The 285,711-nt window shown below is 44.2% G+C and overlaps 1 protein-coding gene across 1 annotated transcript; it reads left to right on the top strand.

The window, feature by feature from the left end:
• Positions 1–101,702: 101,702 nt before the first annotated feature.
• Positions 101,703–283,937, top strand: cntn4 (contactin 4). The gene is made up of 23 exons (XM_018733987.2): positions 101,703–102,023; positions 133,290–133,425; positions 159,388–159,520; positions 171,603–171,778; positions 191,336–191,431; positions 220,554–220,757; positions 222,872–222,974; positions 224,056–224,240; positions 228,873–229,012; positions 236,897–237,026; positions 237,916–238,066; positions 252,151–252,278; positions 269,520–269,695; positions 271,333–271,450; positions 272,710–272,868; positions 273,157–273,306; positions 274,564–274,634; positions 276,299–276,533; positions 277,169–277,284; positions 277,871–278,057; positions 278,354–278,466; positions 278,563–278,731; positions 282,953–283,937. The coding sequence occupies exons 2-23, from the start codon at positions 133,371–133,373 to the stop codon at positions 283,042–283,044; spliced, it is 3,087 nt and encodes a 1,028-aa protein (XP_018589503.1). The 5' UTR covers positions 101,703–102,023; positions 133,290–133,370; the 3' UTR covers positions 283,045–283,937.
• Positions 283,938–285,711: the final 1,774 nt, after the last annotated feature.

Here is a 285,711-nt window from a genome sequence, read left to right as displayed (position 1 = left end):
AGAAAACTAGAGCTAGCTTGACATTTTCAGTAATTAAAATATGCTAAACCAAGTGTGTTACAACAGTTAAGTTGGGGAAAACGGCTACGGTTAATTTGTGCTTCTATTATAAACCCTGGCATGTAATTTCTACAGGTGTCATCTCATAACAGTTTGGATTATCCACATCCCTGCCGATAGTGGGAAGTGAAAATGAAGAAGCATTACTTTGTTCATCCAGCTCAAACGTAGACACAGACACAATGAAAGCGCTATAATTTTTCTCTATGTTCTATATTACCAAGATTGTGTGCATGTTGGAAAATTGTTTTCTGATGTATATGTGCTCTTATGGCTGTGATTTACATATATACTTGATTCATCCTTCACTTAATGTAATTCCATCTCAATGCATAGCAGTTATTCATTGTTATGCAATAAAGAATTGTTAACAATTATAATATTCACATACTAATTATTGTATTTCTACTCTACAATGAACAGCTAAATTAAACATGTTTACGCCATACTATAATATACAGTATAAGGGTCTTATACAATTGCATGTAATGTAGCATATGCTATTTATAGTCTGCTCTGGAGATATTTGGAAAGTACTGATGTCAAAACCACCTCCACATAATCTAGTGACTCACTCAAAATTCCTTTGCAGTTTTGAGTGGATTTGGAGGTGATTTTCTTTCATGAGTGACTCATGGCTAATAATGCAAGCTGGGCTTATAATTCCAAGTATATTCATCGTGCAGAAGTTTACAGCAATTTTACTCCGAGGCTGACACTTTTAACTGGGGATCCTGTTCGTGGAAACTTCCAATCCCTTTTGATTTTAAGCTGGCTCTACCGGGAGACGACGACTCAAACTTAAACCCGCACATATAGCAACTTCTTATACCACAGTTTGACACATGGATTTTAGATAATCCCCTTTTTACACTGAGCAAAATATATTTAAAATTGACAAAGCATTTTTGCATTTTCCTCAGTGTTTTGTTTTGGACGGTTCTGTCCTTTAAGCTTCATCGTAAAATATCCAAATTGTGATTTCAATTCTTATTTACGCTGTCCATTCTATTAAACAACTGTCGCTTATTATATCAGTCTATAACAGACTAAAACACATCTGAGTACCAAAGCACCTCAGATGAAATATGAGCCTTGTGTGAAGGGCAGTATGAGACGCTTCTAGAAAAATCCAGTTAAACCAGTGCTTGTGGGTAGACAGTTATAATACAAAGTAAATCGGAGATGGTCATTTTTTAATAAGGACAACTGCTTCATTAAAAGCCATGTATTTTTTTTTTTTAATATTTGTTTCCATCTCCCTAAATGAGTCAAGCACAGTGGACAACGCCAGAGGGTAACGTTGGACTTCATATGTCTTAAAGTATGTAAACTGTGCGTATTATATGTGTTTAAAGTCCAAAAACATGCTGATCAGGTTCACTCATAGTGTGTGAGTGACACAGAGTGTGTGTGTGTTCCACTGATGTTTGGATGAGCAATCCAGTGTAAGTAGTGTATCTAGCAGTGTAAGTTACCATGGTGAATAAGGTGTAGGCTGGTAACACTACATAGAGTTCGTTGGAAGTCGCTTTGGAGAAAAGTGTTTGCTAAATAAATAAATGTAAATGTAAAATACGTGTAATAAAATCAATGGAATCATAAAAACATTCCAAACGCAAATAATTGATTTGTGAACTAGAAAACAAGCCAAGTGATTTTCAGTATCTGCGTGAAGCTCAAGGATTGTTTTTTTTTTCATTAACGCACGTTCAGATGATTATTCAGTTACTGTGATTTACTTGCTTCTAATTATGTGTAAGGGTTCAGTATCATCCCCAACTTGAACTGATTATTTATTCACAGATGAAGTCACAAGACAATTGTGTAATTAGTTAATTATGTACGTATTTAGATACAAGGGTGATATAAAGGTTACTCGTCAGTGATGTATAATCCAGCCCTCAAGGGTTTGCTTATTTTATAGATGCCTTTTGACTTGCTGTGGATTAACAGATAGAACTAAGGGGCTGCAGTTTGGAAAATGAAAATAATTTCCTCGATTATACACAATTGCCAGGAAAACGCCAAACTCTGCCGAGTTTGTATCTGAATTCAAAATTACAAAAAAGTGGATATGTAATAGATGAATAAATAATCAGGTGTCAGGTATCGAGGCGCCATCATGTGTCAGCGGAAAGTGGTAATGATGCGGGGAGCTCTCAGATCAAGCTATTATTTAATCACTAGTGATGGTTAGTTGAGGGAGTTCAGTGGATCAGTTTTATTGAGGCATGTTGGTGGTAGGGCTGTTTCAGTTCTCAGCAACATTATACATATATATGTATAATAATAATAATAATAATAATAATAATAATAATAATAATATATTACAGTATAATTAGATATATACAGATGTATAGAATACCTTGCAAAAAAAATTCAAGCCTCTTGAAAGATAGCAAAACTTTCTCGACTTCAAAAGATACATAAACACATTCTTCCAATAACTATTTTTATTGCAATCCTAAAGCAAATTAGAGAATTTTTTTTATTTTTAAAGAAAAAAATTGAAGAAAAAAATACACTGCTTGCATAAGTATTCAGCCCCCACACATTAGTAGCTTGTAGAGTGTCCTTTTGCTGCCATAACAGCCTTAAGTATTTTGGGGTAAGTCTGAACCAGTTTTGCACAATGTTCTGGAGTGATTTTGTCACATTCTTCCTAGCAGACTTTCTGCAGATCATTCAGGCTGGTTGGATGGTGTTTCCGGACTGTAATTTAAAAAAAAAGTGCCACAGATTCTCCATGGAGTTGAGATCAGGACTTTGACTAAGCCATTGTTGGACATTCATTTTTTATTTTTTATTTATTTATTTATTTATTTAATTATTTATTTTATTGTTGAGCCGCTCCGGTGTTGTTGTGGCTTTCTGCTTGGGATTATTACCTTGCTGGAAGATTAACTTTCTCTTAAGCCTCAGTTTCTGAGCTGACTGGAACAGGTCTACCACTATTTCCCAGTTGTTAGTTCCGGCTATTCTTGCATCAGTCTGAACAAGATTCCAAGGACCTGCAGATGGAAAACATCCCCACAACATTATGCTGCCACCACCATACTTCACTGTTGGGATGATTTTTTGAGACATGGGCACTGTAAGGTTTGTGCCATATATTGCACTTTGAATTTTGGCCAAAAAGCTCTATTTTGGCTCCATCTGACCACGACACCGTTTCCCACATCCAAGCTGGGTCCCTATCTGCATTGTGGTGAACTCCAGATGTACCTTTTTAAGGATATTCTTGAGTAATGGCTTCTTTCTTGCTACCCTCCCAAATAGGCCTGTGTCATGGAGAGCTCTTGATATTATGGAGTCATGCACATGTACCCCCGGAGCAGCAACTGACTTCCATAGTTCCTTGAAAGACAACTTTGTTGCTTCCCTTACTAGTTTACATCTTGCTTGGGTGCTAAGTTTTGACAAATAGCATTTTTTACACAGCAACCTTCACAGTGATACACCTTTCTCTTCCTGATGAGGGATCCAACAATTCTCACTGGGACATCCAAGGGCTTTCATATAGTTTTTAACCCTTTTCCTGACTAATGCATTTGAACCACTTTATCTCTTTTTTCTGTTCTCTTTAGTCTTCATTTTCACAGTAGGTTCACAACCTGCTTTATGATCCCTACACAGAGTGATTGTTATATCCAGAAAATGTGACCTTTACTTTAGGTCACATACTTTAGCTCACTGGTAGAACTTATTATTCAGTTATGTCCAAATAAGAGGCAAATCTGCTTTGGTTGATAATAAGTTAAGCTTGATAACAATGTGCAACGTCAGATTTTTTGAGCACAGAGGCTCGAATACTTATGCGAGCATCACAATTCAGTTTGACATTATTTTGTTAATATCTGAGGATGAGTAACTTTTGGCTTTTGAAATATACTGTCAGCATTAAATAGTTTTGAGTGAAAATAGTGACTGAGAGAACATTTGTATGTATCTCTTGAAATCTAGAATACGGTACTAACTGTGAAGGGCTTTGAATACTGTGTGTGTGTGTGTGTGTGTGTGTGTGTTGTGTGTGTGTGTGTTTTCTTTTTCAATGATGGCCTTGGAAATTTGTGCAAAATGTATCATTTAGGCTATCTTGTGCTAATGGAATAGCCTAATTTTCACTATAATTCCTTATCATTATCCTATTTATAAGTAACATCATTTTTGGTGTGTGTATCTGTGTAAAAAGGGGAAAATACACACACATTTTCTGAACCGCTTGTCCCATACGGGGTCGCGGGGAACCGGAGTCCACCCGGGAACACAGGGCGTAAGGCCAGAGGGGGAGGGGACACACCCAGGACGGGACACCAGCCCGTCGCAAGGCACCCCAAGCGGTACTCGAACCCCAGACCCACCAGAGAGCAGGACCCGGTCCAACCCACTGCGCCACTGCACCAAGGGGAAAATAAAAAAAAAAAGAAATCATAAGAGAACTTACAGCACCTGAAGAGGACACGTTGAAGGCCAGAAAGTGAGCCTCCTACACTTCTAAAGACTTTCTTTAAAATATAAATGAAAGTCTGGAGAAGCTCTGGAGTTAGTGCCATTTACAGACCTTAAGTTTTTTTTTTTTTTGTTAGGAGTCTATCTATCTATCTATCTATCTATTTATCTATCTATCGAGCAAATCAGCTAACAGTTCTTAAGAAGTATAATTAAAATTTTATTGCTCAGTGTAATATTTCCATGTTTTAGCTTTTAGACTGGTTTGGTTTTGGTTTAGAGAGATAATAAAGTCAAGGAGGTTGAGGACATGTTTGCCACTCAGTGTGACCTCAGTGAAACCGTGTCTGAGTAAAGGGGGCAGATAATCTTTTCTTCTCTGTCACGGCTGTAGATATAGCTGTAGGTTGCAGGCTTAAAGGGGAAACTTTTTTTTTTTTTTTTTTTGTTATTTTCATGACAAGAATTTCAGGAACGTTTACTGGATGTTTTATCCATGTTAAAAGGTCTTCAGTAATTCTGAGCTTCAGAGCCCACCGTGATTAGCTGCAAAGTACAAACTATATTTAAAGCACAAACAGAAAGACTACGACTACCTAACTGATATAAACTTTAATTTGTACACATGAGGATTTTTTTAACCATGAAAATATACATATTTATTTAAATTTCCTGAAAATATGTATTGCATTAATTTAAGCTTGTACAATGTTATTTTAAAGTCTACAGGTTGTATAACTACTGATTTATATTCACATGAAACTTTCCTGGGAATAATGTGCAGAACATTATGATTTATCCATGATTATACAGTGTATATGATTATAAATGCAAAGGCTTATTCTTAACATATTCCAAACTACTTCTTGTGAACATTATGAATATTCTCACGCCATGTTATATTTTAATGGTGAAGAAATAATGCAATGCTGTGTACAAGATACAATAACCGTTACTTTATAAGATAGAAACGGCAATGTTCAGTTATCGATACAAAAACACTTCCTCCTTCAGATGTGGACAGTTGAAAAGAAGAATAATAGCAAGGTTGTCTTTTAGGGGACTGTCATTGATTCACACTCTGGAAAAAAAAGTCAGTTATTTCATTTATTTCAACTCTGGTGCAACTGATAATTAAGAAGGAAGAAAAAAGTTTCATTGAATGAGGACAGCAGTGATTTGTAAAGCTGAATTCAAAATATATGCAGAAATATTTAATGTTGTTTGGGTGACTTTTTCCCATTACTGTAGGTCAGGTTTCTTTATATATATCAGCTCTAAGCACCAGATCCACGGAGCCTACGGTTTACCATACCAGACAAGACTCAAGGTGCAGGCTATGCAAAGACACCCTTGAAACAGTCCGACAGGGTGTAAGATGCATGCTGGGACAGCATACACTGAAAGGCATAACCAAGTGGCTGGGAAAATGTACAGGAACATCTGTGGAGAATACAGAGTCCAAATGGGAGACACCACCAAAGGTGGTTGAAAACAGCAGAGCGAAGGTCCTGTTGGACTTCAAGTTTCAGACTGACAAGCAGTTGCTGGCTGAACAACCAGACATAGTGGTGGTCCACAAAGAGGAGAACAGAGCAATTATGACGGATGGAGCAATCCCAAGTGAGAGCAATATCAGAAAGAAGGAGCATGAGAAGATGCAGAAGTAGCAAGAGTGAAAGAAGACTTGGAACGGATGTGGAAGCTGAAGTCCAGAGCGGTCCCAGCGGTAATAGGAGCACTCGGGGATGTGACTCCCAAACCGAGAGAGGGGCTCCAGCAGATTCCGGAAACGACATCTGAAGTCTTTGTCCAGAAGAGTGTAGTCCTAAGAACAGCTAAGATACTTTGCAGAACCTTCAAACTCCAAGGCCTCTGATAGAGGACCTGAGCCTGAGGAAGACACACACAGACACACACCACCCCGTGTGGGGATGAGCAGGAGATTTATATACACACACAAACACACACCGGCTGAAACCGCTTGTCCTAAGCGGGGTCGCGGCGAACTGGACCCTAATCCGGCAACACAGGGCGTAAAGATGGAGGGGAAGGGGACACCACCCGAACGGAGATTTATATATATAAATATATATAAAGGGAGGAGACAGCCGGAGATAAAAACAAAAGGGTTGGGATATGTGTGGGGTGGGGTGTGAGTTGTTATGTGTCTCTGCAGGGGTTGTTCTTAGTGTTTATATTATATTCTCTAACTTTTTTGTCAGTATGCGAATGAGAGGCCCCGCAGAGCACCGGTGCGTGAACCGAGACTGAGCTCCGATGCGGGACGAGGTGACGGGAGGTTGGTCGTGAGGTTTCCGCACGATGGGCGAGTCGGAGTGAACGAACGCCACAGTCTCCCCAGTCCCCCTCTCGCCACTCTAAACAACCTTAAAGACACACAGTCACAGCAGTGGAACGGAAAAGCGTTTTTTTTTTTTAATGGAAATAGTTTTATTTACAATTCAGCCGACCGCCAGAGAGTCAGCCGCCGCTGGTAGCGCCGGAACGGTTTTTGCAACACAGAAAACGTGGTGAAAACATCAGAAATTTCATGGGCAGCTCGTGTTCGTTCCTCCAACCGAAGAGATGTTGGAACATAAAGGGTGTCGATCACAATGAGGATAAATACGAGGATAAATCAATTTCCGGAAACATCGGTAGTTAATAGCTTATTTACATTTACATTTAGATGTTTGAAGGGGAACGGTGTTGTGGTACAGGCAGTCCCCGAGTTACAAACGTCTGACTTACATACAACCTGTAGTTACAAACCATTCCCGTAAAGCAAATGATTTGCAATAACAAACGAGCGCATCAAAACATTGCGCGTCTACAACGGTTCGTTGGCTCACGGGCACGTGAACCCGACAGAAGTGCAGTCCTTTGAGATGTACGTCAGCTTGAAGAAAAGTGTCTGCTGAAGTGGAAATAATAAAAAGATTGGAAAAAGGTGAAACGCCAACGAACGCTAGAAAAGTGTTCGGCTACAGTCGGTCAAGGATCGGGACAATTTTAAAGGTCAAAGCGAAAATAATGGAGCATGTAAAAGGCTCTGTCCCGATGTCTCTCTCCCATTACTATAAATAGATTATTATTATTATTATTATTATTATTATTATGTTAAATATGTTTTAGTGTATCCGGAAGTGTCTCTTTAATGTTTATTATGGACAGAAAGGTACACTATATACTATATACTATTGTATATTGGATACTTTATATTTTTCTATATATTTTATCCCTTATTCACATACTCTGTCTTCTCATCTGTCTTGTCACCGTCATTCACACACTGTGCTGTGGAAGTTCCTGTCACCAAGACAAATTCCTTGTATGTGTGAACATACTCGGCAATAAAGCTCGTTATTATTCTGATTCTGATTCTGATATACTACCTACTAAGACAAACATTTGACGAACTGACGTCGGATATGAACCGTACCCAACTGTTCCGACTTACGTAAAAATCCGACTTAAAGAGAGACTTAGTAACGGAACTCGTTCGTAATCCGGGGACTGCCTGTATTGCCATCACAGGTCTGTGTGTTTCTGGATGCTCGATTGAAGAGGTGAAACAACGAGGGCCACCCAGACCCTCCGACGCCGGAATGTACCGGATGCGTCATTACATCGGATACCCCACACAAACTAAGTGTCGGCCCGAAACTCGTCGTGTTCGCCTGCTGCTGAACCCGAAAACGTGAACCCAGATTGAACTGGAGACTCAGCACTTTGCATCTTACTGCCGCCGGCGTCAGGCCGAATAATCCTCTTTATTGATGATCGATACAGACGCAAGCTGACAGCCCTGTATGTCTCATTTGTGACTTTCAAAAATGCACTCAGATGATGAAAGACACATTTTTATTTGTTTGTCTGCACTATGTGGAAAAGTTTTATTTCTTTCAGTACGTTGTTTTTTTATGATGTTTTCCACCGAAATCGTTAGTCTCCCTCGATAGCCCGTCCGAACAGAGTCTGCTTGATGAAACCTACAGACTCGGGGCAGAATGAAAGGCCCTTTGATAATAAGAAGCTCTTGCAAGGTGAACGTTTTCAATATTAGATTAAGGATGGATTATTAAAGTTTTGTTTTGTTTGGGAAAAGGATGCCAGTTCCTCCCTCTGGTTACGATGCCGTGCCAACTGGCGTGAGCCCTGAACAAAACTCTCGGGCCGGAATGATAAACGCGAAGCGCTCTGTCCAAAGCCTATAATCCCTGCATGATTTAAAGCGAGCTAAGGGTTTCGGCACATTCGACAGAGCAAACGGAGGCTAATAAACTCCCCAAAAGCCAGAAAAATAACGACAGACCGATGCGGCGCGATTGTGTCTCGGTTGCGTGGAGACAATATTTCTGCTGGACAGCACAGCACGTGACGCTTTATCTCCACAGATGGCAACATTTTTTGCAAAAGGAATACCCTCCGTGCGCTACGTGAACTGAAAGAGCTCCGAATTTGTGAATAAATGAAGAGGCTTGAAGCCCATAAATGTTGGCAGAAGCGCTGTAATTATTGCAATGAGGTTCAGTCCGTATTCTGTAAGTTACTTTTCATTTCTGGACTCCGCACAGGGCTGTAAATTGTATAACTTTGCTGTTTTGCTGCCGCTCTTCCATCACGCTCCGGGATATTTATAGGCATCAGTCCATCACTACAAAGGAATCCACCAGACCAATTAAGTCTCCTTATCTTTTCTCTCCCATCATGCATCTGTCTCTGCCTTTTAGTCCATTAGTGTGTTTTTACCATTAACCCGAGCACCTCGGTTTTAAAGCGCTATTACTGCACATCCCTCTGTACTGATTCCCATGCTGCCGGCAGACACTCTGCTTTGCCCCACTGTCACAGCCTAGGACACGTTTACATTTATCGATTTAGCAGACGCTTTTCTCCAAAGCGACTTCCAATCAACTCTATGTAGTGTTATGAGCCCACACACCTTCTTCGCCAAGGTGACTTACACTGCTAGATACACTCCTTACACTGGGTCACTCATCCATACCTCAGTAGAACACACTCTCTCTGTCACGCACACACAAGGGGTGAACCTGAACAGCAGGTCTTTGGAGTGTGGGAGGAAACCAGAGCACCCAGAGGAAACTCCACACAGACCGAGCGGAGATCGAACCCACGTCCTCTCGCACCACTCAGGCACTGTGAGACAGCAGTGCTACTCGCTGTACCGCTGCGCTCCCAACGAAGACCCCACGCCAAACACACCAAGCACACCAAAGCATCGTGTCCAGTCGACCGTCGCTCTTGTTTGTTTTGCCACGAACGCGGTCATGCTTCCGGTCATCACCGTTAAGGGTGGTCCTCCGTCCCTGTTCTGTGTCCCATACCGGTTTGCGCTTAGCTTTTAAGAGTCCCCAGGTAAAAGAAAACCACAGCTGGGACTGCAGGAAGGCAACACGCACAGCAAAGTGCCGGCCCTCCTCCGGGTGACTCTGACAAATGAACACACGCGAAGCAACAGGAAGTTTGCCCTCCCGAGACGGGATTTGAACACACACCTCGCTGGATGGGTGCGTCAGCCTGTGAAGGTGTATATTACATGATCAAAGCAGGCCTTTCTCCTGATAAAAGGCATGTTTTCAGTCAGAACTGACCCCCCTCTCCATGCCCTGGGGCAACACTTTAAATGTGGTTTCTCATAAGTGTTTCTCATAATAGCCAAATAAAAGTATTTCATGACACGCAGCAATACGATCCCCCGCTCGCCAGCTGGAAGAATAGCAGCATTTGTGTTTTATTTAACTGGCAAAAAAGTATCAATAATTTAGGAGCCGTACTTTCGTTCTGGTAGGAGTTCGAAAGGCTTGCTGCTCATCGAAATGAATCCCTTCGCATAAAGTTGAAAATATGTCTCAGAAAATACTGCTTTGGCAAATCAGCCTTTAATTTGGCAAAATGTTAATATTAATAAAATGTTAATATTTCACTTGTGAACAATACCTGAAAAGAGATGCGCAAGAATAGTGAAGGAAAACACTTAGGAAAGGTTTTCTTGGCCTTCGTTTGTTATTAGTTATGATTTACCATACTCTATAGTCTCTATAGTGATTTGCAATGTTTGATTTTTACACCAAGCTCCTTACAAGGATTTAAATGTTTATACAGCTGGGTAATTTTTACCGTATTGAAAAAACAAAACATGTGCTCATACTTAGCGTAAGACTCAAGGGTTGGGTGCTCAGAATCGCCTTGTATGTATGGAACTGAAGCAAAGACACGCACGAGCTTAACAAAATACTTTTGCAATATTTTTATAAAGGTACAAATGCTGATGAACCCATTCTTCCAAAGTGCATCTGTCCTGTTACGAAAAAACAGAATTATTTTGTTATGTTAGTGCATGCTGTCTCATCGTTGCTTTGATTTTTACTGCATAAATTCACGGTGAATACGGCGATCAAGCGTGCTCCTGTGGGAGGCGGGATTTGAACCCATGCCCTTCTGTTGCAGCTCTACCTGCTGTGCTACGTGCTGCCTGTACAGTCAAGGTTCTAAAGTACTGATGCAGAAGATAATGGCGCGGAATCTGTAGGGCAGTTCTTACAAATACTGGGTAAAGGTGTCACGGAAGCACCGTGCAGACACGTGAACAATAAATGGAAAATATGGCATCGAAACTCTGAAACTACACATTAATAATGAATGAAATAAGAGTCTAGAACCTGTGAGCAGTAGAGTTTTACTAAGGATCGCACTTCACACTAATAACCACACACACAGAGTCAGAAACCACTTGTCCCAAGCGGCGCCGCAGTGAATCGGAACCTAACCAGGCAACAAAGGGTGTAGGGCTGGAGGGGGAGGGGACACACCCAGGAGGGAACACCACTCCACAGCAAGGCACCCCAAGTGGGACGCGAACCCCAGACCCATCAGAGAGCAGGCACAGGCGAAACCCACCGCACCACTCCACCCCCATACCCTACTAATCCCTATAGGCAAATGAAAACCAGTTGCATATTTAAACTTCCCATGATGCTTTGTCCTCCTTTGTGTAAGTGAAATCAGCCTAACTTGGCCAGTGTGTGTGAGTCACGGTGTCTCCTCGTGTTATGATATGACACAGTGGCAGCAAGCGGAGTATTCATTCATCCCTGGGGGAGCAGGGGGGGACTATATTGAACTGCGGAGTTTTGAAAAAATTCTTCCTAATAGTGGAACGTGGTGACAGTGATGGTAAGAGAGTGTACAAGTGGAGTCTGACATTGTCTAGGTGGAAAAAGACCATCAACGGAAAAAGTCATTTGCTAAGCCTCAGTAAGCAGGAAGCCTTTTTGACAATGAAATCTCAGATGTCGTAGCCATGATGATGATGATGATGATGATGATGATGACAGCGACTCATAATCTTGATGATGATGAGGAGCAAAGTCAAAATCATTTTTTGCACAAGAGGTGGCCCGTTTCCGTGCGGCGTGTGCGTGGAATAGCAAGTCTGGCGCCTCTTCGACCCGGGACCTCCAGCGGTCGGTGTTTTCGGCGGGACGGAAGGAGACGCCGTGGCTTCCTGGGAGGGGAACGTTACAGTTAAGGGTGGGCACCGTGGTCGTGGGCCTCCTCCCGATCGCAATGCGGAGTGGATCGTGAGACACGTATGAGGGAAGTCAACAGCGTGTGCTGGAGACGTGTGCTGGGACTGAACGGGGGACGTGTTTTCGTATATCTGACGGTCACCGCCGGAGTTCGGCCACCCGGGACCTTCGGCTGCCGATGCTGATGTTATAGTATAGAACAGCCTCTACAGGGAACATCCGAAAAGGCTTTTCTGCTTCTTCAGGGCACCAGTGTCCAGTAATTTGGATGGCCCTTCCTTGGGTTTGGTCTGTTTTGCATCTCTGCCATATACTTATCAAAATATAAACTGACATGTATAAGCTTTTATACTTATTAAAGTACATGTATAACATAGTATGCAACTGTCAATGAATGAACAAATGACTAAGTGAATAAAAACTTCATAAATCCCAAAGGGAACCATCACTTGGGTGCAGTACCCTACAACGCACAGCATCCTGGCATATGCACATATGCACATACACACATACAAACATACACACATACGCACATACCATACACGTATATAGTTACAATAATAAGAAAATACATAAGAGAGGGCTGTGTGTGTTTACAGTTACACACTTAGCTGATACCAAGAGTTAGTTTGTTACTCTAAAAGTTTCTGAGTCAAATGTGACACGAAGTGGGAAAGTTTGGTAAACTGGTTTACGCTACATATGTAGTGCGTATTGGGTACAAATGCAAGATTTTGCATAGCTTCACATTCATCGTTTGCTCAGCTGAAATTTTTGTCGGCCTCAGCTTGGAGTTTAACTCATTTATATCGATGGATATTATACTGCTTCTGTATTTTAGTAATTCAACAAAGACGATGACGACAACAAAAGCATCACTAACAACAACAACAATAATAATAATAAAATAAGATACTTTAATTTGAGCTCAACTAGGCCAGGTAACCCTCACCCTAATTACACCTCATACCTGAAATTTACCCCATCGCCATCTCCTTTGGCTCTGCCCTTCTGAACATTAATCGTGTAAACAGCATAGAAGTCTGCAAGGTCATATCAGTCTCTTGAGCATATGTAGTTTCAAGTACTGCTTAAAAGTTGTGAAATCCAAAGAGCTGTAATAATAATAATAATAAGAAGAAGAAGAAGAACTATTATTTTTACAAATCTCTGTAAAGAGAGACAGAGAAAGACTGAAAATAGCACTTATATAATATTAACTTTAGAACCAAAACACACAGCAAAATCCAATTATATTGCTCTGTGTATTATTATTATTATTATTATTATTATTATTATTGTTTTAAAAAATGATAGTTATTACTAACAACAATAATTTTTTATTATTATTATTACGTGTATTTGTTTAGCAGATGCTTTTCTCCAAAGCAACTTCCAATGAACTCTATGTAGTGTTACGAGCCCACACATCTTTTTCACTGCGGTGACTTACACTGCTAGATACACGACTTACACTGGGTCACTCATCCATACATTACTGGAACACACACACTCTCTCTGTCACTCGCACACTATGGGGTAACGTGTACAGCATGTCTGTGGACTGTGGGAGGAAACCAGAGCACCTGGAGGAAACCCATGCAGACATGGGAAGAACATACAAACTCCACACACACTGAGCGGGGATCGAACCCGTGTCCTCTCGCACCACCCAGGTGCTGTGAGACAGCAGTACTACTCCCTGCGCCGCCATGCCGTCCAATTATTACTATTATTATGATTATTTCGTTGTCACTGTTGTTGTTCTAGCTGTCAGCAACATTCCACTGTAAGCTTTCAGACTCTAGCTGCGTGTTCACGGTACAATACCACTTCCCAGCATCTGAGACACCCGTAGTTTACACCCCCCACACGCCACTGTATTAATGTCACCGAGAGCTAACAGTTACACGTAATGCAGCAAAGGGGCCCGACCGCTGCCCCGCGTTGTCGTCGCCCACCTTGACGGGGCGGATCAGAAGGACTGCAGCGTCCGCACATGCGGTCGGGTTCACGTTCCTCTGAACCTTAATAAAACCATCGTGAGACAGCGGTGTCCCGGGTCCCCGAAGGAGCGCGTGGCAGGTGAGGCATCCGTAGCGAAATATTTTGACAGCGCTGGCTTAGAATTACTTCCTTCAGTTTCTTCTTGCCATGTCGGCCTTTGTGGAAGAGTCTTGTTGGAAACGTGATCCTGCGCACCAACGTGACTAAAAGCTATTATTGTCGCTCCTGGATGCAATATATTCCGGAGATTAAATAACATTTAATCTCAGTCATTTCTGAGCGGCTTGGTTGGGAAACCGGCGGGGCCGAAAAAGGAAAATATTTCTGCAGCTGCTGTCCAACCACGGAAGGCTGATTAAAGTAATCATGTTAATGTAAAAAAGAAAAAAACACCGAACGTCACCTTCCCGAACATCTGGTGACACAGCGGATCACGCCGGTCGGAATGGTCACGCGAAATGTTAGGGAGGAGCATCTCATTATTATTTAACACTGGCCGATGTGTATGTGTGTGTGTGTGTGTGTGTGTGTGTGCAGTAAAATGAGATTCCCTCCTTTACTCGTTGGCTCCCTTGCGATGCTCTTCGCGCTCTCTCCTCGCTCCTTTTTCAGCTTCTGCATGGAGCATCCGCAGCCCTCGTGTTTACGTGCGCTCGGGATGGCTGCAAAGAATTAATTTTTTAAATACGTATCAGAAAATTGAGCAAAAGATAGAGTGTGATTTAGAGACACGGTGGAAGAAATGACTTGGCTTATCTGAACAAACCGCTTTGTTTACTTGCCGGTGTGACAGGAGGAGCCGCTATGTGTAGTTAGGGGGAAAATCGTGTCCTCTAGACTGCGCCAAGGCACTTCCATGTAGTGCTATATATTTCGTAACATGTGCTCCTATTCAGGTGCGGCTGCCTTTGGCTCCAAAGGGTGCCGGTTCGATCCCCGCATCCGGCCCTAGTGCCCTTGAATAAGGTGCTTTCCCTGCAATTGTTCCAGTACTTTCGCCCGGCTCTGTGCCTGGGAGCCTAGTTGTGGCCCTGCGATGGACCGGCGTCCCGTCCGAGGTGTGCCCCCCCCCCCAGCCCTTCAGCCTTGTGCCCAGTGTCTCCGGGATAGGCCGCGACCCCACTCGGGACAAGCAGTTCTTGAAATTGGTTCTTTGGTTGCTCCTATTCAGGACCTCTTCGTACAGCAGGATGTAAACACATCTCAGTCACCGGAATCAAGCAATGATCTGAATGCTACAATAGCAGCCACTCCTCACTGTGACATAAAGGGGTGTGTGTGTGTGTGTGTGTGTGTGTGTGTGTGTGTGTAAGTAACTCAAAGGCTCTGAGCTGGTACTGAACCCACAGTATTCACCAACATACACACCACAAGGTGGGACAAGACATAGAGCGAGTCCCAGTAAATCAGTGCTTCCCAGTGCTTTTCCCAAGGAAACCCTATTATATATCTGATAGATTTCAGGAACCCCCCCCCCAACCCATCCCCCCACCTCAAGGTTGAAACTGAAACAAACACATGCCGTTATATTTTTCAGACATCCCCACTTAGCGAAATTGAGTTCCGGGAGGGTCGAAGGTCAAGTCAAAACAAATCACTATTACATACATAAATATTCACTGGTGACTTTCCCATTATTTTCCGGATGGATTTCGGGGAGGGACTTTTGGGGAAACATTGATTTCAGCGAGGGGGTGCGGTGGGTTGGACCGGGTCCTGCTCTCCAGTGGGTCTGGGGTTCGAGTCCTGCTTGGGGTGCCTTGCGATGGACTGGCGTCCTGTCCTGGGTGTGTCCCCTCCCCCTCCGGCCTTACGCCCTGTGTTGCCGGGTAGGCTCCGGTTCCCCGCAACCCCATTTGGGACAAGCGGTTCTGAAGATGTGTGTGTGATTTCAGAGAGAGACCCAGAACTTCCAGGAGACTTGGGATTCACATTCAAAATGCTTACAAATTAATCAATTAATGAAATCAAACTGGCTGGGTGGTCACTTTCTGTTCAGGTTCTGACCTCCAGACTGAGAGCCCTATGAATCAAAACTTTATTCATCCTAAAGAAAACTGCTCAAATTCAGTGTAATGTGTTAAAGAAAGGTGTTACCGGGTAGGCTCCGGTTCCCCGCGACCCTGTCTGGGACAAGCGGTTCTGAAAATGTGTGTGTGTGTGTGTGTGTGTGTTAAAGAAAGCAAGCATTAATCAACAAAAGAGGCAACAAATTATTATTTTTCTTATAGCTGTAAGGGTGGCACATTGAGTAGCGCTGCTGTCTCACAGCGCCTGGGTGGTGCGAGAGGACATGGGTTTGATCCCCACTCTGTGTGGAGTTTGTATGTTTTCCCTGTGTCTGTGTGGGTTTCCTCTGGGGGCTCTGGTTTCCTCCCACACTCCAAAGACATGCTGTTCAGGTTCCCCCACAGTATGTGAGTGACAGAGAGAGAGTGTGTGTGTTCCACTGATGTATGGATGAGTGACCCGGTGCAAGTAGTGTATCTAGCAGTGTAAGTGGGCTGATAACACTACATAGAGTTCATTGGCAGTTGCTGTTCTTCTTTCGCCAAAATGTCTACACGCTCAGTGAAAAACTACTGATCCTCTTTCAGGGTCACAGAGGTTTGAACGTATCCCAGAAGCACAAGGAGCTACGCCGGGTGCGCAAACCTTCGATGGGATGCCAGTCTACCGGGGACAGCCACGCACACACACATACACACACTGTCAGCTACACACTGGCAATATGCTCATCACTCGCGAAATCCTGGTTGAGAACCTGATGAGGTTACATGCGACACGAGGAATACGCGCAGCAATATAATTGGATTTAGTCGTGTGTTTTGTTTGATTCCCGTGTTAAGATCCTCCGAGTGCCATCTTCCGTTCTCTCTCTCGCTCCCTCTCTTTACAGAGATTAGTTCTGTCGAGCAGCAGGCGAAGAACACTGCTTAGAGCTCAGCGTGGAGCACTGACTGAGTGTAGCTACCGTGGACCGTGGTGATCGTCGACTAAATCGATACAAGAAGGATTAGGGAGGGGGAATATCATTTAAAAGTGATTCTTCCTAAATATTAATTAATTACTTAATGACCGCAGTTTGATGTTAAATCTCATTTACTCTTGCTTTTCATGGGTAAATTATGCGAAACAATAACCGTATTTTCAGACGTCTCGCTAACGTCCCTCTTAATAATATCGTAAAAACGTGAACGAAGACTTTTTCTGGACTCCGGCCCACGCAAATTGTGATCGTTTTGAGGGTGCGTTCTCCCGGCTTGTTATATGAATGTAACATTAATTTGATATGAAATGTATTGAGTGTGTATTCAAATCAATTTATACACAAAAGGAAAACGTGTCACTTTCAGTTACACATAAAGCATTATGCTTACAACAACATGTCAAATCATCTTTGGAGGGCGACGCCGGCTGCGTTCGGAGCCACAAAATTGCAGCGGCATCAAATAAACAATTATATGGAATAAATTGCGCTACCGGCAGCAATCTCACGGGCCGGCCGTCTCTCAAAGCGCGTGGCATTTACAAGACGTCGCGCCACACGCTTAGCGAGGCCGCTCGATCCTGTCGAGCGGAATCCGTGGGATCTCACGCAACGAGCTCTCCCGTCTAAAATAATACGTGACTCCTGATTGATTTTCCGAGTCTTCCTGAGTCTCGTGAGCATCGAATCAATCGCCAAGTGATCCCAACGAAAGGAACCAACAGGAAGGCGGAGGAGCTGCAACGATGGAATAACGGAGCGAACTTCTGGGCCTCGGGGCTTTCGGTCAAATTCGTTGCTGTTTTCGAGTCCTCTTCGCCCGCGGAGCGATGACCTCGTGCACCGGTTCGATAGAGCCCTCACCTGCTGGCCAGCCCCACCCCCCCAGCGAACACCTGGAGAATGACGGGAAGTGGCAGGTGTCGCAGCCCAATTTCCTCGGACCTGCTGTTCAGTTGTTTTACCGCGGTACAGCCTTGGACAGGGCAGCAGAGGTGTGTCTATCAGACGGTATAATTGTCTGTTTTTTATTAGTGTTTAAACACAAACATATAGTGAGTGCACAGCAAAGCAAAACGCATCCCGAACCAACACGTTACCCACAACCACACTGACACAAAACCGCGAAGAAGGAAAACAAATAACAATAATAAAAAGTGAGAGGCAAGAAAAAATCCTGAGAAGTTTATTTGGAAAAAAAAAAAAAAAAACTGTTAGAGACACTGGAATAACTGCAGAAAAAAAGAGAAAGAGAGAAGAAAAATTTGCTATATGAGGGAAAAAAAAAAGAAATACAAAAAAAGTCACACAGAGGACAAAGCAGCTAATATGAAAAAGAGACAAAAGAAAAGAAATGGTGTCGGCATTCCGGTCATCGGCCGTCCTGGGATCAAGGGAGGAGCCCTGCTTGGACCGGCTGTCTCCCGAACCAGCAGGTCCAAAACATGTCCATCTGCACCTCCCCTACCTGCCACGTGTGTTTTTGTTTACACACACACACACACACACACACACACACAAGTTGGAGTGGAATAAGGAATTGCAGGTATTGTACTCCAAAAGAGAACTCTTTTGTTCTCCGGACAGCAGGTGGCGTTGTGGTTAAGGCACTTGATTCTGAATAAATGATTCACATGACAAAATTAGAGGGGGAAAAAAAACATTCTGACCTCCCTTTCCTGTTACTTGACCACAAGAGCAAAGGCTGTTGAGAGAGTAAATAAGCTCTGTAAAGTTTAATATGTTACTTTTTTCCCTGATTTTGCCCATGAATGTACCATAGTGTCATAAATGTCCCTTGTGCTATTTCTGCCCAAATATATTTTAATACTTAACCTTTAGGGGGGTGCGGTGGCGCAGTGGGTTGGACCGCAGTCCTGCTCTCCGGTGGGTCTGGGGTTCAAGTCCCGCTTGGGGTGCCTTGAGGCGGACTGGCGTCCCGTCCTGGGTGTGTCCCCTCCCCCTCCGGCCTTACGCCCTGTGTTACCGGGTAGGCTCCGGTTCCCCGTGACCCCGTAAGGGACAAGCGGTTCTGAAAATGTGTGTGTGTGTGTGTACTTAACCTTTATTAGGCATGCAGGCTCTGACCCGTACCTCGGCATCACGTCATGTGCATCGCATCAGGTAAAACACTGGGAACGATGCTCTGCATGTTCTGCGAGGTGCTTCACCTTGATTGGCATCTTCATGCTCCTTCGTGGTTCTCCGGTGTCGGCAGCATCAATTACAGCGAACTTAGTCATAGCGCCTCGGCAAAATGTCAGGCCGCAAATTCGCATTTAACTGTGTTAACAGCGTTTTAGTTAATGCAAATCTCCTTCGGTCTGCATCCCTGTAGTTCTCTTCTTTTGTTTTGCTTTTCCAAGAGATAAAACGTGTACCCGAATTCGAAATATATTCGACCTGTAATGTGATGTTCCACCGAGCACAGCCTTTGAATCGGACAAATTTTTTTTCTGCGCTATTGCACTGGCCGTATATTGTTATTAGTCAACAGCACACTTTGAGTAACAAATCAGCACAAATGTGAATACAACATACAATGTACTAAAAATATATAGTTTAACGTAAAAGGAAACAGCGGGGGCTCAGTGGCACAGCGGGTTTAGCTGGGTCCTGCTTTCTGGTGGGTATGGGGTTCGAGTCCTGCTTGGGGTGCCTTGCGGTGGACTGGCATCCCATCCTAGGTGTGTCCCCTCCCGCTCCAACCTTGTGTCCTGTGTTGCCAGGTTGGGTTTTGTTTTGCCACGACCCCCGCTTGGCACAAGCGGTTTCAGACAGTGCGTAAATACATAAACATCATAAAAATACACACACACACACACTGACTGAAACTGCTTGTCGTGGGGAGCCTGTTTGTAAAGTCGCTGATTTTCTCAAATTTTCTTAGCTACAGTATTGTGGCAATTAGTATTTGCGAACCAATATCAATAACCCTAAAATAAATATAATTTCGATGTAGTTTTCAAACGTTTTTACTTCCAATTCTATTGTTTTCTTACCGAATTTTCACTTTTACCACATGAAACTATGTAAATGCATTTAGGCTGTGTGTATGAAATTTAATTTAAACGTGTAATTTTAATTTTGCTAGTTGTTTATGTCACTACTATTCCCGTTCCGTTCAGCGATACACGCGAATTATGATTTACGAGAACAAAAAATATACTAAGGATTCTCTATGGTCTGGTATGGAAGGATGTCTGGGGGGGGGGTGACACCATGAGCCATGAGCTACCACACTGAGTGACACCAACCCTGGTGACGCCACTGATCTTCCACAAACAGAGTTTATTACGCTCGCAGCCTCTTGGACATTGGAGTCCATCCAGGAAGCAGGACAGGGTGCATTTTGGACGGGGACCTCGTCATGAAGTGACTCAGGATGTTTATAATATGAATATGTAAAGCTCTACTGTGTCTTGCGCTGTGCAAAGCCTGCGGACTCCGTGTCATCGAGGCTCCGCGTAGTTTCCATGATTAAAGACCTTTATAACTCTCCCTCCATGCCTGCAGTTGCTTAGAGTTTTTAATATCACTGTTTAGAGTCCTACTTTTAATATTTTTCATTCCCATATGGGTGATCATACCTCACACAATTCACATGGAGTGTTTATTTTAATTTGATTACACAGCTCATTTTTTATAGGGCATAAATATGACCATTTTTATTAAGGGCTCCTTAAAGAGGCAGCGGAAGTGGCTCTGTTCGCAAGGAGCCGAGGTCTCTCTCGCACAAGCGATAAAGCCCTGATCAATTATTTATCTTGACCCTCCGTTGCTGTTGTAATTAGGGCCCTTAATTCGCAGAGCAAACCTGTTTTAATGAGCCGTTTGTCAATAAACACTAATGCCCCTTTTCATAATCCGATGCATATTCCAACTGATTGTGTGTGTGTGTGCTTTTTTTTTCTTTTTTTTTTTTTTTTTAATAGATTAAATATTACTGGCAAATCCTGAGCCAAATGACTCAGATCAGATTAATGTGGTGTTTACTCAGCTGGACACCCATGGACTTCTCCCAAGTCGCAAACCTCCCGGTCACCTTACGCCTTGCGGAAGTGTCTTTTTCTCCACTCTGCAACGAATTTGCTGGAATGGCGGGGAACCACAAATAAAAAAAAAAAAAAAATAGATTTTCTGTAAACTCACATAAAAAAAAATTGCAAAAGAAAGGGAGTGTTTCAGCTGCGGCGCTTGCAGTGTTTAGTTTGCCCTCTGTCACATGGTTGACAATGACAAAGTGGCCGCTGTCTGCAAGAAATTGTTCTGAGCTGTAAACTTTTCCATTTCTACAGTTCTTGGTGTCACTGTTTATTCTAATCTGCAGGGATGTTCATAAACCGCGCCGCCCAACGTAAACCCAGCCCTTACGTAACAGGGTCTCGCACAACGAAAAACTGCTCCGGTGGCAGACTTGATATTCAGTACCGCAGCATTTGTGCCCATCGTGCAGCCGCTTACATTTATTCATTTTGCCACTTACAATGTCAGTCAACCTACAATTACGCACCTATTTATACAGCTGGGCAACGTTACTGGAGCAACTTGGGGTAAGTACCTCACTCGAGGGTACGACAGCCAGAGGTGGAGATCCAAGCAGCGGCCTTTCAGCACAAGGGCAATAGCTCTGACCATTGCACTACCCACCTTTTTTCGTTTTTTTTTTCTTTATTGCCATAAATGAGCTTTCTGTGATCCTGAAAAGCTCACAGCAGACAGTACAGCAACACACCTACATAAAGGTGGTGCCCTATGTCCTCTAGTACATATAGGTGATTTCCTACAACACAACTCTTGTCCTTGGTTACCAGTTCAGAGCAGGTAATCAGAGAAAATTACAGAACACAATAAATTCATTTAACTAATTTATCAATTTATAGGACTGTGCAACATGGGCAGCATGGTGGTACAATGAGTAGCGCTGCTGCCTCACAGTGCCTGGTGGGTGTGAGAGGAGAGGGGTTCAGTCCCTGCTCAGTCTGTGTGGAGTTTGGGGTTACCCAGGGTGCTCTGGTTTCCATCAGTCCAAAAACATGTTCTTGAGGTTCACCCATAGTGTGTGAGTGACAGAGAGAATGTGTGTGTTCCACTGATGTATGGATGAGTGACCCAGTGTAAGTAGTGTATCTAGCAGTGTAATTCACCACGGTGAATAAGGTGTGTGGGCTCATAACACTGCATAGAGTTCACTGGGAGTCACTTTGGAGAAAAGTGTCAGCTAAATAAATAAAGGTAAACATAATAGATTTATACTGTACTTTTTTGATTTTGATTCTTTTCCCTGCCTGTAACACATGGCACAAGCTTCATATCTCAATTATTTCCCCCTTTATTTAATTGATGACTTGACTTTGTCCGGTATGACCAACAATGTAATACTGCAAGGACATGGCAACCTATGTGCGTTTTCACGATACACATGCTTTGTATGTAAAAGCATTGTTTTGAGTCAACATCATGGATGAGTAAAGAACACGGTGTGAAGCACAGAATGTAATGTACGCACTAAAGGGAACGTTTAAGAAAGTAGCTTAAAAAAGGGAAGGTGTTGTGAGTGATCAGGTCCTGTAGGTATTGGGGAGCAGATTCATTGATGGTCTTGTAGGTGGTGATCAGAATGTATGAACTTATTTCGGGCATCTGCAGCTGTGGTTTGATGGTGGAGGTGGGAAGACCAGAGAGGAGGGAGATGCACTAGTCCAGAGAGAATATCACCACGGTCTCTATCTATCACCATGGCCTCTATTTAGGACATAACAGCACTATGAAAAAAATCATTCCCATGTGAGGAAAGAGATCAGTCACTGTGCACCAACCTAGGGTCCTCTTGTGTCCAGGTGGGGTTTATGTTTACATCCAAACCCATATAATCTGACACAAGTACCTGGGATTTAGGTCCCACAAGTCCTGTGGGACATGCTATTATTATAAATATATGGCAGCAAAGAAAGTGCTTAATGCACACGCTGGTATGTGCAACACCACATGGAAAACACAGTACAGTGCCCAGACACATTTCCCTCCATTTACTCAGCTGGCTGATGCTTTCTCCAAAGCAACTTACAGTGTTGAGATATTTATTTACCCATTTATACAGCTGGGCAATTTTACTGGAGTAATTTAGGGCAAGTACATTGCTCAAGGGGACTACAGCCAGAAGTGGGGACAAAACTTGTAACCTTTAGATCCAAAGGCAGCAGCTCTGACCACGATGCTACCAGCTGTCTTGCAGAGAGCAACCATGTGAGCTCTGTTAGGGGCAGCTGGACCCTGGATTGTCCACTGTGAGGCCAGCAGGTGGAGCAGTGATTAGAGCTCCTGCATTCTGTGTGGTGCCATTGATCCTTACCCACGTGGCTAGATGAGGTTGGCCTCAGACAAGGTGTATCTCAAGGTCACACCTACCAGACTAGATCTTTCTTTGCACAATTGTTTGTTCTTCTGATACTCAATGACAAGGCACAATAAAAAGTTTAATTATTATTTCTTCCGATGCAATCATGTATGTCTGGTGATCCATCCTTATCTGCTGTTTGAATAGTTACGGTGTTTTCCTCTCGTGTGTCCACTTGGGGAATAACAGATGCTTTGTCTATAGAATTTTCTACATTGTGCATAGTCACATAGTATTTCCAAGCAGCAGTATAATAAAGCGATATGAAATGCATGCATGAGGATAAAATAACAGAAGGTGATAATTGGGTAAGTTGGGTAAAAAGAGAGTAAATGACAAAAAGTGAATACATCTCATCACTTCCCACTTGAACCTCTCCATAGTAAGACCACAGGTGCACAAATTCCCAGTTTTCACATTTTGTGTTCCCTTCATTATTCTTTTATGAAGTGGGAACATACTTCCATATCACTGGATAACTTCAACATCAGAGACTATGTCTTAAACATCAGTTTGAAATTTTAGTGTCTTGGCCTAAGTGTGCGGTACAACACAATAGGTGGGATAATCCTCATATCTGAAAGTTGGCTTCCTCTTCTGGGATCCAGGTTTATATGGGCAACATAATTATTTATCACATAGTTGTCTGAATGTAGTTAATGTGTTAAGTAGGCAATTATATGTTTTGCACTTCAATTATGTTTTTCATTTTAACTTTATCACCTGTATTAGATCTTTTATGTTCTCAGGAACTGAATTTGTTGAACACGCCAGTTATTTTATTGCTTTTGCTGCAAAACGTGGAATGTCAAAATATACTATGTTCATGAGAACAACATTCAGATCAAAAATTGAAACAAATGAGATATCTGATCTGAAAAAAAGAAAAAAACAAATTAGGCTTTCAGAAATAGTTGCACTTGCCTTTTCAAAATTCTGAACTGGTTTATGTTCCATTTCCAATAACATTACATTGAATAAACAAAACTAGTTCTTTGACGGAAATCCTTCACTGAGGAATCATAAATGATTCTTCGAGGAAGCAAAGGGTCCCACTTGCGTCATTCTAATAAAACAATTTTTTTTGTTCATATTTGTTTATTTTGGAATTAATGGGTGGCTATGAAGCTGGCGCAGTTGTCTCTTGATGTTTTCTGGATAATGTTGATAAATGGTGTTGACTGATTGCTCTTTTGTACGAGCGCCACTGTCTCCGCCCTAACAACTCTACGAACAAAATGTGAAGATCACAGTGAGTCACCTCCGGGAAGAGTCACAACTGCTTTTTGGGCCGCCGGTCCTCATGGCAGAGATAAACAAATATTTATTCATAACGATGGGTTTGTTTGTGCCAAATCTGATGGGAGTTCAGACACAGGATTAGGATGTTCCTCCTCTGAATAGCTGCTAGAGAGCTGAGGAAACAGACAAACTGTGTAATTAGTGAGCTATTTCCAGCAGTTTCATTACTTCATCATTTTTGATAATTGCTGAATGACCGAATTTCAGTGAAGATGTATAAGTACAAATAAATTATATACAGGCTACAGTAAGAATATAGCAAATATTTTGAACGTCTGATTAAATCCCGGACAAAAATGACGAGTGTATTTGCATTTGACGGTACCCAGTTAACATGTGTTGGTGCAGCATGGTTGTGGATGTGTTCTTCCTGCATTTGAAGACATTTTTTACATGACATCGAAATTTAGTTAGTTAGTTGCCTTCGAGTCATTTGCAACTCATCGCGACCCTATATGTAACCCAAAATGTTGCCCGATCTTGCACTGCATACCTGATCATTCCAACATTTGCATTCATCGCTGCAGCCATTGTACCATTTATAGGGTTTTCATCGGCCTCCCTTGTCCGTTCTTCGTCTGGAAGCTCCGCCGAAACCTGTCCACCATGGGTGACCCTTCTGGTAGTGGAACTATTGGTGGCATAGCTTCCATCATCATAGCAACTCAGAAGCCACCACAGTAGGACAAACTGACAGACGGGTGGTGGACATGGGAACGAACCATGTGAAATGTTGATGAAATATTAAAAATGCTGAGAAAACAAGGATCAAGGTAGGAGAGGGAAACCGTCGAGCCGTTAAAAGAAAGCAGGACTGGCGGAAGGGTCCGGGTCTTCCGTTCTCCACTGACAGGACCATGAGATGCTTTCCTCTAATGAACACTAACTGGATGTGTTTGGACTTTGAGTTGGCACTGAGCCATCAAATTTCACATGATAACATCATAGATGCTACATAAAGCTCAGTGGATTCCAACACAGATTGTGCTGGTAACAATCTACTTGAGGACTAAACCACAAATAAAAAAAATATCTACCTTAATCACAAAATGATCATATTAGGTTCAAGTACCCCTTACTGGTGGTGGCATGGCAGGTTTGGCCGGTGCCTGCTGTGTGGCTGGTCCAGGATTCAAGTCATGCTAGGGGTGTATTTCGTGTCTTAATTTCCTCAAACTCTCCCGTTTCTAAAGTATGGATGAAAACCACCACCTGTAGCTGTCAGAAAGTGGAGCTGCAATTTGTGAAAGACATTTGAGCGTAAGAAAAACAAAGAAAAAGGGGTATTCACTTTGCACCTGAGTTTACTGGAGCAGCGAGTGGTGTAGTTGTTGGAGTCATTAGGACAATCAGTGGACCCGGGTTTGAATCCCACCTCCTGTTTGAATGAATATTTACCCTGAATGGTACATGTTATGTAGCTTTCTTGACGAATATGTTACAATAATGATAAATATAAGATGTAAAATTAAATTTAAATTATATTAAATAATTCTAGATTAAAATTACACACATACACTGGCTGAAGCCGCTTGTCCCGAGCGGGGGTCACGGTGAGCCGGAACCTAACTTGGCAACACAGGGCGTACGGTTGGAGGGGGTGGGGACACACCCAGGACGGGACGCCAGTCCATCACGAAGCACCACATGCAGGACTCGAACCCCAGACTCACCAGAGATCGAGACCCATCCAAACCCGCTGTGCCACTGCACCCCCTCATAGACTAAAATTAATTATTATATTAATTAATTATACAAGTGGTCCCTGACTTACGATGGGGTTACATTCCGCGAAACCCCTCGTAAATCAGAACTATCGCAAGTTAAAATACATTTAATACACCTAATACACACCTCTGTGTGACAGACTGGGAGATGCGGATCACTGCTGGTGCCCAGCATTGCGAAAGAGTATTGTATCTCACATCGCTTGCCCGGGAAAAAATCAAAATTCAAAGTATGGTTTCTACTGAATGTCTATCGCCAGCTCAAAATCATAAAGTCAAAAAATCGTAAATCGAACCATCATAAGTCGGGGACCACCTGTATTATATTAATAATATATCAATATTAAATAATAAACAAAATTAAAGAAAATTAAATTTAAAAATGCAAGTTTTAAAAGGCAGCCTTTCGTTTAAAATCTTGCTTTTTAGTGTAAAATTTCAGAATGAGAAGCCATGCGCAGTAATGACTATGCTGAATATGGCAAATGCAGCAGCAGATAAATACAGGAAGTACAGGAACCTCTGAGTTATTGTGAGAAATTATCTTTGGTCCAAATGGGACCTGAAAGGTCAAGCGTACAGTGTATGGAAAGCTGGTTCTTATCTGGCCGCCACAGCGGATTCACGCTGTCATCTTAATTGCGGAGGGCGGGGCGGTTAATGACCCGTCTCTCATGCTGCATAGACGCTCCTCAAATGGAAAGGATAGAGTGGCAGCCCTGCTCATCCTCACCCATCTAGCTTACTTTCCATTCCAAGAACAGAAACGCGAGAGCTTCGCTCGCCCTTGAATACTGAAACATTTAATGGACCACATTTCATGCAACTTTAATGATTTTATTAATGATGATGAATAATAAACAAATCTGAATTATGTATGTCACGGGGAAAGATGCTGTTCGTGCTGTGGTGTGAAGGAAGTCATTTTTGAAATATTGACAAAACATGTATACTGCCACTTTTACGTCGAAGGGTCAGTTATACCAAATCATCAGCCCAATTGCCGACAAAACACTTTAAAAGGAAAACGTAATAACAATAAAAAAGAGATATGTGAATCTGCCATGTAAACAATGTTAAAGTAGCAGATCAGCACATTAAACACTGTTCATAACATGAAATGTAAAGGTAGTAAATCTGAATATATAGGTATAAATGTGTAAAACCGAGAAGCTATGTTGAGTATTTTATTCAAGAAAACGAAGCAAGACTAATAATAATAATAATATGTATTTTATTATTGTTTCTGTTAATAATATTATTATCTGTGTTGCTTCATTTCCTTTATTTGCTACTTTTCATTATTCATTTTCATTCCATTTTCATATTTTGTAGACAAGTTAAGCCATGTTTTTCTTTGACCTTTTGACACATAAATATGATAGATGCCGCAAGTTGCAAAAAAGACAGCGAAAAAAACACCATTACAAAAACAAATTGTTTTATAAATATATGTATATATTTTTTAATTTTTATTTTTTTTTTAACCAGTGCCTTGATATTGCTGTAACTCAGTCATATTAGAGTAGAAAAGGCAGGGGTTACATTTCTGGTCGTGCTCGGGCCAGTGAGCGACACTGTGACACCGTATATATAATAACAAGGCATAATAACCCAGATAACAATGCAACGCAGAAATTAAACCTGCCACTCACATGTGTGCATTTGCAAAGCAGAAATTGAATTCTGCTCTCCACACACAGCGAAATGACTCCACAACATATTTCCTTGCGAAAATTAACACTTTTTGACATTTTAGGTTTTATTCAGCTTGCTGACATTTGAAGCATCTTTAATTATTTATCGTCTTTGTCGATGTTTCCTCCAAAGCGACTCGCACGAGTTACATCCAGAAGCCGTTAACCATCCGTGTCGTACAGCTGGATGTTTGCTGAAGCGATTCGGGTTAAGCACGTTCTCAGGCGTCCTCTCCTAAGCCCCGAACCTTTTGTGGACCCTGAAGATCCTTAGAATTATTCATTTTGATTTTGCCAAGCCCATTTGTGGAGGAAACCATGCAAGAAACCGAGTGATGACCACACACCTGTACTTCCTTTGATGGGAAGAGGAATCCTCACTAAAAATCTACATAGACATAATTTAAAATTAATATTAATGAAAAGAGCAATATGAAGGAAGATGGGTGGAGCACCGGTCATATCTTTATATCTGAAGATTCTCTTCTACGACTCTGTCACTTGAGCCACTGGTGCATTTTCATCTATACGGCCATCATTTAAGTCCTCTGTTCCACATCATGTTAATAACAGTAATCTGTGATAAGAGGCTCAGATTTTGTTAAATGTATCTCATAACCATACAGCTTCTGCAAGAAAAGTCTTTAATTATTTAGCTCCTTAGTCCTGGAATCATTTTCAATATCGTCAAAAGCTGGACTCTATAATCTCTTGAGATGAATTTTAAAAGAGAATTAATAATTTTTTAGTCAATGTGTGTCCAGTTTCATTGATTTGAATATGGATACTCGGCGAAGGTGTGCATGTAATGTCTCTTTATATTTCATTATTCCATGTTCTTTGCTTAAATTCAAAAATTTTATATGCTAGTGCACTGGAAAGCTTATAAAACGAATTCTGAAATTCAAAACCATGACTGCCCGTAAAATAATTTTTAAATGTAAACACCGAAAAAGACCTGCTCATTACGAGCCTTACGATGGAAAAAAGGCCCGAGCTTAAGTGTTTTTCCGGATCTTTACCGGGGTGTAGTCTTGGCCTTAATTGATCGACTGGGTTTTATCAATTAAGAGAAAAACTCTGACGAATGGCGGAAAACTAATTGCAGGTGCTGAAAATGGCAGCGAGGTGAATGCCAATCCTACCCTACCCTCCCGAGAAAATTAACTAATTGAGCGGAACCCATCGGGAGATTAATAGCGTGGTGTTTGCAGTTTGGCAGCCCTTCTTCATTACCGTCGGCCGGCTCGGAAAGCGCACGTGTGGTCCGCGGGCTCGGCTCTCATCCGGCGCGGCAGTCCCGCCTTTCCCAAAACGCAGCACATCCCTCCAGAGCAAAATAAGCTCATTTGTTCCAATATTTCCCGGGTCTCCTCGGGGCTCCCCTCCTTCCAGACCGTTCCCACGAGGGAAATTGCGCATATTGGAACACGCGCCCTTGTACCGCGACCCCAATTAACGCCTCTGTCTGCCGCTGTCGGGTTCCCCTCCATCCGCTACAGCCGCAAAGGCTGTAAAAGGGTGTAAAAGCCCACTGCGTCGCCGCGTCCCTTTCGGTCAATGATGAATTAATAGGATCACCAGCGACGTGCGTTCGGCTCATTCGGCTGTTGGACTCGTGAAAAGTCCAAGGCCGGGATTTCTGCTGCGAACGTGGAAGAGTTCCTTCCTTCCGAAGCTGCGCGTCGTGGGAAGGCCATTTCTCCGGCCTTCTGAAACATTAATGCGCCGCTCTCCATGGCCGCTTCTCCCCCGGTGGCCTTTGTGCCGAGCGTCCGCGGAGAGATTCATCGGTCTTCATCCGACATGTCCTGTCATGACGGCTGGATGTCCGATGGATATAAAGTGCATCCGGAGAGCGGAACTCGCAGCCGCCTGCCTTCACCTTCTGCTTCTGGGACCCGCTGGTTGTCTGTGCTCCAAAAGCACTTCTTACTCTACTTCCAGATATGGACTTTTAATGTAGGTCCCCCTGGACATGAAGCAGCCGCTACATAAATAAATTCGGTGGTAAAACACTTTTATTTCGCTTTTTATTGGCAAATGTGTGTTTTCAGTGCTACTGATAGACAGAAGCTATAGAAACATCTTAGTGGCGATGATTTGAAAGATTACGGTTACAACTGCTACCTTCCACTCACGGGGTTTGGGTTCAAATCCTCCTGCTATTGTACCCTTGACTAAGGGAATTACCCTACGTGACACTGTAAACAAGAGGACACTTGTGTGTTGAGTAAACACCTTTGTTACGGGTTCTGCAGCAGGATCTGGGGTTCGAACCCGGATCCTTGTCGTACGAAGTGGCAGCGTTAACCACTACGATGATGTCTCCCCGCTTACTTAGAACGACAGAGAGAGAGTGTGTGTGTTCCACTGATGTATGGATGAGAGACCCAGTGTAAGTAGTGTATCTAGCAGTGTAAGTCACCGTGGTGAATAAGGTGTGTGGGCTCATAACACTAAATGGAGATCACTGGAAATCGCTTTGGAGAAAAGCATCTGCTAAGTTAATAAATGTAGAGACTTGAATTTTGGTTTCTGGTCAGTCTCTTCCTCTCTCCATGTCAGTCAGGACCTTCTCACTGTAAAGGGTGTAAAATAGGAAAACGGGGAGCTATGCCAACTAGGTGTTGGTTTCCTATAACAATTTGTCTGCGTTAGAGAGGCATGACATTCGGCATGATATCCAGGTTGAGGTACCGCTGTGTGTTGGTATGTGTTGCTTTCCGCCCTGACATGTGGCGCGTGATACACACAGTGAGAAGGGAGCCCAATACTTTATGCTCAAAGTCCACGTTTGCCAAGGCAAACAGGCCAGAGGCAGCGAGATGGCAATGCCCTGCCTTAGTACCCTTGATGAAGGTCCTTGATTTATGTTCCTCTGCTCTAGTAAATTTTACACCTTTACCTGGGAACACATGCAGGTCAGTAAAGTTACAAATATCAATTACAACAATGATTTATTTCAGCTACATTTATTCATCCGCCACCTTTTTCCAAAGCAACTAACTCTCTTAAGGTTTCAGTCATTTATCCAGCTGGACAATTTTACTGGAGCGATTTAGGAGAAGTACCTTGTGCAAGGGTTCTACAGCCAGAAGTGAAGATCAAACCTATGACCTTGGGATCCAAAGGCAGTAGCACGAACCGCTCCGCTACCAGCTGTCCGAGTTATTTCTGGCCAAATTATTTTCACTTGCAATGTCACAGTTGTCTTTCTAAAAAGCCTTGACTCGGATGCTGTTGTCAGCTAACTTTGTCGTCCCTGTGCATTTTATGAATAACATTTACGGTCGTACTGGGGGCACGGCGTTTTCCGGTTGTGTTTCGAGGGCTGTTTACATATAAAAATGCTGTGAGCGATGCAGCGAAGAACTTTATCCCGTCCAAGAAAGCCCAATTTGAGGCTTGGCTCCAAGCCCTAGTTCAACAGTTAAGACGCAGTAGCTGGTGCAGGGAGAACTGGCTGCCATAAAATCCTCCGAATGGGGGAGCAGATTGACAAGGACGGAGACCTCTACAAATCCTCCCTAAAAAAGAGGCTTTTGCCAGTCCGACAGAGCAGAGATTGGTCTGCAGCTGGGCTGTCAGGCGCATCAGCCCACCATGTGTGCAGAGATTGGCGTTGTTGCGTCCGTCTGATTGAGAGTCTGCAGATATGCCGAGTAAGAAGATTTTCACACCGCTGTTGTATTTTTTTTTTTTTTCTTTTTTTTTGCTGTGCCCGTACATGCATTTCGGGTCGTGGATGGGTTACAGACGCGGACTTCTGAAGGTTAAACATTCAAACCCCTTGCGGCAGCGCCCTGTCGTCCTTTAAGAGAAGCACTTAACCTGAACCGCTCGGAATATGCACAGCTGTAAGCAAAAATATTTATGTCACTGTGGATGAAGCCATCTGCTACATAATAAAAATTATTAAGAGTCAGCATGTGCGTTTCTCAGCGTCCCTGCTTATTGCCTCGAGTCTCAATCTTGAAATATTCAAGGTATCGCTGGGCTTTAAATGCACTGCCTTTTCACATGGTGCGGAAAATTGGAGGGAAGGACAAAAATGTGCCGATTGCCTGACGTGTTCCCGAAAAGTAAGAGGAGCATGAGTAGATAAACAAAAATGCCTCTCAAAATTGATGGTAAATGATAATGTCACTCATTTGCTGGAAGAATTCAATTTAAAAAAAAAAAAAAATCACACAGAAAATGTACGGCAAGACATGTCATACCACTTAATATTTTGGATTATTTTCATCATTGCACGCATGAAGAAGTCCATTATAGTTCTCGCATTACAGTGATTCCAGTTGACACGAAGAGTGGAATTATGCACACGAAGCCAATTGGGAGAAAATTCTGCATTCTCTATGTTCTGAGGATTTAAAAGGGTCCTTTTAAAAATTAAACAAAATAGAGTGTTCCGAATATACCATACAATGATGCAGCTCATACACCAAAAATATCTTTGGATTGTGGGTAAAGACAAGTGTATTATTATTATTAATTCATTTAGTTGACACATTTATCCAAAGCGAATTGCAGTGTTTGGCCCATTTGCAAAACTTGGTGTTTTTACTACGGTAATTCAGGGTTAGACCTTGCTCAAGGTGCTATAGCAATAGCAGTGAGTGGGAACTAAAGCAACAAAATTCACATTGTACAATAACTTTAAAAGTACACACTCCCCTGGACATGTTCATGTTTTACTCTCCTACGACATGAAATCAGAACTTACTTGTAGAAACATTTTCAAAGTAGACAACTCATTCATTTTGCCTACCTCCTCGGCTAAGAGTCTGGGAGTGATGATGGACTCAAGTCTATCCTTCTCTCAGCACATCGAAACCGCAACTCGGACCTGCAGATACATCCCGCATAACATCCTCACAACTGACTCTGCCTAAATACTGGTCCAGGCCATGGTGACATCCCGTCTGGATACTGCAGTTCTCTCCTGTCTGGCCTTCCTGCTACTGCCATCAAACCTCTACAGCTGATACAGAACGCTGTTGCCCGAATTGTGCTTGACTTGCCGAAGCATTCCCATGTATCTCCTGTACTCGTTACTCTGCACTGGCTTCCTATAGCGGCCCGGATCAAATGTAAGACCCTGGTTATGACCTACAAAAGCATCGGTAGAACTTCTCCCATGTATCTACAGGACTTGATCATCCGCTACACCCCAACCAGACTTCTGCGCTCTTCCAAATCTGCCTGCTTGGTGGTCCCACGTACGATAGGTAAAGCAGGAAGGTTCTCGGTTCTGGCTCCATTGTGGTGGATCGACCTCCCCCTCTCACTCAGAACCGCTGAATCCCTGTCCACATTTAAAAAGGGTCTTAAAATTCACCTCTTCCAGATTCACTTTGCCCAATATCTCTTAAGTTTATCAAACACAGACACATACACATACACAGAGTCTGAAACTGCTTGTCCCAAGCGGGGTTGCGGCGAACCGGAGCCTAACCCGGCAACACAGGGCATGAGGCTGGAGGGGGAGGGGACACAACCTTAAGCTCATGTAATGTATAAATGGTCCTGCACTATAACTTCAAGATCATGCCTGAATAAACTCTTACACAGCTACTTGTGCAATGTAACATAAATGTTTCTAGGTATCTCAAAAAGAGATATACTAGGAAGGTGATCAGGAATCGTCGGTGTTATGATAATGCTTTATGCAGCTACTCATGTGATGAACATTGGTTGTACTTCTAATGTAATGAACACATTGTATTTTCTATGAAATGTACGTCACTTTGGGGAAAAGCGTCTGCTAAATGAATAAATGTTAATGCATGTAAATGTTTTCACTCTGATGTTAAAGAAATGCTTCCCTGTTGATCAGTGTCCATAAAGTTTAAATCCATCGTGATTCAACGGTGAAAATGATTTTTGAAAAAAGACGACGTCTAAGGGGGTGAATACTTTTATAGGGGCTGTAAGTCCTTATTCTCGACTCTCGTGCTGCATTCAGACGACCACGCAAAGTCACGCAGACCAAGCAGGAGTTGGAATTGAGTCCGAATCGTGAAGCTACAGCACCCATCCGCCAGGCCTCGGCACAACGACTACATGTTGGGGCAGATCCTCAGTGCGCTTCTTATTTCGTTTCATCAGACATCCTGGAAAATGAACTTATTTCCAACACACTTCTGTCATCAATACTACAAGTCCTAACATGTTGGGCCACAATGCAGAGCAGCTCTGTGTGGCTCGGTCCTTCTCCGGGCCACGGCGCACCATTCGTCTGCTGTGGCAGTAAATGCCATCGAAGCATCACTGAGCAAATATATCCAACCAAGTCACAGCTATTTTGTTCAAGGAAATACAATCTGCAGCCTGCTGAAAAATCATACAAAGGTAGAGATAAAATTGGATTTATGATGCTCGCAATGTCTCTCTATATCAATGGAGTCCAATTTCTTTCTGAAATGGTATAGAGGGACACCAGGCAGACCACGGAAATTGCCCCGTGTCTCTTTTCCACGTGGATCCACCACGCATTGCGAGAAGTCTGGATGGTGCAGCTCCACCGACTCCACCATATGAGCTGTGCAAACAGCTTTCGTTCGTGTCCGACCAGTTCTGCTACATGCGGTTTTCTCGTAAATGTAAGCATGCATCTATGTCGAGGAATACTGTACCTCCTATGCAGGAAAGAGTCATAACTGCTTCATTACATCCTTTATGAGGGAAGTTTTTTTTTTGATTTAGTACAGTCTTAAGGGGCTTAGTAATCTATACGCTCATGAGTCCTCACAAGTCCGGTTATTTTGATTGCCATGTGATTTAGAGGGTCATAACTCTAATAAATCTCTAGATTTAGGGCAGGGATTACGGGGCAGCAGGTGGTATAACGTTTGAGCCACTGCCTTTGGCCTCGAAGGACACCAGATTGAAACCAACACCCTGGTGTAGCACCCTTAAACAAAGAATTTACTCTGAGTGGATACACTAAAAATTACCATGCTGCACAAATAGGCAAATCATTATAAGTAGCTCGACAGTGCAGGTCACCTTGGGGAAAGATGCCGGTAAAATAAACAAATCTGGAAAATTCACCCTTTCTGTAGGACTGCTGCTAGGAACCCTTGTTTTCAGCCTTTCTAATAAATAATACATTTATTTATTTATTTATTTGTCCCCTTGTCTTGCGGCAAGGTGCCTCCCTGGGTGAGGTCTCACAGCTCCTAGGCTGCATGTTTGATGTGAGTCTGAATTTGGCTCAGTCTGCGTGGAGTTTGCATCTTCTCCCCATGTTCACGTGGACGTCCTCCCCAGCCCAAAGACGTATCGAAGAAGAGAATAGAAAACCTCTCCTGTACCTTTCCTGGCCTTGAAAATCACATGAATGGGTTCCAGGAGCTAACTTTGACTCGGCTACCCAAGACTTTCTGCATGGGCATCAAAAGAAGTGTTCTCTGGTTCAACATCTCTTTGGGGTCACTCCTGGCTGGAACATGCTGACTCTTGCTTGGGAAATTTCATCCAAGAAGTTTACGCATGGCCTACAGTTTGCCCTGTTTACCATTTACTGGCCCCACTGGGTGCAGGCGTTCAACTTAAGAACATATCTCTGGGGCACAGCTGATATTTTTTCTCCTGCAACTGAGTCTGGAGTCTTCTAACCACATGTTCCTCCATCACTCCATTACTACATCCAAACGCCCCATAGCCTCTACATCTGTACATCCCTATTATTAATTAGTGTGTAGCTGACTGTTTACGCAGGGTTACTTCCTAGATACACTACACTAAACTCTTTCCGGTCTTTCCCCCATTGATACAGCAGAGCAATTTAACACAGAGTCACACATTACATTTCTTAAACACTTTCTCCAAAAACACTTCCAACGAACTCTATGTAGTGCTACCAGCCCACACACCTTATTCACCCTGGTGACTTACACTGCTAGATACACTCCTTACACTGGGTCACTCATCCATACATCAGTGGAACACACAGACTATGGGTGAGCTGGAACAGCATGTCTTTGGACTGTGGCAGGAAACCAGAGCACCCAGAAGAACCCCACATAGACATGGGGAGAACATGCAAACTCCACACAGACTGAGCAGGGATCGAACCCACAGCTTCTCGCACCACCCAGGCGCTGTGAGACAGCAGCACTACTCGCTGGGCTCCACTGTGCTCGCACGCACCGAAGACATTTATTTATTAAACTGGTTGTCTAGTCCAGGGCTATGATGATCCACAGTCTATCCCAGAAACATAGCTCATGATACTAACCACGGTGTACCTTTAACAAGGCAACATTCTGTCAGAGGGCAATCTCTCACACACACACATATACAAGTGTGTTTTCGGCCTGCTGGAGGACACACACACACACACACACACACACACACACACACACACACACACACACACACACACCGACTGAGCCGGATTCAAATCGACACCCACAGCCCAGGAGCTGAGAGGTTCCACACGGACCTGCTGCACCACCATGCATTTACTTTTACACGTATGCATGTATGTTTTCTCCAAACAGTCGTACTGCGCAGAGTATACAGTGCATCCTCAGTGTTTCGAACAGAAACCGTGAGGACGCTCGCAACATTAAAAAAACGATGGCCTGAAGTGGCAAACATTTCTGGAGTAAATCAACGACTCTCCTGCTGGCGAACGCCAAGCTGCGGTGCTTTTCAAGTTTGCTTATGTACATCTGAAGTTTGCTTATATTTCGGTGGTTATGCTCACGTAAGTAATTAAGCATGATGAACTGCACTATGTGCTATTTCGGAGCTTAATTTATGTAAGGAAACACCACCCTGGGGAGCCGACTGTCTGCTCAAACTCTGAACGCATCTTCACCGGACACGCCGCTCGGGGGGTTTTGTTTACCGCCATCCCATTCGTCCCGGATCCATATTTTTTCTACGCTCGCGCGTCTCTTTGCCTCGTCCGTTCTTGTCTAAATAGTTATCCCACTTTGCGGGGCCCTGCATAATGAGGTATTAGTATTTATACGGAAGACTGGGTCCAATCAGGACGCATCTCGTTTCACATGGTAGCAGTTACGTTTCACGTAGGTCACTTTGCTGTAGAGGCCTTGCCTGGTAAAGCTGCAAAATCGATATTTAACGGGATCCATTTGGAAGGGACACATTAGGATTCGGACACCGGTGCTTTCTGTTATCGTAGCATCTGACACTGTGTGTTGGCGTTTAATTACTTTTTAAAATGAGTTTCCCGTTTCCTGTCATTCACGGGTTTGTGGAGATGCTGAATTTTTCATTTTCGCTTGTTTTAAATTAGTTTAATTTTCATTTACTTTGAAGCTAATTATTTTAAAATAAAATGGGCAGATACTGGCAAACATTGCACGTGTTTATAGGATGAATTAGTCAACAATCGGAATTTTAAAAAAGGTTGTAGAGATAACGCATTTGTGGATTTCGGTTATTTTAAAGCAGACTATTAATTTTCTTTCAAGTTAACAAAAAAATAACAAATTAAATTGCTGGTGTGTATCTTGCCTTTCATACTGTTTCCAGAATAGACTCTAGAATTCTTCAACCCTGCACTGGACCAGGTCTTCATGGAAAATGAATGAATGAATGAATGAATGAATGAATGAATGAATGAAATCTTGGGTCTTTTTCAACTAGAGTTTGTCTATGGTATAATGTGGTATTATAACTATCTTTGGATTTTCAAACAAGTTGAGTTTACAGACCTCTGTTCACTAATGTGAACTTGATGACTGTGTATTTATTTATTTGCATGTTTGTTTGTTTGTTTTCCACTTTCAAACAAGAATAGAACTGACTGATTAAGAATCCAAAGCCACTTGGTGCCTTGAAAGAAGTTAATTAGAGCAAACCTATTTGAAATATTCATACTGATTATTCTTTTCTTTATATGGTGCAGGATAATCGTTCACATGCAGATGTTTAATAATTTTGTCCTTTGGCATTTATAGTGTATGAGGCAATTTAAAACTGTGATAGAAGTAATAGAAATTTTACATAAATAATAGTGATGGCTGCTGAAACTGGTATTTGAAATAACTGAATGATGTCCTCTCCCATAGCAGAGCAAGAAATTAAGACTGCAATGTGGCCTTTTTTAATTATAACAGCATTAATATGCACATCACACAACATATTGGACATTTAAAACAAGCAGTTACAGCAGATTTTTGTTTTTCTCCATATTTCAGTGAACATATAAAATGCAGTATTTCTTTCAAAGGGGGCCCCTTGGTGTAGAAACACATGAGGGGATTCAGGGAAGTCGCAAGACAGTGATAGTGATGACTGAATTCTGAGTTCTGTGTCAGAAATCCTAGTCAAGGATGTCATGTTCTTTAAAAATAAAAGCTGTTGTTACCAACTTGTCAAAGCAATGTCCTCTATAGTTCAATTTTCAGAGATCTGCCCGACTACATTTCTGTAAATCTTCTGCGGTCTTTCAGGGGCAAAGCAGAGCTGATTTTTTGGCGAATGTATCATTTATATAGACAGTATGTTATAAAGACAGAACTCACTTAAAAATAAGGTGCGAAGATTTTTCTTTTTTTCTAAATGATCATAACAGCAACTAGAGGTGATGAAGATTAAACTGATTGCTTTTGGCTTTTAGAAATCTATAAATCATGATGACAAGGATGATACAGCATCATACTTCTACAGCTGATACAGAACGCTGCTGCCCGAGTTGTGTTTGACTTGCCGAAGTATTGCCATGTATCTCCTCTACTCATTTCTCTGCACTGGCTTCCTATAGCAGCCTGGATCAAATTTAAGACCCTGGTTATAACCTACAAAAGCATCAGTAGAACTTCTCCCAGATATGTACAGGACTTGATCATTTGCTGCACCCCAACCAGACTGCTACACTCTTCTACATCTGCCCTCTTGGTGGTTCCACACACGAAAGGTAAAGCATGGAGGTTCTCGGTTCTGGCTCCTTTGTGGTGGAACGACCTCCCCCCCCTCACTCAGAACTGCTGAATCCCTGTCCACATTTAAAAAGGGTCTTAAAACTCACCTCTTCCAGACTCACTTTGCCCATCACCTTTTAACTTCATGTAAAGTGTAAATGTTCCTGCACCATAACTTTAAGATCATGTCCAAATAATCCTTTACGCAGCTACATCTGTAACGTAACATAAATGTTTATATATGTCTCAAAAAATATATATTACTTGGAAAGTGAGGAGGAATAGTTGATATTCTGAGTTTTATACAGCTACTCATGTGATGAACATTGGTTCATATTGTGGAAAGAAACAAAGTAACTGTATTTAAGAATCACACGTCTGCATCTAAGTGTCTCTTCCTGCTAAGGTAACGAAGACATTGTATTTTCTATGAGATGTACGTCGCTTTGGAGAAAGACGTCTGCTAAATGAAGAAATGTTAATGTGAATGTCCGTAACTGTTTATGTTAAGACTGCAATATACGAAGCTGTATGCAGTTTTCCTTCATTTGAAAGAACAGGCACAAATGCTATCGTCCAGTGTTTGGAGCACTCGGAAGAACAGGTGAGGGAAGGTGTAAGCTGTCAGATTCGCATGTAAAATGAACGATGCCACTCCTTCCAGTGTGCTTAGGTACTGCAAGTGTTGCTGCAGTATCCCTGCAGGGTGCACTAATAATGAACACATAAAACTCGAAGGGACATAAAACGCCTCATAGCCCTGTTCCCTAAAAGGGTTTTCCAATGATAGCGAGTGCCTGCCTGTATATCACATTTGTTGTAACATTAAAAAACTGAAGCAAAAGAGGGGGGAGCTGGAAACTTTTTTTACGAGGAAAAGGGAAGTTATCTGTGACGTGGAGCTAACAGATCTGGGAACAGTGCTCAGACATGGAGCACCCATTGAACGCCAACGGCGTCCCTCTTCTACATGTCCACTGGACGCGTTGCTGAACGACAGTGTGTACAGCTCTGGTTCATCCTTAGGAGAAAATATTTTACTGCATTTTACATTAATTCACACTCCCCTTAATATTCCCTATTTTTTCAACTTTTTTGACATTACATTTGAAACAAAGCTGGGTTGTGAGGAAAGTCAATGATCTGAAGCATACATACAAGTCAGTAGCAGATGGAAGAAAATGCTGGTAGAGTAGTGGTTAGAACTGCTTCCTTTGGCTCTAGAGGTTATAGGTTTGATTCCCCACCTCTGGCTGTAGTATCCTTGACCAAGGTACTTTCCCTAAATTGCTCCAGTAAAAAAAATTATCCAGCTTTAGAAATGAGTAAATTATTGTAAGCTTGTGATAACTGGAACCTTAACATTGTAAGTCGCTTTGGAGAAAAGCATCAGCTAAATGAATAAATGTAAATTAAGTATGGAATGACTTTGTGAAACTCCATGTCCGATGGTGCCACAAGAGCTGCTACTGCTTGAAAGGTTGTAGAACTGTAGGAACCTGAATTCCTCTACAGCGATGTGAGACCCCGCTCAATAACTACAAGAAGTGCTTTGATTCAGTCATTGCAGCTAAATATGACTGGGAAGGTGCAATTACTTTCTCACACATATGACTGAGCACATTTCATTATCACCCACACCAAGGAAAGAAAAACGATAAAAACGATACTGGCTTCACTTTTTCTCTCTCAGGTTTCATTCTAATACAGGTGGTCCCCGATTTACGATGGTTCAGCTTACGATTTTTTCGACTGTACGATCGTGAGCCGGTGATAGACATTCAGTAGAAACCGTACTTCGAATTTTGAATTTTGATTTTTTCCCAGGCAAGCGATATGCAGTGCGATACACTCTCGCAATGCTGGGCAGCAGCAGAGATCCCCATCTCCCTGTCTGTCACGCAGAGGTGTGTATTAGATGTATTAAATGCATTTTCGACTTATAATATTTTCAACTTACAATGGGTTTCACGGAACGTAACCTCATCGTAAATCTAGGACCATCTGTACTTCAAGAATGAATTAAAAGATCTGGTGAAAAAGCTGCGAAACTGAGGAAATTTGAAAGAGGGCAAATACTTTTTCATGCCATGATTTAATGTACATCGTAGGATCTTGACAATGCTTACTGACCAAAAGTGTTGTCCCAGGCTCTCATGCTATATCTAGGAGTAATACGATTGAGCTGAAGAGCGTTGGTTAACATTCCTTGGTTTAAAATAGAAAATGATTGGCCTTGGACAAACGTTTTTGTTAGTAGTTTCGGAATAAAGAAATAATATCACAGAGGCACAAAAATATGAACAGGTTCCCTTATGTCACAGCGCTGAGTGTTGTGCGTGGTTTGGCGGTATCTGCATGCCATTGTCCTCATTATGTCTCAGTGATATGCGAGTGTTCCGCTGACATTTTCTGTTGTTGTTTTATCCAATTTTTTTCAGGCCCATGGGTAGAGAATTGAAATTTATTAATTTTAATAAGATTTAATAAATAAGGCTTAATAAGCTCCTGGATTCATGCCCGTAGAGACGGAATCTGTGCCACAATGGTTCAGATATAGGGTAGCTTGGCTGATTAGCTGAGCTTCAGGCAATCCCCCAGACGTGCTTCTGGAAACCTGACCTTATGTAATAAACATTGTGTTTGAAGATTTCCGTCGATGCACCAAGGCTGTGTCATCATTCGAGGGCTTCCCTTACAGCTCTGGAGCATCGCCGTCATGTGTCATGCATCGCTTTTTTCTGTGTTTTCTTCCGCAGCAATTGTGTTTGGTCTTCATCTTAGGGCCTTGATTTTGCTTTACTTTGGAGGTCTTTGACGGATTGCGCCTCCACCTCTTGAAGGTACCCAGAATGGATCAAGAGGCTTCGCACCTCTTGATCCATTCCGGGTACCATGCTTGAAAAATTGAAGCTGAGGGGGATTTATAAATAAAACTGACAGTGTGTATCTCACCAAACTATGAGCGGAATGCTTAAAGGGGTGCCAGAGTAGTCAAGCTAGCATGGAGGGAGGCTGGGGAAATCTGCCAAGCTCAAAAACGGCCCAGCTCACCATAGGTCCTTCTATTCATTGGGAAAAATATGAAAGGGATGGGCACAGTGGGAACGTGGCGGTTGTGGGTTTCTACACGCATTTGGCCAGCATGCGGAGAAACCATGAGGAGCTCATCACAACCCACCCAGGGAGAGCACGAGCGGGGACGTAGCTTGGCCTCCAAGACCATTACTTGTTTCGACCGTGTGGAAACGCAGCGGGAAAAAACCCAACATTTCTTCATCGGGACGTACAATTACAAGACGCAGATGACCGATAGCGAGCTGCAAACCGATCCCTAAACATTAGCGGCACATACATAATGCTGTGCAATATAATAATAAGAATTCCCAAGATCAGTATGTGGGAGTGAAAAGGTGTTATCTTGTGTTTTTGCTGTCTTTCTGTGCAGGAGACAGAAATGAAGATGCATTGAATGACAAGTTGACACATTAAAGATGTACACTAAAGTTAAAAAAAAAAAAAAAACCCTGTTAAACTAGCAAGGTTTATAATTCCACTGACATTTAAAGGATAAGATTAGAAATGTTCTAATTGGTAGAAATAAATATAATTCCCACATTTTCTTCTTGACCACTGGGCGTTCCTGGTGTCGACTCTCACTACATATATATAACTCTCTGACTAGCAGAATAACTGCAAAACAAATGCCTTTGAAAAAATGACACAAGATGGAAAATTACTTTTGGCCAATCAATACTCATCGGATCCTGTTATCAACTCTGCAGCCTTTATGAAAGGCACTAAGTCAGCTGTAAGGGAGTTAGACATGTTGCTGTGACTATGAGAGGGTCTAAATGTTCTTTAGAGCAGTTCCTTTCCAGATGTAGCTCTGAGGTGCAGAGTGGAGGGCCATATGGGATCAATCTAAAAGGGTTCAAACCTGGAAGCATTTGGCGCTTAACCTACCTCTATTAACATTATTGTTTTGGACATATGAGGGTCGTGGGGTCAGAGGTCAAATCAGGCCTGCCACCCCATGATATTTTTTTACAGCATTTATTATTATATTCTAATATACAGTTTTTTTATTGTATATATTACTGTATAATATATGGTAATATATGGTTGTAATGTAATATATCATAATATATTGTTTTTTATGTAGCGCCATGGTCCTGGAGGAACGTTGTTTGGTTTCACTCTATACTGTACCAGCTGTATATTGTTGAAAGGACAAAAAAGCCACTTTGACTTTAACATGGTTTAAGCTGCTGGCATCTTATTGGAAGGACCGAGGTTCAAATCCTTGCCCCGTTCTAGTACCCTTGATTGTTATTACTACATTATTCTTACTAGTCCCATTTGGACTGGAATTTTGCAATTCTTCATTTATTTGTCTGTTTATGTGTGAGCTTGTTTGGCATCTTGCGGGGATAACTGGTCAAAGTACTTACTCTGAAATGCTTCAGTAATAAAATACCTAGCTATATGAAAGAGTCAATAACTGAGTAGTTTAGTATGGAAACCCAGCATAATAAGTTTTCTTGGATGAAGGCATTGATAAAATAATTGTTAATGATAATAAAATATTAATTTACATTTTTCAAGCAATTTTTTTTCCTATGAATGATGGTTTAGGTAGAGGCCAGGCTGAGGATGAAGTCTGAGTCCATTATAGACATTATAGGACCATCCACGAGGCGATTGCCATGTGCTCCTTTCGTTACCAAATCAAATCGTTCAGCTCCAGTGCACAAAGATGGGCTTTTGGGGTCCTTCTTAGCAACTGTCATTGGCTTCCATACTGTCACTGGCTCCTCGAAAAAGTGGGAAAGTGCATTGTATACCTTGAGTTGCTGGTTTAATCCACTTAAATCACTGCAACTTGTAAATTTTGATTTTGTTACTTGTTTAGTTTGTCCTTTGCTACTATTTGTTATTTATTATTTTGTCAGTATAACTGCACCATTGTCATGCTGAACTGTTATATGTGAGCTTCCCTACAGGGATAAAGTGTTGTCATATTGAACGAAATTCTATTGTCATGGATGAGGGCGGGAGACCAAGGAGTTGCTGTTGACCCAATTGCTAGTTCGATTATTGTGGAAACCAAAACAAGGAGTCAGCAAGTGTCATAGTCGGGGACAGGCGTGGGTCGTTCGAGGCACAGGCGTTGTTCTCGGGACGAGACAGTAATCCAAGTTGATCAGGCAGAGCAGGAGATCTGAAACTGGGAAGGCAGCAAACAGGGAACAAAGGGCAAAGGATGAAGAGAGACTGGAAGGACGAGGAGGTAAGCAGGGTTCTATCACTATCACAGAAAAAGTGGGTTTACTCAACGAGGTCCCGCAACCTGCTGTAATTCGGGGCAGGTGCAGTCGATTGCCACAAGGGCGTAGGCGTGACATCTGTACTGGGATCACAGAATTTTCGAGCATGGGAAAGGAAGCATTAGTAGACTAAAGTCTACACTCCAGTCCATTGTAGGCCATATACACACATAAGCACTTACTCGCTGAGGGAGATCTATAGTCACACACTGACCCAAACAACGCACAAGTGGACTGTTGGAGGGAAGCAGAGTGCTCAGGGAGGGAGGATCTGTGCAAACACAGGAGGAATGTGGACACACAACACAGGGCTGGGACAAAGCTGTGACCCTGAAGTGCTGGGACAGCATGGCTCTCAGCTGAGTCATCGACAGCTTCCCCAAACCAAACAAAGGAGACCTAACTTCATCAGTGAGTTGCTGGCACATACCCTTGTTTTCATTTAAACTGATTTACTTAGTGGCCACTTTTCTCCAAAGCAATCTGGGGAACTGAAGCAATTTTTCTCATTTTAATCCAGGGTAAGTACCTTGTTTAAGGGTACTACAGCAGCAGATGTAATTCAGATCTGGGTCCTTAAAGTAGAAGGTGGCAGTGCCAACCACTGCACCACCCATTGCTCCTTTCATAGCATCCAGGCAAATTTCACTCTTCACCACAGAATCTAGGGAAAGGGGTCCCTCAGGGGTCAGTGATGGGTCCCTCACTCTTCTCTTTCTGTGTTACATCTCAGTTCTTTCTTCTTTTCCCATGACTTTACAATGTAAACGTTATTACAGCAACACTCAGTTATACATCTGCTTCCTGCCTCTAGCACACAGCTCTCACCTGTGACAGTGTAAGTAGTTTGGCTAGGACATCCAGATTCTGCTGCTAGCTGAACCAGTTCAAGAACAAGATGGTTCTCATCCCTGCCAGTATTCCTACAAGAGTAGACTTAAGTCTTTCTTCAAAGAGAAATTCTGAATCATTGCAATCCAACAATGAAAGTTCTATGTAGGTGATCATTTACCATATGTTTGCTAAAAACATGTCTCTTGGACCTGACACAGATTCATTATGCATATACTCATAACTCATATTCAATACATCCATTGTTTGATGCGGATGACTATTTTTATTCACACAACCATGAGCATAATCTTACTTAATTTACAGACAATAACTGTTAGTTGTGTAATTATTTGGATAGAGTGAACTTCCTGAGAACTTGTTCAAAGATCTAAAATAGTTATTTCTATCACAGCTTTGTTAGTTTTTAAGAACGATTGAGTTATGACATGTAGGTTGATTTCTAGAGAGCAGTCACTAATGTAGCAGTTAGAGATGTTACCTCTACACTCAAAGGTTGCAGGTTCAAATCTCCCTTCCCGATGTAGTACTCTTGATCAAAGTACTAACCTTGTGTTGTTACTGAGCTATGTAAATGGGTAAATCAGTGTAAGAAACTTAATACTGCAACTTTGTGAAATGTATCCGGTTAATGTATCTCATAATGAGGGTTATGTCATAATTCTATTGAAAAATGAAACAGTTAATCCACTGTCTTGATTGCAAATCTTCTGCTTTTTAATTTTTGTGAAGAGGACTGTCCAACCAACTGTACGTGGCCCAACTAGTGAGGGATATTCCAGAATTTTCCCATGCTGACCCTGAAAATCCTCTCTAATGGCTAAAAACTGAAACTCACCATTAATGAAAAATAAACCAAGGAATTTAAAAAAAAAACGGTTTGTGTTACAGCAATTGAAGATAATGTTCTGGTCCTTAGCTGATGTTAAGTGTAAGTTCCAGATTTTGTAGAGAACGACAAGACTTTTAGTTTGGACGGGAGGGTCCTTTCAGTTGGGGCTCCAGTGAAAAACCGATTTCCTGAATTTCTCCAAATTCACAAAAATTTGCATTTCTGTTTTACATTTACATTTGAAATCTGGGCTAAGAGGACAAAAGTCAGAAAGTGAGTCCTCTATTCCGTAACAAGTAGGTAAGGAGTGCAAAATAAGTTTTTTAATTAATTTTAGCTCCCCCACCCTCAGAAATCAAGGTTTTTGCATCCATGTCTATGATTTAAAAAAAAAAAAACTGCAGTTACTGCTGAATGTCATCTGTGATGTGTTTCTTTCTTTTGACTGACAGGATGGAGTTTACTGCCAGCAGATGTGTGGAGCTGCTCGTACCGATCACTTCCAGAAACATCTGCACAGTTTCTTGAACTAAAACCGGCAAAAGAACGGCAACGTTCATTTGCTTAAACAAACATTACAATTCTTCATCAATCCCCTTTATGAATTTTTTTCATCTCCATACATGAAAAAAAAAACAAATGCTCTGTTATCACTTTAAATCCATTGTAGTTGTAAAATAATGTAGATCTTTACATGGCTCGATTATTTGCCTCTTTTACTACAATTTTTTGCTAAGACCATGATCTGAAAAAAAAACATTGTTACCATCGAGCTAATATTGGATATTTGTTTCTTGACTTTTATGGTAATGATGTTCATTCGAATGTGATGAGACCCCTGTTCAGATGTGCTTCTCTTAACTCTGTATTATAGGAGAGTTACACTTTATTTTCGATGCGCAAAGCAACACTCCAGGAGATCAGGAAGATGACGGAGGTTAATGGGGAAGACGGCACGAGCGTTTCGCCTCTTGTCTCCAAAGGTATAATCAGGTGGCCTTTGAAAGAAAAGGCAAATAATCTAAACCACGAGTCACCTAATAAAATCACTGTCGTTAAAGCTGAGTGACAATTTATATGAAACTGCTCATAATATTAAATTGGTTCTGGAAATAGCACCGCAAAATAAGACGTTTAGACGTAGAATCCGATGCACATTTTTCAGACCCTTTGCATATTCACCTTGGCGATCCTAGACGCTGACGTGAGACTGTAAGTGTTTTTATCATAAACGACATAAAATTATGTAATTTTACAGCTTCCATGAGTCCTCAGTTTTCTGACTGCGGAACAACCATCTTCCCCATGCAGGCGTCAGCAGATGTTGGAACCCAAACAGCGCCGACATGACAAGGTGCTTGTTGGCAGCGGGAGTGTTTCGGACCCCTCCACCGAGCGCCAGCTGTGCACCCAGACGGCCTGATGCCTCAACCGTGCTCGTCCCGTTCATCCCACGTTCCTTTTCCCTGGAGCGCCTTCTCACAGGGCCCCGTTGGCTGATGAATCCTTCGTCCTTTTTCACAAACTACTTATTATTACATGCACCAGTTCACCAATAATCTATCTGCTGGGGAGGTTTGATGTGTGTGTTTGTGTGTGTGTGCGAAAGGCAGATAGGGAGCCAGAGATTAAAAGCAAAGGAAATTTGATATTTTTATATTAATCAGAAATGTCAACAACAATAATAATAATAATAATAATAATAATAATGATACAATATGTCATCATAATCAGAAGTCTTTCATTGCCAAAAATTATTAAATTCAGCTGAGATCACAGCAGCATGAAGCCGGTCCTTAGACACACCTCCATGTCCAAGGTGAGACACACCTGTCTACCGCAGGGCATTCACTCAGAAACATCTGGACAGCTCTCCCATGTGGTTCTGGGTTCCAAAGGACTGCAGTGTGTGCATTAAACGAACTGCTGGTGTAATTTTTCTAATGATATCGGCAGCCCGTCTGTGTGTTGCACGCACCCATTATTTCTGAAATTGCTATGTGTTGAAAAGCGGGGCGTCCTGACAGCTCTTGTCTCGCCAGCTGACATTCATTTGATGGACAAACGTTAAAACAAATAGGGGAAAACAGATTTAGCCACATAAACGGGCGAATCATAGAGGCGCAGACGTGCCAGTGGGGACCGGAGGCCAAAGCAAACAGGCGACCACGGCCCGCCGTCGGGAGGCTGTAACCGCTGAGCCCCGTTGCCAGGGGCGATGCGGCTGTCACAGGGCCTCGTGGCGCCCGCGCGCTCCTTTCCAAATCATCCGCCTCATTATTTTCCACTGTGACTGAGGGCCGATACCCGCGCGGGTTTCCTCCTGATTGCGCCTCGCTGACAGGCGCCGGTTCGCTGGGCGCAGGCCAGGCTCTCCGCTGTCAGCGGGAGCGTCATAAATACCTTCCTGGATGCCTGACAGGGCTCAGTGTCCCGAGCCCCCGCCCTGCTCTCTGGAAGACATCGCACCCGTTACCGCAGGAGCCGGCTGCCTTAATTACTGCGCCGACCCCCGAGAAAGATTCATGTTCCCATTTCGGGCAGCTGGGAAGGCACCTGTGCTGCCTGCCTTTGTCATGATGATCTGCATATGATGTCAGGTTCAGTTATCCAGTTATTAATTCATTACTTCGCTGACACTCTTGTCCAAAGCAACTCACAGTATTTGACCCAGCTGAGTGTTTTCACCGGAGCAGTTCAGGGTAAGTATCTTGATCATGGGTTCGACAGCAACAGCAGCGTTTGGGTATCGATCCAACAACCTTCTGGTTACAAGAACATGCCCTTAACTGCTATGCCATCTCCTGCCAAAAACACTGCTCGTGTATCTCAGCAATTTTATTTGTTTCTTTTGACTCATTTACACTGCTGGATATATCAACGTTTATTGATTTACCTGACACTTTTATCCAGTAGAACATACAGTGTAAAGCTGCTTACACTGATTTACCCGTTTATACAGCTGTGTAATTTTTACTGGATTAATTCAGAGTAAGCACCTTGGTCTAGAGTACTACGTTAGGAGGTGTGAATCAAACCAGGACACTTTGAGTGGAAAGCAGTAAGACTCACCACGGCTGCTCTTTCTGTGCCAGAAGGTTACAGGTTTGAATCCCAACGTCGACATTTACATTTATTCACTTAGCAGACGCTTTTGTCCAAAGTGACTTACAATGGATACTATATAGTGTTGTGAGCCCACACACCTTATTCACCACGGTGACTAGACTGTCCTTCTCTATCACCCTCTCGGCCCTCCTTTCTGCTTCCTGGATGACTGTGATGCAGTATGGTGTTTAGCGGACGCTTTTCTTCGAAGCAACTTCCAATGAACTCGATGTAAGTGTTATGAGCCCACACACCTTATTCACCGTGGTGACTTACACTGCTAGATACACTACTTACACTGGGTCACTCATCCATACATCAGTGGAACACATACACACTCTCTCTGTCACTCACACACTATGGGGGAACCTGAACAGCATGTCTTTGGACTGTGGGAGGAAACCCACACAGACACAGGGAGAACATGCAAACTCCACACAGGCTGAGCGGAGATTGAGCCCACGTCCTCTCGCACCACCCAGGTGCTATGAGACAGCGGTGCTACTCGCTATCCCACTGTGCCACCCACCATGCTCTCTCTGTGCCAGAAGGTTACAGGTTTGAATCCCACATTCTGCTATATTACCCTTCATCAAGGTACTGACTCAAAACTCACACGCACACACATTGTCTGAAACTGTTTGTCTCCATGAGAGGTCACGGGGAGCCGGAGCCTAACCCGGCAACGCAGGGCGTAAGACTGGAAGGGTAGGGGGACACACCCAGGATGGGACGCCAGTCCGTCGCAAGGCACCCCAAGCGGCACTCAAACCCCAGACCCACCAGAAAGAAGGACCCAATCAAACCCACTGCGCCACCCTGACTCAAAACCAGGGGCGTAGCTACGTGGTGGCCGTGGGTGGCCAGCGCCACCCCTGACTGAAGCTCGGCCACCCCTCTGGCCACACTGACAGGTGACATTGTTTGCCCCTCAAACTTGCATGACGCACATAGTGTTCCGTGCGGCGCCATTGGGCTGAAGAGCTGCGAACCGTCCGCACGGCACAAACCTCTATGTGTAGGAGGGAGGAGTAGGAGTGGGAAAACTCAATTTCGGGAGGGTTACTCCAGCCAAGTCCAGAGCAAGTGAGCACTGCAAGAGGATACGGTGTTCGGGAGAGTAAAATCAAAAATCAGTGCTATTTACCTAGATTTCACTATCATTTTGTGAAAGTTTCTTAAAGTGAGGTACGGTGATGTTTCATCATGAGAAACAAATCGTGTTTGCTTAATTAATATCGCATAGCTTAGCGAACGTCACCTAAAGTTACTGCAGCCGCTAGCTTGCTAATTTTTAAAAATAATGTTACCGCATAAACGTTACCAGACCAAACGCTCACATTATGAGTCTGTCACTGTTTTTCGTAAGTAGCTGTTCAATTTAATAATAATAATAAAAGTGTTTCTTGATAGGTGCGTTTGTCTAAACTGTAGAGCATGGAAAGGAAGCAGGGGAAGATAGGAAGATTCTTTCCTTTTTACAAACTGAGGACCTGTACCAGTAGAACTGAAAATGACAAAGAGGCAGGGAAACGAATGCTGCAGAGAGGGAAGAAGAAGCAGGGGAAATGTGTGCTGCTAAGGGAGACGAGGAGGACGCGGAGATACAGTCGGAGAGGGAGCTTGTGGAGGAGCTCTACAGACACAACACACATCAGACCAGAATCAGAGATGAGCAGAAACATTCATGCAGTCGGTCGTTGCCCACCAGGTATGTAGGTTACATCGGTTGGATCTGCAAACATTAAAAAAAAAAAAAAAAATTCCAATACCCAATTTGGGTCATTAGCATCTATAAATAATGTAGCATAAGGATCGTATTGAATGGTATTATAATGTTTTTTCAGACATTTCTAAGTACTGCCGCTGTAATTTCCTGTGTCCATTTGTAATAAATAAATTCTGTAGAATTTACAGAATTTCTGTCCGTAGAATTTGCTTTTGGTACAGCATGTCAGAGTCAGTTGTGATTTTCTTTTTTTTTTTGGCCACCCCAGTGAAATCACTGGGTCTTACCTGGCCACCCCTGAAAAAAAGTTCTGGTTACGCCCCTGCTCAGAACTGATATAATAAAAATTCCCCAGCTTCTGTGTACTGGAGGTTAACCACCTGCTCAACGGTACACCTGCAGGGGATCATCCAAAGACCTGAATCTCGAAATTTCCAGTGAGGAGCAGTTGTTTTCCAGCGGGTTCCGTTGGGGGCGGCTGCGCCGCTGTTACCGCTGCTCTGTCTCGATGGAGACGGAGGAGAAACAGACCTGAGCGGGGGACAAGTCACCTGGGGGGCAGGGGGGGGGGGGAGCACTGCTGTCGGAAACCTGCCAGACCCCGTCGGGCACCTTTCACTCAGCATCCCTGCTGCGCTTTTCTACAGACCTCCAGATCCTTCACTGTCCAAACTGCTGCTCTGCGGGAAAATGACAAGTGTTCGCAGGCAGCAATTACAACATGACTAACAGCCATGTGTGACTTTGACAGCTGCAGTAATACATTCACCCATGCCTATTTATTTAATTTTTTATTGCATTTATTTATTTTTTAAACCAAATCCCTTTTCGCGGGTTTTGGGTGTGTTTTTCTCTGACAAGACGGAGTACATGTTCGCATTACCTAATTGCGACGATCAATCCATCAAATCACTTTTTCGTGTCTGCCATTTTTCAACCACAATGCCAAAAAGAGGGAAAAAATGCCGTAAATATGGGGAGAAATAAAAGAAGTATCTCCTATCCTTTACCGGGAGGTCAATTTATGTTGGAAAATGGGTTCGCAAAAATGTCATTTAAAAAAGTCATCATTTTTTATTAGTGTATCTTAACAGGGCATTTTGTGCTTCTCATGCACATTGCAATATCTTGAAGGGGCAGCAGCGACCACTGTGCACTGGGAGGACGAGGTTCAAATCCCACCTCCTGCTGTATGACCCTTGATCGAGGTACTCACCCTTATTTGATACTGTAAAATTACCCTGCTGTTTAAAGAGGTAAATCAGTGTAAGAAGCGGTGGCATGGTGGTGCAGTGGGTTGGACCAGGTCCTGTTCCCTGGTGGGTCTGGGGTTCGAGTCCCACTTGGGGTGCCCTGCGATGGACTAGCGTCCCGTCCTGGGTGTGTCCCCTCCCCCTCCGGCCTTACGCCCTGTGCTGCCGGGTAGGCTCCGGTTCCCAGCAACCCCACATGGGACAAGCGGTTCAGACAATGTGATGTGTGTGTGTGATGTGTGTAAGTAGCACTAAAAGTTGCTTTGGAAATAAGTGTCAGACACATGAAGAAATAAAAAAGTTAATCAATGTTCAGGTAGTGTCCAACCACAACGTCTGTCTGCAGATCCAACAGCATCTGTGGGATTTTCGGACAGGTCGGAGATGGATTATTGTGGATGTTCTGTCTGTTTGGGCGGTTATGGAAGAAGGAACGATAACCGGTGTTGGTCAGAAATGGGACCTTGTACCTGCTCTAATAACCTCTGTGGTTTGGGATGGGGGGAGTCCTCCAGAGGCCTGGCCTGGGGCCACAACAGGTTAAAGTACTGTAGAGAATGTGGTCAGAGTTGTAATACACCCCAGCAGACATGAGCTGAGGCTAAGAGGACACACGGCTGTGATGAGGGGACGGACGCTCCAACTACGTCAAGCTGTGGCTGCAGAAAAAGACAAAAGGAGGGATGAGCGTGAGGCTCCGGCTCTGTACAGGCATCATCTCCATAGTTTCGCACCAATTTATTAGGAATGACGGAGGCAAAAGGCAATTTCATGTTTTCGCTATAGAATGACAGATTGAGTCCTGGTCACTTGGTGTGGCACAGTGTTACGTGGTCCCGACTCAGAGGCTCTCTAAAGAAGAGTGGCACCCATTATTATTATTATTATTATTATTATTATTATTATTATTATTGTTGTTGTTGTTGTTGTTGGTGGTGTTGTTGTTGTTGTAATAGTAGTAATAGTATTGTCTCCAGTCAATCTAATTTAATATCTAAAAGGAATAGAAGAGCTATTTAATTTATAACATACGCCTCTACCGGATGGAAAAGTTTTTTTTCTAGCGAAACATTTAATTTTTCAAGACATGTTCAAATGTATCGTGCCATGTATTATTAAGTGCATGTACAGTGGCAGAACTGTTGTTGTCCTAATGAAGCCGGGGCTCAGGGAGGACATCGGCAGAGCTCTAACAGGATGAGAGATTGGCCATGGAAGTGCACGCGCCTTCCTTTGAGAACATGTCTGTTTCACACGCAGCACGCCTGGTGCTTGGAGCATAACAATATGTGCCGTGCCTGTGTCCGTTCCCTGTAGCTAAAGTTATAGCACGTATTAAAGTTAATATATAGACTGGAATTTAGCGTCTTCCGGAGTAGAACAGTCTAATTCCAGTCTAATGACAACGGCCGTGAAAGCCTACGTGACTTAATATATATAGAATATTATCATATATAAAATAATAAGTCATGGTTACAATATCAGTAGTGTCATTTCTCACAAAGCTAAAAGACTGAGAGTACAGTTCTTCCCATCTGCCTGTCTGTCTGTCCTTTCTTTCTTTCTTTCTTGTTTAACCAGTATTTATGTATGTGTGAAAATGGTGTGTGCATATATGTTGTATGTGTGTAAGCGTGAATGTTGTACATTATATATTGCTGCAGTCAAAATACTGTAAATTGCCATATGGGATTAATAAAGTTTCACTAATTAATTAATTAATCCATTAATTTGTTCATTCGCTCATTCATGCATGCATGCACTGAAACAAGCTGACCAAGCATCCTTGATTGTCTAAAGTTGTTGTGGCCTATCAATTAGTCTGATTTAGCTTTTTGGCAGCGTGTTGTTAAGTAGAGTTACGATGAAGTACATTAAACGAGGTGCGGTATTTGACCGGTTCGGATACTCGGGAAGGCGTTCGGTCGACCTCTCAAATGGCCAGTAACATTCCTGAGCACTTAAAAATCCAGATGAGCAATAAGGGATGCTGTGTCACCGCAGTGGTCTGAGCCAGATTAAGAACATCAAGGTTATTAACAGTGATGAATTTGTTTACAAGGGGAGGCTTTAAAATCAATGAGCTAATGATGAATAGTGCAATTTTCATAAGTGCTATGATTTTGCGGGACACCTTTCAATACGCTGGCAAGTTTCAGCGTTTATTAGGTTGTCATAACAGATATGCCAGTGGCGTACGGGCTTAGATGAATGTTGATTTTTAATACGAAGTAACAGGCATAATCGAAGTAGGGAGCAAACAGCGACAGGCTACAGGAGAAGTATAACTTCTGTGAAGCTGGCAGACATGAAATATTATATGTGTACTTTATACTTGTAATATGCTAAGCCACGTTATATTTGAGTGCAAACATTTTACAGGCCCGGCATAATAACCTGAATAAAAACGTAATGTTGCCTACATCTCCTTTAAAATATGACCTTGTGAACAGCATATATTGGTACAGAATACTGGCGAAAAAGGAATGGATGACGAAAATGTGCACGCATTCAAAATATATATTTTTGTCTGGTGTGTCATTTATAAGAAATATGTCTTTATGATATTATACAATTGTCTCGTATTTTGACATTGAAACCAATAAACCATCTGTTTATGTGTGCGCCTTTGATTCCAAATGCACTTTATAGATATATTTTATGGCAGTTTCCAAACAGCACAAAAACAAAAACACACACTCACACACACACACACACACACACGGAAAGTATTTTACAAGGTCTATGTAATGAAGCAGAAAAATAATTTTAATGAGTTTAATAATTAAATGCAGTAATTTTAACTAACAAGATAGATTATTTTTCTTGTCTAATAAGAAGTCAAACCCCTTTGATAAAACATGCCATATATGTATAATTTTTACCCTTTCAGTTTTGCATGTTTTTTTTTTTTTTCTTTTTTTATTGTCCAGTTTCCCAGGATCATATGCAGTTTCATTGGTTCATACCATCAAATGTGTCTTTTATGAATTTTTATTCTACTTTTTATTCATTGTGCTTTTTCTTTAAAGATCCCTTCCCTGCTTCACTTGGAGCCTTAAACTGTGTTTTTCACCCTTTGTTACAGCAAAGCAAAGCTGGCTGTCCCCTCCCCAGGTTATTTTTAAGAGATGATTTATACCTCCCTGATCTGCAGGAAAGCCCTAACAAGACCACTGGGGACCTGCGCTCGCTCTGCTACCAGCCGCAAACTCATTTTCCCCCTACTTTTCCCCCTCGTTTTGGGTTCGTTTTAAGGTTATTTACTGATGTCACAATTATGTCATCTGGAAGAAAGCGGGGTGTGTCTTCGGAGCAGGAGCACCAGCACAGCCTCAATTGCCGGTGTATTGTGTGTATTTGCTATCTGGGGGGAAGCAAAGCAGCAAAGCTGGAAGGCATTTGCACTGTTTCCCAAATGGAGGGGTTTAATATGTTATGTACAGCATACATTCAAGATACACAGGACAAGATGTTATACCCCATGCGTATATTACAGCGGCTGTACACAACGACCCAGTTCCACCAGCAACAACATGAAGCCGCAGAGAACAACATCAAGTGCAGCCAACATAGTATATCCCCAAGACTTGAGACCAAAAGAGCTCAACAAACCAAACTGACAAACCAAACCACACAGCCACAGGGTACCAGCATGAGTATTTCATCGAGGATGTCAAGTGGGCACCTCCCTTTGTCAGTGTTTCGTTGAAATAAATTGGCAGTTGTCAAAATCAGCTGTTAAAATCAGATATTTCTGTAACAGATATTTCTGTATTCTAAAAATTGGTGTTTTTAATTGTAATTATAGCTAGTAATATTCTTTCTGTTGCAAAGACCAATGAATAATATTGAACTCTTATCTTGGGATTTCTGTTTGTATTACTCGAACAAAGACATATTCATTTACATTTATATATATATTTCTTTAGCTAACGCTTTTCTCCAAAGTGAATTACAATGTTAAACTACTTACACTGATTTACCCATTTATACAGCTGGGTAAATTTTACTGGAGAAATTTTATGGTAAGTACCTTCACTGACAGCACTACAGCAGGAGGTGGGATTTGACCCCGGCTCCTTGAAGCGCAAGGCAATACCTAAAAATTCCGTACAGCTACAAAAGACAAATAACCATCATCAGCCAACACCAGACCTGGTGTTAAGGATTGATTTGTAAAGAACAACTGCTAAAACAAAGCACTTGTTCTACTAATAAAGCCAAAAAAAAACAGCCATTTCCGCTCAGTCACAATTAATAATGAACTAGTGGAACACAGGGCACGGAAATGAGTAGGAAGAGTCACTTCTCACACTTGCTTTTAACATGAAATCTGAAACCTTTTTTTAGAGAGCACAAGCAGTCAGAACCTGTTTACTACAAACATAGACAGCACATTCCAGGAGAGTGCAGATGCTCCTCGACTTACGATTTTTTCGACTTTACGACGGTGAGCTGGCGATAGACATTCAGTAGAAACCGTACTTCAGATTCTGAATTTAGATTTTTTCCAGGGCAAGCAATATGCGGTGCGACACTCTCTTGAGATGCTGGACAGCGGCAGCGATCCATATCTTCCAGTCTGTCACGCAGGTGTGTTTAGTACATCCATAATGTCACAGAAACGGCCGTCTGTGTTTCCTGCAACTGGTGGGAAGAAGAAGAAGAAGAAGAAGGAAATTACTCTTGAAGGGAAACTCAAGATAATTGCCCAACATGAAGGAGGCAAGCCCATAATGGCCATCACATGTATGCTAGGCTATGATGTTCGGTAGGTTACGGGTATTAAATGCATTTTCGACTTACGATATTTTGAAGTTACTGTGGGTTTCGCGGAATGTAATCCCATCGTAAGTTGAGGACCACCTGTATTTTATATTTCAAAATGACAGCCTTATATGGTAATGTGAGTGTAAAGAGTGAAACAGAGAAATAGTCATCATGGAAGGGTGGAAGACATGTAACATTTATGGTATTGAGGTAAGCTGGCAAAAAAATTTAATTAGAGCAACATTAAAGACACCTGTCACCGCCAACATCCACAACTCGGCACATGAGGTTTCCAAGGGCAGAGGGAATGTGTGTAAACACGTCCTTTATTCCACATGTCATAGAGGTAATGAACAAAGAAAAAGTGTTGAGAAAAACTTTAGATTACTACAATCCACTAATATTATGATGATCCAAAATCTGCCACCTGTAACTCCGTGATTGTAATGAGTTATATTGATCTGAGAATCTAAAAATAAATTTCCAGTAGAATGGACGATAAAGTCCATCATGTAAAGTAATCCGCTGCCTTTGCTGAAATAATGTAACAGCAAGCGGAAAAATGTCATTTAGCGACTTCAGTGATTAAAAATATCACTGTCATATTACCATCAAATGGAAGAGGCGTAGCGAAATGATCAGGGCTTAACCTTTTCCCAGTATGACACACGTTGTGTTTATCCCAGACAACTATACAAATAAGTTTGTAATATTACCCCAGTAACCAGGTACAATACTTGATGGCAGTACTAATGTTTCTGACTTTGATGTCACACCGGTCCAGATATTTGCAGTTACTGGTGTTAAAAGCCGTGCTATAGAACACTGCTTCTCCCTTTCTTTCTTTCGCTGTGAAATTATTGCTGCCCTTTACAAGCTATACATTTGAGTTGCTGACCTTCTGCTTATTAAATGTTGTTGCTATTACTTCTGTCATGGCATCAGAAACTTCTATTTCTTATCATTCCTTCCAATGTCAAGGCAAGTCATTTTTTTCCCCTTTTTTTTCTCAGCAGTCTGGAGTATGATTGATGCCATTGTTTTTTTTTATTATATTAAATGTCCCTTGTTTTCCCTTGGTATTAAACTATAATCTCCAGTACAAATGACTGTGTCAATGGACCAAATATCTATCCTGTGGATATCAGGATAAGAATGCCTGGGCTTTTGGCACAGCTGTGACAGCATTTTTGATTTTTTCTGACACGTAATTGACAGATCAGATCCGCATTAATCATGTGGTTTGTGACTTATTCCTTTCTTGCTCCTCTCTTTTACATAATTATTCTGATCTAGTGAAATGTCATCAGAAGTGTCTTTGAAGGCCCTGAACAACACTGTCCCTCAAAACATTTACATTACCTCATTTAGCTGACACTTTTATCCAAAGCCACTTACAATGTTAAAGTTTCAGTATTTACCCATTTATACAGCAGGGTAATTTTTACTGGAGCAATTTAGGGTAAGTACCTTACTCAAGGGTATTACAGCCGGAGGTGGGGATTAAACCTGCGACCTTTGGATCCAAAAGCAGTAGCTCTAACCTAGTTGCTGCTAGGTTAGTTGGTCAAACCACCCCAATGACTTCACTAAGCCATGAGGAAATGCCCAAGTGTAATCAATAATCTAATAGTCATCTGCTCTTACAATAAGGTACTGGAATAAAGTTATGGGTAAAAGGTGTTGTTACAAAGCATCCACTCAAATGGAATATTACTTTAATTACATTTTTTGCCATATATAAGCAGTGTAAAATATGAAAGAATCAACTTTTTTAAGTAATGTATAACTTGCAAGAGGTCGAAGGACTGAGAAAGCTCTCGTGCTAAGAGCTTTAAAACCTCACCTATAGGAGTTTGAAACTAACGGAAACAGAAGAGAAAAGTACAGGGGGGGACAAGAAACAGGTGCGAGCAGTACCAGTTAACCTGGGATAGAAGCCTGACTCAGACCGCACACTATAAAACCAAAAGCACGACCGTTAAGTCGCACAATAATCCAACAGACATCTGAGGTTTTATGTGTGAATGTTGTGTACTGTTTTTATCATTTGAAAGCTAACTCCAGCACAAATCACTTACAGTCATTAACATCAATCAATACAATCAATATCAGTGTTTCAAACATCACCGTGATCATTTTCTATCAGGTATGTTGTGTTTTATAACTTGCCATCTTACAGACATTAACAGAACATGAACACAAAATGGCCGACAGGAAGTGGGTCACTATGTCAGTCACATGACCAAATATCACGATAGCAAAAACGAAGTGATTATCAATAAATTCCAAAAAAAGAAAAAAGTAACAGATACCTAAAAGATCATGGTTCGTTTATGACGCTTTCAAAAATGATATCGCAAAAGCTGTGAGCGGGGCGTGAAGTTGGCCCCGTTATATTTTGAAGTGATCTGCTCTGCCTCGTCTCGAGGAGAAGCACCCTGAGCTGTTTAGGTTACGTTTGTTTTTAGATTGTTTGGCTTGCACATCCATTTTACGGGACAAAGAGCGAGTGTACCAGCAAGCTTTTAACGTGACTCGTGATGTTCAAAGAGGCACGAAGTAAAGCGTCTTCTAATCGCTGTACGCAAGAGGCCAAGGAGCAGAAGCTCGGATGAGATGGTCGGCTTGAGGCATCTCACCGCGAAGCAGCCGGAAAGAGAAAGGGGTTGACATTCTTACTGGTGCAGAACATAACGCTACTCTACGGTCTGCTGAGATCAGCCTAGCAAAGCCTTTTTTTTCCCTCACAGATGTAACATTTATGGAAGTGCTGAAATAAATATGAATAGCACGCACAGGCTACTATAATTTATCTAATTCGACTGAATGTAGTAATACTCAGGCTAAGTGAAAAGTAAAGACAATAATATTTGCATTGCCTAGCAACAATAAAAATGATTCACATTTTGTAATGAACTAGAGGTGAACCTGCTTTCACTGGTGGATTTTTAAAATCAAATTTTGTTAATAAAGTGTATTAATAATGTGTTCTGAAGTTGTTACATGTGACAGCAATCATATTAAAGCAGCCCACCACTTCCACAGCGACTAACACCCTTAACGATCTGCTTATGTCTTATTATGTATATATAAGTAGATAATTATTGTTTCAGTCGCTAATAAATAAGTAAATATGTACATGCGTATTTTTCAAACTTTTTTTTCCGTAACGAGTTGATGAAGTGAGTTTGCTTGATTCACAGCGCTTCTGTTGTTTTTTAATGACGATGGAGTGATATTGTTGGAAGTCAACAGATAGCGGTGGTATGTGGAAGAATATAGCGCTGGTTGAGGGCAGCATAAGCGAATCAGCATCAAGAAGTAATCATCCACTTTTTAATTCAATTTAAAAGGCCTCTCTACATTGAGGACATTGCTATTTTTAACACGTATGGTTTAATTTTCAGATATTCCAGCCAAACAGCTAGAGTCGCTGAAGTAATAAACTCAATGATCCAGTAAGACAGTGTTAAAGTGCCACAATCTATTCTGCAAGATGTACCACGAACTGCAATAGACTGTAAATACTGGGTACCCCATTACAGTCGTTTGAGTTACACATTTTTGAAGTTACAAACATTTTAAGGTTTATTTATTGTTTATTTGTATTTTTTCACGTATCTTTTTCAAATAATTAAATTTGTTGCAGCGCTGCCGTTAGCTGGGCTTCCACATCCAGGTGGTTACTGGCAGTTAAACGCATCCAAAACAGAGTAGGAATATGGGACCGGTTTAATTCAACCCCCTTCCACCTTGTTTACAGCTTGTGTCTGGCATTCTTTGGTGTTGGTGATCAGTTACAGGATGATAAATGTTGTAAATTTTTTTGTGATGAATTGGTGAACAACAGGCAATGAATTTTGAAGTTTGCCAACATAAAGTGTTTTTATTTTCATTAAATTTAAGTTTCTTCTTATTTTAATGTAGCTGAACGTTAATAAAAATGTCAAACTCAAGCCTCTGGACGTTACAAATAGTTTCATGCCTGTGATGTTCAACTAGATTTTTACTGAATTTAACTTGTGAATAATTGTGAAACGTCTTATTATTAAGCTTTTATTGTGTGTGTCGTACTAATAAAAGTGACTTTCAATTTACGAACAGACTTCCAACTTCTAGCTGTGTTCTTAAGCGAGGATGTAGAGTACTTTTACATTTTCATTTCTTTATTTCTTCTTTTGTGCTTGTGTGTCATTCATGCTGGATTATTAAAAGCTCCAGGATGGCCACAATCTTACACCCAGTGCATCATGTGAGAAATTCTACATCGCTACACTCCAAGCTGAGCAAGACCATGGAAGATGTATATGTGGATGATGGCATATGTTTCCATTTGCCATAAGTGATCCAAACTTTGCGGGAATTTCTATCGTTAAAATGTCCCAATGTCCAAACATGCAATGAATTTCATGTTTTAAATCTCATTGTCAACCTTTCTGGAGGAAGATGTTTTAGAAGATAAATGGCATTCAATAAAATTAAATGAAAAAGACAAGCTAACATTTTCACCTACAATGACAGCTCATATGACAACTTCCAGCATGATATTAAAATGGAAAACAATTACATGTGTTATAATAAAAGCCAACAAGTTCCTCCTGCTCTCAGAGGCTGTGATCTATCAGTTAAGTACATGTGCCAGACTAGTTGGCTTAATAGTAAGGACTGATGAGGTGAGAAGGACTTTTTTTATAATATTTCAGTTTCTCTGTCATCTGTGCTCTGTGAGCCTGGGTTTTTAGTGCATCTGCAGTTACGAGTCCATGACAATTAATCTTTAATTAATACTAATTGTTTACCAATTTAGACACAGCTTGTTGAAACCACACAAAATGCAATAATCCAGCAAAACTTCATTGCATCTTGTGAGTACAGGATCCAGATACCTGTTCGTGTTGCTGTGGACAACTGCTCCATCATAATGAGAGAGCATTTTATAGTCGTTTCAGGACAATGATATATGATGCCATCTCATGATTGCTTTGCTGCAGTGGACTTCATCTGTGTGATGCTGATGATCTGAATGCATACAGGACCTAGTTCACCTTGAAAAGCTGCATATTAGCCATCTGCTCAAAAGATCTTATACATTTTAACAAGGCATCAGCGTGGCACAGCTAAATAACCAGGTCTGAAACCTAGATATATATTGCTGTATGCCAACTGTCTTGGCATTGTAGAATTTTGATTTATTTGCATCTATTCATTTTATCTATGTTTTTCTCCAAAATGTCTATCAATTATTTACCCAGCTTAGCAAATTTGTTTAGCAGAGTAAATCAGGGTAAGTACTGTATGTTGCTCAAGGTTATTACGACAGGAACTGGAATTTGAACCTGCAATTGCTGAGTCCAGAAGTAACAGCTTTAACCAGTACACTACTTATTGGCCCCTATTTAACCAAAAAAAAAATATATATTTGTGTGTAAAATGCAGCACAGTATGTGACACATTGCATGCACAGCACTGAAGTACAGAAGTAAGGTAAGGCCCAAAGATGGCTAAATAAATGGATCAGATATGGGAGGTACATTTCATTTTATGATATCTTTCAGGGAGGATACAGACCATTCCGCGTCTCTGTTCGATTCCAGTGTTTGCTTGTGAAGATTCACTCTAGTTAAACTGTATTAATTAGGTCTGTGATTCCAATATTATCACTCATAGTGTATTTATGCCTCTGATGGACTGAAGCCATGAGGTTTTACTTAATACGGTCACTATGTAATCAGTGCAATACAGGTATACTGTACAGGGTGTGATCAGGAAAAATTCTTTCTTGCATTATTGTCCTTCTGTGGGGTTTGGACGAGAATGATGTCACACTTTAAGTCAGCAAAGTGTGTGATCTATTTACATAGCTGCACGAGAATCGCTGTAACGGTGTGCCGTTCAAAGGAATAGCACATTTTGGTGGATATGATCACACCACAGCTTCGTATCTGGTGGTGCATCCTTAACATCTATTACTTCAATACATCATATTAAACAAAAAAAAAAAAAAAATAGAAAATCATCACAGGAATGAAACTGCTTAGACAGTTGTGTTGGTATGAACTTCTAATATTCATATATGATTAACAGACAATAAAGCCGTTTCTGCACGTTCATTAAATGAAGAAAAGGTAAAGGCATAGAAATACAGCTGTATATGTCGTATATTCTGCAAAACTGTGACTCCAAACATTTTTAATGCAGAAACTGCCTACCTCTCCCTTTTATTCAGATTTATGTGTTACTGCACAAGTCCACGAGATTATCCAAATGTATTGCAAGATGGATGTCAGCAAGGGTTAAAAGCAGGACCTTTAACCTTATGGCCCACAGGTACACTGTGTGTTTTATGGAATGACTTCATGGTCCAACCAGCAGACGAAATATATCAGAGCTAATGACAAGTCAAGTGTTTCTCCCTGATTTATAATATCACCCAGAAGAAAGCTCTATATAATATTTTAAAAGTTTACATTCATCACATGCACGAGACATTTTTTGTGCAACGGTTTTTCGTTTTACAATGAAAAATATCGCATAATCAGCCAATACATCACAAGCAGTGTGATTTCTGAGTTTCGACCTCCTGCCAGCGACCGGGACCTATTTGTTGAAACAGATGCTGTGTTTCAGCAATGGGAGGGTTCTGGGCATTCTTCAGGGGGATGGACAATTTTTTGTAAAATTGTTATAATTTGCTAATGTCCATGTTCAGACTGTTTTTGGACGGCCTCTTGGACGGTGCTATCGCCCACACAACAGAGCAAAAATGCGTGAGATCTAGTAAACTAATGTGCTCCAATATTTGTGTCCTACAAAAAAAAAAGAAAAAAATTTGCATGAGAATTGATTATTCCTTTTTTACGGCTTGCCTAATACATTGTTCATTATTACATTGTTATTATTATTACATTATGCAATATACATTATATAATTACTATTGTCAATTATAACAATTAGATAAAAATTACTGTTATTATAACGTGTATTCGTTGACCATCTTCTACACAGTTAGTTATCAGTTGTTTTCTCAGATTAATGTTTACTTTAGTTTAGTGTTTTTATATCTCATGAATTCAGAACACAAACCATTATTTATTTAATGATTTGATTTCGTACTGGAAAAATTCCCTAAACGTTTACATGCTGGGAAGAGAAAAGAAAGGAAAAGCTTTAGCAGGAAAGTACATTTTCTCATTTAGATTACTCTTTTCTTCAAAGCAACAAACAATTATTTACCCATTTATACAGCTGTGTAATTTTACCAGAGTAAGTAAGGGTAAGCACCTTGCTCGAAGGTACGACAGCTGAGGGTTGGATTCAAACCTGCAACCTGTGCATCCAAATTCAGCAGCACAAACTGACAGTAGCAGCCACCCAAGTGCAAAATTGGATGCTGAATACCTCTCCCATCACTCTTGCTGGTGTCTTTGGAGAATTTTGGGTATTTTGGGTTTCAGCTGGCGCTCATTTTGGAGCAAACAGAGCAAATCCCAGGTGTGACCATCGGTTCAGGGATTAGGGGGAGTGGCCTGGACTCATTAATTCTGCTTCATTATCAGACTAAATAAAAGCCACTAGCCCTTCCAGTCTCCTCTTGAAAAATGAATAGCATTTAAACAGAGCAGCGTGTTAATAAAGCGATGAAAAGTGTTAAAGCGACGCACGTTTCAAAAGTCGATGTTTAAGATAAACATATAATGAGACTTAAAAAAATTCCCAATGCATCCAGATAAATTTAGATGACATGCTGCAGACCAGCGCATCAATGTCCAAAAGTTATTGGGTCTAATTTGTAACCTGTCTTGACACTTTGCACCAGCGGTATGTCAAAATCGTGTTCCGCTACCAGCGGTACGCTCTTCCTGTGATCGCATGAAGCTGGGCTATATTTGAGCTATGTTTAGTCTTCATGTACAGTATATTTTCTGCCCCCAATAAACAAGTCTTCCCATGATAAAACTAGAGCACCTTTTACATATATATATATTAATATAAGGGGGCGCGGTGGCGCAGTGGGTTGGACCAGGTCTTGCTCTCCAGTGAGTCTGGGGTTCAAGTCCTGCTTGGGGTGCCTTGCGACGGACTGGCGTCCTGTCCTGGGTGTGTCCCCTCCCCCTCCGGCCTTACGCCCTGTGTTGCTGGGTAGGCTCCGATTCCCCGCGACCCCGTATGGGACAAGCGGCTCCGAAAATATGTGTGTGTGTGTGTGTATAGTAATATACATATATATGAAAAAAAAAACTTCTCAGCAGGTTGTGTTGTTACCACTGATCTCTAGGCTTTCAGGTTCAAACCATATACCCTGTAGGTATTCGTGGAGTTTGCATGTTGCCCTTGGGTTCACACAGGTTTCCTCCCAGATCTCTAGCTTCCTTCCAGATTTCAAAGAAAAGATATGTGGTGATGGATACTTTTATTTTCACCGCATATATGTGTGTGTGTGTGTGTGTGTGTGTGTGTGTGTGTGTGTGTGTGTGTGTGTGTGTATGAAATCTTTCATTTGTCTTTCATCGCTGTCATTTGTGGTGCTCCTCCGTCTACTTCACAGTAATGCAATTAATTAAAGGAGTGACATTTATGTATTCTAAAGCCTACGCAGTAAGGTCTGGCTATATTGATCCCCAATTTATTATACAAGTGATTTATAGTGTGATTGAAGCCATTAGGACTTCTGTGTGTCCTGTAGCATCAACAAATGCCAAGCGTTTGGAACTTAACTAAGATTAAAGCACAGCTCTATGAAATCATATTTTCAAACTGTGTGATTGATGGGTAGGAAATCCCACACCGGGTGCAGATCTATTTCATTCCATTTTCGTAGCCAAAAGAAACTTTTCCACCTGTTATTTAAACAGTAATGGCCTTAGGATGGCCTAGAGGGTTGAGCCTATCTTCAAGTGAAAAAATTGTCTGTGCACATAATAATAATAATAATAATAATAATAATAATAATAAGCTCCTTTAATACATATTTTGCAGCTCTAAGTGCATTATGAAAAGAAAAAAAACGAGTCACAATAAAAATTAAAATGAATAAAAGAGTAAAATAAAAAACGGTCAAATAGCACACTAAAAATAATGATAACAATAAACAAAAAATAAACAATTAAAAATAATATTAAAATGTTAATTAAAAAGAGAATTTAAAAGATAAGTATGTGAGGTGTTTTAAAGCTTACAATTTCAGCTTATCATCAGAGTGCTAAATTACCGCTTCAAATTTTTTGCAGCAGTATGATTTTCATACAACTCTAAATATAATAATAATAATTTAATTTATATGACACCTTTCCTAGAAAGTGTGCAGCTCGAGCGCTTTTTACCACAAGGCAAAATGAATCGTAACAATTTAGAATTACAAAGTAGATAAAAACAGTAAAAGTAACATTAATTAATAAGAAATGATAACGAAAAATAAATAACAATAACATTAAAATGTCAATTAAAAGCAGAATTTAAAAGATAGCAATGCGAGGTGTTGTTTCACGCCGTGCAGCGGTCTTTTCTGTGCTCACTCAGTTATTGCTGCAAATGTTTGACCCAGATAAGCCTGAATATGAGCTATGGAACATGGCCCGTCCACAGGGGTTGGAAATGGGCTACTCAGCTGTGCTGACCAGCTGTGCATGAACATACATGGGATGATGATCTGGTCAAGACGAGGTAGAGACAGGACCCTTGTGAGTGATCTGGGCTGCAACTCAGTCCCACATGGGCTGAAACTGAGCTGCAGAGCCACAGTCATATTGTTTGAAAAGTAACCCTCAGATATCAGACAGAAACTGGCTTGGATTGTACACAGTGGGTGGGGGCATTGAGATACCAGAAGGTGGCATAGTGGTTACAGTCACCTTCTCTGGGCTTCAACATTGTAGGTTCAGTTCTCTTCTCCTGTTCGGGTTCCCCCGAGTGTCGTGTTTTCTCTATGTAGCTCCACTATAACTTATCCACCTGCATCAATGGGTAAATCAGTGCAAGTCACTTTGGAAAGAAGCATCAGCTGAATGAATAAATGCACATGTCATGACACTGTTCTGCTTGCCAGGTGTGGAAGAAGCTGCTATCATCTCATTAGGTGCTATGTGATTTGCCAGACTCACTGAAAGCTCTGTTAACAAACATGTCTACTAACTCAAACATCTGTGACTGACAGCCAGTGCATTCTTCTGTGGGGTATAAACTGGGAGAACATGCAACCTCCAAAAACCCTGAGCTGGACTCAAACCCCATGTCCACTGAGCAGTTCAGGAGCTCTGAGGCATTGGCTCTCCAGCGTGGTGCCACAATATGGGCCACTGTTAACTATTTAGACTTTTCAAGACACATGGTGGCAAAAAGACTGAGTTAACGTATGTGTATGTTCTGTATAAAACAAAGTAAAAATGATGACTACTAAATAAATTATGAATTTGTAAGAAATGGGGTGTGAGGTGCTGTCCACAAAATTTGTCTTGATCCCTCGATTTAGTTGGGGAGGTATTAGGTTTAGTTTCAGGTGAGGTCAAAAGGTGAAAAGATTAAGAAAACATGTTGTATAGCAGGGGGCAGGGGGTGTGGTGGCGCAGTGGGTTGGACTGCAGTCCTGCTCTCCGGTGGGTCTGGGGTTCAAGTCCCACTTGGGGTGCCTTGCGGTGGACTGGTGTCCCGTCCTGGGTGTGTCCCCTTCCCCCTCCGGCCTTATGCCCTGTGTTACCGGGTAGGCTCTGGTTCCCTGTGACCCCCTATGGGGATGAGCGGTTCTGAAAGTGTGTGTGTGTGTGTGTGTGTGGTTTTTATGGAAATGTGGTGCAACAATGGTAGCACTGGTGCCTGAGACCTCCTAGGTGGTGTGTTTGAATCCAACTCAGTGTTTGTGTGTGGAGTTTCCATGTTCTTCTTGTGTTTACATGGAGGTGCTCTGGTTTCTTTGCACGGCCTAAAAGAATTTACGTTTATTAATTTAGCTGATGCTTTTCTCCAAAGCAACTTATAATTATTTACTCATTTATACAGTCAGGATTTTTTAGTTTTTTTTTTACTAGAGCGATTTAGGGTAAGTACCTTGCTCAAGGGTACTATAGCTGGAGATCAAACCTGCAACCTCCCAAACCCAAAAGCAGTAGCTCTCACCGCTATGCTACCAGCTATCCCCAAGAGCAAATGTGTTTCAGGTGAACTGGGGACTCTAAATTGCCCTTTGGGTGTGTGTCTGAACGAGTGTGTGTGATTGCCCTGTGATGGACTGGCATCTTACCTCACATCTTATACTTCTAGGATAGACTCTGGATGACCCCAGTTGCCGACAACGGATGGATGTGACAACAAAAAGAGAAGACTAAAATTACAGGTAGCAAAGAAAGCAGAAATGCATCTTTTGAGGCTTAAACAATAACTAGGATTCATACATATGATCTTTAAAGGAATTAGTCAAAGGCCAGTGACTTTAATAGCAATGGAGGATATTAGCAGATAAGCGTCAGTTCTAAGCAACTTTAATTTAAATGTTGTGTCCTACCCACATTAATACTGATGAAGAAGCTATTTCCTTCTCAATGACAGCCAGTCAATAAGCTCACTGAGTCACATTAGGACTGACCTTTGTGTTTGTTTCACTACATTTCCCCTGCTACCTAAATGCCCGCGTTTCTGCCGCGTCGACTCGTAATCGTGCCGCTCATTTCGCCTGACGGCATTTAGTGCTGATCATTTGATCTTCGACATATGAAAGATTTTGAGGACTTTAGCTTCTATTTGGAGAGTCAGTGCATCAAACAGGACCGGAGGCTAATATTGAAAAATTATAAATGTATGTATGTATGTATGTATGTATGAGCTTATACGTACGTGTGTGTGTGTGTGTGTGTGGGAGTTTCATGAATGCAGAGTAAATGGAGATGAAACTCGCCCACTGTATGCGATGTGTTTGTGTTACTGATATGTTCGATGCTTTTAGGATGTACCTTTAAAGCCTAATGGTCCAATTCACATTTTTTATTTCATTTTTATTTATTCATTTATCTGATGCTGTTCTCCAAAGCAACTTACAAGGTTAAGCTACTTAATTGACCCATTGAGACCGTTGAGTGATTTTTACTGTAGATTAGGAAAAAATTGTATATATATATATATATATACAGTATATATACACATACATGTTACATATGTTATTTCAATATAAGAGATTTTTTACTGTATCAATTTAGGGTAAGTACCTTGATCAAAAGGGGGTGTGGTGGCGCAGTGGCGTAGTGGTGCAGTGGGTTGGACCAGGTCCTGCTCTTCAGTAGGTCTGGGGTTCGAGTCCCGCTTGGGGTGCCTTGCGACAGACTGGCATCCCGTCCTGGGTGTGTCCCCTCCTCCTCCGGCCTTATGCCCTGTGTTGTCGGGTTAGGCTCTGGTTCCCCACAACCCTGTATGGGACAAGCGGTTCCGAATATGTGTGTGTGTGTACCTTGATCAACAACACTAGAAAAGCAGGTGGGGTTCAAACCTGTACCTCTGTGTCCAGAGCAGAGTCTCTGGATGTTATACCACCTCCTGCTCTATTTTAGAGAAGCGTTATTTAATAAGTTAATACATACAGAAATTAATTTTACGTAATTCTTGGTTCTCTGGCGATTCGATGATGTGGCACTATTAGCTTAAAAAATGTTTTATTACTCTTTCTCTCCAGGTCTCAGGAGCAGAGCACCTTTCAAACCTTTCGAACCTTTTAAATGACACACACACCTGAGCTTTGTCTTTTTACGCACCTTGAAACTTACTTCCCAACCTGAGCCCAAAACAAAACACATCCAAGGTCTTTTAGTCTCCTATCCCTGCTTGCAAAATTTCAGCAGTTACAAATTTGCCTAGAACCTTCTTTGTGCAGTGTCACAGTAATATAGGTAACAATGAGAAAAATTTAAATTAATACAATAAGACAAAAATAACAAACCATAAGCCATAATAAAGAATAATTAAGAGTGAATGCTAAAAAGTAAATAATAATAATATAATGATGTGCAATATATAGTAAAAAGTTTCCTGGGTGGGTAACCAGTGGTACTTGGACTTGGAGTTTTTTTGTTTGTTTGTTTCTGTTTTCCTCTCCTCATTTGCCAGCTGCCTTATCCTAAAAGTTATTTATGTATGTCCCTCATAAAATGAAAATCTGTATTATACCATTCCGTCCTGAATCGCGCCACTTCCCAGAATTGTGTCAGCACTCTGTTTATAAAAACAAACTGAAATGAAATTAATTGAACTGGATTGAAATTAACTGACTTGGGGGGGAGTGTGGCAGCACAGTGGGTTGGACCAGGTCCTGCTCTCTGGTGGGTCTGGGGTTCAAGTCCCGCTTGGGATGCCTTGCAACAGACTGGCGTCCCGTCCTGGGTGTGTCCCCTCCTCCTCCAGCCTTATGCCTCGAGTTGCCGGGTTAGGCTTCGGCTCCCCGCAACCCCGTATGGGACAAGCGGCTCAGACAATGTGTGTGAATTGAATGTACTGCACCATACGTCACATCTAATTAACATTTTTGTAATATCTAAACACGTACATACAATATTGCAGCTATGCCAGGAAAAGCTTCTCGGCTGCATTGTGCTGACCTTCTGCGGTGCGCTGTTGTTCCGGCAGCGAAGGCGCCCGGTCGGTGTTATAACTGGGTGGGAGGCACTTGGGGGATCTATACAGGGGCGTAGAGCTTGCAGGGAGGCCCCAGCCCTCACATGACTTGGCCCACTGGACTCTAGACGTCCAGGGTGCGATGGCCCCTGCCGGTGTGGACGCTGCGAGATAAGAGCGTATCTCGGCGCCCCAGATCCGCCGGCAATTTCACACAGCAGGTGAAGAGAGATTTCTTCTACTCAACTGCAGTCCATCAAAAGTCAGCGGATGAGGGGTGAACTGTACATTGTGTTTCCTACACAAATAAAGCGCATTTCCCAGAGGACTACGGTTCGTTTTAGTGATGGCATGTCACTCTAAGCTTATATTAAGTTAATGTAAATGATATCTATTATGGCTTTGTCTTTGCACCCTTACAGCTGCACTATAGTCATTATTAAAGCAGCACGGACCTTGAGGAGTAACATGCAAGTCTTTTACCGTAGTGACTTAATTGCCCACAGTTGTTTCTTCATTCCCGTCCCTCTCTCTAAGTCCTGAAGGACCTCTGTATATGATGGAGTTAAATGAACCCGAACATTTCATTATATCAAAGCATGTGGTGCTCTCTTGCTCTTAAGTGCAAGATGGTGTGTCCCCAACCGCCGATTCGAGGACGCTGCCTGACAGCCGATCAAGTACAGTATTGAGTCCGGAAGCCAAATTGCTTATGCAAGCAGGTTTGTGCAACAAACAGGCGGAAGCGGTCATTTGCATACGTGTCATAAACCCATCCAAGCCGTTCTGTTATGGTCGGAATGGAGTGCGCGTCCAAACTGGCGCCGGAAACCAGCGGCCGGCGCTCACATGCAGTAACCCGTTAATGTAGTTTGCATGATGCAGAGTTACATGATATAAATTAAGATCCATCTGTTCTTTAGATATGGAAAAAATTAAGCATAACTAAACAACATCAATGACAAACATATCAATTAGAGTACAGATGGCAGAACAGGAACCAGGCAGTTGGTACCTTTCAAGGGAAAGGAACATATGCTACCAAATGCCTCTTTCCATTAAACTTGCTTCACTGTTTGATCAGTACAGTCAGAGTTAAAATTATTTTCTTGCGGTGACCCGTAGGTCCTCGGATCTCTAGTACGCCGGCCGACACATCGAGAAAGCGAGCCAGTGCATGGAAATCTTTATTTTATCCACATTAACATCAACATGATGACTCAATATATTCTTCCCAGTCTTAGCACCCCTCCCCCCGACGAGCCACAAAGACAAAACATGTGCTATCCATCCTGAGCTGAAACATGTAGCCGATGCTTTCCGCATCCCCATAGAAACATGTCCGTTGTGTTAAAATAGAGCATATAGATGTTAAGGCATCAATCATACTTTGATCTATTACGTTTACATTTACATGTATATTTTTAGCAGACGCTTTTCTCCAAAACAACTTCCAGTGAACTCTACGTAGTGTTATCAGCCCCCGCGTGTTATTCACCACGGTGACTTACACTGCTAGATACACTACTTGCAATGGGTCACTCATCCATACATGAGTGGAACACGCTCTCTGTCACTCACACACTGTGGGTGAACCTCGACGGCATGTCTTTGGATTGTGGGAGGATGTAGATATATATATATAGATAGATGTTAAGGCATCAATCATACTTTGATCACTGTATTAGCATTAGTCGCACACCATGTTACTTGGTTAATCAGTGTGAGCATCACGTGACATATACTTGTTGCTTTTTGTCTACACACCATACACACACACATGAGGCGTACTGCTAATTCACTGAATTATTCGGAGAAAAAGCAATCTAAATTACCCACTGCTGCACGCACTACGTGCAGTTACTGTCACTGCTGTCCTTAAAAGCGTGCAGCAGTTAATGGATGTGCGAGGCACAGCACATACCTCATATTTCCCCATATTTCCATGTACAGTGTATTTTCTCTACAGAAGATTTGCTGCCTCTGCAAACCTGTGATCTAGAAAAAACAAGCATACAGTACTTGATTATCCTCATCTTTATGTCCATGATACGCTCTTTTATAAGAGGACATTATACACAATGAAAAACACATTAAAATGTTTAATGGGATGTTCCAAGTTCAACACAATAACCTTTCATGGTCGCATGTGCCAAAGCTCATTAATTTATAGGGTATATTAATTTGAGTTTGGCGATTTAGCTAATTTTTCATCATTTGACTACACCGAACATTTCGTGCATCAGTTGTTATAAGGGTTTAGTAGGAATACATGACATGCTCTGTGTAATAGTCAATGCATTATGGAGGCACTTTTGAGTTATGAATTCCTTCATACTGCAACGTGTACATTTACTGTACAATCTTCCCACGTGTTCAGTAAACGTAGAGAGATAAAAGCAACCTTTGTTATGCAAAATGTGCTTATAGTACAGAAATCCAGCCGTTTATTTTAGGGTGCTGACGTGTATATTTTCTTTTTTAAGCCTGATTTCAAATTTTGCCCCAGCATCTGGGATCAACATTCTTTCATAAAAGTTTTTTTTTTTTTTTAAAAGTCCAGTCTGTGGAAACAATTGTTACATATTTTCAGATCTTCCGATTTCTCCGGATTTTTCCTTTTACGCTCCTTCGGGACATTTAGCTATGAAGGACATGTAATGAGTCCCATACAAAGTTTCCTTCTATTCAATAACTGATCATTTAAAAATTTCTCAAAACCACTAGTAACACTTTCATGTTACAATGTGTACTGAAATATTAAGCTTGTCTGCTGAGCTGGTTGTCTAGTAGTGATGCATTGACTCAAGGAGGCTTTGGTCAATCATGGGGTACTAACACACACACACACACACACACACACACACACACACACACACACACACACACACAAAAAGACCAACTCGAAGTCTCCAGTTCCTCTGAATGACACATTACTGAATGGGGGACCTAATAGTCATTTCTAGTTTATTAAAACTGTGTCCATTTTCAATACTGCTCACCATACGTTACAGGATTAACCAACTATTTTCTTTGCTACTGTCCCCTGCTGTTCCTCTTTTGATGTCATATACAGGTATCAGTTTGAAAGACAAGGTGTTAGAAAATAGACTTACAGAACCAGCGGGTTTAAATCATGAATATATACTGTATATCTGTCGATGGGGCGTAGGTTTGACTGGTGTCTCGCTGTGTGCCGGGTCTGGGGTTTGAGCCCTGCTTGGGGTGCGGGGCAGCTTCGCGTTTCTCCCTGTGTTTGCCTACCTTGCGATGGACTGGCGTCCCGTCCAGGGTGCACCCCTTCAGCGTTGCACCCTATGTTTCCCGGGTTAGATTCCGGCTCCTCGGGACACGCAGTTGGATCGGATATCCGTTGACAAGGTCGTCCTCCCCGATAGAGAGCGCCTCCACCTGGCTGGGCCTTTCTTTTCACAGACAGCGTTCTGATTAGCATGGTTGCAGCCTGCGGTGATTAATGAGCACAGACCACAGAGCAAAGACATGTGGAGATCCATTGCACCGATGATGGTCAGGTTCCCAGGGAGCCATATATATTCTGAAGGGTTCTTGAACTATGGATCAAAATAATTACAAATACAGCAGTGTTATGTTTTGGCTTTACTTTAGGTTATTATGTGAGGACATAAAAATAACATGGGCAGCACAGTGGCACATCAGGTAGCACTTCAGCTTCACAGCTGTGGGATTCAATGTGGGTTTCAATGCAGCTCTAGTCTGTCTGGAGTTCATGTTCTCCAGGTTTCCTCCAGGTGCTCTGGTTTCCTCCCAAAGGCCAAAGACATGTGTTTGACGTGAACTCCTGACTCTAAATAGCCCTTATTACTGTGTGTGTGTGTGTGTGTGTGTGTATGTATGTGATTGCCTTGTGATGGACTTCGGTTCGGTCTAGGGTGCGCTCTGTCTAACACTCGAAGCTTCCAGGATAGACTCTAGACCAGTCCCTGCATTGGTCAAGTGGTTATGAATAATGAAAGGATTTAGTACTTAATGAATGAATGAATTTCTCAATATCAATAACCCAGGTTCCTGAACAAAAACTGTTGAATGGGTTAAACAAGTATGTCTATTTATTGTTTAATTTTTAATTTTACAATATAACACTTACAGACATTAATAATCTCATCTCAGTTGATACTGATTAATGTTTACTATACACATTTGTATTATATTCTGAGTACCATAGCAACAGGGGTAAAAGTTAGTTCCCCTTTCCACTTTGCAAGTTAATATTTTTCATTGGTTTTCAACCTTGGTCCTTTTTTTTGCTAGTTTTTGTTGCAGTGCAGGTCCTAATTAATTTTACATGATTCACCTGTGATTGAACAAATTAGATAATTCAGATTAAGTTGAAGCAAATGCATTAGCGAAGCATCCGACACACATTCGGACTCTTGTGAAACAATTTTTTTTTGGTCTAAGAAAAGCGTTAGAGGAGTATTCCACATAAGTTAAACGTGTTTCATTTATTGTGCTCAAACCTGAATAAATTAGTATTGAACCGCTTGCAGATTAATCTTTCTCTGACTTATTAAGATCTTGAAAGGCAAAGAACTATTAAGTATTTAATCATTGTAATAAATGTTTAATTGAAATAATGACCGCTGTATTATTCATTTTAAGGGAGAAAATTAAGAAACATCCTTTCTAATCTCTTCGCTGTTACAGGTTTTTCCGAATAACAAAAAAGCGTGGTTTAATACCATTAAAGACGATATTGAACTGCAGTCAGTTCAACATTATTTGAATTGTGTAATGCATTTAATCATCATCTTAATCAATCTTGATTAGTTAAGAATCCAGCTGGAACAAAAAAAGCACACAGAGGACTGAGCCAGGACTGGGGTTGGAAATCTGTGATACATGGGAAAGAAAAACCTGCATTAAAGAGCGTGCAAAGAAAAAAAAACGCGGCCGACATAAATTCAAGCTCTGCACGGAGCAGAGGCTTATTTTTATTATACGAAGGCAGACACTTTGCACAAAGCTCCGCTGCAAATATTTCGCAGCCCACGGTCCGCACGCTATTGACAAGCCACGCATCGTAAGCCAGTAACATCACAAACCGATCTGCTGTTAAAAAATGTATGGGCCGTGAAGTCAGAAGTGAGTGTCACAAAATCGATATCCCTTTTAACAAAAAAGGCTGTACAATTTGGAACCTCGGGGGTGGGAAAAAAAGTCGCGTGAAGCGGTGAATCTGGCAAAGCAGTTTGCTCTCAGGTGAGATTATCTCCCATTTCTGCAGCGTCTGGTAGATATCCTCTCCAGGAGCGTCGTGTGCCAAAGGTCGCTCGTTATTCGGCCCACGCCCGGACCCGCGGCACCCGCGGCACCCACAGCGGTGCACCATCTAATTTGTGAGAAACCGTTTCACACGCCATGATCAGAAGGGAAGATGAGGCAATAACAAAATGATGTCCTTGGGGTTCGACCCAAGTCGCCGTTCTGCGCTTGAGGACACGTCTCTAAATGCCCCGTCATTAATTCGCCAATAATTCTGCAAAAGGAGATACAAAGGACACGTACGTGTGCTACGTGTGCTGTGTAACATAAGAAATTAAGAGGGATTAAAAACAGCTGGACAGGACGGCAGGTTCAAAGGATTCGAAGGTCACAGATCTGACCCTCACCTCTGGCTGTAGTTCCCTTGAGCAAGGTACTTACCCTAAACTGCTCCAGTAAAATGACCTAAATGGGTAAATAATTGTAAGCTTGTGATAACTGTTATCTTAACACTGTAAGTCACTTTGGAAAAAAGCATCAGCTAAATGAATATAGATGCTTTTCGACTTACGATTTTTCAACTTTACGATGGTGAGCTGGCGATAGACATTAGAAACCGTACTTTGAATTCTGAATTTTGATTTTTTTCCCGGACAAGCTATACGCGGAGCGATACTCTCTCGCGATGCTGGGCAGCGGCAGGGATCCGCATCTCCCAGTCCGTCACGCAGAGTGTGTATTAGTTGTATTAAATGTACTTTCGACTTATGATATTTTCCACTTGCGATGGATTTCGTACAACGTAACCCCATCGTAAGTCAGGGACCACCTGTAAATGTAAATGATTAAAGTGTTCCTTTCATTCTTAATGCATCTTTGCTGGTAGCTTATAGGATAGGATTATTGCTACCTTGATTGAATCAAAATGCTCTTCTCTTACTGCACTGCTAGGAACCTTATTACAGACCCCTAGGCCCCTTATGTAAGTTTTATCTTCTGAGAGCTAATCTCCCCACCAGCTGGTTTCCATTTGCAGCCCTGTGCTCTTATGCTGGTGCGAATTAGAAAGTGTACCTTGGTTTGACCTCGCATATGCTACTTAGGAGTTCGTGTCCCCAGCTCCGGTACTCAGTTGACCTTTGTAAAGAATAGACAAGATTTCATTCTTCTGCCATATCCTTGAATTTTCCATCTTCAGCGCCAGGAATCATTCATGTAACTGTATTCTGAAATTACTCCAGCCCAGAAATATCCTTAAAACAGGCATACTTGCTATGAGTTCACAACTGCATTGTTACTGTGAGATGTTACAAAATCAAAGCATTACCACGTATTGTAAAGCCTCAGCATGATTTTTTTATTCATGCAGTTTTGGTTCGTTTTTTGACAATCCTTGCAATTTAAAATACGGATCTTTCTCAAATCTTCCTGTTTTATTCTCCCATACTCTATAATAGTAAATAATTTTGTGTATTGTTACAGTAGGCATATAGTGTACATGTCTACTTTACAAGAGGGGTGCAGTGGCGCAGCAGGTTTGGCCGGGTCCTGCTCTCTGGGGGGTCTCGGGTTTGAGTCCCGCTTGGGGTGCCCTGCAATAGACTGGCAGCCCATCCTGGGTGTGTCCCCTCCCCCTCCAACCCTGCTCTCTGTGTTGCCGAGTTGGGCTCCGGTTCTCCCCAAGCGGCTTCAGACAGCGTGTGTCTACTTTACAAGGCAGGCACATTGCATTTGTCATTATTGTTGTCAAATCTCAACCCTAATCCTAATTTTTTTGTTTTCATGCAATCTGCAAATTCCAAAGTATCCCAGGTTGCATATTCTTCCTGTGCGTGAGTGGGTTTCCTCCCGGTGCTTTGGTTTTCTCCCAGAGTCCAAAGACATGAAGCACTGGTGGATCAGTGACTCCGCAGTGTGTGAAAGGGTAAGTGAGTGTGTGTAGCGGCCCTGTAATGGACTGGCGTCCCATCCAGGGCGCACCTCTCTCAGACTTACGCCCAATGCTTCCTGGATACGTTCCGGTCACCGCGTCCCTGCTTACAACAGGCAGTAAGAACCTTGTGATATACCGCAAATAAACTAATCTGCTTCAAGTACTACCATCATAGCCCAAGATACACCCATTCCTGTTACTGGAATTTGACTTCACTTGGAGCTTCATTTAGTACCACTGCTTCAGCTTACAAGGTATTCCTTCGCATTCGTGAGAAACAAATTTTAATTTTGTGTGCCGCCCAACAGTCAAGCGATGCAAAACTAGAGCCACCATAAGGTCTTCTTCTCAATTTGACACATTCTACAATAAGTTCTCACCTTCCATCAGTTCTTATTTCCTAATTCCCCCTGCTATAATTTCAGTGATCATGGCTCCGTTTGGACCGTCCAAACCACGTCCACTTGTCCTTCAGTGTTAATGTAATCTCGTTGTTTTCATTGATTCCTTTTCTCTTTATCGTTCTATTTTGCTTTTTTTTTCCTTTTAATAGTTGAATTGATACACAAACACAGAGTATGATAGGTATGTGTTTTATTTGTGAGCGTAGATTAACTGTGCGAAACATAATAGCTACAAAAGAGCGGAACAAGCACAGGTAGACATACAAACAATACACACACACACACACATTTTCTGAACCGCTTGTCCCATACAGGGTCACGGGGAACCGGAGCCTACCCGGTAACACAGGGCGTAAGGCCAGAGGGAGAGGGGACACACCCAGGACGGGACGCCAGTCCATCGCAAGGCACCCCAAGCGGGACTTGAACCGTAGACCCACAGAAGAGCAGGACCTGGTCCAACCCGCTGCGCCACCACGCCTCCCTTACATACAAACAATATTCTAAAGTAATTAATAGAGGGAAACTGCCTTGTTATTCTATGTAATGTTAAGCACAGGTGCAATTTTGTCTGTTTTTATCTGTGTGTGATTTGGTAATATTTTAGTCTAAAATATATGTCAATTTTGAGGCTCAGGAACACATAAAAATAATTGCTTTAAATAAAATGATAATTAAGACACTGCTCTATTAGAATTCACCTGCTAAAAATTTGTCAGGGATATGTTCCCTTCAAGGAGGCATGGTGGCGCAGTGGGTTGGACTGGGTCCTGCTCTCTGGTGGGTCTGGGGTTCGAGTCCCGCTTGCGGTGCCTTGTGATGGACTGGCGTCCCATCCTGGGTGTGTCCCCTCCCTCTCCAGCCTTACGCCCTGTGTTGCCGGGTTAGGCTCCGACCCCGTACGGGCTGAGCGGTTCAGACGATGTGTGTTTGTGTGTTACCTTCGTAAAGTGGGGGGGAAACTGTCCTGCATTTGGAAGTCTTTAAATGACATCTTCATTCTTTTATGTGGAAATACACGGAAAGTCAAAAAAGTACGTTAAATGCTTAATTTGTACACCATTTTAGCATTACCATGCAACAAATTGCACGAATACATTTAATAGAAGTGAAGCTTATTAGCTCATATTTGGGATCGTTTTTTATCCCCATTATAATTAATTCACCAGTAAAGTGGTTTAGTGAATTGAGATTATTGCAAGTTAAAGTGTTTGGAGTGAATTCATTTTATTTGGATTTGCAACAGAAAAAAAGTAAGTCGGCATGCATATAAGTTCAGAAATATTACATCAGCAGGAGTCAGACATTCAAATTAATGTAGACATTCTATTTTGGACAAAGGAGACAAATTTAAATGGAATGGAATTCATTCAGCTCGTTTGAGTTAACACTTGTGTATTTCTGTATGGGGTTATTTTCGACTCCAAGCATGGACAGGAAATTTTGAGACGCCACATTTCTCTAAAACACCCTGATTGCTCTTAACAGGAAGCCCTGTTCTCCGCATGGGCCTTTGCCACCGACTGGAGTACAGCTGAGCAATCAAACACCTCTGCTGGAGGTCTCTTTAAAACTAGCAGGGGGCGACGAACCAACAATTCACAAGCTTTGCATAAGTGAATATTTTCAGCAGAAAGAGATACATTTCCTTCTTGTTGGGATTTGTCTGCGAGTTATTGTTCACGCTCTCAAAAGTGCATCACCGACGATGGAAAAGTCGTGTGCAGTTCAGAAAAGTGCACGACCTGCAAACTTAGGAGGGTGGCTGTAAACACATGACATATCCCATTCTTTGTCCATTTGATGTATTTGTTGTATTTATTAAGAGGTATTATTCTCACACGCACACAGACTGGTGTACACAACACTGTATACGGTATGAGCAGTATATAGAAAATAGCCACATTACTAATGACATAAATGTTACTATTAAAATTAATTCACAATTCAATAAAGATATTTAATATACAGTAAATAGCTTATAATATACTTTGAGGGGTGGCACAACAAGTAGTGCTGTAGTCTCAGAGCACCTGGGTGGTGCAAGAGAACACGGGTTCGATCCCTGCTCAGTGTGTGTGGAGTTTGCATGTTCTCCCCCATGTCTGCGTGGGTTTCCTCCGGGTGCTCTGGTTTCCTCCCACATTCCAAAGACATGCTGTTCAGGTCCCCCATAGTGTGTGAGTGACAGAGAGTGTGTGTGTGTGTGTTCCACTGATGTATGGATGAGTGATCCAGTGTAAGTAGTGTATCTAGCAGTGTAAGTCACCACGGTTAATAAGGTGTGTAGCCTGATAATACTACAGAGAGTTAACTGGAATTCTCTTTGGAGAAAAGTGTCTGCTAAATAAAGAATTGTAAATAACCATGTTCTGAAATGGATTTTATTTCTTTCTATGCAATTCTTGTTTTTTCGCCCATACTGAAAATATGCATGCTTGAAATAGTGCCTTAATGTGTTATAGAACTGTTACCAGGTACAGTGTTCCAGCAGTACAGGTATAGAACTGTTCACTGGTGACTGTTATTTCTTTGGTTATTTTCTGCCATTTGCACCAACTCTACTGTTGCCAACCTTGCTAAGTTAATGCATTCAAATGTAATTTTAGAAAGGCAGGGGGGCATGCAGTTTAATAGAAATGTGATCTGAAAAGCTTTGAAAAAAAATCCCAGAATTCATTTCCAGTGAGTTTGTCCTTTTGTACCATTTTGAAGCGTGAACTCAGAAAGCATCTCCTGCAGGGTTACTGAATAATCTGCTTGTTGTCTTGGGTCACACCTCTTTGATATATATGGACTACAGTATCACCCTTCCTAACTCCCCCCAGAGACTATTAAACTATTTCTTATTATTAGACTTTGATGGATATGAGCACTTTAATAGCAGTAAGTGCAGATTGCTGTGTATATGGATCCTTCTCCCCATAAAAGCCCTTTTGCGGAAATCGGAGAGGAGTTGAAAATAATTATGGAAAGATGGAATATGAGAATTACAAAAATATCATCTTTGATGTCACAGACGCAAAACCAAAGGCTGCAACGGACATGACGGTTCCATATAAAGGCTTGTTAAAAATACTTTTGATGAGCTTCAAAAAAGTTGGAAAAAAGTACATGCACATACTCCCAAACCCACCTATGCAGCGTTCTGTCAGTATTGCATATGCGAGGGAGAGAGCGCCTTCGACCTTTCGTACGCAGCTGGTTGTTCAAGTGACTGAATATGTCTTTACTACGTTTATGCCGCAGTGGCGTTATCACTGTAGACATTATAGATACAAGAGCGGGATGGAGGTGTTAGTTTGCATTCAGGCAGTGTGCGCTCAGTGCAGCGGAGGTCAGACACCGGGTGGCTAAGGATTCAGAAATTTTCTAAATAACCACACTCTGAAAATGTGTCTGTAATAATGCTCGCATGTTCGGCTCAGAGAACACGGCTCCGCTTTAGACATGACGCGGATTCATATTTATTTATGCCATTGCACCTTTCCGCTTTCTGCTCTCGGTGGTAACCTTTTCCTTTCACGGGAATAACTCCATGTCCTTCATGAGACCGTCATTACTTAGAAACCTAGATGGTCTGCGGAACCGAAAGGACCATCGGATCAGGCCTAAGTAGTATGAGGTCTGGCTATTTGTTCCATTTTCACCATCTTATACAAAATCGGAAGCCTGTGACACAAGGCTGAATGCCTTTTCTGATGGCGTATGTCAGAAATGAGACAAGATTGCGTTACGTACATTTGTTTCAACAATTAATAAAAAGTCACATTTTACTTTTCGTCCACTTTGAGGACGTGACAAATCAGCTCCTCTCCAGACACCGGTAACTTTTGTCAGGAGCTCAGATTGATTCATGATAGTATCATTCCAGCAGGTTTTCAGTAGTAATAAAACTGGGAGCAGCATAATGGCATAGTGAGTAGTGCTGCTGTCTCACAGCACCTGAGTGGTGCGAGAGGGTATGGGTTTGATCCCCACTCACTTTGTGTGGACTTTGTATGTTCTCCCTGAGTCTGTGTGGGTTTCCTCTGGGTGCTCTGGTTTCCTCCCACACTCCAAAGACATCCTGTTCTGGTTCCCCCATAGTGTGTGAGTGACAAAGAGAGTGTGTGTCTGTGTGTGTTCCACTGATGTATGGATGAGTGACTAACTTAATAAGTAGTGTATCTAGCAGTGTAAGTCACTGTGGTGAACAAGGTGTCTGGGCTGATAACACTACATAGAGTTCATTGGAAGTTGCTTTGGAGAAAAGTGTCTGCTAAATAAATAAATGTGAAATAAAAAAGGCCAGAGCTGTTGTATCTATGCTGTTTGTCTCTTGTATTTTTCAGTCTTTAAACGATAAACAAAGAAAGTTGCAGGATGCGTTCCTATAAAGGGGGTCAAGGAGGGATCATGACAAGTGAGCGCTGTATTAGTAATTATAGGGTGGAAAATGGATCATCCTATTAATAAGGTGAATCCGACTCATTCCAAACACAGTGGGGACAATAGTATGAAAGAGGTTATATTTCCTGTTAACAAACATCTCACATACACTGAACACTTTTCTATAATATGTGGTCCAGCCCTAAAATAATGGTTCAAAATCCCCCCTCTCACACCGTAATCCCCCTGTTTGAAAATTTTCACATCTTTACTATCGATCACTTACTGAGCTTCTTAGGTTTTTCGCAAACTGCCGGAATTTCTGGGAGTTTTGGCGCTGTGGGGGTAAACCTGCACCACGTGTGGTAAACAGGTCTTTGAGAAGCGAGGAGCCTGGAAGTCATAATGCTGTAGACGAACTAGGGAGCCCGCTTCCGTGCTGCTCCGACGACGAACATCTCTCAGACACGTGAGCACGTTCTGTATTACATGCTAGGAGGACACCTTGAGCGAAGCCCATGTCATGACTTATTAAACAGGAGTGATGTAAATGGAATTCAAACACTCCCTCCGCATCGGCACGTCACCGCACCTTTGGCTGCTTGAAACAAAAAAGTTTAATTATTTCTAAGCTACGTTTTTTTTTTTTTTGCTTACATGACGGTGCTGAATATTTATGATTTATGAAAGTCATGTTGTGTTTTTTTTTTCTTTCCATAGATGTACCATTGTCTTTTAACAACCACAAACCCACATATTGCCATATTATTTTACAATAGTTAAAATAGTAAGAACAGAATCTGTGGCGCAAGGGACTAATTCATGATGACATCTGAGAAAGCAAATAAAACTTAAAGAATGTTCTTCTTCTTCTTCTTCTTCTTCTTCTTCTTCTTCTTCTTCTTCTTCTTCTTCTTGATAGTAATACAAATAAAAGCTGGTAGTGTAGTGGTTATATCTACTGCCTTGGGATCAAAAAGATGCAGGTTTGATCCCCTCCTCTGGCTGTAGTACCCTTGAGCATGGTGCTTACCTTATGCTACTCCAGTCAAATTACCCCATTTCAATGGGTGAATAATTCTAACCTTAATGCTCTAAATTTCTTTGGATTACATTTCAGTTAAAATGGGTGAATGTAATAATAATAGGTAAGACTTCTGCTTATAAGACCTAACCCCTGGAGCTGGAGAGCCAAAAACAGGCCATGGTAGCTGTTTCTTCCCTTGTTTACTGTGAATGAGCATCCTGATGAAGGCACTCTGCTTCCTGACAGATGAATGCCGTTTCTCAGGAAATAAAGAGAGATCTCCGGAGTCCGGAGGCACTCGAGGGCGACTCGTGAAATCAGGAAGCCCTCGGCAGCGAGACACTTGACATCAGCGAGCCCACCGGTGAAACGCGATACCGTATGAACTTCTTTCCGAACCCATAGCAGCCCCGATATCCCGCATTAGTACACAGTGCACCTGTTAACCTTGGGGTTCGGTTCCTACTTCCATAATCCAACAGTTGTAATAAACACCCGTATATTCTGAAAAACTATCGTGAACTGGTATGTTAGACGGGGAAAGCGAAGCTGAGCAAAGAACACGACATCTAACGTTTATTAATCTATTTAACTTGTTCATCAAGTCTAGAAAAGTTGCGACAGTTTCTGTTTTTAATGGATTCCAGTTCACTTGAATTTTATTCATGTGTTTCTGTCTGTTTATCTCCCTTCTTTGTTTTTGTTCATGGTGAATTTTGTATGCTCACTTTTTTTGTTATTCAGGATAATTGTCATTTATCATCCCTTGATAATTAATATTCTTCATTTTAAATAAATATAATTGTGCTTACATATTCATGATTCATGGGGAAAAAACATTCTCAGTAGAGTTTAATAAGCAAACAGAAGATTATTCCACTAAAGAAAATGACACAGAAATTACCAATAAACCTCTAAATATATATTCCAACAAGGAGTGATTATTTAATCAGAACATGTTACTGGAAATGCCCTCCTACTATGTTTTGATTTTGGATTTCTGGCAGACATGTAAGGATGGTTATGATACTTTTTCTAACGTGAATTTTCTGCAGTTAAACGCAGACTTTATCTTTCCAGTACGTTGCATCTGCTCAGCATGTTTTGTGTGAGACCTTCACAAGATGCACACTTCATCTAGTGTTACTATATCAGGTTTTTCAAACACACCAGGCGAAGCTTAAATTATACATGACCTTAACCGTGGCAAATAAAACATGCAAAAGAACCTGACCGGCGATACTATCGAGAACCTGGTAAGCAAGAAAAGAGCAGATGTGTCCTGTTTGCACTCCTGAACTAATGTCACTGAGCGCACGCGCAGTAAAACACCCGCTAGAGTAATGGAACTCATACGTTTTCTCTTTGTAATTGAACTGCAAAATGTAGGTAGACAAACACACACACACACCTGTGAGTAGGGGCGGCACAGTGAAACAGTCTTCCACAGTCCGAAGACATGCTGTTCAGGTTCCCTCATAGTGTGTGAGTGACAGAGAGAGAGAGTGTGTGTTCCACTGATGTATGAATGAGTGACCCATTGTAAGTAGTGTATCTAGCAGTGTAAGACTTTGGGTGCTCTGGTTTCCTCCCACAGGCCAAAGACATGCTGTTCAGGTTCCCCCATAGTGTGTGAGTGACAGAGAGAGTGTGTGTGTGTGTGTGTGTGTGTGTTCCACTGATGTATGGATGAGTGACCTAGTGTAAGTAGTGTATCTAGCAGTGTAAGTCACCGCAGTGAATAAGGTGTGTAAGTCACCACAGGTCAGCTGAGGCCTTCTGTGTTGATGCAGTTAGATGGATGTGAATTGAAACCTCTGGTGGACATCAGGGATTTCGTCCTTGGGGTCGTGACACACTTAGGGGATTTTGGAAGTATAATTTCTATTTCAGGTGTTCCATTCAGTTTTTTATTCAGTCATTCTTTCAGTTTTATTTACTTTGTGCAGTTCTACCTAACTGTTGCAGTACGAAGTGGCATACTAGTTAGAGCTGCTGCTTTGCATTAGAGCAATCCGGGTCTGAATCCCACCACCTGCTGCAGTAACCTTGATCAAGGTACTTGACCAGAACTGATACAGTAAAAACTACCCTACTGTGTAAGTCGCTTAGCAATGTGAGTCACTTTAGAAAAGAGTCTGATAAAAAATATGCATAAATTTACATAATAATTATGTAAATGCAGTGCCATCCCTGTACATACATTTTAAATTAAGAAGTTTAAATAAAAACTCAAATTTAAAATTTTAATAGAAATTTAATATCCCACCTTTAGTGGCATCTTTTGATATCTGCCATATCCACCTGTATATCTGCTGTCAGGAAAAAAAAATCTAATAAAGGCAAACTGCCACCATAAATATGGTCTGTATACACAAATTGCTTGTGGTGTTCCTCAAATGAATAATTCAGTTTTTTTAGTTCAAATGTCTGCGCTGCATAATACGGGTGTTTTATAAGCAGTATTGTTAAAATGTCCTGCAATTAGGGCTGCAATGCCTATTGTGACATTTAAGAAAAATGATAACTATAGAGCTGAATTCATAGTCGAAAATAATACTGGTCTGCTGAAGAGCACCCATCCTTAAACACAACCATTAATAGAATATAAAAGCTTTAAGAAGGAATTTTAGCTTAACGTGGAGTTGGTGAAACCAGTGTAATTATTACTTTTATTACTACTTTTCTTGTCATTAGAATCTGAGTTACTTCCTTGAGTTGGCCTGGCATTTCCTCTTCCCGGATTATTGCTTTCTGGTGCTAGTGCAGAAATTACACCTAAAGACATGAAATGTGAGACAAGTTTGGATCAGTTTATGGAAGCTGTGCATCAGCTATGCAGGAAATTCCAACAAATGTGCTTTTCCAGCACAAGTCAGCAGTGGTTATAAAGAGAACTTCAGTACAGAAGTTTACATTTATCAGACACTTTCCTCCAAAGCAACTGCCAATGAACTCTATGTAGTGTTATCAGCCCACACACCTTATTCACCTTATTCATGACTTACACTGCTAGATACACTACTTATACTGGGTCACTCATCCATACATCAGTGGAACACTCTCTCTCTCTGTCACTCACACACTATGGGTGAACCTGAACAGCATGTTTTTCAACTGTGGGAGGAAACCAGAGCACCCAGGGAAAAACTACAAAGACACAGGGAGCACATGCAAGCTCCACAGAGACTGAGCAGGGAAGGAACCCCTGTTTTCATATCACCCAGGTGCTGTGAGACAGCGGCACTACTCGCTGTGCCATCGTTCCGCCCAATGAGCCATTGAGCCATTGAGAAATGAGCCATTAACCCTCCTTTAGGTATTATCATAGTGCTGCTTTCCTTTTAATGACACGGCCAAATATCTAAAGTTCACGTCTTGAATCTTGAACTTTAGTGAAATAGCTGAAAAGGCAGATGTCATCTCCAACATGGCTAGGTCAGTTCTGAGACACTTCTTAGCAGTGGTGTTCTGGCCACAGGAGTCCCGTGGGCCCCGACAGCAGGTAAAGTGCAGTCACAAGTTCTCCAGAATGAGCTAGACCCAGCGGAGGAATTCTGGGAGATTGGTGAAGGTTTCTCCTGGGATGGTTCATTTTTAGGCACTGCTGTTTTGTGCCTCACCTGAGGGTGGAAGGAAAGGGTCGGTGTTGAGGGCAGCAGGTGATGTGGTGGTCGGTGTTGGCTCTCCCAATAGGTACAGCAGGCACAGTGCTTAGGTCCTATAAAAGGAGAGAAAAGTTTCACAAATAAAAAAATGAGGAAAAATTATGAAGGGGGGATTGTGAGAGAGAAGTTTAATGCAGCTAAAACTTCAAAATTACAACTTGGAAAAAAAATAAAAATTCCTGTATTTCTAAATACTTCCTAAGTTTCGTTGGCTTCTCCATCAATAACATGGTTCAGCATTAGAATAGTTTAAAGTGCATCATGTCAATCTTCATAATTCAGATGGCGTTTATTCCTCTATTTACACATTTTGCACTAAAAGCACCCATGGGAGCACTAAAAGGGGCCCATGAACACCAAAATCTGGCCCTGATGGCTGTTAGAGTTCTTCCCTTGAAATTGAAGGAGCCGAATTCAAATGTAGTAGTACCCCTGAGCAAAGTTTTTACTGTCAACTGATACAGGAAAAATTATCCAGCTGTATGAATGAGTAAATCAAGGTAAGTAGTTTCGTATACAAACCTCCCTTGGACACGGGAATCAATTTAAAAAAGGCGGGAAGGGAGACCCACAACAAGGACAACAGGGGACACCGTATGTCCCGGCTTTACAGCTCTACAATCTTCAAGAGCCAACGTTGCTTGCAAGGGAATAGGTCATCTTATGCACTCCTCTTAGTTGTTGCCATAACTTCCAGACAAGCAAACTTACATTTACATGTATTCATTTAGCAGGTGCTTTTCTCAAAAGCGGCGTACATCTCATAGAAAATACAATGTGTTCATTACATTAGGAGAAAGAGACACTTAGATGCAGATGCGTGATTCTTAAGTGCAGTTAGTTTCTTTCTTTCCACCACATGAACCACCTTCACCTTCCTAGTAATTTTTTTTTTTTTTGAGATACATATAAAAATTTACATCACATTACAAAAGTAGCTGTGTAAAAGTTTATCCAGGCATCATCTTAAAGTCATAGTGCATGAACATTTACACCTTACATGAACTTAAGAGATGATGGGCGAAGTGAGTCTGGAAGAGGAGAGTTTTAAGACCCTTTTTAAACATGGGCAGAGATTCAGCAGTTCTGAGTGAGAAGTGGAGGTCGTTCTACTACAACGGAGCCAGAACCAAGAGCCTTCGTGTATTACCTTTCGTGCCTGGAACCACCAAGTGGGCAGATGTGGAGGTGCGTAGCAGTCTGGTTGGGGTGTAGCGGATGATCTAGTCCTGTGGATACCTGGGAACAGTTCTATTGGCGCATTTGTAGGTCATATTCAGGGTCTTAAATTTGATCTGGGCAGTTATAGGAAACCAATGCAGACAAACGAGTAGAGGAGATACATGCGAACACTTTGACAAGTCAAACACAACTTTGGAAGCAGCATTCTGTATGAGCTGTAGAGGTTTGATAGCAGTAGAAGGAAGGCCAAACAGGAGAAGTGAGAGTAAACTGAGAAGGAATCTACAGACAGCAGATACAGTAGTGGTTACAGCTACTGCTTTTAGCCCCAAATGTTGCAAGTTTGAATCTCACCTCTGGTTGGAGTGCTTGTAAGCAAGATACTTATTGTAAATTTCTTCAGTAAAACTGTCCAGCTGTATGGAAGGGTTAGTAGCTATAAGTTTCTTTGGAGAAAAATGTCAGCTAAATGAATCATTTTAAATCTGTTTAAACATTTCAATAGAGTTTTTCGAGTTTCGCTATATAATTAATCAATACCTTATCAAGAATAAAAGCAAAGCCTAGAAAAATGGCAGACATTCTCCGATTTTCTCAATGTCATAATTTGCCACTTCTCAGCACAGTTCATAAAATCAAACTATTCCATGCCTAATGTCACGCCACGTCCTCGATGTTCAGGGACAAAAAGTCTTTGCGAAACATCCTTAAATGTTTGTGACTCAAATTTTACAGTTTTCAGTTTCCAGCCTCTACCAGATACCATGCGGCCCAACGTACTGCGTGTGCGGAAATCAATACACTTGAAAAAGTGGTGATAGAGGCTTTATCTCGTGAGGCCGATGATTCCGAGGTATGAATTATTCAGAAGTGAAAAGCCATGGAGGCAGCTGGTTGAGGAGTGAGTATAAGAATAACAGCTTTACCTTATCGCTCTTAATCTTAGGAGCCCCAGTAATGCAATTCCTAACATTTAGCACTTAATGGTGTGGCGGAGCTGGAACATGATCTAAGACCATTAAGACCATTTGAAAGAGAAGCACACCAGAGGCACTTGTGTGCCGTGTGTCACGCAGTGAGCACCGCGAAGCTCCAGAACGAATGACACCGTATGAACCAGACGAAGGTGCCGGGACAGGGTGTCTCTACGCGCCGGGGGCAACGGCCGAGGTGAGTCCAAAGAGTCTTCCAGAAGGGAGAAACTTTGGTGTTTCCATAGAGTCTTCCAAAGGCAGAAGCTGTAGATGAGTTACAGCCTTGCAGAAGGGACAAGACGTGGTGAGTCAATTGAAGCTTCCAGAAGAGAGATCCCGTTGTGGTTCCGTAGAGTCTTCAAGGAGGCAGAGGAAATGTTGAGTCATTTGTCTAGACAAATGGCATTTTTCGTTCCTTCTCCCTTTCTTGAGTCATCAACATTTCCAAGTGTAATGCGTGCCCTGCGGTGCCGGTCAACAGCCGATATCTGGTTTACGCGCAATGCCTCTTTAAGGAACTCTGCGCTCGTGTAATTACGTTCGTTGTTTATAGCGCGTCGGACGAGAGCTTCTTCTCATTTTATTTTCATCATTCTCCGTTAAAGGTTAACGATGACTGATCTATACGCTCACTCGCTGAATACTGTTCAGTTTCAGTGCTTCTTTCGCTTATTATCAAGATGCCATAAAATGTGCTCTGTGATTAAAAACAAAAAGCATTAGTTTTATGAAATGTTTATTCTACCTGGGTTGGAAGGGCAAGATGGAGCAGAGAGCAGTCGCATGCATAATTCAGGGAAGTTAATGACAATGATGTTTGCTTGCTGATCACATTTATGCCATATAGATTTTTTTAATGTAAAATGCAGTTTGGGTAGCCGAGGTATGGGCATTAATGTTGCAGGATGTGGGCCAGACTGAAGATCCGTAGGAGCGTAGTCAGGTGCATGCTCATGGACCCTGAGCTTCAGACTTCTCCTCCTATTAGCAGAGCTGGCAGATGATCTCGCCACCACTTTCCAGCGATGATCAAGCAGTTCTCCGACAACAGATGGGGTCACTTTGAAGCTCTGACCCGTTTAATCACAAGGTCTTCATTAATCCAATCAGCCTCCGGACAGGCCAGCGTAACAGGATGTCTCAGAGGTAGCGTAAGAATGTATGATCATTCAGATCTTATTAGGCAGCTATGATGTTTGCATTAGGAGATGAAGCAACGGGGAAAAGGCTTCCATGCAACAAGAAACCGCGCTCCCACTCTGTTTACCGCAGGAAACGCCGCTGATTACTTGGTGATGAAAGTAGATATTTCCATTTTAAGGATTATGTGGAAAGTGCTATCATTCCAGAATCAAAATGTTTGCACTTTAATTTTCTTGGCTTAAATGATTTTTTTCCCTCTTTTTTTCCCACAGCTGCCAGTGTGCAAATTGATTTCAGATTAGAAAGAAGGCGCTAATTGATTTTCATTTAGATGAAGGTGCTGATTGATTTTTCATAAGATACAAGGGTAAAACTGCAGTATAGTGAATCTAACCCTGCACTGCCCGTACTTAGAATCTGATTGCTGATTAATTGTGACACTTTCTTCTTACGTGACGGTAAAAAACTCGGGTTATAATGGTCATGTTAACCAGGGATTCGTTGACTACGGCTGTCGCTGGGAGTCACACAGGTTACGGCGACGTCACTGCAATGCATATACGTAGCCCGAGCTGTAATAACACTGAAAATCACAGCGGTGCAAATGTGAGCGTGCTGTAGAGTGACAAATGCATGATGGTTATCAGCCGGCAGCGGCCTTAGCACTCGAACGGATGACACCGCGGTGAGATTAACTCTACCGCATAACACACAGCGCGTGACCTTGCTGATCTCAGCCAGATCTCCCTAAAGCACCCTCGATTTCAGTTTTACCTGGTACACATTTACACAAACATGTACCCTGTCCTCCAGCCCTTCGCTACCGTATCTTCCCATCCGGAATTATGTCTCACTTTGAAGCCTGTAGACTTATCACTGTATGTGGAGATGCAAGCAGCAGATATCTGCACTTACATTTACATTTATTCATTTATCAGATGCTTTTCTCCAAAGCGACGTACATCTCGTAGAAAATACAATGTGTTCATTACATTAGCAGGAAGAGACGCTTAGATGCAGACGTGTGATTCTTAAGTGCAGTTATTTTGTTTCTTTCCACCATATGAACCAAAGTTCATCACACGAGTAGCTGCATAAAACTTGATCCGAATATCGACGATTCCTGATCGCCTTCCTAGTAACAATTTTTTTGAGATACATATAAACATTTACGCTACATTACAGAAGTAGCTGTGTAAAGGTTTATCGGGGCATCATCTCAAAGTTATAGTGCAGGAACATTTACACCTTAAGAGATGATGGGAGAAGTGAGTCTGGATGACATGAGTTTTAAGACCCTTCTTGAATGTAGACAGGGATTCAGCAGTTCTGAGTGAGAGGGGGAGGTCCTTCCACCACAACGGAGCCGGAACTGAGAACCTCCGTGCTTTACCTTTCGTGCGTAGAACCACCAAGCGGGCAGATGTGGAAGAGCGTAGCGGTCTGGTTGGGGTGTAGCGAATGATCAAGTCTTGTAGATATCTAGGAGCAGTTCTATTGACGCATCCGTAGGTCATAACCAGGGTCTTAAATTTCATCTGGGCAGCTATAGGAAACCAATGCAGAGAAACGAGTAGAGGAGATGGTTGAGTACTTGTTCTCTCTATTTACATATTTAGCACTCTTTCCGCTTCGTCGGAACAACGGCTTTGCGCAGACCAACGCGGCGTCAGCCTTTTTCCCGGAGCCTGTGAAGGCAAGCTTGATGTTCACTGGTGCCATTCATTGTAACGGGAACGAGATTTTAGAACCGATGACCTCAGCGAGGAGTTTCCCCAAAGACCAATTACAAAGGTTCACGAGGTTCTTGCACATATGCCCGATGACTTTTTAATGAAGCTTTGCAGTAAACAGACAGAATAATGTTCTCTTATCTTGCTGCAGTCTTCCTGTTCAATCGAGTAGAGACCGCTCATCTGGGGAAATGACTAACAAACGGCTCTTTTCGGGCTCCGTCGCAGGCCCACCGTCTCTAATTCGCATTGTTTTAATTTCCATTGCTCTCCATCAAACAGCGCTACGCGCTTTCTGACAGACGTCTGGATCTGGGGGCCTTGATAATATTTGCTTCGCGTCTAATAGGAGGATTTATGCGCGCGCGCAGCTCGGCGAAGGCGCGAGGTCTTCTCCCTATTTTTCTGCGGAGAGCCAGCGAGACGTCGCGGATCCCGCCGAATAGAGATTTACCCTTTAAATGTGGCCGGTTTCCTGTCACCGCGAGCTGTCGAGGCTTCTCCTGCGCTCGGCCGCCCGTCGCCTTGTTAGCCTGTCGGCCCCGGCCCCTCTAAGCCCCCCGCGATAGCGCCAGTCGGCACCTGCGCCGGCCTCATGAAATGAGATGTGCTACAGTGAGCAGGGAAATGAAGATCAGTGCGGCACTCGAGGGCGATGGGGTGTCGCACTTTAACACAGTGGCCCTTACAAGCCCCTACTTTCAGGCACCCCTTGTAATCTTTCAAGATATGAAAACCATTACCGTATTTGCTGGAGCAACACGGGATTATCCAGGATAGATGCTGCTGTCCTCCCCGCTAGGTCTCTCTCCTTGATGGCTTTCGTTAAAATGCTTCAAGTGCTGATGTTGTTTTTTTTTTTTTCCCCTCCCCCTTTTTTTTTCTCCATATCTTCATCAAGATGCTTAATCGAGAACCCGGCAGGTCGCCCCGCGTACAACGGTATTTATTTATGGGAGGTGCATATTTTTATTATGTCGTACACTGCTGTACAGTATGTGCTTCAAATCCTTCATTCTCTGGAAAGCTTCGCATGACGTATTGAGCCACAGTCTGTGGAATTTGTTTCGATTCTAACAAGCACAATCTGTGAACATCGTACAGCCCGTCCATCTCCGCCATATATGTGCATATTATGCATGCGTTGCTGTGGAGGGACTACTGCTAGTGTATGGTTTGCGATACTGCCTTTAAATCCAACGGTTGTGGGTTTGATCCCCACTTCTGGCGGTAGTACCCTTGAGCAAAGTACTTACCCTCAATTGCTCCAGTAAAACTACCCAACTGTATAAATGGGTAAGTAACCTTAACACTATAAGCTGCTTTACAGAAAAGCATCAGATAAATGTACATACAAAGTTTGTTTAATGTTGGCCTTTTTTTATTCGAAAACCCTTAATGTTTACTTTCTGCCAGTAATGGCTAAAAGGAGCGCCGCAGTTACGGAACGGCAGTCCTCAGATTAAATTAGCGGATGTGACGCTCACCACTGAAGTCTAGTCTGAGAGCGACTCCTCTTATTCCTCGGCCCTTCATTAAATATCATTGAGGACTGATCACAGATAAGCGCGGGAGAGCATTACAGTCGGTTCTTTCCTTTCCAAATGTGTTTATTAAAGACGGAGAAAGGAAATGATTGGCGTGGATGACAGATAACGGAACTTTCATGAAGATTTAATAAGGATGACTTTAATGAAGAATGACTGTTACGATGGAAATATGGGCATCAAAGTATTCATTCCAGTGCCAGAGTAAAGGTCATAATCATATTTCTGTCCTTAAGACAATTTAAAAAGAAATATGGCCACACTGCAGTTTTAATTCTGGCGTGTTGCTCAGAGACTTTAGCAGTTAACATATGGAAAGTCGAGAGACAGTATTTTATTACTATTGTGGGCAGCATGGTGGCACAGTGAGTAGCCCTACTGTCTCACAGCACCTGGGTGGTGCAGGAGGACATGGGTTCAATCCCTGCTCAGTCTGTGTGGAGTTTGCATGTTCTCTCCGTGTCTGGGTGGGTTTCTTCCGGGTGCTCTGGTTTCCTCCCACATTCCAAAGACATGCTGTCCAGGTTCACCCACAGTGTGAGTGACAGAGAGAGAGTGTGTGTTCCAGTGATGTATGGACGACTGACCCAGTGTAAGTAGTGTATCTAGCAGTGTAAGTCACCACGGTGAATAAGGTGTGTAGGCTGGTAACACCACGTAGAGTTCATTAGAATTTGCTTTGACAAAAGGGTCTGTTAAATGTAATGTACACACACCCTCCCTTTGAAGCTGCTTGTCCTCAGCGGGGTTGTGGCAAACTGGACCCTAGCCCAGCAACACAGGGTGGGGGGACACACCAGAGCGGGATCTAGACAAGCCTCCTGCACCACCACATCCCCCTAAATGTAATTTAATTTACAATGTATTTATTTAGCAGACGCTTTTCTCCAAAGCGACGTCCAATGAACTCTACGCAGCGTTATCAGTGTAATTTCCAACCCGAGTGATTTTTCAACGAATGACTTAAATAATATTCCCGTACATACAGCATACAGATACTACTTCACGTACATCATCGCACATGCGTACAGCATACACACACGCCGCGTACAACGCGGACACGCCGACCCGCACGCCGCAACACCGCAAGCAGCTCTCTTGCTGAGCTCCGAGTGGATTTTACCCTGTTAATTGGGGCGGTAAGGGACGAGACAGTTCCGAGACTGTTTCGTGAGGCCACCTGCGTGGTGTCGAAGACTTTCATTCGCACCTCCGGCAGACACAGGAAGTTCCAAAGATGTTGTCCAACCGCGTTGGAATGCGCTCCCATTAAATATATGTTCCTCAGCGGCAAGCTTTCAGCGAAATGAACTACTTTCAATCACGCTTCCGTTTCGATGTGGAAGTCGGCCAAAGAAAATCTCCAACTTGTCCGAAAGAAAGTGGTTGATATTGGACGCGGGAGGCCCTGTCACCCCATAAAGCAAGCGGCTTAATAATGACTTTTTCAAGAGCTAATTTCCTGTATTGAGACACTGCCCATAAAATGAGGTTATTTCTTCTATCCAGGGATAAATAGAGATTTAACTGCCTTTTCAGTTTATTACCTCCTACTGCTGCCTCACACGCGGTACAGATTCACAAGACAATCTTTGCAGATAGGCTTTTCTTTTTTTTTTTTTCTTTTTTTTTTTTTCCGACGTGCCTCGCAGGCTACAAATGACTTTAATTAAGGGAACGGGTGTGCGGACGCTAACTGTCATTTCGTACAGCAGGAACAAGTGTGCGTTTCGCTGGTGTCCCTCAGCAGATGAATGTCGCTGCAGCAGAGAAACCTACAGGTTCCTTGTACTTGTGTCGCTCTCATTAAATGTGCCAGGGAACGCATGGCTCCAGAATCACATAAACAAAACCGAAGCGACGGGTCAGAACCGTACGTCACTAAATGTCGAGCGCGGCGGCCTCAGATCGGTACACCCTCGATGTAAAGCGCTTCTTGGTATGCAGTGCTCTGGAATATTCTTTTTGGTGAAAATGAAAGGAAAATATCACAATCGTGAGTGGCGTCTCACTGCGCATAAATCTTCTTCTCTACAAAACCACCTCATTAAGCTCTCCTGGTGACCCAGTATTGTGGGGTGGCATGGTGGCACGGTGGGTGGTCCGATAGGACATGGGTTCGATCCCTGCTCAGTCTCTGTGAAGTTTGCATGTTCTCCCTGTGTCTGCGTGTATTTTCTCTGGGTGCTCTGGTTTCCTCCCACAGTTGAAAAACCTGCTGTTCAGGTTCACCCACAGTGTGTGAGTGACAGAGAGAGTGTGTGTGTGTGTTCCACTGATGTATGGATGAGTGACCCAGTGTAAGTAGTGTATCTAGCAGTGTAAGTCACTGCGGTGAATAAGGTGTGTGGGCTGATAACACTCCATAGAGTTCATTGGAAGTCGCTTTGGAGAAAAGTGGTTGCTAAATAAATAAATGTAAATTATGAGTTATGGAGTATTTTTCAGCTCCTAACCTCCACCATCTTCCATTCATTAAGTTGACTACACAACACCCAATACCCTCAGGAGACCCAGTCATTCATTTTTGTCCACTGTAGAGGACAGAAATTTTTTACGAGTCTCTCCCAAACAAGTCAAAGTCAAGTGAAAGTGGCTTTATTGTCATTTCAACCATATACAGCTGGTACAGTACACAGTGAAACAAAACAATGCTCCTCCAGGACCATGGTGCTACACAGAAACAACACAAAGCACAAGACAGTACAGTAATTACTAAACAAAACAATAAACAGAGTAAAAACAGAAGATTTTACAATATAATAATAGATACTATGAATATAAACATACTAATTAGTAGCAAAAAACGAACAGTGCAAGAACTTGCAAAGGGAGTGGAATGGTGTTCAGTTGAGTACGGGTGTGTGTGTGTGTGTGTGTGTGTGTGTGTGTGTGTGTGTGTGTGTGTGTGTGTGTGAGTTGGTGTCAGTCCAGTCTCTGGGTATTGAGGAGTCTGATGGCTTGGGGGAAGAAACTGGTACACAGTGTGACCATGACACCCAAATGCTTCGGTACCTTTTACCAGACGGCAGGAGGGTGAAGAGTTTGTGTGAGGGGGCGCGGGGTCATCCCCAGCGCTGGTGGCTTTGCGGATGCCGCGTATGGTCTAAATGTCTGTGATGGGGGGAGAGAGACCCCGATGATCTTCCCAGCTATCCTCGCTATCCGCTGCAGGGCCTCGCGATCCAGAACGGTGCAATTTCCAAACCAGGCAGCGATGCAGCTGCTCTGTGCTCTCGATAGTAAACGGTCCATGGTACAACTCTGAGCCGTAGTGCACCTTGCAGAGGACAGCCCGTGCTTTTAAAAGACAGCACATATTTGGAGGTGTGCTTTGGAAAACTTCCTAAAACCGGCAGAAATACATCCAAAAACCTTTTCTTTTTTGTCGGCTCTAAGGAGGATACAAAACGAGTTCAACACGACACGTGGACCGCGCGCATCTTGTCAGGCTGACGACATCTGTAATTTTACATGTGCAGTATATAAACACACCCATACACAGTATGTATATATACAGGTATTTTTTGGAAAGGAAGAAGGCATGCCGAAAGACACATGTCCATCAGAAGTATGCCGTACACTGTAAAATGCCACGTAAATGACAGCTGCAAAACTAGGAGAGGAGCGGAGGAGTGCCTAATGACATTCGGGCAGTGACAGGCAGCCAGCACCAAATCACAGCTGTAACTAAACCGAGCGACACGACTGCCACTTTAGCGTTTAACCCCAGCGCACATCTTCGCCGTTGAAACGCCTGCTACAGGCCCTGGCGTCGCTTCACTCGGTTCGCCGCCGTGATCGTGCCCTTGAAACCTCACGGTTCGATGGGACCCTTAAACATGCACGACCACGTATCCCCCCCGACACTCGCCCCCAGGGAGATCCCACTCCCACCCCGCCCCCCGTGTGCCCTTGTTCAACTTGCACGGACATATGTGGTTATTTGGTGGAGGAGCTGTGCATTAAAACAACAGCGTCTCATTAGGCTCATCAAGAGCTCTCTGCGTTTCACAGGAGCCAAGGACACCATGTGTGAAATGAAAACCTTTAAAACACATGTTAATGGAGTCCATGCATCAGCTGCTCGCCGCCGACGTGTTAAGTGCCGCAATGGACGCTGGATCGTTTCTCTACTCTTGACACGAGTAAGTAAAGTCTGTGGCTGCTAGACATCTTGCCACAATGGCTGCACCTGCAATCGTGTTACGGAAACCCCATATTGGTCATATCCCAGGTAGCGGGTATTGTTGTCGTGGTCTGACAACAGCTCTAGGGCTGAGCGTTCAGACTCAGCATCACCTCTTTTTGGGAGGAGCTTGAATGTTCTGCTGTTTTCTCTGGGTCTTCTGGGTTCCTCTTCATTTCATCGACATGATGCTCAGGTTAATTGGTGAGTCTCTAATAGACAGTGAGGACGAGTAAAGGTGTGCATGAGTCGCCAGTGACGAACTGGTGTCCAAGCCAACACGTACCCTGTTTCTGGCCTGCCAGTGCTGGAAAGGGGTCTTCTTGAACACTAATCTGAATCACCACAGCCCTGAAATCCTTCCTGAAAATACATGATCCGTAGAGTATTGAAGTCCATGCTGATTGCATGTTGCATAAGTCCCTTTTCCTTTTCATTCTGCTAATTTCCCAACCTTGCAGCTTCGCCTCACGCCCGGTCAGAAAGTTCACTCTTGCTTCACATCAGCTCAATGCTAAAAATGACCCGGCGAGCATTTCATAAATAAAAAAAGATGACCGCATATTTGTCAAGGGTCAGAGAGTCTACATTATACCTAAAGGATCCCTTGCGCATTAATGCTGTAACACGGGCAGTTTGGAGATAGATGGGACACTTATTAATCTGTGCCAATGAGAAGGGCCCTCATCAAGACGTCTGCCTGTGGCTCCGGTAATTTAGCTTCTTTAACCTTTCCCTTCAGTGGCCACTTCAGCGATCACTCTCGCGCGAGCAATCCTGCACTCTCGAGCTCCCAACGCGACGCCACATGACAGGCAGCTCGGCAAATCACGGTGACAGTGACTAAATCGGAGATGCCGTATTTGCCTGCCTTGCACTACCGTCTCGCTCGGCTTTTGCTCCCGGTCTTCCCGGCGCAGGCCTTGCTGCGATTACGCTAGCGTTCACCTCGCATCCAGGGGCTCCCGTGGCCCGGTGTTCAGGAACACCAGCATTTGTGAGGGCCTTAGAAGGACTCTTCTCCGATCAAGGTCACCTCTAGTCACATGGCAGCTGATGCTGTTTACCGCTGTCATCTTGGATCCGGCCACAAACGACAGTTTAGGGTTCTGCGGCGCTTACAATTACGCAGCTCGGGTTATTCGACTTGGGCGTAACTACTAAGAAGGCTTAGAAGCAGCCTGTACTGCACGTCCGCGCAGCACCATTACAGCGATGATATTTATGTGTGAGTTATGACGGCGATTATTTGGCATCTCGAATTTCTCTAACTGATTTGCCCTGTCTCGCTCGGAGGGAATTCCATGCTTTGTGGGGTACAACTGGCTCCATTTCACAGTTCAGGGCTTCTCTGTCCTTAGTGAGAAGACAGATCGTCTGGAGGTTAAATGTCTTGGCAAGACCGTCATTAGCAAGCTCGGAGCGAAAGCCTGCGAAGGCGACTTTCGGAGCTCAGCCGGGGAATTCTCGGCTGCCCGATTTCCTTAGGAGAACATGTTACGCTTCATTAGTCGCTGGAGATGCTGACTGTCTTTTAATGGCAATTCCTAAGATTCTGGAGTTAATTTCTTGCAATAACATGCTTGAGCTGAGAGCCCAAACCTTTGTGATAAATAAATCATAATATAAAACTAATTGCATCCCTTGATCCTTTTTGCGGTTTCCTGATCCTTCGAACCAGGGTAAACTATCACCATGTACTCTACCTGAGATAATGCAATCTCTCTCTACAAGGAGATTAGAGGCCTTGTTTTGCCACGATGTAAAAATCTGCCAGTATTTTGGCTCGAGGTTTTTTAGCAAGTTCTCCCTTTGATGCTATTAATGTACTTACTGCTTATTCCTACAAGAAGAAACATCATTGATATACATATTGCCTGTCACAGCATTAAAATAGTCTTTTGTATGACAGCAAATGTTGTCTTGTAAACCTCTGCATGCTTTAATTTCCCTGCAGAAGTTACATCAACTTCAGCATATTATACGTCTCATGAAATATTGAATATTTTATTGTGGTATTGAATTTTCTTTGTGTTTGTGTTTTATCCCCTGTTGTCACACACTGAGCATTAAAGTGAAAGAGCTTTTATTTATGTATCTGTCATTTATTACTGGAAATCTCGGTTAAAGCACCTGAACTGCAGGCCTGTTGAATCCAAGTCTTTCCTTTCTCTTTCTGTGCTGGAACCACCCTGAGAATTTAATTAAATTTCTCCTTAATTATCATCTCTTTTTTTCCCATTGACTGTTTTAAAAGGAGTAGATTTTCTTAAATCCTACTTACTATAATTAAGGGCTTATGTGATGATAATGCAAAAATAAAGGATCAAAGGTTGAATTAATTAGTGGGTGTAGAACTATTTGTGTAATTCAGATCCCCCCGCCCGTAACCCCTATAACTTCTCTGACAACATAGAGAATAATATGTATTTCTAATGGTAGGTGCTTTCCATCCTTCCTCGTGCATCTCGAAGGGCTCGAGGACAAGGTTTATTTCCCTAATTCCAGGGAACTGACCTTGAACACCTTAACTCGTAAACTTAATGCCATCTAGTGGATTTGGACCCTTTTGTTTCCGTGCTGCTGCTGCTGCTGCTGAGCGCGCGCGCGCGCGCACACACAAACACGCACACACACACACACACACACACACACACACACACTCGCGCGCGCGCATACCATGCAGAAGAGGCGCGGCACACGACAGTACACAGTGCTGGAGCGGACTCGATAATGTATGTTCAACGATTCACAAAAATTGAGATGCCCGTTCGAGCTCAGCTGCGGTGCAGCGCGTCTCCGCGGCCGAGACTGGCGCGCGCAGGACTCGCGCTGCGGACGATCGACGCGGGCAAAGTTAATATTGTGATTCTTCCCGCGGTTCGCTCTCACTGACGTGCAAATACCTGTCATACCTTTTATCTTGGGGCGATTCCGGGAGAATGATTGGCGAAGGAGCTCCTTGACGGGACAAGCGGCGGGTTTACTCACGATGTTTACATATATAAACACACAAACATACACAGGAGAGACTGTTGTTGTCAGGGCACCATTATTATTACCTCTCATCTTTACATTACCTCACATTTCTCAGGGTTCGATACGGGAGGCAATTAAAATAGTGTTAATTACCGTTTTATTCTGTCTGAATCCATATAAAATGTCTGAAACATGGGTTTAACGTATTTATATTATACTCCCTGTTCACAGATATAATTTTCATTGTGTTTCATCTGCTAAAAATAAGAGTACTCTTAACCAGCAAGACTCGGGTTGGCAATTTTATTCCCTTGCTTGTTATTTTAATAGGAAGGATTGAACTACAAATTAAAGCTTTGCCGCGTAGTTTACGTGGCAGAATTCGACTAGTTACACATTCGGGGGTATTTCCTGTAAGCGGTTCACTTAGCAGGCAACCAATCTGAAATTATTAAAAATATTGCAAGTCTGGGAAAAAAGCAAACTTACTTCGGTGGACTCTTTTGAGTCTGTCTGTTTGCTTATGTTTTGTTCTTTTGTTTTATTTACTCATCACCGGCCGTTAAACTTCGCCAGCCGCGCGAAAGAACTTGGCGAAGACGGAGCCGCGGGAATGAGTCGCGATGATCGCGAGCACGTGCCAGCAGGTGGCTCGAGGGGGGTCCGGCGAGCGTGCCCGCCTGGAGCCGAGCGCGAGCTCCCCCCTCCCCGCCCCTGCCCCACTCCCCCCAATCGGGTTCACGCGCTCCGGCTCCCGCGGACGCGTCGGGCGGCTCTGAGGACGGTCGTCGCACTTCCTGGTTAACGTGGGCGAGGACGCGGACGCGGGCGCTCGGCCGCGAGGATTTCAGCGCGGAGTCACCCACCCAGCCCCAGCCCACCGCCCCTGTGAGAACGCGCATCGCGACCGCGCGGACAGCTCGTGAGAGGAGCCCCCCCCCACCGCCCCGTCTCGCTCTGCTGAACAGCGCGAGTCGCGCGGAGCCTGCTCGCGCTGCTTCGCCGCCGCTGTCACCGCTCCTCCCGCCGCTGCTCCTCGGGGTCGGAGGATGAACCGGGCGCGCCGCTGTGAGTAACCGGGGCTCCTTCGCTAATTCACTCGTTCACTCTCCCTCCCGGCCGGCGCAGGATTTCCACCTGACGCGCGGCGCGCGCTGCCGGGGAGACATGTGCGGGTGTAGTGTGTGTGGCATCGCGCGCGGACTGCTCCCGGTGTGATGCTTGCCGTGTGTGTGTGTGTGTGTGTGTGTGTGTGTTGTGCGTTTTGTTCCGAGTGTTTCCACGGGGGACGCGCTGCGGGTCGGTCTGCGCGTCCGCGTGGCCGTGCTCTTGGCAGGCACGCGCTGCGAAGAAACGGATACATCAGCCAGAGCTTTTCGGTTGTTGTTTGTGATCATCGTGTGTTGGTGTTGTTGGTCGGTGCCTCGCGCTCGCCGTCGTCGCGCGCGGCACTCGGCGCTTTGGCGGCCGACTTGTCCCGTTTGTCACTTGTTACTGTGTATGGGAGAGGCGCCTGAGGCACGGCGACATGAACGCGCACCCGCGCGCGCGCGCCGGAACGGAGCCTGTCAGCAATCAGAAGTTGTTTGATCGAGGGCGATTCGGGGGAGTCGTCGGACGGCCCGCGTCGTCGGAGGAGAAAACCGGTCTTCCCGAGCACCTGTGCTCGCGCGCTGCGTGCGAACCGACACCGGCGGAACGCGACGCGAGCCCATTTTCGTGCGCGAGAGCCGCACCGGTTTGAACCGTATTTATTTGACCTGTGTTTCAATTATGGTTATGATTATTACTACTATCATCACTGCTATTATACTACTTGAGTTCTTTAATCACTTGATTTATCTCCCTGCCTGTCAGTTTGGACGCAAATCCGTGCAGATGTTTGATAATCCCGCACGCAGCCCGGCGTGTAGGATAATCCGCGCGCATTCGGTAATAAATACGGCGGAGCGCGTGCCTCGGTCGGTCACATCCGTGGGATATTTCCAATAACCTGGATTTCCGGCAGTTCTAAACACCAGCGCTCCGTCTTAACCCTTTAACAAGGTCGATCATCTCCGAAGCAGGGGCCCAGAGCAGATGTAAATTCTAGTATATAATTCAATCATTTATTATTATTATTATTATTATTATTATTATTATTATTATTATTATTCTTGTTGTTGTTGTTCTTGTTCTTTAGTTAACCTAATTTGATCGTACGGAAATAATCTGCCATCTGTAAATAAAGGAAAGGGTGGGGGGTTGATAATCCCAACATCTGCCACGCGTCTCATGTGCCCTGTCCCTCGCGCTCACTGAAACGCTCATAATTCAATGAGAGAAAATCCGAAATTAATAAGTGATCCTGTATCCCGGGTCCCCGCTATTCCACTGGCGTTCAGTGCCCACATGGCCTCCGTGTCCCCAGGTGAGCCGTGTGAGTGCGAGACACCTGCCCCGCGCATCACTCTCCGGTCCCTGGGTGTGTCTGCGCGCGCACACACACCCACACACACCCACACACACCGCGCCGGTGAGACCCTGATGGTGCGACTGAGCGTAGCGCTGCACACAGATTCTACCCCCTCGAATGCGCTACATTTTAAATAGTGCCGGGAAGTGACGTCGCAAGCATTGCGATACACCTGAAAAGTAGGTTAAAAATAGATCGTGCGCTTTGCCATCATGATGTAACTATCGTTGTGTTTTTGTGAGCACATATTGGTGTTATATTCCTTCAGCCATTCACATACTTGGGGCAGAGTGCTTAGAGCTGTCACTAGTTTGGACCCAAAGGACATGGGTTTGAATCCCACCTATATTTATACACTTTGCTCATCCTTTTCTCTGAGTCAGTTTAAGATGTTAGTTTACCTACAATTATTTACCCTTTTATACAGTGGGGTAATTTTACTGGAGCTATTTTAGGATTAGTAGCTCCAAAGGTACTAGAGCCAGAGGTGGGAGTTGAACCTACAACCTCTGGTCCAAAGGCCCTAACCACAACACTAGCTGTCACCTCCTGCAGTGCTACCTTTGATCAAGGTACCTACCGTGATTTGAAAGAGTTAAAAATTACATTGATCTGTATATGGGTAAACCATTGTAACTCGCTTTGGAGAGAAGCGTCAGCTAAGTGTGTGTATGTAAGTACCAGGTGCCTGAAGATCTCGAGTTTTCCTTCCACCAGATGGATTTGTTACGCCTTTCACTTTGATCCGCCGACAAAGCGCCGTCTTTAAGACGCTGCATTAGCGCCGCCGCTGCTCCTGCCGCCCAAAGTGATAATTCCGTGTGATCTTAGCCCGTGGACGAGCGCACGTGGACCGCACGGGGACGAGCCAAGGGGAGGGAACCCGACGCGAACGCGCTTTCGTGGCGTCGGGTGTGTGAAAGGGGAGGGAGGGTGGCGATGTACCGCTAAAGTGACATTAAAAAACATCCTGGACCACTTTACATCTGGAGACGTGTCATGAAAATTTCATTGCGCTGGATGCTGCTGGTAAAAATATTGCAAAAATGTGTCATACTAAGTTTGTTTTTGTTATTATACAGTATATCTTTTTTAAGTTTCCGGGAGACATATCAGGAATACTTAAGGAGGAGGGGGAAACGGGAAAAGTTGACTTGCTGAGCATTTCCAGGTGCGGCTCAGAAGTTCAGGCCTCATGGGCCAAAGTAGGAGTGTCTTTCTCCTGCTGGACGCCCGAGCAGCTGTGAGGTCTTCCTCGGGAAGCAGCAGGTGGCATCACGCTTACAGAACAGCATTCGGAAACAAATGGCTCTTGCTTCAAGTCCACTTAGGGTCATAGGCGTTGTCTCCCCAAGGATTTCATTTTTCATACATATTTCTTCAGCAATATTCCCAGCAATATGCTGTATACAATCCATCAAAGCATCGGTTATCGGTAGCTGCTTGTCCACGGGAAACATCGGGTGGGAATCAGGGTACACCCCGGACAGGATGCCAGTCCATTGCAAGGCCGGCAGTTCAGCCACCGCTTGAGGTGAAATGCATGCCTTTGGACTGTGGGAGGAAACAAGAGCACGGTGAGGAAACCCATGCAAACACTGAGCAAACGTTCAGGCTCCGCATAGACTGGTGTGAATTCAAACCTATTTCCAAACACACAGCCCTCAAACTGTGAGGCACCAGTGCTACCTGCTGTGCCACCATGCCCCCGCTCAGCAGATTTTGGACCTCCGGCAGACAATTTGTGAACACTGTTTTAATTAAAGCATGTGGACGCATTTCAGAGCTATGTGGCGGTCTGTAAACAAGCGTTTAGTCGGCACTTTGGCGGAGGTTTAACGTACAAAGTTAAAATTCTGCCGATGCACCTTTATCTATATAATGTAGAAAATGGTGAATGGAAGAGCTCTTCAGTTTATTTTGTTTTATGTACTTGCAGATTTCATATGTAAAAAATCATGGGATGGATGGTATGATAAGAAACATTAACAATGTAATGTGTATCATGTTATAGTGGTAAAAATACATATTTTAAAATAAAGGGTGTTGTGCAATATATAGCAGAAAAAGCGGTATAACAGGCCTCAGAATTTACAGAGAAATAAACTTTTGGTCTATTTGCTCCACTATATTGTCTTTAAAATATTAATGCAGAAATTGCCTTGCACAATATGAATATGGGAACACAGCAGATCTGACAATATTTTAAACAAGACATTAACAGGAGAGGCATTCGTGCACTTGTGACATTTTGTCATTTGCCCTTTTGCCGTTTATAAACTCGTGCAAGCTGCTCGCGTTGAAATGTCTGCCTTCTCGGCTGCGTTTTTTTTTTTCCCCCTTTAAGTCATATCTCCTTCTGGTGTGTTTGTCATTTACAAAACCAAGCACGGGAGCCACAAGGAACAAACCTGTAAAGTCTTAAAAAAAAAAAAACGCGCGCACTTCTGTGAACGAATACAGAGTAGGGCAGCAGGTGGCACAGCGGGTGGTGCTGATCCCTCGCACCTCCTCGGACGCAGGTTTAGATGCGGGTTTGAGTCCAGTCTGGGGGGGAGTTTTCACGCTCTACCCATGTCTGTGTGGGTTTCCTCCGGTGCTCTGGTTTCCTCCCACAGTCCAAAGACGTGTTTGAGGTGAACTGGCGAATTCCCCTTAGTGTTTGTGTGGGAGGGTAAATGAGTGTGCGAATACCCTGCGATGGACTGGCACCCAGCCTCGCACCCTATGCTTCCACGGTAGACTGTGGACCACTGCAACCCTGCACCGGACAAGCGTTTATTGACGACGGGTGGATGTGTCTACAGATTGGATTAACACCCGAAGCGTTCTCAGCGGAACTGTGGTCAGGGGCTCGCACGCCGAACCTGGATGGGACGTCCGCAGCCGACGTGCGGGACGCGTGCGGTAGGGTGGTTTTCCGCCGTCCGTCATCCGGCGAGGATCCGCGCACCTGGCTCGTCAGGCAATCGGGAGTCGCATCCTGGGTTGAATTGCGAGTCGGCGACGGGCGCAGCGGAGGAGGCGTCCTCAAGCCAGGCGTCAGGCGATGTGGCGCGGCAGGCGCCCCGGGGCCCTGTTGTATCTGATTGCCTTTGGAAGGAGAAGGACAGCGGGCTGCCGGACAGAGCTGCTAATGGTGCTGATTGCAGTCGGCTGCCTGAGTCATGTCTGGCCGGCGTCCCCCGTGTTTTACCGCGTCCCCTCCCCCGATCGAGCCGTTCTAGCCACCCTTATCCAACTCGGTGTTCTTTTTTGGAAAGCGAACATGTCCGCTGCCATCCGCAGCCGGCACAGATCTCGACCCTGTCGCATCTACTAACTAGCAGATATTTTTATTCCGAGCACCAAACGGTGCGAAGAAATATTCAACTCGTTGCGGTTTTTTTTTTTTTTTTTGCCGATCTTTTGAGCCGTGTTATTTTAGCGGGGCAGCAGGTCGTATCACGGCGATGTAATCTCCTTGTAATCAAAGGACCTGGGTTTGAATCCCACCTCCTGCTGCAGTACCCTCGATCAAGGTACTCAGCCTGAACCGATACAGTAAAAATTACTGTGCTGTATCAATGGGTAAAGCATTGCGAGTAGCTAAGTATGCCATACCCTACGTAGTAAAGTGCCGTGTCGGAAGGCATCCGGGATGAAAGCAATAATATCAATGTTAAGAGAAATTCCTTCAACTGCTCCGGAAAGAATATGTAATAGTGGGTTCGGGGCCTGGGCAGCGTAGACGCGCTGTTTTCTGCTTACTCTGCTAAACAGAATCCATCTACGTACGCGTTCACGTTGGACCTCCGAGCTCGGAGAGGGTCGCTTGTATCGTCCGACTGCCACGTATGAATCCCGGGCTCATTTGAAGGTGAATATAAGGTGAGTTACAGTGCTGCAACTCAGAGCAGCTGTTCTCTCGAGACGCCTCGCTGTGTTTCTGAGCTGCTGTCAGCAACAAGCCCGGGCTCTTCCAATGCGAGGCCTTCAGCGCAGGACCCGTGGGTAGAAAAATCCCTGCAGCAACTTATGGTTTTACACTTCACCTGTTTATATAGCCAGAAAATACAGCATTAGTGAAAATTATAAGCCAGCTTGCTGGCTCTTCCAGCTCTTCTCCAGCGGTTCCCAGAGAATCCGACACCCGTGCGTTGCTCTGCTCTCACTCCCCTGTCCAGTTTCCAGTTTCCCCCTTGCAGGTGTTGTCCATGTGGGCTCGCAACGCCCCACCCACGTGCTGTATTTACCGAATCTGGTGAAGAAGCCTCCCCAAGGGTACAACAGCAGGTGCCATCTAGAAGCACCAGGCCACCCGCTGCCCCCCACGGAGCTCTTTGTCTCCAACACTTTCCAGCTCATCTGGCCGCCGTTCGGCCGTCCCAGGCACGACAATGGCATTTTCTTCTTCTTTCTGCGCTCTCCATTACTGAAGCATGGCACATAGCGTTGGGTTGAAACCCAGAAAATTGTTCTCGGCGACATCAAAAGTTACCGCCAAATTCTTTCATACGTTTTTAAATGCACGCTTTCTGAGGAGCAAGGACACGTGGTGCATGTAATCCCGCTTTTTCGTTCTTCTTTCCGTGGGTTTCGGGTCGAAAGCGCCACCACGGTCGTGCGTAACGTCGGCGCTTCGGCCGCCCCCGGAGGGGATGGCGCCGCCCTGCTGGCTGCGGCGTGGAGAGGCCCCGGGGACGGCCGGGGGGAAGGGGATTGCGTCAATGATTCTCACCCCCCGCGAAGACTCTGAGGTCTCGGGCATCGCAGAGATCGCCGGAAAGGCCCCCCGCCCGCCGTTCATTTGACTCCACCCGGTGCCCAGCCCGCAAATAAAGACAAATGCTCGGTGTCAGTGTTCGCAGCGCTGCTGGGACCCCCACCCCCCCATGTCGGCTGCACTCGGCCGGGTTGTAAAAGTAAACAGCGCGCCGCGATTTTTCAACACGTTGCCGTGCGTGCGCTGCGCTGCGAGCGCCAGCCCCGGTTGGAAATCCCCAGCGCTCCGTACGGTCGCATCCCTGGGCCGGGCCGGAGCACGGCGGTTAACGCCGCTCGCGTCCGCAGGAAGAAAAGGGGGTCTTTTACAAGAGGGCGCTCCTTAAATGTTTAATGAAACCCTCCTGTTTCACTGAGGCCACTTTCAAAGTCACTCTCCCAGAAAAGCAGCTACGCTGGAGAACTGGGAACCAAGGAGTTCAAGGAGTTGTATCGTTAAAAAAAAAAAAAAAAAAAAAAACGGCTGATGGGAAAGTTCTAATAAATTGCAGCAGCGTCGCTGTCAGGAAAGCCGCCGACTTTTCCTTTCTTCCCGTTTCTTTTTCCCCAGACTGGCTCTGGATACGCCGCCATGTGCCTCTTCTCTGAGCATGAAAGGGCTGACAGCGGTACATGGTAACGCGGGGCTGTTTTCATGCAACGCGACTTTTGTATAAAGGGATTTTCGACGAGCGAGCGAGGGGGGCCTCCCGGGGTCGGCCGAGGTCAGGGAATAACGATAGCGGCCGCCGTCCGCGCGTTTGTCCGCGCCTCCGGGAGCACGCGCGGAGCTTTAACTTTTCATCAAACGAGGTGTACGGCGAGCGCGGGGAAAACGTATCGATGAACTTATCGGAGCGGCGCGCACCACTTTTTGTACCGCCGCGCAGTGATGCGAACTGGGACCAGACGCGGGCGCAGAAGAAAGCGCCTCGCGTCGAGCTACCGTTCGCTCCTCTAAAGTTGATGAAATGCGATGTATTTTCACCGTGAAACTCGAGGGGACCGGGGGAAGATTTCGCTGGGATCCGGTGACCTCGTCGTTCTTTTTCCGCCGCGGTCTTTCACGAGAAGGCCGCAGCGAAAATGAGGGTGTTCTTTTTCGCTTGAAACGAGTAAGTAAATATTTGGAGGCCTTTCAAGTGGCTGAAAGTTGCACAGTGCGAAATGTGCAGATATTTTTTGGAATGTGCTTTAAATCAAGGCAGAATGTTCCTTTGTGCATAAAGTATAACCTGAAAATGACGACTGAGGTTTTTGTGTTGCTTTATGTATATATATATAAATTAAATAGAGCCATTATATTTACACCACTTCTCCAAACAGATTTACCGTGTTAGACCGCTGATACCGATATAACCATTTATACATCACTCTCATTTTATCCTATCGGTTCAAGTTAAGTACGTCGGTCAAGAGCGCTACAGGAGGACACAGGATCCAGACCCGCATTATGGCTCTAACCACTGCGCCACCTGCTGTTCCCTGATAAATAATGACGTTGAGTCTCTCATTCTGATGTGTTAGTGAGGGCGGCAGCCAGCGTTGTTTTCCGACTTCTTGTCTTGCAGGGGCCCGGGTTCAAATTCCAACCCCATTCTATTGAACCCTTGAGCAGGGCGCTTGCCCTGAGCTGGTGCAGGACTAATACCCTGCTGTGTAAACAGGTAAATAATTAGTAGATGCCTAATGTGATGTGAGTCACCTTAAAAAGCATCAGTTATGTTAATGTTAATAATTGTGAAATATTTTCTGTTAGGGGGGTGTGGTGGTGCAGTGGGTTGAACCAGGTCCTGCTCTCTGGTGGGTCTGGCGTTTGAGTCCCGCTTGGGGTGCCTTGCGGCGGACTGGCGTCCCGTCCTGGGTGTGTCCCCTCCCTCTCTGGCCTTATGCCCTGTGTTGCTGGGTAGGCTCTGGTTCCCTGTGACCCTGTATGGGACGAGCGGTTCAGAAACTGTGTGTGTGTGTGTGTGTGTGTGTGTGTGTGTGTGTGTGTGTGTGTGTGTGTGTATTTTCTGTTACAGTCGTATTAAAATATTAATTGTACCGCATGCTAATAAATTTGAAGCTGGTGATGAAAAGCCCAGCTGCTAGCGTAATCATTAGCGATACTGCCTTTGGACCCAAAGGTCACAGGGTTGGTTCCCACCTCTACCTGTAGTACTCTCGAGCACGGTACTTACCCTGAAATTATACTCTGTAAATATGTTAACGTTGTAAATTGTTTGGGAGAAAAGCATCAGAAGAATGAGTAAATGTAAATGCTATGGTGGCTTAACATCTGGGGCTGTGTGGTTGGTTCCAGGTTAGGTTCCACACCCCTGTAACCCTGCCTTAGGATATGTGGCTACCAACAGCAGATGAGTGAAATACTTGGAGATAAAATGGATCAATGGAAAACACACACACACACACACACTGTCTGAACCGCTTGTCCCATTCGGGGTCGCGGGGAGCCGGAGCCTAACCCGGCAACACAGGGCGTAAGGGACATACTCAGGACAGGACGCCAGTCTGTCGCAAGGCACCCCAAGCGGGACTCAAACCCCAGACCCGCCGGAGAGCAGGACCCGCTCCGACTCACTGCACCACCACGCCCCCCTCTAAATGGAAAAAATGTACCTTTTTTCCAGCATAAATCCAAGGTTTGACTCAGACGAGTAGCGAGGGATCAGGAAGGAGCAGAAGCACTGGGACGGGTCCTCATATCGCCCCAACAGCACAAGTAAAACCGCGGTACAAATTGGAGTGCAAGCGGAGCGTCCGCTCCTGCGCTGGGAAAGTTTTAACGTGTTGTTTTTAAATGTGGTAAAAACCCCACTATGATCCAATTACCATTTGTCTTAAAGTTTCGTAGTGGAAGAAAGGGACTTTCTCTGCTCTCCCATAACTTCTGTAATATATCTCGGTAATTTCAGCATCTGTTTGCAATGTGCTCATGCAGGAGAGAAAGGAATACAAATAATTAGCAGTGAGGTTTTAAACCCTTCAACCCAGGCCCTTCCTGATGTTATATTACATATATTACTAAATGCAACATTTTTGGCAAACAAGATATATTTAATTATATCCTCAGTAATTAGATTATTAAAGCATGTCGGCTGGCTAAATGTTGCCTGGCCCTTAATTAGGATAGATGGGGGAGCAAAATATTACTTTTATTTTTCCAGCTAACAGGGAGTTTATTTGATGTTATTCTTCTACCTAAAATTACTTTTTTTTTTAAATGCTACAAGAAGAGAAGTGTTTAATTAGCTGTAACAGGCCTTGAGAAGGAGTCTCCGGCTCCAGCAGCACAGGACAGTAAATCAGCCCCTGGATACTGCATTGCTTACTCTGTTGTATGGCAACTAGTACTGTTTGGGTGAAAATTCATGCAAAGAAGCAGTTTTTCATCATATACAGTATGCTCCTTTAGATGATTCTTTCCTGTAAAGTGACTTACCATGTTAAGCTACCTTACAGAAATTTACCTCTTTATACAGCTGGGTAATATTTACTGTATCAATTCAGGGTAAGTTTGTTGATCAAGAGCACTGCAGTAGTGGGGACACGAACCTATGACCTCTGAGTCCACAGGCATTGGGTCTAACTGCTATGGTGCTGCTCCCCCAGACAACTTACCCCCTTACCCTACTCAGGGATTTACCTCATTCATACACACACAGGCTGAAGTCACTTGTCCTGAGCAAGGTTGCAGCAAACCAGAGCCTAACCCAGCAACACAAGGCAGAAGGCTGGAGGGGGAGGGGACATACCCAGGGTGTAACACCAGTCCATCACAAGGCATGCCAAGCAGGACTCAAACCCCAGACCCACCAGAGAGCAGGACCCAGCCAAACCAACTGCACCACTGTACCCCTCTCCATTTATACAGCATGGTAATTTGTCCCCTTATTGTATAAGTACTTTGATTCAGGGTAATACAGGAGGAAGTGGGATTTGAACCTATAGCCTTTGAGCCCAAAGGCACCAGCATTAACTGCTGCTCTAAATGCCACACCCCACTTATAGAACCCAAGGCACCATAATTCCACCAGTTATATATGAGGTATTCTTCACTATTCATTGTTTTAAGGTTCCTAGAAGGTGGTCATTTATCCTTTTTGAAATCAGCCAATGCTTATTAACTAGCGATTAGTTTCCGATTGGCCCGAAAATGGTTTTTGTAACCCACCAGACATTCTTCAATAAAATGTCTTGAGAAGTGCAGAGGCCTCATTGATATTCATACTGCCTGGTGTGTGTCTTCCTGGGTGGGAAGTGACTGCGAACTTGCGAGTTCACGACTCATTAATATTGGCATTTTTAAAAATTTTCATATGGTGTACTTCGACTTGTATTTAAATTAATCAAGTTTTAAAATTGAGGTGAAAACAACTGTGCTGGACCTTTAAGCTGTAATTCATTATGCATGTTCCTGCTTCTCCCTAATGGGTTTCACCAGATGTTGGAACTTTTTTAATACTTGTGAAACATTTTTAATGGGGAAAATTTTGATGGCCGTAAATTAACCTGGATTCTCTGAGCCCGGTGCTTTGTTTTTTTTTTTTTTTTTTTACTATTTGTCTGATAGTCCTACCTTTGACTATTGTCTGTACTCTGTGTTATTGCTTTATAACAAATGATAAATATATTTAGCTTCTGTGTCCCAGGAGTTTGTCGTAAGAAAGATGTAGCGGAATACATGGTAAAATTGCGATCGTTTTTTAAGGCAGGTAATTTATGCAGCATAGCGGGGTGAATATTTGGGATCTTGGAAGACGGAAGGCGCACGGCAAGAGATGCTGGCTTTTGCTGTAGCTCCTGGCACTTGTGTGGCTTAAGCCTTGGCACCGTGTGATGGAAACAGCAGAGTCCACCAACAAGTCCTTCTAATTCTTTGAGCTGGCAATAGACCGGGTTATTATTTTTAAATTTGGGGGGGCTGTCTGTTATTCTGTACTAAATTATTGGGGTTTGGTGTGAAGGCAGCTGCCAGCTCAGTGGTTAGAGTTGCTGGCTGTATCTCTAAAGGTTACCAGTTCAAATCTCTCCTCCTGCTGTAATAGCCTTGAGTAAGGTACCTACCTACCCTAAATTACTCCGGTGATGTTACCTGGCTGTGTAAATTGTTGTAGGTATTGTCACATTGGAGAAAAGTGTCTGCAAAGTGAATTAATGTAACTCATACTTTAAAAAAAGCTCTTTTTATTTGTACCTTGTAAACAGCAACTGGTTGCCATAGAGTTTTTGTGGATGGTCCATCTACCCACCTCTGCAGAAGCACCACGGTACAAGAGGGAGTATGTTCCCAGTGCAATAAAAGAAAAGTGCACATATTTTAGCAGACAAGAACACATTACCATATAAGCTTCGCTCTAGAAATGAAGGAAGCTTAGATTTAAAAGGATAATTAGAGGTGGACGCCAACATGCAGCGGAGACGCTGGAGCATTTAGGAGCTTCGTTTGGTGTATCGGGCTCAGTTCCATGCGACAGCGAGAGCGGAGCAGGTTCTTGCAGCCACGAGAGGAGCTTTTTTCCCTTTGCTCCAGCACATCTCATGCACTGTAACCCCCCTCGGTGCTTAGCGGGGTAGTTCTGCCCACATGTAAGAGGTGTTTTACTGTATGCTTACTCCTGATTGTCTTTATCAGGTTGGTGTAGTCGGGCGGTGAATTGGAGAGAGAAAGACATTCCCGACAGGGCGTGTTCCTCTCAGTGCAGCTCTCTGCGCCTTAGGAGATATGATACATGAAGGCTGTGGAAAGTCTCGAAGTCTCAAAGTCTCAGTGGTTGCAGATGCTTCCTTGGAAATGGTGTTGCGTTCACTTAGCATCTTTTTGAGAAGACTGCGTTCCAGGGGTTGCAGGGTTTTCGGCAAATTGATCAAGAAACTACAGAGCCAGAAGTTCTGCCTGTAAGTAGCAGGCCGCATAGCGGTTAAGAACTGTTATCTTCCACCAAAAAGACCCTGGTTCACACCCCACCCACTGGTGTATTACCCTTAATCAAGGTACTTTCCCTGAATCGGTACAGTAAACTCTGCTATATAAATGTGGGTAAATCAGTGTAAGTAGCTTAATGCTATAAATCAATCTTGGAGACAAGCATCAGCGGAATTAAAATAAAAAAAATCAAACACTAAATGGAACAATACATCGACACACATATGTGAAGATATATGCATACATGTGTATAAGCAGAGAGTAGATGGGTAATTGTGCGATACGTTCCACTCCGTTATTGTACTTAAGTACATTTCTGAAATTTCTAAATTTTGTCAGTTATAAAGTAATTTTTGCCATCCGTACTTTTCATTTTTACTCAGAAATACACTTTTACTCCGTTACATTTATGTCACCTTCCCCTTGTTTACCTATTTAATTTTTTCACATTTAATTATTTTAACTTTCTCTCCCTAAAACAAGCCCCAATCAGTGTTCCTGCCAACAGTGGATTTCATTGGCTGCTGTCAGCTGTCAGTCACAGTTACTAGTGCAGTGAACCACTGACAACGTCTCTTCTCAGTCAGCTGACAGTCTTCTGTGGGTTTCATTGGCCACGGTTCACTTGCGGTGAGACCAATCAGAGTTGAGTGTTGAGAGTCTCCCGCGCAGAATGGCAACCGAGTTCATTGACCTCCGGTAAAGTGAAGTCTGAAGGGGGAAAAATTAAATTAAAGATGTTTTTTTCTGTCAGTTTCAATAGACTGTTCTGCATTTATTTGATTACTTTAATTGACATTATCTGATTTTATTGGTGCAACACATTTACTTTGTTGAAAAGATCTGCAGATATATTTTACCTTGAGTTAAAATGATATATTTAAGCTGCTGTCAGTCCTTGTGGTTCAGATCATAAAAAAAAGATCCTTTTGTACTATAGTAACTTGAGTAGTTTTTGCTCCTTTCTCAAGCAAGTTCTAGACAGTGACTTTTACTTACATTTATTCATTTGGCTGATGCTTTTCCTCAAAGCAACTTTAAGGTTGCAATTACCACAAGCTTACAGTTACTTACCCATTTTTACAGCTGGGTAATTTTATTGGCGCAATTTAGGGTATGTACATTACTCAAGGGTACTATAGCCAGAGGTGAGTTTTGAACCTATACCCTTTAGATCCAAAGGCAGCAGCTCTAATGACTACACTACTAGCTAGCCCCAAAGACTAGTTTACATTTATTTATTACTTTGGAGAAAAGTAACTTAGAATGTTGGTCTACTTACATTTATTTATGCATCTGGGTAATTTTAACAATGCAATTCAGGGCAAGTACCTTGCCCAAGGGTACTACAGCCTGAGGTGAGATTCAAACCTGTGACCTTTGAGGACAAAGGCAGCCGTGCTCGCCACTATGCTACCGACTGTCCTATTTTATACCCTTTTCACTGGTTCAACATGGGACATGCTTCATACTTGAGCCATTTTTTTAAAGCACCAGTACTGGAGTTCCGTTTTTGGACACCCACTTCCTTATGTAAGCAGCTTAGTATAAAAAGCGAAGTTGCCTGCGAGAAAAGTGACAGATAAATGAATTAATGCAAACGTTGACAAATATTTCACTGGCCATGTTCAGCAGAGCTCTTCGGTGTGCAGTTCCATAAATCTGCGTTGTGCTGCACCTGTCCAGGTCGGGACCCCTCCTCCTATAATCCCTGTGAAAAGATAATTGAGCGAAGGGGGCAGCTCTTAAGGCAAGAGGCAGCGGAGCAATGTGTGGCATCTCGTAACGCCACGAAGTGTGTTTGCACCTTCCAACACTACAGGCGCACGCTGGCACTTAACCGCGGTACAAAGGAGTATTACATCATAGCATGAGCATGTATCACAGGGCATTAGGACACGAAGGGCTTGTTAATTCCTATTATTTCCTTTCATATTCACCACGACGCTGGGACTGAGCGGGATTATAGGATGCGCTCAAAGGAATAAATAAGCCTGAGGATGAGAATGCAGGTTGGTGTGGTATTAAAGCCCAACCCCGGGGAAGCTGGACCATCCTCCTCCACCTCAGACGGAACTGGGTCTTTGAAGAAATAACAGTGACAGGGATGCGCCTCCGTTACTGTCATTTCCTCCCGCTTTTCCGCTCGGGACCGACAGCTCTCGGCAGGACTCGTTCTCCACGGTCGTCGTGCCGCTCTGCGGCCGGCATTTCCGCACGGGGACCCCTGCCACCGGGCATCGGCGTTCTCCTCTACGGTATTTGCGTGCGTTACGAAGAGGCAAAAAAAAAACCAGGCTTATCGCGCGTTTATGATTGTGCTTTTACATGCCGATTAATACGTGAATATGTATTGAATATGTATTGTGTTTAAGGTAGAACGGGAGCAGCTGTTAAATGGGGGTCCTCGGAAATGCACGGAAAGGCATCTGGCATTTTCCGCGAGGTGTTAACAAGTGAATCACCTTTAAAATTTAATTGATTCTAAGCCTCTTAACGCAGCACCGATGCCGACGCCGTAATCCGACCTCAGAGAAAGGCCGCGGCGGCTCACGCGCCCTCATTAAGCGGGAGCTGAAATTAATGCGGGTGCGTGGGGCCCGCTGTTCGGCGCGGCGAGCCGGTGCCGTGCGGCCGGCCCCAATGCCGTGCCGGGCGTATGGCCGGAACGCCGGGCCGGTGCGGAGGAGATGGGCCTGGCGGGGGGCCGGCGGGGGGCTGGCGGGGGGCTGGAGGCAGAAACGCTGAGTGGGCATTAGTGCTGGACCGCACCAGCAGAGGTAACACTGCACAGGGTCAGCAAAGTGCCTTACGCGCCGTTATTGCCGCCGCGTGCCGGGGGTGTAATTATTCTGAGGTTTAAATGCTTTTCACTCTTGAGTAACTCACACGTGGAGGCGGTGATGGCTTTGTCTCAAGCGCCCGTGGCCGCCCGCCCCCCCGCCCCCAACAGCGTTCCTCCCAACAATTTTCGATGTCACCTGGTGAGAATGGAACGCATTTGCGAGGAAATTACGGTTGCATCAGAGCGCCGTGAACTTTGGGAGAGCAATAATTTGACCCACTGCAAATCAGGCCGTGCGGCTGAAGCACCGCCGGGGACTGCTTTCCCGTGTTCGAAGTCTCTTTCGTTTAAAAAAACGGATTTATAATCCAGAGGCTGCTGGTTCAAGTCTCTGCTGAGCACCTGCTGTTCAGCCCTAGAGGAGGATGCATAATCCAGTTTCGTTTCTGTAATAGATGTATTTTACTCACTGTTACATACATATTCACACACTTTAGTGTGTGTGTGTATATAAGACAGTGAGTCAAAAAGTATTCACACTATATTCATTGATTTATCCTCATATATATTTATGGAGGGAATAAGTGGTGAGAGCTGGTTTTGGAGGTTGCAAGTCCAAATTCCACTTCCTGCTGTGGTGCCCTTGATCAAGGTACTCACCTGAACTGATACAGTAGAAGTTACCTTGCTGAATTAAAGAGTAAATCGTTGTAAATCAGTGTAAGTCACATTGGAGAAAAGTGTCAAAGCAAGCAAAATGAGCAAATGGAAATATATACACCCTTCTCAGGCATAGTAAGAAAAGGTTTTAGGAGGCATTTTTGGGATTTTTATCAAGTTGCTAAAGCGCCTCCCCCAAATATGGGATGTTGTCTAAAAGCAAAGTACGTCCTCTAAAATGTATGAGGATTTAGGATTGTAACACGAACAGTTTGGGAGAGACACCAAAAAAAAAGTGTCCTCTTGAGTGGACAAAAACGATCACCTGGATTTAAGGCAGTACAGTTACGTTGTTTAACTTGAGCAATGGGGGTTCGGGTACGGTGCACAAGGGTATTGCAGCAGGACCCCCCAGGGGCTTGAACCAACAACCTTCAGTCCTTAACTGCCATGCAAACTGCTGGCCCACTTCTTCAGAGCTCTCTTGCCCTCGAACCCTGCTGCTTTCCTCCCCAGTTCCAGGTAATGCGGCGCTGGATGGATTGCTCCTGGTACGAGTGTTCCTCTAACCCTTCCCCTCTCGTGCGCGTCTCCGACACTTCGCCCCAATTAAGAGGCTCACACGCTCGTGTGATTAATGCGGGCGCCATGGGCGTTCTCCTCTCTTCTTCACCGACGTTATATTGCACTTTGCGCCAGCGCCCGGGTGAGATACCTGGGAGACGAGAGTCATCCACCCTAATAAGACGACCCTGAAGTAGCGGCACAGTGCAGGACGTGACCTTTCAGCCTGGTGTCAGTGTATAAAATCTTTCACTCCACGACAAAATAGCTCCATGCAATAAAGAGTTATCATTTATCATTAGCAAAATATACAGCGTGCACGTGAACGGAGGATGTGTGTGTTTAGAGGTTCGCGGTAGACTCATGGTTTGCGTTTCTGTGATATCCGGTATTACGAAATGGTTTAAAACACAGTATTATACTCTTATTGAAAAACACACTCCGTTAATTCCCTAACCCGCTTAATATTCTGAAATCTGGCATCCCGGCAGTGCCGATGAACCTGGCTACGTGGGATTAATCTGCAGATAAGAGACTATATTTAATTTGTTGATTTGACGGGAGCTGCGCACTGAGTCCGGGCATCTTTCACAGACCCCGCTTGGCTGGAGGAGCCGCAGCAGCCGTACCGGTGCCGTTTGACCTTCCTGCGCGCAGCACAGCCACCGCTCCGGTTAACCTGCCCAGCTGCCCTCCACAGTCAAACCGAAGCAAACTAGAGTGATTGACCGTGTTATTATATTAGGAGGCCCTGCATGTCCCCAGGAAACTGGGTCTGTCTGCGGTGCATCGTATCTCTGCGGGAAAAATCAGAGACACTCGTCCCTCTTTATTCCTCCTCCCGATATCCAGTTTTTCACATATCTAGCTGAGATTATTAATACCTCTTACTTTTAATTAGTCCGGATTGATTGTCATTTATATGGTCTGCTACATCCAGTCCAGGCTGCAACATTTGGTCCGGTGGTGCAATAAACAGAGACGCAATTGAAATTTATTCCAAGCGCCTGTGTGTGAGATTGGGACACTATCATTTTTTTCTTATTCATTTATTTCAATTTGACATGTAGCCTTTGTCTTCTTTAAGTCATCAACACACACCACACACTGACACACTAACTGTACTTATATATATATATGTGTGTGTGTCTATATATATAATATATATATATATAGACACACACACACAAAGTAAAAGACTTACATATGTATATATACACACACACACACACACACACACACACACACACACACACACTGGCTCAAGCTGCTTATCCCAAGCGGGGTTGCAGCGAGCCGGAGCCTAACCCGGGAACACAGGGCGTAACGCTGGAGGAGGAGGGGACACACCCTGGATGGGACGCCAGTCCGTCGCAAGGCACCCCAAGCGGGACTCAAACCCCAGACCCACCAGAACGCAGGACCTGGCTAAACCCACTATACCACTACGCCTCCCTCTATATGTATATATAAGTAAGCAAATTTGTAACTTCTTTGAAGGCACAAGAGGGGGGTGCGGTGGCGCAGTGGGTTGGACCACAGTCCTGCTCTCCGGTGGGTCTGGGGTTCGAGTCCCGCTTGGGGTGCCTTGTGACGGACTGGCGTCCCGTCCTGGGTGTGTCCCCTCCCCCTCCAGCCTTACGCCCTGTGTTGCCGGGTTAGGCTCCGGTTCCCCGTGACCCCGTATGGGACAAGCGGTTCTGAAAATGTGTGTGTGTGTGAAGGCACAAGTGAAAGATGTTAATGGATCGAGGAGAAGCTTTGCAATTATTTAGTCTCGGCCTCAACATAAACGCCATCTTATTATCAAGTGCAGACAGTAATGGTGTTTTATGTTTATGCTTTAAAACTCTGAACCGTCTGACACTTTGCTGGGATGTTCATTATGCCGATTGCCGATGTATAATGAAGTATGTTGGAGTAACGCAGTGTGTCCTGACACCATAATGGGGTTCACACCTCACCGTTCCAAGACAGATTCTATTTTAGCGATGAATTAAGAGTCAATGAGTTACAGAGAAAATGTTCAGCTGTCAAGCAGTCGCCGTGTGTGATCTTTTGAGCAAATGTGAATATGTTTCACATCGTTTTAAACTTTATACCAAAAGACAAATATGTTAAATACAATTCGGCTTTGCCCAGGTAGCTAAAAGTAAATCATTCTTGAAGATCCGTCCCTGTGAGGGGGTCGGGGGGTTAGGGTTAGGGCTTTTACAACAAAAATATGAGCTGTTCCTGGATTGAGAAGAGTTGATGTAAACGTCACCCAAAAACGGTTTGTGGTGTGTTATACGAATGTTCTGTCAGCGGACCGAAACTTTCAAGAAGAATGTGCGTAATACTGCGTGCGTGAACATTTGTGTGAGCGTGTATGAGTGTAATAATTTAAAGGGAATGTCAGTACGAACAGAGCGAACCGTGGACGCAGACGCAGCTTATCGATAGCTGCACCTTCGGGCTACGATCGAAGGTATAAAATAAATCCGAAAACGGTTTAGCGTTAAAAATGAAGACTGACTCCGTGATCTGAGCGCTGCCTTCCTCACGAACGTGGACTGAGAAGGTTTCCTTTCCCGTCATTCCTGGCATGTGAGCATAGCTGTTCGGGAACTAGTCCCAGCGTACGAGAACCTGGCCAGAGATGTTTTACCGTAGTTTTCGTTCACTTACGAATCACGTAAAGTGCACGTAATGGGTTGGGTTGGGTGGTGCCAATTCTTGACGTCTGCGTAAGTGATCGTTCGCACAACGAATGACGGTATGTAGGGGTACGGACGTATTCTCTAAAGAATCACTGTTCAGTTAATTATTTTTTTTAATTGGTCTAATTTTCCTTTTTCAAAGACTAGAAAAATTTGAACGTCGAGAATTTTCCAGAATAGCCAGAATTTTTTTGTATGCTGTGTATTCTACAATTCGCATGCCTCTGATCACACTGAGTCTTCTCAGTGTTTGTATTACTTAATCATAACCCCTGTCGTTATTAGATTGCTGGTTAGTTTTTACATGTGGAGCTTTGCTTTAAATCACTTAAAATAGTACGGTGCGGACGTGGGCTCATCACGAGAAGAGAGCAGGTCGCCCACCTGTTGACGTTCTGCTACACCTTGGTGTAGATTCTGCAAATTAAAGGCCTTCCCAAAGCACTAAACGCTTTCGCTGAGAGCACCTCGAGGTAATGATCTCAACGTTCCTGTAATCAGGTGCTGCTTTCAGGAAATTAAACACTTCAGCTCTAACTGATCCGAGCGCATATTTTTGCGCTTGCATCATTTTAACATTTTTAAACTGAGCCTCATGCGCGGAGAGTGAAGTTTTGACCCTGGAGATGTCGTACCGCAGTCTTGCTGTTCTCCCCCGCTGGACCGTGAGTAAGCGTGTTTACCGGGGTATGTCACCTGAAGGGATGTCAGCCAAAGGGTTGGATAAAACATCGGATCTGACTTTTCTCCTCACTTTTGCCCTTCACCTGCCATTATTGTTATGCGAGGAGACACCCTCTTCATGGGTTTCCTCTTGTTTCATTAGGAATATGAACCAGTAACATTATAAGGGACACCCATCCCTCCCTGCTGATATCTCCTATTGCTATCCTACACTTATTGATCATATTTCAGCCTGCTATGATCCCATGAATCAATCATAGACAATACCTGCCATAATTCCAATTACTCTTATCTCATACTTTTTCCAAAGTGGCTTACAATGTTAAGCTTCTTACACTTTTTTACACAGGTAATTCTTACCCAGGGGTACTGCAGCAGTCAGTATGATTTGAACCAGCAACCTTTGGATCCAAAGATAGCAGCTCTAGCCACTGGCCCCTATTTCAGTTTAAACAAGCTACCAACCTTAAACACTGTTTTGAAAAACCAGGTATTTAAATTGCGACCCTTCATATTTTTAGAGGTAAACATTAAATTTAAAATATATATTATCACATTTTCACTAAAAATGTCATTGCCGTAATTCATCTGTGTTAAAATGATCTGTAATCAAATGCCTGCAGTCTTTGACATAACTTTTTGACAGCAACTCGAAATTAAAATACTTTTTAAAATGCATAAATACTGTTAAAAATCTCAGTTCAGTGTAAACAATAAAAATATTTTAAATAAAATGATGGTGTCTGGGCATGTTTCTCGTTGCCGTTACATTTGTCCAAGCGCTTGTCGTAGTTACAGACAAGGCTGAATTAAATCTGGATTCTTCCATGATGCCTCATCAAGAAGTTAAGGATGAAGAGCAGATGAGCTGATCTTTTGCTGTTCACACCTTGCAAATGTCACAGTTTCCTCCGTAACCCCTACGGCACCATGGGCTCTCATCACCGTAACAGGGTCTTGTTGAAAATCTTAAGGAAGTTAAAATAATCTTTTAGAAAGACATTAAAAGGACTGAGATGATGTCCAAAAAATTTTTGCAAAATTTTCCTGGCTGCCAGCATCATGAGCAAAAAAAAAAACACTCAAGACTCTCCTGATTGTAACAGGCAGCTTTCTTACCTGGTTTGGTTTGAAGTTCATGAGACTGACCCTTATCTTCATCCCTCCCATCAACCCCCCTCCGGTCAGTACGGTGCACCTTCTCCACTGGGAGGACCTGACATTTCCTACTTGTTTATCTTATGTTCTTCTCCATGAGTCACTGCTGAGCGACGTAGACTTACCACCTTGTCACTTTATGTCCATTTTTCCACCTCTGATTGGAAGAAAAGAGCGAATGACCTCCTTTCTAGGTTGGCAAGGAAGGAGGATCAGGAAACGTTGACGTGTCTGTGGGACCAACAAAGGGAATGGGCCGCAAAGAACCGAACCCGCATGCTTTTACCCTCCCGCATTGAGAGCGCCATTAGAGACGTCTCCCAGGTGATAACCCCTCTATGAGTGACAGGGCATTACCCCCCTGGGTGAGGGTGGCCGGGCAGCCCGTGCCCTTGTGGCCACCAACCACTCTCGCTGGCATTGCGCTCTTCACCCATGAATGACTGGGATTTCCTTTCTTCAATGGATCCTTCGCCCAGTTCGACTTCTAAAAGCGCTCCACGAGGTCTCTGTCGCTGTTTATACTCACTGTTTTGTGAACAGAGTATGTAAATTCTCTGGGAGCTCTTCTCAGATCTTACGGGATTTTTGGGGTGGCCGCGGTGTTTCGCCAGCAGCCCGGGCTTTTAGGTGGAACTTCTCATCTTCCCTTAGTGCTTCTCTGCGAATCCTTCCAAATCCTTCCCCTTCGCACCCGACGTGCATTTCTCCTGTCTGCGTGGAGGATTAGGAGATTTACCGTGGTACTTACACCTTTATTTCAGGATCATTTGAGCAATGCTGGCAAAAGAAACAGGATTGATGAATACCCAGTGAAAGCAGGTAAGGGCCTAAGAGACGGGGGTCCTGGCACGTTAAGAAAGCGGGTGTTCGTACCTGTGGGTTCCGGGTGTTCAGGTACGTCCTTATTTGCAATGTGTCTGGGGCACTGAATTATTTAAAGAGCACTTTCCTTCGGGTTAATACATTGTTTTGCTTGTCATGCGTCTGAAATTTTTTATTTCAATTTCAAAATGAGCAAGTTGTAAAGGCTTAGTTTGAAATTTGATACTGGACCAGAAAGAAAGGTGATGTAAAAGGTCGTACAGACTATATAACACAAGTGACCGGCTTGTGACATGGTGACGTTGTGAATTCAAGAATGAAACAGTTGGAATTGACCTTTTCAGACAGTTCCAGGTTCTTTGGAGTCTCGACACTGAGGAGCAAATAAGCTTAAAAATGGTTTATTGCAGTTCTGCAGAGTCTCCAGATGTTACCCCATCACGGACGGCCGCCCAGCTGCAGTCCACCGTGTTTATATACCCCCCTCACTGTCCCTTATCGGTCTGCGCCTGTTGTACTGACCATCCAATGGCTGATGAACAGAGGAGCTGAGTATTCCGGAAATTTCCGCAGCAGAATATGGATAGGAAAGGCCTAAAATTTAAATATAATGGAGAAAACATAAGAAACACAAATGAATACCATATAGTGGATAATATAATAAAGAGTAAGTGAAGAGTAACCGAAAAGAAATCATAATGAGATAAAAGAGAGCAAATAATAATGAAATTGTGAAAGAACAGGTAGACCAACAAAACCATCGGTTTCCTTATTCAAACTGCACTTGTTCCTTTAAGTAAAAGATTTAACCTGAAACATCATGCTGAAATAAAAAAAAATTAAAAATACATAAATAAAAATAAAAACCTATGTGAGTACACTCCTTATGAGTAGAAACAGCTTGCAGAGAATTTGACTAAGACCGCTAGAACCATGCAAAGTTTATTTCAGTTCTTTTATTGTGTGTGATTCCTACAAAATGATATAATCATGTAATCATGTAATCGTAATCATGTACCATATAGCCCTTTTGTATAAAATATATCTTGACATCAGTTGAAATATCATCGCATCTGTTGATATATTTTTAAATTTACCGTTATCTATCTGACATCTGGTCACCGGATGGAAAATGATCACATATATATTTACGCGGTTTAGTATTGCAGGCTTTATGTGGGGAATGTATCCCAATATACAGTCGGCGAAAACATCTCAGTCTCGGTTCACTGATTTCTGCAGCAAACTTGTGAAGGTTTTCTTTTGACAGAGGGGAAAAGTCCATTTTTGGATACCGCATTCCAACTTTTAATTTTTAATGCAACACTTTCCAAAATATTACAGGGACCAATATTTAGTAAATGACAGTGTCCACCTACATAAAAGAGAGTCTTATTACCAGAAATAAAAATATTCCAGGCCCAATGAGACTTTTTCTTATCTCTGTTTTCGGAGAGTGGAACAAATTTGACAGCTTATTTTATTTCAGTAGTAATTCATCGCAATCTTTCGTATTTGGTGTCAAGTCCTTTGAAACCATTATTTGATATTTATCTGCACGAAAGCTGCCTGAAATATGCAGTATTTTGAAAGTGTCCTTGCAGATCTGAAGAAATTCTCAGTTAACTTTTCAGCTAATTAATACTCTCCAAACAGATCCTTAGATGCCGGCGAGAAGATAGTTAAATTCAGAAGTCACACCGCAAATCTAGCCTTTTTGATTTAAATTAGGGAGTGCGGAAAACAAAACTCGTCTGAAAGGAAGTTTTGTCGGATTTGACAGGGAAAAAAACAGCGAACCATTTTTTGCGAGTATAATGTAGTAGGTCTTTCGGTGTCAGCGTGCATTTATTTGCCAAGGATACTGGAGGGAAAAATCGTTGCGGAATTTATACATAAGAAATGCGGAATACATTTTGTCGTGCGTCTTGCAGGATGCCTTCCAGGATGCCTCCCTGTCGGCTCAGAAGAACAAAAGATGAGCCGCAGATAAGTAGAACTGCAGGTGCAGCGGAAGGTAATGCTCAGAACACCTGGGCGACACAACTGCATTGATGGAGCGGAAAGGAGTAACTAACGGTACGGGCTGTGGATTCGCGCCTGGCTCCGCATCCGCTCGTGCACACTTTGCTTGTTCTACACGTGTTCCCAGGAAGAAAGCAGCCGGCTGTGTATGTGGGGGCAGCAGGTGGCGTGGCGGTTGGTTAGAGCCGTTGCCTTCCCGACTGATGATCACCGCTGATCACGCCACCGTCACGCCGAGCGTCCACCTCGCTAACGTCCTTGTGGCGTCCATGTCAAACACTATTTGTCTTGCGCTCCTCCTAGCCCCTGGTACCCAGGACCTGTATAATTCATGATGCTTTTTCTACATCATTACTTAAATCTACAGGAAACACCAAAATATGTATTTATTTCACTTGCATCTGCTGTAGACACATACAGATGCTCCTTGAATTATGATGGTTTGACTTCCGATTTTTTCGACTTTACGACGGTGAGCCGGCGATAGACATTCGGAAGAAACCGCACTTCGAACTTTCAATTTAGATTTTTTCCTCCGGGCAAGTGATACGCGGTGCGATACTCTCCCGTGATGCTGGGGAGCGGCAGCGATCCACATCTCCCGGTCTGTCAAGTGGTTGTGTTTTGTGCATCCATAATGTCACAGAAATGCTCATCTGCGTCTCCTGCTACTGGTGGGAAGAAGAAGAGGAGGGCAATTACTCCTTGCAAAACTCAAGATAATTGCCCAGCATGAAGGCGGAAAGCCCGTAATGCCCTTCGCACATATGCTAGGCTATGATGTTCGGTAGGTTACGTGTATTAAATGCATTTTCGACTTACGATGGGTTTCATGGAACGTGACCCCATCGTAAGTCGGGGACCACCTGTATATTTAACTGTTTATCCAATTTCTAAACTTTTGTTTAAATCCTGTAATTTACAGACTGTCTTTATCTGAAATTTTGGTGTGACTCTTGGGTTTTGATACCCAATTTTCGATTTATGGCGCAAAAAAAATCACTATGATGAAATTAATCCTAAGCATGTCCAAAAAAATTGAAAGCCACGTGTTGTGCGCTTGAGGAAAAAGTGGAGTAATGTACTGTAGTGGGTGTGTCTTCATCCAGATCTCTCTGTTGGTGTGTTAGGAATGCGAGAGTGTTGCTGTAAGAGGATGGACATTATGGGAAGTGTTTCAGATTGTCGGCGATATTGGGGGTGTCATTTCATTAAATTATTGTGGAGACAGCAGAGCAATTAGCAGAAAAAGTTCAGCTGGTGGTTTTTCCGGCACGTACGCACATTTTAGCAGCAGCGTGCAGTTTTAGAAAGTGGTGCACAATAAATGCAACGTGCTCAGCGGAGTCCTGCTTGGCTTGTTGCTCATCCTACAGAGAACCGATCAATTTAAAAGAAAAGTGGGAATTGCCTTGAAGCAATAGGTGGGTAAATCAGTTTGATATTGTGCTGAAATCATGAGTTGATAGGTATGAAGGTGCTTCACGCAGTTCTAGTGATATTTGGGAAAATTGATGAGGGGCTTTGCACAGGCAGGGAACGCATCATTATTTCCCCGCATTTAAAATAGTGGGAAATTTTCTTTCTCCGTCCAAAGTTTTGAAATCCGCACTATTTTCAGTAACGGGACGATTTTTTGAGTCTAGTGATGCCTTCTCCTATTTACTTGACACTTTTCTCCAAAGTGACTTAAAAAGTGAAGGCGTTTACAGTTATTTACCCATTTATACAGCTGGGTAAGTACCTTACTCAGCAGTATTACAGCTAGAGGGGGGGCTCAATCTGCAACCTTTGAGTCCACAGGCAGTAGCGTTAACCACTACGGTACAGCTGTCCCTGTGCACCTACCTATCTGTGTACATATAGCACCTCAAAGTCGTTTACACCCGCTGCTAATTGGGGACCGCTCGATAAAAAATGTATTGAGCGATTAGGAGACCAGGGAAGAAGTGGGTCTGAAAATGATGGGTTTGAGACCGTTCTTAAACGTTTAAAGGATTTCAGCAACTCGGAAGCAACTTGTCAATTTCTTGATCAAGGTAATTGCTGTCATTTGAGACAGTCAAAATGCCCCAGTTTTTACAGTAATGTGGGAAATATAAGTGGTTTAGTCTGCAAACTTGCATTGCGTGTTGCCTCGGAGAAAGGTGTCGGATGAATATAAATGATCGCTGTATCATTGATGGGTCTATCTTTCAGAGCAAGGGTACGTAACAGCCCACCACGTATGCGAGTTTTCATTTCGACAAACATTCTTGACGAATCCTTAGGCAATTTTGAAACGCACGGTGTGGCCCATCTTGCAAAAACTGGACGAAAAGAGGAATTTTGTCAAAGGACACGCTACTAATGTTTGAGGCAAATAACCTGGGGGTAGTCTTATTTTTGACATTTACAGTAAAAGGATCATTTCCTTTAAAAGTAAATTCCATGATTAGGGCCGGATACATGGCACCGCACATGTAGGAGTGATGAGTAGCCCTGCTTTAGAGCCCCCCCCCCAGGTATGGACGGTGTAGCCAGGAGAAGTCAGTGCTGTTCAATTGGTCTTTCAGTACCTTTTTTTATAACAATTTTGATTAGTATGCAAATACACTTCACTTCACCATTAGTAGTAATAACTGTAAAGAACTTTTAATGTAGCCAGGGGTTGTTAATCATTATTATTTTTAGCAAAATGTGACATATAAATGGGCATATACCGTACCCTCGATCCAAGTGACTGTCATCATCATTGCGTGAAGTGAATTACACAAGGAGTAACACATGTATACATTACATTTACATTTACATTTATTCATTTAGCAGATGCTTTTCTCCAAAGCGACATACATCTCAGCAAAAATACAATTTGTGCATTATATTAAGAGAAAGAGACATGGCTGCAGACATGTGATTCTTAAGTGAACCTAGTGTGTTACTTTCCACTTTCTGCACCGATGTTCATCGCTTGAGTAGGTGCATAAAACACAGGATAGATGAATCGTGCCAATTTTTTTTTTTTTTTTATAATAACGTACACAAACAAACAATCACATACAATGCCGGAGTAGCAGCTGTATAAAGGCTTATCTGGGGATGATCGTGAAGTTCCGGTGCACGAACATTTACGCCATACGTGAGCTGGAGAGATCTTGGGCGAAGCGAGTCCGGAAAAGGTAAGTTTTCAGACACTTCTTGAATGTAGACGGAGATTCAGCAGTTCTGAGTGAGAGGGGGAGGTCGTTCCACCACAACGGAGCTAGAACCGAGAACCTCCGTACTTCACTTTTCGTGCGCGGGACCTGTATACTGTATATATATGTACATAAAATGTTACAGCAACACTACTGCTGCAATATTTTGTACATTTTTAATGACAAGTTTTACTGTGTGTACACCTCTTAAATATGGTAAATATACAGTACAGATGACTGACACAGTGGATAGTGCTGGTGCTTCGTAGTGAGTTTTGGGCTGTGGGTTCAGATGTGGGTTTGAATCCGGTTCACTCAATCTGGAGTTTGCATGTCCGCCCTGTGTCCGCTTGGGTTGCCTCCAGGCGCTCTGGTTTCCTCCCGCAGTCCAAAGACATGTTTCAGGTGAACCGGTCACTGGAAATTGCCGTTTGTGTGTGGTTACCCTGTGATGGACTGGTGTCCCATCCAAGGTGTACTCTGCCTCACACCCTATACTTTGGACCACTGCAGTCCTGGCTGGACAAGTACTTAGTGATAACGGATGGAAAGATGGATCAAATTTACCTTTACATACATGTATATATTTACATTTACATTTATCCATTTAGCAGATGCTTATCTCCAAAGTGGCGTACATCTCTATACTTATCAGCACTCATTCCTTACACATACTGTATATATTGCCAATAGTAACTGAAAGTTGAGCTGCTATAATTCAGATAAATAAAAAGCAGGAAGAAGTGTTCTGTTTACACTTCAGTTTACATTTTGCAGTGTATTTCAGTAACGGGTGCAAATAATCTGAAGAGCTGAAGAGCTCTAGTCTGTGTGTGTGTGTGTGTGTGAACTCGCAAGCTGACAGTGTTGCCCTTGAGCCAAAAAACAGGGAGAAAAGGAATAAAAAGTTAGTAGATTTGAAAGAGACTATGCCGGCCGCTGCTTTGTTGGCCTACGAGCAGCGCTGTTGTCGGCATTAGTGTACGTCGTCTGCGCCGGGGGCCTAAAAGCATCGCCCGTGGACCCCGCATCTCAACATGCCATTGATTTCTCTCTTTTTTTCATATATTTTCCATGCTCTTCCGTGCTCCTTTCTGTCTCGGGCCCGGAGCTCACAGAGAATTACTGTCCCTGCGACACAAAGGCAGCGTTTCAGCGCTCGGGGGGGGGGGGGGGGTCGGCTGCATGGCCGTCCAGCCACCCCGGAACTTCCGATAGGGACACAGAGGAGGCTCTGTCACCGTTGCATTTCGTAGGAAACACTGCTGTAGCGGCACCGCTCCACAGGGTGCCCACGAAAACACCGCAGGGCTACACTTCTGCACCTCTGAGTACTTATTTACTAATTATTCGCTGTACTCTACTGCTAGGGCTCTTAATGGGTCGCTTACGTTGGCACTGACATTTATTCATTTATCAGACACTTTTCTCGAGAGCGACATACACCTTATAGAAAATACAAAGTGTTCGTTACATTAATAGGAAGAGACACTTAGATGCAGACGTGTAATTCTTAAGTGCAGATAGTTTGTGTCTTTCCACCATATGAACTGACGTTCATCACACGAGTAGCTGCATAAAACCTGATTTGAATAGTGATGATTCATCATCACCGTGTATATAAGGGGGGCACGGTGGTGCAGTGGGTTGGACCGGGTCCTGCTCTCCGGTGGGTCTGGGGTTTGAGTCCCTCTTGGGGTGCCTTGTGTCGGACTGGCATCCTGTCCTGAGTGCGTCCCCTCCCCCTCCAGCCATACGCCCTGCGTTGCCAGATTAGGCTCCGGCTCGCTGGAACGCTCGGTTTCAGTCAATGTGTGTGTATATGAACTCCTTTTCTGTGTGTGTATAGATATATATATATATATATATATATATATACAGTATATAGGACAAGATGTTCTTAAAAATATATGTAATATATAAAAACTTTTCTCTTACATCGAGCTCTGTAAAGTTGATCATGATCAAATTTTCCTCATCATCAGTTTTTCTTCGGCAGAGTCCAGGCCGAGAACTTTTTCCAGGCAAATATTACATCGTATTTATTCTTATGTCTGACACTTCACCAGTGTTACCTACAGCTCTTTATCTATTTATAGGGCAGGGTAATTTTAACTACAATAATTAAGGGCATGTACCTTGCTCAAGGGTACTATAGCGGTGGGTGGGATTCAAACCTGCGACCTTTAGTTCCAAAGGCAGCAGTTCTAACCAGTAAACTTCCAGCTGTCCACATATGAAATTTGACCAGGTTCATTTTGCTTATTTTCCGGCACTCTCTTCCCTGGTAGATACAGTTGACCCTTGAACAACACGAGGGTTCAGGGCGCCGACCCCCCGCGCAGTCGAAAATCCGCACGTAACTTTTGACTCCCCGAAAACTTGCTAAACTTTAACGTCTACTGCTAAATGAATAAATGTAATGTAAATGTAAACGTATATTTTATGGTAGTAAATAATAAAATAGACCAGCATGACAACTTTTTCGATATTTCTAGGCTACGCGATTCATCTGCAAGTTTTTTCAAATTGTCGCACACACACACACACACACTTTCTGAACCGCTTGTCCCATACGGGGTCGCGGGGAACCGGAGCCTAACCCGGCAACTCAGGACGCAAGGCCGGAGGGGGAGGGGACACACCCAGGACAGGACGCCGGTCTGTTGCAAGGCACCCCAAGCAGGACTCGAACCCCAGACCCACCGGAGAGCAGGAGCCGGTCCAACCCACTGCGCCCCCCTCCCAAGTTGTTGCAAATCTCAAAAAAATTTTCCACTGTATTTATTGAAAAAAATCCGCGTATAAGTGGACTTGCGCAATTCAAACCCGTGTTGTTCAAGGATCAGTTGTATATTTTTATACATATCTCATATAAAGAGAATATTAAGTTTATAGACAAGCCAGAGTTTACTTGTTCAAGGACTTTCAAAGCCCGCCAGATGTTTGGTTAATTTTTGCACATGAGCACGCTGGTGCAGTAGGCCAGACAGAGGACTACAGGTAAACGTCTGAAAAGGCCAGAAGGTGGCGTGGTAGTTCGAGTTACCGCTTTGGACTCGAAGGACGTATGTTTAAATCCCATCTCCTGCTACTCTACGCTTGATAAAGGTTCTTACCCTGAATTGATACAGTAAACATTACACTGCTACAGGTAAATCACTGTCAGTAGCATAACAATGTAAAGTTGCTTTGGAGAAAAGTGACAGAGAGATTTATAAATACAAATGCAAAGTAATAAATGACCTGAGCACCACGTATTGTAGCATTTAAGGATATGGACTTGTAACCAGAAGGCTGATGGTATATATCTCACCCCCTGCTGTTGCTGTAGTACCCTTTATCAAGGTACTACAAAAATCCCATGCTGTATAATAATGAAACACTGTGCATTACTTTGGATGGAAACAGCTAAATAACTAATTATGGATAATAATAATAATGTCACACGGAACCAAGGACGTGGGAATGGCTGGACCCAAGTGCAGGATTATTTCTCAGGTACCGAGGGATCGGGTGAGTTCTCGTTGTCGGGGACGGGCAAAGAGTTGGTCGATCGGCGGTCAGAGTGGGAGTTAAGATACGTGGACGTAGTCGGGAGGTGAGGCGAATGGTCAGAAGCCGGAGAACGAAGAACGGGGACTGGGAACGAAGGAGATTGGGACATGAGCGCTAAGGAGGACGGTTGTCTCATTGAGATTCCGCGAGTGTGAAGGAGCTGAGGAGGGTCTTTTAAAGCCGAGTGTTCTAATTGTCATCCGGCGCTTGATCGTTTTCAGGTACTGTTGATTGCAGTGCGGGCGTGGATGTGACAAATAACAATAACAATAATAATAATAATAATAATAATACTAATAAGAAAGGTAGAAGAATTGTGGTCACAGTTGCTGAATATGCAGTTCAAGGGTTTAGGTTTGAATCCCACCTCCTGCTCTGCTTCCATGGATTTAGGTAGTTACCCTGAATTGATGAAGCAGATATTACGCCTGTGGAATAAATGAGTAAATCAGTGCAAGTAACTTTGGAGAAAAGTGTCAGCTAAATTAGTAAAATATCCTTCACATTTTCAAGCATTCATACAGCAAGGTGACGTGTTGAAAAAAACAGTGAAGGTGCCTCCTGACTCCCCAGGCGGTGACATTCTGATTACAAGCGCGTGTCTTTAACCGCTGTGGTGTCTGGTGCCCCATGTGAGAGTGTTATCGATATTATTGCAGGTAGGTCTGGACGGGCAACTTTTAGAAATCGATGAACAGTTTAATGAAAATAATCAGCGTATTAATCATAAACACGACACCTTCTGGAAAGAAAAAATTCCGAAGACCCCGTGTTTAACCGGTTGTGTCTTAATGGACACACATGAGTGACGATTTCAGTTTACCTGTGTTCTGCTCCTTTATAAGTGCATACCATTTAAATGTAAAAAAAAAAACATATTTGATGACATTTAGGTGGCTAATTTTACATTTAATAACGCTGACATTTTGTGTAATGCTGTATCATTATTTTGGCGCATTGTTGCCAAAGGCTTATAACATTTACACTGACTTTGCAAGACGGAGCTTTAACCACGGTCCCTAGAAACATCTGTTGAACGTGTTTTCCCTTCCCTCTCCTCCTGCACTCAGAGCGGAGACCCGAGGAGGAACGAAGAGGATCCCGTAGCTTCGCGATTGGATGTGAGCCTATTTTGACCCCAGACACCGAAGATGATGTTGCTATGGAAACTGCTGGTGCTGCCGTCATTCGTGGGGTGCCTCGCAGGTAAAGAGTGTTATTTCGAACTTGCGATGCGCGCATGCCACCACTTCCTCGGACAAGTTCGCACGCTTATTCTCGTGTATTTAGGGCAGGTTCCCATCGCGAAACGTAGCCGAGAATGCGAATAATTCAGACGGCCGAACGAAGGCAAACATTAATCATTTTTTTCATTAAGATACAAATAGCCAGATTGTTCTTTAATACTGAAGGCACTTTAAAAATGAATAATTGCGCCTGAGTGATTGCACTCCGAAAAGGTTGTCTTCAGTTAATCATTTCGAATATAAATGGAGAGATTGAGTTGGGAGATATACGGCGCGGCGGACGAAAGTATTAAATTTAATCCATTGATTGTGAAAGCGTGCGAGATTTGATCGAGAAAGTGTGGGGAATGGAAATAACCTTGATTGTGGGACAGATAGGTGGGGCGGCGCGCGTGCGGCCCGTGCGCGTGGCGGTTGCGGAGGGGCCGCGCCGCGCGGGGCCAGACGCGCGTGAACTCTAATGATCCCGTCAAGGCGAAACAAAGATCTATAGTCGGCTATAATAATCCAATCAAGTGCAGAAACACTCTCTAACTGATCCTGTTACAATGCGTGTTTGCTGCGTCTAGTCCGATATTTAGGCTGCGCTCTATGGTCGCTGTAAATTCACATGTCCTGCGGTGGAATCAGTGCTCGGCCTCCCATTAGCGTTCCCACTTGACCAGTGAATCGAAGAGGACGCCCCGTGTCCGGTCCTTCGAACCGGGGCCGTCCAGCCTTTCTTGGCCGAGGGGCCACAGCGTTCGCTGTGAATGGGTTTGACGGCCACTCGCTGTAAAATCATAGTGTGTCGCATACTGAATCTTAAATGTCTGAACTGAAGAGCGGTTATTTTATTGGGCTTTAATTACATTATTATGCATTTTATTATGCAGGAGACAAGAGGTGCAGTTGCCTCTTGATGAAGGCTTTTCTTTGCCCTTAGAGTGGGGAGAAGGAAGGGGATGGAAAAGGGGGACCGGGGAACAGGCGGGATGAGGTTTCGTGCGGGTCAGGGGGGCTGGGAGAGTCGGGTCGGTCGGGACAGTCGTGTCTGGGATCGGGTTCGAGCTCGGGTTCGGCTCTGTCTCGTTCTCCTCCTCGATCTCTTCTCTCTACTGCTGGGCACCGGGGAGGAAATACGGAGTGTAATCAGTCCCAGCTGTGGCTGCTTTGCCCCCGTCTCCACCCCCTCCTCAGGCTGTCTCGGCATGTTACACCAGTATTGAGAGCAAGTGCCCTGGGTGGCATGGTGGCACGGCAAGTAGCGCTGCTGTCTCACAGTGCCTGGATGGTGCGAGAGGAGGTGGGTTTGATCCGTGCTCAGTCTGTGCGGTGTTTGCATTTTCTCCTGGTACCTGTGTGGGTTTTCTCTGGGTACTCTGGTTTCCTCCCACAGTCCAAAGATATGCTGTTGAGGTTCACTGAGAGTGTGTGTGTGTGTGTTCCACTGATGTATAGATGAGTGATCCAGTGTAAGTAGTTTATGTAACAGTGTAAGTCACCACGGTGAATAAGGTGTGTGGGCTGATAACACTACGTAGAGTTCATTGGAAGTTGCTGTGATGAAAAGTGTCTGCTAGATAAATAAATGTAAGTAGAGTACATATTAATAATTTTATGAACATTATTGCGGGCCAATGGGGGTGCGGTGGTGCAGTGGGTTGGACCGCAGTCCTGCTCTCCGGTGGGTCTGGGGTTTGAGTCCCGCTTGGGGTGCCTTGCGACAGACTGGCGTCCCGTCCTGGGTGTGTCCCCTCCCCCTCCGGCCTTACGTCCTGAGTTGCCAGGTTAGGCTCCAGTTCCCCGCAACCCTGTATGGGACAAGCGGTTCTGAAAATGTGTGTGTGTGTGTGTGTGTGTGTGTGTGTGTGTATTGTGGGCCACACATTGGACAGCCCAATTTAAAGGGAATTACCTACCTGGTACAGCCATGTCATTTCAGTACTTCTCTATCCCACAGTTTAATGCACAGGTTCAAAGACATCATTCTGAAACAATATTTTTGCGCCTTAAAGTTTGAACAAAATTAATTCGCTTGGCCAGGCTTTGTAGTGGTGTCCCATCTAGGGTGTTTCCTGCCTCACACCCTGTGTCTCCAGGATAGACTCTGGGCCACCAGATACAAGTAAAAGCTCATGTTGGTGCGGTAGTTAGACCTGCTACCTTTACGCACAGAACTGGTAGAGTAGAGTAAAAATTACCCTTGTGAATAAATGGGTGAAATAAGCTTATGGGTTAAGTAGCTTAAAACTGTAAGTGACTTTAGAAGAAAAAAACGACAGCTAAAGATGCTGCGCTGCTGGTAGTGCAGTGGTTAGAGCTGCTGGTTTGGATCTTATGCATTGCTGTAGTACCCTTGAGCAAGGTACTTACCCTGAATAGCAAGAGTAAAAAAAAATCCATCTTTATAAATGGGTGAACAATTAATATTTTAAGTTTTAGGATGCAGCTGGTAGCGTAGGGGCTAGAGCTGCTGCCTTAGGAGGTTCGATCCCCACCTCCGGCTGTAGTACCCTTGAGCAAGGTACTTACCCTGTCAAATTACCCAGCTGTATAAATGGATAAATAACTGTAAGCTTGTAATAATTGTAACCTTAACATTGTAAGTTGCTTTGGAGAGAAGCATCAGTTACATGTAAGTTGTTTTATAGAAAAGCTAAATGAATTAGGGTATATAAATCAAGGAATAATATTCGCGTAAAGCAAATTTCTCAAAGTGCGTGTTGGGAATACTGCAGTCGCCATCTGAAAAATGATACTTGCGCTGTCCATTTCTTCAGCATTTTCTGTGTAATTCCGGTTACTACGTTACAACTGAACATGGTTGGCCGGAGCGATAAGAAGAAGTGGTCTGGTGTCCGAGCGGAGATCGTAAAGAAAAGACCAGTGTGCTGGAACGAAGTTGGAGGTTATATGGTGCATGTTCTTCATTTTCATGAGCTTTATCATTTAGTGTTTCGGCAGTTGATTATGTTTTCGGTAGGTTTTGAACTGTTTTCTAATTTAATTTTGGGCGTGCTATGAGTTGTCAATATGTGATGATTGCTGTATTTAATGTTATTGATGTCCTCACCCCATTTTTCGCACCGAAACACACTTTTATTCTGCAAACTGGCATAATGCAGTGTTTAATCAGAACATAGCTGTCGTGTTACAGCAGGACAGAATGTACTCCGTTTGGTGTGGAAGGTGAGGAGTCTGAGTCAAGTTAAGCACCTGTTCTGTCGGGGTCATGGTGGTTGGGAGCCTATCCCAGAATCACTGGGTGCAAGGCTCGGCAGGGGGTGGGGGGGGGATCCTAAATGGGTATACCACACACACACACACACACACACACACACACACACACGCATTGCTGGCAATTTACAGTCACAAGTTAAAATGAAACAGATGTCTTTTGATTGTGGGAGGAAACCAGAGCACTTGGAGAAAACCTACACAGACACTTGGAGAATATGCAACTTCAACCATACTGGATTAAAATCCACACCTGAACAACCGAGGTGTTGTGAAGCTACACCCACCTGCTGCACCAACGTGTTACCAGTTTTTACTCACTATACAACAAATAATAACATGAGGGTGTATAAAAGCTAAGTAGAATCCCAGCATTTTTGAGCATTAAAAGTAAGTCCGAGTACATATTGTAGCTGAATGCTTTTCGCACTGTAACGCCTTTTATACTCACTTTCGTTTCATGCTTTTCTGTAAAGCATCTGACAACATTAAGTCACTTACACTGATTTACCCATTTATACAGCAGGCTGATTTTTACCGTATCAATTCGGGTCAAGTACCAGATTCAAGGGTACTGTAGCAGGAGGTGGGATTTGAACTCAGTTCCTACAAATTTAAGCTTTCAGCTGTAGCCACTACACCACCTGCTGCCCCAAAGCACTTCATGACATCGATCTTCTGTTTGGGGAAACGGCTTAATTTTTCTTAGCGGTGATGCAGTGGGTCGACCTTTAACAGCCGTCAGACCCCAGCCAAGATGGAGCAGCAGTTGGTGGAGCGCAATTTCCTTACTCACAGAACTGAGCGTTTTGGGTTCTGGTCTTGGAGACAGGATGTTCTGTGCCCTTCATGTTCCATTTGTTTTGTCTTTGATGTTCACTGCTGAGTTATGTCTTTTTAATTAATTTTCTGTAGCACTGCATTAATGGATCTGTAGTGGAATATTGAGCAGTTTTTTCAGCAGCAGTTACGGACACACCCTTGTGACCTGGATGTTGGCAGGGTCATTTTTACTGTATCAATTCAGCATAAGCGATAAACGTACTATAGCAGGAGGTGGGATTCACCTCGACCGTCAGATCCTGAAGAACCTGCGACCTTCAGATCCAAGAGCAGCCCACCTGGTGCCCAAATAAAAATCCTAAAAGGAAGAAACTGTATGATGACAAGCAGACTATAAATAAGCATATTGCAGATACACTGAATGATAGAGGGGTGTGGTGGTTAGAGGTTAGTGCTGCCTTGCACTCACAGGGGACAGGTTCAAATCTCTGAAGTGCACTAGATCAAGGTAGTAACCCTGAATAGAAACAGTAAAAATTACTCTGCTGTGCAAAGGGGTAAATCACTGTAAGTTGCTTTGCAAAGCTGTCAGCAAATAAATCATAGTAAGAGCAACAGTATATGTATGAATTATTACTTCCGAACTGCACTTTTATTCCATAATGTGGTACGAGAGAACGGTCGCAGAGGCTCCCCAACACAGGTACCGTATTCAGCGGGACCTTTGAGGACCTGCGGAAGGTGGCGCCGGGGAGAATAAGGTCGGGTGTCCGATGACTGCGAGGCGGTGAGCGGGTTGGCCGCAGCGGCGGGACTCGCGGGGGGAACTCGCTTGACGTCTAGGGGAGATTTTGGCGATCTCGGTCCCTCCTGCCAGGTGCCCGCCTTTGTTCTCCCGCGAGCCGTGACGGGCCGTCCTCCTGTTCATCTCGCGCGTCTCTTTCTCCGTCCGCACCGCCATGGCATCTGATTACCACCGTTCCCTGGGATTGCGCTCAGAATCCTAATTTCCCCCTCGACACTCCTGGTCGCGCTGCCACCGTGCCAGGTGTGCGCGCTTTGTTTATCTTCTGCCTTCCCCAGAGCCTGGAGCCGCCCGAGAGTCCCACGTGCGACATTTGTGTCGGGTGTTGGCGTCGATGGGCAAATCCCTCCCGAATGTTTTCCATCTTGGCGTCTCTAACACCTTGGCTGTAAAAGGAGACAAATGGGAGGGGAAAATTGTCAACGCGTGTGGACGTGCCCATAGAAACAGCTCAGCGGCGAAGGTGGGGGCCATGGCCGGGTCCAGAGGTTGAGCGCAACAAGCGACGGACGCGAAATGACAGGTTACGCATGCGTTTCTGTGCTTTAAGATGAAGGAGGGACGTCACCGAGGTCAAAGCGGCCGAATAATTCCGCGTTTCGTCCCGTGAAGTCTCGGTGACCTAACAGTGATGACGGTAGGACGTGCCGCTGCGGTTTCCGGAATCTCCAGCGGATCATTTTAAGGTCAAAATGTTCGCCAAGTGGCCATTTGGAACATGTGCCTTAATGGACACTTGAGTCTGTGAGTTTCTTCCAAGAAATAAAGCCACTCGAACATCACACACTCTTAAGTTATTCACGCCAATATTACGTGCAGTTCATTGAATGAAAGAAATGAGCTACACGGTGACCGTTAGTTTCAGATTCAGGTTAAATCCGGTGATCACTGCACAGTTTCACGAAGAAAGGCATTTTTCTCTTTTTAAATCAAAGGAATATTACGAAAAAAGATGACGAGATGTTGCTGATCATTAGCTATGACTGACACTTGAACGTATAGTGAGATATTCTTTATTTATAGGTGCCCTAGTTATTGCGAGATGTGCCGTGTCGCACGCAGACTTATGGGTAATGCATTTCAGCACGCCCGCTTGACATGCAGACTCGTGGTGAGGAGGTTCTAGGGTGCTGCCCTCGCTTGCTTGATAAGAATCGAGATGGACTTGGCATTGAATTTTCGGTGGAGGGAAGGCACGGAACGTGCACTCGAGCGTCCATTCGGCCCACTGGCGATTCCGCCGTCATTTTCACCGCATTTGTGCTGAGATTTTTTTCTATGGAAGGAGGGGACGAAGCCCACGGACGACACCGAAGAACTGAAACTCAGGGTGGAATGTCTCATCGCATTTTTAAAAAAAAGCTGCCAGAAGTGGTCCTTTCTACTGTACCGTTTGCACATAAAAAAAATAGGTCATTAAAATAAGAAAATTATGCAGTAAAAATAAGAACATTAAAGAGTGTGTATATGGGTCACGTCTAGGTAATGTTCATCACAAACAGATGAGAAACAATGAAAATGAGTTCAACCCACTATTTTTATTTATTCGAAGTATTTTTTTTTTAGTCTAGCTTCTCTGTTCCGTAGAAAATTTATTCTTAAGACCTGTAGTGGTCTCCAAGTATGACGGCTGAAATATTTCTGAAATATTCTTCTGCGGGCTTAATAATGTCTTACATGCACGGTTGCTAAATTTCAAAAGCAAGTGAATATTCTCTTTTGCTTTCATTTAACATTGATAAGTTTGGGATTTGAATAGATGAAAGGCATGAGCAGGAAGAGGAGTGTGTTCAGAAGTACTGCCGCATGCTCGTTTCGTATGAAAGGCTTAGAAGCTCATCTCTAAAAGATTTATTGCGGGCATCGTCTTTTCTGAGGCTAGTTTATGTATAGAGACAGAGGCTCGGTGGGTAGTGCTGGTGCCTTGCAGGTCTTGGGCTGAGGGTTCCAAGATGGGTCGGAATCGGGCTCAGCCTGTACACTGTTTGCACGTTCTTCTCATATTGTGTTGGTTTCCTCACACGCTCCAAAGATGTGTCAAAGAAGGCGTCGACGCTTTACTGCGAAAACCATGTAAGCAGTTACCATGACTTGACTGTGCTATGACAGCACTTACTCTAACTTTACCCATACGTGGGAAGTTAGGCACATCGTCAGAAGCTCTTATTGGTCTGTTTTGCTCACACCTGAGGGCAGATGCTGAGTAGCTGACCGAAAAACAGGGAAAAGAAAAGGAGTAAACATTTATTCATTTAGCTGACATTTTTCTCCAAAACAACTTAAAATGTTCATGTTATTACAAGCTTACAATTCTTTACCCATTTATAGAGCTGGGATTTTTTCCTTTTTTTTTTTACTGAAGCAATTTAAGGTAAGTACCTTGCTCAGAGTTGCTACAGCCAGAGCTGGAGATCAACCTGCGACCTTTGCATCCAGATGCAGTCGCTCTAACCTCTACGCTACCAGCTGTCCCCAACATATCATTTTAAACGAAACAGTATCAATAATAAACATGTACTAAGCAAAAGGTTGATATTGTTAGCATTAGGAAACTAATAAACTTAGAAGATCTGTCTTCTGTTGGTCCCTGGCAGCACCAGTGTTGGTTCCACGGGACACAGCTGGATCTCTGCTGGAGGAAGGCGAAGGAGATGACCCTTGGATGTGGGAGAGTTTTGAACCCATCTAAAATCTGTCCATCCCGATCATGAGCCGTCTTAGTTTCCCTCTGACGGGTGGCTCGGGAACAAGGTTGATCAGTCATTATCGGCACGTCTCCTACAGAAATCTCAAGAACGAGACGAGTTGAGTGGGTCAAGGGTTGTCAACAAACATGGGGTGTGAACTGTCACAGCGTGAACATTCTGGATGCCCTTAACTAAGGTTCGCCTACCGCTTTTAAGGTCAGAGTATCACGAGTTAAAGAAGGATGCTGTGAATATGAACTGCGTCACTTAGTCAGAAATGTCTGCCCTGGACTTGCTGCTTATGATATTTTGGCAAAGCTGTCAAAAATAACCTGCAAAGATGAACCACACTCTTCCAAGAAATTTCTTCCAGGTTGTTGAGGGTTTCTTGTCTCAGATCTCATTATCTGTTCTTCTTACAAAAATTGCTCTGTGTGTTTGAAAAGTGACCTTTCGAACCTGGGAACCTTCTGGCTTAAGAAGTCACTCACCGTTCACAATTCCGCAACTTTTTTTTTTCATTGTCAAACTACAACTTACTCTTTTCCTGTACAGCCAGAAATCCCAAGTATGTCTTTCTTCAAATGAGAAGAATAAGCAGTATTATTCAAAGTACAGCTGCATTCCTTGTCTTTCATTGGTCAGTTTTATCTCAGCTGAAATATCTCTGAGCTTCCCAGTCTGTGCTGCATTAACGATAATTAAAAATGAAACTCAATTAAGTGATAACTAATAAATGAGCTGTCATATACACTGTGCAGTCAAGGTGTTGATATTACTATGCACAGCTCCTAGTAATCATGCTCAAGAAAATGAGTATTCCAGTGTTACAGAGGGCTTGACATTTCTGGAAAATATTAATATTTGAGGTTTGTGGTGTCAGACAGAAAATGCAGTACCAGCGTGAAGTCTGAGTACGCTTGCTGAATGCTGTTTTGTTTTTATAATTTACTGCTTTTTACATCCAGGTCATCGTTTTGGATTGTCCTTTTGCTTTCCATCTTTGCCAGTTTTTACACAACTTTGAGGTGTATGTTGGGTCTTTGTATGCCTGAAGAATGAAGGTGTGCCCAATTACCTGTCATCTTGATGGATTAGCATGCCTCTGAATTGTGCAGATTAAATTTCAGATTTTTAGTAGATTTTAAAAAATTGATATCTAAATTGTGTGAGGGCGTGTAGGGGGGGTGTGGTGGCGCAGCGGGTCGCCCGCTGTGAGGCGGGTCTAGGGTTAGAGTCCTGCTTGGTGTGCCTTGCGATAGACTGGTGACCTGTCCAAGGTGTATCCCTCTGCCTCCAGGATAAGCTCCGGCTCACCATAACCTCACTCAGGACAAGCGGTTGTTGACATTGGTTGGGGTTGGTTGGTGATGGCATGCAGTATGGAACTAACAATAATGTTATTAGGCTAAAACAGTGCTAGCCATGAGGGCTGGAATTGCCACGGACTTGGTAAAGATCAACACTCTGTTACCAGCAAAGCATCCCCACAGCATGACGCTGTCACCACCATGCTGGATAGTTGCGTCCACTGAGGTATGACGCCTGTGTTGACCCTCATTGCCTGTTATGAAAACTTACCACTTGGAATCAAATATACGAAATGTTGACTCATCAGCTAGATCATGTTCCACTCCTTAAATGTCCAGTTTCTGTTTTTTGCTCAGGAAAGTGGGCCTTCAAACAGATGTATTCAGTTTTGTTCACTGATACTGTATTAATTAATTTTATTTCAGCTGGAAATGTTTTGAGAATGAAGGAAATAATATTTGCCTAGTCAGGTAACTCTGGAAGTTGAGAGAAATGGTACCATTTCTCCAGCAAACGGATGGTTAAGTTACTAATGTGACGGCGCTAAAGACTCTGCTGTGGGGAACCCTGCCAGGGTTTAGGAATATGGATTCAGTCTGCCAGAGATACAACAGAAGTCATACCAGGTTGGGGATTTAAATGGAAAAAAAAAGGAATAAAAAACAGGGCACAGAATGAAGAGGCCCATTCTACATCATGTTATCAGTTGTTAACAGATACTCAGTTTTGATTCATGGTAAAATGGTCACTAGCATTGCCAGTCCCACGCTTCAGTGGTTTTGGGGCCCGGTATCAAAACGCCACTGTGCTGCTTAATAATCGGTGCTGCTGCAGCTTGTGAAGGAGGATATCAGCTCTGGATAACTCTGGCGCTGTTTTGTCTTTTCTTGGGTGATTTTTCTTCTTCCAGCGCGGCTGGTGTATTGAGGTTCCATTGTTGTGTATCTATTCATCACAGTCTCATTATCTCGCTGGCAAATGTGGGGGGGAAAAATTGACCCATCGTTGATCGGTGTGTATACGCACATCTTTTAAAGCTGCCGTTGCAACTTTTTCCACATCGTGAAAGATACTGAGGGCTTGATATAGAAAGGGTTAAGATTTCATTTACGACTCGGTACGCTGACGTATCGAATGCTCGACTCAACGCAGCCCCCGTTCCCCAGCTCGCTGTTTCCCGATGCGGGACCGCCCTTGAACTCAGATTTATTTCCTTCCCCAGAAATACATTCAATAGAATTGAAGCATCCATCTGTTGAGGGACCCGATTCAGTAGAAATGGGTGAAACACGGTTGAGACCACCTCTAAGCATTGTATTTTGTCTGGGGAACTACTGTTCTTTCCATCCTGAAGGTCGATATGCGCTAGTTTCAAATAATGCAGGATATGCGCTTTAAACACTTTGGAAGAATGTTCCTATTCCGCCTCTTTGAGTCATAGAGGAACTTGTGTCTTCAGTTGATGTACCTGCCTTCGCTCGGGTTTCTTTGGCAGAAAGACACACCATTTCAAACTCTTTTACTGTTTCGTCAACTTAGCGCGCAGGTCGGAAGACTAGCTGCTTTGTTGTTGAAAACTTTCTTCGCTTTTCACGACGACTTCTGTTTTCGTCATCCTGTGCCAGAATCTCTTGTCCGTAAAGACCCACCGCCTTGAGGGAAGTCCACATCGGTCGTCGTGTTCCTTCGATTTACCTACCTGTCGCCGTGCCACTTCTACGCCAGGCAGAATTACCCCAGTTGGCTTTACCTCTAGGGGCTGATCAGTGGAAATCAACGAACGGTACAACATCCATTAATGCCATTATAGCTGCTTCCGTAGCTGTTGGCTTCTGTCAGTTTCCCAGTTTTTTTTATGTTTGGCACAGAATCACTGTGATATTACTTGATCGTACAACTTTCTCAGTAGCCGACTATTATATGGTTAAATTGTAAAGTTCTGAAGGGCACATCACAGTAAAAACCCTTTTAAATAAATTCCTCTTAGCGATATGTTGTAAAATTTTTGTGTGCACCCTTGGATTTAGTAACAAAAACATGGGAAAGGTGAGCTGAAGTTTTCCAATAAAACACGAAGGTTCTCCGTTCCCACTCCGTTGGGGGAGAACGACCTCCCCCTCTCACTCAGAACTGCTGAATCTCTGTCCACGTTTAAAAGGGCCTGAAAACTCACCTCTTCCAGACTCACTTTGCCCATCATCTCTTAAGTTCACGTAAGGAATAAATGTTACTGCACTATAACTTTAAGATGATCCCGGATAAACCTTTACACAGCTACTGCAGTAAGGTAACGTAAGTGTTTATATGTATCTCAAAAAAAAAAAAAAATTATTGATATGAACCAATTAAAAAAATCGTGTGATGAAAATTGGTTCATATGGTGGAAAGAAACAAAATAACTCCACTTAAGAATCACACGTCTGCATCGATGTCTCTCTTTCTGCTAATGTAATGAACACATTGTATTTTCCGTGAGATGTACGTCACTTTGGAGAAAAGCGTCGGCTAAATGAATAAATGCAAACGAATAAATGTGAACGTGAATGTAAAACTTGCACATCCGAAGCACCGCAGTTTATTACGGAACGAAGTTTATTACCGAACAGTAGGCAGTGGTATGAGACAGCGCAGCAGTTTTACTTTGTTTCCACAAAACAAGTCCATGATTTAGCCTTGTGCACATATTTTGCCCTTACGCGTATTATATCGAATGTTTCTCCGCGTCTATCTCATCTGCAGAAGATTAATATATCCATGTCCTACAGAACTGCCTTAATACACGGGAGCAATATTCATTCGATTAGCTCCCGTGAAGCATGAACGATACCAGCCGGCTTCTCCCCTTCCTTGACCTTGAACCGATTTAATGTAGTATTTTGCGTCTCTCGATCCCGGGATGCGGGGACGCGCACGTACACTTCCGCTTTGCTTTCCGAAGCATGGAGGAACACATTTACTCAGAAAATTGTAGGTACGGTCAGCGCATCAGGTTCCGGCCTCCTGAAACCACCTTCCCCGGACGCCTCACTTTTTAAAAAAAAAATGTCTTTATTTATTTTTTTTCTCGGAAGGCAAGATCTCGCTCGATGAATCCTCAGCATAACCTCGGGAGGCCGGACGTGAAACGCACTTGAAACGCTCCGTCCACCGCTGGATATTTCTTATCTGAGGGTCGGACGGGGAAGAGGAGAGAAGTTATTATTCGAGGCTTTGAATACATCATGAATCTCAGCCGAATGAGCGCTGGAAGCCACAAAGCACATTCTCGTCCTACTCGGCGACTTCTTGGGATTTTTTTTTCTTTTTAATTTTTATTTTTTTGTATTTATGCCGAGGTAAAGGTGAGCTCAGAAAATTTCACCGCTGCCAGCTGATTGAGATCAGCTTTTATTTTGCAGTCTTGCTTTTCATCCTTTGAGCTTCTGATGTCACGAACTGAAGGGCAGCTGAGATTTAGAGACGTTTCTAATGGCTTTAATAACAACTTTGGCCACCTTTGATGCCGATTATTTTTGCTCTTTAATTCTCATACCGATCACATCATCGCTGCCTACGCATTTTTTTTTCAGCCCTCTGACCTGCACCACTTTCTCTAAAGTTACTTTATTTAGGGCGCAGTCAAAATAAGATACCTCAGCCATATATTTGGCTAAAAGCATATCAGTTGTGTTTGTCTCAGACACGTTTTCTCTTCTTTCCACTGTCAGGTCATTTCTGCATCATTATTATTTATTCATTTAGTTGCTTAGTTGGCATTTTTATCCAGAACAGTGAAACTTTACCCGCTGAAGGGCACGAAGACACGGCCCCCCGCGGAACTCGAACCAACGACGTTCGTCACCGCAAGCGGCTCTCGATCTGTAGCCAACGACTGCGGAAAATTGAACTGACGAAACTCGCAAAATCTGCATTCGTATAATTTTGTGTTGTTCTTTTCCAGCGCTGATTGCATCGGTAAGATGTGCTTATTATATAAAGCAGGTAAAATGGATGTCATACACTTTTATAATATCGTAACTGCGTCTGCGACAGCAAACACTGAGAAAAGTAAACGTGTCGTTAGAAATATAATCATCGGGAATCACCAGGCTCCTTCAGAACGCGTTCGTGAGCAAGTTCACCTGTGATTGTTTTTGTCTTGCTTTTATTTTTGTCATATTTCAGAGCCCAGCCCCACACAGGTGCCATGGGAGGATTTTTACTTGGTGATTGTGTCAGATCTCCCCCCCCCCCGAGTTAAACTGAACAAGCTCCTTACTGAGAAGTGTGTTTGAGTCCGAGAGCCGGAAAAGAGCTTGCGGAGGAGGGCAAGCGCCGTAAAAGGGAGGACATGACTTCAGCGCTGAGGTTAAACAGCCATAACAGTGCCGGCGTGAACGCAGAGCCTGGGTGTGAAACGCCACCCACGTTCGGCGGCACGGTGGCACAGCGAGTAGCGCTGCTGTCTCACGTCAAAAACATGCGCTCCATATGTGTGTTTGTGTGGGTTTCCTCTGTCTCACGGTGCCTGGGTGGTGTGAGAGGGTGTGAGTTCGATCCCCACTCAGTCTGTGTGGAGTTTGCATGTTATCCCCATGTCTGTGTGGGTTTCTTCTGGATGCTCTGGTTTCCTCCCACACTCCAAAGACATGCTGTTGAGGTTCACCCATAGTGTGTGAGTGACAGAGAGAGTGTGTGTGTTTCACTGATGTATGGATGAGTGACCCAGTATAAGTAGTGTGTCTAGCAGTGTAAGTCACCGTGGTGAATAAGGCGTGTGGGCTCATAACACTACATAGAGTTCATTGGAAGTTGCTTTGGAGAAAGTGTCTGCTAAATAAATAAACGTACGTGTGTGAGCATGAACGGGGGTGCGGTGGCGCAGTGACTTGGCCCACAGTCCTACTCTCCAGTGGGTCTGGGGTTCGAGTCCCCCTTGGGGTGCCTTGCGACGGACTGGCGTCCCGTCCTGGGTGTGTCTCCTCCCCCTCCACCCTTACGCCCTGTGTTGCCGGGTTAGGCTCCGGTTCCCTGCGACCCCCGTATGGGACAAGTGGTTCTGAAAATGTGTGTGTGTGTGTGTGAGAGTGATTGCCCTGTGATGGAGTGGTGTCACGTCCAGGGTGTACCCTGCTCATACCCTATGCTTCTGGGATAGACTCCGGGGCACCGTAATTGTCCACGAGACAACAGTTGATAAAAAATGAATAATTCTAATTCTTACTTTTAGCAGTGTATGACTGCAGGTAACACGCGTGCATGACGTTACCAAAAAATTTCAAGTCTGTGCAAAGTCACCGCAACAGCCTGTAGCTGGAATGCGACCGATGGGGCACCGCAGCGCTGGAGAGAGGGAGCAGAGCAGAAGGATGGGCTGTCAGCAATTCGATGAGGAAGCATTATGTAAAGTGTAACTCGCTGCTGCTCTCGGCACCCCCCCCGCAGCGGTTAACGTTCCATCTCGCTCCGGGTTCGGCAATGCTCTAGTGCTTGACTTGGGTCCAAATTCTGAAAAGATCCACACAACTCCACAACTCTTTTACAGGTGGTCCTTGACGAGCGACAGGTTCCTGCTCCCTGTCACGAGCTGAGAATCCCCTTGTATTCTATTATATGAGCATTAAAGGTATAAAAACAATCAACATGCATGACTGCTCCATTGCACAGTAGGGCTTTGTGATATTTTTTCACCAATTTCACACATTATTCACGTTAAAATAATACTAATGTACTACGAGCGTGGCACAGTTGCGCAGGTAGTTGCACTGCGGCCTCATAGCCTCTCAACTGCTCTGGTTTCCTCACGCACTCCAAAGTCGTGTTTCCGGTGAATTAGCAACACTGAGTTACCAGTAGTTTGTCACTGTGTGGATGGCATCACCAATGGACACCAATGGACTGGCATCCCATCCAGGGTGTACCTCCTCAGCCTTCTTGCCCAGTAATTCCAGTATAGGATCCCAATCACCGCAACCCTGACCTGGACAAGCAGTTTGAGTGAGTGAGTGAGTGAGAGCAGGGTGCCCGTATACCCCAGGGCAGGAGGTGGGATTTGCCGGATGGACAGCTCCCAGTGACACCCCCCCCACCTACCAAACTGAATAATGATGGCCTGCTGTGCCAGCTGCGCTGAGGACTGTTTGGAGGTTAGGGTTGTCTTTGCGGTTCCGTTTCCCCTGAAAGAGCCCACGGCCCCGTTTTGGATTCTTTTGGGTCCCAATAAAATCTATTTTGTCCGCCCCACAACCGGCCACTATGGAATAATATAAATACGGTACTAATATTAAGGAAAACTGCAGCTGACACTGCACAGTATTTATTAATGAATTACGAACACTTGCTTTTTCACTTGCTAGTCGTTTGAAATTTTGCAAACAAAACGCAGCGGCTGCTGAACAACCAAACACCAACTAAGCCCCAAAGAATAACAAATGGGACGTTCGGCGTTCATAACTCAAAATTAACCTAATAAGCCTGATGGTATGGCCTTTGGAGCGGATGTAAGTCCCATAGTCGTTCGTCGATGGCTATATGTATTTTCACTCATCAGCAAATTACATTTATTTAGCAGACACTTTTCTCCAAAGCGACTTCCAATGAACTCTATGTAGTGTTATGAGCCCACACACCTTATTCACCGCGGTGACTTACACTGCTAGATACACTTCTTACACCGGGTCACTCATCCATACATCAGTGAAACACACACATTCTCTCTGTCACTCACACACTATGGGTGAACTTGAACAGCAGGTCTTTGGACTGTGGGAGGAAACCAGAGCACCCGGAGGAAACAGACACGGGGAGAATATGCGAACATACACACCCGCCCAACATACACACAAAGGTCAAGTAAGAGTCGCCAATTTCCAGGATACACACGTTTTTGCATTGTGGCAGGAAACCCACACAAACACACATACGGAACGCCCGTCTCTGACGTTGGCTCCTCCTCCCATCATGGGCTCAGCGGTGCCTCGGCTCTCCGTTCCCCTGGAGCTCAGGTGGCCGAGGCAGCCACCCGTGGGGCCTCGGGGGCTGCGAGTCCACTGGGAGCTGCGATTGTGCGTCAAGGCTTCTCGCTTCCATACGGCGTGCTAATCAGGAGTCGGGTGTGTTTTCGCTTGCTTTGGCACCCTGGGCCTGAGCGCAGCGCGGTGTACCATGGTAGTGTACCATCTTTCTTTTTTTTCTTTTATCAGTCAACTGTTCCACCGATGTTTGCTTACGTAATGCAGCTCTCTGTAAAATTTGCATTTTGCAAAGTACCTCAGCAAGAATACCTATTTTTTTCTATATATATATATATATATATATATATATATATACGTATGTGTGTGTGTGCATATTTATAGGCATACAGTATATAGGCAGACACACACCCATACACATACACACAAAATACAAAACTTAAATGTAGAATAGAAGTTTCAGGTTTTCTCAACAAATGCGTACTGTGGTAGTGTGTGTGTGTATTAAGATACGCATGTATACACACAATATATATACATATATATGCATTTTTGTATACAGCACTGTGCAAAAGTCTTAGGCACTTAGATGTTTCACAAAAATATTTGTTTTAGACGGTTATTTAATGTCTTCTGCATTAGTTTCAATGGAAAAGAGCATATTTTAGATTGTCGAGCATTTCTTTTGTGAAAAGTTACAATATTACAGTAAGGGTTCTGTATGTCATTAAAGAAAGTAAACACACACACGCACACAGAGTCTGAAACTACATATCCCAAGCAGGGTCGTGGCGAACGAGAACCTAATCCAGAAACATATGGCATAAAGCTGAAAAGGAGGGGACACACCCTGGACGGGACGCCAGTCCATTGCAAGGCACCCCAAGCGGGACTCGAACCCCAGACCCGCCGGAGAGCGGGACCCAGCCAAACCCGCTGAGACCCCGCTTTAGAGAAGCAGTTGACGATGGACGGTTACTAAGCTTTGTAGGAAGTTTATTATTTAAGAGCGTTATTTTTGGAATAATTCTCACTTTACAGCTTTTTCCCCCAACCAAGTGCCTAAAACTTTTGCACAGTACTGTAAATACCGCACAGAATATATACACATTTGTGTTTTCGCAATTAGAGCTTCAGCCATTAATTGTCACCCAAAAAGGAAAAACTCTAAAGGTGGTTTAATGTATTTAGCCGCTCTGATTGAGTAAATTGCACTGCGGTCTCCAGGCGCACTTTGTTCAGAAGGGCCCTCTTGAATTTTGCATGCAGCTCCTCTAATAGTTTCATTAACCCAGATGTGCCGCTAATGGCCGTATCGGCGGCGCCGCTGTGGCTCCGTTCACAAAAGGCCGCCTCTCGTCTGAGCGCCCGCGTACCTGCGGCCGCGTACCTGCTCACCGGCTCACCTGCTCCGCCTCTGGAGTAGCAATCACAGAGGGCGCAGCTGCTCCGAGGGCCGGTGGGCTCCCGGATCGCTAGACAGACGGGCACCGGTTAATTGATGATGTCAGCGACTCGGACCGCTTCCCCTCCCTTCGTTTCCGTTCCGTTGACTTTTTTTTTTGTGAAAAGTGCATGTTTTATTCATGTAATTGCGCAAATCAGGCCTATTGTTGTTCCTCCGTTTATTCCTGTCATGCTTTGCCAATTATCTGTGTGTCTCTGTGCGTTTTAAGGTGCTTTTGAACTGGAGCCGCAATTAACCAACTGGGAGCCGAGACTGATAAATAATGCATTTGTCCCCGTCCGAAAAAGCCGGTGGTGGGTTGGGGGGGGGGGGTCTCGGCACAAACTGCTTTTTTTCTTACCTTTCTTGGGCTTTTTTAATAAGTCTGTGATGATAATTAAGCGGCCTTTGGGGGGGGGGGCAAACCGGTGATAGGGACACAGCCACCAGCGGAGACCCAGAGAACACACACACACACACACACACACACACACCTGTTCCCGAGACATCTCGTTGTTGAGACCATGCAGGTGTGTGTGTCTGAAAAGAAGTTCAGTTTAGCGGAAACTCCGTTGCGCTGCAATGGAGTAAAAACTGAACTAAAGCAGTGCGAACGGCAAACTAAACCGTTCTTTTAGTTTTATTTACGTTTGGTATTATTTGAACATTGCATTATGCAGACGCACTCCGTTCACTGCTGCCCTGCCTGCTTGATGGGGGGTCTTTCAATGTAATTAATTAGAAATACATTGGTGTGTGTGTGTGTGTGTGTGTGTGTGTGTGTGTGTGTTGGTGCCGTTCACGGAACGGGCAGCAGCGATTATGCCGCTCATGTAATGAATTCCTGCTCTGAGAGTACAGTAAAGAGCAGCGTTGTAGAGACAGGTCACAACAGTGTCTTATTTCCCCCGGGTTCGAGCGGCACGATTTAATCAGCGTCCCGCGTCGCCGGGGACGCCGCCCTTCCGCGAGAGCGCCGCGGAGGAGGCCTGCAGCGCCAGAGACGCGGAAACGAGCGTTGTTCCCGTCGCCGGGGGAATCGGCGCGAGCGACGAGACCCGGGGAGTCGTCGGCGCGGCTGGAGGCGAAACGAGAGCGGCGGAGCTGGATGGAGCCGCGGTTCCTTCATCCTCCTCCTCTGCACTTTTTACCGCGGTTCACATGTGGGTTACGAACCTGGAGCGTTTTGAAACCGCCAAGCAAACACGACACACACATGCAGAGTATGTCTTTTCATCAGCTATTACTTTCACATTCAGATTCACACTTTGTCTTCATCTGATGGCCGGAACACACACAGTTGAGAAAACTCAACACACACACACACTCACGGTACACAGAACACAACACGCATACGGTATAGAATGCAACACACACACATACAGAAGATGTGAACGTACTGCTGCGGTGCATGACGAGTTGCCGTTGTACCATATATGGAACATCTCACACGCGCGCGCACACACACACCTGCTTCCCGTGTTGCCATCCACGCCACCGTAACACATATACCAAGTCTCCATTAGCAAACACCTAGTTGTAACGACTCCTCAATTTAGCCCCTCTTTACAGTGAGAAGGGACTAGAGACTAAGACTGTTCCGACTGCCTTCTTCCTGACACCTCGACCACCCGCAAAGTTCCGGAATAAAGACGACAAAATCAGAAACGTTGAGTCCCGGAAATTAATTGGCGACAAATTCCATCCAGCCGTTGTCAACAGACGCTTGTCCCGAGCAGGGTCACAGCGAACCGGAGCCTATCCCGGCAACATGGGGCACGGGGCCGAGGGGGGAGGGGACACACCCAGGACGGGACGCCGGTCCATCGCGGGCCGCCCCCAGCCGGGCTCGAATCCCAGACCCACCGGAAAGCAGGGACCAGCTGAACCCGCCGTGCTACGGCTCCCCCCCTTTTGCAATAAAACGATAATGAAATGAATGCTGTACACGCGGAACTATTGCACTGCAATCGAAGGTCCCGGGTTCGAATCCCACCTCCCGCTCTAGTCCCCTTGACTGAGAACTTAGCCTGAATTGTGAGTAAAAATCGCCCTGCTGCGCAAATAGGTCGGTAGTTGTACGGTTCACTGCAAACTGCTTTGTAAAACTTATGCTAAAACGTGCGTTTCCAAGATTTCGCTCAATAGAAGTACAGTCGGCCTTTCCAGCTTCGGCGCTTCCTGTTTCGTCGTGCAAGTCTGACATTACGAGCCTTTAATTAGCGAGATCGCGGTGATGTAAACAAAAGCGTGTTTCGTGTTCCGTTAATTTGGCGATCCGGGGCCCGCAAAGGTACTTTCTCATCTGGAACGTAATCGGGAGGTAAAATAAATGGGATTGGATCCTAGAGGCGGAATGGAAACGTGATTATTTGTTGACCTTGAGCGGCGGCGGCGGCAGCGGCGACCTTCTGCGAGTCCGAACGCCGGTCGACTCCCGGAGCACTTTGCAACGCGGCCCTTTCTTCCCTCGCCGCAGACGCCTCCTTTCAGTCGGACGCCTTTGTTCGTTTTTAATTAAATGAAACGCGAGTCTGACTGGCATCTGTTGTCACAGTCTCCGCGGTAATTTTGTTTCGTTTCCGAATTTCACTTCGGAGAGGAGAGCGAAGGCGCCAGAGAAGCAACAAAAGACGAGAGAAGGGAGGGACAAGCGTCCCCGTTGGTCACGGCGCTCGGTCGGTCAGTCGGACGGAGGGAGGGGGCAGGAAATACGTGCGAATGACATGATGATCGATGCGATCTCGTGTCGAAGGCGTTACGGGGCTTCGAAGCGCGTGGGGCGCGTGGAGCCGTGAGCTCGGCCGCGCGGGCGGACGGATAAATGAAGGTAAAGAGCTTCCGCGTCTCGATTTTACAGGCAGTGTCGTGGATTTGAGAACGCGGGTCCGCAGGGAACTCGTCTGTCTGCGGTGTTTGGAAAAACAATGGAGCCAAGCAAGGAATGAGGCCTTGGAACCAGTGTGAGGAGTGTGTGAGCGTACAACACCGCCACGTGTCCACTTCCACGCGGCAGCTCCTGAGTCTGGTTTTGGACTTGATTCAGAGCCTGTTCACTCTCTTTAGTTTGCATGTTCTCCTCATGTTCGTGTGGGTTTCCTCCGGGTGCTCTGGTTTCCTCCCACACTCCGAAGACATGCCGTTGAGGTTGCCCCATAATGTGTGAGTGACAGAGAGAGAGTGTGTTCTGCTGATGTATGGATGAGTGACCCAGTGTAAGTAGTGTATCTAGCAGTGTAAGTTACCGCAGTGAATAAGGTGTGTGGGCTCATAACACTACATAGAGTTCATTTGAATTTGCTTTGGAGAAAAGTGTCTGTTAAATAAATACATGGGAACTCATCCATTGCACATGTATTTGTTGTTGAACCTGAACAGCATGTCTTCAGACTGTGGGAGGAAACCAGAGCACCTGGAGGAAACCCATACAGACACGAGGAGAACATGCAAACTCCACACAGACAGAGGGGGGAATCAAACTTATGTCCTCTTGCACCACCCAGGTGCTGTGAGACAGCTGCGCTACTCGCTGTGCCACCATGTCACCCATGATTTAATAACTGCATATCATAACTGAAAGTTGTATTGCTATAACTGACATCATAAAAAACAAGTTAGAAATGTTTAGCTGATGCTTCGCTTTACATTTTTGGGTACAGGTGGGGATCAGTCCTCTCAGAGCTCCACAAAGACGTGTTTCAGGAATGTTGGTTACTCTAAATTGCGCCATTGTGTGTGCGTGTGTGTGTGCGTGTGTATATCATGCAGCCGCACTGTAGAGATGTGTGAATGACTGTAGGGACTTTAGTGCCGTTGATCTAACACTGTGAGTCACTCTGGATGGAAGTTTCTGACAAATACTAATGAATAATTACTGGAGAAATGAATTGATGCAAATGGAAAAGACAAAGGTGTCAGTTAAATATTTTTGCGAAAAAAAAAAAAGGGAATTAAATTTTTGTTACTGCTCCGATCAGCCGAACACCCGATGGCTTCCCTTTCGTGTCGGACATTTCTACCCTCTGTGTTCCGGTTGGATGAAGAGCGAATATGAGACAAAGGATGATTCCGGAAGGAATGCTCTTCTCTGGACGGCTCCTGGCAGTTTGGGGGACGGCGCGCTCATCGCGTCCCTTGCTCGGGACGTGACCCCTTCTTGGTGGAGCTCCGTCGGTACCTTGTTATCCGAGCACAACTCCAGGTGTGAGAAAACACGCTCCCAGCCCCCCCGGTCCCCTCTTTTGGGGATGTTGCCGATCGCCGCGGGGGTCATCTTCGGCCACGAGGAGGTCAGCCCGTCGCCGGATTCGGTGCGGGAAAGGGGTCGGTGCCGCGCGGAGCTTATTAAAGGGCCCCTCTGTGGAAAGGAGCGGATGCCGGATCATGGGGCGGCTGCGGGGCCCTTCCGTTGGCGCACGTCGGAGCGGACACCCACGGCCCGGCGCGCGGAAGCGCGTTCCTGACACGTAAATGGCGGCAACATGTCACTCATATAATCCTGGTCTCTTTCAGAAGATCGGGAGCCCGTACGCCCGTCTCCCCGCTCCCTCCATCCCCCGAGGACACCGTCAATCCGGTTAGAGTTTAATCCGCAAAGCGCGTCAGTAGCAAACGGGCCTCGGCTCCGTCAGGTAGCCGGGTGGCGCCGGACGCCCGCCGCTCATTTATCGTGGAAGCGACTCTGGAAACTTCAGACTACAGGGCAGGGCGGTTTGGGCGAAGCTAATTGCCGAGTGGGAAGATAAAACGCAGGAGAGGTCAGGAGTGAGAGGCGTGCTTCTCTAGTAATTGCGCTAAGGGCTGCTTTAATGGGGAGGGCCGCAACGAGTCCGCACACACACACACACGCACAGAGACAGACAGAGTGCTGCTGAATTGCATCACAAGTAAATGGCAACGCTTTGGGCTGGGTGCAGCGCTGCCAGGTGCTGCAGTGAAAGACCCTCCTTCTAGAAACTTCTGTCACATGGACCCGCTCTATACTAGGGGCTGTGGGACTTCGGTTGGACGCACGCTGACACTGCAGGGAACAATGAGAGCACAGAGCAGGAGTCTCGTGTGTCTCGTTTATTCGAAAGCTCAACATCACGTTATTATATTACCATATATAATTTCGCAGGTGGTCCCCGACGTAGGATGGGTCGACTTAGGATTTTTCGACTTTACAGCGGTGAGCTGGTGACGGACATTCAGTAGAAACCGTACTTAGGATTTTGATTTTTTCCCAGGCAAGAGATTTGCGGACCAATACTTTCTCGTGATGCTGGACAGCAGCAGTGATCCACATCTCCCAGTCTGTCGTGCAGAGGTGTGTATTAGGTAAGGGAATTAAATGTATTAAATGCATTTTCGACTTACGATGGGTTTCGGGGAACGTAACCTCATCGTAAGTTGGGGACCACCTGCATATTTTTTTACACTTTTATCTAAAATAATTCAAAACTTTATGTCTTCACATGCTGGAGGTGCATGGTGCTACTGGGTAAATCCAGGGTAAATACCTGCACAGAGGTGTGGTGCAGCAGGACCATCGTGGAGCAGGACCTGGAGGGAGTGTGTGTCTTTAACCAATTCACGGGAAAGAACAAAACACACACGCATACACCCACACAAACCAGCTGTGATGACTGTCGAGTGACCAGGGGTGTGTGTGTGTGTGTGTTGGGGGGGGGCAGGGCGGATTGACAGGTCACTTTGCATTTATAATTATTCTATTAGCTTTTCTTCAAAGGGACTTACAGTGTCATTCTACACTAATTCACCCCTTTACGCAGCAGGGCCATTTTTACTGTGTCACTGGAGGGTAAATACATTGATCAAGGGTACTGCAGCAGGAGGTGGGATTCAAACCTGGGTCCTCTGAATGCCGGCAGCTCTAATCACTGCACCACACTCATATGCTCTGTTTTTACCAATTAGCAGAGTGTAAAACAAAGATCCTTTATAAAAAAGGAAACCTGCATGGGTTTCCTCCAGATGCTCTGGTTTCCTCCCACAGTCCAAAGACATGGGGTGGGGGCGTAGCGAGACGCCGCTTTGCATTTCCAGCAGGGAGCCCTTTGAACAATTATTCTTTGCCTTTGCAACAGGGGGCATGATGGTGCAATAGATTTGACTGGGTCCTGCTCTCTGGTGGGTCTGGGGTTCGAGTCCTGCTTGAGGTGCCTTGTGACGGACGGGAGTCCTGTCCTGGCTGTGTCCCCTCCGGCCTTGTGCCCCGTGTTGCTGGATTAGGCTCCAGCTCACCGTGTGTTTGTGTGTCTTTTCCTTTATTTCGGGTGCAGAAAATGGAACAAAATGCACCTTTCCCAACGAGTGTGAAGCACCTCGTCATTTTAGAAGCACCGCGTGCGGTTTGGACCCACGACGATAGCCACAACTGGAGCTCAAGTCCCCCCCCACTTCATTCTTCCAGTTTTTTATTAATTTACACATTATTTTGCCTTCCTGCTTTCCTCTGCACAGAAGAAATTAAGTGATGCATTGAATGATGCAAATTACCCCCTTTCTCCACTCAATTATGTTATTTACAGCACAGCATTGCCTCGAACCCCCTGCCACTCGACAAGCTTTGCTGCTGGGCAGAGGAGTAGTTAGAGGCCGAGTCGCCCTTTTACTGGAAACACAACAGTTGTCGATGGAGACTCCCAGCTGGCTGGACATCAGATTTCAGGCATTGTTTCTATACCGCTGCCCTGAAAGCACCTCTCATCTCATTAATAACCCCACACACACACACACACACACACACACTTTCTGAACCACTTGTCCCATGCAGGGTCGCGGGGAACCGGAGCTAAACCCGGCAACACAGGGCGTAAGACCGGAGGGGGAGGGGACACACCCAGGACGGGACGCCAGTCCGTCACAAGGCACTCCAAGCGGGACTCAAACCCCAGACCCACCAGAGAGCAGGACCCAGTCCAACCCACTGCGCCACCGCGCCCCCCTATCTATTAATAACCAGTTGCTCGCAATTTAGACTGCAGTATATGTAAAAGTATATCGTCTTTTCTCTAGAGCCACCAGGTGGGGTAGTGGTTACAGATGTCACCTTACAGCGAAGGACCTGCGTTTGAAACCCTGCTGCCAGATATTTATCCTGAACTGATGCTGTAAAAACTACCCTATTCTTTAAATAGGTAAATCAGTGGAAGAAAAGCTACATTTAAATGGATATAGTAATTAAAATTAAATTATTGTTGAAATTATAATAATAATAATAAGTCGCTCATAAAAACATCAAACCTTCGTTGTTACCTAAGATGTAGACGTTAGAAAGAAATTTAAGTTTGTTCTCCTACTGTTTCCAGAACGGACCGGTGGTTCTTGGGTCGGCGTTTCTTCTTCATCTTTCTTTGCACCATTTGTATGCACATTTGTTCATGTAGCTTGTGACGTTTTCCTCCAAAGCGACCTTCATCTCAGAGTAAAAGTGTGTCAGCATCACACAGCGGGCGTAGATATGATTTTATTATCATTTTAATGAAACGTCAAGTTGATCACGTCGCACATTGGAATAAATGCTGAAACCGATTGGACGGCACAAGAGCCAGCAGGGGGCGCAGTGGTTAGAGCCGCCTTTGGTCTCAGAGGACACAGGTTTGAACCGCACCTCCTGATGTAGGGTCCTTGCTCAAGCTGCTTACCCTGAATTGATACAGTAAAAATTTCCCTGGTGTATAAATAGATAAATCCTTTTAGGTGGCTCGGTGGCACAATGAGTAGCGCAGCTGTCTCACAGCACCTGAGTGGTGCAAGAGGAGGTGGGTTTGATCCCCACTCACTCTGTGCGGAGTTTGCGTGGTCTCCCCATATCTGTGTGGGTGCTCTGGTTTCCTCCCACACTCTACAGACATGCTGTTGAGGTTCCCCCATAGTGTGTGAGTGACAGAGAGAGTGTGTGTGTTCCACTGATCTATGGATGAGTGACCCAGTGTAAGTAGTGTATCTAGCAGTGTAAGTCACTGCGGTGAATAAGGTGTGTGGGCTCATAACACTAGACAGAGTTCACTGGAAGTGTCTGCTAAATAAATAAATGTAAATGAGTAAATACAAATGTGTGCAGGTAACTTGATGCACGCGCTGCGGTGTGACGTCAATGCCGGGCGACTGTTGTCGTGTCCCAAAGAGCGAGAGGCACCGGGTTTGACCGGCCTTCTTGGAGGACGAGGCGCTGCCGCCGCCGCCTTGATGGATCTGCTCCGGATCGGCTGCTGGCTAATGTGCTGTATAAACCTTCAATCAAATTTAATCTGGTCCCGGGCTAAAGGTAAAATGATTACAAAAGCTGTCAGTTAACCTTTATCCCTTGGCTTATTGACTCCGGGGCTCTTGCTCAGTCGCGTGGGGAGGGTCCCTGGGGCCAACGCAGGACCACCCGGATCTTGGGACGCCGCTGGGTTAATGAAGGCGCCGTGAAACGGGGGTCCGAGTCTCGGCCGCCGCGGCTCCCTGTTAATCGCCCGTCGTTTAGCGTGGGAACACAGAGCGGTAATGCGGTAACTCAGGTAAATTAAGACGGTTTGGGTAAATAAAAGAGCGCGTGTTGCGTCCTAAAATAACCCCAGAAGACCCAGCGCTCCCTTACTGACGTGTCCTCCGCGCTGCGTTAATTGGTACGTCTCGTCCGAGCGCGGTCGGCCCCTCCCGTTATCCGTTTGGCAAATGTGCCCCCCCCCCCCCACCTTCTAAGCGGGAGGTGTTGTTCTGTTCCCAGAGAGCGGTGTCCTGCAGAGCCTGGCCTTCACCAAGCAGCCCGGCAGCATCGTGTTTCCCATGGATGCCAGCGAGAAGAACCGCGAGGTGGTGTTCAGCTGCGAGGCCCAGGGCAGCCCCCCGCCGTTCTACAGGTGAGCCCCCGGCGATCGGTGCCCCGGCCTCTCGCGCAACCCAGGCGTCGTGCGCGTGTTTGTGTGCCTCTTTCAATGCTCTTCGCTCGCTGCGAAATGACCCCCAGTTCACACTTCGCTTGGTTTGCAGGAGGTCCTCCACTTACAACATATGTGACTTACAACCACCCTGACTTACAGCTGTCACCTCATCAACCTCATTACCTAGAATCCATAACATCTCGCAACACCTACCCACACTGACATCTGCATGTAAACACTTGACCTGGTGTGTGTTTCCGCATATATTTCTGTCTCGATGTCGTATATAACGTTTCAGTGTTATATTTATTGCGTGTGTATTGGTGTTGTATTTATTGCGTACTTCATATATATAACTGAGTCTATGGCAGACATGCAAGCAAGAATTTTGTTGCGCACTGTACACCAGCACCGCATACATATAACAATAAATTTGACTTATTACTTTATTTTTGAGCCCTAACATGTGTCACCTCCCGCTCTATCTGCTGAACGATAACATCCATATCTCTTATTGCTCTTATTGTTTGGGTCCTGGGGTCTGGGTGTCGACTTGAGTTTTGTTTATACAGCTTAAAGTTTCAAGCTTTACTGTCGGGTCTGCTTGACGAATACAGAGAAATTGTAGCGCGACAGTTTTCTCTTCCTACAGTACTGTATCGGGGGGGGGGGGGGAGGGTCTACAGGAATGTGGTGGGTTGCTGGAGTGTTATAAATGAGCAATATGGGGGCGGGGGGGATAAAAAAGAAACAAAACAAGGCAACAGTACAAAGACAGGACAATCCAGCGCAATAATGTAATCCACAAAATTATAAAGAACAAAAATTTTATATATATATATAATATATATATATAATAGAATATATTTATGTATGTATAGATATAAAATTAAATATATATATATATATATTTACATAATAAAAACTGATTTTGAAACAAGTTTTAAAAGCAAGTTTTTTTTTTACTGACATGTAAAGTGATGTAAAGTGAAGGTTGTGCTAGTGCCAAAAAGAAAAGATTTAGGCACGGAAGTGAAAATGTAATAATGTGCACAGTTTTATTCTGTTCACTCTATATTGGTGTTATTTTAACATGGAAAACGTGTGAAATTAGTGAAAAGCAGAATGTAACAAAGCCCTGTTGTACAAGGTAGCATTTGTGCCTGCTAATCATTTATATCTCCTTATGGTTCCTGTAAAAGGAATTTTGACTTATTGCCCAACGGAACCCCATCGTAAATCAAGGACCACCTGTAAAAGCACTGCTTCGGGGACAGCTGGAAGCGTAGTGGTTAGTGCTGCTGCTTTTGGACCCAAAAGTTGCAGGTTTGATCCCCACTTCTGGCTGTAGTATCCTTGAGCAAAGTACTAACCTCAAATTGCTCCACTAAAATGACCCAGCTGTACATGTGTATGGTTGGCATGGTGGCACAGTGAGTACCACTTCTATCCCCCAGCGCCTGGGCGGTGCGAGAGGACATGGATTCGATCCCCACTCAGTCTGTGTGGAGCTTACGTGTTCTCTCCATGTCTGCTTGGGTTTTCTCAGGGCGCTCTGGTTTCCTCCCACAGTCCAATGACATTCTGTTCAGGTTCCCCCATAGTGTGTGTGTGTGTGTGTGTGTGTGTGTGTGTTCCGCTGATGTATGGATGAGTGACCCATTGTAAGTAGTGTGTCTAGCAGTGTAAATCACCTTGGTGAATAAGTTGCGTGGACTCATAACACGACATGATGTTCATTGGTATCGCTTTGGAGAAAAGCAGCTGCTAAATAAATAAATGTAATGGATAAATAATTATAAACTCATAATAATTGTAGCCTTAACATTGTAAGTTGCTTTGGAGAGAAGCGTCAGCTGAACGAGTCAATGTAATGTAAATGCTCAGGTGCAGAGTTGCGGGGAGAAGACAAGGTGGTTATGAAAAGAGCTCCTGAAGGTTATGGCCACACTCATCAGTGTCCTGCAATATGAGTAACATCTCAGGGAGAAAAAATTGTAAGGACAGTGAAGTGAAATGGATGCATTCATCTGTTATTAACAGGAATCACACGCTGGAGCCACAGATGCGCTATTACACAGATTTTCCTGCAATAGTTGCCACATCATTATTTTGCCCCTGGAAGGTGATCAAAGAAAATGGTTTTGAGTTTTATGTTTTTGTTTTGTTTTTTTTTTTCTTTCTTTCTTTTTTTTGTCAGGGTTAAATTACTGTAGTACAAAGACCATCTGACTACAGGCATTGAAATGGTCAGTCTCTCTTTTTGCTGTCAGTGTGGTTCATTAGTCCATCGACAGCTTAGTGCGTCGCATCCCTGACAGCGACCGGGTTCAGATCAATCATGTTTGCTCGCAGAAATTGCCAACACGGGATTTAAAAGGATTGAGCGAGCTTAAAGGATGACCTCACGAAAGGTCTGCCGTCGGCGACGCCGCGCGGTCGTGTCCGGCCTGCGTGACCGTGCACGGTCCGGGAGGCCGTCCCGCCACGGCCGCACGCTAACTCACACTCACGGACCATTTGCAACACGACGCTTGTCCACGTGTTGTTCTGGGGGGGCTTGTACATCATCATGAGTCGAAAATCCCACCGTAGTATATGAACGATAAGGATATATAAAGAATTAACATGTATAAATGCTACATTGTATAACAGTGCTACTTAGAGTTTTCAGTAATAATTTCACACATTATCAGTGTTGTTAATAATAATAATAATAATAATAATAATAATGGCAGCCAGGCAGTACAGTGGTACAGTGAGTAATGCTATTGTCTCCTAGCGCCTGGGTGGTGTAAGAAGACATGGGTTCGATCCCTGTTCAGTCTGTGTGGAGTTTGCTTGTTTTCTCCGGGTGCTCTGGTTTCCTCCCACAGTCTAAAGACATGCTGTTGAGGTTCCTCCATAGTGTGTGAGTAACATAGAGAGAGTGTGTGTTCCACTGATCTATGGATGAGTGACCCAGTGTAAGTAGTGTATCTAGCAGTGTAAGTCACCGCGGTGAATTAGGTCTGTGGGCTGATAACACTACGTAGAGTTCATTGGGAGTCGCTTTGGGAAAAAGCAACCTGCTAAAAATGTAATAATGATATCCTTATTTACCCATAAGCACACCATTATTTTAATCATTTAAATATTCATTCACTCATAAATCATTTAAATATTCACTCTTTATCAGGGTGCAACAAGCAGAGGCATCTGCCCTTCAACCAGATTTATTTTTTGTCTTCTCACAAATGTTGTGTTTCTGATCATCACAGTTTGTCGTGAATAAATGAATAACTCTTAGAATTGCCCTGCGTCACACCCTGTGCTTCCGGAATAGGCTCTGGACCACTGTCAACCTGAACCGCACGAGCAGTTATTGATAATGGGTGGATGGATAGACGGATCGATTGAGTCATAATAATTCTTAAAAATTCGGAAATATCCTGCGTTAAGTCGAGACTCGGTGAGCGATGAGGACCGGTGGTGTCGGCCCTCCTCAGCTTCCTCCACATGCCGCACGGGTCGCCGAGAAATGTAGTTACCAAATCGAGCTGCTCTTCCTCCTTCATTCGTTCCTCCAAAAAAAGAGAAAAACTAAACACTAAATTTGAATGCAATCTGCCCTCCGTGAATCCTGAGACGAAACTAAGTGCCGTCCCAACAACGAGGGACGCGGCGCTGCTGTACCCACCGCAACGGCGCCTCGAGTCACTTCTCGCTGGGTGACAGACTGCTGCTTGAATTATTACATCATTTGCTAAATGAACTGCATAAAAAGTCTTAGCATTTATTGCACGATGGCTGTTAAAATAACTGGTAGAGCAGTAAAAATATATTAGTGTGGAATAAAACGCGAGTACACTGGTACTGTACCACGCTGGATTGGAACAACAGCCCACTGGATACGTTTTGCACATGCTGTAGTATTGCTGTAGCCTTTATGGTGATTACTGTATTGTTACTGGGCTTGGCGAAGGGAAAGCCGGACTGCGGGGTCGCGCTCGCGAGCGCTCGCACGTCCTCACGCACTCCGCAGAATATCGAAGAGCAGCTTTGCTGGAGTCGGTTCAGCTGGCACACGCTCGACAAGGCCGCTGTGCCAAAGCCGGAGGAGGACGCAGAATTCAATTGAAAGGCTTCATTGATACGTGTTATTCGGAGAATATGTTGACATAGAGATATTGACATGTTAAGGGTCGTGGTGTTCGGTTACGGTTTCACGGAGCGGCGGAGGATACCGGCTGTGCTTCCTGAACGAGCTCTTTTCTCGTACGCTTCCTCCGGTGGCGAGGAATAATTGACATAAAAAATTCATACTTTTTAAAGCAACCTATGAAAGACCACCGGGGCAGCCGACAGTAGCTACAGCTGCAATTGAAGGACTCGGGGTTTGAAACCCACCTCCTGCTGTCGTAGCCTTGATGAAAATACTTACTCAGAACTGGTACAGTAGAAATTACGCTGTTCTATAAAAGGCTAAATCAGTGTAAGTCACTCAGTATACAAATCCAACATTGTAAATTGCTTTGAAGAAAGGAATCACCTAAAGGAATAATATTATCAAGAATATTTTTTATCAACTTTGAGCTACAAAAAATTAAAAGAATTTTAAATAGCTAATTATGCACCATCAACTGACCCATCACCACACATGAGCTAAAAACACTACGCATACTGTATATCAAGGGGTAAATCATTGTAAGTAGCTTAGAATTCAAACCTGACAGTACAAGTTGCTTTCGCAAAAGACATCAGCTAAATTATTATTAATAATAATAATAATAATAATAATAATAATAATAAGAAGAAGAAGAAGAAGAATTCTATGGGGAAGCTGGCTTTTGCTTAGAGGTGTCACTTTACAATCTAAAGGCTCCTGGTTCAAATCCCCTCTCCTGCTCTAGCACCATTAATTAAGATTCTTACCCTGAACTGATATATTAAAAATTACCCTGGGGTATGGGTAAATTGTTGGCAGTACTTCAGTACACACGTAATATTGTGAGTCGCCTTGATATTTACATCCTGATTTGTTTGGGAAAGGTTTTCAGTGCGGTAATGTACCATCTCCTGGATCTTTCGCGGACCTTCCGGAATAAGTGTGTCGATGTGAACCGCAGCCTGGTGTTTCTCATGACTCGGCACTACGGGCTCAGCTGGCTGCATAGATCTCTCCACAAGCTGCACTTAGTATTTGCAGATAAAAGCGGGTCCCGATTCGGCACCAGAAGGCCAGTTTATTCAAATGAATTCACACCAAAGCTGCGGTACCCTCTCTCCAGCGTGACACTTGCTCTGGATCATCTGCTGCTCCTCCATTCCTCCCAGCTGCAGAAGGGAGCCATAAACCGGTGGAATCAGGCCGTGGCTCCAGGAGCGTCGCCGTGGAGATGATTCTTTGAGGGAGCAGTTGAAGGAGAGCGCACATGGGGGCCTTCCTTCACCGCTAAATGATCAAACCCAACTTCTCCCTTGTTAGGCGCATATTGAATCTAACTGGATTCCTTATGAAACTTCATGAGACCTATTTGCACTTTGGATTCTCTGTGAAGAAGAACCTCAGATCTCTGCCAGTCATCCTTATTCATTCGCACTTGGCTCGGTGGTTCAGAACCCTACGCACTTATTAAAGGTGTTATGAAAACGCCGAGTGACGGTGAAACAGAAAGCAGTGGAATCCGACAGCGGCGCCGTCTTCATGACCGTGAACAAAGTACCGCTGCTACAAACGGTCCCTTCATTCCTCAGTTCATCCTTCATCCCTCAGTTCACTGCAGTTGCCTCCAGCATCTCACGCTCTCTTTAGCCGGTTGACACCCCCAGGTCCATCATCTGGTCACATTACTGATTTGTTTATATATTTTTTCCCTTTTTAATTCTGGACTTGTGTAGCAGTGACCGCCACTAATAATGTGGACCAGATCTCCATTGCAAAATTTCGTTCCACATTTTGATGGGGTAACGAGACTCCGTTGGGGGAGAGTAGCAGGTGGCGCAGTGCTTGGAGTCGTAACTTTGCAGTGAAGGGACAGAGGTTTGAATCCCACTTCCTGCTGTGGTGCCCTTGGTCAAGGTACATCCCCTAAATTGATACCATAAAACTTATCCACTGTATAAATGAGTAAATCAGTGTTACTGAGTGGTTCACCTGCAGTACACAGAAGCTGGGGAATTTTTATTATATCAGTTCTGAGTCAAGGTGGTGCAATGGGTTGGACTGGGTCCTGCTCTCCGGTTGGTCTGGGGTTTGAGTCCCGCTTGGGGTGCCTTGCGGTGGACTGGCGTCCCGTCCTGGGTGTGTCCAACCCCCTCCAGCCTTTCGCCCTGTGTTGCTGGGTTAGGCTCCTGCTCCCTGTGACCCTGTATGGGACAAGTGGTTTCAGATGATGTCTGTTACTTCGTGTACAAACCTAACACAGTGACTTGCCTTAGAGGACAATTGTAAAAGCAGTTATTAATAATGATGATCCTCATATTTAGTTAATACTTTAAGTCACTTTGGAGAGTGAAATACACACACACAGTCTGAAGCTGCTTGTCCCAAGCGGGGTCACGGAGCCTAACTCGGCAATACAGGATGCAAGGATGGAGGGGACACACCCAGGACGGGACGCCAGTCCATTGCAAGACACCCCAAGCAGGACTCGATCCCCAGACCTACCAGAGAGCGGGACCCGGCCAAACCCGCTGTGCCAACCTGCCCGAGAGTGAAATAATAATGGATAATGGATAATATATAACAACAGATGATAAAGAACAGCTGATGTCACTTCCTGTTATGCTGCTTTTTGGAGGCTTTGTTCATATCTAAGTGTGACGCACACGATTACCGTGAACATTTTCCCAAGCGCTGGACGTTTCAATGTCACGGCGACGCTTTCATCACGGAAGCGCCACGATCCGTCGTTTGCGTGGCAGTTTAGCGGAGACCCACCTGGCGATTCCTCTCGTCCTGCTGTAACTAGCTGAACAAAAACAAATCAAAACGCAGCAGAAATGCGCTCCCAGCGTTCAACTTGCTCACATCCTGCATATTTAATCGAATCAGCTGCACTCAGCCAGGATGTGCTCTGCTGCTTAGAGTCGGAGGCCAGGTACCCCCCCCCCCCCCCGACCCCCCTGCATGATTTGTGTCTGTTATCGTCCGGCCAGCAAGACCGGCAGGACGGTCTTTACCTAACATTCACCGTGCGACTGAGTAAATGTTTAATGTTCTTTTTAATGGTCTGCTTTCCGTTTGCAAGCGGAACATCTCCAGAACTTTGTGGACGTCACTCTTTTCCCCCGCTGTTCCGTTTTAATGAGGCTGCATTCTTGGGAGGACCACGGTACCGTTTGGAAGGACATGAACGGCAGGGCAACACAGGACTAATTTACAGGAATGATTGGCGGGCCGTTCGGCGTGGGGGTGGGGGCGGGGGCTGCGTGCACCAGCGTGGCGATCGACTCGAGTACAACCCAATTGGGCCTCTCAGGGCCCGAAAGTCGTCACTAACAGACTCCGCAGCAGAATTTCGCTTTTTTCCTGGGAAGAAAACAAGCAGCCGGAGATTTTGATTGAGGGTTCGAGTCCCCAGACAGGCCGATGTCGTACTCTTGAGAATGACGCTTATTCCGAATTGCTTCAATAAAATATTTATGTGTCTGAATGGGTTCTGCTACAGTCAAAATCAGCGTTATATACTTTGGATGCAAGCGTGCGGTACCTAGCGTATTAAAAGTAATAAACAACCGTTCCGCATACGCGCATCTAAAGGGAAATCAGAGCGGTTCCTTCGGAGCGGTAAAGAAAGGAGCCGCGGGACGAGCCCATTATGACACATTTCTGTACGTCCTGCTGGATTTTAATAGTGCGCAATTTCAGAGAAGGCGGTTTATTATTAGCGTGTATATCTCGTTTCGGTGACGTCCTTGCGGTGCGGCGCTGTGAAACGGGCCGATTGTGCCGTTTCATTTCCACTATTAAAAGATAAGAAGCGCGCGGACCTCCCCAGAGTGGGCCGCGTGGATCCTGCTCTTGGAAAAAAACACTGTTGAGATCTGACAAAGTGTGTCATTTGGGGTTTAATACACAAACTGTTGACTAATGCACCCGAGTACTTATGGATACATTAGCGTGCGCTCGTATACATTAGTACGCCTGTTTTAAATGGCACAGCTATGACATATGGCCAACAAAATGTCTCATTCCTATCAGGAATGCAAAAAGTCAATGTGCCCGAGTGATTATAATGTGAACATAATGTGTTATGGCCCTGGAACGTTGTCCTTTGACCTCGTTACTCTGTTATACTCAGCTGTTGTCACTTTGTGGTAAAGAAGAAAAACAAAATACAGTGAATGTCAAATCCTTAGGAAACGAAGGGAAAGAAAAAAGTACATATATTAGCTGAGCGCTTTTATTACGCATTTTTAGGAATTTGCAGTACTTTAAAAGCGTAACGTTTCTTAATTAAAGCAATTCTGTGTGGAAGGGGGAGCTAAAATTCCTCCAGAGTGATGCAAAAGGATGGATATTGAATTATAGGAAGGATTTAGTTGCAGTCGTTACAGCTAAAGGTGACTCGGCCTGTTATTGCTTTATCACACAGTGCCAGTTGTTGTAAATTACTTTATTTGATTGATTGATTGATTGATTGATTGATTGAAAATTCATTTTTAAAAAATTTCCTTTGAGCATTCAGGTGTCCTTTATGTAAAGTCAGGGACCAGCATGCTACTTTGCTGTAGCGCCTTCGAGCAAAGACCCGAACCCTTAGTTGTTCCAGTAAAAATGACCAAGCTATATAAATTGGTAAATCATAGTAAGCAGGTTGCATTTTAAGTCACTTTGGAAAATGTAAAATTAGATTTCGGATGAACAGCTGAAAACATTTATTGTAAAAAATGCCTAATAACTGAGGACGCATGTCGTCTGTGGATGTATACATGGAAAATATTTTGAACGACCGTAGATATTTAAGCGTTTCTCTTTAAAATACATCGCTGTCCTTGAACACGCATATTTTCAATAGCTCTTCAGCGGGTTCCCGTAAGACTCCGGATGAGCGCTGGTGTCGTACCAGAACATATCAGTGATATCAAGTGTTTTAAAGGTCGACTCTGCTCTTGCGGAAGAAAGTGCCGGTATTTCCCCGGGGAGTTGTGAATATTACAGGGGAGTTAAAATATTAAATGTTCGGGAAACCCTTAAAACATTTCATTATTACAGATAAAGACCCGGTTTTATTATAGGGATGATACTCCACCATGATTTAAGACTTATTAAGGCGATGGAATGGATGAGTGTTGATGGTTGTCATGGGTTACCGTGACCGCGGACCTTCCGCGGACTCGAACAAGCATCCTGCACACTACACGTCTGTGTCTTCAACCTCCGTGTGACTTTTTTCCCCCATATCAGTTTTCCTCAAGGTTCTTGGGTGCTCATGTTTAAAAGCGGGCTTCGTTCGCTACCTACAGCATACAGATGCTCCTCGACTCACGATGGGTCGACTTACGATTTTTCGACTTTTCGAGGGTGAGCCGGCGATAGACATTCAGTAGAAGCCGTACTTCGAATTTTGAATTTTTCCCGGGTAAGCGATATACGGTGCAATACTCGCTCGTGGCAGCGGCAGTGAGCCGCATCTCCCAGTCTGCCACACGGTTGCTATACCGATACCTCCCCGTATCTACGTTGTGTTTCGTGCTTCCACAATGTCACAGAAACGCCCATCTGTGTCTCCTACTATTGGCGGGAAGAAGAAGACGAGGGCAATTACTTCGGAGGAGGAAAGTCCGTAATGGCCACGGCACATATGCTAGGCCGTGATGTTCGGTAGGTTACGTGTATTAAATGCATTTTCGACTTACGACGGGTTCCGCGGAACGTGACCCCGTCGTAAGTCGGGGACCACCTGTACCAGCATGCTACCTTCTCCAGGAATAAAAAGATAAATTGCATGGCATTTGCGGCCAAATCTGTTTTCACACCAGCAGCAGTAAGCGGAGACCTTTTTTTCTGCAGAGGGTCATAGCAGAAGCTCATCTCTGAAGTGTTACCAGATGTCGGTGAGAGGGATGCACTGAGTATTAATTGGCACATGATGGTTATGTCTATTAGTTTCAGTGGTCTATTGGTATATGATGATATATTTTTTTCACGCTAGGGCAGTTCTCCGACAAAAGAGCACGGAATACGATAAACGTTCAGTCTCGGTTCAAACAGATGTTTGATGTGATGAATGGGAATGATGAAAAGCGTGAAAACGTGCTCAAGCAGCAAACGGCTCTGAGCCGCCGATGTCCACTCATTCTTTCCTAGGGACACGTTACCTGAAGGACGGTTTACCTGTTTACTTCTGATGTCTGTCTGGGAATATATTAGTCACAAATGCAGCGATATGAGAGACTGAAGTGCTGAATTATTTTATCTCATGCAATGTGATTATACCAGTGACCTGACAACCTGTCAGGTATTGGGGACCAGAAAATATTATGAATAGCTTTCAAAAACAATAAACACAGACACTGGGAGCACACATCACATTTGCTTTGGGATATTGATATGGACTAAAAATATGCCACTGAAAATTAATTAAAATGCTGAGATAAAACCCATGTGCATGACAACGATAACACCAAGATGTTTTGTAATATTTGTAACACAAATTATTTATTACTTATCTTTTAATGTTATATGTTTAATCATTCATGCGTTATCAATAACTGCTGCTGTAATAAATGCCACGTCACAGAGGTGCAGAGTCTACGCAGGAAACAGGGGGCGCAGCGAGGTACGCCCTGAACCGGGTCTCACTCCACCGCTGAACATCATGTTATGTTTTTTTCTTTTCAATTTCTATTTCTTGGCTTTTTCAGCCAAACTTTTGTATTTTCTCTTCAACCTTTTAGGAAGAGAAAGTTTGGCTCGCATGTGTTTATCATAGAAAGAAATAAAGTCCATGAGCCTCCCATGTGTGTCATTCTGCAAAGTACCTTGGACGTGTTGGTGTTAGAGGTGCTGGGTAGAGGTGCTGGGCCGCCTTTCTGGATGCTGTTTGCAGCCAGATCATCTTCATTAGGCAAGGAGATATTTCATGTACAATAATGGTCATCATTTCCAGGGAGACACGGATGTTAATACAGCTGCTAGTGTAGTGGTAAGCACTACTGTCTCTGGATCCAAAAGTCTCACGTTCAGTCCTTATCTCTGGCTCTAGTACCCTTGAACAAGGTACTTACCCTAAATTGCTGGAGTAAAACTGCCCACCTGCATAAATAATTATGAGCTTGTCAGAGTTGTAAGATGCTTTGAAGAAACGCGTCAACTAAACGTATTATGTTCAGTTTGGTCAAAAAACAGCCTGACTGTCACCACTGAGTGAAAGAAAATTTGGCTTTGAGGCAGGGAGTGTCTATCTCTGTCCCAAGACATGCAAGTGGTGATACCGCAGTACAGAACAAATACGCTTGTGCGGAAAAAAGGTATATTTCATAAGCCATTTTTCAGTATATATTTTCACAAGCTGTTTTTCAATATATGGGACCCCGTTACATCAGGGCCGAGTATTTATCAGTCCAATGGAAGAGTTTTGTTGTCAAAAAAAGGGACAGCTGAGCAATCTCAGACAAATGACTTATTCCCGAAGCAGTCGGCAGCTCATGGAAACGATCGATTATGTCCCTCGGTGTGAAGATGCCATCTGGTAATAACAAGTCAGGCCCCAGTCATTATTTTCAATGGTCATTTCTCACTAACATAAGTAAAACAAATGTTTGTCTCTCTTTAATGCTTCCTTCAGTCGAGTCGGAATCCTGGTTCTTCTGGTTTTTCGGTGCCCTTTATTGCGAAGGAGAGTGCGGAGAGCGCGGTTTTATTTTTGTGATATTTAGCTATTTTTCAACGTGTTTACGCTCAATTGGGCAGCACCCTAAATTTAAACCACATTCAGATAACAATCGGGAATTATGATTTTTTTTTTTCCCTCCATGGCATCATTTACTCTGACGTGGTAGTTTAACAGCGCTAAAAGACCCATGTAATCATGCATGTACAGTAATATGTTTCCGGTGCCTCCGCTCTCTCCAGGTGGAAGCTGAACGGCACCCTGATCATCCCCAAACCCGGGTCCCGCTACAGCCTCTCGGGGGGCAACCTGCGAATCAGCCGCCTCAACAAAGACGAGGACGCCGGGACGTACCAGTGCCTCGCCTCCAACTCCTTCGGGACCATCGTCAGCAGAGAATCCAGTCTCACCTTCGCATGTAAGCGGCGGCCTTTGTGGAGCTCGCTGGCCGCATGGGACCGGAAACCGTGTTTAATAACACCGTTGACCTGGCGCGGCCGTGACTCGCGGTACCCCCGCCGATGCCGTAGGCGGAGCTGAGCTCGGCCTCTCCGAGTGCGAATGAGTCACCGGCACCATTATAGTATCCCCGAGAAATACGGTGTTATTATTCGAGCTTTGAAAAGGCACACTATAACTTACACTTCTCAGGATTCATTAAGCTTCCCGACCGGACATATTTTCCCCGTGTCTGTGAAGGCACCATGATCCCGGTGCTCCGGTTTTGATGGGGTGGCCGTCTAAATGACAGCGTTGACGTCTCATGATGGATGGCCCCTTTGGCTTGAGTTGTGGCTCCTTCGCCGAGGTCAAGGCTGTAGTGCCTCTCGCAGGCACCTAATATTCGCACCTTAGCTCACAGCTGTCCTCATAGGGAACGCGGTGACGGCTCCATCAGTTGGCTGTAGCGTGATGTTAGCAGCTCCCACTTGTTGTCACCAGGTGAGGGCAGGCAGCAGTGACCGCATGGCATTCGTCTTCTTTATTACTCTCGGTCCAAGATAATTAACTCTGCCGGATGATCGAAAGGCACAAGTTCACGAGAATAATTTAAAGGGCGGCCGATATTATTACAGCGGGTATCTTGTCGTTTGTTATTAAAACTGCGTGGACCTTCGGAGCAACGATTTCAGAGGATAGTTAGTGATGGTCTTCACCGTGTTTCAATTCAGCTGGGAATTTAGTCTGCAAGGGGGTCTCAAACATTTGCATATTTTCATTTTTCTTGTATTTTTCTCAAATGTTCAGCCAGTTTTTATTTTGGCGGGAAAAAATCTTTGGTAGAGGTGACACAGTGGTAGTCCCTAATGGAAAGAAGAGATGAGGGAAAGCCGTTTCTAGTCCGGCTCTCCATTAGTATATTAAAAGTATATATGAATCACGGATATTTTAGGAAAACCCTCAATCTGAGTTATATTGTAAAAAGTATAAGGAGAAAAGCTGAATATACTGTCCGATCCGCAGCAGCTCCCATAAATGGGTCAGTGTGCGTTTCACTATTTTCACTCTTGAGTATACGGCGATTCAACCAATAAAAACATCACAACTCCAGTCATGCTGAAAAAAGAAAAACGGACGAAAAACAGCCAAGTGATCCCAAGCTGACAATTCGGTTCTAGTAGCTACGTCAGCTAGCTACATCGCTTATGCGGCATAACATCGGACATAATTCGATCCACATCTCACTAGCTAATTTAGCTGAAGTACCTTCGGGTTGCGTTTCTTTCACGGCTTTTTCCACTTTAGCTCTCTTCTCTTTCGTGATGAGACGTGGAAAAGAAATTTAAGGGAAATTGATTTCCCTCAAAGTCTCGCTATCCTCTGCTCGTCCTTTTAATCTCCAAGCCCTCCCGCTCGGGTCACGAAGAAACCTCACGCCATTGTTTTCTGTAGACTCTCCGACTTGAATCAGGATTAAGGATGTCAAACAATTTTATAAAATGGTTTCAAATGGTAAATAATAAATATTTGTCTGTTTGGAATCAGTGTAATAACCGAAGCCTCATTGACCCCATATACTTCATAAATTTTACAGGTCAATCCAAGACAGGTTGGTGCCAGTAATATATGTTTATTTGACAGCTCCTGAAATATAACACTGAATAGATTGGTACTGAACTCCACTTGGACTAATAAATAAATCCTTTAGTTGCTCTGTTAAGAGACTCACAAAGTTTAAGGTGCCATGCAAAGGTTATTCTAATATACGTTTAATAGGTTTTGTTTGTGTGCTTTTGTGGTTCAGATCCTATAGAACAGGCAGTGATTTGCTGAAGTAATCCCAGGCAGACTTCTAAAATGCACTGCTGCAGGGTGCTAAAACTAACTTAACAGGTGAAATACTTCAATATACAGGCATCCCTCGACTTACGCAAATAGACCGTTCTCAACCGCTTACGTAAGTCGAAATTTACGTGTGTCGGATTTCCCCTCCGTTGCAGAGCCAAGCCTTCTCATTTCCTTCGCATTTGTTGCAAACACGGGTATAAAAAAAATTACACGATATAATACTCTACTCAGACATATTGAATACTGTGATAAGATATAGACCTAGTCAATGAAATAAATTTTTACATGTCTATAAAGCAAAAATTTAATAAAAAAAAATAGACTACTACATACGGTACACGTTTGATATTGTACTGCGCGTGTTTACCTTATATCTAGTAGTATGCTGGCACACAAGAGGGTGCTGTTGTTGCGTAATTTATTATTTTTCCATCTCAGTTATTTCACCTTAATGTTTCTTCGTTATTATTGTTGTTTTCACGCTAGCTCTTCCTTTCACGTGCTCCTTTGCAGTCGCAGCATCCTTCACTATCGTATTTACAGTCGATGCGGCTAAACCTGATTCCCACGCTACAGATGATCATCTTTGTCCACCTTCGTACTGACTTATTATTTTCAACTTCATCTCCAAATCAGTTGCTGTACGTTTGCGAGATGGTTCTCGTTTTCCTTCAAGTGCACGTTTACCGCCAGGCATTGTGAATAATGAGAAGGGTAAAAAATATGGGAAAAAAGTACTACGCTAACAAGGAGATGCGTTCACAGCTTAAAACACGCGGGAACTGGAAAGATGCAGCTTCCTGCCTTGTCTGGCTACGCCGAGTTGCGCTTAACGTATTTCAGATGTTTTGCGTAAAATAAAAGAGCTATCTGTAAATAATGTGTATGCCGGGAATTTTTTACGTAAATCGAATTTACGTAAGTGGAGGGGTGTCCGTATAACTTATCAACACCCACAGTACAATACATACAAACTAACAGTTTATTTTAAACTTAAATGAAAATACGTTGGCTTGATAGTTGTTACATTTGACATTTTACAATACAGTTGGGAAATTATCACCTATAATCTAAATAAGCTCATAAGTTGTAGAGAAATGAATGATTTAAGTAAAACAAATGCCAGTATACTAATAGGAACTACATGTCAATATTAATCATAAACCATTAGAGGGGAAAATAGGCCACCCTGCTGTTTCTTTTTCCCTTCTTTTATTAATAGAGACACTCAGAAGAACATAACATTCCTTGTGTTTTTATTTATATTGCATTATGCGGCAGCACAAGTTAACAGGTTTTTCACCGACTGACAGGCCACACGTCTTTAAACATCACTTTTGCATTTCCTCAGCACTTTCATTTCAGTATTAAACACTTCCGGCGCACTGTTCTTGTTTATTTTTAATAACTCACGAGATATTTTCCTGTCATAATCCGTGGTTTTTTTCGAGAACAGAATGCAGTCGCCCGGGCTTGTTTTTAATCAATTTTAAATTGCTGCGCACTCCTCTGCGCGGCCCTGACATTCTTCGGGGACAGCAGCGCGGGAGGAAGAGCAGAGGCCACCGTATTGCACATCACGCCGAAGGGCCGTCACAACCCCCCCCCGCACCCCCCCATATCACGACCATCAGCTTTACATTTGCTGTCCGCAACTTCACAGTTTGCCTTGTCGGGTCGCGAGAGCAAGTGCAAGAAATGAGCACAGAGCCACGTTAAACACGTCTGTGGTTTCGCATGAAATGTTATTACTGTTATTATATGAGCTGACACATTTTTCTAAAGCCTCTTACAATGTTACGTTTGTATCTTAAGCTACTTACGCTGATTTATCCATTTATACAGATGGGCCATTTTTACTGTATCTGTTCTGGGTAAGTACCTCGATCTAGAGTACTACAGCAGGAGGTGGGATTCAAACCTGGATCCTTTAAGTCCTAGGCAGGACCCTTAGTGACTGTGCTACCTACCGCCTATAACACAGTTAACCACCGTATTCTGGATAGTCGTACAGTGTTAGGTTTGCATATTAGGCTTCTTTTTCATCCGTTTACATATTCGTTCAATAGCCGCTTTTCTCCTTTACAGCAGGGCATTTTTTACTGTATCAAATCAGGGTAAGCACCTCTACGAAGATTACCGCAACATGGGCTGGATGGATTCAAATCTGAGTCCTTGGACTCCAAGGCAACAGCTCTAACCACGACGCCACCTGCTGGCCCAGGTGCGCCTCAATTGTAATATTTTGAAATATTCTTCTAATTAAAGGTTGTTCATGGCTTTCTGTGCTTTGTATCCACCGGTCTGTATGTTTGGCACTTTTCGCATAAGCGTAGAAGACGTTGCTTGTTTACACTGTGTTGCTGCGCAGGAAATACATACAGGGCTTCATAGGTGGAACGACAGGGGGGGGATACAATGTGTCCAGTGTGTTCCCAGTAGGTGTGTGTGGCTCTGGTGAGAACCCTTATAGATGTCCTCGTTCCCCAGGCCCTGGAAACGTGTTACTCCCCCGCAGCAGTGAGAACAGGTCCATCTTGCATGAATATCAGCCTTTGAATTGTTGCCACTTTTGTGAAAATACAATGTCTTCCCCTTCACTTAGTTGGCACTGGCTGGAGGACACTGTGCCGCGCAGTTTGGACAGACTATGTGGAAAATTTTTATTTTCGCCTGCTTGCAAACGCCGATGTCGAGGGAACGAGACACGAGACGCGTCTCGGTGTCACGCCTCCGTGATCAAAGCCGCCCGCGTGGCGGTGATACGCGCTCGCCGCTTTCTCGCTCTTCCTTTTTCATTTTTGCTCATCCCTCTTCTTACATTTCATGCCTTTTCCTGAGCTCTGGAAAAGCTTTGATTTGTGAACTTTCTACCTGCCAAGTATCAACAAGGTCAATCTTAAGCAAAATCGGGACTGTAATAATCAACAACTTTACAAATACATATTTGCACCGTGATTAATCCAAACACAGCCCAACCCCAGCGCAGCCGTACCGAGCAGTTATTATGGATTATATATTTATATATGTATCGTATACATTTTAGGAAAAAAACAACATTAAATTTAATAGAGAATGCGTTTTGTGATTTGGCCTTGTACAATTTGACCTTTTCCGTTTTAAAATAATAAGGAAAAAACTTTTAAAAAACGCCGTAGAAAACCGAGTAATTACTTGCTTTAAAGTAGGAATAATTGCTTTGTAGAACGTGTTTCCGTCGAGCGATGAATATGCAAATAGTTTCCCTTTCAGTAATTGAGTTCTGGGCGTTGAGAGGCATGCGAAGGTAGGGTCATATGAAATGAGCGGGAATGCTTAATTAGACTCGACGCTTGCGAACGTCTCGGGTAACTTTGCAAATTGGAAGCGCTGCAAACTGTGCCGAGGAAGAGCCGACGGCACTGGATCGGCACTGGAATGACACCGCTGGGGTCCCGGCAAGACACGATATTGAGAGAGTCGCTTACTTTCTCACAGTTACATTATTGTTTACTCTTCCTTACGTCATGATGATTTACTTATTCTTTGTTTATGCTCTGTTACTTTATTTACTGTATTCGTTTATGTCTTAAGAGGGCGCGGTGGCGCAGTGGGTTGACCCGGGTCCTGCTCTCCAGTGGGTCTGGGGTTCGAGTCCCGCTTGGGGTGCCTTGTGATGGACTGGCGTCCCGTCCTGGGTGCGTCCCCTCCCCCTCCAGCCTTATGCCCCGAGTTGCCGGGTTAGGCTCTGGTTCCCCGCGACCCTGTATGGGATGAACGGTTCAGAAAGTGTGTGTCTTTTATCATCGTGCCGTTACATCTCACTTGTCTGATTTCCTTTGGCTGCTGCGCATGTTCCTGGAATTCCAAGTTCCTCTGTTCAGGAGCCTTGGGATGATCAGTTTGATGGGCTCGAAGGACAGCGGGGAGGTATATAAGCGCAGTGGAGAGAATGCAGTGGGGAAACATCTGGGAGGGGGCTCTGCAGAACTCTAATAAACTAACTCTTTCAGCTTTTTTATGTAAGGAATTGTAAGGTTATTAATGTAACATAAATGCTTATATATCTCAAAAAGAAATTATTGCTCGGAAGGTGATCGGGAATCGTCGATATTCAGATGAAGTTTTATGCAGCTACTTGTGTGATGAACATTGGTTTGTATGGTGGAAATTTAACTAACTGCACTTAAGAATCACACGTCTGCATCTAAGTGTCTCTTCCTTCTAATTTAATGAACACGTTGTATTTTCTACGAGATGTACGTCACTTTGGAGAAAAGTGTCTGATAAATGAATACATGTAAAACTAAATGTATTTATGCCTCATTATTGAAACTGCGAGGGGGTGCGGTGGTGCAGTGGGTTGGACCGCAGTCCTACTCTCCGGTGGGTCTGGGGTTCGAGTCCCGCTTGGGGTGCCTTGTGACGGACTGGCGTCCCGTCCTGGGTGTGTCCCCTTCCCCTTACGCCCTGTGTTGCCGGGTAGGCTCCGGTTCCCCGTGACCCCGTAAGGGACAAGTGGTTCTGAAAATGTGTGTGTGTGTGTGTGTGTATTGAAACTGCGAAGAACCTGTAAAAGATCAGTTCCAGCGCTACCATTCACACTTATATCCTGTACTTTCTTGGTTTATTGTGTTGATTATTATTGTGTTATTAGTTCTGCTGACCTCTTGAAAGCATCTTACAATCTGAGCTTTTCTACTCAAAGATGCTTATGAATGATTCACCCATTTGTATAGCAGGGTCTTTTTTTTTTTTACCATATCAGTTCAGGGTAAGATCTTTGCTCGTGGGTGCGGCAGGAGGTGCGCAGATTCCAACAAATTTCCTTCACTTGTAAGACAACGGCTTCGATGATTGTGCTCCGCTGCCCAAGCTACAGTATATTCACCAGCCATATTCTGTACAGAGCATAATATGAGTTCAGAAGTAACGCACACAAGTAAGTTTTTGCGTCATGCCTCTGTACAGATGGGCTGCTTGGTTGCTTGTAGAAAAAAATGCATCTCTGTGACAAAAAGTACTATGTGACTTATGCATAGTTTACTTTTTACAGTCAATTTTAAGCCGTTTATTTGATATCAGTTCAGTTTCATGAGTGCTTATGTATGGGGAGTGACTTTGCACAATATAGAAATATGTATAAATACTAAATCTATATATACATTATCCACATATGTATATACACATATATAAAATTACAAATGTATATGCGTGTATGGTTGGGGGTGTGGGGGCGCAGTGGGTTGGACCTCGTCCTGCTCTCCGGTGGGTCTGGGGTTCAAGTCTGACGTGGGGTACCTTGTGATGGACTGGTGTCCTGTCCTGGGTGTCCCCCCTATGCCCTGTGTTGTCAGGTTAGGCTCTGGCTCCCCGTGACCCTGTATAGGACAAGCGGCTCAGACGATGTGCGTATTTGCTATCAGTTCAGTTTCATGAGTGCTTATGTATGGAGAGTGACTTTGCAGAATGTAGAAATATGTATAAATACTAAATATATATGCATTATCTATGTATATCTATATATATATAAAATTACAAGTGTATGGTGGTGCAGTGGGTTTAACCTGTGTCTGTTCTCTGGTGGGTCTGGGGCTTGAGTCCTGTTTGGGATGCCTTGTGATGGATTGGAGTCCAGTCATGGGTGTGTCCCTCTGCTTAGGCTCTGGTTCACCACAACCTTGCTTGGGATGAGGTGTGTGTGTCTGCTTTCATTTATCCTTTCAGTGGCGGAAGCAGGTCTTTCGCATATTAGACCGTTGAGACCAACACGCTGATGTACAGTACGCCGTATGCTGTCGGGACAGCTGGTAGTATAGCGGTTTGCGCTGCTGCTTTTGGACCCAAAGGTTGCAAGTTTGAATCCCACCTCCAGTCATAAGTACCCTTGAGGAAGGTCCTTACTCTTACGTTGCTCCAGTGTAGCTGCCCAGCTCTATAAATGAGCAAATAATTGGAGAAAAACATGAGATAAATGTACCGCACACTTCCGTCACACACCTTCAGGGTATCGCCGATCATCCAGTGGCCGTTCCCTTTTCTCACATCTTACGTCTAGACAGCAGGGAGAGAGGGCAGAGAAGTTCCAGCAAACTTCAATAACTTGAAATATTTGATTTTGTTCGTCTTTTGGCGCTTTTTTTAAATTGAACTTCTGCTTTCATTCTGTGTTACCGCAGTGACACCACGGTAAACTTCCGTAGTAAATAAACAGGCCCGCTCTTTTCCTCCAGTGTCCGTCCACCTTTCCACGAACACCAGCGCCGCCTGTTTATTTTCACATCAAACGGTAATAAGGACAACATCGTAACATTAATTCAGTTACAACCCTTTGTTGCTGCACAGCAAACGGAGAAAAAAATTGCGGGAATTTTTAGTTGTTTAGAGATGCAGCTTTTCCACTAGTTTTCAGTTGTGTGACAAATGTCAGATTGACTATAATTATTGTTTTGCTTTATTATCATAATTATTATTCTTTCGCCGTGCATGGGTTTCGCACGGCCAAAACTGCGCGTAAAAATTGTGCGCCTCGTTTTTATTTTAAATTAATTCGGGTATCTTTTCGAGCCCTTTAATGAAACTAATAAAATGTCTTTAACTGCAGCGGAACAGATGGAGGTCTTAACTCGCCGGATATTGAACGGCGACGGGGAACCGTAGAGTTTCCGGCGGAGGACGAGCGCCACCTGTTCGCCCCTCCCAGCAAACCCGGCGCTCTCCGCACCGCTAATAAAATGTAAATAGCTACTTCTTTAAAGTGCCACAGGAAATGTATTTTTTATGAACATAAGAGCACTCGACGTGTTTTCGCTCTTGCGGCCTCTGCTAATCCGTTGCTTTAAAAAGTTTGCATTAAGTCACTCGTAGTGGCCCTGCTTCTAAGTATTTAATTACCTTTTTTTATTTATCTGATCTATTCGTGGTTTTAAACAATCTGTTTCCGGAAAATTGCCGAGCGCACGTCTCTGCCTTTCCTTTCTTTTTCTTTTTAATATAATCTTGCTGTCAGCTGTACTGTACGTTTCGCTCCTCCGAATGCGAATGTAGAGCGGCGGTAAATGGAAGAACCCTGACAGCCAAAGTGAGGGTTGAAGCATTTCTTATAAAAGCTGGATGAGTGTGAGAGACGTGCCGGCAGAGAGACGTCAAGCGGGCCCTCCTCTCCGAGCCCCCGGCGTTTCATCCCTGCCTTCTGTGAGATCTGTCGTTCCGAGTATGGAATTATTGAGAAGCGTGCCCTGGGGAGCATAATAAGCTACTCTTAAGCGGTAAATAATTTATGCGGAACTCCCTCTATGCCACGCCCTCGTCGCCCTTCTCTCAGCCCTTACGGATGCATACCGGGTGCGTTGGTTTGTCGTTTTGGGGCTGCAGGTGGTGTAGGGCCACCTGATTCCCGTGAGCAAGGCGCTTACCCTGAATCGATGCAGTAAAAATTACCCTGCTGTACATCGGGGTAAATCAGTATGCAAATCTAACGCTGTACGTGACCTTTCGGTTAATTAGTAGCGTGACATTTTACGTTGCTTTGGAAAAGTGTCGAGTAAATGAATAAATGTAAATATTTTCCTTTTTCATTTTTTATTTTTTTGTTTTGCATTCATGTAATGCAAAATATATACATTATTTGCATTACAAAAGAGGGAAAAAGTTTACTTGCTGTTTGTACTGTGTGTGTTCCGCTGATGTGCGGATGAGTGACCCAGTGTAAGTAGTGTATCTAGCAGGGTAAGTCACTGCGGTGAATAAGGTGTGTGGACTGATAACACCACACAGAGTTCATTGGAAGTCGCTTTGGAGAAAAGTGTCTCCTAAGTAAATAAATGTAATGTAAATGTAATTACTAATGTGTAAATCAGTGTAAGTGTCTTGGGTGAAATCCATCAGCTAAACAAATGAATATAAACTGAGAAATTTAACCTTGTATTTATCTACCTTGACAGGGGTGCGGTGGCGCGGCGGGTTTTGTTCAGGGACTGTTCTGTGGTGGGTCTGGGGTTCGAGTCCCACTTAAGGTGCCTTGTGATGGACTGGCATCCCGTCCTGGGTGTGTCCCCTCCCCGTCCGGCCTTGCGCCCTGTGTTGCTGGGTTAGGCTCCGGCTCGCTGCGACCCCCCTTGGCACAAGCGAGCTGTGTGTGTGTGTGTGTGTGTGTGTGTGTGTGTGTGTGTGTGTGTGTGTGTGTGCGCGCGTGTGTGTCATCTGCCTCGCGAAGCTGACCGTTCACCATCGGATGGGGCTCCGGCTTGGTGTCCAGGGGTCCGCCCTGGCGAAGGAAACGGGCTGCTGGAGCGAATGAATCACACGAGTGCGAATTATGACAGCTTATTCAAATATGTCGAGCTGCCGTGACATTTAAAGCAGTCATACGACGGGCCTGATGAACTAGCAGTCGTGCAGGTGGAGCTGGATGCTCCTGCAGAGTCATCCCACACTGACAGTAATGGCTCCTGATAAGTAGCACGTAACATTTAATCATCCGAAATTTATTGTAATTTTAATGGGTTACTTAGTGTCATCATGTTAATGCGTGCTTTTATGTGTGTTTTATTTTTTTATTTTTTCCATCTTGGAAAGTTATTGTTTAACGCAGTCTTTACGCTGCTGAAAGTGACAGCTAACTTGAAATAATGGATAATTTAAGGGTTTATAATGGAGAAGTGACTTCTTCACTTCAGTCCGTGCCCCGTTTGGAAAAATGGTGTGCATTTCACTAATTTTTCATGCTTTCAAACATTATCTAGTGCTACAGTGTCAGCTTTGTTGATGGCTTCTGATCAAGTTAATACACTCCACCCTTAACGTATTAACACGACTGAGGAAAGATGTCAGTGCAGTACTTATTTTCTTTATAACTTCAAAATAATTTTTTTCCCCTCTTTTTACATGTCCTCTCTCATCAAGTGCTGTCAACAGATAAATCCCATAAACACGTCTAATGTTTGTCAGCTTTACACCACTCTCAGCTTACTTTATTATATACCCAATCAATACATTTTAATAAAACACATCTCCTTCGATTTATTTATGGGTAACTATATCTTGGATATACTTATAGCAAATAAAAATACCTTTTAGATGTTTTTATTAACTTGGAGCTACAGTACAATTGAAAGTAATTTAAAATTATTGAAATTATTGAAAATCTCGTTGATCGCTGACACAGGAACGCTACACAGGAGCCATAAACACTGTGGAAGTGAGTTGGATTAACCCTGTTCCACACTCATATTCTGTTTTGGTGCCACATGTATTTGTTTACATTTATTTATTTAGCAGACGCTTTTCTCCAAAGCGACTTCCAATGAACTCTACGTAGTGTTATGAGCCCACACACCTTATTCACCGCGGTGACTTACACTGCTAGATACACTACTTACAATGTGTCACTCATCCATACATCAGTGGAACACATGCAGTATGGGTGAACCCAAATATCATGTCTTTGGAGTGTGGGAGGAAACCAGAGCACCCCGATGAAACCCATGCAGACAAAGGGAGAACGTGCAAACTCCACACAGGCTGAGTGGGGATCGAACCCACAGCAGTGCTACTTGCTCTGCCACTGTGCCACCCCTTATTATTATTATTGTTATGGAATAACATTTACATTCGAGTATACTGAGCAGGGATGGATCAGTGGAGATGACCCAGGTTTCCGAACGCTCCACGATAAGCCCTCTGTTTTCAGGGTTGTGGTAAAATGAACTCGCGAAGCAGCACTGGAACTGCTCCCCTGCGTGCGGCGATGGCAGCCCAGCGGAACCCAGGAGGACTTGTCTAAAACAGACGTGCCGCGATATGAAAGGAGCGTATTGCCACGGCTGTGCGCCGACTGGGGGGTCTCACCGTTTCCTGAAGCCCCTCCCAGTCCTCCAGCTGCAGCGGGATGCGGCTCCCCGACTCCGCCATCCTATAATGGGCCTTTCTGCCCACCGGTGGGCCTCTCCAAACCGTCACATGAACAATGGTGTCTTTGCACAGAAACTGTGCATTTTTTTTTTGGGGGAGGGAGGGAGGGGGATTTTGAGATTTTTTTTTTTTTTCTGGTACAATTTTCAGGGTTGAAAAGAACACAGTTGTGTTTTCGGTCACCTGTCTATTACACAGGTGCACATAGAAAAACAAAAAGAGGAATCTGTTATCTATCTATCCATCCATCTATCTATCTAGCTATCTATCTTATTATTTTTCACAAAATATTCTTGTTTATAAAATATTCGACCATTGCTTTGGCAAAGAAAATTTGTCACGCCAGTTCAGCATGCCAAATCTGGACAAAATGTCTTAAAAAATCTTTGGATCTTCAATTGGGAAAGTAAAAGACAACATTGTTAGTTATATTTGAGGATTTGGGGGATCAACACACCTCTGATGGATGGATGACATGGTGGTGCAGCTGACAGCGCTGGGTGGTGTAACTGAACGTACGGTGGGCTCGAACCCCTGCTTTGTCTCTGTGGAGTTTGCATGTTCTCTCGGTGTTCGCATGGGGTTACTCCAGGTGCTCTGGTTTCCTCCCACATCCCAAAGACATGTGTTTCAGGTGAGCTGGTGACTCTAAATTGCCCTTAGTGTGGTCGTGTCTGTGTGATGGGTGAATGACTGTATTTAGTCTTACTGTAGTGTATCTAACACTTTGTCACCTTGGAAACAGGTGGCAGGTAAAGTTACTAGTTAATAGTAGTACTAATAAAACTAGTTAATCACCGAGCGTTATTTTGGTGGAAAGTGTCTGCTAAATTAACAAACATACACAAAAATGCACACAACGTGCATTTGTCCAAAGACTGAATTGCGCTGCGTAAAAAATGTTCTGGCTATGGCAAGGGGGGTGTTCCGGGTTCGAGGGGCGAGTTCTGCAGTTCTTTCATTAACGTGATAATAAACAGTAGAAAAATCACATAAAAAGCCACGAAAAGGAGGCGCCTTCATCAGAAACGTCGTCCGCGGTGGTCAATAATCATGGTATGTCACTTATGGGAACAGCTTCAGCCGCTCGGATGAATGTAAAGGTAACGATGTGGGATCTTGTCCCTCTGACAGAGCACTTTTGCTGCCGAAAACACGGGGCTGCTCTTCGGCGAAGATTGTAAAGAAATTAACGTCGATTTATTCGTACGGAGTTTAATAAAAGGCCCGCACTTCTTACGCAGGTCTTCTCCGCCGCGCTTTCATCTCGAACACAGAGAGCAGGAACGACGCGAAACTACTTTCTTTTCTAATTAATTCAGCACCTCAGATGTGCGGGGGCTTTTGTCCACTTTGTCGGGCCGAGCCGAGCCGAGCCGTGGCGCAGCCTCCTCCCCGGCGCCTTTCATCATGAAAGCGAGCGAAATTCCACTCAGCCCTTTCGTCGGAGCTCCTTTGTCGCAGGACGGCCCCGGGTTCGAGTGCCGGGAACGGCTCGCGTTTCCGCATGCCGCGGGGGCCTCCGCGTGCCGCTCGCGATCGACTCCCCTTCGCTCCGCGGCTTCCGCGGCAAACCAGGCTGTTTTTCCGGAACCATCCGCACCCGAAACAGGTGTGGGCATGAAAGCCTCTCCTTCCAGACCGTCATCGTCATCTCGTGTTCTTTTTTTTTTTTTTTTTCTCCTTTTTTTTCTAAAGCGGTCATTGAAAAGTTGGTCTTCGATTTAGTGACAAAAATACATTTTCTACCTTCAGCCTTCACAGATATATTTTATGAAACGGATAAAAAAAAATCTGATAAAATGAAGATAAGAGAAGAGAGCTACAAGGCAAGCTGATAAGAATTATTACTTATAAAATATAAAAACTACTTTGTTAGATCAGATGAAATCAGAACAAGGCGTTTGTGTTATAACATTGATTTTCCTGAGGTCTTTTTTGTTTGTTTGGTTTTTTTTTGTTGTTTGTTTGTTTTCTTTATTGGCAGTGAGATGCTGGTTGGGAGAAGCTCTGTTGAGGACCCTCTGTGCTACACAACCTCAATTCTTGTTTTTTTTTTTTTTTTTTTCCCAGGTCTCTGGAGATGAAGTGTCATCTCCGAGCTGGATGCACATAACCGGGTCTCAATTATTGAATCACATATTAATCGGCGGAAAATGCAAGGAATCGGTTTTCATAATAGGACTAAAGAGTCTAAAATTGCTGTTAGCCAAAGTGCGACGCGGGGTTAAAAGGAGATTTATGTTTTAAGAAATAATTAAAGCCGGGCCCTTAATAGACTTGTCTCATGGCCAATATGACATTTATTAGCTGACCTTATAGTACTCTTCATAAATCAGTGAGCCCAGTAATTTTCCATTTAAATCTATTCTTGAAGCAGAACTAATCAGCAGTCTTATTTCAGAGGGGCTTGGCTACCGCGGCACACGAGATTTACCATCGATTTGCTCACGAGCAGGAAAGGGCCCTTTCCTGCCCCGCTGCTGGGATGGCAGAACAATGCAGAGAGCGCTTGAGAACAAGGTTAATTAAGGTTAAATATCGTACCTGGGGAAGATGTACGATTTTAAAGATACAGTGCATTGTCATGAGTGGCACGACGGCGCAGCGGGTACGACTCGTTCCTCACAGCTCCTGGCCCTTGGCTTCGGATGTTGGTGCAAATCTGGCTCGGTCTGTGCGGCGTTCGCAGACGCGCCCTCTGTCTGTATGGATTTACTCCCGGTGCTCTGGTTTCCTCCCACACTCCAGAGACATGGGTTGCTGGTGAACTGGTGACGCTGAAGTGAGCTTAGTGAGTGTGATTGTCCTGTGATTGAGACTCATCCCACCCACACTGCACCCTGCTCCATACCCTACGCTTCTAGTGTAGGCTCTAGTCTGCCATGACCCAGCACAAGACAGGTTTTTATTGATACATAATATAATTTTGAAAATACACACACACACACACACACACACACACACACACACACACTGTCTGAAACCGCTCGTCCCAAGCGGGGTCGCAGCAAGCTGGGGCCTAACCTGGCAACACAGGGCGCAAGGCTGGAGGGGGAGGGATTTTAAAAATACAGTGACTTATATTTTCATTTATGTATAAATATGAAAATGTATATTTAGTTTTGTTTCATTTCCTCTGGTTTTATTCACTTCTTAAATTTAATGATAATTATGATTATTTTTATCTGATGCTTTTCTCCAGAGGGGTTTCTAGTGTTGGGCTACTTACATTGGTTTACCCACTTACACAGCAGGGTATTTTTTACTGTATCAGTTCAGGGTTAGTACCTTGCTCAAGGGCACCACAGCAGGATGTGGGATTGAACCCTGCGACCTTCTGATCGAAAGGCAGCAGTTCTAACCATCGTGCCCCCTGTTGCTGTATGTCCGGGGTGCTTAAGTGCACGGCGCGTGTTGAAAACAGCGCCACGGACGCCGTCCTGACTGTCCCCCGTGAGGAGACGCAGGGTCACGGGGAGGGGACATCATCCGTCCTTCTGTTGTCTCTTCTCTTCCGCTCCTCTCCTTTACAGCAGGCGGCTCAAAACTAATCCATCCGCGTGTTTCCCTGCTCTTCTCATCTCCATCCTCTGACATTATTTGCGCTCTGATCACTAGTTACAGCCTCCAGAGGGACATTGACAAGTCCCCAATTGGAATGTATTTATTCGTCGCCCGCAAGAGACGCACTCGAGCGCTCGGGCGCCAGCCGCCTCCTGCATATTCAGAGCGAGCGGCGGGCGCTCGCCACACACAATGGGACCCGCGGTACGGGGGGCCCTTCCTCCGTGTTATTGTTTTCCATCAATTGTCAAACATAAATTAGTTTCAATGAAAAGGTAATTCTCGTTTCTAAGCCATTTCGGAATTGCTTCTTAATGTGTGCAGTGGAGAAGGGATGGAGGAGGAGCACAAAGGAAGTGCCGTGTCTGCTGGAGCCATTAGAATCGCTCATGTGTGACCCAGACGCCGCAATATGCTTTCTGCACGCCGCTCATGTCTCAGACACCGGCGCGCGATTCGGCACGAGCGTTTATTCATTTTAGTCGCATTGGATTTCCTACCTGCGCTAAGTGTGCGTGCGGAGCGGAGCCGCACCATTGCGCTCTTCCTTCCTTCCTTCCTTCCTTCCTTCTTTGGTTTCCTTCCCTCCCTCCCTCCCTTGGTTTCCTTCCTTCCTTCGTCCCTCCCTCCCATCCTTCCTTCCTTTCTTCCTTCCTTGGTTTCCTTCCTTCCTTCTTTGGTTTCCTTCCTTCCTTCATCCCTCCCTCCCTTTCTTCCTCCCTCCCTTGGTTTCCTTCCTTTCTTCTTTCCTTTTTTCTTTGGTTTCCTTCCTTCCTTCCTTCCTTCTTTGGTTTCCTTCCTTCCTTCATCCCTCCCTCCCTCCCTCCCTCCCTCGGTTTCCTTCCTTCCTTCTTTCCTTCTTTCTTTGGTTTCCTTCCTTCCTTCGTCCCTCCCTCCCATCCTTCCTTCCTTCCTTTCTTCCTTCCTTGGTTTCCTTCTTTCTTTCCTTTTTTCTTTGGCTTCCTTCCTTCCTTCCTTCCTTCCGTCCTCCCTTGGTTTCCTTCCTTCCTTCTTTCCTTCTTTCTTTGGTTTCCTTCCTTCCTTCGTCCCTCCCTCCCATCCTTCCTTCCTTCCTTTCTTCCTTCCTTGGTTTCCTTCTTTCTTTCCTTTTTTCTTTGGCTTCCTTCCTTCCTTCCTTCCTTCCGTCCTTCTTTGGTTTCCTTCCTTCCTTCATCCCTCCCTCCCTTTCTTCCTTCCTTCCTTGGTTTCCCTCCTTCTTTCTTTCCTTTTTTCTTTGGTTTCCTTCCTTCCTTCCTTCCATCCTTCTTTGGTTTCCTTCCTTCCTTCATCCCTCCCTCCCTTCCTTCCTTCCTCCCTTGGTTTCCTTCTTTCTTTCCTTTTTTCTTTGGTTTCCTTCCTTCCTCCCTCCCTCCCTCGGTTTCCTTCCTTTCTTCTTTCCTTTTTTCTTTGGTTTCCTTCCTTCCTTCCTTCCTTCCTTCCTTCTTTGGTTTCCTTCCTTCCTTCATCCCTCCCTCCCTTTCTTCCTTCCTTTCTTCTTTCCTTTTTTCTTTGGTTTCCTCCCTCCCTTACCTTGGTTTCCTTCCTTCCTTCCTTCCATCCATCCTTCTTTCTTTGCTTTCCTTCCTTCCTTCCTTGGTTTATTTCCTTCCTTCCTCCCTTCTTTTCTTCCTTCCTTGGTTTCCTTTCTTTCTTTTTCTTTCTTTCTTTCTTGTTTCCTGCCTTCCTTCCTTCTTTCCTTTTTTCTTTGGTTTCCTTCCTTGCTTCCTTCCTTCCTTCCTTCTTTCTTTGGTTTCCTTCCTTCCTCCCTCCCTTCCTCCCTTTCTTTTCTTTCTTTCTTTCTTCCCTCCTTCCTTCCTTCCTTCCTTCCTTTTTGTTTGCTCACTTCCTTCCTTGCTTGTTTGTTTCCTTGTTTATTTGTTTGTCTCTCTGTCATTTTAGTTTTGCTTTGTCACTTACATTATGCAGGTGGCACATTATGAAGGTTTGCACTACCACCTTGTATTTAAAAGACTTGGGTTCAGACCTCACCTTCTGCTGTAAATTAGGTACTCACCCTAAATTGCTCCAGTAAAAATTTCCCAGCTATAGAAATGGGCAAATTGCTGTAGGTTGGAGAAAAGTGTGAGCTAAATTAATAAATGTAAGTCACCTTGGACAGAGATGTCCATTAAATGGACAAACGGAAATGAGCCCAGGAAGTGCCAGGTTCTTGAGGACTTTCCCATCGTGCCCTGGTATCAACGATCAATATGAGCTTTTGTCCCTGTAGGGGTTCCTTAATTACTCACTAGGCTATTAAGGCAGTATGTAGCTTAATGGTTAAGGAAATGAGTTCGGCTCAAGGCCTGGAGGGCTCTGCCGTCGCACCCATAAATACTTAATTTGCTTTGTTTCCGGCCCTCACCTGTGCATCGCGAGCGTCGTTGTTTTGTACAGCTACTGTCATAAGAGCACGATGTTATTTAATGTTGTTTCCTTGTGTGTGTTCTTACACCCCTCTAGACGGGCCTCTCCTGTGTAAAGGACGGGCGTCTCGTTCGCTTTTCGAGAGAACTCGCACTTTGTTTCATTCCCTCTCTCTCGTTATTGACACGTCTCTCCTGACGGCTGCGGTCGTCCGCCGGGAAATACCTCCCCGTTCCTTCATTGTGGGCGAAAACAAAGTGGAGGAAGTCAAACAGAGGCGCCGCTCCGCTTTCATCCAACATCGGCGCGGCGCACCATCCCTGGGAGTCATTAAAATGGAGCCGCCTGTGAAACACATTTTTAGCTGCTTAATTATTACATTTATAACAGTGATGTTTTATGGGACTCGCAGAAACCAAATAAATCACTTGCTTTTGAGTGCTTATATTCAGAAACATAAAAATGTGGCAGCGGGGCAGGTGTGCTGGTTCAGGCTGTCACTTTGCCAGAGGGAGACCTTGGGTTCAAATCCCACTCCAGCTGCCGTGGTTTTGACCAAGGTACCCACCCTGTGTTGATTGAGTAAACGTTACCGATAATTGGATTACCTGCTGCATTCCTCTGACCACTTTTTTGGTTCAAACTCAATAGCCAGAAGGTTCATGGTTTTGGCTACGAGGTGGTGGAATGAGCTCCCTCTATCCCTCAGAGCTGCTGAATCCTTTCCAAACATTCACTCTTTGAGACAGCTCTTTTATTTCCTATCATTTGGTGAAACACTGTTTACTCTGATTAGTACATCCCTTTGGGGAAATGTCTCTGCTAAATGAATAAATGTTAATGTGAATAACGTGAGTAACAATCTAGAATGTTCTTAACACCCCTTCCCTCTCCCCCAGTGTTCGTCGAACCCCAGTTGGTTATCGTCCGCCCTTGTAAATGTTTGCGTTTGTTTCCTCCCCAAGCATTTTTTTCCACCTTGTTATCGTGCATGACGTACAGGAGCCGCAATTCCCCAGCCCTCGGTACTTAAGGACCTGCCAATTGCGCACCGACCATTACATTGTGTTCCAAGCCAGCAGGTCTCCGGTGACTGGTTACTCCACACCGCAGTCGCTGACGAGTATTTACCTGACTAGAAGCCACCTGTAACGTTGCTTAAATATATTAATATGTATTAGTACTTTGCGATGCCTTAAACAGGGTGTATTGTTCTATGAATTAACACAAAACAATTATTGTAAAATAGAAACAGCCACTGGTTCAAATCCAACTCAGTTCAGTCTGTGTTAATGGATGGATGGATGATATAGTATAATATATAGTTACATAATATTGTTATAATATTTAGTTGTAGGTGGCGCGGTGGCGCGCTGGGTTGGACCACGGTCCTGCTTTCCAGTGGGTCTGGGGTTCACGTCCCACTTAGGGTGCCTTGTGACGGACTGGCGTCCCGTCCTGGGTGTGTCCCCTCCCCCTCCGGCCTTCCACCCTGTGTTGCCGGGTAGGCTCCGGTTCCCCGTGACCCCGTAAGGGACAAGCGGTTCTGAAAATGTGTGCGTGTGTGTGTGTGTGTGTGTGTGTGTGTATTTAGTTGTATAATAATATTGGATGGATGGATGATATAGTATAATATATAGTTACATAATATTTAGTTGTACAATAATATTCAGTTGTACAATAATATAGTTGTTGTAATTATTTTATTTTAATTTAATATAATATTAATAAGTCTGGGGTCCACAGGCATTAAGATTTTACCACAGATAAGGGGGCAAACCTTGAATATTTTACCACTTTGATTTTCACTTTTTGACAGTGCTTTACCACACTGTTAACATACTGCTTCTTCTTTTCACAGATTTGGAGAACTTCAAGACCCACAGAAGAGGCACGGTGTCGGTGCGTGAAGGACAAGGCGTGGTTCTGCTGTGCGGGCCGCCCGCCCACTCCGGAGGTACGAGAGGCCGCCTGTCCCTGGCAGCCGAGCAGGCCTGTTAGCCGTTTGCTCCGTTTGAGCATCCGCGTGTTTTAACCGAGTGAAAGCGACTGCCGCATTGCTATGACACACAGGTAATTATCTTGCTCACAAAAGACGTAGTTAATGAGTTTTCAGAGAGTGTGTCTAGCAGGGAAGCCAGCTGTCTTTTTAGAGAGACCCAATAAAACAGGAAGTTGTTGCAGAGTTTTTTTCTTTTCGTTTCAGAATATATCTGCTGGCATTTCATACACCTGAAGTATCTGCGGGGGCAGCCCTCTGTGGGGCTCCCTGTGTGTTTTAGCGAGTTTCTGTGCCGGCTGTGTTACTGTTTGCAGCCCTTGGCTCAAAGTTGTTCTTCAAACGTCCTCTCAGGAGGACATCCCTCTCAGCTCTTGTCGAAATTCAGGGTTTATTCCACTTCGTTCACCTCCAGCTGGACACATTGAGCTCAGGATACGTTTCCATGGGTGGTGGAACGAATGCTCCGCCGCACCTCACAGTTCAGCCTTTAGCCACCAAAGCAGTTTACCGGAGTGACCCTGCTTATACTTCTCATCTGAATGGTTTAGCAGCCAAACACACAGCTCCCTGTGTTAGATAGTCAAAGCTCTCTATGTTAAATAGTCAAAGTTCTCCACAGTAGATAGTCAACGGTCTCTATGTTAAGTAGTCAAAGTTCTCTATGGTAGATAGTCAAAGCTCCCTGGGCTCAATAGTCAAAGTTCTCTACGGTAGATAGTCAAAGCTCCCCATGTTAATTAGTCAAAGTTCTCTATGGTAGATAGTCAAAGCTCCCTGGGTTAAATAGTCAAAGTTCTCTACGGTAGATAGTCAAAGCTCCCCATGTTAATTAGTCAAAGTTCTCTATGGTAGATAGTCAAAGCTCCCTGGGTTAAATAGTCAAAGTTCTCTATGGTAGATAGTCAAAGCTCCCTGGGCTGAATAGTCAAAGCTCCCTGGGTTAAATAGTCAAAGTTCTCTACGGTAGATAGTCAAAGCTCCCTGGGTTAAATAGTCAAAGTTCTCTACGGTAGATAGTCAAAGCTCCCTGGGTTAAATAGTCAAAGTTCTCTACGGTAGATAGTCAAAGCTCCCTGGGTTAAATAGTCAAAGTTCTCTATGGTAGATAGTCAAAGCTCCCTGGGCTAAATAGTCAAAGCTCCCTGGGTTAAATAGTCAAAGTTCTCTACGGTAGATAGTCAAAGCTCCCCATGTTAATTAGTCAAAGTTCTCTATGGTAGATAGTCAAAGCTCCCTGGGTTAAATAGTCAAAGTTCTCTACGGTAGATAGTCAAAGCTCCCCATGTTAATTAGTCAAAGTTCTCTATGGTAGATAGTCAAAGCTCCCTGGGTTAAATAGTCAAAGTTCTCTACGGTAGATAGTCAAAGCTCCCCATGTTAATTAGTCAAAGTTCTCTATGGTAGATAGTCAAAGCTCCCTGGGTTAAATAGTCAAAGTTCTCTATGGTAGATAGTCAAAGCTCCCTGGGCTGAATAGTCAAAGCTCCCTGGGTTAAATAGTCAAAGTTCTCTACGGTAGATAGTCAAAGCTCCCTGGGTTAAATAGTCAAAGTTCTCTATGGTAGATAGTCAAAGCTCCCTGGGCTAAATAGTCAAAGCTCCCTGGGTTAAATAGTCAAAGTTCTCTACGGTAGATAGTCAAAGCTCCCCATGTTAATTAGTCAAAGTTCTCTATGGTAGATAGTCAAAGCTCCCTGGGTTAAATAGTCAAAGTTCTCTATGGTAGATAGTCAAAGCTCCCCATGTTAATTAGTCAAAGTTCTCTACGGTAGATAGTCAAAGCTCCCTGGGTTAAATAGTCAAAGTTCTCTATGGTAGATAGTCAAAGCTCCCTGGGCTAAATAGTCAAAGCTCCCTGGGTTAAATAGTCAAAGTTCTCTACGGTAGATAGTCAAAGCTCCCCATGTTAATTAGTCAAAGTTCTCTACGGTAGATAGTCAAAGCTCCCCATGTTAATTAGTCAAAGCTCAATACGTTCGATAGTAAAAACTCCCTATGTTAGTCAAAGTTCCTTATGACAGTCTAAGTGCGCTGCATTTTATAGTCAAAGTTCCTGATGTTAGTTAGTGCTCCCTGTGTTAGATCAAAGTTTACAACATTAGTCAAAGTGAGCAGATTCCCAAACTTGCTGTATGGCTTCCAGTGGTCCAGAGAAGTTGACTCGAAAGAAACGTTTTTATTCATATTGAAAAATTCGATGGGGCTTTGAAGACAAGCCTTTTGTTGTCCTCTCCATGCTGCCCTCTTACTTGTTTTCCCCAATATGTTGCACCATTGGGGTTTCAAAATGGCCCGTCTTTATAACACAAGAGGCAGCCGCACTACAAGCTGCGTACATGACAAGCATGCAAGTTTCGCAGAACGACAAAATCAGTACTGCTTGAGCATTGATTAATTTTGGCCTTTCTTCACGAAAGCGGAGGCAGTTGGGATCTACATTGAAGGCATGGTGTCTGAATTTAGTGCAATAAAAATATTCCCTTGTTGCATATTCCACTTAATAAGTTAGTTAGTTGGTTACTTGTTCATCTTAAACTGACAGTTTTCTCCAAAGCACTTTGCACTGATTTACTCATTTATGCAGCAGGGTAAATTTCACCGCATCGGTGTTGAGTAAGCACCTTGCTCAAGGGTATGTGCGTGTGTGCATGTGTGTGGATGTGGGTGTATGGTGTGCATTCAGTTTTTGCCCAGTAGATTACAAAGCCAGGTTTTACATCATACTTTGTTGCTCTGTGGTGATTTTTCACGTTTCAATTAACTATAATTTAAACATTAGTAATAATTAGAGACCATGTTAATGTTAAGGTTGTCGCTGTAGTTGTGGCTGCAATGAGACAGAATGCCCAGTAAATCGAAGCAGGAGAACTGATTTATTTTCACTGTGACATGCTCCATTTTCACTAATAAACAAACTCAGGGGTGGTTTTAAAAATACCCCCGGGTGGAGCAGGTCCCTGCCCTTTAGCCAATTCGCCGGCGTGCACGCGGTGACCCCCCCCGCCATCCGCAAATTACAGTTTATGGCTCCTGCGACCCGCTGGGGGCAGCAGGTCTTCCATCAGGTGCCCCCTGCCCCATGCAGCTGCTGGACACATTTGCACATGTTTACTGTGTTTCTGAAAGGCGGGACGGTGGGACAAAACATCGCGGGGCTCCAGCGGTCTTCAGGAATCAGCTGGCGCTCAGGAGCGCCGGCAGTTTTTTCCATTTTGCAGTCGATGCGTCCTTTCTGCTGCAGAACAGGGGGAAGAGCTGCGTTTCGAGCGCCACGTATTTTTAGGCACTCAGGTGTCCTCCCGTCTATTTAGAGGAGCACGGGACACGATATCGACTGTCCCCCCACTTCGCTCGCGAGCTCAGTTGCAACACCTGTATGCGATTTACCTTCTGCCTCTAACCCCTCCCCCCCCCCCCCACGTGCAAATGTGTGTTTTAGTAACCATGCACTGATTCCTGGAACTAATTATTAGTATTGCACGTCTTAAGGAACACAATGGGAAACATTTAGAAATGTCTGTATGTGTGTTTTCACTTTTGTGCGAGTTATTCCTCAATTAGCACCAACGGCTTTTAACGAGACTGGAAGGTGATTGCGAGTTCTCTGGCGCCCCGTTCCGAGGAGTGTAATTTGAAGCCTTGACGCGTTCAATCAAAATGCCAATCAAGGCCGGGCGGCGAAGAGCTCAACTGGATCGCCGGCCGGCGTAACCAGAAAGAGCCCAAAACCAGGCAACTAATTCAGACATCAAATGGAAAAATCCCTAATAGCAACTACGATGTGAAAGAAAATGGAACACGAAAAATATTGACGCTCTGCGTTGCGTTTGGCTCCACTTGGCCAATGTCAGCTAAGTGTGTATTTCTGTGCCAGTTTATCTAACATGAATGGCGCGTTCTCATTCTGTGAATGTCCGTTTACTTTTGAAAAGTCTTTTTTTAATTGATGAGAGCATATCCCACAGAAGGCCGCCTTTTACGCTTCACTTTAATGAGATTTTGAAGTTGAAAAAATAAAATGAATATGCGACATAGGTGTATGGATTTTAAAACAGGACAGTCGGTCCTGCAGTCGATGCAACAAGGCCATAAATAAGGAAGATATACATTTATAATCCACTTTTGCTTAGACCTCCTTGACTTGCCTATCATACATCACCAATTTAACATGAACAACAATTAATAAATATATTTTTTCTTGCCCCAAGATGGACTGGAATCCCGGCCAGGCTGTTCCCTGCCTTCCATCCTATGTTTCAGGGATAGACCCCAGACCAACACAACCCTGTCCCGCACAACTGTTTATTGATAATGGATGGATCTGCTTGGTGGACCCATTCACAGGGGGTCAAAAATCAAAAGCCCAGATTATCTCTGCTTTAGGTCCGATATGGTGGAATGAGCTCCCTCTGTCCCTCAGAACTGCTGAATCCCTCTCAGTATTGAAGGGTCTCGCAACATCCACTGTTGCGCTTCATTATCTGTTAAAACACGCTTATGTTGTCTCTATCAATTCTTTATGCAAGTACTCATATGGTGATATAATGTGTGTTGTCAAAAACAGGTTTTTGGACTGTCACTTTTTTCAACAACCGTTTGTATCTGTATTTCTGCATCTGGCGGTAAAATGCACTTTTGTTTGCTCTGAGTTCTACATCACTTTGGAGAAAGGCGTGGGATAAATTAATAAACGGATGGATGGATGGATGGATGGATGGATGGACGGACGGACGAGCAGACGGATATATTTTTTGCCCCTTCTCTGAGAATTCCCATCCTCTCCCTTTGGCCTCAGCGAAAGTCCCACTTTCACCATCTGAGTCACATTCTGCATGAAGCGACTCTCCGGTAACATGTTCTCCCACTTGTGTGTAACTCTGCAAGTCATCGTCACGTTGAAGCTATGGCTTTGCGTTAGTGTGCAAATTGTTCGTCCTGCCTTGAAGAAGCTCTTTTCAAGGTGTTAAAAAAAAGTGCTGGCTGAAGCTGGGAAATAAGAGGCCTTTAATGAGGAGGACTTGACGGGGCCACATGTCCTGTTCAGTAACACGGTGTCGAGGCTATCCATGGCAACGGGCAGTGGCATTTCTCACGGAATTGCTTGTCTTTGCTCAGATGGCTTATGCTCGGTCTTCGCTGAGCATAAATTCATTTAAAAAAATCAGAATTCTCAATTTAACCGGATAAAAATAAATTGCAATTGCAGTTTTTTTTTTTTTTTTTCCCCCCTCCCTCAAGAAGCGTGCACCCGGCTAATTGGATTTTCCCCCAAAAGGGCCTATTTTTGAATTACTCCCGTGCCTTCAGGACAGGCGCTCTTAGCACTTTGCTTTATTGCTTGGCGGCCGATCCTTGTTTTGGCTGCTAATGCCGCAGGATGACCCCATTTGTTTAAAGGAAGCCATTGAACACCTGTTCGTCTTCATTCCCCCTGCTGACATTTCACGGATGCTGTAATTTTATGTTCCTTGCCTTAAATGAAAAGCGGAGTACAGTAGGTTTATTCCGGGGGGAAATTACGATCAGGATGTGGCACAGCCATCTGTTTGCCGTGCTCTTGTGGGACTCTTCCGCACAGCAGATAGGTGGTCCTCAACCCCCCCCCCCGAGTGGGTCCCGTGTTCCCGCTCAGTCGGGCTCCTTGTCTGAGAGTAACGGATCCCACTTTGCACACAAAAAAGCGGCAGTTTAGAGCAGTCCTCCGATATATTTTGAAATGCATCGATTCCGAGCTTGAAGATATTGGCAGGATTCGAAGCTGCCAGCATCTGTCCACGTTTCCTCTGCTGTTCCGCTAATGTGATTGTCCAAACATTGGCTTCAGTGCTCACGGGCACTTCTGGAATGTATGTGTCACCCCTCCGCCCACCTGCCCATTACCTCACCTGCCCTCAGTCACCTTGGCTGAAACGTCCACCCCCACCTCTACACTTTGGCCCATGTTGGCTTTATTAAACCAGCTTTTTTCCTGCACTGAAAGCAAGGAGGAGGAATAAGTACATTCACCCATCCATCATCAGTAACTGTTTTTCCCACTGCAGGGTCACGGTGGTCCAGAGTCTATCCTGGAAACATAAGATGTGAAGCAGAGTGCATCCCGGTTGGGACCGCAGTTTATCACCTAGGGCTGTTGCATACACTCATTCACTCTCTCGCTATCACACTCACAAGCAGTCACACTAAGGGCAATTTAGAGCCACCAGTTCACCTGAAACATGTCTTTGGACTGTGGGAGGAAACCAGAGCACCTGGAGGCACCAGTGCTGCATGCTGTACCACCATGTAGCCCATAAAAAAATAGATTTTTCATATGGTGAACACATAATTATTCATTCATCTGCCACTACCTGACTACCTGCTGCTCTGTGTGTGTGTGTGTGTGTGTGTGTGTGTGTGTGTGTGTGTCATTGTAAATGATTCTAGGCTCCATCTTCTCGGCAAATACATTCAGTCCCCAACAAGGCCTGTGAATTATGAACACTGTATGTTCAACTAAATTAATCTGAACACTAAATTGTTTTCAGATAGAACTTTTTTGGACGGCATAATTGAGGAAGGGGGGAAAAAAAGGAAACATTTGGTTGTGTTCTTGGAACGGATGGCGTGATGCGTGGAGTGTAAACGTTTCACTCTTCGCTCAGAACATTACGGCCGAATAGATTAAAGTTTTTCATCTCGGACGTCTTTCATAGTTTTTTTTTTTTTTCCCGTTCTTTCGGCGCGGTGCCTGAAACTTGCAGATGAGTTGAGATGAAAGTGCGTGGAGAGCAGTGCGGTGACATGTGCGTTGGTGGGGACACCGTGCGGCGCAGCTGCTTTCGTCTGCTGGGAGTCCTTTCCCACCAGTCTGCTCCCCCCCCCCCAGTACCAGAGGTTCTCCGCGTGTCATGTTTTCAGCAGCTTTAAGCCTTTGTTTTGCGCAATTACTTTTATCATATCGATTTCCTCGCGGTGCATGAGAAGAGATAAAAAAGCTGGCGGCTCTTCCTCCCAGCAGCGCGGCTCAAAATTAGCAAACAAACGCCCTGTTGGAAAACGCTTCCTGCGCTCTTGCGGTGGACCCAGATGATTTCCTCTCTGATAAATGCTGCATACGTGTACGACGGAGAGCAAACAAAACGTGTCGAGAGGGATGTATAACTGGACCGAATGGGCGAAAGCAATTAGCGGTACGGTCTCCCCCCGCCTTGCGAAGGCAGCGCGCTCCCGAAAAGCCCTTTGTCAAGCGAATGCTCATAAACCGAAGACATAATTACCATTAGTCCTACTGGTCACATTTTTTACCCATTCCTGAACCCCAAAACTGACACCTATTTACATCACCAAAACATTAGTTACTGTAGCAACATAACAAGGCAGTTTCCCTTCGTTAACAGGGAGCATGTGGCACAGCGAGTACCGCTGCTGTCTCGCAGCGCCTGGGTGCTGCAAGAGGACATAAGTTCGATCCCCGCTCAGTGGGCGTGGAGTTCGCATGTTCTCCCCATGTTTTTGTGGGGTTCCTCCGGGTGCTCTGGTTTCCTCCCACACTCCAAAGATATGCTGTTAAGGTTCACCCACAGTGTGTGTGTTCCACTGATGTATGGATGAGTGACCCAGTGTAAGTAGTGTATCTAGCAGTGTAAGTCACCGCGGTGAATAAGGTGTGTGGGCTCATAACACTGCATAGAGTTCATTGGAAGCCACTACTAAATAAATGTAATGACGCATTACTCTATGGCTTCCTACCAGCAGTCGTTGAGTCCCTTTGTACCCGTGACACCCTGTAGACTGAACAAACACACACACACACACACACACATTTTCAGAACCTCTTGTCCCTTACGGGGTCACGGGGAACCGGAGCCTACCCGGCAACACAGGGCGTAAGGCCAGAGGGGGAAGGGGACACACCCAGGACGGGACGCCAGTCCGCCGCAAGGCACCCTCACAAATAAATCATATATTCCAAAGAACAAAACAAAAGAGAGCAGTAAAGAGGAATGAATTGGCACTCAGTAGACAATTGGACCTGGTTTGGACAGTCCAATCGGGGCCACGATCACTGAGATTATAACAGGTGGAACTAGCAAACAAAGGCTGATGGAGGGTGCAAAGAAGCCCGAATTGTGGCTCTTTTCTCGTGCAGATTCCAATATCTTAATCCCGTCATTGCAAATATGAAGAAATGTTACATTTAGCTGACGCTTTTCTCCAAAGCAATTTACAGTGTTAAGGTTACAATTATCACAGTTATAAACTTGTAATTATTTCCCCATTTATAGAGGTAGGTTTGTGTTTTTTTACTGGAGCAATTTAGGGTAAGCACACTGCTCAAGGGTAATACAGCTGGTGACGGGGATCAAACCAACAATCTTCGGACCCAAAGACAGCAGCTCGAACCTCTGTGCTACCAGTTGTCCCAGATTCCGAATCTGAAACGGAAACTCTTGGTAAAGTCGAGTTCTCAGAACCCAGATGGGTGTATCTCGAGGGACGGCCGTATTGCCTCGTGTTTGGATGGTACGGCGCTTGGCCCTGGGCTGCTCCACTGCCAGGGAACACCTCCTGGAACATGACTCAAGGTGATGGCGACAGCCCCAGACAGGCCCGCACGCCCCACTGCACCCAGTACACCGCCGCTACGGGAAACCCAACGTAAAAACAAAGCGGCGCACGGACGGACGTCCGTTACGTCCCCATACGGTGACGCGAGACACGAACGTCGCCCTCTCTCCGCGCACGTCCTCGGTAGCGCCGGGCCGGGCCGGGTCCCGCGCCCCATTCTGTCTGCGATCACGTAATGTACGGCAGACAGCTGGAGAGGGAGGCGTCCCGCGCCGACGTGCTCCGGGCCCCGAGTGCACCAACATGCAGATTGAGCCGTATATAATCCGCAGCCTGTGGGCCGAGCGCCGCCGACACACAACATCCATCAGCTTCGCTTTGCTGCTCGCGCCGAATGGGAAAAGGGCGCCGCGGAGGAGAGGAGAACAGGAGTCCGACACACGGAGCGAACGGGAAAAGAGCGGAGAGCAGAGCACGTCCCGAGTTTCCTTCTCCCCATCTTTCACCGCACTGTGGGACAATACCACGCTTTATCGCACCTGTCGCTACACCTCATCGGCGTGTGTTCCTGTATGTGCAGCATGTGCCACTTCTATCGCCATTACAGTAAAATGTCAATTTTGTGTGCCTTTCATTACCAAAAGTTATTCAGTAAGTGGGGATGTGAACTCGGAACGCCGGGTGTCAGGTCCTAAGATGATTTTGAGTATTAGCAAAAAATCCTAATATGATATCTTTTGTGCGCTGAACACTATGCAGCTGCTTGTTGTCTCGTAGCAATTAATATTTACTGACCCATCTGTAGGTGCAATGATCTATATTGAAAGTCGGGCTTCAAATGGAAAGAAAGTTGTCACGTTGAGTAAATATTAATGCACTCAGGCTTTTCACATTTTCTGCACTGTGCATTGTTTGTCGTGGGACAGTCACTCATACATGGGGCAGCAGGTGGCGTAGGGGTTAAGGTCACCGCCTTGGATCGACAGACTCGTGCTTGAGTCCCCCCTCCTGCTGTAATGCTCTTCATCGAAGTACTTACCCTGAACTGATGCAGTAAAAAATGACCCTTCTGTATTTTTATATCTAAATGGAATCAATGGGTAAATCAGTGTGCAAACTTAACACTGTGAGTTGATTTTGAGAAAGGTGTCAGATAAACAGCGATTTGTATTTTCTTTGGTTCTTTGTTGTTGCCGAGCGATGTCGAGTCCGTGTCGACTGTTGCTGAGCACCTGCGTAGAGCCGCTCCAGAATGTTCCGCCCTGCAGTTGCGTCCTTGGTGTTTAAAGGGCTGTGTCCGTCCCTCCGTCCGGTTACTCCTCTTCTTCCTTCACCTCAAGTTTCGTATCTGGCTTTTAAAAAAGGATCCAATCTTCTCATGACATGGCCAGTGTGACAACCATGACATATTTTACCCTTTTTAATTAGATGTCCAGCAGTTGTGGCATGTGACATATACTTTTTAGGGAGCATGATACTGAATAATTGTTTTTGCCATCCTTTGGCTTAATATATCATTCATGCACTGATTAAGCTCCCTAATGAATGTGACTTTTTCATAACACCTCATTAGACAGGCGGGTGATTTAGGACTGGTAATAAGGTGATTACACTTCCTTAATGTTATGCCTGGTTAAAAATCAAACCGGAGTTGACACACCCGTGTTTATGGAGACAACAATTCCTCGGTGGTTCTGCAAGAGCTGGGATTAGAACCATACGTTGCATTTCTTGCTGAATAGCAGTTCACCAACAGCCAAGCACGGTAGGTTAAGGCTCGACTGCCAGATGGGTTCTTGGGATCCTCAGCTTACAGACACAATTCGGACTGGTTGTCCTTCATACCTCAGTTTGTTTGTAACCTCAAAGTCACTTTTACCACTAATTTGCAATCAATAAAACTACAGTAAATTAAAATAAAATTCTTTTGAAACAAAAATTGCATCTCCACAACCTCTCATTCACCATGTCTAGTGTTCGTCACCTTCCAGTTGTTTTTTTTTTTTTTTTATTTCTGTAGCAACACAATAAATAAAGCTAAAGAAATAAATTAGATGTGTGTTTTGCTGCCAACTAATGGCAGGACATAGAAATGCAGTTTGTTTTTTTTTTAACACAACAGATTTATATGTATTCATTTAGCTAATGTTTTTTTCTCCAGAGTGACTTACAGTGTTAATCTACTTACAATTATTTACCCATTTATAGAGCTGGGCAATTTTACTGGAGCAATTTTTTAGGGTAAGTTTCTTGCTACAGGGTACTACAGCCAAAGCTGAGATTCAAACCTCCAATCTTTGGGTCCAAAGACAGCAGCTCTAAATATTATGCAACCAGCTGTCTCCTAGCTTTAAAATGTCAAAAATAAAAAATTTCACAGTCACACAGATCTCACATGGACTTCTCTAAAATGACATCTACCTATCTTGCTTCCGTGACATTCCACAGGCAGGACTGACCGGGCAATGTTGGAATTCATAGCCGTCATTGCAGAGGCTGCCGTGGCTGGGGCCTCGTGGGTCCTGCGCATGTGCATTTTGCACGGACCGGCACGTCGACTTGATGAAGCTATGTTATAACCAGCTGACGAATTAGCGAGTAGCATCGTTAGTTAATGGTCTGATGGATTTCCCGAGGACATTTAAGTCTTTCTTAAGTCTGAAATCAGCTCTCCGTGCCATTATCTTATCTCCCGGAGACGCATGATTGATCTACAAATTTGAATAGAAAGAATGAGGGATTAGGGGATTTCACAGGTCACATTGAGATCTGCATTAAACAGGCAGATGTGAGCTCTTTGAGTTGTGCTGTCTAATTGTTTCAAAAGTACCACCCCAAACGGACCGTTTCGGCACAAATTTACACGCAACGTTTACGTACTTTATATGTCAAACAGCTCTTTTTTATACACCGCATAAAAAGCGAATTTTTAAGGCCAACAGCAGTGTTCCACTTTTAAAAATCTGTAATGGACGATGTAGAAACATAACTGATATCGGCACCTTCATCCAACCCCATGTCTAATGACTGTGTTGTTTGTTAATTTTTAAAATTAAATTCCTAATACGAACACCAAACAGAAAGAAATATTATACAAAGAGAAGAAAAACATTACACAGACAGAACAGACTAAACAAAGTAGGGCAAATGCCAGGGGAACAAAGACACAGGCTACACAAAAAGCCTGAAATAAATACACAGTTCAATAGTCTTTAGGGCTTCCCAGTTATTGGAGGTCAATGAAGTATTGATACACTGCTTGGCATCACCATGAAACACAACAAAGGGCCATTTCTGCCGTTAAATTCACTTTTATGAAATTTCCCTAGGAAAATAAGAAGATTAATCAAATAATATTCTTTATCTCTCCTCCTATAGATTTCATAGAAACTGAGCTGTGCATCTATAACAACCATTACACAGCTCATCAATGCTAACCAGAGGTGTATTAATGCTATTGCAGTCATGTGTTCTGCCCAGTAATGTGCTGAAAGGATGTCTTCCGTACAGATGCAGTGTGTTGCTGGAATTTTGTGGCATCTGGATGGAAAAACAACTAGAGCAGCACCAGAGCACCACGGTGTCTCCTTCAGACCCACCGCTACAGGGCTGGACGGCGCCGTCCACTTCACGTTTACCATTCAGAAAAATGACGTTCGACTCCTGCGTCCGAGAGCCACCCGCTTTTGTGACTTCGCGAGCCTTGACACAGTTCGCATGTTCTTTATTCTGAAAGCCCTGGGTCTTTGCATGCGAAAAAGATGAGGGAAAACACACGGCCCGTGGGCTCGTGCTCTTGTTCGAAGCTCAGAGACAGATGAGATTTAAGTCCCGAGTACCTGAAAAGCCTCTTTTTTTTTCCCTTCCATTAAAGAATGGAGGTCAGCTGCACACGGTCGAGGACCAAATACTGTAATTGTGCAATACAAAGGCCGACAGGCAGCAACGCAGGCGGCCCATTAATGCACCCGGGCCTGAAAGAGCCTGGAAGTGACAGCTTTTCAGCTTCAGATGCGTCTCTGAGCTGCTGGGAGAGCCCAGAGCCAAGGCAAAATAACAGTTTGATTCATGACAGAAGACAGAAAACATAGACATTCACACACACACGCGCACGCGGGCTCGGACCCCGATTCCGATGACACGTTATTTTTTTCCGCCGTTGCAATGACCAGAAACTCATATGAGGAGTTCATGCCACTGTCCACGTCCAGTTCCACCACACGTAACTGGACCGATCTGAGGGACCGTGTTCCCTCACATTGAGGAAAATAAACGACAGCTGCGGTTCGCCATCGCTTTGCAATTAAATATTGAAGCATATACTTTTTTTGTGCTATTTGTCCCTGAATATGCATTTCAACTGTAAGAGTACGTACGTATTAAACTAAAAACATAGCAGCTCCATGCTGTAATTAAATGTCCTCTGGTACATTCTCAGATTTATTGCCAGGTATGCTGACGTAAAAAGTCTAATATAAACACTGCAAAATTAGATCCTTTCCTGCAGTACTTTTATAAATCGAACGTAAACTATGCTGTGGGTCGCAGACGTTAGAGGAATGAAGATGGGATGTGTGGGCAGAGTTAAGATAATTAGACTCCGCCCATGGGTGGGTGTCATGGATTCTGTTATGTAAGTGCTCAGCGAAGAAGAAATAGCAATATTCTCGGAAAGGAGAATTGTTACGCTATTAATTTATCTGTGCGGACAGCAAAGCAAAGGCTCAAACCTTTTGGAGCTATGAGCTCTTGTGCGCAATGTGGGGGGAGATGTCTTACACGGGTTGTCCAAAATTTTTTGGGTTGAACGATTTTATTACTCTCTTAACATTACAGGATCGTTGTGTGTGTGATTTCCGTAACAAGAAGGGAAGCGGGTTCAAGGCTGATGGAAATTAAAAGGATTCTGCTTTCCCGTTGAGCAGAGGATCATTTGTGCCGCTGCCTTCTACCTCCCGGCCCTTGGTGCCAGGATATCTAGCCAAGCCCTTGCAACCTGAACTTCAAGAGATGGGTCTAAAATACCTTTGTCAGGCAAGTGGTCTCCAACCACCTTTACTCAAAGCGAGGTTCATGGGCTTTCCTGGTCCATAAGGAGTTTCTCATGCCTTTTCTGCCTCCTGCTTCTGGACCTGCAGCACATTCCTTCACCAGACCTTTGGGATGAAGCAAAGGCTGGAAATGTTGGTTGATTTTGACTGCAGGACAGATGGCAAGACTTTGACTCACCTGACCATGCTCTTTGAACCACAACCTTGCGTGGACACAAAAGCTTCAGGCAAGTTTGGCAAGAAGAGGGAGGAAAGGGCAGCTGCTGGAGATAGTCTGGTCTGGCTGAACTTTTATCCATCATGTCTGTGTTGTATTTGTTAGATTTATTTGGTAGATGTTTCCCAAACACAGCAAACCTCTGGATGTCACACATTAATACAGAAAAAAACATCATTCAGTCAATCAATCAAACTTTATTTAGGACAGACCTGTCTTTATGAACAAGTTGCACAGTGCTTTGTGACAGGTGATTTTTCAGTGGGAATCCAAAAACAGAAAACCCAATTCTGCAGTACGGTTAAAAGTGAAAATTATTCATTGACCCCTAAAACAAACACAGTGAAATATGGCTTCTGGGAAATGTTACAAGAACAACTGGCACAGATGCATATACTTATGTAAATAAAGACAATGTCAGAACGCACGACAGATGATAGTACAAGATGATGGAGGGTCGGTTTTGGGTTGCAGAAGGTAGAACAGGATAGGCCTGGTCCAGTACAGCTCCCCAAGACTTGGGACTGAGCCCTAGATCAAGGCTCCAATGGCCTCATGTGCCTGAGGCTGTTGCTGCTGTGAAGCTCTTGTTTTCCAGCAGAGTCAAACTAAATTAATGGGAATGCAGTTGAGCACACCTCCATAGTTCCAACCAACATCAACAACCGTTTTTGCCAAGCAGGGTCTCAGTAATCCAGAGCCCATCCCAGAAACATAGGGCATAAGGTTAAAGGGGATACCAGTCCATCACAAAGCACACCAGGGAAGACTCAAACCCCGGACCAACCACACAGCACACTGCCCATCCTCCACAGTTCCCGAGTTATTAAATACACTCTTCCCCCACCTTACAAAGGTACTGTGTTCCTAAAAAAAAAAAAACTCTTCATGAGGTGAATTCTCGTCATTGAAAGATGTAATTGCCATTAGTTTCAATGGGAAAAATTTTTATCCGTTCCTGAGCCTCAGAACTGACACCCCTTTTTCCCATTAAAATAGGCACGGTTAATTCAATATGTGACATGAATTGTCATAACACAGCCTTGCGATGGACTGACATCCCGTCCTGTGTGTGACCCCTCCTCCTTTGGCCTTGCGACCTATTTTGCTGGGTAAGCTGCAACCCTGCTCAGGACAAGTGATTGTTGACGTTAGTTGGGCTGTTTTAACAAGGTAGTTTCCCTTCATTATTTACAGTACAACACTGATGATTGTCTGCCTGTGCTCGTTCAGTTTTTTTCTGACTATTATGTATCATACATTTAACAAAGCATTGCTTTCATCTCAGAGCCCAGAGACATGTGTTTCAGGTAGACTGGTGACTTTAAACTGCCTTTAGTGTGTGTGTTTGTGTGTGTTTTACTCTGCTCTCATGTATAAATGTTTCAATGGCTCTAGGCAGTTTACTGTAGTCTACTGTAGTGTTTACTGTAGGTGTAGTCACCTGCTATAAAGGTGTCAGCTAATTACTAGTTAACAGTCACTGTAATTCGTTTCGGATAAAAGCATCTGCTAAGTGAATAAATGTAAATGCAAATGTCTGCAAATGCTGTGAAATCCGAATTTGGTCCTCGTAAATGCGAAGAAATACCATATGGGTATGAAAAGGAACCCCCGGTAAAGCTGAACTCTCGTAACTCGATCGGCCGTATATTGGCGTGTGACTGTATTATAGGATGTAAAAGAGGCCAGGCTGTCGACATGGCTGTGGGAGAAGGACCCTAGGTCTCCACCGTTGGCCTAATCCGCTTGAGGTGGTACCTGGCTTGACAGTACAGTGATGACAGGGCTTTCTCCAGCACCATGACGTTCTACAGATTCCAGCCCAGAGCGCAACTTGGAATTCATGAAAAGGTGAAAAGAAAAAACTTATTCCAGAACACGGGGAGGGAAATGCAAATGCACAGCTCTTGTGGAAGACTCTTCCAAGTAGCCATCGCCTTGTCACCAGTAGCACCTTGAAGTCACTGTGGTACCTGACAGATAGCAAGTGCCGTGCAGCCAGGAGCGTTGAGATATGGTCAGTTTTTCTCTTTTTTTGCTAAGAAACCTGACAGCTTCATTTGGAACTATGTGAGCGGAGCTCGGCAAGGCCTCAGTGCAGCCTGATAGTGCTCCGTTACCGTGATCAAGGCCTCATGCAACAGATTGGCACAACTTTATCTGCATTGCAGAAAGAAAAAAAACCACCTTGGCTTGGCCATTTCTAGGTGCATATTGCAACCTTTGGAATATTTTTATTATGGCTGTCAAAGGGTAGATGAGGATCAATGACGACTCCAAGGTTCTTTATAACATAACTAGGTACAACGGACTAACTGTCAGAAGACCGGTCCACGGTGATCTGTCTTGAAGTTTGTTAGCCAAAGAGTAATTTATTAGTATTTACCATTTCTCCAAAGCAGCTTACAAAGTTCACCTGCTTACACTGATTTACCCATTTGTACAGCTGGGCAATTTTTACTGTGTCAGAGCAGTAAGTACCTTGATCAAGGGTACTTCAACTTGGGGTGGGTTCAAACCTGGGTCGTTTGAGTACAAGGCGGAGGCTCTAATCACTACACCACCTGCTGGCCCTAGTTCTGTGTTGCCTGGATACAGGAGAAAAACATTAGAAGTCCTCTGTTTTTCTTCACTTTTGAGACAGGATTCCATTCTGTATTTTATAAAGCTCCCCTGGTGTGTAAATCTGTCTGTGGAATCGTTCGTAACAATGGAAGCTCAGTCCATACTTCAGAATAATGTCCCGGGGAAACATTATGGGATTTAATCATTTCATTGCATAAATTCATCAGTGAGATATGTATAAAAATATAAATGTTACAATGTTACATTTTGACCTTTAAAATAAGTAAAGTTATATAAAAATAACATTAACAATGACCTTAATAAATGCACGCACTGGTGTCCTATTTGGGACAAGCGGTTAATGAAAATGGATGGATGGATGATGGACGGACATTATTTAACAAAATACATGTTATGAGCAGCCTTTTAAAGTAATCTAAAGAAACTTCTTCTGTAACATACAGTGGGATTTTATTCCGTAATAAGTAACAAAAAGTTGCATCTCCTGTCATTCCATGTGTAACTTTTGGAATATGTCATAGGTTTGCACTCGAAGATCTAAGAGCGCGACTCGGCTTTCTGTAATGTGCTCTGGTGCCAGTCTACTTAAGACTGTGAACTAGCAAAAAACCTGAAAATCAATTCAGAAGCTCATAGGTGAGCAAAGATGCGTAGTAATTACCGTGCAGGTGTCATATGAGCTCTTTGTTCTCTTCTCACTTCCTGAGTCTGCTCTGAGGAGCGCGGTGTCTCCCAGGCTGGACTTGGGTCCAAGTGCACAGGTACGAGGGTTGATATCATAAGATGCTGACAGTGTATCGCTCACCGCTGTAACTACCTTCTCGGTGGGGTGAAAACATGGTTTCACTGAGGTAAGACCCAGTATAGAGGGCAGGTTTCGCACAGCGCTGAAATGATTGAGGTCACTTGGATCCAAATGAGGTTTTTAGAATCCAAATTAGATTTCTTAATAAGGGCTCATTGATATCAAGTTTCAGGACTTTTGGGATGTAAATCTTTGTTAATTATTATCATGACATGTCTGGTGGTACATAATGGAACCGTGGACACTGGACAAGGGTATTAGAGGGATGTGGATGGGTTTGCTTTTGGAGAGACAGGGATACAGGTAACATCAGCATCTCTGTCCCAGAAATGATGTAAAATGCAAAGGGATACCAGAAAAACAAAAAATGAAATATAAATGATGTTTATTGTAAAGCTCATTCTGGACGTCATCATGGATTTTTGTGATGGATTCAGGTCTCCTTCTCCTCACTGTGGGAAAGCGAAATTGACACTGATTCATGCGTGTTTACAAACACACACACATATGTGCTGCCTTAATGCTCTTGAGCAAGGTACTTATCATAAAACTGCTTCAGTAAAAATTACCCTGCTGTATAAATGGATAAAGCAGTGTAAGTAGTTTAACACTGCAAATTGCTTAGGAGAAAAGTGTCAGATAGATGAATAAATGTAAATGTCATGTAGACATAGACATGAGTGTCCAGTGTGTGTGTGTGTGTTCTTTGTAGACACACCACAGGAAGTTTTAAAGGGGACAGCAGGTGGCGTAGTTGTTAGAGCTCCTTCCTTTGTACTCGAAGATCACACGTTCAAATGTCGTCTCCTTCTGTAGTGTCCTTGATCGAGGGACTTAGCCAAACTGGTACAGTGACGATTCCCCTGCTGTGGGTAAATATGTTGTAAGACCCTTTTGGGGGGAATCAGCCACTGAATAAATGAGTGTAAAGAAAGGAGACCCTTGGAAGCCCAGCATCTCTGCTGAGGTGGGGTGGTGAGAAAGTTCCTGAAAAGGCTGTGCAGGAGAAGAGCAGCTCTGAAATCCAGCTGGGTGTTGTTGTTGTTGTTGTTGTTGTTATTCCAAGGGGGAGGAGTGATGCTGTGTGTAATTTGTCACCCGTCATTGCTGTTCTTTTGAACCAGGGTGGCAGAATAAGGTGACGCACTGCTGTTTCCGCGTTATCTTTTGAAGCCGAGAAGAACACTTGTGGATTGTTGGGTCATCTGTGTTGAGGCTTATCACCGCTGCTTCTTACGCCCTTTTTTGGTGATCGCTTTTCTTTTGGTGGGGGGCGTGGTGGTGCAGTGGGTTTGGCCAGGGCCTACTCTCCAGTGGGTCCGGGGTTCAAGTCCTGCTTGGGCTGCCTTGTGATGGACTGGCATCTTGCCCTGGGTGTGTCTCCTCCCCCTCCAGCCTTGCTTCCTGTGTTGCTGGGCTAGGCTCCAGCTCACTGCGACCCCACTCAGGACAAGTGGCTTCAGACAGTGACAGTATGTGTGCCTTTCCTTTTGTCTTTGTACGGTAGCATCGACACTGCATTCTACAGTACCGGGTTAGATATGTTACCATGTTACTCAGCCATGAAGAGCTGTCCATGTTAGATCTTGATCTACATTTTCACCCAGTTGTCATCAGTTGCACATCTGCTGCAGGGTTGCAGGGGTCTGATCTGGATCCTATCCTGGAGGCAAAGGGTACACCCTGGATAGGATGCCAGTCCATAACAGTGTAGCAACACACACTAGGGGTAATTTAGAGTCACCGGTTGACCTGAATCAAATGTTTGGAGTGTGGGAGGAAACCAGAGCAGCTGGAGGAAACCCACGCAAACATGCAAACCACACACAGGCCGATCCAGACTCAAGAATCAGTGTTTTTACAATTTACAGCTCCTCCTGACTTGAAGACAGCACAGGGAGGCTGTAAATTATGATATGGCAGAAGTTCAGCAGTGAGAGAAAACTCCATATATGGCTGATCAACACTTGTGTAAAGGATGAATTATTCATGGCTTTGATGCCACACGTGCATCTGAAGAGGCTGCTCTTTGGAGCGCCGGTGCAACCCGTCGGAGACTCTTTTATCACTGACACGTCTTCATTTCGCTTAAACCAGCCGTTGATTCCGCAGAGAGTATCTTCATCGTCATGTGCGCTTCGTTCGCCTTCGAATCCCTGGGATCTAGTACCCTGCGATGGCGTCTTCATGGGGTCACGGCCACACGGCGTGTTCTTAAGAGGCCCGCAGGTGTTTAATACGAGGTTTTGTTCGATCAAACCCTTGAAAGCCAGACGACCGAAAAGAGATTTTTTTAGCACCACAGGGAGCAGAAAGAGTCTTAATTGGGTCAATATTGTTTGTGGGAACTCGAGCTTATAGATGTTTGTTCTGAACTGACTCTCTGCTCTCAGGCCACTCCCCCCACAAATTATTTATGCTAATTTACCTGACATTCTTTTCCAAACCATTTCTTAGTGTTTAGCTGCTTACATTTTACCCATTTAGGTCAGCATTTCTACTTGACTAATTCAAGGCAAGTGTCCTGGTTGAGGGTGCTATAAGAGCAGGTAGGATTCGAACCTGTGGCCTTCAGGTGCACAGGCAGCAGCTCTATCCAAAACACCCCTGTTCCCATCTGTGATAGCACTAGTGTTTGTTGTTCATGCTGACGTGCTTGTTGCGGCACATCACCATCAGCCACTACTGTAACCCATATCGTGCCACACCTCGCCTTATACAGCAAAGTACTTTTACCATTAACGTGGTAAAACTCAGTACCGTCATGTGACATGGTAGGTAAGGGTATAGACGTGTTGTACCATCCATTTCTTCCTTTACACACCCTGAGCCAGTTTCAGACCCACTACCAAATATGCAGATCAGGCACCATGAGACTCCAGTGATACCCGCTGCACCACTGTGCCACCTTTAATAAAACGGTTGTCTTTCCTACTGTTGCGAGTAAAAGTTTTAATAATTATTGAGCTGGTGAGGTTTGGTTCACTATTAGGAGTTCCGGTCCCAGTGACCAAACTGGACTCTGGACCCCCAACAGGGTGTGTGAAACGGCCAGTTGCAGCACTGTCTCTGCAGATGTGTTACTGACCAGAGAAAATCAGTGTTTAATATTTACATTTATATATATTAATTTACCGGACCCTTTTCTCCAAAGCGAGGTACATCTCCGGGAACAACAGAAACTACATTACATCAACAGAAGGAGAGACCTGGATGCAGACACGTGATTGCAAAGTACAGTACAGGTGGTGGTCCCGATTTACGATGGTGTTACGTTCCCCGAAACGTTCCCGGAAACATTCCCCGAAACCCATCATCACTCGAAAATATCGTAAGTCGAAAATGCATTTAATACACCTAATACACACCTCTGCGTGACAGACGGGGAGATGCAGATTGCTGCCGCTGCCCAGCATCACGAGAGAGTATCACTCCGCATATCGCTTTCCTGGGAAAAAATCAAAATTTGAAGAACGGTTTCTACTGAATGTCTATCGCTAGCTCACCATCGTAAAGTCAAAAAAATTGCAAGTCGAACCATCATAAATTGGGGACCACTTGTACAGTCAGTTGTACAGTTAATCACACAAGTAGCTGTATATAAGGCTTTTTACATTATTAAACGGTTAAAAATAGTGCATTTATTGATGCTTAGTACGTTTATCGAGCACTTAGAAAATCAGAGAGAAGTGAGTCCGACAAAGAAATGACACCCTTGTTGAATGCTGAGAGAGATTCAGCAGTTCTGAGTGAAAGAGGGAGGTCATTCTGCCACATCGGTGCCAGAGGCGAAAACCTTTGCGCCTTTGATTTTGGACCTCCTGTGTGCAGGACCACCAGGCAGGTAGAGGTGGAGGAGTGTAGCAGTGTGGTTGGGTCTTGTCTGTGTTGTGGAGCAGATCCACTGATGCTCTTGTGGGTTGCATCCAAAGCGCTGAACTTGATTTGGGCCAACGGAGAGAGACGAGGAGGCAGAATACATGGGAACACTTTAGCAATATGAGTGCCATTCTGATGGGTCATCATCATGTTGATTTTTGTTTGTGTTCCTTTGGACCATGGTAAACTGGCCCTACAGTGAAGAGTCTGTTGCAGGGACCTGTGAAGAATGTGCTGCTGTTCAGCCGCTGGCTTCTCTGTCCCATTACAGCCATGGCACAACCTGGTACCTGTTATTCTGCCCACCCAACAGAGATCATAGCACCATTGGAGGAGAAAATGCACGCTGAAACCACAGTGTCGTAATGATTTTGCTTACCTTTTAGCACTTAAGTATCACACATCGATTTTTTTTGCGGGTTGGAAACCACGCTTTTTACTTGCCTGTTCGTGATCCTTGGACTGGAAAATCATAAGAACTTTTTTCTAACAGCCTGAGAACAGATCCTGCTTTAGCAGAAGTCAAAAGTTTACATTTGGTAAATGTAATTTATCCAGTTTTCAATTAGCATTCAATAGGTTTGGAAGGTATATTATATTATATTACAGGCAGTCCCCGGATTACGAACAAGTTCCATTCCAAAGTCTTCCTTAAAGCCGAATTTGTACGCAAGTCGGATAATTGTAGATTTCATCGGGACAGAGCCTTTTACATGCTCCATTATTTTTGCTTTGACCTTTAAAATTGTCCCGATCGTTGACCGACTGTAGCCTAACGCTTTTCCAGCGTTTGTTGGCATTTCTCCTTTTTCCGATTGCTTTATTATTTCCACTTTAGTTTCAATCGTGATCATTTTTCTTTTCTTTGATGCATCACATTTATGCTTTGGTGCCATGGTTACGAGGGTAAAAAGAAAGAAATTAAAGCCAAATACAGTAACACGCAAGACACTAACAGCAATGTGGTCCGACTGAAAAGAAGGAAGTCTTTGTCCTACCTCGGGCTCACGTACCCACGCCCCAGTGAACCGCTGTTTTCATGTGCGTCGCAAAGTAGTGCCCGTTTGTTATTACAAACCGTTGTCTGTAACTCAAATTTTTAATATAATAGGCTTTGCGGGGGGTGGTGGTTTGTAGCTACGAGTTGTACATAAGTTGGACGTTCATAACCCAGGGTTTGCCTGTGTATTATATTATATTATATCATATTACATTCACATTCAAGATAAACAGGAAAAGATGTTATACCCCGTGTGTATTTTTTAACGGCTGTACGCTAGGACCCATCCAAGAACTGAACAACACCCAGCATAGCCAACAAACATCTTCATGACCTGAGACCAAGAAGCTTAACAGACATCTCCAACCCTAACCCAACAAACCAAAACTAATCCCAACAAACCAAATCTAACCCACCAACAAATAACCAAATCGAGACTAACACACCAAGACAAAAAAACCATCAAACCACACCTACCAACAAAACACCTAAACCAAGCCTAACCCAACAAAAAAACCAGCCATCAAGTCATTCCACTAACAAAAAAACCAACCATCAAACCATACTCACCAAAGCCAAACCAACAGACCAAGAAGTCTCAACCACCAACAGAAATCAACCAACCCTACTCCCAACAACACAAAAACCAACCATAAAACCAAACCAACAAATCAAGTGTAATACACCAACTCAAAGCCATCAAACCATACCACTAACAAAACCAAGCCAACAAACCAAGTATAACCACCAACACACAAAACCCAACCATCACATCAAACCATCAAACCAACCCCACCAACAAAACCAAACCCACCAAAACCAAACCAACAAGCCAAGCCTAAACAGCCAACACTAAAACCCCCAAATATATTATATTATATTATATTATATTATATTATATTATTTCTGAACCGCTTGTCCCATTATATTATATTATAAACAAATAATTTCTGAATAGGAAAAACAGTCATGCTTTTGCTCACCTCTGTTGCTCACCTGGGCTGTAAACACTGTATCCGTGAGTTGAATGTTGGTGGTCCCACATTCTGTCTGATTGCGTTTTACTACCAGTTAATATGTGGACCTGAGATGCAGGTGGCTTTCACTCTATAGCAGAAATTTTAGAACCTAGAGCAGTGAAAAAATACAATTATGAAGAAGCAAAATGGAAAATGTTTGTGTCTTTGATAACAAGAGGAGCCAGTGTGTTACCATTCTGTTACCGCCTGTGACATCACTCTGTGTGAGGTTAGTCAATATTCAGCGCGGTGAACTGATTGCAGTATTTTCTCCGAAAGTATTTATGGGCGTTTTTGTACGAGGGGTCTGTAGTTTCCAGCATATTCATAAAGAGGTGCCATAGAGAGGATGAGAAGCTCTGTGACAGCTGTATCTCACCAGCGAATTCCACCATCAGCGATCCTCCCTACCCAGCTCAGGTTAGAAAAAATGACAGATTTTGTCCACCTGAAAGTGTCTCACTGTGTGATTTAAGGACAGTGTTTTATATGCGTTATCATTAGATTCGCAAACGGGCAGACATTGCTCATACTACGGTAAAAAGCCCTCTGGGGCGACGCTGAATGACAAATGCCTGGGTTGCTGCTCTTAATGTACTTGCTTTGCTTTCACTGGATTCTCTGAAGCGGAACAGCAGATTCTGTTAACTCCTCACATTTTAAAGCAGTAACAGCAGCAGCGTTAGAAACATCCCTTATAATTATTATTATTATTATTATTATTATTATTATTATTATCGACAACAACAATAATAATAACGATGATGATGATGATGATGATGATGATGATAAATGCCGTTATTATGTTTCTTTATTCCTTTCACTAAAATGTTATAACTGCTTCTTGAAGAATTTACATTTTAAGAAGAGACCAAAGAAATGAATCCAAGAACTTTGCGTAGGATATGTGAGGTTCCCGATTAATATTATTACTATTTTCATTCTTATTACCAAAAACTGCTTTTCACACTGCAGGGTCATGGTGGTCCAGGGTCGATCCTGGAAGCATAGGGTGTGGGCCAGAGTAAGCACTGGACTGGTTACCACTGGTAATCTCACACACACACACACACATACACAGTGGGTGATTATAACCCCATTGTTTATTTCATTGTTTGTTTGTTTATAAATAATTCCTCATTTTTAAATCACTAAACCAGCAACACTAAGGACCTTCATCGGTAACACCGCTTCTCTACCTGGTTGGGAATATCACTGAAAGCCTCCCATCACCACATCCCTGAAACTGTGTGCGCGCACCTCTCTCTTCTTATATTTAGTGATTATTACATTTTAAGGAAAATAATCAGTCACTCTCCTTGTTCCCGTTCTGGTTTATTATTCACTGTGCACTTCAATGATCTTTGAAAGCATTAATTTAAAATGCACATTGTTGTCAGAGCGAGCAGTACATATATTATTAATGACAGATGATCAGGCTGCAGAGTTATTATTAATATTCATAGGAAGCTGTGGCATCGATAACACAAGATGCGAACACAAAGGTCTCCACCGTGAGCATAGCTCAACGTTTTGTTTATCCGACTTCTCCTTTGCTCTGATAGATGAGTCGCGCTCCTCTTCGGCACAAATTTGGCCGCGCCCTGCATATTTTTCATAAAGGAATAAATACGGAGGCGTGGAAGCCGCTGACCCTGGGGATGGAGACCCTGTCACACCGCGTAGATATTAATCACATCAGGAACAATGAACAAAGTCAAGAAGCTCATCCGAATCGTTGGCGCTGAACGCTGACGCTAATGGACGCGTTGGGGTGCTTGTGTCAGCACTTTAAACGATATGGCACGAGGCCCTGATTATGATATCACACCACTGAGGATATACAGAAAAAATATTTCTATATATTTTGAACTATTTAATATTCCGCATTTTAAAGGGGTCTTAAAATTCACCTCTTCCAGACTCACTTGGCCCGTGATCTCTTTAAGTTCATGTAAGGTGTAAATGTCCATGCTCTATAACTTTAAGATGACGCCCGAATAAACCTTTACGCAGCTACTCCTGTAATGTAACGTAAATGTTTATATGTATCTCAAAAAAAAAAAATAATTACTAGGAAGGTGATCAGGAATCGGGGGGTGCGGTGGCGCAGTGGGTTGGACCGCAGTCCTACTCTCCGGTGGGTCTGGGGTTCAAGTCCCACTTGGGGTGCCTTGCGGCGGACTGGCGTCCCGTCCTGGGTGTGTCCCCTTCCCCCTCTGGCCTTACGCCCTGTGTTGCCGGGTAGGCTCCGGTTCCCCGTGACCCCGTGAGGGACAAGCGGTTCTGAAAATGTGTGTGTGTGTGTGTGTGATCAGGAATCGTCGATATTCGGATAAAGTTTTACGCAGCTACTCGTGTGATGAAAATTGGTTCATATGATGGAAAGAAACTGCACTTAAGAATCATGCATCTGCATCAAGTGTCTCTTTTTCCTAATGTAATGAACACGTGTATTTTTTATGAGATGTACGTCGCTTTGTAGAAAAGCGTCTGCTAAATGAATACATGTAAATAAATAGCGCTCACACTCGGGTGGGGCAAGAATCGGGATCTTTTTCGGTCGGAGGTCCGTTTAGTTAATCTCATATTTATTCCATATTCATTCATTTAATGTTCATTTATTTATTAGATCTCACCCGTCCAAGGTGTACCCTGCCTCATAGCCTGTCCTTCCACGATAGACTCTGGCCCGCCGCGACCCTTCATTCGGACATGCGGTTATTGTTAGTTGATGAATGAATAAATCAGTGAATGAACTGGACCTTACTGAATTTGACCAAAAAAGTCGAGCGGGAGCTCAGTCATCCTTCTGGTTATGAAAACAGACAGCTGGTAGTGTAGTGTTCAGTGCTGCTGCTGCCTTCGGACCCAAAGGTTGCAGGTTGGAGTCTCACTTTCAGCTGTAGTATCCTTGAGCAAGGTATTTACCCTGACTTGCTCCAGTGAAATTACCCAGCTCTGTAAGTAACTCAACACAGTAAGCTGATTTGGAGAAAAGTGTCAGCTAAATGAGTAAATGTGAAATATAAATTACACTGTAGTTCTTCTCTTAATCTGAGTTTTTTTTTTTTCAAGGTAACAAAAAATTTTCAAAAGTCATTCCTTTTTATGGGTCTTAACATATGTGGATGACAGTTTTTCGAAACAGTTTAAAATAAGCACAACAACAACAATAGTAATAAAAGAAAGTGTTAAATATAAACTATGTATTATGATATAAATCATTTAAAAATACAACCTTATAAATATTCATAACCCCTTATGTTGCAATGTCAGATTTCCATCCAGTCATAAGAAGAGTCTGGACAGCGTTTTCATTTGAAACCAGGGAGACATTTTTTTTTTTTTGCTTATTGAAGGGAAATATAAAGTCTGTTGAGCTTTCATCACATTTATAAAATTTTTTTACGGACCTTTTATGGTATGCTCCCTGCTTTCCCTGGGGTTTTACGATCCTTTCATTTTACTTTGGCTTCTCAAAACCATTTTGCTACCCTTGCAGTTTAGGTGTGATGCACATTGCGTTTTGTCAGCATCAGACACTCCTCTCTGGGGGTTTATTGCCTCACCGTAATAACTCTTATTTGCCACATCTTCGGAGGCAAGAAGCGCCGCAGACATTGAGTGTTTCGGCTGGATGTAGGTCACGGGCTCTCGTGTGTGATTTCTGTTTAAGGGTGATAAAGAGGTGCAGGCTGGCTGAGGGCAACAGTTAGCGTGATGGGTTCGAATCCCACTCACTGAGTTCGAATCCCACCTGCTGCTCCAGCGCTCTTGAGCAAGGCACTTATCCTGAATTGTTCCAGCGAAATAATCACCCAGCTGTATAAATTGGTAAACTGTGGTAGGTAGCCAGACACTGTAATTCATTTTGGAGGAAAGCATCAGGTAAACAGAAAATGACACTGAACATTATTTGTCAAAAGATTCTTTTGGCTGAAAATAAAAAAAAGTTTGTTATTTTTCTGTATTATAGTTTTCATGTAACATCCCAGAGACTATTTTTGTTGTGTGTCTACAGCTCCGCGGTTTCAGTAGTTTGAGAAAAGTACACCAACACGAGAGCATGAGAAATAGTAAACAGTAAAGCGGGGGACCTGTTACCATGGCAGCGAGAGAAATAGTGTTTTTATTAGAGGGATTTTATTTTCATTAAATACAGAAATAAATTCTTGAACTAATTTATCCCGTTTAAGTGACAGTAAAGCAAATAAAAGATATATATTAACACCATAACCATTAACGGTTTAATGAAATGCACATTTTGCACTCAGAATAGTTCACTTGACACACTTGTTGAATCACTCCGTATCAGAGTAATATATATGAAACCGCAGATGCATTTCGACCGATAAAAATCGAAATGTTTGCATTTGGTGCCGTCGAAAGAATGTGAGCGCGCAGCAGTAAATTACTCATCTGCGTTTGACCGTCGTCAGCGTTGAGCTCACGTGTCGGATACCGTTCCCCTCTGAGGTCGTTTGCAGCGAAGCTGATTTACGATAACGAATAGAAGTCGATTCCGAACAGGCCCACGTGCAACCCGCAAGAGGTAAAAACGGTGTACTTCGTGTGTGATGCAAGCCAAGTCTCCCCACCGGGTCCCGAGCTGCGCGGCTGCCGCCTCGTCTCCGGCCGCCACGGCAGAGCAGGTCCCCCCGGTGCACGCGCCCCTCTCGACGGGAACGCCGCGGCACGGCTCGACTCGCGCTGCGATAAATGACCGGGCAGACAGGCAGAGCGAAGGGGAGAATCCTCCAAGACCGTTTTGTTTAATTAGCAGGCCGTTAACGAGTGCCTCGTTTTGATTGGGCGCAGCGGGGAAAGCGTACGCGTTCGCTCATTAGAGCACTTTCAGAACTCGCCAGCTCTTGATTAGAATAATTTCACCCGAGCGCTCGGAAAGGAGAACGTCACGGAGCGGCGGGAAAATCGCGCTCGTAGTGGAAAATCGCACTCTTAGGGAAAAATCTTGCTTGTAGGGAAAAATTGCGCTTGACGCAGCTCTGGGGAGGACGATCCCCCTCGGCAGGGGAGATCCTGACTCCCGCCGGGTCTCGCCGCAAGGCGCCCACATGGCCCCCGTGCGCAGGAAGCTATCCCGCTGATGTGGCCCCAGAACGATGTCGGAGACATACTGTTAAACATCCACAAACAGAAATGTGATGTTGAATTGAAGGACTCCTTGCGACGACAATCTGAGAGCTCCCGCGGTCTAAGAAACAAGGAAAGGGGCCGCTGGTGATCGGAGAGCAAGAGGAGCCATAAAATGTTCTTAGATCGTACCTCCCGAAACCTCCTGAAATCGAAGCCCGGTGTCATTTTATATTGAACTCTTATCGATGAGCATCTCTGCGTGAACTCATTCTGTCATTTGGCAGTTGCATGTCATCTACGCCGCACGGCGAGGGTCCATCTGTTCTCAAGGTTTGCAGGTGCAGCTATGTGCAGATGATCCACTCACCAGAAGTCATCTCTGTTGAGCCAGGCAGTCTTATCTTACACGGGAATAAGTAATTTTAAGACAGATATTTTGGTGGCCACCTCACACCAGGGTTTGAAAAGCACATTTCATCTGTTCTGTGTCATGATGGCCAGGGGAGTTGATGAGAAAATCAAAATGGATCTCCTGTCCTAAAAGCAAAGCTCTGCTCTGCTGTGTTTGTCTGACTGGCTGCAGAAGTTTGACGTTTCGGTGACATTTTTTCCCCTCTCTTTGAAACAAAACCAAATCATTTTTTTAATGAGCTTGAAGATTAGGCATTTTCTCCTCTAATATGATGGATGTGACTAAGAGCAGAACGGCCGCATCTCCTGTTTCACGTATGGACTTGAGGGAGGAATTATATTACCCCAAAACAGGACGTGATTAAAGGTCCATCCTGTGAGCGATGTTGTTGAGTCATAAACACGTGATCTCGATTTTGCGACATTGTCACGTAAAGCCCCGCTCTCTCTTCGTTGCAGAACTAACGTACTCCTGGATCTTGAATGAGTACCCGTCCTTCGTGAAGCAGGACAAGAGACGCTTCGTGTCCCAAGAGACGGGGAACCTGTACATCGCCAAGGTGGAGCCTTCCGACGTGGGCAACTACACCTGCGTGGTGACCAACACGGTGACCAAAAGCCGGGTGCACGGTCCCCCCACCCCCCTGGTGTTACGCACAGATGGTAAGGGCCTCGTTATTCTGCCAGTCTCAACCTACTTCATAGCGCAGCTTGTGCACAGACCCCGTTTATCGAGAAATACTAATTCTGAATAAATAAATAAATAGTGGCTGGACAAAAGCTGAGAAGGAACGCCGCTCGAGGAAGGTACAGAGGAACGAAAGCAGGTGGAGCTTCCACTTTTGGACCCGAGTCCTGCTCAGCACCCTTGAACGAAGTACTTGCTCCGAGCTGAGATAATAAAAATTACCCTGCTGTATAAATGGGTAAATCTTTGGCGGAAAGTGTCAGATAAATAATTAAACGTGAACGGAGGATTTGCGTGAAAAATTGCGAGCTGCTGGAGTCGGCGGTCCGTTCGAGAGGGAAGTAGGCCGGAGCGTTTTGAGGAATACAAATAGCGCTCAAAGGTTAATTAGCTGTTGTTTCTGAGTGGCACAAAGTAAAGATAACCCAGTTACACATGTTGCGGTGCCTGCAGGCTGACCAGATCGATACCCTTTGAATATAAAGGTCATCTGTCTAGGAATGATCCAATCCTTAGCCGCTTTTTCTACCCTTTGCACAGCCAGCGGACCTTAAGTAAAGACGAAGCATTTCAGAAAAGAGAAAATGTGGGGATGGTGGCTTCATTATCGTGCCTTCGGTTCGTTTCGTTCGTTCAATGAAAAGCAGGAAATAGTAAAATGGGGTGTGGGGTGGGGGGGGCGACTTTAAATTCGGTAAATTGGGCTACAGCATAACAAGCCATCTGATAAAAGATCACATGTTGGAGAGAGCCGTTACACGGCCGCGATCCCTCTCCTTGTAGGTGCGGTAACCCTGCATTCACGCAACATCACAATCCTATCATTTCACTCCAGTGTGCTTAAAAAAAAAAAAAAAAAAAAAAGGAGAATTCCGCTGGGGTTATGTGTGTCACAGTGGAAGCGTTTTCAGATTTTAAAAGCTGCTGCCATTTTTTTGTACAAAGAGGGACTGACTAATGGGGTGATGTTGCAAAGGTTTCCTACCTCAAATAAAAAAAAATGTGAGGGAAATAAATAAATAATAAATAAATAAATAAAAATAACAAGCCAGCGTGAATCAGCCTCAGCGGGAAGGTGAGTACTGTGCATCACAACCTTCCCGCGGAATCAATTGTGTGAAAGAAAAGTGTTCGCAGCTGGGTGAAAGGGCATAAACAGTGTGCGCGCGCGCGCGTGTGTGTGTGTGTGTGTGTGTGTGCGCGCGTGTGTTCCGTGTTCTGCTTTAAATTTATCCTAGAAAGCTTTCATGTGAGGGAAACAAATGATGAAATGATGCCCGGGCATCTCCACCTGTGGTTGCGTGCGTGCATTCGTGCGCACGCGTTTGTGTGTGTGTGTGTGTGTGTGTGAGGGGGAGAGAGAGAGAGAGAGAGACAAAGAAAGAGAGAGAGAGGGACAGATAAACAGGATGTCCTTTGATGGACTGGCGTCCTCTCCAGGGCGCCGCCGGCAGCGCAACCTGCGCTCTCCTCGTGTGACCCTGGATCAGCGCGACCCTCTCCGGACAAGGGCCTTGTCAAAATGAGCGATGGAATGAGCGAGCGCTGTAATTAAAGGGGTGCAGACCTCCTGCGCGAGGCTGTTTCCTTGTAAACAAGAAGGAAAAGGACACCGAGAGAGCTGAGGGACGCGCGGCCGACAGCGATCTTGTCCCCTGCCAGGTGCTGGCGCTCTGAGCGGAGCCCCTGCCACTCCAGCTGTCTGGTTCCGCTCAGCGAGCCGCATCCCGGCTTCCTCATCGCATTAGAGCTCGGCGATAAGGATCTGAATGAGCTCTCTGCCACCAAACAGCTCTCCAGATAACGCACGGCTCAGGAAACCCTCGTCTGATGGAAGGCGGGAGATTGTTTTTTTTCTTCCTCGCCTTTTCCTTCTGCTTTTATCTGAAGCTCCATCTGGGTTTGGGACATCAGACTGCGACAGGGTGGGGGGGTTGGGGGGGTTGGCACAGCCGTCAATAAGCCCTCTTAATAAAGAGTCCCGAAAAGAACCGCGATCGAACATGGGTCGGGGGGGGGTGCTTTAAAAAACGCTGCGGTGTCGTTTCTCACCCTCTTGCCCCCATCCCCCCATCCCCCCGCCCCCCAGGCATCATGGGAGAGTATGAACCCAAGATCGAGGTCCAGTTCCCAGAGATTGTGCCAGTGGCCAAAGGGTCGACCGTGAAGCTCGAGTGTTTTGCGCTGGGGAAGTAAGTGTCTTGTTCCTTTCATGGCTTTTAACATTAAATGTGCTTTTACATTTTACATTTATTCATTTATACTTACATGTACATGTATTCATTTATCAGACGCTTTTCTCCAAAGTGACGTACATCTCATAGAAAATACGATGTGTTCATTACATTAACAGGAAGAGACACTTGGATGCAGATGTTTGATTCTTAAGTGCAGTTATTTTGTTTCTTTCCACCATATGAACCAAAGTTCATCACACGAGTAGCGGCATAAAACTTCATCCGAATATCGACGATTCCTGATCACCTTCCTGATTTTGTTTTTTTTTTTTTTTTTTTAACATTTACATTAAACGGGTAGCTGCGTGAAGGTTTATGATCCGTTGTTCCAACAGTCATGGTCTCAAAGTTACAGAGCATGAACTTTTACATATTACATTAATTCAAGAGATCGTGGGAGAAGGGAGTCCGGAAGAGGCGAGTTTTAAGACCCTTCTTAAAGGTACACAGAGATTCAGCAGTTCTGAGTGAGAGGGGAAGGTCATTCCACCACATCAGAGCCAGAAATGAGAAAGAAATAAATACGAAATAAATATGAAAATGTGTACACCCTGTGATGAGCCAGTGCCCTCTCTATGGTATAACCAAAGCACCCTCCTGGGATTAGGCCAGTTTTTACCATGGGAAATAATGCTAAGTGTACCCTCAGTTTATGGGAATTCACCTTATGAAAGGTATTCAGGAATGAATTGCCTTCATGGGGCAGGTAAAGACTGTCCTTACCCTGAACTGATACAATAAAAATTACCATGCTGTACAAATGGGTAAATCAGTGTAAGTATCGCAGTGCACAGTCCAGCAGTTTAATTTACCTTAGAAAAAGGTGTCGGCTAAATAAATAAAATATGCTATAATTGCGATTATAATCAGATCCATAAAAGGGACGGATGCATAACGCCAATTGATATCGGTGCTATCTTACCGGTGCATTTCTTGCCAGGAAGTATTTGTTGTGATTTAGAGAGTGTGAATAGGCAATATGTATGTAAATGTGTGCGAATTCTTTGTTTATTATTTTTTTTCTGCTTATTACCAGCCCAGTGCCCACTATAAGCTGGAGGAGAGTGGATGGAATTCAGTTTTCTAGGAAGGTGGACCTGAACAAAGCGAGCAGAACCCTGGAGATCCCTTACTTCCAGCAGGAGGACGCCGGCTCGTACGAGTGCTTGGCGGAAAACTCCAGGGGGAAGAACACGGTGAAAGGGAAGCTCACTTTCTACGGTAAGTCGGTTCGCATGAATATTTGAGCGCCGCAGGCCAGATGTGTCACGCGCGCTCAAACCGAGGGGCATCGAAGACTCGCTAAAGTGCGGTCGCGCCTCGAGCGACTGACCGCCGATGAACGGGAGCCTCCGTGTTTTCCTTTCCGTGTCCCAACCCGGATTATGAAAGCTCGTCGGTCATGATGTAATTTCGGAGCGCTGGGAACGAGACGCGCAGACTGGGAGGTGACCTTCAGCGTGACCTTTCGCGTTGCCCCGGTGTCAGGGCTGCCAGATGGCTGCCGCGCTGCTGGGCGACCTGACGCTGGCTCCGAGCCCTTGCCCACGCCATATCGCACCGTAGCTCCCGTTTGCCAAGTAGCGCTGCGCGATGGAGCGTCCGCACCACGAGCGAGACCCTCGAGAAGAAAGCGGCACCGGGCCTCTCCGAAAGCTCGATTTCGACTGCGAAACGCCGCACCTCCCACTAGGGCTGCCGAAAAGGTATTCCGCGCCCGTTTCCTGTCACTCGCGCATTTCCTCCCCGTTTCAGTCTTCCTCTCTCATTAAACGTCCCTCCTTATTAAAGCGGCTCTTAGGAAAATGTTTGAAAGCAATATTGCGTAATGGCAGGACGAGATGAAGACGCCGTCGCCGCCGCTGACCCAATTCCTCCCGCCGTGAGCACGGATTGAATTTCTTTGAACGGCCGTTTATTTTCACAGTCGCATTACTTTATCCAGTCATATCCAATGAAAGAGTTCGGCGGAGGACCTCGGGCCGACCGCTCGATCCGGGCGTCGCCCGAGAAAAAAAAGGTTAATTGTGAAGCGCATCGGAATGGGAGTGCAGGTTTAGGCGAAGGCTGGTTTGTTTCAATTTAAATTAAATAACATCATACAGCTTTAACGTCCTTCCTTATTCTGAGAGGAGACAAAACCAGCTTTATATGATTGTGCATTTTCCAGAATCGACTTTTCTACCGATAAGGTGTGTCCATTGTCTTCCATTGTCTTCTGTTGTGGTAGTTATACGGTCTCATTGTTCATACGCGAGTGTCTCATCGTATATTTTTGCTGTTCTTTTCTCTTCCCGTTTCATGTTTCATGGCCCCGAAGACAACGTAATTAATCATCTTGCGATAACTGGCCAACGAGCTCGTATCTCATTTTAACGACGGAGCTCTTTGCCTTTGTTAATGAGTGGACAGCCTGAGAAATACGTAGAAAATCAAGGCCCGAAAAAATCCCTCAGAATAACAGGCCAGTCATAAAGGCAGCCGAACAAGGCTGATAATTTTCTTCATTTTGAGGTGGCCGATCCCCCTCCCCCCAAGCCCATCGAACGCTGATTTACATGTCGGGTTCCTCCATCCTTCGCCGCGCACTCTCTCCTGGGCTCGTCCTCTTACACCTTGTGAGTCACAGCCCTGTCATCCTCTGCACACTCAACTATTTTCCATTATTTATTCCTTACTCAGAAGCCTTAGTGCTGGCAAATAATGTCCAGCAGCAAAAAAAAAAAAAAAAAAAATTGCAAATGTCGTGTCAAGAGGGGATGGAAATGTCTGCCGTGGCAATTTGGGTGGGACCTCGCTTTGCCTTTATTCCCTTTTTTTCCCCCATGCCGTAAACATCTGCAGCATCATTTCGAATGTGCACGGATCCTCGCTTTGAGATCCACGTTACGGCTTCGATGGAGCAGGAGAATTAATGTCAGTCTGGCATTCGCGACTGCAGCCAGAAAATATAAAGACAACACTCGGAAGGCAAAATTCTATAGAAATATTTCATAACAGCGTTCTGAATACCGTCGCGAGATTTCTTAGTCGTTTTTTATTTCATTTAGGGATCCGTGGCATGCACATTGTACAAAATAATTACCTGCATATTTAATTGGCAAGCGACCGTAAAGGGAATCCAACCGTGTTGCCTTCTTTTTCTTATTTTTACTTTGCTTTATGAGACTTGGTTGGCTACTGTACACCAGCACTCATTATAACGCTGAAATTTACCATGTGTTATGAAACATCCATTTATGATGTATTGTAAAAAGGGGGAAAATGGAAATTTAACTATGGCCATTTTTCATCACAGATTTGCAAAGTCGTGCTTTTTTGCAGGCTGTTACACGGGTCTGTGGTCATTAAAGATAAGTGTAATTAAGGGCAGGCTGGCATTAACTGTCCTTTGTTGGGAACGCGCTACTTTGTAAAGCCGTCTCTTCGAAGAGATGCAATACTGCGTTGTCGTGCGCACGACGTGTGTCGCTGTGCGTGTGTTCGCAAGCATCTTTCACCAACCTTGTGGGGACATTTTTGAGGACGGTGTCCTCCCAAGGTTAATAAACCCTGAAAGATACCCTCCAGCCTGTTTCTTCCCGCAAAACATAAAAGGCCTTTTGCAACAACTTCATCATCCTGTATTTTTGTTCAGATTCATTGTGGTACAGTTAGGAGTCATTTATTTCAGTCAAACTGAGATATTATTCATTGCATCCCATGCTCTGCCTTGCGCCCCGTGTTTCTGGAATAGACTCTGGATCATCGTCACTCTGCACTGGACAGGCAGTTATTAGATGGATGGATATTTCAGCCAGTGTGATAAATGTGTGTGAATGTGTATTACTGTGCATAAAATCAAATAAATCTTTGCTGTCTGTGACATCTTCATCCAGTCGGTGTCGTTTGATTGGATCAAGTGTCTCAAGTGTGGAGGTCCAGCTCAGCTCAGGTGTCAACATAAGTGTAGCCAGGGAGACCTTGATGGTGTTGTTGCCCACACCTCCCAGCAACTGGTCCCTGTAAAATGTGGTCAGGACAAGTAAATCTGCAGGGGGTGAGGTACAGAGTGGCTGTGCCACATACCCTCCTAGGTGAGCTTTGGTACACAGAGAAACAGGCCTAGGTACTTTTCTTGCTTGGTGGGGTAGGGTAGGGTAGGGGCACAGCAAGTAGTGCTGCTGTCTCACAGCACCTGGGTGGTGTGAGGGGACATGGGTTCGATCCCCACTCAGCCTGTGTGGAGTTTGCCTGTTCTCCCCATGTCTGCATGGGTTTCCTCCAGGTGCTCTGGTTTCCTCCCACAGTTCAAAGACATTCTGTTCAGGTTCCCCAACAGTTGTGTGAGTGATAGAGAGTGTGTGTGTTCCACTGAAGTATGGATGAGTGACCCATTGTAAGTAGTGTATCTAGCAGTGTAAGCCACCATGGTGAATAAGGTGTGTGTGGGCTGATAACATTACATAGAGTTCATTGGAAGTCACTTTGGACAAAGTGTCTGCTAAATAAATAAATGTAAGTTTCACACTGTCTGCCGTGGAGTTGAAGGGCTGAACACTCCATCACCCTTCCAAACCTCAATCTTTTTAGGGTTCAAAATCACAAACCTCCACAGGCAACTTGAACAAAGTGCAATTGTATCCAGCGACAACAAGTTGCATTTTCCTCTAACTTGCATTTCACAAGAAATGTTGTGTTTGTTGTTAAAGATGCAAATCCAGATTGCAAGTGCTGATTATCCAGAAACAATAGCAATGTACTCTATATTCAGATTGTTCATATTATTTTAGGCAGGAGGAAGCTGTGACCAGGTTTCAAGTGCGGGTTCCTGAAGGAAACTCCTGATGTGCCCTTGAGAAGTGTATTTAATTCAAAAAATCCCTCTAGTACAACATACTGCTGTTGTAAAATAGTTTTCTGTGTAAGCTGAGTGAGACAGAAACATAGCCTAAGAAATTAGCTTCATTAAATTTTGCAAGGACAATTTATTTATTAAAGTCTGTGTTTGATATTAGTTTGCGACTTTCTAAGATGAAAACCTGTTTCTTTTCTCCCCGAATTTTCTTTCCAAAGCATTCGATGTGACTCACACTTTCGACTGCTAGAAATCAACCAGCTGGTCACTGTGTCATTGGACTTTTTTTTAGTGTTTTTTTACACTTTTTTACATGTTTTTTCAGAAGACATGAGAACCTCAGTGTCCAGTATGGAAATATGAAATATGACACAAGTTGATTCTGCAGTATGTCAGGGAGCAAATTTGCTTCAGATTGTCTCTTTAGTGTGATCAAGCCCACAGAAATGTCAATTCTGTATGTAGAAGTGTGGCCCTTCAGCTTTAAGAATGTGTTGAGTTGTTCCCATTGTTAACCACTGAGATATACCCAGATAGTGGTGTTCATCAGATAATATCCATTGAATGGTACCAGCTGAGTGGTACCCATTGAGTTGTAAACATCGAGTTCCACTCAGTGAGTTATATCCATTGAGGGGTAAACATTGAGTTACCCATTGAGTTGATTACACTCTTTGAATTGTACACATTGAGCTGTACCCCTTGAGTAGTGTCCATTGAGTGGTACTGGTTGAGTTACACCCATTGAGTTGCGCCCACTGAGTGGTACCCATTGAGCTGTACCCCGTGAGTAGTGCCCATTGAGTGGTACCGGTTGAGTTGCACCCATCGAGTGGTACCCACTGAGCTGTACCCTTTGAGTAGTGCTCATTGAGTGGAACCAACTGAGTGGTACCCGCTGAGCTGTACCTCTTGAGTAGTGCCCATTGAGTTGTACCCATTGAGGGGTAACCAGTAAGTTGTGCCCACTGAGCTGTACCCATGTGCCTGACTGCCTTCCGGTTGTATGATTGCAGCCCCTCCACATCTGACCGAGAAGCCCGAGGATGTGCAGAAGGCCATCGACGACAGCCTGCTGTGGGAGTGCAAAGCCAATGGGAAGCCCAAGCCCTCCTACAGGTGGATGAAGAACGGTGAACCTCTGGAGCCCCTCGAGGTCAGAAAACTTGTTACTGTTATTTTTTGCTTTAGCTGCTTTTTTCCAAAAGTTTCCTAGAGCTCTACCCATCCATACATCTGGGTGTTTTATCGAATCACATCAAATGAAATACTTTGCTATGGGCACTCGAGTAGGGCTCCTTCTGGGACTTGAACATGTAGCCTTCCGTGTCCCCGGCAGCACTGCCTGGCGCCCTCAGAAATGCTGTTGCATAAATAGATGGCTGACTGCACACTGCACGCTCCAACTGTGGAAAACTGTAAACAATGACAGCAATTTGAGGAGCAAGCACTAAATGCTTAATGCACGCCTGGCGATGCTGCTTTTTGAAACACTGCAATCAAATGGAGCTTGAAGCTCCTCTGAAACAGAAAAGGGTCTTGATAGACATCTGGTGTGCGACCGCTCCATGTGGGTGCCGCGGTATAAAGGGAGTTATTTAATCCTTCCGCTTTGCATGTTAGCAGTAATTAATCGCGGAACGACTGTGCACTTTAATCCTTTGAGTGCAACGCTTGTTAAGGGCAGCGACACTCAAAGAGTGCGACGCACGAGAACAACTCTGCTAACTATTTTCGTATACGCCGTGACACGTAATGGCGGTGTTAGCGGTGCTAATTATTTATCATTAAAATAATCACCGTCATCAATATTATGAGTCTGTTAGGTTACTTGCAGTGAAAAATAGGCTGCGATAATAACTAGTTAACCAGCTGTAAAACAATCCTTTTTCGCTTGTTATGTAAATGTTATCTAATAGTGAGAGTACGCTTATCCAAATTTAGCTGTGAAAAATGCTCTGATTGCATAGTTCTCAGAGAAGCGGTACGGCGGCCTGACCTACATGAGAAACAAAGTAAAATGCCTTTACAATGACTTACAAATATGAATTATGAACTATGTATAGAATTAAAATGTCTCACAGCACCTGGGTGGTGTGAGATGATATGGGTTTGATCCCCACTCAGTCTGTGTGGAGTTTGCATGTTCTTCCCGTCTCTGTGTGGGTTTCCTTCAGGTGCTCTGGTTTCCTCCCATACTCCAAAGACATGCTGTTCAGGTTCCCCCATAGTGTGTGAGTGACAGAGAGAGAGAGAGAGTGTGTGTGTGTGTTCCACTAATGTATGGATGAGTGACCCAGTATAAGTAGTGTATCTAGCAGTGTAAGTTACCATGGTAAATAAGGTGTGTGAGCTGATAACACTACATAGAGTTCATTGGCAGTTGCTTTGGAGAAAAGTGTCTGCTAAATAAATAAATGTATAAATTAGATTCAGTATCTCCTTTTTAGGGTCCCATTGTGTTTTTTATATTGATGAATCGGTTGTATGGCCTTGTAGAAGCTAATTTGGCAGTGTGTGTTCTGAATGAAAACATATTCTCATGCCTTCAGAATAAAATTTAACATTTAAATAACACAGCAGCGGTATCGAATCAAAAGCAGCCGTGAATCATCTTATTTCTTTTTCCCAAAATGTCCCCGTGAACGTCATCACACAGGACAAATCCAGGTGCCCGTTTATGTTACGGAGGAGCCGATAACTTTATGTGAGAATTGACTCATACAGGAAGGCTCCACGCAACACAGCACGACCGCAAGCGCTGTACTTTTCCATTTTTATGGACTCTTATTTTTAATTGTGCTGTATATTTAAAGATCATGGCAAAGATTTATGTTTAATTGTTTTCTGTATGTTTTTTGTATGTATTTGTCAAGGGAGCACAGCTGTATCCAGTGTGTACGTTTTAGACAAATCTTTAGTATACATGTACATGTCAGTAAAATGAATGCAATTTCGTGTCCTATTATTGAGTGTCATCATAAAAGAAGCAATTTAATTTCCGCCATTTGTAGCATTCCGACGTGAGAATATGAGCCTTTTTTCCCCATTATTTTTCACACTTGAGGGCTGAGCCTAGAGACAGAATAAGAGTATTTAGTGTATATAACCTTGATTTATAAACAGAAAAGCTTTGCTTTATTCCGTCTCCCTATACAGCACTTAAGAGGATTTAGATTGGGCTGAAACATCTACTTTGCACTTCTGATTCTAATAGTTAAAAAAAAAAAAAAAAAACAAATTGCAAACAAGCAGACAATTTTATGGTAGTCTTAAAACACGATGATGTAAGAGCCAAAGTAATCTTGTGTTAAATCTCCGCACGCTGAGAACAGCCATTAATCCTGCCTTCCCCTCGAGGGGGGAATCGAGAGGCCTTATAAGCGCATATTGCGTTCGCCGTGCGCCGCGTCGCTCTTCCCGAAGCCCTACCTAAAGAGAGCAGCCGTAACGGATGGTCGCGTTCGTAGAAGTGCGCGCCACACGTTTTATTTCTCCAAATCACATCGGCGCACTTCTGCGGTCGTATTTAAACACCGCTGCACTCTTTGCATCTGGACAAAAAGTTAATTTGCTCATATGGACATCCAGTATCAATGGGTTGGTGCAGTGGGGTTAGGTATTTTTATTTTTATTGTTTTTTTATTTTATTTCATTGTTTTTGCGGAAGATTGATATTGCATACCAGCCACAGCTCGGGTGCAATAAATAATCAGGCTTTGATGTTAATTTTCTCCATTATACAAAATGGTCACAAACAAAGCAGAAGGTATCAATCAATCTTGAAACATTATAGACGTGGAGGAAGCGAGGGGCCGACTTCAGACGCCTCACCGAACAACAGGCTTTATTTTGCTCATAAAAGGAGATTAGATGTGGGTTTTCACAGATGATAATTAACAGTCTGTTTGTGCGCTGGATTTCACAGGACAATAAAAAAAAACAAACATATTTTTAATTTTGCATGATTTGTTTGTCTTGGGGAGACGGTAATTCCATCAGCTCGCCGCAAGGAAAGGCCAGCGTGACCTGAGGGAGAGCGTCCTTCAGTGCCTGCGTTGCTGACGAGAACTGGAAAAACTATCTATTCGCAACTTTTTTTTATGAATTTGGATAAATTAATCAACAGAGGTGTTACGATTTCCGAAATGTCAGCATCAAACAGTGCAGCTTTTAATCAATTTGATAAGAAAAGGTCACTGGTGTAGGGGAGCGAGGGCGGGGGGGCAGGGGCAGTGTGTCGTTTGTTTCTGCTCATTACAATGAATCAAGCGAGTCCCACCGCCACCCCAGCTCATTTGCATATTTGTTGGCCAAGCAAATTGGAGCATCACAGTACTACACTTTCAGACATCTTTCGCGATCACACAGCGAGCCTTCACACATTGCACTTTATTTTCCCACATTAGGACTATTTAATTACGTGTTTATATTTTATATTTTTATATTTGTGCTTTCCGCAAGGACGTTAGAACTTTGTGATTCACTCTTGCATAACCCAGCACACATTATGCAGAACATCTCCACTTCGGGTCCAACTCCAAAGTACCAGTTTAAAGAAATGGTGATGGATAAATGATGAAAAAGCTGTATTTACGTAACCTGTTTTTTTTGCATATTAAAATGCAGCAAATAAGATTCCTGATTCGCTTCTACCTAAAGTTTGGAAAGTTAAAGAGAGAGAAAGTAAATAAATATGACCATAAGGAATACACACACACACACTTTCAGAACCGCTAGTCCCATACGGGGTCGCGGGGAACCGGAGCCTGCCCGGTAACACAGGGCATAAGGCCGGAGAGGGAGGGGACACACCCAGGACAGGACGCCAGTCCGTCACAAGGCACCCCCCGCGGGACTCGAACCCCAGACCTACCGGCGAGTAGGACCGTGGCCCAACCCACTGCGCCACTGCACCCCCTACCATAAGGAATATGCACTTTAATATAAATTTTGGAATGGCAACACAGAGGCAAGTAGCACCAGTGCCTTGCAGCTCCTGGGTTGTGGGTTTGGCTGCGCGTTTGATTCCAGCTCATTCTGTGTCGAATTTGCATGTTTCCCCCTTGATTAAACTGGGTCTCCTCATGTGCTCTGGTTTCTTCCCGCAGCACAAAGACATCTTTCAGGTGAATCAGTGGGTGGCTCTGGATTGTCCTGAGTCTGTACATTTCTCAGTGAATGTGTGTGTATGTGAGAGAGAGAGAGATGGCCCTGGTGTCCCATCTACGGTACACCTGCGTCACCAGGATAGGCTCTGTACCACTGCAACCCCGCAATGTTTGAGCAGTTATTGAAAGTGGATGGATGGACAGATGAATTAATTGCTTTTTTTCACAGTTGATAATGAAATGGTTTTAACATGCTGTAAAAAAAAAACAAAACAGAACCAGAAATTGGGAGCAGCACTCAGCCTCCCAAAGCCTCCCTTCCCTTCCGTTGTTTAGGTTTTGCTCCATCGCACTACCTGACCTGGTAGCAGAAGAGATGATGTTGCCAATCATTTTAACTCAACATACGGTGCGCAGATGGCTCCCTCAGGTCTCCATGGCGGACAGAAAAACTGCTGAATTCGAAGGAACGTCACGCTTAATTAATGGCAGCCGTAAAGCCAGGCGTTTCCCCACATGCGGAGCCTCGGCTGCCGGAAGGCGCGTTCACCCGGCACGTCCACCGCCCCTTTCCGGGAGTGCAGGACACCCAGTCGGGGCCTGTTCAAACATCGGATTAGCGGCTGACTCTTCAATGAGGACAGCTTCCCGTTTCATGTGACGGCACCTTAATCCTTGCTGACTAAAAACAGAGCTGCCGAAAGGCCCTCAGGAGCCGCATCCTAATGACATTAAGGGTGAGGCCCACGGAGGAGAGAAGATCAGGGGTACATGAAGCTGAAGTCCACAGAGCAAAAGCCGTAAGATGTCGTGCTCGCAAAGGATAGGAAAACGTTCACAATTTGAGTTGCTTATATTTTTCAAAAAAATTCACCATTTTTTTAGAGGGGCGTTGAGTCTTTTTGAGAAGTCACATAAACATGGAGGGGACAGCAGGTAGCATGAGGGGAAGGACACCAGGAAGGAGTTCTGAGACACCAGAAGATTGCCTGGTCCAAATCCCACCATGGACTCTGCTGTTATAGCCTTTGAATGACACACTTGCTCTGAATTGCTCAAGTGAAATGTCCAGCTACGTAAAGGACTTCAGCTCTGCAACTCATTTTGGATAAAAGGGAACAAATAAAAGTTAAAAAAGAAAGAAATGTTGGAGACACAAAAATCCTGTAAAGGCATGAATCAGCACAAAACTAGAACAGGGTTCACTCAACCATTCAAATAATTTTGGTTAAAACTTGTTCCCTTGTATTTATTTACTAAACTACAAACCAAATTCCGTTTCTGATGAAATTACAGAACAGAGGATGATTATTTTTGCCTGTTTGGCAAGGAAATGTATTTTACTGCTATGGTCGGCCCTTAAAGCTCCCTCTCTAAATATGTGGATGATCAATATAAATTTACATTTAGGAGGTTAACTTGAATACACACACACACATTTTCAGAACCGCTTGTCCCATACGGGGTCGCGGGGAACCGGAGCCTAACCCGGCAACTCAGGGCGTAAGGCCGGAGGGGGAGGGGATACACCCAGGACGGGACGCCAGTCCGTCGCAAGGCACCCCAAGCGGGACTCGAACCCCAGACCCACCGGAGAGAAGGACTGTGGTCTAACCCACCGCGCCACCGCACCCCCCATGTTAACTTGAATAGTACCTGCAATAATCTGCAATGAAATGAAAACAGGTTACTGCGGTTACTATTTGACCTTCCCTTGACAGTTACTGACAGTTTTTACAACGTTAAGCTACTTACACTGACTTATCCATTTATACAGCAAGGCACCATTTACTGTAACAATTCAGGGTGAGTACCTTGTTCAAAGGTACTGCAGTGGTAGGCGGCATTCAAAAGAGCAGTCTTCACAACCAGACGTAGCAGCTCAAACCACAAATAAGAATTGTAGAATAAGTGCAAAAAGTTAAACTCAAAACTAAGCAGCTAAAACTAAGTTTGTCTCGTAACACGAGCCAAAGTTCACAACCACTCGTGCGGAACAAAATCTGTGCGGAGCAAAATCTCCCCGTCTTGGACTGGTTTGTGAGCAATCACGTATTTTGCTCTTCGGATTTCGTACATGAGTTTAGCTGAAGAGCCTCGCTGTACGTTCACTGTGAGCGCGGTGATCGCCGACGTGTGAGTTCAGGCGGCGGAAAACAAGAGGTTCCAGAACTTCCATGGGCAGTTTTGGCGCCTCAGTGACAACACGGTGGGCTCCCCGACCGGTCACCACTTTACTTTGGACAGAAATTCTCACCCAACCCTTCACGCTACATTATTGCCGGCGTTCCCCTTCCGCCAGTCCCACCAACCATTTTGGCGTCTCTTTCATCCCTGCTCTTGCAAGACCATATTGCAGCTTCCACCTGGTTCCAGCCTGCACTCATTTAAAATGCCTGAACTCACAATGGACTAAGAACGTGTTGGACAATTCGGTGTGCCGCTCCAGGCTAATCCCTCCTCCTCGGCTCGCCGCTAAGGTGGAGACGGGGCTTCCTCGGTTCGTACGCCACAAGTGGGGCTGCCGTCGCTTTAGGGCCCAACAAATGAGACGGGGGGAGGGGACTTTATTTCCATGTCATAAACACACGGAGATTGATTAGGATCATTTTCTGGCACCCTGCCTCCATCCTCTATTAGCAATGAATATCTAGATTTATAACCTCGCCGGCTTGTTTCGGGCCATATTTCTGTGGAACGGTCGTGGGACGTTTCAATCACTCCTGTAGCGAAAACGATAAAGCTCCTGGCACTCTGTCGGATGCCGCTCTGTGTTGGCTAGGATGGCTATCCGCGCTGGAGCTACGAATCATCATCAGGCTGAAACCATTGTTCTAATTCTTGTTATATTTCTGTTTTATGATTCCTGTAATATATGCTTCCTACAAAACGTATGATTATGGCTGTGGTTACAGAGTTCACATCCATTCGGTTAAAGTTGCCCATTTAGGATGAATTTAAATAGGTTATCAGAGTGATGTAGCAACCTTAAGTTTTTATTCATAAAATATTAACATATTACTAGACCCAATATTTTATTTTCTGTTTTAATCTAGGCAATGCCCTCAATGGTTCAGTATTTATTCATTATCCCTTATTATGATTTTTTCTTTTGTCTTTTCTGTTTTATCCTTTGTGGCATATATGGTCATACATTGTTTTACATTTGATCCGGAGAGACGTGCACAGAATTACCATGACCTGCCAGAACGTGTAGCGGTGCCCTTGACCAAGGCACTTACCCTGAATTGATGCAGTAAAAATTACCCTGCTGTATAAATGCGTAAGGGGGTTAACCCTTGCACAGTAACGTCATGCGAAACCATGTACTTGCATCTTTAAAGGTTTAAAGCTTTTAAAGGTCTAGATGCAATTTACACTGGTAATGTAATCAAATTCCGTATTTTAAACATCACTATCATAATTTGTATCCACTCTCTAATGAGTTTTGCAGCAGAAAACCTTCATGTCATCTTACAGACATTAACAACGCAAAATGGTCGACAGGAAGTGTGGCATTACATCAGTCACATGACCATACATCAAAAAGGAAGTGACATCAGCGAATGCAGGAAACGTACCAAAAACTGGAAATGATATTTCAGAAACTAGCAGGGGGATATAAAGTAGATTATATCTAAGATTATAAAAGAAAAGGTGTCAAATGAATAAATACAAGTGCAACTGGACTGTGAGATTTGAAAGTCTGCAAAAACTTTGCATTTGTCCCGTTCATATCTGGCAAAGCACACAGTTGTGTGAAGGAACAACACAGAGAGTGATGAGAGGCGGGTTGTTCTCAGGAATTACAGTCACTCCACCGTGCACACGTTTCACTGCTCGCAGAAAATGAGAAAAATGAGAGTATAAGAAGGACGGCGAAAGGACCCGCTGTCTGATATCTCACAGCAATTTGTCTCTTTTTAAAGGAGAGGATACAGGTGATCAACGGCGCCCTGTCCATCAGCCGGCTGACGCTGTCCGACATGGGGATGTACCAGTGTGTGGCCAGCAACAAGCACGGCGAGGTGTACACCAATGCAGAACTAAGGGTCATGGGTGAGGACAAGGTCCTTTATGTGTGTGTGTGTGTGTGTGTGTGTGTGTGTGTGTGTGTGTGTGTGTGTGTCTTCCCACCCAATTAGCAGACTTTTGATCAAATGCCAGCGTCGAACACACCCCCCATGTGTCCGTGCCCTTCGCCGCTGAATTAGGCCCCCCTGTCGCCATATCCCGCCTCCCCCCTCCACACACCCACACATAGGTCTTTTTTGCCACTGGCTATGGCATTCCTCCAACCCCTCCACACACATTAATCTCTGACGGGGCCCGGTGCTGGACCCTGGTACTCAGTAGGTCATCACACACTCTGCTCACACCAAGTGCTGGAGGTTCTTCCTGCAGACGCCTTGTTAGGGAAGTAGGAGTCCAGCAATTTATAACGATCCAGGGAAAAAGGGTGACATTTTCCTTTTGTTCAGCTTTTTTCCTTGCACGATAGAAGATGATTGGCTTTTAATTAAACATGCTGTATAGTCCTTCATGGCCGCGCTGCTGCAGGTCACACGCATCTCTTTTTGAAGTTCACCCAGCCAACAGAGAACAGTGTGGCCATCGATACATTGCATCATTTCAACACTCCATGGTTCACTGATCAGTCGTTTTCTCTTGTTAATGTGCATTTCGGGAGCACCGCTGAATGTCCTGATCCTGGTAGAAGGTCCTGATCATGGTAGAAGGTCCAGCTACCATTAGAAGGTCTTGCTCCTAGTAGAAGATCTTGATTTTGTGAGAAGATGCCCCTCCTGTTAGAAGGTCATGTTACTGGTAGAAGCTCCTGGTCATGTCTGATACCGTGATGCCTTCAGGTGGTGTGGTATGTGTAAGGGGTGTGCTCATACATTGAAGACCCCTCACGGCTTCTACTGTGTGCGTGTCTCCCCCGCAGCCGTTGCCCCGGATTTCTCCCAGAACCTGCTCAAGCCTCACACGCTAGTGCGGGAGACGGGCGACGTGCTCATCGAGTGTCGGCCCAGGATGTCTCCCCGGGGGACCATCTCGTGGCGGAAGGGGAACGAAGCTCTCCAGGAGAACCACAGGTACTAGCAGGGAGCCAAACGAATCCATGTGCCACGGGTGCAACTCATATTCATTAATTTCTGTACTTTAAAAATTGTGATAATGTTTCTGCATCAGGACGCTGTACTCCATACTATGTCTCTGTCATATCATTTTTACCGCCCCCCCAACACACCTTATTTTGTGTACATTTATCACGTGTTACCTTTAAACTAAGGGTGTACATTTCTTGGCCACAGTCGTTACTGTGCACAGGTTCAAGGGCCATAAATGTAAAAATCATACTGATATACTGAATCTGAAATGTCTGAATGGAAAAAACTTTACTTATTGTATTTTATTTCATTTTTGTGCAGTGTGTGTGTTTAACTTACGGTATTAGCATGCGATTCTAAAGCATTTGTCGTCTATATGGTAGGTATAGTATATATTAATGATTTTACCAATGTTCCTGCGGTCGGCATGGTGGACACCCCTGGTTTAAATCATAAGCACCGGGTTTTGTTTGTTTGTTTGTTTTGTTGCTACCTTTTTTTCTCTGCGGTTGGATGCTGTTGACGTTCAGCTCTCTCTTTGGGTGTTCTCCACCCTCGCTGGCCAGGTGGCGTAGGGATAGGGTGGAAATGAGCTTGAGCCGAGCTCCCGGGGTGTAAGGCGCAGTGCCCCCGGGCAGCCTCAGCCAGGGTGTTAACCAAGCACTTTGCGGTCACCCCGGTGGTCTCGGGCCTGCCGGGCCACACCTTGTCTGGGGGCCCCGAGGCATATGTTGAGGGAGAGAGAGAGGGGTAAATGGGCGAGCGAGCTGGCAGTGGGGTCAAGCTAAACCAGGCGGGTGTCCCTTACAACCCCGCAGACATCTGGGTGATTTTCCAAATCATCGTGACTACACACACACACACACACACACACACACACACACACAGGTGGAAGAAGTGTCAGGTAACTTGAAGATGGTGTATGAAAATGAGCTTTTGATTTAAAAAAAATACCACCGTTTCATCTGACTTGTTTATGTCTCTAGTCTACAGAACGTTTCCACAGTGTGTTTCGCATGAAACCGTCTATGCGGCACTCTCAGAACACACCCAGTGGCTCTCCTAGAGCACCACCTTTTATCAGAAGAGCTCTGGTTTCCTCTCATTTACTGCTTTAGGTTCTTATTTGCACTGATTGTGTGTTTGCCTCGGAGGCTTCGCCAGTCACTGACGATACGAACCTTCGCCAGATGAGTAAATGTGTCTGTGTGCTGCCGTCACTCAACTGTACCTGTGGATATAGAACGGATCTGCAGTGTGTGTCCTCACAGGCACCCAGTTTCTCCGCAGCACAGTTTCAAACTGCTAACTTCAGATAAAGCCAAGCTTTCAGTAGTCAATATAAAGACACTTTTACTTTTCATTGTAATATTTCTCACATAAAAATTTAAAGGGGTTTAATTGTAATAACTGCACTGGTTGTTAAGGCTGCTTAAAAATAACCAATATGACATCCTTGTGATGGTGTGCAAAGTACAGGTGTTTCAGGTGGCGTAGTGGTTGGAGCAGCTTCTTTCGTATAAAGGACCCAGATTGAAACCCCCCACCTACTGTAGTACCCTTCATCAAGGTTGTTACCCTAAACTAATACAGAAAAGTTGTTTTAGGGATAAGCGTGAGCTAAGTATATAGATGTAAATGGGTATGATCTGTACCTACAGAAATGAGACCCTATCTTCTGCGGTCCATATCCATGGCCAGTCATTTAATTCCCTTTATGTAAATGTCACTATAGCACCAAACAGAATGAATTAAAAATTAAAAACACAGCATCGGTTCTTTACAATTCTTTCAATCCGTGAGTAAAACAAAGCAGAAAGTAATTGAAACTCAGAAGATCCTGCATAGAAAAGCACCATGATGGACTGACCCAACACCGTGCCGGTGCTGCTGTCAGAATCCACCGGTTTGCACACAAAGCTCTTTTACCTAAAGGCCGGTTAGGGAAAAAGAAAAAATCATTGTGCCAATGCTAATTGCACAGGATGTAACAGCAATTACCTAAGAATAACCAAAATGACATCATTATTTTATGCTAATCGATCTGAAGAGTACAGGTGCGTAGCTTTGTCTGCAGCCGCATAATCAAAGACGAGGCCTCTGAAGTCCCCTTTGCTCAAGATTAATTGCATTAATTGCATTAGTGCTCTGCGGGGGAACTCGGGCGGGGGGAGGGATCAGTGTCACCGGCCGGGTAATCCATCTTCATAGCCGCAGCCGTTGCAGCAGGAAGCTGCAAGAGGGGATGTCTTATCTCGCTCCGACAACCCTGTGGGGACGCCGTTTAGATGACATCAGCCAGAATGCGGCAGCTGAGAAAGCAAGTCGGCGACTCCAGAGCAGATCAGCTTGGGGGTGGCAGATTTGAGAGGGTGGGAAGTGGCGGCTTGATGGGGGGGGCTGTGCCCGATAAATTTAAGAACAAAAAAATCTGATTCTAGCCCCGCCCCTTTTTGGTGATCACAAGGACGGTGATATTGACCCTTCTCATGTCAGCAGCTCCTTTATTACCCCTCGGTGGAGATAAGGAGGAATGCTCCCCCCAATACCCACAGTTTGCTCGGGTGCATTTTATTATTTCTTCGAAACGGCAGGGAATTCTCCACAAGAGACGTCTGAGCGAAATGCGGAATTAGTGGGAAAGCAGGCGCCCTCTGCAGGGATCTGCTGGACAGGCACACAATTTGTGTAGCGTTGAGCAGCGTTCGCCAGCGTGGTAAATCGCGAGAGAGAATTGAACTGAAGGCCCCGTCTGCATGAATATGAATCACGGCTGATTGGGATCAAATGAGAGGCATGGCTGACTGATGCATAATTGCCGTGAATGTTACACCCTCTAATGAATGAGTGTAATTAGTTAATGCAGTTCTTTAAACAACACAAGGCCTCAGAGGGCAAGTACATGGTTTTTTTGGAGCATGTGATGAATGGCAACTTGTTCCATTTATCCTTTAAGCAAACAATGGCTCCAGTGAAGATCTGTGAATGTGGTACACCGTGTCTTCGTCGATATACAGCACTTCCTTCTTCTATGTGAGGTAATAACCACAAAATAAGAGATAATTAAATGCCAAATGTACTAATTTAGCAAGACTTCCACTGCTGTTGACATATTCTAGTACTAAAACATGCAAGGTTGTTAAGTGACTGATATTAATTAGAATTGCCCTGCATAACCTCATCTGGCTATTCTTCAGTCTGATAGTAAACAGTCAATTAATATTCTCCACTAATGAGGAACACTTACCTCTGTAATGTGTGGTGATTCCAGAACCGATAAGCTGGAAAGTGAGACAGTTTTTGTAAGTGAAATAATGTGATTTCAGCCATTCAGTAAATAAGACATCTAGCTGCTACCAGCTAAAATGCCCCAGTAACTTAGTTTCCTCTCTATTATAAGTTCTGTGACATATATTGACATGTAAAATAAAAAATGGTTAATCGTATAGTCTAGCAAATCCAAGTCATAGTATCCTTCCGGATTTGTGTTCAATCTAGAAATTAGAAATAGCTAATTGTCTCTGTTAGCTTAATCCAGGAAAGGAATCCCTTAATTTAGAAATTTAATCTGTTCTTGAAAACTGTGTGCATATCAAAATTTTGGATACCAAAAGCCTATTCCCTATTATTTAAATTTGGGAAGAATAATCACGTGTTTCTAGCCTATTCAAAAACCCGAAACCAATATTCCCAAATATTTATTTTTTTTATTTATTTTTATTTTTCATAGAGCGCTCTTCTCACACAGTGACACAGAGCACTTTAACAAAGGCACACAGGAAGAAAAATTGATACAAACAAAGAAGACAGTCAACTAATGGCTACCATAATGAAGAACTTATTATAGAGCTTATTATTTGCTTATTATTGAGCAAATATCACTGCAATGCTGTAAAACACCTACATATACACCTATATATGTATATATCCACCCATGATTTCCTCACAATATAAAACACTTCTCTCCGAAGCAAAGTGCATCTCAGAAAACAATGCAAGTGTGTTTCACCTGTTACCATTGTTGTCTGGCTTCCAGACCATGCTCAGGAAACCCAGGGCAGTTTACGGTTTCTACTGGGTAAACTGTATGGGGTAATTCCCACTTTTCTTTTTAACTGATAAGTTCTTTGCAAGATGAACAATAAGCCAATGGAATGCAATGAGCACATTGTGTTTATTGTGAACAACTTTCTAAAACTGCGTACTGCTGCTTAAGTGCACATGCATACCTGAAAAACCATCAGCCAAACTTTTCCTGCTAATTGCTCTGCTGTCTCTGCAACCTTTTTGTTAAACACCCCATCCAATATAACTGAAAGTCACTCCTGTGGAATTTCATACACTTCCCATGATGCTCCACTTGCTCTGAAAGCAACACTCTCACATTCCTAACACCAACAAACAGTGAGATCTGGGTACTGACACACCAACTACCGTACTGCACTTCTGCTTCACTCGCACAATGCATGACTTTTTTTTTTGGCACACTGGATAAATTTCATCATATTAATGTCTGTAGTGTAAATTAAAAACTGAGAATCACAGTGCAAGAGCCATTATATATAAATTTTGCGTAAATCACGATCCTCATCCAGTAACTCACCTGCTTTACTGTTTTAAGCCAGTAAGTAACTGTCTCTATTATGCTGGGTCTTTAATTAACCTTCGCTAGTTGATTATGACTGCTCTATCAACACTTTTACCTATACCATGCATCTGCTTTTCCTTATACATGGTTAGACATCTGTGTCTGCACTCATTTTGTCTCACCTGAAAATCGTACTAGTTCCCACTGATAAAGCGGTTTTGAAGTGGTACAATATTGCTGTGCTGCACAGAAACAGGTATATTAGTAAAGAAAGTGATTAAATATTAATTTCAAAAGTACGGACCAATATTCCACTTAAGTAGAGTGCTTTCTGAGGCAACATGCTGCGTCGCTTATTAAAACATTGTTTATCTTGTTGAAATGTCACTTTAATTATTTTTTATCCATCTCATCTCTAATTTTCTCATTTTATTTTGGCTGAACAGCTGCTCATAAAGTAAAATTTGAATCACTCATATAGCTCCAGTATACCCATGTGGTATCATGGCTTAATATTAAAACATCCTCCTTCCCGGCACATATCTTTATCTCATTACCGTGCTTTTGTGGAAGGGCGCGGTAAAGATGGTTGTGCACCCAGCCGCAGTTGCTCTGCACCATTTTTTGCCCCCCTCAGTGTTATTTACTGGTAACAGGTGTTGAGACCGTCTCGCTGAGGAGGTGGAGGGTGGGGGCACTGGAGGATAAATCAGACGTCCCACTGGAGGATCAGAAAAATCCCAGGATTACCGCGTTATCTGTGTTTAGCTCCGAACAAAGCACCAAATAGTGGCCAAAGAATAGCTCGAGTGTGGGCTTCCAAGCCATTCAGGTGAAAAAAAGTATCACTCACAATTTTTCTTTTTCGGTCGTAATTTTACTATGGAGCGTTGGGGGTTGATGTGGGGGGTGGTGTTTCCAGGACAGTCGATACGATGATTCGGTGACGTTTCTATGCTGTCACAGTCTGGACCTGAATGACTGATTGATCACTTCCCTCTCCAATAAATCTATTGAGTGCGTGGACACGCTGGATCGATGGTATGTAATAGTTTATAAAGTGTGGCTCGATGGTTTGGAACATATGAATTTTAAATGTGCTCTGCTTTTAAAAATCACTTAAAAACAAGGGGCTCCATAGACCCTGCTGCAAATATGGAAGCACATCATTAAACATATAAAGGTAGAACTTGCTGACAGTTAAATGTGATGGATGTGTTCATCAGTTCGACCTCGGATTTACTCTGGCAGTTCACTGAAGATACGTAGTTTCCTACACCTTGTTCTGCAAGTGGATTCCGTGTGTGGTGTTGATTTAGGCAATGAAATGAAATGAATACTGAATGTGTTTATATTTATGGCGGCAAAGGGGCACAGCAGGTAGCACTGGTGCCTTACAGGTCCTGGGCTGTAGTTTTGGATGTGCGTTCAAACTCCACTCAGTCTGGGTGGAGTTTGCATGCTCTCCCTGTGTTTGTGTGGGTTTCCTCCCACAGTCCAAATGCATGTTTCAGGTGGACTGGGGATTCAAAATTATCCTTAATGTGGTCTGAGTGAATGTGTGTGTGTGTGTGATTGCCCTGATATGGATGGTGTCCCATCCAAGGTGTACCCTGCCTAATGCCCTGTGCTTCCAGGATAGACTCTGGATCACCAGGACTCTTTACTGGACAAGGATGGATGGATGGATTTTAATATGTTACTCTAGCATTTTAACATGCAAATTTGTGGTCAGCCTGTCACAGAATGGAATAGCCCATCTTTTATTATAACAAATGGACTTCATAGATGAATTAACATAAATGTATAATATCCCAAGGAAAAATTTCCTTACGGACAGAGAGAGCAGCTTAGTGTCCCGTATTTTGTTCTGTGGATTTTGAATTTCTTTAATTTGTATATGTGCATGACTGCTGATATATCGTTTTTCACAAGTGGACATATTCCAGCGTCCTGTATCTTCAGACACTGTCCTGGGATCAGCTGTGTGCTCCTTGTTCCATGGAGGATGTCTCAGCACCAGGAGCAGATGAGCGTCACTCCAGAGAAATAAACCGAAAGCTGAGCAAAGTGTGGTTTTTGCAGCTCTCACTTAGAGGTGCCACCATAAAGCCTTTGTGTTTGTGAGTGAAAAACGTTTCTCCACCATCACGACTGGAAACCCTGTCTCATGTGTGCTACAACAAGGTACTTCTGGTGTGGCGTATGGATGCTGAAGCTGAGTTATTCCCAGTCAGCAGCCCTCGAACACACTCATTGTTTATGGGTCATGTGAGCAGATGCGTCTGCAGCTGAAGATGGTCCATGAACTGTGACGCACATCTCCTACTGAATCCAGGTGTGTTTTGGTCGGGTGGGCAGAGGGGATGCTTCATGGCCAAAGTGAACGGGACGCGCTCTTCCAGTGTCCTCCCCCTGAAAGCCCCAGTGACAGTTCATGCACCAACAGCAGCTACGCAAAACACGTCTGGGTCCTTGGTCGCCGAGATCAGCCACCCAAGACGTGCAGGGTAACGCTCGGAGAACAAGGCTGTGCGGGTCATCTGGAGGCTCCAGACATGTAACTTTGAAAGACATTATGGGACGTGCTGCAGATCGGGCCCTGATGGCGTGTTCTCCCTGAGGGGAAGTGAAGGTGACTTCTTACAGATAGTGTCTTGATTCTTTCACTTTCCTTTTTTTGCTGTTTGTTTTTTTCTTTCTGTTTACTTATATATATATATATATAATTTTTTTTTCCTTTGTCCCGCAGCTGTTTTGCAGCAGTCCTCATTATTGGCTGCACCTGCTCCTCGGTCAGCGGTGCTTATTGTGCACTGGCGCACTCTAGACACAAAAATATCCGCATCTCGCCTTGTCTGTTGACGTGACCTGGCAAGCCACGCAAAATTGAACCCGTGCACAGCTTGAAAGCCTGTTTTCATATATTCGACGTATCTCATATTTAAAATGTAAATAGCAGTGGTGTGGCACTGGTATATTCATTAAAACTGACAGAGGGAAGTGAGAGCAAAAGGTTCAGTGATGTCCCAAGAATTTAGATCTTCTTAGTGGAGGTTAATTACACTGTGAAATCACCATAAACAAAAGACAGCCATTTTTCTCGTAGCGACGTGGTTGAATAATCTCAAATGATATCACCATGGCCTCTATTTTCCCGTCCTGTTTTATTTACTGTGTTTGCCGAGAGTGGGCAAAAAGAGTCTCTTCAGCATGCCTGTAGCCTATCCTTGAGTCTCATACTACAGTGGACGGCGAAGAGTGAGTGTGGATCAGCTGGTATTGCAATTATTAAAATCATAAACCTTTGAGAATTTTTCGTAACACAGAGTGTGAAGAAACACTTTATTGTGTTTATTCTCCACCCTGATAATATGAAGAGAGAAGGTTACAGTACGGATACAGTAGGCAAGGTATAAGTTCCGATGTGGTGGAGTGAGCTCCATCTGTTCCTCAAAGCTCCTGAATCCCTGACTTCCACTGCTGGACTTCCCTTTAGGCACTGTAGGAATGCGAAGGAGCGAAGAAATTTAAAAAGCAGAAAAATTAAGAAAAAATAAGGAAAAAAGATGTAAGACGGAAATTTAATGCACTGAAATTTCAGAATTGACAACATAAACACAATGTCTTGGCATATACATTTCTTTCTTTGGCTTCTCGTCGGTCACCTGGTTTAGCGTTTTCACATGAAGTTCATCATGTCAATCTGTGTAATTCAGTTGTTGTTTAGCCCCCTTTCTGCACATTTCCAGGCGAAGGGACCTCTAGGGCCACAAACACCAAAATCCAACCTTGGCTCTCAACATTCAAGAAGGGTCTCAAACCCATTCTTTCAGAGTCACTTTTCCCCTGATCTGCTCCTTAATTATCATCACACGATCTGTTACAATCACCTCTCTATTTCCTATCAGTTGTATATTCAGTTATTGGGTCTTACTGCAGCAGCAGAAACAGTGGTATTATGAATAGACTGAACATCGACAGCATGCATCTGTGTCTATAGCTCGTCGTCTGTGGTTTCCTCTGAGTTGTACGTCACATTCGAGAGAAGCGTCTGTTAATGAATAAATGAAAATGTAAAAGATTGTGGTTGGAGAAAAGTATATAATAGAGTAATACACTGCTTAACACTGCTGCATTTAATGCCGTTTCATTCTTTTTCCTGAGAACAGCCATTAGAGCATCGTCGCTAATATTCATTCAGCGGACTTCCTACACAGTGAATACATGTGCTCAACTGCTGTATACATTTTTTGACAACTGCTGTATTTTCTGCTACACTGTGTGTCAGGTAGCTGGTAGTCTAATGGTTAGAGCCAAAGGTTGTAGGTTTGAATCCCAGGTTGCTCTGACTTACTTTAGTAAGATTGCCCACCTCCACTTATTTATTTAGCAAACACTTCTCTCTGAAACCACTTCCAATGAACTCTATGTAGTGTTATCAGCCCACACACCTTATTCACCACAGAGACTTACGCTGCTAGGTACACTACATCATTCATCCATACATCAGTAGAACACACACAATAGGTGAACCTGGATAGCACATTATTGGACTGTGGGAGGAAACCAGAGCACCTGGAGGAAACCCACACAGACATGGGGAGAACATGCAAACTCCACGCAGACTGAGTGAGGATCAAACCCATGTCATCTCATACCACCCAGGTGCTGTGAGGCAGCAGCGCTGCTTTCTGTGCCACCATGCCACCCTCTGTAAATGGGTAGATGAATGTTTGTAGCTAAACATTGTTAGTTCCTTTGGAGAAAAGTACCAGGTGAATGCAATGTCTGGAAAAAAGGCATTCAGGTGCTCTTAGGGTATCTGTGATGTGAATCCGTGTTACAGAGCCTGGAAGCTGGTGAGTGTCAGCTTGATGTTGGTCCTTCTTTAAACTGGGCAACATCCGCAATAAGAATAATTATGGAAGAAATGCAGAAAAGATAATACCTTCTGCAAGTACCACCTGTCAGGAAATTAGAGAAAAATTAATTATTGTTCTACTGTATTTGTATTAAGGGGGAGCGAGGTGGCGTAGCGGGTTTAGCCGGGTCCTGCTCTCTGGTGGGTCTGGGATTCGAGTCCTGCTTGGGGTGTCCCGTCCTGGGTGTGTCCCCTCCCCCTCCAGCCTTACACCCTGTGTTGCTGGGTCTGGCTCTGGCTTGCCGCACCCCACTTGGGACAAGCGGTTTCAGACTGCGTGTGTGTATATTTGTATCTTCACCTAATGACCCCGTTTCGGTTAGCGCTCCGTGTTCTAGGAACGTGTCCCGAGCACTACCTGGGGTATTACTGCATAATGAAAAATAAATGTAGGTGTACTTTCACCACACTGTGCAGAGTGATAATTTGACATGACTGCAGGCGTTTGGGACTCTGACAACCTGGGGAGGAAATGTTCGTGTTGCTCAGCTGGCTGCTCCACGGCAGACGGGCTCTTTGTTGTGCGGTGATTTGAGCTCCTTCCAAAGTGCCGGGCGGATCTGCTGTGAGCCCATCTCTCGTTTGCCGTTTGGGAGCCTCTCCTGCTGATTTGGGCCCAACCTTTGTTCCTTCCAAAATAAGACCTCATTGTGTGGTTTGAGGGGCTTCTCTTTGAAAGCCTCGCCGCCCCTCAGAGCGCCCACGTCCCCTACGCGCTGCACGTGCGCCAGAAAGACAAAGAACTTTCATCAGGGGGATGCTGTGATCCCCCTCCCTCGACAAAATAAAAAACTAAATCTGCAACAGAGCGGCGTCGCCTTAAAAACAGGCCGAAATCAGAACCAGGGCGACTTTTACTCCAGACCGTGTAATTTTACACAATTTGCACTTCAGAATGGAAGCAGAGGTTGCTGTGCCGTGTGGTTATGTGCCCGTCTTTCATCTCTTGGCAGAATAAATAAGAGCATTGCTCAGCAAGCTGTCCCGCTCCTTTGGGCTGCGACTTGATACTGCCGCTACATTTTCGGCACTTTGAGCAAGATGATAGTGTGTTTCGGGATCCCCTTTTTGTTAAGAATAATTGTCTTCCCCTTGGAGGTTTAAAGTGGCGGCCGTGGACACGTGTGGCCTTAACGTCTGCCCTCCCTTGCTCGGCCGTCCTGACGCCACATTTGAACGCCTTTCCCTTGAAACGCAATCCTTGAATAAACAACAAAGCACTTTGCACTTCAGTTATACTTTTAACTGTGACTCTTTTTTACTATTTATTCTTTTAGTTGATGCTTTTTTACTTGGCAGCTTACACTGATTTTCTTATTTATTCTGTTATTTATTCTCTGAACTGTGGGAGGAAACCAGAGCACCTGGAGGAAGCGCACACAAACATTGGGAGAATATGTAAACTCTACCCAGACTGAGCTGGATTTGAACCCACACCAAGCTCAACAAAGTATCAGTATTACCAGATGAGCCGCTGTGTTCGATAACCAACCTCCTAACAATTTAACTTTTTATATAGCTGGGCAATTTTTACTCTGTTAGCTCCGGGTAAGTACCTTGATCAAGGGTACTACAGCAGGAAGTATAATTTAAACCCAGTTTTTTGGATTGCACATGCAGCAGTGCTGGCAATGTATTCTTGTTGCTTTTTGCCTGTCACATTTAAATTACTTTTCTACAAAGCAACTTACAACGTTAAGCTACTTATAAGTACTTACCCATTTATACAGCTGGTTCGTTTTATGGGAGCAACTTTTTTGTTCAGAGGTGAGACTCAAACCTGTGACCTTTGGGTCCAAAAGCACCAGCTCCAATCACTACACTACAAGTTGCCCTATAGCAAACTTACTTTAAGTTCATTGCTCAAAGTTACTACAGCAGGAGGTGGGATTCAAAGCAGAGTTCTTTGAATGCAAGGTGGTACAAGCTCATAACCACTGCGCCACCTGCTGCCCACCTGCACAACATTTGATTGTCTCCCAATGAGACGTGCGTAGTGGTTCAGTGAAATAAAAACTGTGTTCACGGTGCAGCGCGGTTTCCTTTTTTACAGTTGTTGGTTCTAACCTTGACAAAAATCACCTATTGATTGGGGACATTTGTGATGTGAGACTTATGGGGGGGTCATAATTCAAAAAGAATGGTACAGACATGGTTCCGGCACAGCTGGAGAAAGGAAAACAGCAGGGAAATAAGTAACTTCTGTGTCTTTGTGAAGCCGATGTGAGAAAATGAAAGGGGGGAAATAATGCAGAGAGTCACACACAGATGAATATGATGTTATATATAATGTATTTTCATACTGTACATGGCAGGCCGTTGTTTCGCTGAGGTGCGCTGGCACAGTGGTTGTCTGTAATCAGGTCATATCTTGGACTACATTAAGGATTGTGCCGCTCCATTTGTTGCGGGTCTCCGGAGATGCAGCACAGCACATTTGCAGAAATTAATCTGCTAATAGGCAGTTCATGTTTCTGTGATTTGCGCTCTGTTTGCCCAAATATTTCAGCCAAAGTTAAAATCTGTTTTATGGCCGCAAAAGAGGCGCAGTGTAAATATGAGGCATCATCCAGGGCACATCTCGTATCTCGTTGCAGGGAGGTGAGTTATATGTATGTTGCATTTTATGCATGTATGCAAGATTATGTTCCCACATGATCACTTGTCCCAGTGCTCAGGAAGTAATGTTTACACTGTTTTCTCGCATTGTCCTTGGACATCCTCTCTTGTACCGTGTACTTAAAAAATTAATTGTATGCAGCGATGGATTTTTATGTGTCAGTCGTGATGTGAAGTGTATCCATTTCCAGCACCAGAAGAGATACAGTACATGTTGTTCCCTAGCCTTGGATAGCATACAGTATTTACATATAAAACATTCTCTTATTTTAAAGTTCATCTGCCGGATGACTCATTTGATGCAGATTTTGCAGGCAGGAGTCGTTTAACTGATGAAACAGCTCAGTATCAAGGATTCCTATGAAGGATTGGAGCAAAGAGACAGGGGGAAGTGGGAGTAAAAGGTCCAGTGATGTGCCAAGAGTTCAGAACAATTTTTCTATAATATATAAGTATAACGTAGATAAAACAATAGGAGGCCCTGTGACAAGTTCTCAGAGGTGTCGCAATGACTAAGGCTATTATTTATTATTTAGTAATATTAAGTTATACAGTATATTGGTAACGCTTTAGAAATGTAACATTAGCTTCCTTTTAACTACTCGTCAAACTATTCAGTCACATTTACGGAGTTATTTTTAATAATGGATTCATATAGGAAAGAAGTTGGAGCGTTAAGCGATACACTGTGATGCTCTAGTTTTTTTACTTTTCACGCCATATCTCTATGGGTGTATATGTTTCTTCGCGAGCTGTTAATAACCAGCATTTTTTTTAACCGTGATTATTAAATAAAATCTGAAACAAAAAGTATAAATAAATATGAAACGACACGATCCGTAACTGCTTGTTTTGGCAACAAAATAAAAACGTTCTCTGCTCCAGGCTATGTGGGACTCTCAGATAAGATGTATCTGTAACTAACTGCATTATAAAGACCTTATAAAAATACAATTATCTGCATTAAATGGATGGAATGGTTTTTTTGAAGCATTGTTTCTCATTTAAGGCTTCAAATAGCAATGATTGATTTTTTTTTTCTTCTTTTTTAGAAGCAGAGCTTTCATATTTACAGTTTGAAGATTTTGCAGCGTTTAAGATAATTAGCATCACGCTTTAATGAGTCAGTCCATCCTTGTCATATTGTCGTGGGCTTTCAGTGAGTGTTCATTTCTGGCTACTGGTTCGAGAAGACGTGAAACGCAGTTACGACTCATTGACCTTTACTGGTGACCAAGCTGAACACGCGGCCATTACTAAAGCTTCGGCAGAGCCAGCGTGACACGAATTAGTCCTGTAAAACATCCCGTTAATTATTAGATATGGATTAAGTAGCATTACTGGACATAATACTGAAAGGATATTCTTCAGAAAGAGGAAGAAACTTATTAGTCACCATAGCTACCACGTGCATCGAGATTGTTGTTTGAATTGCGGGCGCAAGCAGAATAAGAATGAGCTTAAATACTGTAAAAATGCAATTTTGTAATTAACCTCCTTTAATTACATCTGTGTCAGGTTTTTTTGTTCTTTTCAAAAGATTTGAATTCCTAAATAACTTCAAATAAGATAAGCTGTCACTGTGAAATTCATCAGAAAGACGGAAGTTTTTTTTGTTTGCAAAAATGTCAGTTATGTGCAGCTGTGGGAAACAATGAAAGTGCGCTAAAAACAAATGCTTGAGCAAAACTTGTGAAATTCTGGATTTGCTCATCTTGTTATATTTCTAATGCTTTGTAGCATGGTCTCCATGCGACTGTCACAAATAATTTCTTTATCATAGAAATAAATAAAATATGTCTTGCGATATGAAAAAATGAAAGGAGCTCAGTTTGTTTCGCATTTTCTAATTCACTTTGCATGATTGATCTACATTTTCTGCAAATAAGGTGAATTGTACCATAATGTAATTTTTTTTCCGTTTGGTTTGCATTCCAGAATTTCTATCTTGGACAGTGGAAGTCTGAGGATATCAAACGTGTCTAAATCAGACGCAGGCATCTACACATGTGTTGCAAGGAACCAGTTTGGAGTGGCGAGCAGCACTGGCAGTCTGGTGGTGAAAGGTGAGTACTTTCTTTCTCTCTTTTTACCCTCTACCATCCTCTGAGCGTAAGTGTAGTAAAAAGTTTAAAATAGATAAACAAAGAGGTGTGTTTTGTGGTTTTGTTCTATTCCTTGAAGCTGGATGAGCAAAATGTTGATTTTCCGTCTACTGGAAAAAAATGTCCATTTGGAAAGTGGACCTTTTGGACAACAATACTTGATCACACCTTTGAAGTATTGTCATTGCTTTGTCCTTTTTTTATATATGAGGATGTATTTGCAGTTTTTCTCTGCTGCTGTTTCTGTCATGATGCTGCTATGCTGCCCTTGTACTGTAGATAAATACTTTATATATCCTTTGTGGGAGAGCTGGTAGTGTAATGGTTAGTGTCAAACCCACGTTCTCGCACCAAGCAGACATACCTACGGCAGATCAGGGAGACGGGGCATGAAAGGGCTGCCCCAAACACCCAAAATCATGGAACCTCATCCGAGCAGACCGCAGCGTCCACGATTGTGAACGGCATTCCGTGATTTCTCCCGTTTTCCAGTTTCCTGACCTGTGGCTTTCGTTTCTAGACCCTGACTTCTGTTTCTTCCCCAGTATGACGTTGAATCATCGGTGACCTCCTGCCTGTTTTTTCGACTACCCTTTCAGTCTGCCCCTTGTCTGCCTACACGATAAAATAATCAGTGCACCTGCAATTGGGTCTGGCGCCTCTCTTCCTGCTCACGACCAAGACAGTTAGAGCTGCTGCCTTTGGATCTGAAGGTTGCAGGTTTGATCCCCACCTCTGGCTCTAGTACCCTTGAGCAAGGTACTTACCCTAAATTGTTCCAGAGAAATTACCCCAATGGGTAAATAATTAAATTTAACATTGTAAGTTGCTTTGGAGAAAAGCACAGCTAAATGAATAACTGTATTTTTTAAAAATATCCCTATTATTTTTATACGTTTTAGTACACCCGCCAGTATCTAAAACTCCACTGGTTGTGCTGTATCCATAAGGATGGTTGTTCTCTGCTGTGTAAAATCTTGGCTTGATTTGGGGTTGATACCAAAGCACAACAGCTATTGCCAAAAAAAAAAACATTAAAGACCTAAAGAGATGCATATTTGTATTGATGCAGCATTGAGCCCCATGTTCGTCTAAATATGCAATTATTGACGTTTCTTGTTGCTCTAAACGAAAGCGTAAGTAAAGTCGCATTTGCATTGTGAGCATTTGCTATGCAAGTGCACAGGAGGCACCAGTACAGCTCCCTCGATACAGAAGCTTCTAGAAACGTTCAGCGGCGCCTTCAGGTAAAGCGGATTCATGACTGTAAAAGGAGCAAACTATAAATGAGATGAAAAGGCCTGTGGCGTTGTATCCTCGGCAGGGGATGCCCTCGGAGGCGCTCTGTCACCTCCCTCTTCTGTACCTGTGGCTCTTTCTTATTTTATGCCATTAAATATGAATGGGGGCGATGCAAGGTGCTGCACGCCGGTGGGCTTGTTCGGCGAGATCGTCTCCCCACCCTTCCTCCGAACACAAAGACACTGCACTCGTCACCCGCTTAAACTTCCACTCCATCCTATAGTGTTTACTGAGCATCAGAGGGCGCAGGGAGGAGGCTGCCGAGCGCACACACAGCCATTGAGAAGTTCGGGCCTCTAACTTGAGGCACGATGAGTCGGGGAACTCAAGGAAAAACAATTATTTTCAGATTGTTGTGAATGGCCAGTGGGTGCCAGATTGGATTATTCGTGCTGGGAGCGACTTCACTGACTCGCACTGCGATCCCTGTGCTTTATTAAGGCCAGCAGGGTAAGGGACCAGGCAGTTTGATACCAGCAGAGCAATGCAAAGCCAAGTGCTATACCGTGTTTCTGATGGAGCCCACCTGAGAATCAAACCAATGCACACAAAGTCCAAACTCTTATGTTGCTTTTGCGTTTGATTATTTAGCAGATGCTTTTTCTCCAAAGCAACTTCCAGTGAACTCTATGTAGCCCACACACCTTATTCACCATGGTGACTTACTCTGCTAGATACACTACTTACACTGGGTCACTCATCCATACATCAGTGGAACACACTCTCTCTGTTACTCACACTAGGGGTGAACCTCAACAGGATGTCTTTGGAGTGTGGGAGGAAACCAGAGCACCTAGAGGAAACACACACAGACACAGGGAGAACACACAAACTCCACACAGACAGAGCAGGGATCAAACCCATGTCCTCCAGCACCACCCAAGTGTTGTGAGACAGCAGCACTACTCGCTGTGCCACCATGCTGCTTTTATTAGGCAGATCCACGGAAGGCTGATGCCTGGGGTTTGCGGCAACCTTGGGCAAGAATCAGTTGAGCACAACCTTACAATCTGTCTTTCATAAAGGTACACATACAAATATATGAGAAACGATTAAAATTCTGTGTTTATTTAGCTAAGGCTTTCTTCCTGAAGCAACTTACAATGTTTGTCTACTTACAGTTAGTTACCCCTTTATACAGCTGGGTAATTTTACTGGAGCGATTTACAGGAAGTTCCATGCTCAAGGGTACTACAGCCAGAGGTGAGATTCAAACCTACAACTTTTAGGTCCAAAGGCAGTAGCTTAACAACTGCACCACCAACTGTTCCTTACAGTTTCACATACAGATACATACAGAATCAAAAATAAAATCTGAATTTGTAAATACACACAGAGGATGAAACTGCTTCTCCTAAGCAGGGTTAGTGCAAACCGGAGCCTTGCCTGGCAACGCAGGGCATGCAGCTGGAGGAGGGAGGGGACACCAGTCTATCACAGGACACCTTATGCAGGATTTGAACCCCAGCCCCACCAGGCAGCAGGAACAGGCCAAGCCCGCTGCGCCACCACACCCCCCAAGCTTGTTTATGAATACTTACATGTATTTACTGTTGAAAACATGTATGCAAACATTATGTACACACAGATCAGAAATAGCTGAAAACTGAACTTATTTTCAAGACTGAAGTTGGTTAAAGAAACAAATAGATATAAACTATTTACTGTAAAGTGAGAGTTTGTTCAGCCATAGAAAATGTCACGTATGAAGCTGCAACATTTCAAAGACTCGGGGCAGCGATGCGTCACATAGTGTTTGCATCTTGTATAATGCGGCGGATCTTCAATTTTCTAATAATTTGTAATACTTCATTTTTTGAGTTTAGTAGAAAAATTTGGCACCCCCACCCTCATTTCAGACACCTTGCATTGTCAATGTTGGCCTAATTATAGGAGCAGTCCTGGTTCTGTAGGCGTTTTTGTAACTGCAATTCCCTAAGTTGTTTACAGGCCTTACCATAATAACAATGTTTTAATTCAAAAACATGACCATCCTGTGGCATCAGCTACAAAAATAATAAATGAATCTGTATTGGTCAGGTGAAACACAGACCCTTAGCGGTGCCTTTCCACCTGTCTCACCCAACACTGATTAATTTTTCATTTTCACCCTCGGTTCTGTTTCCAGCACCTCATGAAACTTAGCATGTTTTACTTTAACACACTATAATGTTTTTGGTTGCTGCTGAAAATGCACAATATATATAAAGTTGTGAAACTGAATCCTTACTGCAGAATAAAGCTACGTCTATGATTGGTTATAATTAAATTGCAACATTCAAAATTTATTCACATCATCTGTTGTTTTTTTTTTTTTTTAAATATTTTTTTTAATATCAGTTGTGCCTCATATCTTAGTAGTAGAACTTGTAAAACTCACTCATCGCAAATTCTCAGATGGTTTGCACTTGGCTGCACCACGATTGTGAAAATAGAGCTGCTAATGTATTATATTTCTTTACTGCTATTTTAATCCAGTCAAAGGTGATTTTATTGCATAGCCTGATTTATATATGACAGCCACTCTGGATGTATGAGAGCAAGTAGAAAAGGACCCACAATATTATGCTACATTGTATCTTTCGTTACAGATACTTTTTGACTTACCTTAGTAGAGAGGAAGAAATTAATTATTACAGTGCATAATTTTTGCATTAAATATATATTTACATTATGCTGCATATGTTCTCTTAGCAACATTTAATTGTTTGAAAGAAAATGGATACACACACACACACACACACACACACACACACATTTTCAGAACCGCTCGTCCCATACGGGGTCACGGGGAACCGGAGCCTACCCGGCAACACAGGGCGTTAGGCCAGAGGGGGAGGGGACGCACCCAGGACGGGACGCCAGTCCGTCGCAAGGCACCCCAAGCGGGACTCGAACCCCAGACCCACCGGAAAGCAGGACCATGGTCCAACCCACTGTGCCACCGCACCCCCACGAGAAAATGGATAAAGAAAGTTTAAACAAACGTTTTTTGTGATGAACTCACATTTGTGACAAAAGTTTTATGTTGAAGTGTATTCCACTTGTTGTCTAGTGCTATATCTCGAAATCGTTGTGAGACAGAAGTCTTTATTGCGGCAGAACAAAGTAAGCAAGGGTTTGTTTTGCTTGTTCGGAAAAGAGCATTTGAAGGTCATTGTCAAAGCAGTGAAACAACTGTGAGGTGGTGAAGTATGGTAAATAGCCAGGTGATACCTGTGATACAGCTCTTACGTCTGATGCAATACCTCCTGGGACAGCAGGTGGCGTAGCGGTTAAAGGGGTCTCCTTGTTATCAGAAGGTCCCACGTTCAAATTCCTGTTCTTGATGTGATACCCTTGATGAAGGTGCTTACTCTGAACTGACAAGAGTAGAATTACCCTGCTGCATAAATGGATGAATCAGTGTAAGTAGCTTTGTGTATGATCCTAGCAGTTTAAGTTGCCTTGAACTGGGGTGTAGCGTAAATTAATAATAAAGTCGTAACACTATTAAACTTTGTGTTACACAGCATATTGGTAAAAAAGCAATAAGAACATCCTTCACAATGCCTCCGGTTCACAGTGTATCTAAAATAAGAAAGTGGGTCGCGAGAATAAGAAATATACTGTCAACAGTTTTTTCACATTTTACTTCTTTCAGCTCTGTGGGGCACAGTCGTACCGTGAACAGCGGGTTTAAAGACTACTTTTAAGGTGGTTTTGATGTCTATTGAGCATTTAAAGATATATACATTATAGGCTATATTTCATAAATGTGTGAGCCATTGAATGAACTGATGTAATATTCAGATGAGGTTTAAATGAAAAGTACACGGTTGCTTTATAGGGGAAGGCTGTGATTCACCTGCATGGTACACATGGGTAAAAGTGACTGGTGGCAGTAGCTCGTTACTAAAGACGAGAACAGTTGAGAAAAATGTCCACTTATTTTGTAATAATACTCAGAAAGTATACTGTAATAATTTTCAACTTTAATAACACCTAGTATTGTGGTTTCTACCCTTTTATATGTGCTGGATTGTTTCATTCAAAGGAATAGAGTGGTATGGAATACGCTGTCGTGTTTGTTTAAGAGTTCAATAAATTTAATTCTCATTCCACTGCAATTCAGTGTTTTTTTTTTTTTTTTTTAAACTTTTTGGAGAGCAGAGTCAACAATACCAGTACTGTATTAAAATGCATTTTGAGGTTTCCACTGGATTTTAGAATTGCAAATTCGTTGCCATGGCAACACTTTTGTTTGCTTTTCCAGGGTCTTTCGCCTTTAACAAAAATGGGTGCACTTTTAATATATGGATGGATTCTGGCTGGTGTTTTATTTTTTATTTAATATCATTTTTTTCAATTCATATTATTGTAATAAAAAACAGCAGGTAGCAATAACTGAAAGTTTAAGGAAAACCTCTTGAACTTATCTGAGGACACAGACTGCTCATCTTTTCATATGACAGTTGATTATGAGCGAAGCTGGTTTTCATACCAGTAATATTTCCGGGAAATCACCGTCATGCATTTTTTTTACCGCTTTCTAATTAATAATAGAAAGGCTGCTTTCATATATTATAAATGCCCATAGGTCAGCATTGCCAAGGTTGCAAACAGGACCCATCACATTGGGAACGGCATCCCTACACCAGCTCCTTACACCAAGCACCGTGCCGCCTCGGTTTTCACTTTCATCCATTTTTATTCATTTATGGATTCATTTGATATTAGGACACAAAAAGGAAAGAAATATGTTTCAGTTCCCTTTTAAATGGTAATATAATTGCAGCGGCTTCTCAGATGTGATTGCAGTGGTGCTGCAACACAACAGCCAAGGAGAATATTGGAAATTATTGGATGTTATTTATGTGGACGATTCCTCAGTCTGTTTATGGGTGTGGGGGGGATAATATTGGGCGTCCAGAAAACAAAAATACCAACTGGCCGTTTTGCCGTCTTTCCATTTAAATGCTTTTCACCATAACGGCAGAAGACTTTTACTGCAATGGAAGTGTACGTACAGTTCTTGCCACTTAATATACAACTGTTTGTTGCAGGATAGTAGTGTGTGAGCAGTTTTTTTGTACTGTATTTAAAAGTAAACATTATTACTCAACAGTTAGCAAAGAAGCAGAGACACTTCTGGAGTGACAGTCGTGCCTCTGCATGCAATTTAAATTTTAAACATATAACAGCCCTAATACCAATGTCAATATGGTCTGTGTCAGCTGGCAGGGGAAAAAAAAAAATGCACATTTATGGATTATTCTCAGTATAATGTGGTATTCCTTGTTGTAAACCAGCACTCCAGTTTCTCCGTGCCTTCTTTAGTGAAAGCTCATACATTGTGAGGCACACACACACACACACACACAGATGTGTGGCTCATGTTTTTCCCACAGTTACTTGGATAACTTACATATTCCATCAAAAAGTGAAGATTTTTTGGTCTTCCTTTGTCAGTGTCTTTACATAATGAGACACTTAATGAAGTCCCTTCGTAAACTTTTAGTAAAAGCCTATCTTAATTCACCTTAAAGTAACAATGCTGGGAGGGTGTGGTGGCGAAGCAGGTTTGGGCAGTGCCCACTGTGTGGGAGGTTTGGGATTTTAGTCCTGCTTGGAGTGGTTTGCGATGGACTGGCATCCCGTCCAGGGCGTTTCCCCTCCCACCCCAGCCATGCGCCCTGTGCTTCCAAGATAGGCTCCAGCTCACCGCAACCCCACTCAGGACAAGCAGTTGTTGATGTTGGTTCGTAACAATAGTGTGAGCGGGTAGGGTTGCAACCCAGGGCAGGAGGCAGGACCTGCATGATGGACAGCTCTCAAGACCCCTCCCCTCCTCTCCCCTCCCCTCCCCTGCCCTGCCCTGCCCTGCCTGAATAATGATGGCCAGCTGCTCCCACTTGAGTGGAATTCACAGCACTTAAAAGCAGCTGGCCTGAAGGTGAGAAGAGGAAATGGCTTTTGAGAGTGTGGTTGTTTCTGATGCTGGCTCTGCCTAAAAGGGTCTTCTTGCTTTTGGTTTTGTTTGAGTTACAATAAACTTGTTTTTTGCTGGAAAAACCTTACATATACATTTATTCATTTGGCAGACCTTCTGTCCTGTGTCTAAATACTGCCTGTCTGGATGACTCTGCAACCCAGCTGGGGATAATTTTTTTGCTATTTATTTTGATCTGGTATGATGGTATTACAACCGTAGTCGTATTGTTTTTAACAAGAGTGGAAGCATGGTGGCACAGCGAGTAGCACTATTGGCTCACAGCGCCAGTGTTGCAAGAGGACGTGGGTTTGATCCCGCTCTGTCTGTGTGGAGTTTGCATGTTCTCCCCGTGTCTGTGTGTTTCCTCTGAGTGCTCTGGTTTCCTCCCACACTCCAAAGACATGCTCTTCAGGTTCACTCATAGTGTGTGAGTGACAGAGAGAGAGTGTGTGTGTGTTCCACTGAGGTATGGATGAGTGACCCAGTGTAAGTAGTGTATCTAGCAGTGTAAGTCATCTTGCTGAATAAGGTGTGTGGGCTGATAACACCACACAGAGTTCATTGGAAGTTGCTTTGGACAACAGCATCTGCTAAATAAATAAATGTAAGATGTATAATTATTGGGGGGGTGCAGTGGGTTGGACCCCAGTCCTGCTCTCCGGTAGGTCTGGGGTTCGAGTCCCGCTTGGGGTGCCTTGAGACAGACTGGCGTCCCGTCCTGGGTGTGTCCCCTTCCCCCTCCGGCCTTACGCCCTGTGTTTCTGGGTAGGCTCCGGTTCCCCGCGACCCCCTATGGGGACAAGCGGTTCTGAAAATGTGTGTGTGTGTGTATAATTATTGTGAACACCAATGTGACGCCACTTCTTTGGTTGCGTTTCGGCATCGTTTCTGACTTTCTGTGGCTCAGCGTCTGAATCGCTGCACCTTAGTCCCCATATTATGATAGGGGAAGAATGACAATTTGCACTTGATTTGACATTGCCTGTTTAATTCCTCTGTCATTTTATTTGAGAAGAGTTTCATTTGAGGCCATTCTGCAGTCAGTACACAAATGCTCGCGTGCAGGACCTCGCGCTCGCCTGTCACACTCGATGATGCTGTGGAAATGGGACGGGCTCATTTACATACACAATTTCACTGAGCTGCGCAAACTCGGCGGCTCCCGGTATTTACAGGCCCTGAGTCGCGTTCATGAAAAATGACAGTGGCTTATTTAAATTGACTCTGCTGGGATTAACACTGAAAAATGCCTGTCACATTGTGTTCATTCACAGAAAATGTACAGATGCAAAAAAAAACACAGCTGTAAAACACCGCGGTATTTAACAGCAGTAGCTGGAGATAAAGCTGTGCCGTTAATTCGTGTCGCTTCAGAAACACAGCATGTGAACCTGATCACTATGTTTACGCTGGGAAAGGTGAATATAAATGCAATCTAATTATGACTGCTGCTCTGTGACGCCTGGATAAATGCGATTATTCCTAATTGTTTAGACATCTTTAAGTGCTTTCAAATGGCAAAGCTCCACTATAGACCTCTGTGCTAATGCTGTATTATGGTTATAAAAACACATAAACACATCTGTTGGGGTGCTATAGCCTTAAGTAGTATATCCTGCCCTGGCTGTGCGTTAAATACATATTTCACAATCGCAGACCGGTCAGAGGTTTGAATAAAGTTAATTGAGGCCTTTTTTGATACTGGGTACGTACAGTAGGATGTGGGATTGCTCCACTTGGATGTTCTGATAGGACTGAAGAAATGTGCTCTCTTAGCTGAAATGTTTCGTATTTGTTGAGTTTTTTCTTTGTTTTTTTTTTTTAATTCTTGGAGTTGGCAGATGGATGGTGAACAAAGTGAGCATTTATGACTAAACTGTAAAGGAGTCGGAAGAAGCGATGCACACAAGGGTGAGCGGCACCTTGTTCACACGTTTCGAAGCAGCAGCGCGAAACTGGAGCAGCGCGCAGTTCAGAACGCACTGTTTTCCGTGTGTTTTCAAGAGCATTTGTGCAAAGCAGCTTTTTCCAGGTGGTCTCCCAGCGAGCCACAGTCATCCTTCAGTAGGACGCAGCGCTCAGACGGCTATCATTGCGGGGGTAGAGCTCTGTTTGCAACGGATGGCACCGTTCATTCCAGGTGTCATTCCCTGCCCGGCAGATTGACCTCTCACCAGGTCGGGCCAGAAGGGAAATGTTCTCAGCCGTTTTTGAGGCCAGAATGCAGGTGGACAGGCTGGATGATAAACTCCTGTATTACTCTGCTCCGCTGGGAAATTGTTCTTTTCCTTTCCACTGCGGAAACAGAAGGAAAATAACTGAAATGCATCAATAGCTCCATTATCAATTATTCCATCATGTATCTGACACTTTCCTCCGAAGCACCTAATAGTTTTAAGCTGATTTACCCATTTATATACTGTAGCTGGACACCTTCTATTGCATCAGTTCAGTTAAGCACCTCGATCAAGGTTACTACAGCACAAGGTGGGAGTCAAACCCAGGGTCTCCTCATCCAGAGCAGCAGCTCTTACCAGTGCACCACCTGCTGCCCTTGGAGGGTTTATGGAGAGTCAAACATTTAACCCAAAGTACAGACTAATTGCAGAGAAAAACATTAAAATAAGGTTTTATCAAAGTTAAAGACAAAATCTATACAGCTGGAAGTGGGATTGAAACATCAGTCCTCTGAGTCCAGAGGTAGGTATTCTAACAACTGCGCCCCCTGCTGCCCATGCAGAAACAGTCAATCCAAGACTACAAAGGCTGTGTGAAAGTGTGTGAGGAAATGGACCACAGCAGACAGACCATGAATTGTTGTCAGAATTGTTTCCACCGAGATATTAGAAGGTCCAGAGATTTATACTTCAAGAGAAAAGATTGTGTTCGGAGATTTGCTGCTGAATATTAATTAGCTCTGCTATTGTCTGTATGAAGTCATGAGGGGAAGCAAGGTGCTGAACTCTTAACTTGTAGTTGAGACTTTTACTGCTGGGGACAGCAGGTGGCTTGATGGTTAAGGCCATCACACTGCACTCAAAGGGTTAAGGTTCAAATTCCACCTCCTATTGTAGTACCCTTGATCAAGGTACTTATCTTCATTAATACAGCAAAAATTACCCAGCTGTATAAAAGGTTAAATTGTTATGAGGTCAGTTATCTAACACAGTGGCTTAGCTGGAAATACTGATACTTCATTGAGCTCGGTGTGGTTTTGAATCCAGCTCAGTCTAAGTGGAGTTTGTATATTCTCCCCATGTTTGTGTGGGCTTCCTCCAGGTGCTCTGGTTTCCTCCCAGAGCCATCTGTTTCAGGTGAATTAGTGACTCTAAATTCCCTGTATTATATGTACAGTATATCTACCCTGCCTCATTCCTTTGTCTTTCAGAATAGAATCTGGACCACCACAACCCTCCACTGGATAAGCAGTTATTGATAGTGGATGGATTATCTAATATTGTGAGTTGTGTTGGATAAAGGATTCAGCTTGGTAAAAGGTAGTAATAATAACAGCATCCTGCTCCTGGAATGGAGCCTGCTCTTGTACCGTTGACCAAACCACTGGAAGAAGCCCAGTATGTTATATGTTCCAGTTGTATAAATGTGCAAAACTGTGAGTCACTGAGGATGGAGTGTGAAATATCCAAGAAAAAAGCAGTAGAGGGCACATGGGGTGTCATGTCCACCAGATCACGTGTTCACCGTCACAGTTTCTCACCGAAGGAGCCATCGAGCCATGTGCCGCTGCGACTGTCAAGGTGTGTGCTGCTCGAAGCTCGCGGTACCTCCAGAGCAGTCATTGGTCAGTGAGTCCCGAGAGAGATCCCACCCTTTCTTTTGTATGACTTGCAAATTTTGTTTGACTTCGTCGCACTGGAGATTGGGGACCCTGAAAGATTTTCACAATGACTCGAAGGTGCCTGTAAACTGAGGAGCCGCAGGTTCCATTTATCAGCGTTCGCCAGCTGGTGGCTCCAGACGAAGTGGAGAAATATGAACAAAATGTGTTGTTCGGTTGTGTGGGTTTGTCCACAAAGTGCGCTGGGCTACCCAAAGCCCTGGAAGTATAACCTCGGCATGTGCAGTACACTCTGTCTCAAATCCATGCTCTTGCTGTAGTACCCTTGAGTACAGTATTTACCCCCAGCTGACAAGAGTAAAAATACTCAGAACACCAGGGTCAGTCTCATGAACTTCAAACCAAACCAGGTAAGAAAGCTGCCTGTTACAATCAGGAGAGTCTTGAGTGTTTTTTTTTTTTTTGCTCATGATGCTGGCAGCCAGGAAAATTTAGCAAAAATTTTTTGGACATCATCTCAGTCCTTTTAATGTCTTTCTAAAAGTTAATTTTAACTTCCTTAAGATTTTCAACAAGACCCTGTTACGGTGATGAGAGCCCATGGTGCCGTAGGGGTTACGGAGGAAACTGTGACATTTGCAAGGTGTGAACAGCAAAAGATCAGCTCATCTGCTCTTCATCCTTAACTTCTTGATGAGGCATCATGGAAGAATCCAGATTTAATTCAGCCTTGTCTGTAACTACGACAAGCGCTTGGGCAAATGTAACAGCAACGAGAAACATGCCTAGACACCATCATTTTATTTAAAATATTTTTATTCTTTATACTGAAGTGGGACTTTTATATGTAGTATCTGTGATTTTTTAGCAGTATTCTAATTTTGGGTTCCTGTAAAAATTATTTAAAAAATTGTATTCATTTGAAGGGGGTGCGGTGGCGCAGTGGGTTGGACCACAGTCCTGCTCGCCGGTGGGTCTGGGGTTCGAGTCCCGCTTGGGGTGCCTTGTGACGGACTGGCGTCCCGTCCTGGGTGTGTCCCCTCCCCCTCCGGCCTTACGCCCTGTGTTACCGGGTTGGCTCCGGTTCCCCGTGACCCCGTATGGGACAAGCGGTTCTGATAATGTGTGTGTGTGTGTGTATTCATTTGATATTATAGATTGTTTCACCCCGGGTACATAAAAGTAATGATATTTTTAGTGAAAATGTATAATATATACTTTAAAATTAATGCTGATCCCTAATATGTGAAGAGCCATAATATGAATACTTTGTTTTTTGGAATAGTGTTGATTGGTAGATTTCTCATTAACTACAATTACCACAAGTATCATGCTTCGTGAGAAATGAGTAAGTCATTTTGAACCAAGGTGTCGAGTCAATAAAGGGTATTAATAATAAAACTTAAGGTCCGAATGAAGTTGCCAAACAGTGAACGTAAATTAAATACACAATAATTAGCAGACCTGGTACCCTGAACTGACACAGTAAAAACTACTCAGCAGTATGTGGGTAAATGAGTGTAAATCACTTAGTGTACGAACCTCACACTGGTTTTTGCCATGGACAAATGTGTCGGCAAAATAATAATCCTGCACGTGGCTCTTTGCTGTTTATCATAATCACTTGACAAACCTCTAATAGTCATCGCTTGGTACTTATTTCTGCTTTAAAGCTTCTTGATGCCGTGACTCAAATCTGCTTTTGAACCGCAGGGATCACAAGACGTGGAAAAATGTCATATGGAGGAAACACGATTTTAAAAAGCCCAGTTATTGGTATTCCGAGTACCCGAGCAGCCTCGGACACGGCGGTGACCTTTCCCGAAGGTCGTTTTCTCGAACAGGGCCGCACGTGCTGTAGTTGCCGCGAACCCGTTCACCTCCGGTGTTTTACAGCGACTCCTGCCTCTTCCCTCTTTTTCCCCCCTTCCGTTCCCAGACGACACTGCTCTTTAAGACCTTTCGTGTTTCTGAAATACGTCCAGCCACCTTTCGTGAAGAGAGGAGGAGAAAGCCATTTTCGCTAATGCGGAGCCCTTGGACTCGCCACTGTTTGGCCGCGTCGGAGGGGAATTGAACACACAGTTACGGCACCCATAATAGAGAGGAATGCGGCCGCATTAATTTTCGATGTAAACAAGTGCTCTCCGGTCAGCGACCTTCCCCTCTCCCGCGATCGCTATGCCGACTCCACCGGGCTCTCGGGGGTCTCACTGCGGAGCGTGTCGCAGCAGCGCAGTGGAGATGGGCGAGCTTTCCTCCCGTCTCTGACGTACACACCGAGTTAAACCTCTGTCCTCCTTTTTTTTTGCAATGACATTAAGTGACAAGGTGTTCCACCACATGAATATCAATTGTATTTGCTTCCAAGCACAGGCCGGCAACACGATCCCTTTGGTCTCCCGTCTTGTCTTGACCCCCCCCCCCCCGTTATGTTATGTGCGGCTGATGCCGAGGCAGTGAGTGAAGTGTTCGAACTCCATTATCGCAGCGTATCTTCATTCACATTTTTCCATTTGGTAGATGGTTTTGTCCAAAGCGACACATGACTCAGTGTCAACAAAAGGGCAACAACTACCAGTCAGTGCTTAGATACACACAGTTACGAAAGCGCATTTTTGTTTGATACCACTATTTTCAAAGCGTGTCAATAGAAACGCAAATATCTAAAAAGTAAAAATCTGGAGATAAGTGTAATAGATGGTGAAGGACTCGTGATGCTGAGATCGGGGAGAAATGGTGTAGCTCAAGTTTATGGGGATGGGATGGGATGGGATGGGATGGGTAGTTTATTATTCCCTGCTGGGAAACTCACACACAGTAGCTCAATATGACACATAACAACAAAGTGCACATTTATACCCGTAAAAGAGTAGATAACAAAAATAATATACCAAAATGAACAGCAAAATAAATAAAACCCAAAACAAGATCAGTATTTACCAGTTAGTTAGGAGACTGCGAGAGAAATGGCTCTGAAAGAGTTGGGTTTCAGACCTTACTTGAGTGCCGAGAGGGATTTAGCAGCTCTGAGGGACGGAGGGTGCCCACTCCACCACATCGGGACCAAAACCAAGAATCTATGTACTTTGGACTTTGGAACTTTGTGAATGGAACCACCAGGCGGCCGGAAGCGGAGGAGCGCGGTGCACTCGCTGGGATGTGGGGACGTATCCCCCATATTGTTCTTGGGGGTCAGCGTCCCGGCTCGGTTAAGATGAAGGAAGCCCTCGGAAGGAACGGCGCTGCTCTCTCCTGTGACCGGGCCACAGTCCTGGAAAATGAGAGCTGAGTTTTACTGTCTGAGCAGCCCTCATATATTATATATTTCCTCCTTAACAAACAACTGAAGAACTGATCCCGCTTACCTATAAAAATGATCCATGGGAAAAGGATAAAGGCAAAAGGTGTCGTTGAAATCCAATTGTTTCTGAGGTTTCGTGCCACTAGGAATATTAAACGGAGGGTCCCCGGCTTTGCGTTAGCGTTCGCCCAGTGACAAATACACGACTTCACTTGGACATCTTGATTCCACCTGTTTTATTCGCGGGACCACTAAGGCCGAGCATGAGATCGGGAGGTGAGAGCCCTGGGGGAAGAGGAACTAGCCGAAGGGAAGGCAAATATTAGACACATCGTCATGGGAACGGTGGAGGAATAAGAGAGCTTAGCTCCACCGCTGCCCGCATCCTTGTGAGTGATTGGTCCCCAGGGGACCGGTGAGTGTGACTTACACATCCTCCCAGCATCCTCCACTCGTGCCTGGCTCCCCAAGCGCTGCCACGAGGGCCGCGTCTCCGGCTGACGTGTCCAACGTCCCGCACCGCCCGCTATTTTTCACGCTTGACAATCTTCTGGCGAGCTCTTTGTCTTCTCAACAGGGACCGAGGCCCAGATACATCATCGCTCATCGCACGCCTAACTAGTCCTGCCAGCGCATATGAGAACCACTGGGGGGAAAGCTGGGCCTTTTCACTAAACCACTTCAGATTCTAGTAACAGCAGGTGGCGTAGTGATTAGTGCTACACTCGGAGACTGAAGGTTTGAGTCCACCTTCTACTGTAGTACCCTTGATCAAGGTAGTTACCCTGTTGTTTACATAGATAGATTACTGTGAGCTGCTTTGGGGAGAAGTGTCAGCAAAATGAGTAAATATTTCATATGTGCTGTATTCAAATGGAAAAGGGTGAATAAAAGGTTCTACTCACTGATGTCTTGCACCCAGGCTTTTTTCATTTCAGAGGAATCGTTTCAGTCTGACACTTGTGGTATTTCATAGTAAGCCAGAAGAGCGGAGTATGAGAACACCTTGCTAGTGTAAGGTAAAAAAAGTAAACATTTTAAATATATGTACTGTAGGTAGTCTTATTCATTACTGCTGTCAGATCACTGGAGGCTCGGCTTTCTGCAAAAAGGCTTCGTTGTTTGACGATCGTTTCCGTTGGTTAATTTAATCTGCGTTCGCTGCAGATCCTTCAAAGGAAGGCCCAGAGCACCACCCAGAGGGTGATGAAGGAAGCCCACCAGGCAAAGCGGGGGCTTTCATCCATTTTGCCCAGAATCCCCAGCAGTGCCAGTAGGTCAGCTTTTCACGGGCCTCGATCCATCAGCCGCATCTCGGTTCAGACACACTCGGCTAACGTTGCTTTGTTAATGTTAACTGATCGGATCAAATTTAAGACCCTGGTTATGACCTACAAATGCATCAATAGAACTGCTCCCTGATATCTACAGGACTTGATCATTCCCTACACCCCTACCAGACTGCTACGCTCTTCCACGTGTGCCCGCTTGGTGGTCCCACGTACGAAAGATAAAGCACAGAAGTTCTGGGTTCTGGCTCCGTTGTGGTAGAACGACCTCCCCCTCTCACTCAGAACTGCTGAATCTTTGTCCACATTTAAAAAGGGTCTTTAAACTCACCTTTTTCAGACTCATGTCGCTCATGATCTCTTAAGTTCATGTAATGTATAAATGTTCATGCACTATAACTTTAAGATGATGTCCGGATAAACCTTTACGCAGCTACTCCTGTAATGTAACGTAAATGTTTATATGTATCTCCAAAAAAATTACTAGGAAGATGATCAGGAATCCTCGATATTCAGATAAAGTTTTATGCAGCTACTTGTGTGATGAACATTGGTTCATATGGTGTAAAGTAACAGACTAAGTGCACTTAAGAATCACACGTCTGCATCTAAGTGTCTCTTTCTGCTAATATAATGAACACATTGTATTTACTATGAGATGTACGTCAATTTGGAGAAATGTGTCTGTTAAATGAATTAATTTAAATGTAAATGTAATGTGTGCTGGGCGGCAGATTCATGGTGGCAGGAGATGGCGACTGTCGGGAGGGTGTCCCGTGACAAGGACAACTGGAGTATCTTGTAAACTGCTGGGGAAAAAAAAAACTTGTCTTAATTTATTTATTTTGCTGATGCTTTTCTCCACAGTCACTTAAAGTGTTTTACCTGTTTACACAGCTGTGTCATTTTTACCAGAACAGCTTCTTTTGAGCACCTCGCTCAAGGGCACTACAGCAGGTGGTGGGATTCACCCCTGGGTTTTCCTGGTCCAAAGGCTCTCACCACTAAGCCTGCTGCCACACACCTGTGTCTAAATGGTTAACACCGACACTGGTGTAACTTTCAGTAGCACGTCTGGTGATGCTTTTGTATTTATTTTGCATTTACTGGCAGCTTTATCTGGATCAAGTGTGTTGTTATTTACGCCCTTGATTTAAGTGATAAATTTGTCCAAGGTGACTTGCAGTGTTTGATTGGTCCACCCATTTATACTGCATGGTTTTCTTACTGGAGTAATTCAAGGTAAGCACCTTGGATAAGGGTGTGACAGCAGGACTGGGATTTGAACCAGGACCCTTCAGATTGCAGCAGCCCTAACCGCTACGCCACCTTCGGTCCCATTTTAATGCAAGTTGTCTGTATGGTCCATAGTAACCTATCCTGTACTGCTGACTATACCGATATTTATAGACTGCCTATATTTCTAGTCTTTTTTACTGCAGTACATGGGATTTTTTTTTACTGTGCTACTCTGTACATTTTTTTGGAGCGTTCCGAGGGACTGGCACTGACACCACAGGTTCTTCGTTTGCAGAGCCCACCATTATCACAACTCCACCGTCGACTCTGGACGTGACCTTGGGCGAGAGCATCGTCCTTCCGTGCCAGGTGCAGCACGACCCCTCGCTCGACCTCAAGTTCACCTGGTTCTTCAACGAGCAGGTCATCCACTTCGGAAGCCACGGGGGCTACTTTGAAAAAGTCGGCGGTGTGAGTAAACAGAGGCCTTTAAATGAGCAAGTTACGCATTATGGCTCCACGTGCCTTAATATTTAGTTACCGGGCTTTAGGCTTCAGCATCAGTTGTGGAAGTCAGCGGGCTGCAAGGAAACTGTACATCTTGATCGTGCTGGAATTTTCCTGCTTTATTTATGATTGTGGACTCTGGTTGGACCATATCAGAGTCGTGCACACACTTTGAGAATTATTCATAAAGAGGTGTCAGGAAGCTGTCGGCTGGCAGTCCGGTTGAACTTTCCTGGTGAAAAATACATGTGATCCACAGGATTATTGCCAGGAAAGAGCCGCGCGTCAGTTTGCCTTCAGTGGCCTGGATACAGAGAGGAGAAATTAGCATTCGCGAGCATCACACACCACGCACCCGGGAAGGAACCGCGTATGCAAATGAGGCCACGCGCCGCTTCCGCGAGACGCGGCGGCACCAGCACGGGGTTATTGTTATAGATCGGGAAAATTCCAACTTCGCTCTGTTCCGTTAATTAAAAAGAGGCAGAAGCATGAGAATTGCAATGAGTCTTTACTGGACTGTAACTGACAAAACAGTAATTAATAGACATGTATTGTGTTGCATCTCCTCGCTGATATGCAAATGAGGAGGGGCGTCTTTTCGCGGGCGCTTCCGTCGAAGCGGTTTGGCGGACGGCGATTAGGAACAAGGAGACAAACACACAATGCACCATCCTCCGGGTCACAAATAAAGCTATCTGTTAATCCCCCCGCGCGCGCGTGTTGTTGTTGTTTTGTTTTTTTTTCTTTTCTTTTAGCCCTTCCCAGTTACAGTTACGCGAGAAATGAGCGCGAGGGACCCGCGGCGGGACGGGATTACCTGCGCGCGCCTCCTATTGAGCGCGCGCCGCATAATGAGCTTAACGTAAACAAGACATATTTTAGCCGAAAGGTGATTATCATTCATGGTGCCGGGATTTGCAGCGAAAATATTCACACTGATCTTTTATTTAATTCCAATTGTAGCTATTCGGCATTCCAGGCAAAAGTGGTGTCGTAATTAAGCGCGCAGATAATGCAGTAAATTATCCGGCCTCCCCGCGAACATCCTATTATGCAATTTTTCATTGAAACGCGGATCGAGTTAATTCTGCAGCAACCTTTGCCACTGCCAATATATTATTATTCCCGCACTTGACGGAGCGGCCGGTACCGGTACAGAGTCCTAATGCACCCCGCAGAACTTTCTGCTGTTCATTGCAAGCGGCGCTTTTCCTCCCTAAAAGCACTTTAATTGTTTAATTGCACTTTTGTAATTGAGAGCTGTTGCAGTGTTGAAACTGTATGAAGCTATTCTGAGAACCAGAATAATAAATGACGATAAAGGCAAAGATCATTACATTTATTCATTTAGCAGACTCTTTTCCAAAGCGACGTACATCTCAGAAAAAGTACAATTTATGCATTACATTGACTCAGAGAAAGAGACATGATAGCTGCAGACATGAAAGTCTCAAGCAAACCTAGTTTGAGTGCCGCGCGCCGCCGACTTCACTTTTCGCTACTTTGTTTCTCCTCCGCGCGACGGTTTGCGGAGCGGCGCCTCCGCTCGTCCGCTGCTCAAGGTCATGTTTTACCCCCTGCGTTGTGTGTGCCAGCAGCACTCCGCCGGGGACATCATGATCCGCAACATTCAGCTGCGGCATGCTGGGAAATACACGTGTGCGGTGCAGACCAAGGTGGACAGCGTCTCCATCGCCACCGACTTGGTTGTCAGGGGTAGGGCACCTGCGATGATTCTCATTCATTGTCTCTCTCTCTCCCTCTCTCCATCCTCCTCCTCCTCACACACACACACGTGTAGGACCTAAGGACACCAGAGCAGAGTTGCAGTGCTGTGGTTGCAGGCTGAGTTTTGCCATTGTCCCCTGGGGGAAGAAATTGACCTGAATTGTTCTGATATAAATACTCAACTATGTAATATTAATGGGTAAAACTAATAAAAGTGGTATTTAAAGGCTCAGGTTTGAATCCCCCCTCATAGTGTTATAATCTTTCTCAATGTTTTTAGCCTGACTTTACAGTCAAAATTATCATGGGTGAAGCAGTGTAATTCGCTTTGTTACAAAGTTTGTAAGTTGTGTTAGAGAAAAGCATTAGATGAATGTTTCATCACACATTTCTTCAATATTTCTAGAGAAATTTTGAAAACCTAAAGTGTGATGGATGTACAGGTGACACAAGTTTGTTGTTTAGACCCCCTGACCAGCAGGAAGTGTAGACGGCTGCAGTACAGACCCGGCAGAGTGTCACCATGGGTGATACCCACCCAGTGCCTGCTTGTGTCTCTGGGTCTCACTTCAGCAAGGGCTCAAATGCAACCAAGAACTACACGTGACAGTTTGTTTAATATTATTTCAAGTACTTTTGGTCCATTACATAAAACTATATATAAAAAGCTGTAAGCCCTGCATGGTTCACCCAGTATAGGCATAAATACCTTCAAGTTAAATCTGACAGTCTGCACTTTAGCCTCTCAGCTGCTGTTGTTTTGAATCCAGTGTCCTGGAGTACAGAGCTAAACCAACAAAAACACTTGCTGTCCAAATATTACTGACTGCACTATATTCTGTTTACATCACCAGATACATTTACAATTATTAATTTAGCAGACACTTTACTCCAAAGTCACATAATCTCAGAAAACAAAATACTAAGTGGGTGGTTTGTGTTTACACCTTACACTTGAGAGGTACTGGGTTCAAATCCCGCTACTGCTATAGTACCCTTGGTCAAGTTGTCTAAATGGGTAAATTACTGTACGTAGCTCAGCGTAAGTTGCCTTTGATAAAGGCATCAGTTAAAGATAAATATTAAGTAGATTGGTATGTATTAGCAGAAATTACTGAAAGAGATCTGTAGAGTCAGCGGAGGGATGCTTTTGTGGCCCAGATCAGCACTGCACTGGAACAAATGGACCAGCTGTTACCTGCTACCGTGGTAAGCTCTGGTTTACCACAGTTGTCCCCTGTTCGCAGGACCCCCGGGGCCACCTGTGAGCATCCATGTGGAGGAGATCACTGACACCACAGCCACCCTGTCCTGGAGGCCCGGGCCCGACAATCACAGCCCAATTACCTCGTACACTATCCAGGCCAGAACGCCCTTCTCCCTCGGCTGGCAGGCCGTCAGAACGGGTACAAGCTGATTGCGGCACAACGTCGCACAGGACGAATGGGAATGATGTGGTGTTGTCTCTGTGCGCTCCTCCATGGTCGTTCTTGACCAGCTTCGTTCTAAATAGCAGCGTTACTTTTGCTCGGTATTAGTAAAACCGAGCAATGACCATGCTGTGTGTGTGTGTGTGTGTGCTGTTGTGGTGAAACACTCTTCCGTCAGGGTGTGCGGAGGAGGCCGCGGCCACAGCAGGCCGAGCGGCGATCCAATTAACGGCACCTCCTGTGTGTGTGTTTGCGGCGCGACAGTTCCCGAGGTGATCGGGGGCCAGCGTCTCTCCGCCACCGTGACTGACCTGAGCCCCTGGGTGGAGTACGAGTTTCGAGTTCTGGCCAGCAACGCCATTGGCACCGGGGAGCCCAGCAAGCCGTCCAAGCAGGCGAGGACCAAAGACACGCGTACGTATTTGGATAAGAAATGGGTGCTTTTGGCACGCCACCCACTGGAACCTGACAGAAACAGGTGACTCATACCGCGGTAATCAAAGGAGGTGTGTGTGTGTGTTTGTTCGCCCATCTCCACTTGCTCTGGATGTCATGCTTCAAGGAGGTGACACAAGAACTGATAACGTGGGTATGATGAAACCGGGTGGAAGAAGCAGTATTTTTTATTTATTTCTTAAATCATAACATTTATGTATTCTGACACTTTTCTCTAAATACAGCTGATTTACCCATTTATACAGAGTAATTTTTACTGTATCTGTTCAGGGTAGGTACCTTGATCAGGTGCCTTGTACCTGCTGCACATTCGAGATGCATGCTACTTTCTACATTGAATATTTCTTCCTTTCCATGTGGTACAGGCAGTAAGTCCTAAGACAGGCCACCCTGTGACACTAGTTGCAAGTCATCAGTAATAAGAGCTCAGCAGTGTCACACGGTGGCCAGTCTTAGGACTTATTGATTCGTACCACAAATATTTTTTTCTGGTTCAGAAATGTTACTGCTAATTTATGAATCGATTAATTTATCCAAAACCCTCGCCCTTTACAGCGAACACTTTGACACACAACTAAAATAAATCAGTTCCACGAGCTCAGTATGTACCACTTATTTTGCTCATGAATCCTTAGCCGTGTCTCTAAGTGTGACAGCCATGCCTCCCACTGGGGATTTGGGCCTGCGGTGCAGCCTCTGTGGTCGGGAGAAACACACACGCACACGGTGTGATGCGCTCTGAGTCGCAGGCACGATTTCCTTGACAGCTGTTAGCAGAGCCGTGCAGAAACGGCGTGTGTCCATGAGCTCAACTCGGGGGGAAAACCACGGTCACCTTTATTTTAAGATCGGGTTGATAGCGTCGGATAGATACACGCTTGGGCGTCATCGCTGTCCTTATTCCTGTAGCTGTTTAAATAAAACCATTTTAATGTAACTTGAACAGGCAGCAGGTGGCGTAGTAGTTAGAACCGCTGCCTTTGGACTTACAGGTTACAGGTTTAAATCCCACCTCCTGCTGTAGTGCCCTTGATCAAGGCACTTGCTCTGAAATTATACAGTAAAAATTACCCTGCTCTATAAATGAGTAAATCAGATTAAGTAGCTTTGGAGAAAAGCTCCAAGAAATAAAGAAATGTAAATGAAATCTGTCTTGGATTTTGCCAGATCGACCGTATTCTTTCTTTTTTTTTTTTTTTTTTTTTTCCCTTTCAGTTCCAAAGGTCACCCCTGCTAATGTAAGTGGAGGAGGCGGAAGCCGTTCAGAATTAGTCATCACATGGGAGGTGAGAGACCCTCTCCGGCGCGCCGCTGCCCTCCAAATAAACAATACGCATCATTATCTTCTGAAGGGGCTGTTTGTTTCGGGCCGGTGGCCGAAAGGCCGTCTCAAGCGCACATACTGACGCTTTAAGTACGGGGAGGAAATGATAAACGATGGCCGTGCTCTGAGGGACACGATGGGTCTTTCCAGGGTGTGACTGAAGCCTTAAATGGACCAAATGGTCCCCCAGTTACAATGAACCTGCACCCCCCCCCCCCCCCCCATTCTTGACACACTAACACTGGTAGCTGCTTTCTTTCACAGTTCTTTAGCAGCAGCAATGACGTAAGAAGGAAGAAACTATCCAATACATTAAAATATTTTTCAGATTTTTTTTTTTTTTTTTTAGTTTTATTTTCCTATTATCACTTGTTCATTCCATATCTCTCTCTCTCTCACACACACACACACACACACACGCTGACTAAAACTGCTCATCCCAAGCAGGGTCACGGCAAACCGGAGCCTAACCCAGCAACACAGGGCACAAGGCTGGAGGGGGTGTGCCAGTCCGTCACAAGGCACCCCAAGCAGGACTCAAACCCCAGACCCACCAGAGAGCAGGACCTGGTCAAACCCACTGCGCCACCGCACCCCTTTTCACTCCATATTTAAAATCAAAATAAAATGTAGCTCAGCACTTAAATTAATCTTTTCCACTGGAAATATGGATTGAAGTAGTCTGTTGGTCTGCTCCCCCCCCCCCCCCGTGTGTGTGAACGATACCTGCTGGGAGACTCTCATGTCCAGCCGAGTCGCTCTCACTGCCAAGCGCTGCGGAACAGATTGCCATGGTCCACAGGTTGCCATTGTTTGTCATGTTGGGAAGCGGCTCCTCTCTGGTCTCGGGCCTTTGCTGTGTTCTTCTCGCTTTGATGAGAGACGATTGAGCTCATCCTCATGGACCCGCTGCTGGCCGTACCTTGTACTCCCAGACCAGGGAGGATGGAGCTTTGACTCTCTTCACAAACAGGCCCTTCCCCATTGGTGGAGCTCACACAGGGAAACAGTGGAGCAGAGTAACTCAGACAGCCTGTTTGTTATGGTTTCCCTTTATTAATAATTGTAGTTGTTGCCATTCAGCATTTAAAAAAATTAATATAATTTACGCAACACTTTTTCAGGGTAGGTACCAGGGTATTGGAGCAGGATGAGGGACTTGAGCGCCGGTGTCTGACATCCAAGAGCGGTGGCTATAGCCACTGCTCCACCTGCGGTTTATGATTTTTATTCCCTGACCTGTAATTCGCTGTAATGTGTTTCCGCTGCGGTTGTTCCACCAGCGCGAACAAAATCGTTTTCCTCCCGAGCTTCCAGAAACCTTGCGCCAGTGTGTGTTGCTTTTCGTGAAAAGGGCCTTAAGGATTAAGTGTCATCTGTCTCGCTTTTCATTTGACACAAACGGTGGCCTGCCCTGCCGAGGTCCCTCTCTGTTTTTATTAACCGTACAGCACTTCTTGCAGCCTCTGTGTCCTTACAGAATGGAAGTTATCCTCCTATAAATATTTTAAATAAATGATGTGTCTCAGCGGTGGCTCTATGGAGGTATCAGACTGAAGCCGATGTATTATTAATGCATACGTGTGTGTGTATATGTGTGTGTGGGTGTGGGGGACACTGTTGCAGCCAGTTCCCGAGGAGCTGCAGAACGGAGGAGGGTTCGGTTACGTTGTGGCCTTCAGACCCCACGGCGCCCCCGGCTGGATGCAGGCGGCGGTGCCTTCGGCTGACGCATCCAGATACGTATTCAAGAACGAGAGCATCCCGCCATTCTCGCCATACCAAGTCAAAGTGGGCGTTTACAACAACAAAGGGGAGGGGCCCTTTGGCCCCATTACCACCATCTACTCTGCTGAGGAAGGTAAGGATCATACAGGCTCAGGATGCTGAGCAAACAGGCCTTCGGGGCAATTAATAAGAAAATCTGGTTCCCTGTTGCATTGCACAGGAGGCGGCACAGTGGCGCAGCGGGTCCTGTTCTTGGGTTGTGGGTTCGGATACGGGTTTGAATCCAGCTCAGTCTGTGTGCACTTTTTAGATGTTCTTCCCATGCTTGCATGGGTTTCCTCCCACAATCCAAAGACATGCATTTCAGGTGGATTGGTCACTCTGATTTTGTCATTGTGTGTGTGTGTGTGTGTGTGTGTGAATGAAACCCTCTGTAAAGGGATAGATAAAGTACTGTAAGTCGGCCTGTGTTGTCTATTTAGTATTGTAAATCACCTAAGTTAAAAGTGCTAGTTAATATGCTTCAGAAGGTGGCGTAATGGTTAGAGGTGCTGAGTTTCATTTGGGTTCGAATCCCACGTTCTGGTATAGTACCCTTGATCAAGGTGCATACCATGAACCCACAAAATTTGTAAACTAAAAAATTCCCCGGCTGTATAAATTTGTAAATCTGTGTAAGTAGCCTAATATTATGGGCACGCTATGCATAAAAACACATGATAACATGTGACATCGAGTGTCATTGAGAAATATTGCCTTTCTCTCCAGAGCCAGGAAAAGCTCCGGCGAGGGTGCGAGCGCGGAGCCTCTCGGCATCCGAGATCGAGGTCTCCTGGAAGCCCCTGCCCTGGAGCACCAGCAAGAGGAGGGTGCTGGGCTACGAGGTGCGTGGCAAGCAGCCGGTGATGTCACCGTGACTTTAACAGAGCTGTGCGGCGGAACGCGTTTCCCTCCTTTTTCTTCTTAAATTTTTTTTTTTTTTTTCCCTCCTCCGCTCAGGTGGCACAGATCTGTTTGTGCAAGAGGATGCCATCGCCGAGCGTCCTCTCATGCGGCACTGTTGTATTTCTTTGCTGTTTCGCATGGTCACCATGTGCTCCGCTATGTTAAAGTGATGATGCGGCGCATCAGGGGATGAGCTGTTGAGCCTCAGGTCCACGCTGTTTATGAAACGCTCTCGGTCATCGCTAATTTCCCTTTAATACCGTTGCCAGCCACTGAAATTCAATTTGTAGGTAATAACGCTGCATTGCTGCACATTCTCTTGGGTGGAGTCCAACTGTCGCCCGTCAGCTCACGCGGTTTTAGAGGTACGCCGTTATCCAGAGCCGTGTCCGAAGACGCTGCTAACCCCGAAATGCTGATGCTGGGCTAACTGGCCCGATGAGGCAAATGCTTCAGCGTGTAGACACAGCGCAGCCCTCCCAGAGCTTCCCGTCGCATTGACCCTGTGACCCCTGTGTCCTCCAGCTGAGATACTGGGCGAAGAACGAAAAGGAGGAGACGGCGAGCGTGCTGAGGACCGTGGGCAACAAAACGACCGCCGTCATCCAGGGCTTGAAGGGCAGCACCACGTACTACATCAGCGTGAAGGCGTACAACACTGCGGGAGCAGGGCCGCCCAGCGCCACAGTGAACGTCACCACCAAAAAGCCCCGTAAGGCCCCGGCAAGGCGCCTTCGTGGTGCCGTATCGTCTTCCTGCAGCGACGCTAGCAACGTGCCGTGACCCGTTTCCACCGGTGAAATGATGTCACGTCCATCAGGGGGTGTTTGCAATGTGTTACACTTTCACTTTAACACTTTCCCACCACTTTTACTGCTCCTCTCCTGCTTTACTCAAGGGACGGGGTTTAATTTTCAGCTCCCACCTGTTAGCCGAATGTTAACGGTTTGAAGTTTCCGCAGGTTGCGTTTTTTTTTTACTGTTTCTCTTTGTTGTACTACGGCCCAGCGCCGAGCCAAGCGCCTCTGAAAGTCATGTGGAACGCGTCCGATTCCAAGATCATCCTCAACTGGGAGCACGTGAAGGCTCTGGAGAACGAGTCGGAAGTCACCGGGTACAAAGTAAGAAGCGGCGAAAGGAGCCCCCCGTTGCTGCGGTTGCCATGGCGCCTAGAGGGCACAATGGGAGTCGTGTGACACCTTTCCGTTTTCCTCCAGGTCCTTTATAAGCGCAACAGACACAGCCGGCCCAAAGTGATGGAGACGAACACGACGTCGGTGGAGCTCTCTCTGCCTATAGATGAGGAGTACATCATCCAGATCAAGCCGGTCGGCGAAGGAGGGGAGGGAAGCAGCAGCAGACAGATCACAATTCCTAGGATATCAGGTGGGATGGGGTCACAGGGAGGGTGTGAAACACACGACCAGACAGCACAGTGGAAAAGATCCCCAAAAAAATGTCGCAGATATTTAAACCAAATTTGCCATTAAATGTGAAATATGAGGTGGGGAAAGGGAAAGCTGTATGAACTGGTAACATCTTGCCCAGGATCTAAATAATGTAATAATGTTCATATGTTTTGACTATATTTCTTATAGTATTAAATAATTTGTCATTATTTAAACGGCATTTCTAACATGTAAATTAGACAAACCGTAAAGGACAACAAGTTTCCAGGAAGAGATTTCAAAGTTTCCCAAAAAAAAAAAGATTATAAATGACTCTCTTGCACCCTCTGTTGAGCAGTTCAGACATTGCCTGCAGTTTCTGGGATGATCATTGATATGAATATGGAAAATATGGATCATACAGCTGACCTGTGTGTTCATTTTCATTTGCACCACCTGTGTTTTCATATCACTTTCATAATTATTAAGCTGTGTTAAAATAGTTTTGAAAAGTTCTGCCTTGTTTTTTTTTTTTTTTTTTTTTAAATTGCATGTGGTCAATTCTCTCACACACACACTGAAACCACTTGTCCGGAGAGGGGTCGTGGTGCAGCGTTGCAGCGGTGCCTAGGCCAGCAACACAGGGTACAAGGCTGGAGGGGGAGGGGATACACCCCGGGCAGGATGCCAGTCCATCACAAGGCACCCCAAACAGGACTTGAACCCCAGACCCACCAGAGAACAGGCAGAAGCCAAACTCGCTGCGCCACCGCACCCACTGTGGTCAATTGATTTCCTAAAAATTATTTTTACTTTGAGTTGTGTTTGGAAATCCTGCCATGTCAGGACATCACAGCCGCCAGAAACTCAGCACTGTAACAGTAACACAACGGTAAAGACACATTATATTTGTAGTGTCAGAAATCATTGTACTCGGAGTAAATTCCCAAAATCTCACCTGAAATTATGGGGTTCCTCTTGAAACCTCTGAAGCTCTTCTTACTTAAGGATACAAAATTAACTGAATACTTGGACAATTAGAAAATCCAGAAGGAAATTATTTCTGTTCCTTATTGATTTTTGTCAACATGATTCCTGGTTATCTAGCTGTCTTGGACAAACAATGCAAAGACACTAGTTTTGCAATAAAGTTCAATGTTGTGGTTCCCTTATTGTCTGGAGCTAGTTGTTTCAAAAATTATTTCTATTTTCAACTTTTCTATTTTTTAATATTTAGGTGTACCTGCCAACACTGATTCATTCAGGAGGCTTATTAACCAAATTCCAACCTTGCCACTTCACTCATGCATTTTTTGTTGTTCAGACTGGAGTTTTCTTCACATCAACAGTGGCATCAGTACACTGTGAAGAAAACAGTACATTTCCCATCATTATGGAGGGTATTTTTCATTTGTATTTCATTGTTGTGCTGAGTTTGTTTATTTTAAGGAAAAAAATGTACGCAAATTCCCAAATACACCCAGTTCACCCAGATTTTTAAAACAGCTTCTTGTAGATCAGGCTCTAAATTACCATTAATGTAAGTGTGGGAATGTTTTATGGAGGACAAGTTCCAAAAAAAAATCATTAGTTTTTCATCACCTGTCCTGTGATCAAGGAGAACTTAATGACAGTCCTGATACAACTTAAACAGTCAGTTCTCTTGGCTTAAGTACCTGGTGAAGCTTCTGCATTTACATTTATTCGTTTATCAGACGCTTTTCTCCAAAGCGACGTACATCTCATAGAAAATACAATGTGTTCATTACATTAGGAGAAAGAGACACTTAGATCCAGGGCGTGCGGTGGCGCAGTGGGTTGGACTGGGTCCTGCCTTCAGGTGGGTCCGGGGTTCGAGTTCCACTTGGGGTGCCTTGTGATGGACTGGCGTCCTGTCCTGGGTGTGTCTCCCTCCCCCTCTGGCCCCTTGCCCTGTGCTGCTGTGTTGGGCTCCAGCTCCCTGCAAACCCCCACAGGACAAGCGGCTTCAGATGGTGTGTGTGTGACTCTTAGATGCAGATGTGTGATTCTTAAGTACAGTTAGTTTCTTTCCACCATATGAACCAATGTTCATCACATGAGTAACAGCATAAAACTTTGTCTGAATATAAACTATTCCTAATCATGTTCATAATAATAATTTTTTTATTAGAAACATTTACATTACATGACAGGAGTAGGTAGCTGTGTGACGGTTTATCCGTTGTTTAACAGTTATGATCTCAAAGTTATAGAACATGAACATTTGCGCATCACATGAATTTAAGAGATCATGGGTGGAGCGACTCCGGAAGAGACTCTTAACCTGCTGTTGTTCACGTATGTTTCCAAAGACATGATCTACATTTATTAATCTATCTTTGTTCCAAAGCAACTTATAATGTTAAGGTACTTAGAGTTATTTACACAGTTATACAGCTGGATAATTTTACTGGAGCAATTTAGGGAAAGTACCTTGCTCAAAGATATTAGAGCTGAAAGTGAGACTCAAACGTGCGACCTCTAGGTCCAAGGGCAACAGCTCTAATGACTACAATGCCATCTTCCCCCTTTTGTGATTTGTGAGAAAACAAAAATAACCTCCAAGCACGTCGAATGAAAATGGTGAGACTCGGCTCGCTTTCCGAAAGATCTCCTGCGGTCGAGTGGCTCCGATGTTGCATGTAGTCACCGTGGTGGCGCAGTGAGTCGCACTTAACATTCATTAAGAAACTGAAAATATGGAAATAAAAATGCATAGTGGTATTTCATATAGATGAGGTAAAGAAAAAATGTTCTTTTTACACACAATACTTGACAGGTTGTATAGTTTAGTTATTATTGTAATTTACTGTATTGGTTTTATGTATTGTAAATTCCAGGAAGATGGAATGGATGATAATTTATTAACACATAGTGCAGTTTTCCATCTTCTGTACACTAGCTGGGTGTTGGGTTTCTCTTCGCGTCGCATCCTCTTTCCTTGACGGTGTACTAATATAGAGACTGTAGATCAAGCGTGCATGCATACAGACACACACACACACACACACACACACACGCGCGTGTGTGTGTCTTTGTTCATCAACACAATGATTCATCTGATATGAACTGGTAGGACTGAAGACAGCTGAGTGAAAATGAGGAGTAATGGATCTTCTAATCATACCTTTTAAATTTTAATCAATTTTAATTGTATCTCTTTAAAAGAATCAGGAAAAACGTGCTCCTCCTTCATTATTACTTTCACTGACAACTTTAAAATAAACCGATGAATGAAACACTTCCAATCTTGGCATTTCTGTGTAGGAAAAAAAGGATTTGATATTGAAATTATCGGCACCGAAAACTCAGCACTTAGCTGTGCCGCCTTTGTAACTATGAATTTGCAGCTCCGTCTCTTCTGGGCACTTTTGGGTTCATGTTTCGGGTCACTGTCCTGCTGGGGGAACCAACCCGGGTTGAGAACACAAGCATTTGCATGCACATTTATTTATTTAGCAAAGCAGTGTACAACTTGGAGTAAACAAAGGTGCAGCAGCGACACAGAGAGGCAGTGATGGAGACATGCAGTGCGAAGTACAGTCCCGTGGTCCAAAACCACTGTCTTTGCCAGTGTACGTTGCACCACAAACAGCTTCGTATATGCTAAATTATTACTGTCTTGTGTTTCACGTCGGGCACCGAATCACAACCAAATCCAGGCAATAATGGGTTCTCGTATAAAATAATAATCGTTCCCATACGGGAAATATATGGGACAGATAATGTAGCGGACATTTACGTAGCTATCAGGAGAGAAGTGGGTCTGAAAAAGACTGGTTCTGGCTCTGATGTGATTTACCTCCCACTGTCACTCAGAGCTGCTGAATCCCTCTCAACATTCAAGGAGGGTCTCAAAGCTCACCTCTTTCTGACTGACTTTCTCCCCTGATCTCCTGTGTGCTCGATAAACGTGTACTGTGTTATCTGTTTAATACTTAAAAAAAAAAAAAACGATATGCAGCTACTCATGTAATGTAAACTGGCTTATACTGTGGTATGTAACAAATTGACTGTACTCAGGAATCATCCGATGTCTCCTTCTGTTTACGTCCGGAGAAGAGTGTGTTCCAAATGAACAACTGTAGATCTATGAGGAGTATGTGTGTGTGAGGAGCGAAGAAGACGCTCTGCCCGTGTTTCCCGTGTCCACTCTGATAACTGGTCCTGACCCTCACTCTGTCTGCTCGCTTTCCAGGTCCCAACGCCATGGGTTCGGCCTCCAAGGTGTCAACGCTGTCCGCTCTCAGTACGATTGCGCTCTCCTTCACAGCGCGGACGTCTTTATGACAAAGAGCATCCCGCGAGCACTCCAGGAAGCAAAGACTAAGCAGGGAGAGGCGTGGCTGCCAGCCCAGCGCTGCGTGTGATCCAACCCATTAGACGAGTTTAGACGCAGGAGGACAGACCTGCTGCAAATATGGTATAAAAAGAGAGGGAAAGAAGCCCTTCCTGCAAAGTGTCACTATCGAAGAGGGGGACATTCTGCCGGAGTCCTGACTACTGTTACCAAAGCAGCTTTCATTAAAAAAAAACAATGTCAAAAAAGCATTCTTATATGCATATTTTGTATCTGATGCTGGGCTTTTTACCGATTTCTTTAACTGTACCGACAGGTTGTTGGCTCTTTCTCTGAAGCTACGATGTGCGTGATATAGGTGCGTGTCCAACCCCGAAGGGAAGCATGTGTATCGTGGGGGAAAGGGAGAAGGTCCTTCTCTTTGATTCGGAAAGGATCTTCGCCCGTCGCCGAAGTCGGCGGTGCCGTGATGGCAAGAGCGCCGTGCGTCTGGCCTCCTGCGGGGTGGGGGCTGCCAGCGAAAGCGTTTCGGTGCAACTGAGCTCACAGTCTCTCTCGTGCAACTCCTCCGGTGCTGCGTGTCTGTCGTACACCACGTGGGGTGCCTGCGTCCTCGGGTCAGACCGCAATTCCGGGAAAACTCTCGAGTTGGTGTGGCTTCCCTCTGCGCGACACCTGTGGGACAGGAAGGTCCTTTTTTCTTTTTTTCTGCACAGCGAAAGGTCTTTTATTCTCCTTCAACAGAGGGGGGGAGGAATGGCGTAGACTTCTCTCCTCCACCCCCGTCCTGGCTTCACAGTGATGTGGCATTCAGGACCGTGAGAAAATATCCATCACAGTCCCCCCCCCCCCCATGTCCAGTGGAGCTCCATGCAGACTTGGCCCCTTCCATCCATTCAGCTAGCAGTGTGTGTATAGAGCTGCGCTTTGCCTTGTGTGTGTGCCTCATACCTTCTAAATACTCAGGTCCTTTAAGAGCCTTAACTAATCAAACATATGTTATTGTTATTGCTATTATTCTTATTTATTTCTGTACGCCGTTGTATCACAGCACTGACACATGTACAGCATCGCTGACAGAGGTGACCGGCTGCCCTGGGGACTCGACCTGCACTCAATGGCTCGAGTTAACCGACAGATACGTGGCATCGAGAGCCACGGCGTGGGAAGTGGCGACACGCATGGGCCAAGACACGGGCTCCGCTCCAACAAGCGCTGCGGCGAGGAACGCCACTCACGCTTCCCTCCCCCTAGTCGTGTGGCGCTGTGTAGAACCCATACGGTACCGTGTGTAGCTCGTAATCCAGTGAGTCGCTGGTAGCTCTTAGTACTAAAACAGGGACAGGTAGCTTAGTGGGTCTGTTCGATACCAGGAATTCGATAAATATAATTTTTTTTGTATTTTTCACATGCTTTATATCAAACAAGTTCTTTCTTATGGTCGCATTGCTTCTCCTTTTTGTTTTTCTGTGTAAAATCACACAACCTTTGGCGAGTGTTTCATGCTGTAGCTACTGTTGTTCCGCATGACATTCTTGGCTTTGCCGGCAATTCAGCCAACCCGCTCGAACCCCACCGTTACCACCCCCAGTGCTGTCATCGCCAAGAGATGGTGCCCTCCTCTGGCAGACAGTGACCCCACCCCCCCCAGGGAGGCTTCCTGCACCAGTACTACCTGCACTCAGCTCCATGTGGTGTTTCTGTCGTCGTCATTTGTTTATACCGAGTTCATGAATAAATTAAATTAATTTATAAAACCGTGTTGGTTCTTCCTTGACTCCAGGGGTCTTGAGTGAGTGCTTGTGGTCCACTTAGCACAGTGTGTGGTAACTGACCGTCGGACTGGTGGTCAGCGGAGGGTCTCCAGGCCCCGGTGAAGGTCACGTGAGACATAAAGCACACATTGTGCGGTGACACTGGCGCGTCGCTGTGTTTTCCGCTGTTTTCTGGTGTTTTATGTTTCGTGTCCAATTGTTGGACTTTTACTATTTCTGTTCTTAAAAGGGGCTCTTAATGCCGTCTTTATTGGTCATATATGGCTATTTAGGACTGTAAAAGTTTGTGGTCTTGCATCAAATTGCAGTTAAAGTAGATCATAAAGTCGGATTTCACCTGTGCTTGACCTGCTTGTCAGTATTTGGTACTGTCCAGGCTGAGGTCATTTAGGGACACAACAGGATCAAGATTCATAATTTTGTAACTTCTATGTTTTTTTCAGCACCAAACTGTCATACCTCTCCTGCTTCAGTTTTCTGCCAGTTAAACAGCAGTATACACAAATTTATGTTAAAACCAATTATTTTTTTTCTTTCCCCATTCTTCTCCCCAAATTTATCTTCCTTTTCTCCCTGTCTGAAAGCTGTGGAGGTAACTGTTTGCCCCCCAAGACATTACAAAGATGAAATTGAGTCGAATAAACCCTGTATGGGATCGTGTGTGTGTGTGTGTGTGTGTGAGAGAGAGAGATCCTTGAGGAGCTCTTAAACCAGACCAAGTGTAGGAAAACAAGGGCACTACAGGGATGGCGCAGGACACAGCAACAGGAGCTCCTTCGGGAAAGTTAGGAAAACTACTGACAGCTATTGTAATGTGTGGGTACAAATTATCACTTTGTGTTTGCGTGAGGGAAAGAATGTGAACCTGGGAAAGAATTTCAT

This window comes from Scleropages formosus, chromosome 22 (genome assembly GCF_900964775.1).
Source record: "Scleropages formosus chromosome 22, fSclFor1.1, whole genome shotgun sequence".
NCBI classification, from domain to species: domain Eukaryota; kingdom Metazoa; phylum Chordata; class Actinopteri; order Osteoglossiformes; family Osteoglossidae; genus Scleropages; species Scleropages formosus.
This window is presented reverse-complemented; position numbering and strand designations above follow the sequence as displayed.

Bases quoted from the DNA above. Each gene is read 5' to 3' on its own strand.
- cntn4 (XM_018733987.2), top strand. From the start codon at position 133,371: ATGATGTTGCTATGGAAACTGCTGGTGCTGCCGTCATTCGTGGGGTGC. The intron at 171,779-191,335 runs GTAAGCGGCGGC...TTCTTTTCACAG, and splicing joins ATCCAGTCTCACCTTCGCAT to ATTTGGAGAACTTCAAGACC. The intron at 238,067-252,150 runs GTACTAGCAGGG...TTTGCATTCCAG, and splicing joins GCTCTCCAGGAGAACCACAG to AATTTCTATCTTGGACAGTG.